Source organism: Puma concolor, chromosome D2 (genome assembly GCF_028749965.1).
Source record: "Puma concolor isolate L17-30 chromosome D2, mPumCon1.1.hap2, whole genome shotgun sequence".
Classification (NCBI taxonomy): Eukaryota; Metazoa; Chordata; class Mammalia; order Carnivora; family Felidae; genus Puma; species Puma concolor.
The window spans coordinates 46,463,829-46,692,199 of record NC_141677.1 but is presented as its reverse complement, the minus strand read 5'-3'; the positions used below and the strand labels follow the sequence as shown (position 1 = coordinate 46,692,199).

Below are 228,371 nucleotides of genomic sequence, written 5' to 3'. Positions count from 1 at the left end.
CCCAGGGCTAAGCTGAGGGGCAGTGGGCCAGGGACTCACTATCCTGTCACTTTATTGTGAAACCTTGGAAAATCTGCTTTCTCTCCTCCTGTCCTGACGCCTTGGAAACGTTTTGTAAAGCAATTTGAAACCACATCCTTCTGCAAGACAATCCTGATGGCTACTTGTCCAAAGATTAATAAAGACCTTTGATGTACTCCTTCAACAACTGGAATCGTTGTTGCCAAACACGGGTCAGTTAATGGACTAATTCTGAATTTTAATGAGGATCTGGTTCCAGTTGCCCTGGGTTGGTTAAGCTTTGGAGTTAGGATTTCTCTTTTCAGAGGCTGCCCCGGGGAGGGTGTGTGTTCGCCTCACTCTTGCATTTTGGATACACACCGGCTCAGAGGCAACCTGGCATACACACACACACACACACACACACACACACATCCCCTTTCGGGTCCTCACGGGGGAGCTGTCATCTTGCAACTACATAGTCATCACATGCCATTACAGGGGCAACCCGGCAGGCGGGCCCCTCTCCCAAGGCCGCCCAGCCCCCCGCGCAACCCTGGCCAGGCTGTGGCGCCGACACACAGGAGCCGGCCGGGTCTGGGTCTCAGTCTCTCTGCAGGGGAGCGGGGAGCGAGCTCGCCCACGCCCACGCCCCCCACACTCCCGGGCGCACACTCGGGCGCACACCCCTGCGCGCGCACGCCGCCACACACGGGCGCACGCACACCGCAGCCTGGCCAGGGACAGCCGTGTCGGCGGCGGCCCCGCGTGGTCCCGGGCGCACAACCGGTCCCCCCGAGGGCGCCACCGACCGCCCCGCCCCGCCCCGCCCCCCGAACCCGCGGAGCAGGGCGCCCAGTGGGCTGCAAAGTTTCGCCGCGCGAGTCCGCTGGGGCGTCGCGTCGGCTCAGGTTTGGCTCGGCTCCGCGGGGCTCCGGACGGCCGTGACCGCTGGCCCGCGGCTCGGGCGGCGAGGACGGACCTGCGCGCTCGCCTCGGGTCCCGCTCTACCCCGCGCCCCGCGCGGATCTCAGCATCCAGCGCTCCGCGCGCCCTCCCGCCGCCGCAGGGTCGGTCCGCAGTCGCCGGTGCGCCCGCGAGTTCTCTCCTCCTCCCAGGCTTCGACCCTCCTTCGCCGCCGCCACCCACCATGGCCCGTGGCCCTGCTGGGACGAGCCCGGGAAGGCGGCCCCAACTGTTGCCGCTGCTGCCTCTGCTTCTGCTGCTGCTCCGGGACGCGGGCGGCAGCCACCCGGCCCCTGCCTGGTCCGCCTTGCCTGCAGCCTCTGATGGTCTGGCTGGGATCAAGGACCCCTGGCGGTCCCTGGGGGACGCGGCCACCACTCTGGGCCCCGGCGCCCAAGACATGGTCGCTGTCCACATGCTCCGGCTTTATGAGAAATACAGTCGGAGGGGCGCGAGGCCAGGAGGGGGCAACACGGTTCGCAGCTTCCGGGCCCGGCTGGGTAAGTAGAGGGGGCCCCGGGCACCCCCTCTTCTCCTAGTCCCCCTTCCTCACTTATTCATCCTCCCCTGCCACTGCACCCTCTTTGCTTCTTCCTTCTAGTCATAGACTCATTCATTCATTCATTCATTCACTATTCAGCAAGCACTTTATGCCAAGCTCTGAGACTCCAGTGGAGACACCAGAGTGGCAGTGACACAGAATCCTGCCCCTAGCGTGCTGCCAAACCTGGGAGGGTGTCACACTTGTGTAGACATAGACCACCCCATACACAAAGCTTTAAGCGTAGGGTGAGATGGCACTGGGCTGGGGAAGCTCATGGTGGGTGGTATCCATGTCATAGGGGTGAGACGTGTTGGCTCTTGACAGATGAGAAGGCTCTTGACACTGAGTGGGTCCAGTCAGGTGGGCATAAGGCAGTCCAGATACTGCCGGACATGGCCCAGGCAGAGGACGTGAGGCTCTAACTGGGGCACACGGTGAGTTGGGTGGCTGGGCCAACAGAGTGAACTGAGAAGGGCTTTGGGTGCCTTGTCTTGGGTACACACAACTGAGACCTCCATGAAATGCAGCACTAACCTTAAATGTTCAGACCACAGGGCTTTGAGGAAGGGTCCAGAAGCTTGGGCAGTGGGGGCATTCTACTCCCCTCCCACCCTTGCCCCACCCAAGCAGATCCTTTCCCCTCTCCTCATTTCTTGGAGGGAGCTGGACAGAGGCCACTTAAAGAGCCCCCCCCCCCCCCGCCCTGCACTGAGAGCACTTTGGGGCTGTGGCCTCAGCTATCAACCAGCCCCGGCTGGGCTACCACTCCAGGCCCTCGGCAAGGTGCAGCCTGGTGGCAGGAGTGGCGGGAAAACCCTGGTTGTCATGGAGACCACTCATGGTCACAGAATATCATTCCAGAAAATGTGGGTAGGGGTCCCTGCAGCCCTTGTGGGGGAGAAGACCATTTATCAGGAGAAAGACTGTTGGTCTCTAAGGTCCCTCCTGAGGTGGAGGGGAGCAAGCCCAGCACTGGGGCCAGACAGGCTGGATCAGGTCGGCCACCTGTTGATTGCTGGTTGTGTGACTCAAGGTAATACCTATGGTTTCAAAGCCAGACCTGGGAAGCTTGGCCGTGTGTAACTGTGTACTGGGGACTATCTGCCACGGAGAGGCCTGTCCCCCCCCACCCCCCACTTAGCAGACCACTTGGTCAGTGTTTCTGGGCTCCAACCGGATCTAACTCTGTCCTCCCCTGTACTTTTTATTCACCGCATGGAGTCCATGTCTGGAGCATCATTATTAAGCCACTCAAGAATTAGCCAGCATAAAAATGACCTCGGGCGAATCACTAAAGCTCTGTGGACTTTAGTGTACTCATCTACAAAATGGGCAGGTCATGCCAGTATCTTTCCTGTGGGGTTGCCCAGAGCCCAGCACTGGCCAGATGAGGAATTGGTGCATGTTGTTTCCATGGGAATACAAAGCATTTGTGTTCATATAGGTGAAGACTTGACCTTGCACCCACTGACGCAGTCCTCAAAGCCTTGTAGTTGAGGAAAGCAACGCCAGCCAAGTCACTGCTGCAACAGGGGTGAGCGCGTCCACTGAGCGCACCCACTGCCGCAGCCCGGGCGTGGAGGTGCGTGGCCTTGTCTTTCCACTTTCACAGAATGGGGGCAGTAGAAGTAATAGCGAAGCATTGGATGTTAGCCCTGAGCAGGACCTGGAGACAGTACTTCAAATCCAGCCCTCCCATCTTACAGATAAGGAAACTGAGGCTGAGGTAGGGGGCTGTTCACAGTGGCACCTCCCATCTGCTGTCCCCACTGCTAGCATCCTCTTCCCACCTTCAGCAGAACTAAACCCGGGACTTAGGAGACAGAGGGCAGAACAGACAATTCTCTGGGAGATCAGAATTATTCTGGACCAGTGTGCGACTGACAAATGCAGCACACTTACTTGGAACCGTTCGACAGCCATGAATACCAGCCCCAGCCAGCTCCACCAGCCTTACCCCTCTGGCATGGGTTTCTTGTGCACACAGTGGGGAGGGGAAGATTCGGTGGGATGAGGTGGGTTTGTGCCTGACATAGCGTAGGCCCAGGCAGTTTGGTTTCTCATCCCCCTCCTTCCATTCACACCAAGCCCCTCACCAGCCCTCAGAGATGCCTGGTTTGTGACCCCGCGATCCAGCTGCGAGCCTGGGCAGGGCCCCTCATCTTTGGGTGAGGCACAAATGTGGGGCTTTTAGCTCCGGCCCTCGAACATACTGGTACCATCCTATGGCCTGACAGTGGCCTCTGCAGCCCCAGTGGTCTAGTCCCTGCAGCCACGTTCCTTGTTGCAATGGAACCACATAACTTGCATGCCACCACGCACCATAGCTCAAGTGCTGAGTGTGGGCTGTGAGCTGGACTGGTAAGGTCCAAATCCTGAGGCTGCGACCAGCATAAGGGACTAAACTTGTCCACCACTCAGGTTTTGTTTTTCACTTCTAAAACGGGGCTAGTAATGTTCCCTTCCTTATAGGGTTTTTAAAATGAACTGAGGTATGTCAAGTGCTTAAGACAGTGCCTGGCACGTGTGTCCGTAATTTATTAGATGCTACTATTTTTGCTTCAGCCACCCCTGCCTCCCTCCCTTCCATTGCTCCCTGAAATGTGTCTTGTTCCCTATTAAGTCTACCGCAGTGGAGAGAGTTTCTGAGCCAGACGCTGAGGGTTAAGGTTAGGTATTCCCTGCCCCCACTGTGTTTAAATCTGAGCTTTTCCACTGACCTGTGTGAAATTGGGCAAGTTACTTAACCTCTCTGAGCTTGATTCTTCGTCTTTAAATGAGAGTAGTAATACATACCTATCCGCCAACAATGCCAAAAGTCACATTCATTTCAGTTCTCCCGAGCACTTCACTAGGTGGCAGGTGCTGTAAGTTCAGAGGATGCAAAGACGCAGACACTCTTGGCCCTGCTCAGAAAAATGCACGAGCTGGTGGGTCAAGGAGAAATAAATGCCGTGCAGTGAGAAGGGGCTGTGGGTGTGTTTCGGGGGCCAAGGGACCTGATGACACTGACCCAGCAGGGAGAGGGCCAGTGGGGAGGGGCCAGTGACGCCTTCCCAGAGCAGATGAGCAGACATTGGGGGGTGGGGGGGGGAGGCAAGGGAAGAGAGGGGGAAGAGAGAGAGCATGAAATAAATTTGTGCTCACCTGCAAATCATAGAAAATCACAGTAAAGAAAAGAACTCGTTCCTAATCACAAACCAGAGTTAATACATATATATTATAGTTTATGTAAATATATCACTATATTCTCTATATGTGTACAGTATCTAATAAGATCATATCGTTAACATGCAGGTAAAAGTTGCTATATCCTCATTTGAAGTTACCTTTTACCCATTACTGGTCATCCCAAATTGGTTTTCATGCCGGTCGGCCATTTGCAATGTTCCCTATGGAAATGGCTTCCTCCTTGATTGGGTTCTTGACTTTTTCTTACTGATTTGTAGAAGCTTTTTTGTGTAGTAAGGATATTGACTCTTCATCTGTAATAGATGATTTCCTTACAAAGCATGAGTGTGATGCGAGGGATGACAGTGATCTGGGGCCACAGTAGCAGTTGAGGAGGGGCCATGGGTAAGGACAGTGGTGGAGGGCTGCAGGGTTCAGGATGGCTGCGGAGAAACAGGACACAAAGCCAGTAGGAACTGCGGTTGGTCAGACGCAGGAGGAGAGAGGCTGTGAGACTCTCTGGCTCCTTCTAGAGGTGTGGACAGGAGGACAGGGAGGGGCCAAGGACAAGGTGCCCTGAGCGTAGCAGTAGTTGGTGACACCACACGGCCAGTACGTTCTGAGCGTGTTCGGTGCCAGGCACCATGCCGTGAGCTCTACAGAGATGATCTTACAACTTTGGGAAGTGCTTACAAATACTCTGCTCAGCTTAGTGTGGAAACTGAGGCAAAAAGAGGCCCCATGACTTGCCTAAGGCTCCATAGCTAGTAAGTGATGCAAGCAGGATTCCTCTGGGGCCTGCCTGAAAATGGATGCTTGATGCATGTTCGTTCTCTTCCCTCTGTGCCCATGGCTGGCCCATGGCTCCCTTCCTCCAGCTTCCATGGGTGCTTCAGCCTCACGTTCTCCCTCTGGTCTCCCTGTTGGCTATTTCCAGGGCGGTGGATGAAGGGACAAATCCCATGTGGCTTGGGTTCTGTTCCTATAGGGCAGAGCAGTCTGAAGGTCCTCTTGTCCTGAAGGTTGGCCGGCAGGGTACCTGGGGGAACCCTTGGGCTAGAGCTACCTCTCCCCCCACCTCCAGTCCCATCCCCACTACCCTCGGAAAGGAGGCTGAGTGCCCCCAAAGCGGACCCAGTTAAGGTTCTGAGATTTCAAAAACTCCAAGGAGAGATGGGTTTGTCTAAATAAAGTCAGTCCTTTCTTTCTCGGAGAGGCAGAATTCCAACCCATCCAAATAATGACTTGTGTTTGCAAAATGTTTTACAGTTCACAGCACATGGCCTTTGTTACATTTGCTGTTAGGTAGATCACCATTCTATCTAGAGCACACAGGGGAGCGTGGCCTTGGGGTCAGACAGACCTGGGTGCTCTGCCCCTTACCAGCTGTGTGACTTTAGGCAAGTTAGATACCCTTTCTGAAGCTCCATCTTCTCTCAGAGAGTGAATGACCCGTCTGCTCTCCTCTTTGGGAAAATGTGGAATCAAACATGCATACATGCTGGAAGCCTGGACCTCCATAACTGATAAACAAGATTATTCCTATTTTATTTTTTTTTCTTTTTAATTTTTTTTTTCAACGTTTATTTATTTTCGGGACAGAGAGAGACAGAGCATGAACGGGGGAGGGGCAGAGAGAGAGGGAGACACAGAATCGGAAACAGGCTCCAGGCTCTGAGCCATCAGCCCAGAGCCTGACGCGGGGCTCGAACTCACGGACTGCAAGATCGTGACCTGGCTGAAGTCGGACGCTTAACCGACTGCGCCACCCAGGCGCCCCAGATTATTCCTATTTTAAAGAGGAGAAAACTGAGGCTCAAGCGAAAGTAACTGGACAAAGATCCTGCTGCCCCGTGTCTCCAGGGAGATTTGTATCATCTCTGTCTTACCAAAGAACGAGGTTTTCTGGACTTCTTTCAGGATGTGTTTGCTGAACCCCAGGGCAGCAGGCCAGGAATCACCCTTTGTTAACTGGGACAGACAGATCTAGCAAAGACCCCACTCTCCCCCGTCATTCACCACTTACCTCTGAGTGGAAGTTTGAGCAGAGACCTGAAGGGGAGAGGGGGCAGTGCCTGCCGCAGGAGGCTTGATGGCCAAAAAGCCACAGCTGAGGCAAAGCCCTGAGAGAGGATGCTTCCTGTTGGAAGGACCAGAAGCCAGGATGACTGGGGCAGAGATGGGGGTGGGGTCGGAGGCAGGCCAGGTCAAGCAGGGCCTCTGCAAGGGGTCCAGTGTTGCTTTAGGGCCAATGGAGGGCTCTGAGCAGGGCAGTGACCTGTGAGTGAATGCCCAGGGCCTCCCTTGGACAGTGCTCTGCAAAGCTGTGACAGGGCAGCAGATGGCGTCATCACGATGGCCTGTCTATGGCCTGAGGTGGCTCTGACCACCTTTTCCAGGACCCCCCATCAGCCCAACACTTAGCCCAGAGTAGGAGTTTCGGAAATGTTTACCAAGAAAGGGAGGGAGGCACGGAGGGAAGCAAGAAAGAGAAAGGAAAAGAAGCATATAAAAGGAGGGAGAGAGGAAGGAGAAAAGAAGGGAGGGAGGGAGGGAGGGAGGAACTTTTCTTGCTGACCATGAGATATGGCACCAGAGCGGTTCACAGGAAATAGGAAGTTCTCTTGGGCGTTTCGCCTTTGAGGCCCAGGCTCATCCAAGCCGGGAGACTTCACATAGGTTCCCCTTATCTCAGCCACAGCCCAGAGCCCCCTGCACTACACGACTCAGGAGCGGTCAGAGAGCAGACCCAGCCTGCGGCCCTTCGCAGGTGGGAGACGGGGGGACCCATCTCCACCCACAGTTCCCAGCAGAGCGGGTCTTCAGGCAGCAGGCTGCCTCATGAAGGACAAGCTCCTGGTGTCCAAAGGTGGCTCAAGCCCAACGGAGGAAGGACCCCTGTCCTGAGTGGGATGGATCAGGCAGCGTGACCTCAAAGGTCTCTCCCCCTCTCTGCGGTTCGGAGCCTTAAGAGAGGGGCAGCATTTACTGTCCCTCTCCTGCATCCTGGGCAGAAATACCCCTCAGGGAAGGCCAGCTCTCCTCTGAGGCTCCTTGGGGGCAGGCCTCCCAGCACCTTCCTTGGACCACACCTGTTTCAGGCCAAAGCTGCTGGCCCTGCCATGGTGGTCACAGCCGACCTTCTTCATAGACCCTGTAGTCCTTTAGCTCCACCACTAAGAGGGAGGCTGAGGGGCTGTTCTCTGGGGAGGCCCATCTCTGTGCTCCCAGTCTGCTGCTCACCAAAGGTTCTAAGTTTCTAGGCCAGAGATGCTTGCTTCCTGCTGTGATGGGCAAGCTCCTTGGAAAGAGTCAGAGATGTCCATCCTAGAGCCTCTTCAGCATTTTCTAGCAAAGAATCTGTAGCAGAAAAATACGCTCAAATTGGATGAAAGAAGAAATACTTCATCTGCCTTGTGAGCTGGGTTACAACTCAGATAATTTGGATCACTGAGGGGACACCGAGTTGCTCGCCAGCCTTGATGTTTGGATAGAAGTGGGAGGGAACCACATTTAGGGGTTCTTCCTTGGTGCCTGGCGCACTACATATGCTCTTTATTTAATCCTGCAGAGAATTATGTGAGATGGAGACCCGACTGTCTGTCCGGGGCAGATGAGCTTGGGGTGGTCCTGATGCAGCCTGGGGGCCTGGTTCCTGCGGCCCTTTCTATCCCGATGGGTGTGGGGGCTGCATTGTTGGGGAGCTTGCTCCCCACCCACACATCAACCTTAGATTCACAAACTGGCCTGGTGGTTGGAATCCCCCAGGATGCTGTTCATAACACAAATTCCTTGGCCCCTCTGTCCCTGACCCTCTGAATCAGCATCTCCAGGGGAGGAGAGCAGAGATCAGGAAGTTGGGGAAATGTGGGACTTGAGCCCGTAACACTCTAGGCTGCAGTGTCTGGAGAAGCCAAGTGTAAATGGCCTTCAAGGCCCCCTGCACGGCTCCTTGTGTGTGGAGCATGTTGGGAGGCTGCCACTGTCTCCTGCGGGTTTGCTCCAAGGGGTCACAAAAGGCAGGGTCTTTAGAGTGTCATCCAAACCTTGATTGACATTTATCAGGCCCTCCTTGGATATGCTTTTCCTTTCCTTCCTCTTTCTCTCGTAGTCCCTTAAGAGTACACGACAATTCCCAATCGAATTATACCTTCTTCCTAATAGAAGGAAATAACCTTAACCTGAAGATTTTGGTTAAATAAAAAAAACAAACCCAAGCTGATTCTGTGGGTTCAGGTGTTAGAGAAGCTAAGGACCTGACACATGCCCTTTGGGCCCAGTGTCCCTGCACACATACACACTCCCATGCTTGGGGGCTCCGTCCTTCTGGCAACTTTTCCCAGAAGCCTTCACCAGCAGACAGACACCTGGCATCAGGAAGTAGAGCAGCTGGAGGAAGGCAGCCAACCTGGCGGCTCTGGTGTCCCGCCAGCCTGCAGTGTCATAGGGAGGCCTTGGGAACGACCCCTCCCTCCTACTCGAACCTTCCAGAGGATGTGGCCATTCAGAGAACTCATGCTGCCTGATCTTGGGGCAGCTTCCTGGGGCCACCGAGATGTTCTGCTCCGTGGCCCTAGGGTTCACCTAGTAGAACCAAGAAAGAGGTGCCTGACAGCCTCAGGGATGCAGGGGCCAGAGCATTCTAGAGCTGCAAACGCAGTGTTTGAGGAATCCCAGTGCTTATCATGATCTGGGCCTCTGGAGAGCAACCTGGTCTTTGGGGACTCTTGACTGGTTTTGTGCAACCCTGATATTGCCCTTTCTTTGTAAAAAAAAAAGCTTTAAAAACCCTTAGGCAAAACAAATAGAAGACACCCAAACAGCTGTGCCCTTAAGGCCAGTTTTCCTCAGAAAGCACTCAGAATGCAGGGAAAGTAAGGTAAGAGGGGCTCTACTTCATTCACCTCATTTGGAAGAATGACTGCATTGGATATCTGTGAAACAGAGGCCTGGGCAGATACAGGACGGGGGCTGTCAGCAGGACTTGGACCCAACCCAACCCATCCCAGAAACCTGATTCCACCTTATCTCCTCCACCAGCTGTCAGTGATGTTTGGCCATTTGTTCACTGAATGGCACTGGAGTGCAGGGAGAGGAGGCATGTGCGTTAGGGCCCGGCAGGCCTGAGCCCCTATGTGTCTACTACGCTTTGCTTGGAGCAATGGTATATTTATTGACAGTCCCCAACTGCTCTGACCTCAGTTTTTCATCCGTTCATTGAGGATAAGTAAGGGTACCCTCCTCAGATTACTGTGAGGATTACATGAGAGGAAGAAAGCCTGGCTGGCCTGGAGGTGCTCCCTAAATGGGCATTGTTCTTCCAACCTGGCCCCTGGAGGGAGACCCAGGGACCACCCGGACCTATCTTAGAAAGAACCTAACCTACTACGGTCTGTTCTTCCCTCACAGAAGTGGTCGACCAGAAGGCTGTGTATTTCTTCAACCTGACTTCTATGCAGGATTCAGAAATGATCCTCGCGGCCACATTCCACTTCTACGCAGAACCTCGGTGGCCCCGGGCACGAGAGGCCCCATGCAAGCAGCGGGCCAAGAACGTGTCCTGCCGCCTACTGCCCCTGGGCCTGCCCGCTCGCCAGCACCTTCTCTTCCGCAGTCTCTCTCAGAACACGGCCACACAGGGGCTGCTCCGCGGGGCCATGGCCCTGGCGCCCCCGCCACGGGGACTGTGGCAGGCCAAGGACATCTCCCCCATCGTCAAGGCAGCCCGCCAAGATGGCGAGCTGATCCTCTCTGCTCAGCTGGATCCTGGGGAGAAGGCCCCAGGGGGGTCCAGGCCCAGCCCGCACGCGCCCTACATCCTCATCTACGCTGACGACCTGGCCATCTCGGAGCCTAACAGTGTGGCAGTGACACTACAGAGATATGACCCCTTCCAGGCTGGGGACCCGGAGCCCGGCGCTGCCCCCAACAGCTCGGCGGACCCCCGCGTGCGCCGGGCCACGCAGGCCACCGGACCCCTCCAGGACAACGAGCTGCCAGGGCTGGACGAGAGGCCGGCGCACGCCTCCCACGCCCAGCACTACCACAAGCACGAACTGTGGCCGGGCCCTTTCCGGGCGCTGAAGCCGCGGCCTGGGCGCAAGGACCGCCGGAAGAAGGGCCCGGATGTGTTCATGGGCTCCTCGAAGGTGCTGGACTTCGACGAGAAGACGATGCAGAAAGCCCGGAGGAAGCAGTGGGCCGAGCCGAGGGTCTGCTCCCGCAGGTATTTGAAGGTGGACTTCGCAGACATCGGGTGGAACGAATGGATCATCTTGCCCAAGTCCTTCGACGCCTACTACTGCGCCGGCGTGTGCGAGTTTCCCATGCCCAAGGTAGGCTGTGTCTGAGTAACACCGATGCGTTCAGCCCCTTGTCTGGCTGTGACTCTCCGCACGGCCCCTGCCGGCAAGTCCCTCTGCCCTGGGACCTGCTTCCTGTCTGTAAAATGGGGATTGGAACACCTCGCATCGAGTCAAGGTAGGGGACAGGTAGGCAGAGGTCCTAGAGCAGCAGCCTGTCAGGCGAATACAGCCCACAGACAGACGTGGTTTGGCTGTGCTTTTGCAAGTGCTGACTTAGTTGAGTTTGAATTTTAAATCAGAACATTGCTTCGTTTGAAAAGGAGAACCCATCTCCTTAGGTGTGTGTTCCCACAGCAGCTGCCTTACAAGGATTGAGTCCATGCTGCCCCCCTGTAGACAGGACAGGCCTCTGAAGCCCCTTCCTCACCAAGGCTCTCATTTCTGTTCCTGGCCCAGAACTCAGGGTGTTGGCATCTGTGACCAGTGGAGAGTTGGCCTCAGTGGCTTCCTGTATGGACTCCCTGCTCCCCGCCTCCCACTCGGGGCAGGGACCCACGGGACAACTAGCTTTCACTTGTACGAGTCTGCAGGAAACAGCGCATGAGGCCATTGTGCTGGCCCTGGGGTTCCAGACCCTCACCTTCCCTCCAGTCTGGGTTGTGGCTCTGTCCATCCAACTCCCCACAGCCAGAGCTGTGGTGGGCTGGCTGCCAGCTGATGTCGCCCCTCCCCACAGTGTGCACACTTTACTCCAGCTTAGCTCCTCTGCTGAGTTCCAGGTCATTCCTTCCCCTTCCAGAAAGGAAGTCAGTGCATAAATCCAATTTGAATGTAAATAAATCAGTCAGCTGGGAAATCCCAGCCGCAGACACAGGCAGCATTAACCTGTTTGGGGAATTAAGGGGCTTTTCCTTAAAGCCATGCATGTGCAAGAGAGAGGAAGGGAGGTGCCCAACAGGGAGACAGGTATTGGCCAGAAGAGCCTAGCACAGGCCTGGGCAGATACAGGATGAGCAGTCGGCAGGCTCCAGCTGGCTGACCCAGCACTTACCTTATCAGTCTAGCTGGCTGCCTGCCACCTTCCCTGACAGCAGCCTGAACCCACAAATCAGATGTCCCTCCTATCACCTCCCCACGCAAGGGGGCTTCCTCATGAACGCACTGTATATAAAACTTCCTTTGGCCCGAAATGAGCTGAAACTCCCGTGGCTTGGTCTTGTTTCTCTTGTTGGAGGTGTGTGAGACAGCATTCTCTGTGTTTGTGGCTATGGCCCAGGCTCTTCTGGGTATGCGACTCCGCCTGGGGAGGGAAAGAAAACCCGCGTGGCTCCTCCAACTTTCCTTGACTTTTGGCTGCTTCCTAACTGAGCGGTCTTGATCAGGTTACTTTGACATTTGAAGCTTCCATTTCCTATTAGAATTAAGGTAGTCCCACCCCATACCACTGATACTATGACGAGATGAAGCAGCCCCTGACATCCCTCCCCCCTCCGGCCCCCCCGCAGTCACACCCTTCTGGGAAATGTCCATTTCCAGCCCCATCATGCTGGCGCGCCCACGCCTGCGGGCCTTCTCCTCCAGTGCTGAGAACACCCTCCCACTGGAAGCATGTCTGAACTCCTCGGACTGTGAAATCTGGGCAGCTGTGGCCCAGGCAGAACAGCTAGGCATCGCCCTCTGGATAACTCCTGCCCAGTTCCAAGAGCTCCTTGGGGATGAGCGACGCACAGGTGCCCCCAAGTGGCCAGTGCCATGAAGGGATGTGTCTTCCCTCCGGGAGACGTGAGGGGCAGGAAGGCCTGAGGCCCTTGCACATCTCCTTGGGACGCAGACTGTGGCTGACTTCAGAGGAAATGTGTGCCCAGCCCCGGAAAGTCACCTTTTCTCCTAGATCGACACCTTTTCTGTGGCCTCAGTCAAGGACGCTCTGGTGGCGCAGTGGGTGGGTGAGGGCAGAGCGCCTAGGTAACCATGCCCTTTCCTGCCTTGCAGATGGTCCGCCCGTCCAACCACGCCACCATCCAGAGCATCGTCAGGGCTGTGGGCATCGTCCCAGGCATCCCAGAGCCTTGCTGCGTTCCCGACAAGATGAACTCTCTTGGGGTCCTCTTCCTGGACGAGAACCGGAACGTGGTTCTGAAGGTGTACCCCAACATGTCTGTGGAGACCTGTGCCTGCCGGTAAGACCAGCCACTCCGGGTGGAAGGAAATCTCCGCCCCACCCCACATCCAGCAGGGTAGCATCCTCAGGGCCTTCTGGGGTGAGGCCTTGATGAGGGGTGCAGCTGTATATGTGGGGCAGAGCTCAGAGGCACCCTGGCTGGGTCCCAGAAAGATCTGTCCCCTGGGGCACATTCTGGGGTCTCTCATTGCCAATGACTTAGCCCCCTACATGCCAGTCTGAATCCCCTGAAGGAATCTGGGAATTAGGGCTCGCCTGAAGGCTGCCCATTGCCCATCCCCTCTACTCTGAAGACCTGAAAGCCGGATGTGTCTGTAGTGTTGGCTTTTGTGACCATCATCTCAAAACCTTGGGAGAAGACTGCAAACTTGAGGGCACCTGCTGTCTTCACAAGAAAGAACCTCTGTTTAAAGAATCCGTTTAAAACACTCTGGGCCACATACTGATTCTGGAAAACAGGGCCTAAATAACGGTATAAACTTCCAAACTCTGCTGCAAAAGCTTTCACAGAAGCCGTATGCACCTATAACCAATTTTGGTTTCTTTTTCTTAATATATATTTTATTTTAAAACAAAGAGGAGGGGGTGGACGCCATTCCCCGCAGAGGTAATCGTGCCGGTTAAGTGTGCATTGTTTAAACATGTTTATTGAAATAACACCTACAATAATATGTTGGAATACTAAAAAATAACCAAGATTTTTATATTTTTGTAAATTATACTTTCTATACTGTAGATTGTGTATGTTATGTGTTTTTATGGGATGCTAATAAATTAAAGGTACAGTGGTATCTTGAAAAACTGAATGTCACCCATTCCAAAATATGGAAGGATCCCTATCTATAAATATGGTATCTTGGGGGCTGCTGGGGACACAGCCTCCTTTAGGAGCAGAGCCGCACCCCTCCCCCCAGGCCTCTTCACACCTTCTCGTCTCTATCCTGAACTCCAGAAAACAGCTACTCCTATGCCTTCCAGCATGCTGCCCACCCACTTTGCCCCACAGGTGCCACCCTGGGCTCATCCAGGCGGGACAGGGCCCCAGGAAGGCACAGTGGTCTCACGGAGCTTTCTCAATCCTTAGCTTCAGAAGGGACATTGAGTGACTGAAAGGTGTCTGAGACATTCAAAGGAACGTCTGTGGTTGCCTGGGTAGAGACCTCTTACTTGGGGTAGTTCAAGCAAGAGATCCAATGGGAAGCAGTCAGGGGTGTCTCCTGAGGTCCAGGGGCTCCTGGGGAACTAGACTGTCTGCTTCTCCCTGTGCATGTTTGTAGAACAGCCGCCCTGCTTCCTCCTCAGCAGCTCCATCACAAAATAGCTTCCTCTAAATGATTCCCTTATCTCCGAGCTGACACCACCTTACAACTATAGTGACTGAAGCTGATTGACCAGCATTTCTGAAGAAGAATCTGGGTCCAGTTTGGGGCAGGTGTGTAACAGTCCTTCGGCTGGGACCTGAGAGGGTGACATGGTCCTGAGTCTTGTTTGGAGGAGACTGAGAGGCCATGAGCTAACCTCTGAGAGGGGACTTAGGAGGAGAAAAGAAACCCAAGGCATCTGTCTTAAGTCTGGCCACTGAGTCCAGTGTTCCTGGGAAAGTGATGGCTGAGGAAGTGCTCCCAGGAGAAATAGGTAAGGAAGGGGTAAAGCTGGTCAGGAGGCTGAGAAGCCAAGCATCCCAGATCTTGGATCTTGTGGGGAGCTCTGGAGCTTAATTACACCTCAGGGTTAGCCCAGCCTTGAGGCAAAGGAGCTGGACATTCAGACCTCCTCTCCAGGCTACTCCCAGGCCTCTGGCCCCCTGCATAGGTGGTCACAGTAGCTCTGGAAGCCCAAGTGCCCTCTGCAGAAGGCCACAGTGGCTGCAGCTAGAGGCAAAGCAAAAGACCCTGGGGGGAGGGCCCAGAACAGGTAGGTGAGGCAGTGTCTTGGGGCACCCAGGGGACCCAGCACAGTCTGCCCAACCTCTCCTCCAAGGGTCTTGGGACATGTGTGGGAACAGCAGCCCTGGGCCTGTGGCCCTGCCTCGGCAGAGATTGAGGTGAGGGTGGTCCCTAGCACGCACACTGCCTATTCCTACAGGGACTGTGCTGCACCCAAATGGTCTGTTCACTGGATGCTGGGGCGTCTCAAACTGATCTGCAAACTTAGCACCTGGCTGGCCACATCTAATCCTTTTTGGAACATTACGGGATATAAATTAATAACAAAACAAGTAAAACTATTGGGGCTTGATAAGGCTCCAAATGCCTTTCTTCTCAATATTAGATTCCTCATTTTTCCTCCTCCTCCTCCTCAATTATTTTCTCATACACTGCTCTCTTTCCATTTCTTGATAAAGCTGGGGTGTCTTACAAGAGTTCTGTCTTAGTCTTTCTGGCACTTGCAGTGTCTGGGGGAGCTGAGTCTCGGGGCCTTCATTTCTGGTTTCCAAGGACGGGGAGCAGGCTGGGAAGATGACCCCCGGGTCCAGTCGTGCAGAGCCTCTGTGCTTGTGCCAGGATGGCTGTCACTGGCGGTGGTGACTGCGGAGTGCGCTGGAAGGAACTGGTGTCATCAGTGACTGCTCACATTTGTAAAGCACCATGAGGTTTCGACACGGCATCTTGTTTAGCCTCCTAGCAAACTTGCAAGTGGATTACCCAATTGTTGCCACAGAAACACAGCCTCAGGATGGGGTAATAATATGCCCCGCCCCAGTGTCTTACCAAGACCACAGGCCATGTCAGCTTTGATGCTCAAGGATGCCTGATTCAAGGCCTCTGTGGCTGGTGCTGATCCCCAGCTTCTGGGACAGTGGCCCCCACTGCAAGCCTATTAGGGTTTTCCCAATGGCACTGAGTGACCTTGTAGGAGAGCAAGGTATAGAAAGAAACGTACGGATGAAACAACTTTTTTTGTCCCTCTCAAAAGCCAAAGATCAACATCACATTGTTAACAAAGGCAAAAGGCTCCAGGACACAGCCAAGATGTGCGTGGGTCCCTGAGGTCACCCAACCGCCTCTGTATCAGCTTGGAGGCGGCAGTGTGGTGACCTGCAGAGCCCTATTCTTGAATGTTTATATCCTCTGGAAGGGTAGGGCCTCATATATTAATTCGTGTGAAAAATAGAGACAGTAAAACGGAGAGCTAGAGACTTTAAGGTGGAGGGGAAACTTTGGAAAACCTCTGATGTTATCTTTTTTCTTTTCGCTGACACGTGGGGAAACTGAGTCCAGGTGCTACCAAGTGTCTTGCCCGAGGCCTTCTGATAGGTGCCTCTGTATGTCTGAGTCACTCATAAAATGCCACGCAAGCTGTAACCTACAACTGATGCTCCTTCTGGGGCCAGGATGGATGTAGGGCCATGCTGGAGGAGCCTGCAGAGGTCTGGGGTGAGGGTGGGAGGGGTGAGGAGGGGGCTCCAGGGGGAAAGGAATACAGTTGGCTCTGCCGGGATGGAAGAGCTAGATTGGCTGGTCGCATAAAGACATCACAGGTACCAGCTGGTGCAAAACGCACTTAGGGCCCGGACCAGATTCTGGTGGGAAGACCAGGAGGGCAGGCCCAGCTTGCCAGCCCTGGCTGTTCAAGGCTCTTTCCTGCTCTCAGAAGCTGCAAACATAAAATCCTTCACTGATAAACTGGTGCCCCTGAGATTTTTTATTCCCTTTCTCTTTTCTACTCTCAGAGAAAATGATGCGCACTCAAGCTTTGCAGTACTTTTCCTACCTCTTTTATTTCTAATCCCATTCTAAATTCCTCCGTCTCCCCCAGCAGTCTTGCCTGTATGAGTAGGGGGTGAGCAGAGGAATGCACCTGTGTATTCAATTATTTGGCACCTACTGTGTGCCAAATACCGTGCAAGTATGTATAAAGTATACACATACTTTATCTCTTGGAAGGCTTGTATGAATTCTCTTATCAAAACCAATGTGCAGACCTGAATGTGCATTAGAATCACACAGAGGACTTGACCAGGTTGCTGGGCCTTGCCTCTAGAGCTACTGACTCAGGCCAACATTTTGCATTTCTTTCTTTCTTTTTTTTTTTTTTTAATGTTTTTATTTATTTTTGAGACAGAGAGACAGAGACATGAGCAGGGGAGGGGCAGAGAGAGAGGGAGACACAGAATCTGAAGCGGGCTCCAGGCTCTGAGCTGTCAGCACATAGCCCGATGCAGGGCTTGAAATCACAGACCGCGAGATCGTGACCTGAGCCGAAGTCAGACGCTTAACCGACTGAGCCGCCCAGGCGCCCCCAAAATGTTGCATTTCTAACCAGTTTTCAGGTGCTGCTGCTGCACCTTAGGAACCACTGTTCTACTAAATGTGCTGCCCAGCTGGATGCAGTCCTGAGACAGGTTGCTCGCATTGGAAGTACTTACTGTGTGCCAAATGGGAGTAGGGCATCACAGAGGCTGGGCGCAGAGCTGGGAAGGGACCTAGGCCTTGCTCTGCATGGCTCATTTTCTCTCCTTACAGCCTTAAGGTGGGTCCAGTTTTCATTCTTCTGAGCCACTTGTGGGTAAACGTTGGAGTCGGAGAAGCTCACAGAGCGATAGGTGTCCTCCTGCCATGCCTCCTGGGACAAAGGGGTTCCTGACCCCCAGGAGGCAGCTGTTATCATGGAAATTTAGGCAGATCCTCTCCTACCTCTGTAAATGAAGGCTGAAGTCTGTCTGCTGGAAGGATGAGCTTCAGCGATCCTTGGAATAAATGGATGAGTCAGATATGCCTCTCTTGTTAATTAAATTGTGCTTCTCCTGTAGCAACTGCATGGGATGACTCAATTTCTGTAATTCATAAGTTTCAGGAGAAATGGTACTACAGAGGCTTTAGTTAAAAATCACCATAGCACAGGGGGCCCTGGGTGGCTCAGTCGGTTAAGCATCCGACTTCAGTTTAGATCATGATCTCAAGGTCAGTGAGATCGAGCCCAAGGTCAGGCTCTGTGCTGACAGCTCAGAGCCTGAAACCTGCTTCAGATTCTATGTCTCCCTCTCTCTCTGCCCCTTCCCCACTCATACTCTGTGTCTCTCTCTTTCAAAAATAAAATAAAAACATAAAAAAAATTAAAAATTAAAAAAATCACCATATCATAGTAATGCCAAACTATCTGGCCATCAAGTCCAGACAGGGGGGACCAGGCTGGGTCAGCAGCCACCAGGGCAGAGCCAGCCTGACCAACACACTGCCCGGAGTACCCCGAGGTGTTCATGACAAGTGCAGCATAAGCGTAGAGTCCTGCCCAGGGAAGGCCTCAGATCCACCATGAACACAGGGCCAGCTCTCTGGGCATGTCAGATTGCAGGAAGGATGTGCCAGCTCAAGCCAACAGCAGACAGTGGTCCTAGGGCCCTTCATAGTGGTTGTCGGGTGGTTCCAGATGTCTGAATGGTGTCACTCAGAACACAGAGGCTGTGTGGTGGAGGGGTCCTGGGCAAGCACTGAAAGGCAAGAGGGACTGGGCCCAGGTGGAGGGCAGCAGGGGAGTGAGTATGAGGCATCCCAAACTGAAAGCACATCTAAAGCAGTGGCTCTGCAGAAGGCAGGGGCAGAGGAACAGAAGGCAGGGGAAATAGACACAGCGATAGAAAGATCAGACCTTGTACAGACAAGAGCAATAATGAGTATTTCTTGAGCGCTTACCATGTGCCAGGCTCTGTGCTAAAGGTACGCAGTGTTCCTGAGGAGCACCCAGCATCTGTGGATCCCTCCAGCCCTCTCCCTGGACACACAGGGTGGTACCAAGTAGGATTCCCAAGCATGGGCCCTGGACCATGTGTGGGTAAGAGGCGGCTACCCCTGTACCTTCCAGAAGACTAAAGTCCAGACCCTGTGGGGTGGCTCATCAAAACATGGAGAAAATATAGTCCGGCGCAGCTAGCAAAGCAAATTCACATTTTTTTTTTGGTCATCAAATTACTAAAGACTAAAAAAAACTACCGCTGAGGGGTGGTAAGACAGGTACTCCTAGGCTCTGCTAATGTAAGTGAATATTGAAAGAGCATTTCAGGAAAGCAACTTGCGATGTTTACCCAGAGCTTTGAAGACGTTTGCCTACACTTTGATTTGGACATCCCTCTTCCGATGAACCGCCTGAAGATAAAATGTAGACTATACCAGAGTGCCTTGCAACATTATCATAATAAATAGCCCAATTGTCCTACAGTTGGAGACTATTGGATACATTAGGATATGTCCATACCATTGAATAGTCTTCAGTCATTAAAAATGAAGTATGTGGTGGCTCAACCAGGTAAGGGTCTGACTCTTGATTTCAGCTCAGGTCATGATTTCACAGTTGGTGGGACTGACAGCATGGAGCTTACTTGGGATTCTCTCTCTGCCCCTCCCCCACCTCTCAAAATAAATAAGTAAACATTTTTTAAAAAATGAATTTTTGGGGGCGCCTGGGTGGCGCAGTCGGTTAAGCGTCCGACTTCAGCCAGGTCACGATCTCGCGGTCCGTGAGTTCGAGCCCCGCGTCGGGCTCTGGGCTGATGGCTCGGAGCCTGGAGCCTGTTTCCGATTCTGTGTCTCCCTCTCTCTCTGCCCCTCCCCCGTTCATGCTTTGTCTCTCTCTGTTCCAAAAATAAATAAAAAACGTTGAAAAAAAAAATTAAAAAAAAAAAAATGAATTTTTGAAAAATGTTCATGGCATGTGAAGATACTTGTACCATCCTTAATAGCAGCTTCTGGTGACCAGATCTAACCCCCTCTGGGGGAATTATTTCAATCTTTCATTCCTTGCTGCCAGCGGCATCACCCAAGAGACTAACTGGGACTTCCAGTTGGGCTTTTTCTCCCTTCTCCTCCTTTTTCCCTCCTCCCCAGGATGCAGACCTGTTGCTGTCAACTTGCCAAAACAGAGAGGCAGAGGGTGAAGACCACACAGTGGAAGGCAGCTCTAACATTATTACAACTTTGCCTAGACTCTAGACCAGACTGTGCTAAGTCAAAGCTTCCCTGGACTTTGCAGCTTTCGTTAGCCGTAATCCATGTTGTTTGAACCTGTTTGGTTTAACAGTCTGTAGTCTATGAGAAAAGGAACTCTAAATGATATACTTTTTTAAATTCCTTTTTCAAATTGTGGTAAAATATACATATCCTAAAATTTACCATTGGCAGCTTCGTGGAATTTGGTACATTCACATTATTATGTAACCAACAGCACCATCCCTCCTCAGAACGCTTTTCATCTTGCAAAACTAGAACTCCGTACCCAATAGTCAATAACATCCCAGTGCCCCTCCACCCAGCCCCTGGCAACCACCATGCTACTTTCTGTCTCTATGCATTTGGCTGTGAGTGCAGTCACGCAACATTTGTCCTTTTGTGACTGGCTTGCTTCATTAGGCATGTCTTAAAATTTCATCCACGTTGTGGCATGTGCCAGAATTCCCTTCCTTTTTAAGGCTGAATAATATTCCATCATATGTGTGTACCACATTTTCTTTATCCATTCCTCCACCAGGGGACACTAGGAATGCTTCAACCCTTTTGGCTATGTGACTAATGCTGCTATGAATGAACGTAGGCGTACAAATATCTCTTCAAGACCTTGCTTTCCATTCTTTTGGGTATATACACAAAAGTGGAATTGCTGGGCCATATGGTACTCTATTTAGGGGAGGAGAAAACTGAGAGAAGAAGGGTAAATACTATCTTTTGTGGTTCAATTAAGGCAGCCTGAGGCCTGACTGGTGGCAGGAGAGGGAGGGGTCCTTTTGCATAAGGATCCCTGCATCTGTTGGGAAAGACAGAACGAGACCCAAACCTTGTTCCCTAAGGCACAGAGTTAGGGGGAATCTGTCCAGTTGGACCAAGGATCATTTGCACAAAAAGGTAACAAGGTCTCTGAATTCACACCACCTTGAGGAAAGTGGGAGTCGGAGCTGGTGACCCAGGCTCCCTACAAGAACCTAGAGATCTGTGTGAGAGCAGAATGGGATCAGAATGTGGCCATGGACAGCTTCTTCTCTCACCCCAGCCACCTACCTTCTGAAAAATGGTAAGCCGGGGTGTGTGCTTGAGAAGTCTGTTATCTTGGTGCCCAAAAGAGGACATCATGGAGATCTGGGCAGAAACTTGAACCAGCCAGGGCATCCCAGCAGCTGTGCTCAAGCTGCTCTTAGATGTGTGGGACCCACCCCCAACAACAAAACCAGGTGTCATTGAGAAGCCACAGCAGCTGGGACCTGCTAGGAGCCCTTTCTCCCCAACCACTTCTGGCATTAAGAGGCTGGACTGATACCATCTACCTCCACCTCATTTGAACTAAATAAACCTATAGCACACTTGAACAATGTAGGCAACGGATCAGACTTCCTGATAACATGGATCAGGAGGCCTGATACAATTAGTTAAAAACAACAAACGACATATGGATATATTGATACCCTGAGTCTGTTGGGCAGAGCATTCCAGAAATACCCAGCCATGTTGCTTTGCACTGCTCTGGGGGCATCATCCACATTACCGTCTATGTGACCAGTGCCTCCGGGCAGGGCTCATGTGCAGCCTCCATGGGCACATGTGGTGACCCCATATGTAAACAGGTCCACAGTCCTTTATTTGAGATCCCAAATCCAAAACTATCAGAAAACCTGAAGCTCCTTTTAGCTCTTTTCCTGGCAAAACTTGAATTGAATGGATATGTGTGTTTTTATTTGTGTCACTGCAGAAATGTTAATGTATTTGGTTATAAGGTATTATCTCCAACCCCATTGGGATAGTACAGTATATGTGCCATACCGAATTTCCAAAATCTGAAAAATCTCAGAATCTCAAAACACTCCTCGCCGAAAGGGTTGTAGATAGAGGATTGTGGAGCTGCATATCCTCTATTTCAAAATATTAACTGTGGGCATCACTGGTCGGGGAGACGTTTGGTTATTTTTATTTCCTTCTTCATGTTGCATTCCCCCAATTATCTGCACTATGTACTACTGGGATAATCAGAAAATAAAACCTACCATGCTTTTAAGAAAACATCAGGTAGCAGCCCCTTACGCTCCCCTGACCCACATTCAGGCCACACCCGTGTGTCCTCCGGCTCCGCCTCTTGAATGGGACCTGATTCTGGGCTACCTCCAGGAACTGGAGCACCATGGGGGACGCCTGGCTCACTTCCCAGCTCCTCCCAGGCCTTCTTTGCTGCAGCTCCATTTTCAGGCTCCACACCCCGTCATCCTTTCCCCGCCCCAGGGAGTTCTTGCACTGAGCTGGCTCAACGCCCAGCGTGCTTCCTGCCCCCTCTCCAAGCAGCACTTCTGAAGCTGCACCCCTTCCCCTCCACCCTCCTTTGACAGTGTCCCCAGAGGATGGGGACAGCAAGTTCTGTTCAGGCCCGGCAACTCTGAGGCTCTTGGTTTCACCCTGCCCCCATTAGGGGTGGGAAGAACACTGGGCACACACTGGGATCTCTGACCTCCGCCAGCTGGCCTGCCTAGGCCCCTCCTACGTCTTCCTGAAGCTACTCAGCTCAGTGCTACCTCTCCCCAGGAGTCCTGCCAGCATGGAAAAACTTCGTGTTCAAATACCCCTCAGAATAGGCCCCCAAGATTGTTAACTATCCCCATTCCTTACCTTGGTCAATGCCACACATAATGGAAATGAACAGAGCCTATGTGTGGGCACGATGCTCTTACAATTTCACAGACCCTGGGACCTTGGCCTCCTGGGGCCAGGGGGACGTCTCCTGGGCATATGCTAGTCTCAGGGCTTCCCTGCCTCCCTGCCTCTCCCCAGACTGCACACCTCTCCTGGCTGACGAGTGTGGCCCAATTGACATGAGCAAGGAGCCCCCCAAGCCCAGGCACAAAGGGCTTCTGGGGCTTGGGCAACAGGTCTCAGGGTGGGTGTGGAGTCCCGGGAGGGCAGGCCGGGGAAGCACAGGGAAGTAGCAGCCAGAAAGTGGCCACCCAACAGATGGTGCCATGATGTTTACCATAGAATCATCTTAGATTCCTCACAATTCTTTTCTGGACCCCAGGGTCATAGAGGTGATGTGACACTAGTGGGTGGTATATGAGGGAGCCAGGGTTTGAACCCTCCTCTCAGAGGTCCAAAACCTCCATCCTCCCTGATCCCTAATGTTCAGGGATCTCACTTGACAGACGACAACGCGGACACCGGGCTCTCCAGACACACACACAGGCACACATGTGCTCTGTAGGGAGCCCGCCTCCCACTGACCCCGGGCCACCCCGCTCAGCCACCCACCCCACCCACCACTTCTCTTGTGGAAGTCTTCTGGGAGTTTTGTGTTGTTTCTATATTTGGAGGACTTTTTGGTCTTCTCTGTTTCCCGAATTGTTTCTGTGGCCCTGGAGATGGAGCCTGGGTCACCCTGTCTCTAGATTCTTCTGAACGGAGCTGGCAAGGAAATGAGACAGGATCCTAATTAGGGGGGCGATAACCCCACGGAGAAGTTCAGATTCTCTGCAACAGGCCGTGGGCTTCCCACAAGCCCTGCGTGTTTGTCAGATGTTTATAGAGCCTTCATTAACGGAGAGCTCGCTTAGATAAGAGGTGGGAGCGCAGCATCGAGGGCCAGATAAGAGCGCGCGGAGGCCACTCCGGGGACTGCGGCTGAGAGCCTGTGAGCCGGACCGGGGGTTCCGTGCAGAGGCAAGAAAATGCGGGCGCGCTCCTTTTGGGCTCCTCCCCGCGCCCGCTAACACCCCCGGCGGCCGCCCGCAGTCTCCTGTCCAGGGCGACAGCGCCGTCCCAAGATGTGCTGCGGGGCGCTATGGGTGGCCCTGCCCGTGCTCTCCCTGCTGGCCTGCTCCGTGCAGGGGAAGCCGCTGGAGAGCCGGGGGCGCGCGCCCGCGGGGGGAGACGCCCACCGCTTGCTAGGGGGGCCCGGAGGCGAGCGGGAGGGAGGCACCTTCGACCTGAGGATGTTTCTGGAGAACATGAAGGTGGATTTCCTGCGCAACCTCAACCTGAGCGGGGTCCCTTCCCAGGACAAAACCCGAGCGGAGCCACCGCAGTACATGATCGACCTGTACAACAGATACACCACCGACAAGTCGACCACCCCCGCATCCAACATCGTGCGCAGCTTCAGCGTGGAAGGTAGAGTCGGCTCCGCCGGGGCACCCCGGGGGGACTCAGGGGTCACGGCTGCACTGCCCAGTACGGTGGCCACTGGACCCACGAGGCTCTTTGCATTTCTATTTAAATAAATTAAAATGAAATAAATTAATAGTTTAGTTCGCTGTCTTCAATTCAAGAGCTCAATGGTCAGGTGTGGCTAATGGCTACCTTATAGGACAGTGCCGAGTGTGAAACGGGTCCCGTCCATCGCTGCAGAAAGTCCTACTGGACAGCTCTGCTGTAGAAGGTTCTCCCTCCCTGGGCCCGGTGCCACGTTTAACACATTAGGTGCCCCCGAATGCCAGCTCCCTTTCTTCCATCCCTTCTCCTCTTCCCCTTCCTTTATGTCCCCTTCCTACTTTGAAACAGACAATTTATTTAGCCTCACCCAAGTGGTGTCTTTTTTAACTCTGAAAGAATGGCTATTTCTGTCCCACCAAAAAGTATCTACAAGTCTGATCAATTTTTGTGAGAGAAACATCAGAGGACAGCTTTCTTATTTTCTAAATACAAAATGATTTGCCTGCTTTAATAGGACTGGAAGATAACAAACATCGACTTAGGGCTTGTGTCCACTAATGGCCGTGACATAGGTGAGATGATCTTGTGAGCAGGGAAGGAAGCCAAGGCTTGCAGATGCTGAGGGAACTTACCCGGGTCACACAGTGGTTCGGCAGCTGCATTCTGACCCAGGCCCCACCTGCCTACAAAGCTCAGGCTTTTCCTGCCTCTGCTGTTTCTCCGAACAGCCAGGCACACGCGGCCTCTCTCCTCCAGGACTCGACCCCTGCCGACCCCTAACAGGCTTTGCCCAGGACCATGGTAGGCCAGACCTGCCCACCTGCAGAGCTCATGCCCCGTCTAAAGGACGCGAGAGTCATGATACATGCCCAGCAGTGCTGTATTTCCTGATTGCCCCAAAGAAGAAGAATAATCTAGATTTCATGTGAACTTGCCTGATTTTTAAAATATTGGCTTCATTTTAAAAACTACAATGTGCGGGTCACCCAGATGCTGCCAGCACCTCACCGTCCCCATGGGGCGTGCCTGTAACCTGCGCTTTAGGAGAAGGCTGAGCTTCTTCGGCTGGATCTCATCACCAAATCCCAGAATCTGGGAGTCCAGCATTTGGAGCCATCTCCGTTACCATCCCCTCCCCCGCCCAGCATTGTCCATGCCCCCAAAACGAGTGTTCTGACTCGATCCCAGCCCTGCCTGTGGCCAGCACTCCTGTGGAGGGCAGGTATGCTTCCGTTTACAGATGGTCCACATGCAGCTCAGGTGGGGAGGGTGTTTGTTTTCTAGATGTGTGATGTGGTCCCACAGCCGTCTGCAAAGCATGCCACAATAAGAGCACGGTAGGGCATTGATGCTCATAGAGCCCGTTCGCTCTTCTGCGGGAAGAGCCCGTTCACACGTTCACACGTTCTGCGGGAGCTAGAATGGCACAGCCACATTGGATGAGGGGCCACATGCTTTGAGGGGGGAACGCATGTTGGGGAGGAGGGTCTGGGAAGGCGGCGAAAGATTGATTGAGCATCAGCTCTGAGGCAGGGACTGTGTCCGTAAGTTCCATGTGCCTTCTTGCGGAAGCCTCACACCAACCTTGGAAGGCAGGTAGGATGAGCCCCATTCTACAGATGAAGAAACGGAGGCCCAGAGAGACGCGGGACTCCTCCAAGGTCACAAGCCTAGGAAAGGGCAAGGTCTGGATTAGCACTTTGGCCTGTCAGACACCGCTGGATATCACTGAAGCATGCTGTGGTCTCATGTTTGTGATTGAGCCACGGCATAATAGAGATGTCCTGATGGCTGTGCATCAGCCAGGAGAGGTTGGACATGGACATCATTGTATAGCTAAAAGGCAAGCCCTGTTTTTGCCTACCATGACACAGCAGTGGAGGCTAATATGTTTTCTTTTTTCCTCAAACATAAAAAAATCCACTTTAACTTTGCTCTGAAATTACAATTCTGAATGATTTCTATACTATTTAAACGCTCAGATTTTTAACATTGTCTTGATGTTGGAAATTCACCGCCCCCTCCCAGGGTGTCTCCTTTAACATCATACACTCAGGATCTGCACTCTGAGGCTGACAATGTGCTTTGCTATGTTATTTGGTTCTTTCTTTTTTTTTTTTTTTAAAGTGAAGAGCTTTACAAGATGTGTTCGCTTGGCAGTTAAACATTCTAAATACCAGTCTCCACATCTGTAAAAGTGGAATAATAATTAGACCCTTGCAGGGTTAGTGAGAAAAGCAAAGTGATATATAGAAGGCAAAGCTTGTAGTGCAAGGCTGGGCACTGACTAGATGCTTACTAAAGAGTTGGACCCGTGAACTCCAATGCAAGGCTTTCCTGCCTCTGGTTTTCTTTGGAAGATCCTAAATGTAACTTTGAAAATTCTCTTCTACATTAAGGGCTTAGGTGAAACCCAATAAAGGTTTGGTAGAATCAGTCAATGTCATCTTGGGTGCCCTTTGACACGAGCCATGAGTCTGTTTTGGTGTAACGAAAGATGCCCATTGCTGACTGTGTGCCTGCATTTCAGATGCTGTCTCTCTTGCGGCCACGGAAGAGTTTCCCTTCCAGAAGCACATCTTGCTCTTCAACATCTCCATTCCCAGGCATGAGCAGATCACCAGGGCCGAGCTCCGACTCTATGCCTCCTGTCGAAACCACGGAGATTCTTCACATGAGTTGAAAGGCAACATGGCCATTTATGATGTTCTGGATGGAGCAGATGCCTGGGATGCTTCTACGGGAACCAAGACATTCCTGGTGTCCCAGGACATTCGGGATGAGGGCTGGGAGACCTTTGAGGTCTCCAGTGCCGTGAAGCGGTGGGCCAGAGCAGACTCCACCAAGAGCAAAAATAAACTGGAAGTGACTGTGGAGAGTCACAGGAAGGGCTGTGACAAGCTGGATATCAGTGTCCCCCCAGGCCCCAAAAACCTGCCCTTCTTCGTCGTCTTCTCCAATGACCGCAGCAATGGGACCAAAGAGACCAGGCTGGAGCTCAGGGAGATGATTGGCCATGAACAGGAGAGTGTGCTCAAGAAGTTGTCCAAGAATGGTCCGGCAGAAGCAGGGGACAACAAGGATGAGGATGGGGAAGGTCACAAGGCCACAGGGTCATCTTTAGCCAGACGGAAGAGAAGTGCCGGGGCCAACAACCACTGTCAGAAGACCTCCCTGAGGGTGAACTTCGAGGACATCGGCTGGGACAGCTGGATCATTGCACCCAAGGAGTATGATGCATACGAATGTAAAGGGGGCTGCTTCTTCCCCCTGGCTGATGACGTGACCCCCACGAAGCACGCCATTGTGCAGACCCTGGTGCATCTCAAGTTCCCCATGAAAGTGGGCAAGGCCTGCTGCGTGCCCACCAAACTGAGCCCCATCTCCATCCTCTACAAGGATGACATGGGGGTCCCCACCCTCAAGTACCACTACGAAGGGATGAGCGTGGCAGAGTGTGGGTGCAGGTAGTGCCGGCCTGCAGGCAGGGGGAGACAGGGTGGAGGGGTCCTGCTGAGAGGTCCTGTGTCCCTCTGGGCATGACAGGGACTAAGTCTGTCTGCATGCCAGCCTGAAGAAGGAAAGGAAGCTGCCACATCCTAGAGGTAAAAGCCTGCCCACGCATACACCACTGGGTCCAGCTTCAGGGGAACACAATAGCAAGGGGCTGGGGGTGAGAGCTTAGGAGAAGAGGAAAGCCTAGAAGGATTGTTGGGGTGCTCGGGGAGACAACCAAAAGGTGACAGTAGAAAAATAATCCAGAGCCAGCAGAAAAGAACAAAAGGGAGGCAGAGGAGTACAGACAGATGGGGCAGAGATTTATGGAGACAAGAAGGACGGGGTGCATTCCAGTAACTTCAGGGAGTGAAGGGGACAGGGACAGCTATGTGCTCTACACCCATCACTTCACAGATTCCCACAACCCAGTGAGATGGGTGTGACGAGTCCCAGCTTACACATGCAGAAACCCAAATGCAGTTCAAGTAATACCGGTCAAAGGCATGAATGATTCCAACCCATAGGTCTCCATCGGTCTGTCGGCCACCAAAACCCAGGAGCTTCTCAAATATCCCATCAAAGTTTATCAGGTCACCTTTCAGCTGAAGAACAATTAGATGCCGGGAGGCAGGCATTGAGGGGCAAGCTGGGCTCAGCCCTGGCCAGTACCCACCCGGATGACTGGGTTGCTTGGAGCATCCGGAGCACATTCTGACTGCTGGTGCCTGTGTTGTATCAGTGGCCCAGTGCTTTTTAAGATGACCTTTGAGCCACTAACCACTACCCCCAAAACCACCTGCAGGATGGAAAGAGGGCATGACAGAAGCCCTCGGGTAGTAGCTTGTACCACGGCTGCAGGTGCTTGGACCCAGTGGCATGATGCTTGCACAGCCAGCGGTTCACACGGGGCCACCGGCTGCCCGTAAACTCAGACTCTGAGATGGTTTGGGAGAAGCAGGCACAATTTACCCCAAGGGATGGGGCAGCCTACGGCCCGCATCTCTGCAGTTAATTTACTCAGCATAACCAGCTCACCAGCAGAACACATCTGTGGGCTGCCCTCCCACAAGGACTCCGTGGGAGACAGGACCTGGATTTGCATTTGTTGGAATAAATGCGTTCTTGCTTTGGTATTTGCAATGTCCCTATTTTTACTCCTTGGTGACATGTGTTCAAGTGATGATGTCCAGCCTTCCTGGGGGAGGGTTCCCAGCCACTGAAGAACTCAGGTCCTTAGTGGCCACATCCAGCTCTGCCTGCACCTGCCGGCTTCCTCGAGCAGTGTGTGTTCAGCTCTGTCCTGGGCTTGGGCCTCAGGACTGGACTCAGCCCCCATTGACCCCAAGACGGGACAGAGTTTCCATTTCTTCTGAATTTCATTCTCTTCTCTGACTCTGGAGGCCACACATGGAATGGGGTGGAGTGAGGAAGAGTCTAGAGGTGGTGAAGATTCCACTCCATGGCCCTTCTGACCGCTGGCCAGAGGCAGAGCCTATAAGAGGCCTAGAGAGGCCCAGGCCATTCCCACTGGTTGAAGCTCTCAGTATATTTTTTTAAAAAGTGATTTGTGCCAGATGTTTACAAGGAACTAATGAAGAGCTTTAACATAATGAATGCAAATTAATTAATTTAAATACAATTAATTACTGGAGTTACAGAAAGTACTAATTCCTGGTACGACAACGTTGCTCAATCATAAAGATGGATGGGGAACATCTTTTAGTCCTGGCGGTGTATTCTGTGCCTGCATCAAAGTTTCACTTGGAAATAAAGTCAAACGTCTAAACTGTGGACTTTTCCTGAACCTGAGACCTGGGTTTGACGACTCCTCAATGCCATACCCTCACCACACCTCCCCACAGGCCCTTCTTTCCCTGGGTGGGGGGCAGAGGAGAAGGGCATGGAGACAGAGTTGCCACGGTGGCGAGTGGCGAGTGGACAGGTGTGGGCAGCGTCTCTGTCTGCAGGGAGAGTGGACGTGTCCATATAAGGGCATGTGTATGGGTGTGTGAGAAAGCAGATGTTTGCAAGCAGGCAGCAGTTAGCCCCATGCCGTCCCTCAGTTCCCCCATGTCAGGGGAGGGAGGTCTGGGCCATGAGTCACCCCTGCCCAGTGGCCTGGGCCCTGCTCCACTATTCCAGCATCGGCTCCCAGTATGTGCCCGCTCAGATGCCAAGCTCCAGCCCGCTCCCAGGGCCACTCCCTGGCGATGCCCTCAGCCGGCTGCCTGGCCACCTCACTTCCAGCTGCAGAGCCCAAGTCACCATCCGTGAAGGCTTGACTCTAGTGGCACCCCTTTTGTCCCCTCTCTTGATGCTCCGGCTCTGATCTTCCTGCTCTGAAGAGCACTACAGTGCTTCTGTCTCGTGGGTCTTATGGGCTCAGCGTGGGGACCTGCTTACCTCTTGTCTGAGGTGTCTTGTCACCGCATGTGCCACCAAGTCTTCAGGAGGCAAGGCCTGAGAGCTTCTGACCTCTGTCACTCTCAGAGGGCTGCCGTGGGCTGTGGCTCAGGACAAACTGACTTGGACGGATGTGCAGGGAAAAGAACTTGCAAGGAGCGTCCCCAAGAAATGCTGTCTGGCTTCCACTTCCCTGGGTTATTCTTCCCACCAGATTCCCCAAAGCTTTCTTCACCCCAGGCCAGAGAACAAAATGCAACAGCGCCATCCTCTGGACACTCCGTTATGCGGACAGTTAGCCCTGTGCCTAATGACCAGCACCCTTAGTACTGCGTTTTTAACATGTCCTAAAGCGCGTTCGTTTTTGTCGTATCTGGGTGGTGATATTACCGCTACCACACGTATGAAGAAGCTGAAGCCCAGTGAGATGACCAGTTGCAGGGCTGACGGGCCGTCCCCTGTTCCTCGTGTGACCTATACTCCGGGCAAGGAGCAAGAGGAGAGAGAGGTTCAGGGATGTCAAGCAGAAAGCCACAGGCAGACACAGAGAGACAGAGAGATGGCGGTGGCGTGGAGAGGCCAGGAGAAGAGCCAGGGAGGAAGGCTGGGGGGCTCCTGGAGAACCAGGCAGGGCTGGGGACTTGTACTTAGTGGCTCAAGCAATAACCTCAGAATAAATGACATTTTTATCCTGACTTTTGCAAATGAAGAAGACTTTTGCAAATGTGGAAGCACTTGGAGGCCTCACACTTTGCTCAGAGCCACTAGCCAGGAACTGCTAAAGCCAGGATTTGAACCCTGGTTGTGACGCTAAGCCCAAATTCGCTCTGTTGCCCTGACCTCTGTCCTAACGACCTTCTCTATGGTGAAGGTCATGGTCACGTTAGCAGGAAGAAGCAAAGACAAAGCCTGTGCTCTTCTGGGCAAGTGCCACCTTCTGTGCCCTCCTTGGCCACTTCCTCTCTGGTGCTACTTGTGCGGAGACCTCTGGTCAGCCAGGCACCAATGGACTGGAGAAGGTGGAGAAGGACACACTTGTCCCCTGTGATTAACATTCTATCGGCTGGGTCATGAAATGATAGACTAGGCACTTAGTTAGACAGGAGCTGGAGGCAAGGACAGTGATTAGTAGATTACACATTAGAAACCTGGGGGCACAATATCCTGACTTTGTGGCCTCCAAGACCCCTCAACATCCTGACCTCTTGGCTCCAGCGTCCTGGGGCTGACAGACCAAGAGCCACAGGGGTAGCATATATGTTCTCCTCTTCCACCTCTGCCCCAGTGTAGCCCCTAGACTCACAATAATGCATTCACACTGCAGCTTTAGCCCCCTGCCAGGGGGGAAGGCTGCCATGCTGGTTCAAGTACAAACCTTGGAGGGATAAAAAACTCCCTCTCCCACCCTGTGGGAGGAGTTTCCCAAAAGATTGGAAGCAGCTTCCATCAGAGACCACCCTGTCTGTGACCTGAGACCCAGCTCACAAAAGCCTCAGGACAGTGGCCACCTCAAGGCCTGCCAGCTCTCCCACCTTGGAAGTGTACTTTCACTTTCACAAACTGCTTCGAGCTACTTCCCTTCTGGCTGTCTTTATTCCAGGGTGGATCCCCACGATTCCTGGGGAATCCAAGAATCAATACCTCCGTTCACACAATGCAGACTCTCCTACCTGTAACAGAAACACCGTGGCTTGTACCTCTTCCGGAATTCTATCAAAATTGGGAGAAAGCAGGAATCCTTGAGGCAATCCTTCCTTGCAACTTTCTCTTTCCAAGCCCAACTGAATTCCCATATGAGCAGGGCCAACACAGGCGGGTGTGGGAGGTCACATCCCTCTGAACTCAGAAACTCTTTTCCTCGAATATACAAGGCTGTGGTTCCATATATAGCTCATCTGACGAGCTCTCTCTGTCCTGGACATCAGTTCCTCTGCAGGGCATAGTGAGGAATCCAGGGCGAGCCCACCTCTGTGGGTGCAGTCTGCAGCAGGCTCCAGGCATTAGCTATGATGGCACTAAGCGACATGAGGAGAGGCCCCTGCCAGCCTCTTCCCCACAGGGAACCTGCACTCTAGAATGCACACAGGCATCCCTATGGCCTGGGCAATAGCATGGGACCTGCCTGATTTAATGTTCTGCTGTTGCAATCTCGAAATTCACAATAATTTTGGAACAAGGGTCCTGCATTTCCATTCTGCTTTTGGCCTCACACACTGGTGTAGCTGATCCTGAATGCATGTGTGCACTTGATTTCCCAAGTCCCAGGGACACCCTGGAGGCTGCTTCAGACCTTCACATTGATGTGATTCTGATGTGCCAGGGAGTCTGAGCTTTGCTGCTGAGAGCTTGCCCCAGGGTCCGAGTGAAAGGACTGGCCCTGCCCCCTTCTCCCTGGTGCCTGCAGAGGGGGCCCAGAGGCGTCTCCAGTGTGTGATCAAAGGCTTTCAAAGGCAAGCCTATTAGATCCATATGGCAGCTCCTTGGGGATCCAATGTTGCTGAGAAAGTTTGGAACAGCCTGACACGAAGGGGTGCGGCTTTTCCCAGACTTGCCTTCATGTGGGGACGGGTGACTATACCCAAAGCAGGCAGCCCTGCACACAGGTGGCTTACATTGGATCAGACTGAATGAAACTTCCAGAAATTCTTTATTTTTTAAATCAGGCAGAAGTCTAACACCATGGGCCTCAGCTTCCCGGAACACTTCCCACTTAGGACTGCCCCTCCTCCAAGCAGCCTGTTTCATGAGTGGGCAGTTCCGGTTCTCAGAAAGATATGCCTGAGCAAGGGCCCAAGTCTGCCTCTCTGTAGCTCCCTCCCGTGAGTGTTTGTTCCTGCTCACGGGTCCCTGCGGTCCAGGAGAGCTCTGACATGCCAGCCATCTACATAGGGGCTGAGGGGCTTTGCCGCGGCAGGTATGGCCAGCATGGACCTATGAGGGGTCGGCAGCCTTCTACAATCGGGATCAAGTAAACAGACTAAGGGCCAGCAAGTATTGTTTACAACAGCCAAGTGCAGTTCAAACATCTCCTCCTTTTTAATGAAATGATGGACATCACAGGTAACAGGATTTTCTTCTTTATAATGTCCATACTGGGCAAAATAAAATACACTATTCAAAAGGATTTTGAACCATTATAGTTTTATGACCCAAGTCCTTGGCTCCTTCTCAGTTTGTTCCCCACTTCCAGACCTGGGAGTTCTCAACAGAAGCCCCTCAGCCAGGCATGCCTATTGATGCTGTGACATCCATGAAAGGAGCCAACCTTGCCGACCTCCATCTGGGACCTGTCGACTTTGGGCCCAGCTGCAGCCCCCCGTGCGCAGAATCTGGCCAGACCATCGTGCCCTCCGATCATGCCTCTCCTGGTCTGGTCCTTCTCTTTTCTGCTTCGCAGACTCCTGGTTTTGGACACCAGTGCCTAGCACCTGCCCACCACAGACCCACGCACGATGCCCATTTTCTCATTCCTCTCTGATTTTGACCTTGGTCCTCACTCTCAGATATGATTTACAGCAAGTTCTTTGTCCCTTCACATGGTTGGTGATGCCCCACCTTCTGCCTGCTCGGTGGGACCCATACCAGCTGCCCACCTAACTCCCTGACAGGAAAGCACCTCCCATCAACAGGATGTAGAAGCCGGGGCCAGCTGGGCAAATGCCGGGTACACACACATACCCTCTCGGGAAGAAATGCAGCCTGAGAAGCACTGGAGCGTCACCTCCAGAAGGAACCCAAGAAATGGCCATGCTCCTGAGTCCCCAACCTGGGGTCTCTGGGCCTCCTCATGGAGGTCTCTTTTAGCTAACTGCAGTGCCAAAATGGACCCCAAATCACATAAGTGTTCCCTCTCTTCCTTCTTTCCCCACTTTTTTAGGGAGGAACAACCTTTGAGGCCTGTCTGGGTTGTTCTGTGCTGATGTAGGTAACAGGTAGAGCTAAAAACATAGAAGGGGCCTATAGAACTGGACAGTGAGTATATGAGTTCTGTGACCTTCTCAGGACCCCAATGTCACGCTCACGTTCTGGAGGCCGTGCCTGACCCCACCTCCCGGAGCCTTTGAGGTCTTCCATGTCAGTGTTGGACTCTCCTTCCTTTGCTGGACAAGGCCCCAGTCAGGTGGCCGCTCCCGGAGCTGGCATGTGGGTACAGGAGGTCTGCCCAGGACCCCATGACGGAACAGTATAGTGTCTCGGTGCCACCGGGAGAAGCTGTCACATACACAGACAGAACAGCAGCTTGACCTCCTTCTGCAGCTTGGTCCTTTGAAGAGGTGTTGAAAAAAACATGGCAAGACTCTAACAACATATTTGACCAAGACTTCCTCTCTTGGAAATTGTGAACTAGCATCAGTGAGCAGTGTGCTGTGTGGGAACCCACCGACAGATATGTGCCACACAAATCACAGAAAGCGGTGGAAACTGAGAATAAGCTGAAACAAGCGTATGTCCCAACTTACCAGCTAAATCCCAAACACATGTCCAGCAGCAAAAGCACAGCCATCCCTATGGGTGGGGCCCTGGGGCCACCCACCAATCCAGGATCCTGGATGGGAAGGGCCTGTGAGAGTTATTACCCTACGCAGCCTGTCTAGGGGCAATCCTGGGCCTTCCTAATATACAGAATGGATGAAGTACAGCATGTTGGCTACACTGGAAAAAAATTTATGGGTCTGAAAATGCTGACACAGGCAGACTAGCCATCTCCCAGCCCCCCAGGGGGGGTTCCCACGTTAGAAGTTTCTTGTCCTACAGACCACCCAGGGAATGCAAGTCCATAACACTGGTAGTCGTCTCCATGAAGATCCATCAAGCATTCTTTCTTCAGACTATGAATTTGCTCACCAGATCTGCAAAAAATACCTTCCAGCTGCAGACAACAACAACCATTGTTCTTATTAATTGTGTTGCCATTAAGGCAGAATGTGAGCTGCTTTTAAATTCTTCACTTCCTATGTTCTGCCCCTGATCACTTTTGTCTTTCCCTCTTGCAGGGTTTGCATTAAACGTCATTTGTTTGGAGAAATTGAAATTAGATGTAAAAAGACATGAGATTTGGAGGAAGCACGCGACATCACCAAGGAGACAGCAGCAGCCAGGGCTGATGGAAGATGGAAAGGCAGAGGGGTCCTTTGGAGAGACAGACCCCAGACTTCAGTGGGGCCCCCTGCACAGGACCCAGAGGACACAGGGCATAGGGGCTGTGGCATCACTTAACAAGACCTCAAGCCTGGCTCGGCCCTGTGTTGGGTTGAACATGGACCCCAGGACCTATGAGTATGACCATATATGGCACAGAGGGACTATCACTTTACTGGCAAAAGATGTGATGAAGGATTTCAAGAGGAGGGCCATACTCTGGGTTATCCAGGTGGGCCCTGAATGCAATCACATGTATTCTCACGAGATAGGGAAGAGGGCAGACAGAAGAGGAGGAGTCGGGGGTGACCACAGAGACAGAGACTGGAATGGTGCAGTCACCAGAAGTCGGAAACGGTGAAGAACACATTGTCCCCTAGAGGCCCCAGAGGGACTGTGGCCCTCTCAACACCTTTATCTCTGGCTTCCAGCCTCCAGAACTGAAAAGGAGTAAATTTCAGTTGTTTTAAGCCACTCAGTTTGTGGTCATTTGTTACAGGAGCCACAGAAAAGCAATACAGTGCGTGGCCCTGCCCTGGTGGCTTTGCGGGCCGGACTTGTGTGGACCAGCTTCCTGCTTGTTTTTAGGCCATGTGGTCAGTCTGTGGGGCAGAGTGTGCTCCTAAGGAAGGAGCGTATGCTCAGAAGCACAGTGTGATCTCATGCACACAAATGTGAGCACACAAATACACACAAGTATCTATGTGCACACACGTGCATACCCACATACACACACATACACGCACAAAACCAGCAGAGATGGGCCGTCCTTACTAGTTAGGCTAGGCCGTGCACTGGGCCGAACCCCTGAATTGCCGAGTCCTGGGGAGACAGGGTAGCACAGTACATTGTTAAGAGCTGAAGATAGAAGATGATGAAGCAAACTCTCACAGGATCACCAAAGAGGAGAGGCCATTCTAACGCAAGTGCGGTTCTTGGAGGCCTTGGGAGAACAGATGGAGGAGTGAGCCCAAGCCATTCTGGACATCCGGAGAAAGAGGGCTGAGGAAATCTAGGTCTGACTTCATTTGGTGAGAAGTAGGGCACCGTTGGGGCTAAAAATTCAGGGGCAGTAGAATGAGGAATTTAGGTTTTAGAGAAAGTCAAGTCACTTGCAGTATGTGTGTATTTGTGGTCAATGAAACTGTTCTTTCTGGAACCTGTTTGCAGAGTACTCAAGTGTTCTCTGAGCCTAGACTGTTCTCAGAACAAACAGAAAGGCCTCGTGTGGATGTGAGGGCTGAATGACTTTTTGGAGCTCGTTTTCAGTTCAAGTTCTCACTCAGCTACTTACTGTGCCCTTGGAGAAGACTTTTGACCGCTCCAGGACTCAGTGTTTTCACCTATAAAATGGGAACAATATCACAATATCAACAATGATGGTTAATTTTATGTCAACAAAGCTTGGTGCCAAGCTGTTTGGCCAAACACTAGTCTAGATATTGCTGGAAGGTATTTGTGAATGTGATTAACATTTACTATCAGTTGACTTTAAGTAAAGCAGATTACCCTGTATAATGTGGGTGGGACTCATCCAATGAGTTGAAGGCCTTAAGAGGAAAGACTGAGGTTTCCTGATGAAGAAGAAGTTCTGCCTCAGGACTTCAACATAGAAACTCTGCCTGGGTTTCCAGCCTGCAAGGGCCAGCACTACAAATTCCAGACTTGTCATCCTGCACAGTTGATTGCCTGAGACAATTTCTTAAATAAATCATCTCTCTCCCTCCCTCTCTCTCTCTCTCTCTCTCTCTCTCTCTACACACACACACACACACACACACACACACACACACATCTTGTTCCTTGGGTCCACTACTGAAGATCAAATGAGGAAGTGATGGGAAAACAGGACTTCCACAAGCAAAAGAATGAAGTTGTACCCCTACCTTACATCATATACAAAGATTAACTCAAAATGGATCAAAGACATAATAAATATAGGAGCTAAAACTATAAAACTCTTGAAGAATACCAAAAGATACATCTTCGTGGGCATGGATTTGGCAAAGGATTCTTAGGTATGACACCAAAAGCAAGAGCAACAGAAGAAAAACCAGGTAAACTGGACATAATCAAAAAATTAAAAATTTTTGTGCTTCAAAGGACACCATCAAGAAAGTGAAAAGATAGCCCGCAGAATAGGAGGGACTATTTGCAAATCATATATCTGATAAGGGACTTGTACCTAAAACATGTGAAAAGTCCTCGTAATTCGATACTACAAGGACAACTGTCCTAATTTAAAAATGAGGCAAAGGACTCAAAGAGACATTTCACTAAAGAAGTTGTACGAATGGCCAATAAGCATATGAAAAAACAGCGGGCATTGTTAGTCACTAAAGAAATGCAAATCAAAGCTACTTCACACTCACTAGGATGGCTAGTATCAAAAAGCCAGATGAGAATGAGTGTTGACGATGAGGATGGGGAGAAATCAAAACCCTCACATGTTGCTGGCAGGAAGGTAAAATGGTGCAGCTGCTTTGGAAAACAGTTTGGCGGTTCCTCAAGAAGGTAAACAGAGAATTACCACATGACCCAGCAATTCTACTCCCAGACATACCTCCGCCCCAACCCATGGGCAAAAGACCTAAGCAGATTTTTCATCATAGAATATATACAAATGGCCAATAAATATATGAAAAGATGCTCAACACCATTAGTCATCAAGGAAATGTCAGCTAAAATCACAATGAGGAGCCACTATATACCTATTAGAACGGCTAAAATCAAAAAGTCTGACCACACATACCAATGTTGGCATTGATGTGAAGGAATCAGAAGGCTCATACGCTGCTGGTATAAGTTTAAGTTTTGGAAAACAGGTTATTTCTTAAAATGCTAGACATAGATTCTGTTCTAGTGAAAATAAACACATATACTCACACAGAGACTTCTGCTTAAACAATCACTGCGGCTGCATTTGTGACAGTTCTATACCTGAAGCAACCTGCGAGTCCATCAACCTGCGAGTGGATAAAAAATTGTGGCACACAGTGGACTACTACTCAGCAATGAAATAAATAAACTAATGGTGAACTCGCAACATAGGCAAACCTCAAAATCATTATGCTGAGTAAAAGACAGGGGAAAAAAAACAGTACACATACTATAATCCCATTTAAAGTCCTGGAAAATGAAAACTGACCCACAGTGGTGACAGAAGGCAAATGCAAGGGGGTGAGGGGTCAGTAACAAAGAGGCATGAGGAAAAACAGAGGGAGAGGGAAATATACATGACCTTGATCTTGGTGATAGCTCCATGGGTGAATACACATGTCAAAACCAGACTGTATGCTTCAGATACAGGCATTTCAATGTATGTCAATTATACATCAATTACGTGGTTTAAAAAAAAAAAACAGAAAAAAATACACATTTATTAGATAATTTAAAAGTTACTGAAAATATGATAAAGAAAATATCATAAGTGCATGTGAACTTATGATAAGTGAACTTGAGGTGAACAAGTGCACGTACTCGTTGATTCGTTGAGCCAAGGTTTGGACATTTAGTCTACAGAAACAAGAAGCACTAGTCCTTGTGAACACATGTTTGAGAACGTTTATAACCATAGAAGCAAAAAACAGAAGCAAAAGATCAGTAAATTACCAAGGACTACGATGCAACCATTAAAAGGATGAACTTTATGTATAGGCTTCAACATTGAAGGTTGTTTCTGCTGTATGCTTAAGTAAGTAAAACAAGATACAAACTACTATGTGTATGCAGTATAGACACTATGTATACATAGGTAACACTAAACAAATGGACAGATGGATAAGCATCCATAGGTGAATGGACAATACATCTCCTGCATATGTGCTTCCATGTATGAACGCAGAGAAAGGTGAGGACAGCTACACATTAAACATTAATGTATGTATAATACATATTATTATTGGCTGGGTTAGAATGGCTTTGGAAAAAGATTGTTCACACATTTATGAATTCTTTAACTTTTAAAAGGAGTATGTTTCACTCTTATTTTTTAAAGAGTAGAAAGAAAAAGGATTAAAATAAAGACAAGATTCAACGTGCTTTGAAATGCATCCAAAAAAAAAAAAAATATGTTGGTCTGAGATTTAGGGAGAGGGTCAGAGAGATAGAGGTGAGATAATGAAAGGGTAATAAAATGTCAATGTTAGAATCTAAGTACATGGGTATTGGCTGTACTGGTTGAAAATGTCCATAAAGAACACTGAGGGAAAGATAAACATCAAACAATGGATGGATGGATGGATGGATGGATGGATGGATGGATAATAGACAGAGATAAGGCCTCTGCCCACAGCAAAAAGTGAATCTGTAATGTAACAAGTGATTTGCTCCTTCTTGGATTGCCCAGGCTCCAGGCATGTTCCATGTGACCATCCCAATAGCACATCTTCTGTGCTTCATCCCCCTTTTAATCTGACATTTGGATCGCTGCGGGTTGTGCTCTGGAGTGAACACTAAGCCCTAGCTTTTCTCAGGCATACAGATTCTCCAGACACACCGAGGCCAATGGAAGGTTTGGGGCCTCAGAAACATTCCATATGCCAGGGGCCCGAGGGCTATTTCTGCCTGTTGGGGTATCTCTCCCCACCCCCACAGGGGAGTTCTGATCATAGGCTGCCCCTCACCAACTCCTACTGAGTCCTCAGCTTCTCTGTTACACCTGCCAACACTGTTGCAACAATGCAAACTGTATCCTGTTTCCCTTCCAAGGAAGCCAAGGCACAGAGCAGTCATGTTACTTAATAAAGGTCTCTACCCTAGAAAGTAGTAGGGCTGGTCGGGGCGGAGGCTCCCAAGCTTGTACTCTTGACATCTCTGCCCGCATGGCTGCTTGTGCAAGTGACAGGGAGGCAGGGGCTTCTGACTTCATCCCAACTCCAAAATCCAACCCAAGGTCACATGGGACTCTCGGTAGCCCCCTAGACTGATGGCTAGCAAGGATTGGATGGGAAGGTGTGGAATTTCTCTCCTCCTGGATTTCGCTGTGGACTTGTCTGAGGTACACTGTCCTTAGCTGACTGCCAAGTACTTATGTTCCCCCTCACCTGGGGACCAGGGAACATCCCTGGTTCCTTGACAGACTGGAGAACTTTGGGGACAGAATTTTCTCCCTTCACCCACAAGAGGACACATCACATCCCCTTGCAGGCACTAACTCTGCCCCCCTGATGACTTGAAGTGGACCCTCATTTTGTTTTCCACATCCTCTGCGAGGCTCTGGGCCATCCCCACAAATCAGGGCCCAGCGACAGCTGCAGGAATCCCATCCTGAGGCTGCATTTTAAGGAATGTCCAGGGGAAGCGCCTTCCCCAAAGAAGGACCTTTTCCTGATTGTTTTTATCCTCTGCACTTCCTGGCCCAGAGGCTTTGCCTGAGCTCACGCAATGACAGAGAAGTGCCCTCAGAGGCCCAGGATGGCATACTCTGAGATGTGATTCCCCAAGTTGGGGCCAGAGTGAAAGGCCCAATCTTCCCAGTAGGGACTAAGGAGGCCTTATTGTTATAATAAATCAGGCTCACCTCATTGGCTGCAAATAGTGGAGTGATGTGACCATATGTCACTTGGGCATTAAACAAATCCTAATGAGCTAAAAACATGTTTGTTTTAGCTAATTGACCTCTTTGGCTTTCATAAACCACTTGGTAAACATCCTCAGACAATGATTTCCAGAGAGCGGATTGTGGTTCTCAGGGGCGCTGAGAAAGCCCCCCGTCTCCCGGAGCACCTCCTGCGGGGGTGCCTGCTGAGGGACACATGTGTGCCCGCCTGCTGCCCACACGACTCAAGAAGTGTGTGGTGGCGATAACAGGACAAAGTGAGAAGAGTGGAGGCAGGCCGCTCTCCCAGCGCTCTTCCTGGCTGTGCAGTCTGAGCCGTGCTTGTCTGATAAATATGGAAAGTGCCCACCCTCAGAGGGGTGCGGAGACAAAGCAGGGCTTCTAGACTCTGGGCTCCATGGCAGATACGCTTGGAGATCTGTGGCAAGTCAGCCCTCAGCAGGACCCATGTCCCTTCCATGCCAAGGAGCAAGATCTGGGAGCCTAAGGGTCCAGCTGTTCACCTGAGACAGGCCTGTATGCTCTGTGCAGGTGAGGGAATGATCTGGATGCCTGTGAGGTCTGGGACCACAGACACCTAAGTCCTGCAGTTGGGTTCTTCCCGCAAGCAGCGGGCCATAGCTGAGCCCTTACCCAGCAGGGGGTCTTCTTTAGCCAGGAGAATGGACACTTGTCAGGTCTGAGAGCTAACCTCACCTGACCTAGAATCACTGGTCCCATGGTGTCTAGAAGGCAGATGCCCCTCCCACTCACCACATCCTGCATTGAGGTCCGGACATCGTATTCCTACTGTTTGAAAGCTGTTGTGGCGGCGGGAGTGGGGGACCACCCCAATTCCCTGGATGCATTACCAAGATATAGAAAAAAGCTTCAAGCCCTGAAGTAGATGGGAGCCCCAGACTCAGCCTCTGCACTGTCTGGGCTGACTGCAGTCCCCCCAGACTTCTTCTCAATGTCCCCTTCACCCCTAAGGTGATGGGCTTCAGGAAGCTACTGAGATCTATTTCTTCAGCTCTACAGCAGAGATAATACCTACCAGGGAGAACTTATCAGCGATGGAATGCTTCCGTCTTGCCTGAAACCGTGAAATGCTTTACACATATTTTCTCACGTGATCTACACAATAAGTAAGATACTTCCCTAAGGCCACAGAGCAGTGAGTCGCGGAGCCGGGCCTCCAGTGAGCTCTACCTAATTCCAGAGGCATGGATCACCCAGTGTAGTGGGAAGATGCTATTTCCAGCAGGTTAACAGCTCTATTTTGCAAGGCTCTGGTGAAAACTGTCACCTTGTGTGAAGCATGAAGCATGGAGTCCGGCATGCGGCAGGAACTGCAAATAAACGGTGGTTATTCAGATTACTATACACAGAGATAGCACAGTAGCATGAGATCCAACATACCTTCTGGGTCAAACCACTTCGGGCCCTTCTCCCCAGTCCCCAGGGCTGATGCGCTTGAATTAGACAGGATTAAAGGCTTACTGGAGCTGGAAGCCGCACCCCAACTCCCGAGTTTAGCCCCGGACCTTCTGTCCACCCGCTGAGAAGGACGAGGGAGGAAGGCAGCCGCACAGGGCAGTGCTGTGGCCTTACGCACAGTCAAGGGAGCTTTTGCTTGGGAGCCAGCTCTCCTTCTGGATCCCCATGACGAGAGAATGGGCCCTGCTCTTGTCCATGCTGCTCTGTGGCCTGGCTGGCCCCACACACCTGTTCCAGCCAAGCCTGGTGCTGGACATGGCCAAGGTCCTCCTGGATAACTACTGCTTCCCAGAGAACCTGATAGGGATGCAGGAAGCCATCGAGCAGGCCATCAAGAGTCGTGAGATCCTCGCCATCTCGGACCCTCAGACTCTGGCCCATGTGCTGACGACTGGGGTGCAGAGCTCCTTGAACGACCCTCGCCTGGTCATTTCATACGAGCCCAGCACCCTTGAGGCTCCCCGGCAAGCCCCAGCACTCACCAACCTCACAAAAGAGGAAATGCTTGCCCGGCTGCAGAAGGGCATCCGCCACGAGGTTCTGGAGGGCAATGTGGGCTATCTGCGTGTGGACGACATCCCAAGCCAGGAGGTGGTGAGCAAGCTGGGGGGCTTCCTGGTGGCCAGCGTCTGGAGGAAGCTCATGGGCACCTCTGCCTTGGTGCTGGACCTCCGGCACTGCACCGGGGGCCACGTTTCTGGCATCCCCTACGTCATCTCCTACCTGCACCCAGGGAACACGGTCCTGCACGTGGATACCATCTATGACCGTCCCTCCAATACGACCACTGAGATCTGGACCTTGCCCCAGGTGCTGGGAGAAAGGTACAGTGCCGACAAGGATGTGGTGGTCCTCACCAGCGGCCACACTGGGGGTGTGGCTGAGGACATCACTTACATCCTCAAGCAGATGCGCAGGGCCATCGTGGTGGGTGAGCGGACTGTGGGGGGTGCCCTGGACCTCCAGAAGCTGAGGATAGGCCAGTCTGACTTCTTCCTCACCGTGCCCGTGTCCAGGTCCCTAGGGCCCCTGGGAGGGGGCAGCCAGACATGGGAGGGCAGTGGGGTGCTGCCCTGTGTGGGGACACCAGCCGAGCAGGCCCTAGAGAAAGCCCTGGCCATCCTCACTCTGCGCCGGGCCCTGCCAGGAGTTGTCCGGCGCCTGCAGGAGGCGCTGCAGACCTACTACACCCTGGTGGACCGTGTGCCCAGCCTGCTGCACCACCTGGCCAACATGGACTTCTCCGCAGTAGTCTCGGAGGAGGACCTGGTCACCAAACTCAACGCTGGCCTACAGACTGTGTCTGAGGACCCCAGGCTCCTGGTGCGGGCCGTGAGGGCCAAGGACGCCTCTTCTGGGCCCGAGGTTGGCGAGGACGAGCCTCCGGAGGTAGTCCCCACGGTGCCCGGAGCCGAGGCTGCCCGGCAGGCCCTGGTGGTCTCTATGTTTCAGGTGTCGGTGCTACCGGGCAACGTGGGCTACCTCCGCTTTGACAGCTTCGCCGATGCCTCTGTGTTGGAGGTGCTAAGTCCCTACATTGTGCGCCAGGTGTGGGCTCCCCTACAGGGCACGGAGCACCTCATCGTGGACCTGCGCCAGAACCCCGGGGGGCCGTCCTCTGCTGTGCCCCTGCTACTGTCTTACTTCCAGGGCCCCAACAACGGCTCTGTGCGCCTCTTCACCACCTATGACCGCCGCACCAACATCACGCAGGAGCACTTCAGCCGCATGGAGCTGCTGGGCCGGGGCTACCCCACCCAGCGCGGCGTGTACCTGCTCACCAGCCACCGCACTGCCACCGCGGCTGAGGAGCTGGCCTTCCTCATGCAGTCGCTGGGCTGGGCCACGCTGGTGGGCGAGATCACCGCGGGTAGCCTGCTGCACACCTGTACGGTGCCCCTGCTGGAGACGCCGGAGGGTGGCCTGGTGCTCACCGTGCCCGTGCTCACCTTCATTGACAACCACGGCGAGTGCTGGTTGGGAGGTGGCGTGGTGCCCGACGCCATCGTGCTGGCCGAGGAAGCCCTGGACAGGGCCCAGGAGGTGCTGGAGTTCCACCGCAGCCTGGAGGCCCTGGTGGAGGGCACAGGGCACCTGGTCGAGGCTCACTATGCACGGCCAGAGGTCATCGGGCAGACCAGTGCCCTGCTTCGAGCCAAGCTGGCCGAGGGGGCCTACCGCACTGCCGTGGACCTGGAGTCACTGGCCTCCCAGCTCACGGCCGACCTGCAGGAGATGTCTGGGGACCACCGTCTGCTGGTGTTCCACAGCCCCGGTGAGATGGTGGCCGAGGAGGCGCCCCCCCCACCCCCTGTCGTGCCCTCCCCAGAGGAGGTCTCCTACCTCATCGAAGCCCTGTTTAAAACAGAGGTGCTGCCTGGCCAGCTGGGTTACCTGCGTTTCGACGCCATGGCCGAGCTGGAGACGGTGAAGGCCATCGGGCCACAGCTGGTGCAGCTAGTGTGGCAGAGGCTGGTGGACACGGCCGCGCTGGTTGTCGACCTGCGCTACAACCCTGGTAGCTACTCCACGGCTGTGCCGCTGCTCTGCTCCTACTTCTTTGAAGCGGAGCCCCGCCAGCACCTCTACTCTGTCTTTGACAGGGCGACCTCGAGGGTCACGGAAGTGTGGACGCTGCCCCAGGTGGCTGGCAAGCGCTACGGCCCCCACAAAGACCTCTACATCCTGATGAGCCACATCAGCGGGTCGGCAGCTGAGGCGTTTGCTCACACCATGCAGGACCTGCAGCGGGCCACCATCATTGGGGAGCCCACAGCTGGAGGGGCACTCTCTGTGGGCATCTACCAGGTGGGCAGCAGCCCCTTATACGCCTCCATGCCCACGCAGATGGCCCTGAGTGCCAGCACAGGCGAAGCCTGGGACCTGGCTGGGGTGGAGCCCGACATCACCGTGCCCATGAGTGAGGCCCTCTCCACAGCCCGGGACATAGTGGCCCTGCGGGCCAAGGTGCCCACTGTGCTGCAGACAACTGGGAAGCTGGTAGCCGATAACTATGCCTCCCCTGAACTGGGGGCCAAGATGGCGGCCAAACTGAGCCGTATGCAGAGCCGCTATTCAAGGGTGACCTCAGAACGGGCCTTGGCTGAGATGCTGGGGGCCGATCTGCAGATGCTGTCCGGAGACCCACACCTGAAGACAGCCCATATCCCCGAGGATGCCAAGGACCGCATTCCTGGGATTGTGCCCATGCAGGTGAGACACAAGGGAGACTGAGCCTAGCACAGTCCCAGCAATGAGCCGACCGGTTGTCTGCACATCCAGGGCTCTGTGCACGGTGCCGGGCAATCGCTTCCAGACTCGTTTTTGTGTTTAAGTTCTCATTAGTCACGTCTTTCCCTTCCTCTCATCCTGTCATCCCTTCTCCTTCTGGTGTCCCTGAGCACCTCTGTAGAGCACCGATAACCCATGAGGACTCAGTTTGAAAACCCCTGGTATAGAAGGAGTGGCACTCTTGGCGGGGTGGAAGGCAAATGTTTGCAGCACTTCTCATCATCAGTGTTGGCGGAAAGGTCAGGTCATGAGAGGTCACTACGGTTTCGTCCCCTGGAAATGCGGGGTTTGTGTTCATTCTCACCACCTGCCCGCCTCGGGGGGTTTCAGATGGAGAGAGAGGAGCAGGCAGAGGTCTTGGCCTCACAGTTGTCTCAGAGCTAAAGCATGGAGCCTAGACACAGGCTGTGGCATGGTCAGGGGTGCTGATGGTGCACAGCCTGGAGAATCATGGCAGTGGTCAGGCACCCCCTGCCTTCTCCTCCCCTCCCACGATGCAAAGCATCCGGAAGGAGCTGCACTTGGTGGGCGTGCAGTCTGGTCCAAGGGCCAGCTGGATGGGAAATTCCGAGCAAGGCTATTGTGGTCAGTATATTCAAAGCCGGCAATGGCATTTGGGGAAAACACTGAAAAGGTAAATCAAGGTTGAGGAGTTTTGCTGCTGGGTGGATGAGAGAGAAGTTCTCTAGACCAGTGGCCATGCATTCATCAAGCACTCCCATAAGCTAAGAGCTTCATCGGGAAGCAGCATTTACAACATCTCTCCACGTCGTTTATCCTCTGTGATTTTGTGGCAGAGTCACAAGTAGTCAGGGCAGCATTTGTCTCGGGGTCCCTTGAAAGGAGGTCTAGGATGCAGGCAGTTCAGGTGGGAGGCCGTCTTTGAAGCAGGAGTGAGGAGGCAGGGAGAATGGGATAGGAAAGGAGGAAAAGCTGATGGGTAAGGGCATTATGGAAGCTGTTGCTTCCTAAAATTCCGATGGAACCCTAACAAGAGTGGGGAAGGCTTCCCGGAGCTGTCCATCTACAGACGGGACACAGCAGTTCCTGTCCTTCTTTGGCTAAAGGTCCCCCTGGGGACATGAACTCTCTCAAACTCTGAGGCAGCTTGGAGAAGGTCCTGAAATCGAGAATGGAAAGATGTAGGGGTGTGCTGGAGGCAAGGCCCTGTCAGGCGAGGGGCAGTTGTAGCAAAAATCAGAGGAGGGCCAAGGGCACCAGAAGCATCTAGTGCAGAATCATCATCCCTGTTTTACAAAAAGAGAAATGGAAACCCAGAGGGGTGCAGAGGAGTGTGACCCATGGCTGAAGAGCTTGTGACTAAGGGCAAAGCAGACCCTGGAGGCTGGGTGTCCCAGTTAACATTCCGGCCCACAGAGCCTGTGTCCTTCTAGCAGTCTTGGAGAGAGAAGATGAGGCACAAAACATGTTGGGGGAGCCTAGAATGTGCCAGCACTGTGCTAGACTCACAGGGCCACCAGATTCCAAATCGAGGACCCACTCCTTTCCAGCATCGCCAGGATTCATGGTTTGGAGTCACATATGGATTCAGCTTCTGGTTCCACCACCTACTGGCTGTGTGACCTTGGGCAAGTTACTTAATCACTCTGTGCTTCAGTGTCCTCATTGAAAGGATGGGGATGCTATAGGGTGCCCTCATGGTGATGGTAAGGGCTGCAATGTGCTCAGCACAGGGCCAAACCCCCTTCTAAAGGTTCAGGGGCCCAGGAGCTAGCTAATGTCTTCCCTCCCAGCCCTAGGGAAGAAGATGAACTCAGAACCATCAGGAGGTATCTGGTGAGGTCAGGGGAGTCAGAGTGGAGACCACGCCTGGGCCTTGCAGCTCTGGACACCGCGGTGTGGGGTTGACATGCATGAACGTTCTCTGTAAGGAGTCTGCCAACCTCATTTGGGTCCACATCCTAGGCCCACCACCCACATAACCTCCTAGGCGCTCCATCGGAAACCTTCTTCAGAAATGTTAATTCCCTTCCATACCCTCAATATCTTTCACGTATAAAGGAAAACTGTGGTGCCCGGTTTCCTGAGCTGTAACATCTGCTCCTCTGCTGACACTGAGCTGGACCCCCACCCATTTTTTTCAGATCCCTTCCCCTGAAGTCTTTGAGGACCTGATCAAGTTTTCCTTTCATACTAATGTGTTTGAGGACAACCTTGGCTACTTGAGGTTTGACACGTTTGGGGACTGTGAGCTGCTCACCCAGGTGTCAGAGCTGCTGGTGGAGCATGTTTGGAAGAAGATCGTGCACACGGATGCCATGATCATTGACATGAGGTCAGTGGCTGGGGGGGCAGAGGTCTCTGGCCAGCCAACCCAGGGGTTCTGGCGTAATCGGCCGTGGGGGACCCCAACATCGGTGATCTTTCTAAGCTCCTCAGATGATCCCAGTGTTAATTCCAGGCTGAGAATCACTGGGCTACTCCTGTGGTTTCCAAACTTGCCTGGCCATAGGACTCAGCGGAGAGAGAGGGGGAAGGGAGACTTTAAAAACAGATTCTGGGGGCTTAACGTGACCCTACTGAATCTAAAGCTCCGGGGTGAGGCCCAGTCATCTGTGTATTTGAAAGGCATCACCCCGGGTGATTCTGGTGATCAGTCATGTTTGGGACAGCTAGCTAGGCCACCACCTGCATTGTGCCTCTTATGTCATACAAAGTCAGCCCGTGACCACCCTGACCATGAGAATTGGAAAGCCAGAGTCCCCGAGAGAATTTGAGAATAAGCCACTATTGTGGCAAAAAGAATTCTTTGCATCACAGAATGGCTGGTGGAGGGACGCTTTTAGGTAGAGACCTCCCTCCTGGAGTGGGTGGAAGAACACCCACCCCCAGCGACCAGGCCCCTGCCTCCATGGACACAGGGAAGGGCAGGCTGCTCCCCCAGGATACAGAACCCCACTTTGCAGCTGCAGGAGACAGGCTGCCAGAATTGGCCAAGTCACGACTTGCTTGTCTGCAGCTCAGCTGTGGTTCTTGTCTGTCACTAGAGGGCTCCAGATCTCAGAGGCTTGTTCTCCAAAACCTCTCCCAGGGCTCTGTGGCTACATTTGTAAAAGAGGAAGTGGCCCAGCCTACAGAATGCTTCCAGACCCTTCTAACCTGAGGTTTGGAGTTTCAGACACTGACGTCAAAGGCCCTAAACCCAGCTGGGCCACCCTAGACCTTCAACCAGAAGAGAATCCTATCATATCACCAGCCCACACTTCTTATTCACAGATGAGGAGACAGGGTCCCAAAGAGTTCACATAACAGGGCAAATCCGAACGTCCTAGGACAGGCACAGGTTGTCCCCTCCCCCACTCTTCCACTCCCCAACCAGTGTGGTTCCACAACTCTGAGCACTCGGCTATACTAAGTAGCAGCTCATTAGGAGACCTGAACAAAAATGCCCAGTGGGTCTTATGAAATTATAGAGAATGCAGCTGGGAAAGCAGTGTCCTCACAGGCAGCATGGGTGTGGAGAGCAGTCCATGGTCAGTTAATGAGGAAAATCTATCAGCAAGTTCATGACTGCAGGACTTGTCAGAGCCTTTAATGTAATGGACACAATATGTATCACATAATGTATTAATATGTGATCAGAAAGGGCAGGTATGGCACCAGTGTTTTGAAATTTCTCAAGAGACTTGTACTCTGGGAAATGCCAACCACAGAATTCTGCAGGAGAAGGATGGGACAGGGAGGCTGCCTGGAATTAGTGTCCTCCTCAGGGCAAAGGTCCCAGGCTCCCAGAGGGGAACCGAGGGCCTCCCTGTGAGCTCTGCCCCAATGACCCCCACTTCCCTTCCCTTAGGTTCAACATCGGTGGCCCCACCTCCTCCATCTCTGCCCTGTGCTCCTACTTCTTTGATGAAGGTCCTCCAATTCTGTTGGACAAAATCTACAGCCGGCCCAACAACTCTGTCAGTGAGCTCTGGACCCACACCCGGCTCGCAGGTATGTACAGATGCTTTCCCTTTCCTGTTCTCATTCTAGAAGCTTCTGGAAAATCAGGGAAAGACAGCTTGGGTCCAGGGAAAAGTAACAGTAAATGGAATATAAAGCTCTGCATGCGCTGCACTTTTACATATGATTCTTAATCCCTACAAAATGCTACCATTATGCTTATTTTCTAGATGAGCCTTGACTAGGTCGAGTCTCTTGTCTAACATCACCCAGCTAATAAGTGGAAGCGCCCAAATCTGAATGCCGGTTTCTCTAAAACCAAAATGCCCTCTGTTCTGGCCACGACAACCATCAGCATGCAAGGCACGGCAGAATTAGAAGGACCCTTGCCCTTCACCAAACCCCACAGAGTTGCTGGTGCTCATCCTCCCTGAGCTGTCAGCAGCAGCTCAGCACACCTGCCTGAATAAAGTTTGTGGTTCTGATGGGGCCTCTGCCCTGCACAGGCGCCACGCTCTGTAGAGCCAGGGCTCTCGTGGTCCCCGTCACGGGTGATAGGCTCACTCTGACTCCCTTGCTCAGCATGACAAACCAAGAAACCTGCGCTCCCATCTGACAAGGGGCTGGGAGAGCGGTGGGGGGAAGGGTGCATATGACCAGAAAAGCACCCCACAATTTTCATTTGTACACTTCCTCATCACACAAGGATTCGAGGGAGATTCCAAGGCACACATTCACAAAGACTGCAAAACGTAAATAAAAATTAGAACCGGGTGAACTGTAAATTCAAACAGTATTCAAAACCAGGAGTTACAAACAGACTCAAATCTGCAAGAGCATGGGGTCCTAGATTGCAATGATGTCCAGTATGGGAGCCGCTTGCCACATGCAGCCACTGAGCACTGAAATGTGGCTCATATGAGTTGGGATGTGACAGGTGTAAAATATACGCCAGGTATTTTCGGGCTTTTTATGGAAAAATAAAGACGTATAATATCTCCACAATGTTACTGATTACATTTTTGAGACAAATTTGTTTTGGATATGTTGAGTTAAATAAAATATGGTTAAGATTCATGTCATCTGTGCTTTTTTTTTTTCTTGTTTAATGTGACTCCTAGAAAACTTGCAGCGACATCTGTGGCTCACTTTCTGGGTCACGTTGTGTTTCTATCGGACACCGTTGCCCTAGAGGGCTGTTGTCGTGAAGCCACGAGTTTGGGTCTTCCGGGAGTCCAAAGTGAAAAGAGAATCTGGCAGGTTAGGCATTCTTATGATTCATGAAGAGGAAGCACATCCTTTCCTCGGGAGAGTCAAGGCTTTTCCTGTCACTCAAAGATAAAAGTGCCAGAAGTGCGTGAAGCAGCTGTCAAGCCCTTACAAACTGGAGATGGGTGGGGCACACGCTCGTAGCCCCATTTGACACTTGCAGAACTGGGGCTCACAAAGGAATGCCCTGCATGTGGACACAAGGCCACAGAACCAAATCCCAGGCCTTCCTCTTTGCGGGTCCACACGGTATGGAGAAGGCAGGTGCCCCAGAGTGCTGACTGGACTCCCCATCTTCTGTCTTCCAGGTGAACGCTACGGCTCCAAGAAGAACGTGGCCATTCTGACCAGCGCGCTGACAGCCGGCGCCGCGGAGGAGTTTACCTATATCATGAAGAAGCTGGGCCGGGCACTGGTCATCGGGGAAGTGACCAGCGGGGGCTGCCAGTCACCACAAACCTACCACGTGGATGACACTCATCTCTACATCACCATCCCCACGGCCCGCTCAGTGGGGGCTGTGGATGGCAGCTCCTGGGAAGGGGTGGGTGTGGTGCCCCACGTGGCTGTCCCTGCTGAAGGAGCCCTCACCAGAGCCAAGGAGATGCTCCAGCACACTCTGCTGAGGGCGAGGAGGAGCCCCAGGATGGGTGGGACCTCCAGGCCACACACCAAGGGCACTCCGGCACGTGGTCCTGCCTGAGGCCTCCGGGTTCAGAAAAGGGACCTGCTGAGCCCCGGTAGGCTTAGAGTTGAAGGCACCCTTGGAGTTCACCCAATGGTCTCTTCACCATTGCCAACATCTCTGAGCACATAGGGACAGGCAGCTCACCCCTCAGAGGCAACCCCCTCCATAGTAGTTATTTTGGGGAGGCGAAGTCAGATGTACCTCCTACCCATGCTTCTTAATTGCCAAGCCCTGGTCCTAGAGCAGCTCCATCCGACAGAGCTACGACGTGGGCCGCAGATTGCGGCACTCACGTCACTTTACGTTTTCTAGTAGCCACCTTCTTAAAAAGTAAAAAGAAACAGGTGACGTGTATTTTACTAGTGTGATTTATTTGCCCTACTATATCCACAGTAGTATCATTTCAGCAATATAAAAATGATTGTGAATGAGATGTTTTTGCACGGAGCCTTTGAAATCTGGTAGGTAGTCTGCACGTACAGTGCTTCTTCCCCTTCCTCACGCACATGTCTGGGGCTCAGGGGCCACCTGCGGCCGGCGGATCCCCTGTGGGACAGTGCAGGCCCAGAGGTCAGGGACCCCCACTCCCCCAGCACATTGTCCCCCTTCTGCCCTCCCTGCCTCCGCATCTTCCCCATTAAAACACCTCTCCCTCCTGCCCTGGGATCATTTCTGTCCCAGCATTCTCCTCAGGGGTGGCAGCCATCGTGCTCACCCTCGTCTCCCACTGCCCATCGCTTAGCACAGCGCCTGGTGCAGGAACGCACGTGAGTATCTGGCAGCAAGTCTGTCTTCCCTTCATGTGTTCCGCCCAAGGCCTTGTTCTCTGGCTTCCGCCAGGGCCCCCAAAGTGAGCTCTGGTGTCATGCGGCACTTAGACACGCAGCATTGCTGTTTAAGGGTAGAGTGGCCCTGGGCGGTGGTCTGGGTGCCTGTCTTTCTTGGCCTAGGGCAGTCTGTCACTGCACTGGCTGTGCTGACCAAGCCCACTCCTAACAGGGCAAGAAGGCTGAAGACCCCAAGATCTCCTCCAGAACCGGGCAAGCCCCAGGAGGAGACAGGAAGCCCCGGGATGACCTGGAGGAAGGCAGCCACTGGCTGGCCCCTGGGAGCTAGGCAACCTTACTCCACTAGAATCAACAGGGACCCAAAAGTGAGAGACCTCCAGGACTCTGCCCAAAGTCACAGTGGGGATGAAGCCGTTACAGCAAGGACATCCCCAACCCTGCCAATCAGTGCTCTCAGAGCCCCGGGCTCCAAGATGTCTGAGTGAGGGAGGATGAGGGACCGCTGCCATCTGGCCTCGCTGTCTGGTGGGTCCAGCCTGCAGCTGCCACAGGCGACTTCCCCAGGACACCGGGCTGATCTCACTACACAGCCCTGGCTCCACCAGCCCCCTCCCCAGGCTCCAGGGAGCTGTGGAATATGGCACACTCCTGGGTCACCACCAATATCTAGGAGGTTCACCACCCGGAAAACCTTGAACCAACCCTGCTGAAGTAGGAAAGCTCTGATACAAGGCGTTCTGGGTCCTTTCCCTTCTGCTAAATTCAAGTAACACGAAGGGCATGATTGAATTCTAGCAGCATCACATATACTGGGATTTCACCTTTTTCTTCATTAGACCTATTAACATCCAGGCAGATGTGTGAGGCCCCTACATGCTTATATTCTAGGGGCTCTTTCTCCTCCCTCCTCCTTCCCGTTCACGCCCCACCCCCCCCCCCCCCCCCCCACACACACACTCATAGCTATCTGATGGTCACCTACATCAAACAATGGTTCCTCTAGGTGGTAGAACCAGGGACAATATTTGAACTCTTCTCTTTCCTTAAATCCTTATAATAAGCATGTATTATTATTTTCAAATACAGCATTCTTCCAAAAATAAAATAAGATACATTGTACCTTGAGTCCCTAACCATACCTTAGTGATCATTAGCAATTGCTGATTTTTTTTCCCACGGGTTTTCCTTATATATCACTTGGATTTCTTTGATTTGCACCACTGACATTTGTTGACTGTTTAGTTTGTTTACGGTATCAGGCTAGGTGTTGTGGGGTTTGCAGATGGCAAAGGTCTCGATGGGTCTTAAATAGGGGGAGGGGTGGAGCAGCTCCTAGGGTGGGTGACAGACATACTTCTCTCTTCTGGGCTTCACAGTGCAGAGACAACCATTTTTTTTTAATGGAACACCTCACGAATTTGCATATCATTCCTGTGCGGGGTCCACGCTAATCTCAGTACCATAGACAGACATTTCAGTACATGTGCTGCCGAAGCGAGCACTGCACAACCATTCTTATCATTTCTGCAGGAGTCAGTGGACACTCAGTCAAGCTCAGTAATTCACAGGGGCTTACATAGGCAGCACAGCGGACATTCACCCTACTTTAGGCCACCCAGCAAAGGCACACCCTCTGAATGTTCAGAGAATCGCTCCCCATCTGATCCTGTGGGAAACAGACTCCCTAAGAAGCAGTGAGGCATTTGGGAGCCCTGTCTGGGTGGATAGGCCAGGACAGCTACTTCCCAGCTATGGAACTCAGGGCAAGTCACTTTGCCTCTCCAGGCTTCAGTCTTCTCATATGTACAATGAGATCCACAATAGCACCTTTGGGGCTATGAAGATGAAAAAGGTTAATCCAGGGGCGCCTGGGTGGCTCAGTTGGTTGAGCGTCCGACTTCAGCTCAGGTCATGATCTCGCGGTCCGTGAGTTCGAGCTCCGCGTCGGGCTCTGGGCTGACAGCTCAGAGCCTGGAGCCTGTTTCAGATTCTGTGTCTCCCTCTCTCTCTGACCTTCCCCCATTCATGCTCTGTCTCTCTCTGTCTCAAAAATGAATAAACGTTAAAAAAAAATTTATAAAAAAGAAAAAGGTTAATCCAGTGCCCAGACAATGTCACCTGTCACCATTTCCCCACTACCAAACTGGACACACCACAAGTTCACTTTTCCAGCTTCCCGGCAGCAGGGTACGGGCACAGGGTTCTTTCTGGGCCAATCAGAAGTTCCTATGAAGAATGTTTAATCTGTTTAAGTAAGTTGAATGGGTTTTTTAATGTTTATTTATTTATTTTGAGAGAGAGAGAGAGAGCACGCACAGAAGCGGGGGCGGGGTGGGGAACAGAGAGAGAGGGGGAGAGAAAGAATCCCAAGCAGGCTCTGCATTGTCAGCACAGAGCCTGATGTGTGGCTCGATCTCACAAACCATGAGATCGTGACCTGAGCTGATACTAACAGTCAGACGCTTAATTGACTGAGTCACTCAGGAGCCCCAAACACGTTGAATGTTTAAACAAGTGATAGCTGGGCAGCAGCAGCAGCCAGGTGCCCCATGTGCAGGGCAGCATAGCCATGCCCCTACTCAGCAGGGATGGCAGCAACGTCCTCCATAGGCCACCCTGGCTGACCTTGGCTGAGGTCCTGCTGACCAGCTCCTTTTTCCTGCCCACTGTCCAGCTCAAGCCCCCAGCCTGCCCATCAAATACTGGGTGCAGCCCAGGCTCCCCTCAAGACATCCAGGCGAGGGGCAGGTGAGCTTTGAACCCACATCTGTCTGGCTCCAAAGACCCTGATGTTCCCACCATACCATGAAGAGGTCCTGGGCTCAGCCTGGGGAGAGGGTCTATAGTGGGAGAAGCAGACCCAGAGGGTCCCATGCAGACCAAAGGGAAAGGGTCAGCGTTCCTGAGCCAGCTCTCTTACACTCTTACCTGCTTGGAGACAGAAGGCTGGAGAAAAAGGAAAAGGAAAGGCTTCTCTTCTGGTGGCAGAACCAGGTGACCCACAGCTGCCTAGCAGCCTCTGTTCCGAAAGACTACAGGCCCATTTTGCTCTTGATGTCCCAGTATGAGCTCATCACCTCCACCTTCTCTCACCTTACCTGGATAAGGTCTGCTCCTGCCCCCAGGACCCCATCCTGTACACAACTACCCCTCCCTCCTGAAATTAGGGCAGAGATCTGAGAGTTAACCCCAGCTCCCTCCTCTCTGCTCCCACCACCACTCCTACCCAGGTATCTACATAATCACCAAGACACTAAATGAGTTGTCAGAATTAATAGTTAATAGTTCATTCCCCTCTCCCTTGTTTTGGGGTCCTGGTTTGGTTCCTAAATCCCCACCACAGCCTCCTACCCCATTTCTGTGGCCCAGCCTGCAGTCAGGGCCACTGTTCTGCCATGTCCCCCCTGTCAGGTCCCCCCTGCTTGAGGACCCCTTCAAGGCACCACTGATCTGTGGTGAGAGGGACCGGGCCAGGCTATCCTCCCCATCTCCCAAAGGTAACCCCAGCCCACAGACAGGCTGAACCTTTACTTCACCATCAGGATCCTTGCTGGAGACTTGGCCAAAGACCCCAGTCCAGCAGAGGCCAGGGACCACACTGGAGCATCAGAGGGGAGGACCCCAACTTTTCTCCCATCTCACTCACCTTCCTGCTTCCTATGTCCCTGCATCTGCCTACTCAGCCCATCACATGGCCAATGGTCATGTTTGTGTGTCAGTGAGGGCCTTGGTTATCCACACAGCTTTAGTGCAATGAAAGAACATGACTCAGAAAAAAAGGATGCATACCAAATTACTTGTGGGCGAAGAAGCCTGCCTAGGAGATCCCCACTGGAGGGCGCCTGTCTCACATTTCCTGGGTTCCATAGGATTAACTGCCACCTGGCCTAAGGACCTCCTTGCTTCCTTGCTGATGAGAGAGGCTGGAAGTGAAAATAGCCTGCTAATCCAAGAGGCTTAGAAATAGCGAGGGTATCAGAGGCCACTGGCTTCCTGTCTCCTACCCCAGGACAACACAAGATGACCAGGGAAGAAGATGTTAAATTTAAGGAACCCCAACCCTCCTTCCAGAATGTACTGCCTCTCAACCCCCACTAAAAATTAGTGTCTGAAAATCCCTAAGAAGTGGTACAAATCAAAGCCTATTGGAGAATAATTTATTTTTAAAATAGAAGTTTTTTTCCTATGGGATCTATCTCTTATGATATGATTTTTAGTCCTCTCTCAAGACTTCTTCTCCAAACAAAATAAACAAATTATACAATTAACCAGGGTGTGTAAAGCCCTCTCTGAAGAGAAGTGGCCTGCAGGGGAGGTCTGTAGCCTCCAGAGGGAGCCAAGAACCTTCCAAGGAAAGGGAGGATGCAAAATTTGCCTTGGAACAACTGGTGAATTTCTCCCGTATGTGAGGGGTTCTCTTATTGTGCCCAGAAGAATAGGGCCAGGCCCAGCACCCAGCCTCTTCCAAGTCTGGATGCATAACGGAGTCAGGGGTTTCCACAGCTGGTCATTTCTCCCCCTCCCCACTAATGTGCTTCCTTAAATCCATGTTATTCTGGGCATTGGTTTTTTAAAAACTGAATCACCAATTTCACATACAGTCCTGATTTTCAACCTCTCTTGAGGCCTGCATTCAGTCTGGTGCTAAAGAGCCTTCACCATAGACAAAAGAGCTCTAGATGTCAGGTCCAACCTCCCTCCTCTACCCTCCCTTTCCCTAAGCTCAGTGGACTTCACTCCTGTTCATTAATTATACAGTCTAATTATACAGTTATTTGACTAGGATACCCTGTCTTCAAGGTCTAAGATTCAGGAAGGGGCCAGAAGTTGAAATCCAGGATACCAGACTTGTTAAGGTTTCACTTCTCTTCCAGATAAAAGCAGGTGGCGGGGGGGGGGGGGGGGGGGGAGGGTTGGGGGAGTGGGAGAGGAGGCAGATTTTAGTTAAAATTGAGAACTAAAATGGACCTGAATTCCAAATGTCTTATTTTAGCCTCATTAGCACATGTTGAGGTCTCTTAAAAATCTTCTTTGAATGGCTGCTGCTTGGGAGATTTCTATATATACATTGCTGGGGCACCTGGGTGGCTCAGTCGGCTAAGTGTCCAACTTAGGCTCAGGTCGTGATCTCATGGTTCGTGGGTTTGAGACCCACATCGGGCTGTCTACTGTCAGGCCCTGTGCTGACAGCTCGGAGCGTGGAGCCTGCTTTGGATTCTGTGTCTCCCTCTCTCTCTCTCTCTCTCTCTCTCTGCCCCTCCCCCACTTGCACTCTGTCCCTCTCTCAAAAATAAACATTCAAAAAAAAAAAAAAAAAGGTATACATTGCCATTTTCCCAGCCACTATAAGGTATTTTCCCTAGCCTATTCCAAGAAATTAGCCAAGACTTTCTGAGCATTGACTCAATGGTTTTTGTGTGACATGCCTAATGACAACATTGGCAGAAAATCAAGGCCCAAGATCCTGGAAGAGGTGGAGGAGAGAAGACTGAACACATTGGAGGACAGAGGCAAAGACACCTCTGTATGGGGAGGTGCAGTATGGGGAGACCGCATGAAGCCAAGAGAGATTACCTTCTTAGGTGGGGCATGTTGTGGAACTTTCTGCAAACTTGAAAGACAGGGGAGGAATTTGAAAATAACAGATTGCATATCCTACCAGAACCTACAGGATCAGGGTACAGAGCAGATTAAATTAGATATAGAGAATTTAAGAAATGTGGCAATTCTTACTCCAGAATTATAGAGGAAAATTCTTACCTGCTGATGTGATGTTTTGTGGCAACATCACCAGCCAAACTCTTAACTAGTATGGAAGGTGGCAGAGGGACCTTGGGCAAAGTCATGATTAAAAGTGACTACTCTCCAATATGGCTGGAAGGGCAGGAGAGAAGAAGGGATGAGACAGGATTTGACGGCCAAGGGGACTTTGGGAACCCAGTCTGGTGATAAGTAGGAGCTGCCACATTAATCAACCGCAAAGTCTTCACCTCCATAAGTCATCTTGGAGTTTGTCAATTTAAATGGCTGCAAAGCACCTCGCATGTCCATCCGTTTTTATTAAAATGAATTCCATCTTACAAAGTTGAGTTGGGAGAAGAAGTTCTGTTATGCTTCTTCATAACTTTTATTTGATTAACTTTTTTTTTTTCAAAATGTCTCCCTTGCTTGAAAATGACACGGTTGCTGTTAGTAGTAATTCTGTGTGCGGCCACAGGCAATGTTCTTAGAGGCATGCGGGCGGGTCAGGGAAGATGCCTGGACCGGCATTTCAGGAGTCCTAGCCTTGACCTCACCACCACTCGCCCTGCATCACTTTGCAGGTCAGCTCACCAGTGGACCTCAGTGCTCACCCCTATACACTGGAAGGATGGACTGGAAGTCTAGAGTCCCTTTCCATTTTAAATTTCTATTCGGTCTTAAGTGCACTTATGACTTTAAAAAGGGAGTTCACAGAAATACGGACCAATCCAATAAGCCAGAAGAGGATGGCTGTGCACACCATTTGACAGATGTCAAAACACTATGAGCAGCTGGCTCAGGGTTTGTCAGGGGCGAGACTGGATCTAGGCATCTCATTCATGCATGCAACAAAAGTCTGTTGAACAACTACTATGTGCCTTCATTGTCCTTCCTGCTGGGGATACAGCAGTGAACAAAACAGCAAAAATCTCTCGTGGAGCTTAGGTTCTAGTAACAGGAGAGACGCTGTAAATAATACAAATCAGAAAACTCATGTAGCAATCAAGATATAGAGAAGTGCTAAGAAAAGGGTGATAGGAAATGTGGGGGTGTATGCAGGCTGCAAGTTTAAGTTCCAGAAGGGGTCAATGCCTGGTCCTAAACCCTACTTTTTAAACCATCCATGATACCATGTGACCCACATGCTGAGCAGATGTGTGGCAGGCTGGGAAGGATGTGAGTGGTCCTGGGGCCTTATTCTTGTGCTGCTTCTCCTGAACCTATGATCTTAGGAAAGAAGCTTACCCTCTCGGCGGTTTGTTTCTTCTTCAGTAACATGGGAATTAAATATCTACCTCCTGCACCTGTCATAGGTTAAAGGCTATATGTCACCACATAGTGTGGAGCCTCAGGTTCACACTCCCTAAGATGCCCTTTCCTGTATCACATGGATAGCAGGGGAAGGTTCCCCCCAGCTCCAGCCCTCTTCTGTGGGTAAAGGGACCACCCTGCAGAGCCTCCCTTTTCTCTCTCAGGGAGGGGGTCCTCCAAACCTCCCTGCAAGAATGGAGATGCTCTGTTGGTGCCTGCAGGGAGCATTGCTGGCTCCTTCCACATGCAGAGGAAATGACTCAGGGGGTCTTCTCCTCTCCTCCAGCCCACCCTTCTCACTGCAATCAGAGGCCCCCTCAAAGTGCCTCTTGGAGCCATCCTTCCCGTGCCCTGGGCCAAATTCCTGTCCTTTGAGGCCTTCCTACGTCTCCATCTCAGAGGGCCCCACTCAGTCCTCCTCACACCAGACTTGAAGCATCCTAGAGCCTCTGTAGCTCTGCCCCCCCCCCCCGCCTTCTCCCCAGCTACTACCCTCCACCTGCACCTCCAGCATCTGCTGGACTTGGATGATCTGCTCTTGCCCCTGCTCCTCAGGAGGCCTCAGGGGGCACTGCACTTACTCCCACAGGTCTGAGGTGCACCTGCTTCCGTGTGCCAGGCACCCCACACGGGCTTTTGTTTGGCATCCATCATGCTGCACACCAGGCATTGTGCACCCTGAACAAGGACCATGGGCCGAATTCACTGGGCCTCCCCCAGGGCCTGACACCGAGCCTGGCACAGCAAGGGTACCCAGGAAGGCCAATAAATGGGTGACTGAATGGCTGGCGATGGGTGCAGAATGGCTGGGTGTGTGGGTGGGAGGCGGGGAGAGGGTGAGCGAGAAGGAGGGTGGGCCGGGTGGGACAGGCTCTCACCAGGACCCTGTGTATGCATGGAGAGGGAGAGAAGAAATGGAGCTTGGGGGGTGTTTGGACGGGTCACTGGCCACTGTCTGAGATGCCCACACCAGCTCCTTCCCAACCACAGCCTGAGCTCAGTGCCAGAGGCCCCACCAGAGGGTTGGACACTGCTGGTCAAATGAACAAATCCTGAAAGTGCAGGGGAAACCAGTCAAAAGAACGCCTAACTGGAAAGAGCTCCCAACGAATGGCCTTCCCACAAACTAGCCCGAGTTACATCAGAGTTTATGACCTGAGGTTTGCGAGGGCAAATGCAGATGAAAAGAACAGTCACCGAGAGAAGCGCAACATGCAGTAGATAATGGTAACCACAACGCTCCGAATTCTCACCATGTTTTAAGTCTCAAGCTTTTGCACCATGCTTGCTTGCTGAGAGATAATGGGTGTGTGTGTGGGGGGGGGGGATGTTGCTCCTTTCTCCCCCTTCCACATATTCAGCATGTGAAGAACCATGGACCAAGTGTGTCAGCTGAACGACTGGTCCCAACTCTTCATGCCTCTGTAGTAGGACCTTACATCCGCTCCCTCATCACGGCTTCCCTGTGGGCAGGTGGCACATTTCACCCACTTGCTTTGGGCTTGGTCATTGACTCGCTTTGGCTGGGAGGCTGCTAGTAGAAGTGACCCAAGCAGAGACTTGAGGTGTGCTTGTGTGTTTGGATTTTCCTTCTTGTGCTCTGGGAATGACCATAAGAGAAGTATTATCTAGGAAGCCCACTAGTCCTAGAGTAACAGAACATGAACCTAAATATAATTTGCAACCTGGAGCCAAGCCCAGCCAAGCCCAACCCAACCCAGCCAACCCACAGACCTTCGAGCGAGAATTAGATGCTTTGGGTTGCTTGCCGCTGAGACTCTGTCATGGAACAACAGCTTACTAATCTGGACAATGATAACAAATATCATTCACTCAGGAATCACACTGTGCCAGGTGGCATCCTGGCTATTTTCCACACACCTTCCCACGTAACCATGACAACATCCCTAAGACACAGGTGTCGCCCTCTCCATTTGCAGAGAAGAAAACTGGGGCTCAGATGGTGAAAGCAATGTGTCCAAGGTCAGGGCTAATATGTGAAAGGTTAGTATCCAGGTTTGTCTGCCTCCAAAGCCCAGGCTGTGTGTCAAACTTGCCTCCATATGGAACAGGAGCAGGGCCTCTACTCCGTGCCTAGCAGTCTTGATACCCTAGGTTAGGAAAGTGTGTCATTTTATTTCATGACTTTATTTCCATCAAAATACATCAGAGCCAAGGACCGTCTTTTTCAAATGATGACCAAGTTCATCTATCAACTCCAATGCAGACAGCCCTGCAGACAACGATGACGAGCCTTTTCAAAGGAAGCACCAGTGAGCCATCTCCGCCCCACCGCCAAATGCTAGAAGCTGCATCCACAGGTCTGTTCCACAGCCAACCGCTAACTATGAGAAGTCATGTGCCTGGAGAGATGGTGGCGCTCCCGGAAATACTCATGGCAAATGGGACACGTGAGGGCCTCTTCTCTCAGCTTCTTAGAATGTAAGTCAGGCCCCACATGTTCCTTTTTGTGGTGGGACCGCATGTGGAAGACCAGGTCGGAGGTCAGGCGAAAGGAGAGGTTGCATTTTGCACACCAGTTCTGGGTGGACAGGCCCAGGGAGGTGAATGTAGGTGGCAGCAGGGCCCAAGTGGCAGTGGAAGAGGATGATGATGGTGTGGACATCTGGGCTGTGGCATGCTTTAGCCACAGTGTGGGGGCCCCCAGGAAAGCACTGCAGAGAGGAGCATTTTGTGGCAACGTCTGCAGGTTCCAGAAATCACCCACCAAAAACTTAGAATTCGAAAGCTGATCCCAACAAGGGACGTCTACCGTGTTGCTGAGTCCCAACAGCTCCCCAAGGGCATCTGCAGGTCCACGTGCCTGGAAGACGGAGGTTGGCCCAGGTCTCCCTGCTGGACACCTGGCTGGTTTGCTGAAGGCGCTTTTCTGCTCCCCTCGGGCTCCACTGGGCCACACAGAGGTCTTGCTGTCAGCCAGGTCCCTGGGGGTATCCTGGGTCAGCTTCTGGGCACCAGGCTGGCCTGTGGGGTTATCATGCTCCCTCTCCTTGGCCTGCACACCCTCCAGCCTCTTCTTGAGTCGAGGCACCTCTGTGAAAGCACTCTGCCCCTGTTCCCAGCACACCTTCTGGGCCATTGGCTTTCCCAGTCTGAGTTTTCCTGGGGTTGCTGACAGTGCCACCTCAGCAGAAGTCTCCTCCCGGCCACCACCACCCATGGCAGCCTCAGAGCCCAGGTTGTTCATTTTTTCCAGCAGCACTGGCTTGCAGCTCCAGCCCTGGTCAGCTTCACTAAGCCTCCATGTGTTTTCAGCCGAAGACCTCTGCAGAGCACCCTTCCCAGCAGCCATGACGACCAGCAGGCTGTGAGCCAGCTGAAGAAGGCGGACGCTCCAACAGCTGTCAGTCTTCAGGGCTTTGGTGTTGTGGAGGCCTTGCCCCGGGGAGGAACCGTGAGATTGGAGAGCTCCCCTGTTGGCTGGGCCAGCCACACTTGGACCACAGGACTCTGCACAGAGAGGAAGCAACAGCAGTGAGACACGAGCCCTCCATCTTCATTGTTTACATCCAAAGAATCCTGACTGCTATAGACACGACAGCTCACCCTGACTCAGAGCGCTATGCCACCTGCTTTCACCTCCAGGACTCCGTCGGGGAGGAAGGACCACACTGCGTGACCCTGCCACCCAGGGACATGGCTCAGCATTGCCCCGCACCTGTCAGCATCCAGGCAGCAGCTGCCGTGTTCACACAGCACACGAGGTGTCCACCAGGCAGTTCTGACCCGGTTGCCAACTCTAATGTGCTTGCACCCTGATTTATGAAAGTTTTCATTTTTGTTTAGAGCATTCTTGCTACTCAGCATGCCAATGTTTCTTCCACAGCATCAGAAGTGCCAGGGCACAAGCACCTGGGGACTGGAGCTCCTGCAGCACAGGTGGCCAGAGGGTAGAAGCTGGACAGTAAATGTCCAGGCATCCTGAGTAGGTCTGTGGTTGTACCTGGCCCCACTCCCACTCCGGGGGGGCAGCCACCTGTCCACCCGGCCCTGTCCCTTGGAACAAGCATGAGTCTACCCTGTATCCATTCAGACATTAATCCATTTCCTTCTCCTCTGCTCCCCTGTCAACTGTCCTCTCGTGCCGGCCAACCTGCTGGGCCTACTCAGGGAGACCAGCCTCCACTTCGGCCTGGAGGTGCTCAAGGCTCAGAGGAAAGACACTCACGGCCACATGTGAGGTGGCATTGAAGAGGAGAGAGTGCCACCAGCCCTGCTGGGGAGGCTTTCATACCTGCCCTCCCCTAATCAACTCCACCAGCCAGTTCTTGAAAACAGGACACCCATCTTCAAGCTCCCCAATCCCAGCTGGTGAGCAGCACTGGCTGAACCAGACCCCACTGAGTGTTCTGAGTTTTCATAGCTAGAAAGCAGTTATCCTCAGGCCTGCTCAGGTCCTCAGGTCCTCAGGTCCTATCCTCAGGTCCTCAGGCCCAGGAGGACCGTGATGAGTGGGCAACCAAGTCCCTTCCTCACAGGGACCTCCACGGGCTTGTTATTCATAAACATCACTGGGCTCAAGTCAGCTCCCGCCCACCTGTAAACAGAAGCACAGGTACCCTGCCCTCCTTCTCTCTGTCTCAGTGGCAAGAGTGTGGACAGGTGTTTTGCACGTGTTACCTCCTTCCACCTTCACTGCGCTTGGAGGACCGTCACCCTCTTTCACAGAGGAAGAGGACATGGGTTCTGGAAAGCTGAACACCCCGTCTGAAGTCCTCTGCAGCATGAGGCACTGCTGGGAATGAAACCCAAGGGTGTGTCCCCAAAGCACGCTTTGGTTGAACTGCCCATGTGGCCCTCACGATACCCCAAGTGGTGAGCACCGAGTCCAAACTATATGCTTCCAGGGGAGTCCAAGCCACTCCTAACATCCTTTCCGAATTCATTCTCAAATGGGGTGCCTTTGGCATCAAAGTTTTGTGCTAGCTTATGCTTCTTGAAGAGGCAGAGGCGACCATGCCAGTCTACCAAGTGTCCCTGCACTGACCATCCCACCTCTCTCAACCTCAATGTCCTGTCTATAAACTAGAGCTGGTGCTAAATTATCTCACTGTGCTTTCCAGATCTACCAGTGTATGACTACTTGAGATGAAGCTGATTCTCCCTCATCCTCAAAGAATAGCTGGTGTGCTTGAAGCCTCTCTGCTGAGCTTCTGAACTCACAAAGACGCACACGCACCCAGATACACTCACACCCTCACATGTACTCACACACGCTACACTCACACCCTCAAATACACATATACTCACAGACACACATACACACACACATATGATCGCACACACTTACATACACTCACACTGGAATACTCATACACACACAAACATCCCTTCTCTAACCCTTCTTTCTCCACCCAGCTCTGCCTCAGACAGCCCTCCAGATTATATTTTAGAACCATACAATGTCTTCCCCGAGCCTGGGCTGGAGCCCACCCTGCTGTCCTCCCGGTCCTGTTGCACCCCTACATCCCTTTGGCAGACAGCTCTACTGGGCTGTCTTCACAGCTTTGCCAACCACAGTCAGGTAGACCTAGTTTTCAGAAGTGTCTGGAGTGCCCTGAGCCACAGATGTTACAACCCTGCTTTCAGCATTCAAATTTAGAATATGGGATCTTACTGCAGGACGAAATATTTGCTACCAGGGATGCTTTGTGATATGAGAATAGAAGTGACTGTTTATTGACTATGTAAGTGAATACGTGCCAGAGATGCTAAAAGGCTTCGTATGCCTTATTGCATGGAATTTTCATGATAACCACACAAGGGAAGCTGCATGATCCAACCCAAGGGCATTAATCTCCAACCTAACAAATGCCACGTTGCTAAAGGCAGCACTGCCTTCCAGCTTCCTAGACCAATATGGGCCTGGATTCTGCCAATCATTATGTTAGACATTCACCCATCTTCATGCTCCATCAATTTTATTATTCAAATCTTAATCATAATAATGAGAACAACAGGAGGAGGAGAAAGAAAAGGACATGATAATAATGATGATGATGATAATAATAATAATAATAATAATAATAATAATAATAATATTGGGGCACCTGGGTGGCTCAGTCAGTTAAGCATCTGACTTCAGCTTAGGTCATGATCTCACAGTTCATAGGTTCAAGCTCTGCATCGGACTCTGTGCTGACAGCTCAGAGCCTCAAGCCTGCTTCAGCCCTCTCTCTCTCTCTCTGCCCCTCGCACACATACGCTCTTTCTTTTTCTCTCTTTCTTTGTCTCAAAAATAAACATTAAAATTTTTTTAAATAAAATAATAATAATAATATTGAGGAGGAGAAGAAGAAGAAAAGGAGAAGACGAGGGTACTGAACTAGCTGGGGACCTTTGGCATGACCAAGCTCCCAGAGGGTCACCTCTTTCTCATGCATCAGCACTGCTGGGGTAAGGTCACTCACACAAGTGCAAACAATGTCCTACAAAATTCTATCTGGGGCTCCCTCTAACTGGTCCATTCTGTCTATGACATTGCCAGATTGAAGCCTCTCACAGCCGAAATGACATGTGCCTGGCGTGGCCTGTCCCCAGTGAGCCTGTGCCAGCTCCTGACACTCCTCTCTTCTTCTCGAAGGACTCACAGGCCCTTTCCCAGGGTCAGCATCAGACTCTGGGTCTCATCCAGCTCCAGGATCCATGCACCTCCCCTGTGATCCAGCTCTCAGATGACCTGAGCAGATGTATGATGTCACCTCTGGGGTCACATCATGCCCTGGCCAGTGAGTTCCGGGTCAGGAGATCACAGGCACAGCAGCTTGGTGCTGCCTTGCTCCTTCTTCCTACGTGGACCTACCCATGCCCTTTGTCACTAGAGACGGTTCTCAGCCAGACATTCCAGTGGATGTATGCAGCCCTTGTTGTCCTTGTTCCCATGCAATCTTAAGGGGCCCTTTGCTGTCCCTCCACTGTCCTCAATAGCCTCAGTTCATTCTGGGCTCTCGACCCAGACACTATTTACTCGTCCTCTTCACTCTGTTATGTGTGTCCTGAGAAGGGTTCTCTTGTCCTCCTTGGATCTCTTCAGTCTGAGCTCAGCAAGATAGTCTTCTGAGTCACACAGACATTGTTCAGTGCCACCCCGTGTCTTCTGACTGAGAGGACCTGATTTCAATCCCACACTTTGCAACATTTCTGAGCCCTTAGATTGTGGGATAATGAAGTAATGATCTTTGAAATCTTCTGAATCTGAGTTTCCTAAGTTGATATGGTGTGACCACATCCAGCCTTCCCTGTCATACAGGATCCTTTTCCCTCAGACTCTCAATCTTCCTGGGCCACAGTGAGGATTCCACTGACCAACACAGGAACGGCTACCCACTTGGAGATGAAGACTCACCTATCCCACAGTGTTATAAGCATTGTGTCTCTGTTTATTACCCATTTCCAGGGCACTGAGTGCAGACTCCAATCATTCTTTCACCTGGGAAACACTGGCCACATTCTTCCATATTACTTTTCTGTTTGTGCTATGACTGGCCCATCCCATGTACTCATCAAGCCTTCCATCACATAGAGGTTAAGTGCATGGCCTCTTACGTCAGATGTCTGGATCAAACCCACCTCTGCTCTTACCAATCTTGTAACCATAGGCAAGGTGCTGATCCTCTCTCTGACGACTTTCTCATCTAAAAGAGGACCCTTTCTAAAAAGGATCATCCTGGGGTCCGCTTCACCAGGTGGTTGTAAAGATTAGATGGATTAATATACCTAAAGTATTAAAGAGCCTGGTTCAGTAAGTGTTAGGTAGCATCAATTTATCAATTATTATCACACTAGTACAAAGGGTCAGAGTCAACCTCATGGCTGCCTTCCCTCTACTCACGTGCTCCCTGGAACCAGGGCACAATACTGTTTAATGAGTGACCAAATGCCCTGGGCATTTTCCTCCTTCCCCCTTCATTCACAAAAGAAAGAGGTTTTAGCAAACAACTGGGCAACCTCATTTCCTGAGATATCTGAAGGTACTCTCCAGCCTATGTCAGCTGGCCAGTCTCCAGCTTTTCCAAGCTGCAGCTCACTCAGAAACTGGATCTTATTCAACGATACCATTTATATCACCAGCTAGTGTCTTCCTGTGTCTGCCTTCCTTTTTAGCTAAAACAGGAGCAGATAATATCTCCTGTGCTCCAATCATTTGATTTCCCTAGACTTTGGAGATGCTTCTCAGACCCTGAAGGAAGGTTCCAGAGGATAATTATCTATCCATCTCTTCTACGTATGGATTGTGATGTCCTGGGTTTTCCTGAGAAGGGAAATACACATGCATCTTCCTAGCTCTGGACCCCTGAGAAAATTAAAAACTGGAGAGTTATCCAGGCTTTCCTGGAGGCTGGCTGGTAGTGTCATTGGAGCTGGGAGAGGGGAAGGCTTCCCAGCCAGTCCCCACAGGCTCTATGTCCAGCTCTGCCTACACCGCTTCAGCAGCAATGCGTATTGTGTTCAAGAAAAACCAAATGCAGGACTCCCAGGATGCAACCACACATCAGGGCCATAATGACGTCAGCAGGAGTCCTAACACAATTTGGCCATGTAGACCAATTTCAGTGGCAGCCTTCAAGGGTAAGTCCATGGCTTGTACATCAAACTGTTCAGCCAGATTCTACCTGATGCCAATGATAGCATAACCTTCTAGAAAAGAGAAACACAGCCTACTGAAAGAAGGAAAAGAAATTTAAAAGCACTGGAGCTCAACACAAAACCTTGAAAAAAATTTTTTTTTAATTTTGTGATTTTCTGTTTTAAAGAAAATTTGTCACTTCCTGGGTTTCTGAAAAAGAAATCTGCTAAGCAAAGAAGGTACGATATTTTTAAATCATTTGCAAAGCATCCCTTTCACTCCACCCCTCCAGAAGTTTGACACATCGGAAGTCAGTGGTACAATGACATAAAAGGCAATTTGACTCTTCGATGCAGAAAATAGTCCCCTGAATCAAAGTTCCAAGCATATACTTAAGAATTTGTCCAAATTCTTTGATTTAAAATGAAAAAATTCTTTCAATAAACACACTGCAATCCTCTTCCATATTTCATTTTTGTTTACTTCTTGTGTGATTTATGTAATGACAAATTTCCTTTTCCATAGCAACTGAAAAGTCAAATAAACTGAATAATCATTAAAAATCATAAACTAAAAGGTTAAATTATTTATTTGAAAAAAGCTTCAAGTGTTAGGTGGCAATTAATAGCTTTAAAAATAAACAGGTTTTCTTTTTACAACCATATGAGATATATATATATATATATATATATGTATATATATGGTACATACATACATATATATATATATCATGTGTGTATATGTGTGTTTGAACATACAGCTCTATAGATGTCATAAAAATATCATAAAATAATAAAATTGTCTCTGACAAAATTACATTGCTAACAAGAAACAAAACATTGCTTTAACATACAATACCTCTACTTTATTCTCCCCAAATTAGTCAGATTTGTTTTTCTAGATTTCTTCACTTAATATGTGTCTAAGATAATCTTTGATACTAAGATATTTTCAACTGTGGTCCTACCCAACATACACAAAAACATTAATTTTAAATGGCACAATAATTGCTATAAGATGCCTGTCTGATTCAACATACTGTCTGATTCAGTAATTTAATTTCTGCACATCAGCACCATTGACAAGTATGTATTTTAGAAATATACACTTAATTTCATGTTTTAACTCTCAGCTAACGTTTTCACACGCAAAGCCCTGACCTCCCTATTGTCTTCCCACAACTGAGCTCTGATTTCCACCCCTTCCCTCCCCACCAACCTGGCTTTACCCTACTTCCCCAGAAGGAAGGTGTGGGCCCCAATGTCCCCTAAATGTTTCTGCATGCTTTAGCTTCCCGGTGCGTTGTCTGTGCCTATTACTAAAGGCAAGTGTCAAGAAAGGATTCAATCAATTCCTTGTCTGTAAAACCAAGTATTTTCTTCCAGCTCACCATAAAAACTCAGATATTTACGACTGAATCATTTATGGGTTTTTTTTCCCCCAAAACAGACACTGAATGTGTTACGTGCTCAAATCTTTGGATATCATCTGTTGGGAGAAAGGATCTGGGGCAGATGCACCATTACCCTGGTGCCCAGCACAAGCCCTAGCTGACAGGGACAGAGCAACAACAGGATGAGAGGATGGGTGGATGGATAGATGGATGAATGAAAAGAATTGCTGCCCCAAAAGTCAACCTAGGAGAAGAAAAATCCAAGGCTGAATTCTTGGGGCGGGGAGGGGTGGGGGCAAAGGTAAAGACCACCGAGAGAGACAGAGAAGGAAGAAAAGAAGGGGTAGGACAGGGGAAATACGTAATGAAGAAGAGACAGACAAGAAAAAGTGAGATAGACGACAGAGAAAAACAGGAAGAGATAAGGAGACAAAAGAGGCAGAGAAGGCAGGGACTGGGGGGCACGGGGTGAAAAAAAAGGAGGGCGCGACCAAGGAAGCAGGCGTCCGAGGGGAGGAAAGAAGTGGGCGGTCAAGGGCAGGACGGAGCATTCTGCCCTAGGGAGAGGCCGATAGAAGTGGGATGAATCGCGCCGCCCACGTCCACTCGCGGCCCGTCCCGGGGGCAGGACGGCGCGTCTCACCTCAGCTCTCCCGCGGCGCTCTGGGCGCTGGAGACGCGCTGGCAGCCCCGGCCGCTTGCAGGTTGCACCGCGCGACACGCGTGTGGGAACCTAGCGCGCGAGCCCCGGGGGCCGGCCGGACCCCGCCCTCCCGGACTGCTCCCGCCTCCGGGGCGGGGCCTCGGGCACCCCACCCCCACGGCCCCTGCCGGGAGGGGCCTGAGAGTAGACGCCACCCGCCACCAGGGGTGCGGTAAGGACGCCCGGTGCGCTCGGCTCCGCGAAACCCCGGCCGCCGCTAGGTGGCTCGGCCTTGGCTGCAGCGGCGAGCCTGAGGGGGCGTCCTGGCGCCGGCCGCCGCGCCGCGCGAAAGCCCGGGTGCCTTTGGAGGCGGTGGCTGGGCCGCGGCGGAACCGCCCCTGCCTCTGCTCACTCGCCCTGGACGCGGCTACTTTTCGCTGGGGTCGACGGGCCCCCAGGCTACGGCCGGGACGTCCATGCGCGCGGTCTGCGCCCCGCCGCGGCGGGTCCCCCGGGCGTCCGGGCAGTCGTTCCCCTGCCCGCTGAGCGGCCGGGCAAACTGCATCTTCGCAGCGCCCCCGAGAATCTCCCTAACTTCAGCGGAGCCGTGCCTCCGCCTCGCCGCCTCCTCAGCTGTGAGATGGCCGCACCGCGCCAGGTCATGGTGAGTTCTGCGACCTCCCAGGAAGCGAAGGTGGCAGGGAACCGAACCACCCACGGAGGGTGGGATGGACCCGGCCCCAAAGAAGGGCTGGGGGACGGGAGGGAATGGCTTCTGAGTGGGCGACGGTCTTGGCAGGGCTTGAATGACCTCGTGGTGACAGGAGAGAAGAGATGGGAGAAGTGTCTCAGGTAACCAGAATTGTTGCAGTGGCAGCCAGATGTGCGGGTCACAGGGCATGAGCACAGAGACTGGAGTGCAGAGCAGATGAGACGAAGGAAGGGACATTGAGGGACTGAAAGGGAAACCAGTCCTGAGTCCCTGCGCCTTCCTTCCTTCAGTCACTCTGTAAATGTTCTGGACGCCCTTGGGGAGGCAGAGGGTGCAGGGACATAAGGTGACAGGCTCTGTGCTTTTCCCCAGGTTTGGAGTCCCTATTACACAAATAAGATTGTAAAGGAATGAAATGATGCTAAATCTGAGGTGGGGAAAGCTGATTCAGAATAAACATTAAAACTTTGCGGGGTGGTCCACAAAGCAAAACTTTTATTTTGGTGAATATGGAAATCCCTAATGTGAGCATTTATATAGCCTTAGTGAAGGAGAAGCTTAGAGGAAAATTTGTGCCCCCAAATGGTTATGTTATGGGGGAGGAAATGGTGAAAATAAAGGAGTTAATAACTGACCTAAAGTAGTTGAAAAAGAGTAGTAAAATTAAACCCAAAGAAAATGAAAGGGAGAATATATTAAAGAAAAAAAATACAGAAAATAGTAAAATAGTAAAACAAAGCCAAAGGTTATTTGAAAAATTGTTAATATAAATAATATTCTAATGAAATTGATTGTAAAACAAGACAGTGCTTCCCAATTTTTTTTTTTAAATTATAACCCCCCCCCCAGGAGCTTTTACAAACACATTTTTCCTTATAGGCTCATGAAATTTTAGTACCAAGGATTTATTGTATATCTCTTTATGTACTATGCTTTATAATTAAAAACTGTGAGACTAATTTTCACTCCCTTGGGGCAATATTCTCCCTGTTGTGAATGCATAGAATGAGAAAAGACACAAGTCATATTAGGAATTAAAAAGCTATAACCACAAATCGAGCAGAAAGTTAAGACTCAAACATATTCTTAACAACTTCATAACAATATGTGGAAATAAATATCCAAATTCCTAGAAAAATGTGGTACCTAAATGACTGATAAAAGAAATACAAGCACAAAATAATCCAGTGTGTTAGTCTGCTCAGACTGCCATAACAAAGTACCACAAAAAAGTTCCTTTAGGATGAGGGCCACATTCTTATGACTTCGTTTAACTTGAATCATCTCCTTATAGGGCCTGTCTCCAAATACAGTCACACGATGTGTTAGAACGTCATAATATTAATTGAGATGGGGGGGGGGCACATCTCAGTCCATAATGTTCAGTAAACATTAAACAAATGATATCAGTAGTTTTAAAAAATTCTCACAGGGGCGCCTGGGTGGCGCAGTCGGTTAAGCGTCCGACTTCAGCCAGGTCACGATCTCGCGGTCCGTGAGTTCGAGCCCCGCGTCGGGCTCTGGGCTGATGGCTCAGAGCCTGGAGCCTGTTTCCGATTCTGTGTCTCCCTCTCTCTCTGCCCCTCCCCTGTTCATGCTCTGTCTCTCTCTGTCCCAAAAATAAATAAACGTTGAAAAAAAAAATTAAAAAAAAAAATTCTCACAAAGAAAACACTAGGCAGAGATGATATTATACCAAGTATACGTGGAGTAGATTGTTGGGATCATGTTGAAACTACTTTCAAAAGGAAAGAAAGTAAAAATACCCCAAGCACATTTTCTGAGGCTATTATTACCTAATATAAAACCAGTTAAGAACAGCACAAAAAGAAGAAATTACAGATCAGCCTCACTCATGTTCATAGATAAAAAAAATTCTAAACTAATAGTAAACTCAATCCAGCAGTATTTACAAAAATTATCATGGCCTAGTCAGGTTTATTTATAAAATATTAAAATTGGTTTTATATGCATTAATGTAGTTAATCATATTAATAACTTACTGGAGAAAAATTATATTCATCACAAAGTATGCAGAAAGAGAATTTAGATAAAATTTAACACTCGTTCATGATTTGTAGCAAACCAAGAAGAGTAGAGAGACTTCCTAATCTGATAGATGTCCACCAAAAGCCTTTCATAAATATCATTCTTAATGGTGACGTATTAGAGGTATTTTTAAAGTCAAGAATGCCTCCATCACAGCTTCCAGTCAACATGTCATTAGAGAACTAGTCAGTACAGTGTTTTTTGGTTTTTTATTTTTTATAGAAACCAAAACAACTCTACAGATATATTTTAGAATAAGGGAGCTTAGCAAGTTAGGTGAATAATCAGTAAATTAATACATTTGTCCACAACACCAATAAACAGTTTGAAAACTTTGTTTTTAAAAATGCTATTTACAAGAGCTGCTATATATGTATATATATATCTATGTAAATATATGTGTATGTATGTATATGTATGTATGTATATATATAAGTACATATGTATATGTATACACACTGTAGGGAAAGGCACTTGGCAAAATGGTTTAAGATCTTTATAGGGAAGTTTATATGAAAGGCGTTGAATACGACCAAATAAATAGACACATTATCATGTTTACCAATAGGGGAGGCTAGATAGCAGATTCAAATCCTTTCAAATGTACCTATATATTTAATGTTATTATAATAAAATATTAAGAGCGTTTGGGAGGAGTGGAGAATTGGTGAGCTGAATCTAAAATTTACCTGAAAGAACAAGTGGCCATAAGAAAAATAAGGCGGATGATTTGCCCTGCCCTGCAAAGGCTTGCTGTAGAGCTCTGTATGTTAGATAAAATAACTGATGCCCTGTGTGTATCAGACTCAGCTGGGTTATCTTCTTGTAACAGCCCCCCACATATGATTAGCTTAAAAGCACAAACTTTATTTTCCACTTATATTCCATATCCTCCTGCATGTACATATCCACCTCAGGTTTCTAAGAGGGCATTGCACAACACAGGTGCTCACCTGAATCATACCTACGTTCTTAAGGATTCTATCCAGAAGTGGCACATGTACTTATGTTAACATTTCATTGGTGGAATCAAGTCCAAGCCTGCTATGAATGTGGCAGGGAAGCACAATCCTTCCTTACAGGAGTAAGGGACAGAAAGGAAAAATAACACAATCATCCATACTATAATAAGATAGTGTGGTATTGACACTATAAATACAAACCAACAGATGGATAAAAGGAATAGGACAGAGAGCACAGAACCACATCCACACCTATATGGGATCTGAAACACATCAGAGGTGACGTGCAAATCATTGAAAAAAACATAGAATAGTCAACAAATAGAAAAGGATGGTGCTGAGACATATATTTGGGAAAACATGGAGTAAGATCCCTAGCACAAATTGCACTTATTAATTAATTACAGTTTGATCAAAGGCTGCAATGTGAAATAAAATCTTTAAAACTTTTTTTAATTTAAATTTTTTCTTTTTAACGTTTATTCATTTTGTGAGAGACAGAGAGACACAGCCTGAACAGGGGAGGCGCAGAGAGAGAAGGAGACACAGAATCCGAAGCAGGCTTAAGGCTCTGAGCTGTCAGCACAGAGCCCGATATGGGGCTTGAACTCACTGACTGAATGATCATGACCCGAGCTGAAGTTGGACATCAAACCAACTGAGCCACACAGGCGCCCCTAAAATCTTTAAAATTTTTAGGATAAAGTGTGTCTCACCCCGACCTTAACAGGGGAGAATTACTTAAGTCAGATACAAAATCCTGCAAATCTTTAAAGTATAAAATAAGTCACATGCTAAAAGAAAATATTTGCAACAACTGATAAAGGATTAGAATCCAAAATGTATAAGGAATGCCAAAGAATCAATATGAAAAGCATAAACACCTGAATCAGAGAATGGATACAGGTAGGAACAAGCACTTCACAAACAGAAAAATGAATGAACCCAAATCTCTTGAACAGAAAACCATCAGAAATTATGGAAATGCAAATTAAGCCCACCATGAGATGTCTAATCAATAGATGAGTATGCAAAAATATGACAATAGCAAGTGTCAAACAAGGAAAAGCTAATATGCTAATGACATGCATACCAATCCTATCAATTCCAAATATCATTTAAGATATTCCATGGCTTTAAATACCACTCCCCAAAAAAACAAAATAAAAAACAAAATAAAACTGCCAACACAAAGCTTTTTATCACTTATCCTTTTTTGTAAATTCATACTGAAAGCTCTATTTTAAACTTAGAAGGATTTTTAGTGCATATCACACTTGTTTTGTACATGCAAAAAATGAATAAAACAAAATAAATCAGTTAAGGAATTTCTAAATACTTTTTGCATCTCATACTGACTCTTTGCAATCACTTTTGACTCAAGAGCTGTCAGTGCCTATGCTTTTCCATGGGGCACAGACAAGCCATCCCCATTCAGCCTTCTCTGCATTTCTGATCCACAGAACCTGTGCGCATATAAAATGGTTCTCTTGTATGTCACTACGTTTGGGTGGTTACACAGCAGTAGATAACCAGAATGTCCCTTATTCACAAAGAACTTTGAATGTTTACACAAACCTTCTAGGCCTTCTAGATCCTTCCATGTCCATGGGTGACTTCAGTGTTCACACCAATGACCATTAATTACTGTACTCTAGTCTTCCAGTTCATCGACCTCCTGGACACCCACAGGGATGTCCTTATCTAAACCACCTCAGCTGCCTTCTTTGAGTTACAAAAAGGCAGAGTCTTGGAGATTTTAATGGCCACCTATGAGGGTTTAGGGTAAGAGACAAATGGAGGCCTCATCTTATCCCCCATCCAAAGATCCCATGACTCCTGCCTGGGGTTGTCAACAGGCAGGACACTGAGCAGAGCTGCAGGTCACAAAGTCACCATGCCAACCTTCCTGTCCATCATAAGGGACATCACAGGGAATTCTGTCTCTGTGGGGCAGGGAAGGGCCACTCAGGTAGTGGGACTACTGCCCCAGATCCAGCTGTTTGCCTCTTCCGCCCAAAGGGCAGGTACCAGGTGGAGGCTCTAAGAGCACCTTGGAGAAAGAGCTTGAGAGAACAAGGCTCCAGGACACAGGGTTGAAGGGGAGACAGCAGATGAGGCAGAAGCCTGTGGTGGCCGGGCATGGCCAGCGCTGATCCCCCTGCTCCAGGAGAGAGTGGGGCCTCAGGGACAACTAAGAAAATGGGGAGCAGCAGCCTCTGGGTGCCAGGCCCTGCACTCTCCCTGCTCCTGCTCCTTTTCCTGCTGCTGCCACCTCCATTGCTGAGCACAGGGAGCTTCCTGCACCGCCTCCCAGCCTGGACACCCTTCCACCAGGGCACCAGGCACTACAGGAGCAAGATAGAGAAGCCAAAAACCTGCGAGGGTGCCTTTGATCTCTACTTGATCGTCGACACGTGAGCAGCCCTCCCACCCTGGGTGTTCTTCAGGGCACCTCTGACCTCAGGGTTACTGCTAGCATGAAGCGGTTCAAGTACACCCCAGCTTCTGAGAAAGGGGAGGTGGGAACAGTCTTGATCAGACCCAAGATAAGACCCTCTGCAATCCCCTTGTTCCTGAGGCTGAGGGAATGCGCCCAAAATTTGTTCCCTGGGACTTCTCCTTTTGGAGAGGAAAAAGTGCCACCATAGAGTTGCTGGATGGCTCTCAGTCCCCCCACCAGCATGGCCTGGATCTGTGGCTTGCATGCCCCTTATATAGCTGGAGAGGCGGGTGATTACTAGGAGCTCCTTCTCAGCAGTTGTTAGAAGCTCTCTATGGTTTTTGGTTGTTGTTTGTTTTGTTTTTTACCCAAATGATTTCTGTTTTTACAGGGCCACAGAGATTCCCATGTTGCTTTTGTTAGGCATTGTCATAGTGTCACCGATTAGAAAGTTCTTTGCTCTCCTGCTGCTAAGTGTTTTGGTTTTTCTTCAGCCACTCGGAGACCATGTTACAGTTTGTGTGCACGTTCACAACAGTTTGGTCTGATCAAGCTTTGTCTTAGGAAACTGGGATGTGCATCTTATGGTCTTTGATGGAAAGGGGGTGGATCTTCGTGCTTGGAGAGACTGGAGAGGTTGCCTTGGTTCCCTTTTCAACTCCTCTGGTGGGTTGAGAATAAACTTTACTGATTCAGTGGTAGCAGTAGCATGACTGTCAATATAGTGTCAATATAGCACTTTTTGGTTTCCAGAGCCCATTTACTGTACTTTTGTCATCCTCATAATCATCGTGGGGTCAGGGGGTGGGGAGCACCCCAGCATGTAGCGTACGGACGTATTTGCATTTGCAATCTCCTGGAAAGAGGACGGAATCTAGAGTTTGATGAAGTAGCACTGAGACTGGTGAGACTGGCAAGACTCAGGCTTCGTGTGTGCCCTGATGGCAGCATCCCAGGCTGTACTGCCTCTGATTCCTTCTATTCTCCATGGAGGCTGATGATTGGGGAGTTGTGTACCCAGCCCACTAGCATTTAAGGAAAGCCGGCAGAGCTGGGAGCCACCATGCCCACTGAATAAGTCCCTCTTCACTGTCCTGTGGAGGGACTTCTGAGTTGTCCTCAGCAGGTTATGCCTCATTGATACTTGGCACAGCCCAGAGGGATGGTGATTTCTGTCTTGGGCATTGGGCTTGGGAGACTGATGGGCATTGTAAAGGAATGAAAGCCTCTCTGGGTCAGTCTTTGCAGAGGATGGTAATGAGTCCAAAGGGCCCCCTCAGGTGCCATGCTGTTACAGTGCTCCTGCCAATGCATATTTCTGCCATTAGGCCCGATGTGGGTACGGTTCAACCCTGCAATGGATAATAAGGGCTCTTTGCACAAGTAGGACATGTGAGAAAAACATTAATTGAGCACTTATTGTGTGCCAGGCAACGTGTTGACCACTTTGGTCTCCTCCTGCTTAGAGGAACAGGATCTATTTTCCTATTTTAGGGTGATGCAACGGAGTCTGGAGAGTCCAGTGTTTTCTCAGTGTCAATTAAGCTAGTTTGCTGCAAAAGACTAGATAATAGGGGTTGGTCTCCTCCCCTCTCTCCCAAAGAGGGTGTAAAGTAAGGGTATGAAAAGGTACCATTCTAAAGAGGTGGTCAGGAAAGTCAGGGCTGACAGACAGGATTGTGAGGAGTTCAGGCAGGGGCAGTGTTTTTGACCAGAAGAGGTGTATGATTGGAACTAGTTTTAAGCGAATCACAGTTGAGCACAAAGGCAGAGACCAGTGAGGGGCTGGCACAGAGGTCCACAGACGACATGATAGTGGCATAGAACAATAGGGTAGGCATGGTAATAATGAGTGGCCAAGTTCTGCATCTTATTTGAAACTAGAGGTCACAGGAATCCAGACAGATTGGATGGGGGAGGCAATGTGTGACCCCAGACTGGGGGCAAGAGTAAGGTAGGAAAACAGCTTCATCACTGCATCTTCCTCACAACTATAGGTAAATGTTATTATCCCTATTTTATAGATGAGGGAAGGAAGCTGCTCAGGGGAAGGAATGAGGCCCTTGAGGTTTGGCATTGCCTCATTCAGATTTCTCAGATAGGAAGACATGGACCCAGAATTGATACTCTGAAGTGTCTTATTCCAAAGCTCATTTCAAAGACTTCAAGGCTGGGTAGCTTTCTTGGAATACCTGTGATTGTCCTTGAAGACAAATGGAATTTCTCACCTGCAGGAAGGTCTTGAGTGGTTTGCTTTCAGCTTATTCATTAGGTTCCTTATTAATTTGGTCATTCATTAGATTGAACAGGATGAAAATGAGTGAGTGTTCCCATAAGCCTGCCTTATTGGCCAGTGGCATATGAAAGCCAGGGAGCTCCAGGCAGAGGGACTGGTCTATGCAAAGACCTGAGCACTGAGGCCCTCAGGTGATCCCAGAGGATCCAAGTATAAGGAGGAAGAAGGAAAAAGAGTGGAAGGAGGAAGAGGACAGGCTAATGAGGAGGCCTTGGGCCCATGTAGGAGGTGTGTTCTTCACCTTAAGGGCAACTGGGGATCAATAGAAGAAAAGCTTTTAACAGAGGAAAGATGGATCAGATCTATGCTTTTATTAGAGGCACTGGATTCCTTGAGATGGATGGGTAAGAAGGAGGAAGGATGGAAGCAGCAGCTGCAGTGAAAAAGAGAATGTCTTAGAAGTTCCCAGAAGGCCTGAGAGACTAGGGGAAAATATGTAGGAACCTAAGGCAGATGTGCCCTGTGAAAGGAGAATGGGCAGACAGACTGCTAGGCAGCTCCCACATGTGTGGTATGGATGCAGAAAGAGGGGCTAGTGTAGAGAAGAGAAGTAGAGCTTCAAGATCCATTCATTCTGGGGACATTGGGACTCTGGGCATTGCCACTGTGGGTGCATTGGGGATTGGAGAGGAGCTCACCACTGTCTTTCCTAGTATTAAAAGGTAAACTGAAACACTTTGTAATTTTTAAGGATTTGAGCATATATGAATTGGAATCAGGAAACACCAAACCTCAGTTATTAGGAGCACTGACAGGATCCAGTGTCAAGGTTTATATAGAGAATATATGAAAGAATATCAAAGAAATTATTTGAATGATTGTAGTTTAAGTAGTTACTGGCCTTATTTGGAAAAGCCTATTTTGTTGCTTGTGATTGGTGTGCCTGTGTAGGCTTTCAAGGTATCAGAGCTACCTCAGTCCAATGGCTTTTCATGTTAATACTTTAATAATTACTCCCTTTTGGTCATCCTCTCATACAGGAGAGACTGACCAACAATTTAGTATTAGTGCCACTTTTAGTTACCATTAGGGTTAAGTTGTTCTTGTCTTTCATGAAACTTGTAGGTAATGATGTCAGGAACATCGGAAGAATTGTTTGTTTTTGCTATTCATCTGTTCATTTTTTTCTATTTCTCCAAGTGCAATGAGACCATCTGATGTATTGATGATGGTTGTGGACACATATTTAAGACCTTTGAGAGAATACAGCACACCATGGAGACTACCATGCTGACTATCAGGAGGATAATAGCAAGAGACTAAAGAATATTCCTTAGCCAGCAAGAGACTAAAGAATGTTCCTTAGCCAGGGTACACATGAACCAAACCAGCTGGCATCAGATAAATCAAAGAATATATCACAAGAGGCATCAACCTGTTTAGCTAAGTGGCTTGTTTGTTAATTTCTCATATTTCAATGTCTACAAACCAGGGGTGTTGGACCAGGTACAGCAGAAGTAATTGCTATGGCAGAGACTCCTCCTTGTTAGCCAGTAAGGAATCTAAACAAATTCTATTTTCTAAAACCACCTTATCAGCTTGAAATAATCCTTGAAACAAAGAGGCATACTTTGGGGTAGCATAATTTACTACCTATTATCTACCTCCTTTGAAATTTCCCCAAGAATTTTCAGTCTAGAAGTTGAGTTGGTAGCTTGTTTCATCTCATTGGATCCATCCCTTCATCTTGAGAATAGGTCAACTCAGTTAAACAGTGATGTCTCATTTCAAGAGGCAGTGTTGCAGGTAGGATCCCAAAATTAGACCTATACCATGTGAGCAATCAGATATTTAATAAGAGATATTTCAGTGAAAACAAGGAAACAGTTAATGATTGGGGCAGACTATACATCAGGTCCTGAGTCCAGAGAGCAACCAATTGAGAAGACTTCCAGACTTTAGGCTTCTAGATGTGGGTTCAAAGCGTCCCTTGTGTAATTTAATTGTCTCTGGTGATGTTATTGGGTGTTCAAGTGACTGTTCTGAGTGGTCCACACAGCATCAGACACAATGGTTTTCTGTAAATGAGCCATTGTGTTGATTTCTATGAAGTTTATATCAAGTTATCCAGTTCAGTTTGGAGGACTTTGGGAAAAGGGCAGTTTTTATTCTTAGTAATTCCAAATCAGAAGGGTGGAAGAAAGTTGGGATCATTAATTTGGAAAGTTGTAGACAGATATTGGAGAAAAATAGAATAATTTAGTATCCACTCCATTTTACAAATGGATAACAGTGCCTCAAAGACAATGAACAGGTTTAGAATCTGATATCCATTAGGGTGTGTTGTAGGTTTTACTGAAAATATTTTTCATCTCTGCAATTACCCCAATTTCTACCAAAAACAATCATAATAAGACTAATTTGTTTGCAAAACATGTCTAGTCTTATTAAACTGGGTCTAGTTATTTGCATATGTGCAGCAAGAATAGTATATGTACTATTATGTATTGTACATAGTATATGTACATATACTATTGTATATGTATATGTACTATTATGTATACTCTCAAATATAATATTCCAGTTAAAGCTTTGGTGATATCTAAAGGGATTGTCTTTATACAGTCCATGTTGTTTTCTTAAAATTGGAAATGACGTAGATTCAATTTTTAAAAGCTTCCTTAGTCTAAGAAGCCAAACTAAGCAGTTGCCCAAATTTGTCCTGTAATAAGAACAGATTTTCACTGAACTTATGCAAATGTCTATATTGTTATGTACAGTAAGAATACTCAAGAATTTCCAGATAATAGAAGGATGAGATAGAGAGAAAGAGAGAAATACAGTTGACCTTTGAACAATAGGGGTTTGAACTGCATGGGTCCACTTACACATGAATTTTTTATAAATGCAAGACATTCATAGAAAGAGGCACTACACGTCTCTTCATCTCCACCCAAAGTTAGCAAAGCTAGATCCTGGAGTGACACCTACTCCTGGCTTTTCTACCCAGGAATATGGGAACCCTCTTTCCCAGCAGAGTCTAGGAGAAGACAGAGTACCTTTGACCATCTCCCTAGGTCACTTGCTCTACCTGACCCCTCTTATGTGGTTCTAGTACAGTTTCTGCTTGCAGGAAGTTCTGGCAAGCAGTGAGCCTCGTTTCCTGGTGCTGCCTCAGAGAACTGTCAGCACCGTGGACAGCGCCCCTCCTGCTGTCTGCTCTAAGGCCCAGGCTTCTTCTGCCTGGTGCCATCCTGCCCTGGTGTTCTCCCAGATTCCCTACCGAAGAGCTCCTATTCTGTGGTCCTTGCCAACTCTGACCAGTGACTGGACCCACCACTTTGGCAAGAATCCCTTCACAGAACTGGTTTCTTTGTGCTTCTCAGTTCGAAACCTCAATGATATGAGCTTCACATAGGTACTGGAGTGAGGAGTGCCGGGAACAGACCAGAACTCTGCTGTTCCAGCCTTCCCTGCATCTTTGCTCCAACTTCCCTTCACTTCTAGTCATTTGGTAATTTCTATACTTTTAAATCACAATGTTAAACACAGTTGTTGAGTTTTGAGAGGAGGAAAAAGTTATATGTGAATTTTCAACTGTGCAGAGTGTTGGCACCCCTAACACTGATGTTGTACAAAAACCAGCAGTATTGCATTTTTGTTTAAAAAAGTCTGCTTTACCAAATTGCTATAAGTTATAGATAGGTTAAAAGAAAGAAGAAAAGGGACCTCTTACATATGGAAAACAAAATGTAGAAGAAACAGCTGTGTTTCAAAGTCATAAAAAATTATAATCATCCTCATCAGTTATTTCAGTCCCATTCCATGTAGTTAATTCTTTTTAAAAATTATTAGAGAGGGGCGCCTGGGTGCCTCAGTCGGTTAAGCGTCCAACTTCGGCTCAGGTCATGATCTCACGGTCCGTGAGTTCGAGCGCTGCGTCCGGCTGTGTGCTGACAGCTCAGAGCCTGGAGCCTGTTTTGGATTCTGTGTCTCCCTCTCTGTCTGACCCTCCCCTGTTCATGCTCTGTCTCTCTCTGTCTCAAAAATAAATAAACGTTAAAAAAATTAAAAACTATTAGAGAGAGAGAGAGAGAGAGAGAGAGAGAATGTGTACAAGCATAGGAGAGGGACACAGGGAGAGGAGCAGAGGGAGAGAGAGAATTCCAAGCAGGCTCCATGCTGAACCAATGCAGGGCTTGATCCCACAACCCTGGGATCATGACCCAAGCCAAAATCAAGAGTTGGATGCTCAACCAACTGAGCCACCCAGGTGCTCCATGTAGTTAATTCTTGTTAAAAGTTTTATGAATCTATCAGTTTCTCCACTAGAGTTCAAAAAATTATCATGGCATTAATGTCAAGGTATGACATTAAAGTTATTCAGAATCTGTACTTGGCAGTCCCTTTTATGAATCTCTTTGAAGAGGAAGCACTTTTGCAAAAGCATGAGAGTAAAACAATAACTGTAAATGTCAACAGACGTAAAAGTGGCCAATATTAAAGATCTTATGAGAGCCTATTACAGTGAAATTGATAAGGAAATTTTATTTTTTCTGACATAAACTTTAAGATAATTAGAATTATGATTGATAACATTATACCATAACAGAATTCTACATAGACATAACAGACATAACAGAATTCTAAGGAATTTCATACATTCCCATGTGATTTGACATGTTAAATTAGCCTAATTGTCTAACATGTCTCTTTTATAAGGAAAGAGAAAAACAACTTTTGACATGTTCCAGGGACCCTCCAAGATATCCCAAAGTTAATTTGAGATAAAAAAAGACTTCATTTAGAATTTCATTATGGGAAGTTTATAAGAAATAGCAAAAGATTTGAACACTTGATTAAAAGTCATCTGGGTTATCTATCCAACTAAAGTGATAAAGATCTCTGGGGCGCTTGGGTGGCTCAGTCGGTTGAGTGTCTGACTTTGGCTCAGGTCATGATCTCACAGCTCATGAGTTCGAGTGCTGACAGCTCAGAGCCTGGAGCCTGCTTCAGATTCTGTGTCTCCCTCTCTCTCTGCCCTAACCCACTCACATTCTGTCTCTGTCTCTCTCAAAAATAAATAAACAATAAAAATGTTTTAAGTGATAAAGATTTCTAAGGCAAACATAAAAATTTACATAGTTGTAAAAAGTCTTAGCTCTTACAAAAAAAAAAAAATCTTTCAATAGAGGAGACTCCGTTCCCCCAAGTAATCAAAGACCCAGTAATGACAGCGTGAAGCACAAGAAATTATTTTGGTAAGACACAATATATTTGATTTCAAGATAGATTATACAAGGGTATAGAGCAACCTTTTATAATCTGTTATTAAGAGCACACCAAGAGGGGTGCCTTGGTGGCTCAGTTGGTCAAGCATCCAATTCTTGGTTTTGGCTCAGGTCTTGATCTCACAGTTCATAAGATCAGGTCCCATGTTGGGCTCTACACTGACAGTGAGAACCTGCTTGGAATTCTCTCCTCTCTCTCTCTCTCTCTCTCTCTCTCTCTCTCTCTCTCTCTCTCTCTTTCACTCTGTACCTCCCCTACTCATGCTGTCTCTCAAAATAAATAAATTTTAAAAAGAGCACACCAATAGTTTAAGAAAACTTTTTCTGTTCAAAATATGAAAGAGAATTACATTTTAATTTTGCATAGGTATACTATTGATATTAAAGCTTATTTTTAAAATATTTTAATAAAATCATTCATTTCTCACCAGCTTGACCAAGTAAAATGTTTCTCTCACTTTCTGCTTTCTATTTCCATTTAGTTTTAATCTTCCATTCCTCTTTTTCATTCTAAAATGACCATTCTTTTAGAACAAAATTACTCTTTTCCCTTAACAAAAGTTTATTTTCATACCTCGTACCTTTTCTTACAAAAATACATTCTACTCTCCCTATATAGAGTCATTTCTCTTATTATTTCTAGTAGTTTTAATTGCATATGTTGATTCAAATTTTTAGTCCTTTAATTTCTAGTGAAAACTAAAATTGAGCTATTAAGGACTATTATACCAGCATTCTGTAGATTGGCAAGTTTGTGAATAAATTTCATAATTTCTGGAAGTATGTATATTCTTCCTCATAGTAAATTTTTCAGTGTGGCATAAGACACGTTTATTAACAAACCCAGATAGCTTTAGTTCCTCTGTAATAAGCCCAATGTAGGTAATCTTATGTTGAATAATTAGTGTTTCCATATTTTATCTTGTTTGGAAAAGGCAGTCTCATGTGTGTAGACTCATGTGCATCCAGCCACATAAGAATAAACCTTGAGCCTGGAACATGTTTTTCCAAAGAGATAAAGAACCCATACAGCCTGTGTTAGGCTTAGCACCTTGAGTGAGGACATTGCTCCTTGTTTAACTTTCTGAATGTTCTTTTGTCTCTGCTTAAAGGACGTGCATCATATGGTACCTGACCAATCCACTGCTACACCTGTCTTCTGTGGAAAGGGGCAAGGCTCCTTCCACTGTTGCAGGAGATGCATGCTTAGGGCAATTGCCATGCCTAAGCCACCAGGAGAGGCCCACTGGGTATGGGGTCTAATGCCCACTAGTGAAGTTCATCTTGTTCTGTCTCTTTATGTCAGTAAAACATTGTTCCATCCAGTGCTTGACTATTGGGTTTTTCTTGGGGACTCCCAACCATGATGTACTGATCAAAAGTGTTAGGGTTCTCTCCTGGAATTGTTAACTAGTGATCAGTAGTCTCCTCTCTTAGGTAACCAAGAGGTAAAAAAATTAAAAAAAAAAAATAAGTGGGCTTTGAATCACTTATGTAGAAGTTTTTTGTTCTCATAATGAAATAATTTGTAAGATTATTTTTTTTAATTTTTTTTAATGTTTATTCATTCTTGAGACAGAGAGAGAGACAGAGCATGAACGAGGGAGGGTCAGAGAGAGAGGGAGACACAGAATCTGAAGCAGGCTCCAGGCTCTGAGCTGTCAGCACAGAGCCCGACGCGGGGCTCGAACTCACGGAATGTGAGATCATGACCTGAGCCGAAGTCAGCCTCTCAACCGACTGAGCCACCCAGGTGCCCCTGTAAGATTATTTTTTATTACTCAAAGAACTGGATTGCATTCTGAATGATATCAAAGGGCTGACCAACCCTCTAACTACACTGCCTTCAATTTGTATATCAGGGAGATTTTCTTCACCTCCTTATTCTCATTTGTTATCTCTGGTCTTTCTGATGGTAACCATTTTAACAGATGTAAGGTGATATCTCATTGTGGTTTTGATTTGAATTTCCCTCATTATTAGTGATCCTGAGCACCTGTTACTCTCTTTGGAAAAATGTCTCTTCAGGGTTTTTTACCATTTTAAAATTGGTTTACTTTATTTTTGCCTCCTCTCATATTTTAAATAGTTTTTTAAGTCTTTGTCTAGTAAGTGTGATGCCTTGGCTTTCTTGGGGATGATTTCTGTAAATTTATTTAGATCCTTTGAATGAGCAATGTTCTGCTGTTTCTCTCTATGTTTTGTGATTTTACTTTGTTGAAAATTGGGTTTTTAATTATTATATTGTAACTCTTGGACATGTGAATATCTTTGAGAAAACATGTCATTTTAGGTCATACACCCATTTTTAAATTGGATTGTTTGTTTTTTTGTGATTGAGTTGTATGTGTTCTTTATATATTTTGGAAATTAACCCTTTAGCAGAATATATCATTTGCATATATTTTCTCCCATTTGTGTAGATTGTCTTTTCAGTTTGTTGATCTTTTTTCTGTGCAACGCCTTTTTATCTTGATGTTGTCCCACTTGTTTATTTTTGCCTTTGATGCTTGTCTTTAGGTGTTATAACTAAAAAATTATTCCCAAGACTGAAGTCAATAAATGATTTTCTTACATTTTCTTCTAGAAATTTCATTTTTTTTAACACTAACATTTCAGTCTTTACTCCATTTCGAGTTAATTTGAGTGATATAAGGATCTAGTTTCATTCTTTTGATTTAGAATGTCCAATTTTCCCTGAACCATTTATTAAAAAGATAGTCTTTTCTCCATTGAATATTTTTGACTTCCTTGTTGAATATTAATTAACCATATAAGCATGGGTTTATTTTGCAGATTCTAAATTTTGTCCCATTGATCACTGTGTCTGTTTTATGCCAGTATCCTGCTGTTTTTAACTACTATAGCATGTAATATAGTTTGAAATCAGGAATTCTGATGCCTCCAGCTTTAGTTTCTTTCTCAGGATTGCTTTGGCTGGCCACTTGGGGTCTTTTGTGGTTCCATACACAGTTTAGAACTGTTTTTCCAATATATGTGAAAAATGCTGTTGGAATCTTGATAAGGATTTCATTGAATTTTAGAAGGCTTTGAGTTGTTTGGCTATTTTAACAATATAAATTCTTCCATTCAATGCACAGGATTTATTTCCATTTATTTGTGTTTTCTTCAATTTCTTTCATCAATGTCTTCTAATTTTCAGTGTAAAGAGTTTTCACCTCGGTTAAATTTATCCATAAATATTTTATTGTTTGTGTTATTGTAAGTAAGATTGTTTTCCTTATTTCTTTTTCAGATAATTCATTGCTAATATATAGAAATGCTTCTGGCAGCACATCCTGCCAATGTGCTGAATTTGTTGATTAGATGTGTGTGTGTGTGTGTGTGTGTGTGTGTGTGTGTGTGTAGTCTTTAAGATTTTTTAGGTATAAAATATGTCATCTGGAAATAGAACAACTTTATTTCTTCCTGTTTAATTCTGATACCTTTTATTTTTTTCTCCTGCCTGGCTACAACTTCCAGTACTGTGCTGAATAGAAGTAATGAGAGTAAACATCTTTGTCTTGTTCCTTATCTTAGAAGAATTTCTTTCACACTTTCACCATTGAGTATGATGTTATTTGTGGGCTCTCACATATGGCCTATATTATGTTAGGTGTGTTATTTCTATAAACCTAATTTCTTGAGTGTTTTTTTCTCATAAATGGATGTTCAATTTTGTCAAATGCTTTTTCTGCTTCTATTGAAATAACCATATAATTTTTATCTTTCATTCTACCAATGCAATGTATCCCACTTATTGATTTGCATATGTTGCACTGTCCTTGAACCGCAGGGAGGAATCCCTCTTGGTCATGGTGTATGATCTTATTAAGTGTTGCTGAATTTGGTTTGTTAGTATTATGTTGGGAATTTTGTATAAATATTTATTTATTTATCAGAGATTTAGTCCGTGGTTTTCTTTTCTAATAGTATACTTATCTGGCTTTGGTATCAGGGTAATAATGGCCTTGTAAAATGAGTTTAGAAGTGTTCTTTTGCTTCAATTTTTAGAACAGGGTGAGAAGGATTGACATTAATTCTTTAAATGTTTGGTAAAGTTCATTAGTAAAGCCATCTGCTCTTGGGTTTTTCCTTGTTGAGAGGGGTTTGATTACTGATTCAATCTCCTTACTCATTGCTGGTCTCTTTAGGTTTCTTCTTTTTTCTTGATTCAGTCTTGGTAGTTTGTATGTTTCTGGGAATTTATCCATTTCTTCTAGATTGCCCAGTTGTTGGCATATAGTTGTTCGTAATAATCTCATATGTTCCTCTGTATTTATGTGGTATCAGTTGTAATCTCTCCTCTTTCACTTATAATTTTATTTATTTGGGACTTCTCTTTTTTTTTCTTTTGGTTAGTTCAGCTAAAGATTTGTCAATTTTGCTTATCTTTTCCAAGAACCAAGTCTTAATCTTTTCTATTCTTTTCTTGTTATCTTGACTTATTTCTGTTTTTTATTATTTCCTTTCTGTACTAAACTGGACTTAGCTTCTAATTTGTTCTCTTTCTAATTCATTCAGTTGATAGATTTATTTGAAATACTTCTTTTTCCTTGATGTATGTGTTTATTGCTGTAAACGTCCCTCTTAGAACTGCTTTTGCTGCATTTCATAAGTTTTGGTATATTGTGTTTCCATTTTCATTTGTCTCAAGATACTTTTTTTCCATTTTAATTTCTTCTTTGATCCACTGGTTGTTCAGAAGTATTTTCTTCACTCCCATGCATTTGTGAATTTTCCAGTTTTCCTCCTGTTTGATTACTAGTTTCATACCATTGCAGTGAGAAAAGATTCTTGGTGTGATTTCAGTGTTCTTAAATGTATTAAGACTTATTTTGTGTCCTAACGTATGATCAATCCTGGAAAATGTTCCTTGTGTGCTTGAGAGGAATGTGTATCCTGCTGCTTATGGATGGATGAACTATCCTATAGATGTCTTGTAGGTCCTTTTGACCTATAGTATGACTAAAATTTGTTGTTTACTTATTCATTCTTTGGATGATACGTCTGTTGTTGAGCATGGGGTATTAAAGACCTGGGCCAACTATTATGGTATTGCTGTTTATTTCCCTTTTTATTTCCGTTAGTATTTGATTTATATATTTAGGTTTTCTGATGTTGGGGCATAAATATATGCAATTATTATATCTGCCTTATGGATTGACCCCTTTGTCATTATATAATGACCTTCTTTGTCTCTTTTGGCCATTTTAAATTTAAAGTCTATTTTGTCTGATGTAAATATATCTACCACTCTTTTCTTTTGGTTACCATTTGCTTGAAATATCTTTTATCATCCCTTTACTTTAAGATGTGTGTTTCTAAGGCTAAAGTAAGTCTCTTGTAGACAGTGTATCATTGGGTCTGTGTTATTATTGGTTTTGGTTTTATGTTTTTATCTACTCAGTCATTCTGTGTCTTTTGACTGGAGAATTTAATTCATTTATATTGCCATTTGTTAATTGTTTTCAGATTGTTTGATAAATCCATTGTTCTTTCCTTCTTGTCTTGTGTTGTGATTTGATGACTTTTTGTGACAGTATATTTTGACTTTTATCATAATTTTTTTGTGTAACTACTACAGTTGACCCTTGAACAACACAGGTATAAACATCTACTTATATGTGGATTTTTTTCATAAATACTATGTGGTACTATAATTGTATTTTCTCTTCCTTATGATTTTCTTAACATTTTCTTTTATCTAGCTTATGTTATCTTAAGAATATAGTATATAGTACATATAAATACATAATATGTGTTTATCAACTATTTATGTTATCAGTAAGGCTCCTAGTCAACAGTAGGCTATTAGTAGTTAAGTTTTGGGTGAGTCAAATGTTATATGCTGTCAAATAACAAAAATTCAACCAAATAAATTTTAAAGGTCTAATTGGAATTTATTTTTTAAAAAATCATGAATCAGGCAGTACCCCATCTAGCAAGTAGAGGGGAGACCCAGAGGGCTACAGAAAAGGAAAGGTTTTTTAATGTATAAAGGAATAGAGGGGCTTGGGTGGCTCAGTTGGTTAAGAGTCCAACTGTTGATTTTGGCTCAGCTCATGATCTCACAATTGGTGAGATTGAGCCCCATGTTGGGCTCCATGCTGACAGTGCAGAGCCTGCTTGGGATTCTCTCTCCCACTCTCTCTGCCCCTCCCCCACTTGCACGCATGCATGCACATACTCATTCTCTCTCTAAAAAATAAATAAATAAACATTTTAAAAATAAATGTAGAAAGGATGTAGGAAAATGGAAATTATTAGCAAAGAATTCATTGTTTTAGGCAAGATTTCACTCCTGGGAGGAACAGAAGAGATCTATCAGTGCTGACCAGGAAATCTTCATGGTGACTAGTTAATGGTTACATTTATGGGGGGTTGAAACTGAGTTAGGTTAAATATTGTCTTGGTTTGGGGTGTCTGGGTGGCTCAGTTGGATAAGCATCCGACTTCAGCTCAGGTCATGATCTCACAGTTTGTGGATTTGAGCCCTGCATCAGGCTCTGTGCTGGCAGCTCAGAGCCTGGATCCTGCTTCAGATTCTGTGTATCTCACTCTCTCTCTCTCCCTCCCCCTCCCTCCGTCTCATACTCTCTGTGTCTCTGAAAAATAAACATTAAAAAAAATTTTTTTTTAAATATTGTCTTGGTTTACTGACTTGGGACCTTAACCTAAGTGATGCTATTTGGGGCTTGTGTTTTTTTTAACAACATAGATTTTCAACTGCATTGGGGGGTCAGCACCCCTAACTCCTATGTTGTTCAAAGGCCAAGCGTATGTTGTTGTTTTTGTAGTTATGATGAGGCTTACATAAAATATCTTATATTTATAACATTATCTGACATATAACCTGACAACTTAACTTTGCTACCATTAACTAAACTTTATATACTTTTACCTCTTTCCATCACATTTAAGGTTATTGATATTACAACTTATTCATTTTTATATTGTGTATCCAATAACAAATTGCTGTGGTTATGAATAATTTTATTATGTCTGTTTTTTAACTTTTAAATTAGACTTGTGAGTGAATTATGAACCACCAATTTATTAGAGAATGTGACTCTGAATATATATTTAGTATTATCAATGGATTTTATACCAATGTTATGTTTTTATTATTTAAGTAGCATTATTTTATTTCTACTTGAAGAACTCCCTATAGCATTTCTTATAAGGCAAGTCTAGTGATGATGAACTCTCTTACCTTCTTTTGTTGTTATTCAGGAAAGTCTTTATCTCTACTTCATTTCTGAAGAACAGAATTGTTCAGTATAGTATTCTGGTTGACAATTTTTTTCTTTAATTATTTTGAATATATCATTTCGTTCTCTCCTGACCTAGAAAGTTTCTGTTGAGACATCTTCTGACAGTTTTATGGTACGTTCCCTTATATGTGACTGTGTTTTTCTCTTGCTGCTCCCAAAAGTCTCTCTTTGTCTTTGACTTATTAAAATTAAATATAACGTGTCTGGTGTAACCATTGTTATGCTTAACCTATTTGGAGTGCATTGCACCTCTTGAAGCTGGATTTCTATTTTTTCTCCATGTTTGGGAAGTTTTCAGCCATTATTGCTTTAAATATACTTTCTGTCCCTTTCTGTTTTTCTTCTTTTGGTATTTCCATAATACCTGTATTGTTTCCTTTGTTGATTTCTCATAAGCCCTGTAGGCTTTCCTTATTCTTTTTTATTCTCTTTTCTTTTTGCTTCTCTGACTGATAATTTCAAATGTCCTATCTTCTAGTTCATTGATTGTTTATTCTGCTTCTTCGAGTCTGCTATTGAAATTCTCTATTGAATATTTCAGTGCAGTCATTATATTCTTCAGCTCCAGGATTTCTGCATGATTTATTTTTATGGTTTCTATCTCTTTGTTGAATTATTTACATCATTTTAAATTTGTTAAGACTTGTTCTGTGGCCTATATTCTCTACCTTGGAGAATATTTCACAAGCGTTTGAGGAAAATGCATTTTGCTGTTGTCACATAGAGTGTTCTTTACATATCTGTTAGGTACAACTGGTTTAGAGTGTTGTTCACATCCTCAATTCCCTTATCCATTTCCTGATATTTTGTCTAGTTTCTCTGTCCATTATTGAAAGTAGAGTATTGAAGTCTTCAACCTTTATTGTAGAGATTTCTAATTCCCTCTTAAATTCTGTCAATGTTAGCCTCATAAATTTTGGAGCTTCAATGTTTGGTGAATATCTGTTTCTAGCTGTTTTGCTGTCTTTATTATTTGACCCTTTTATGAATATATAATGTCCTTTGTTATTTATAACAGTTTCTTGTTTAATGTCTATTTTATATAATATGGTTACCCAGCTCTCTTTGGGTTTCAGTTTGCCTTGAATATCTTTGCATTCTTTCACTTTCAACCTATTTATGTCCTTACATCCAAAGTGAGTCTCTTGTAGATAGCATACACTTAGATCTTTCTTTCATCTATTCTGCCAATCTATCCCTTTTGTCTGGATAGTTTAATCCATTTACATTTAAAATAATTGCTATATGGAAGGACTTACTTCTGCCATTTTGCTGTTTATTTTATGTTTGTCTTAGGCCCTTTTGCTCCTTATTTTCTCCTTTACTGCCTACTTCTGGGAAGGGAATCAAAACTTATTAGTACAAAATAGAATAATCAAGTTTTTATCCCCTTCTCATTTCCTCTGTGCATTCTATTATAGATATTTTCTCTATGATTACATGACCACTAACTGTAATATGCTAAATTTATAGCAATCTAATTATAATTAATGCCATCTTAACTTTAATCACATATAAAAACTCTACTCCTAAGCTGCTACAATCCCTCCTTTGTGTTATCAGTGTCACAAATTACAGCTTTACACATTGTGTGCCCAGTAACAGATTTCTAATGACTTCAATGCATTTCTTTTGAATTCTATAGAGTAAATGTTCAGTTACAAACCAAGATTACAATGATGCTAGCTTTTATATTTGCTCTTGTATTTATCTTTACCAGAAAGCTAAGTCTGTATCTTTTTATGTTCATATAACTTCAAGTTACTGGTTAGTGCCCTCCTGTTTAATCTGTATGGCTCTTTTAACATTACTAAATGTTAGGGCAGGTCCATTGGAAATGGACTCCCTCATCTTTTGTTTATCTGTGAATATCTAAATTTCTCTATTACCTACAAAGGACAGTTTTGTAGAATTTGGCATTCTAATTTGATTTTTTTTCCTTTCATCACTTTAAATATTTTCTCTACTACCTTCTGTCCTCCAAGGTTTCTGATGAGAAATAATCTTAGTGAGGACAACCTGCATGTTACAAGTCTTCCTTCCTGCTCAAGATTCTTTTGTTGTCTTTGTCTTTCAGTAGGTTTATTATAATATGTCTTAGGGTGGGTCTCTTTAGTTTATCACAGTTGAAGTCCGTTGAAGTTCTTGGATAGGTTGATTTATATACTTCATACAATCATGTACTTTAAAAAATTAATTCTAGTATAGTTAACATATAGTGTTATATTAATTGTAGGTGTACAATATAGTAATTCAACAATTCTATACTTCATTCAGTGCTCATCAAGATAACTGTGCTTTTAATCCCCTTCACCTGTTTCACCCGTCTGTCACCCACCACCCCTCTGAAAACCATCTGTTTATTCTCTGCAGTTAAGAGTCTGTTTTTTTGGTTTGGCTCTTCTTTTCCTTTGTTTTGTTTGCTTGTTTCTTTGTTTCTTAAATTCCACATACCAGTGAAATCATATGGTGTTTGTCTTTCTCTGCCTGATTTATTTCACTTAGCATTTATACTCTCTAGATATATCCATTTTGTTGCAAATGGCAAGATTTCAATCATTTTTATGGCTGAATAATATTCAATTTTGGACATTTTTTTTGCTGCTACTTCTTCAAATAATGTTTACGTTCTTTTCTCTTACCTATTTGTAGGATTCCTGAAGTGTAGATGTTGGTCTGTTTCATGGTTTCATGTAGGTCCCAAAGATGCTTATCATTTTTCTTCATTCTTTTTTCTTTCTACTCCTGACACTTGAAAATTTCAATTTTCCTATCCTCAGCTTCCCAGATTTTTTGCTGTGTATGCTCAAATATGCTATTGAACCACTGTAATAACTTTTCAATAAAATTATTGCAAATTTCACCTTCAGATTTGTGTTTTTTAATAATTAGTTTTTTGTTGATATTCTCATTTTGTTCATATATCATTTTCCTGATTTCCTTGATTCTTAGTCCTTACTTTTCCCTTACCTCTGAGCATATTTAAGATAGTTGCTTTAAGCCTTTGCCTATTAAGTCTGATGTCTTGGCTTCCTCAGGGTTGGTTTCTGCAAATTTATATTTAGTTCCTTTGTTTTTTTTAAATATGAAATTTATTGTCAAATTGGTTTCCATACAACACCCAGTGCTCATCCCAAAAAGGTGCCCTCCTCAATACCCATCACCCACCCTCCCCTCCCTCCCACCCCCCATCAACCCTCAGTTTGTTCTCAGTTTTTAAGAGTCTCTTATGCTTTGGCTCTCTATATTTAGTTCCTTTGAATGAGTCATGCTCTCCTATTTCTTTGTTTGTTTTGTGATTTATTTTTGTTAAAAATTGGGTGTTTTATTATTTTTTAAAAAATATTTTTTTAATGTTTATTTATTGAGAGACAGAGACAGAGCATGGGCGTGGGGAGGGGCAGAGAGAGGAAGAGACACAGAATCTGAAGCAGGCTCCAGGCTCTGAGCTGTGGGCACAGATCCCAACACGGGGCTTGAACTCACAAACCGTGAGATCATGACCTGAGCCGAAGTTGGATGCTTACCCAGCTGAGCCACCGAGCCTCCCCTAGTGTTTTATTATTTTAATGTGGTACTCTGGAAATCAGAATTCCCCATGGATACTAGATTGCTTTTGCTTTTGTTATCTATGGTACAAGTGTGTAGATTTTTGTTTCTTTTGTGAGATTTCCAAACATTTTTTGTAAAGAATGTAACAATATCCTTGTATGTGATTACTGGAGTGTTTGTTCCTTTAGCTCACATTCAGCTAAGGTTTTGACAGAGATTTCCTTGAATGCCAGGAGATAGAGCAAACATAAAACAGCACAAAAATTCAAAACAAAACACAGAGAACGAACACATCAACCAGTGTGTTTGCAAATGGTACTTTGGTGGGCATTCCTTTACCACTTAGTTAGGCTTGCTCAGAGCCTAGAGATCAGCCCAAAGTGAAAGCTTAAGGGTTTTTATGGGATTTTTCTAAGCATGCTTCTGACTGGGCATACATGTGGCTTTTTAGATGTACCTTTGTCCACACCTGCTTTTGTACATTCTAATTGACCCCAGCCAGGTTAGAAGAGATGTACACAGTAATTTGTGAGTAAGGTCCATGCTGTCCCCTCTGGTTCAAGGAGAACTTTGAACTGGGCTACAGATCAAGACCAAAACTGCCACCAGGCTAGAAAGAGAATGGGGAAAGAATGATTAAAAATGCCACAAATCTTACCTGTCATTTGAAGAGGCTGTTTCTTGATTTGGGCATTTTCTTTATTGCTATAAACCTTTGATTATTTTGTAGAGCTCCTACAGAGTAGAAAGTTGGTGAAGAAAGCTTTTGGTTATTATTTTTTTTTTTTGGAATGTTATTATTGGGGAATGAAGGCTTGGAGTTTCAGAATCTGCCTTTTTGCTGACATCCTCTATGCTATTAGTTTTTGTTTGTACTTTCATTTTTTTCATTTGTCAAAAAATGCTTGAACATAAATTTAAAAGCAAACACTTTGACTTCTGCCTAGGAAAGAAGAGAATTTGGTTTTCTTATAGTTTACCTCTCCTACATGGATCTTCCCCACTCTTTCCATTCCCCCAGAGTAGTGACATCAGTAAGATATTTTAGACTCAATCTTCAACAGTAGAGATGCCCTCAAATGTCTGGTGATCCCCATCTCTCCATTCTCATTTCAGTGTGGGGTGATAAAACATGATTGGAGCTCTGTGTGCTGGAGCTCCATGTGGTTGCTCTGTTCCATACTGCCTCTCTCCTAGGTACTTATATCCTTGTGGTTTTTCCCACTACACAAGAGCACTCACATTCTTCTGTGTTCTAGAAGCTAGACCTTCCTTCAAAATCATCACAAACTTTTCCAGGGCTGGTAGATGGGTTGAAGACTCTTATCCTGTGAATCTTCTTTGGAAGATCCTCTTCACTCTGGGGGAGAACAGAGGAGAGTAGTAGGGAGAAGGAAAGTGAAAAGGATTACCATTGGTTAGGAGAGGAATTGCCTTTGTTGTAGTTTATCGTGGAGCTTCCATGAGAAAGTCTGTATTGTGGGTAAGTTGTCAGAGTCTATTGCTATGCTCCCAGCAACTGTTGGTACAGTAGTGTCACCCCAGTCTCCCAAGTCCAATAGGTAGAGCATGGGCTTTGCTGGAAGATCTGGGTTCATATCCATGCTATTCATGGAAATTGTGCCAAATTCCTTGACCTGCGAGAGCCTGTTTTTTCATCTGTAAAATAGGAATGATGCTAATATCATTGGATTGATTTGGAATTGGAAATCATGCATATAAAGTGCTTCATAAATAGTGCTCCATGAATGATCATCCTGACATAGTTATAATCATCTATTCTTAGTTTCCTCACCATCTGTTGATAGTTTTAGATGAAACTTAGAGGAGGCAGTAAAAATGATAAAGGGAAGATGTCCTTGGATATGAGGACCACACATATAAATATGACATTTAGGGTGTTTATTGACAAAGTTATCACTGGAGGAAAGAGGAAGGGCCTCCTTGTGTGTTCCTCGAATTCATATGACATGAACTGTCAGATCCAGAAAAAGAATCCAGGCCAGGGAATCAGACAGTTTTACCCCTTAACATCCATAGGATCTTGACCAAGACTTTTAGTGACCCTCACATTTGCCAATCATAACCTGGAATAGTGCAGAACTATAGAGATGTTGGATTGCAAAGATCATTGAACCCTGAACTGGTAAGACTCATTTAAGGGCTTCCTGCTTAGACAGAAGGGGACATCATAAGGCTCTAACCTGCTTGAGCGTCTTCACCAACTAGGAACTAAAGTGGGAGCCTATGAGTGTGAGAAACTGAAAATTAGAAGAGGAAGTGGCTTTTCCTGTGGCTTTCCCTGCTGGCCAGAGCATGATGGTGACAGAAGATCAGTATCCTAGGTCTATTCCTATCTCTCCCCTTGCAGTGGTGCTGGAATAGGCCTTCTGTGTCTAGAGCAGCTCAGCTTTGAAGGATGAAGGGAAATTAAATAGTCTGAGTAGCATAGCCTCCCTTGCCTGACGTGCAGGCTCCTGTTGGGAATGTCTTTTCCTACTCTGTGAGTGCTGGAAAACATGAAAGTATGAACAGAATCTGTGTGTGTGTCATGAGGAATGGTTGGCAGGTCAGACTTTGGCCTACAAATGGATCCCCAACCTAAGGAGGTATGTTAGGATAGCTCTGATACCCAAGAATCCAGAGTCCATTAAAGAATTACAGGGAAAGCTTGGGTCACTCTCTCAGCCTAGATGTATTGCTTTCCAGAGGCATTTGATGGAATGTGGTGCAAGAAAACCCTGTCTTGCATCCCACTACACACCTTTAAAGGGTAGAAGAGGACAGTGTTAATGGTTATTCCAAAGGGAAGTGGGGGGCCAAGAGAGCCAACATTTCAAAATCAGAATGTGTTTTCCAATGAATGCATCCTCCTTCATTTCTTGTCTCCCTACCATGGCCAAACCAACCATCCTGGTTTGCCACCCAAGGTCCTTAATCCATGAAAGTCACTTGATCCCAAGGACACAGGCCTGGTTATTCAACCTCCCCACCATTCACACTGATGAAAATCACCACCAGGGTGGTGGGTACGTGGCAGGCTTCAGTTATGTGGGATGCAGAGGAGCTTGCTAAAGGGACTGTGGGAGGTGGGGACAGAAACTGCTCTCCTGATGATTGTCTTTCATCCCTCTGACTCAAGTCTTTGTTTTCAGGTCAGACAATGCAAACAGCATTTGGAAGGACATTTATAAATTTGTGGATGATCTGGTGAAGAGGTTTCCAAAGTAAGGCTTCTCCATGCTCCAGGGTATTTTCTTCTGCCATACAGATACACAGCTGCTTAGACTCAGTGGGCATGGGAGTCCCTCAGGCCAGGAGCACAGAGCCCATGGTGGTGTCCTGAAAAAGGAAAATCACACTGATTCCATTAGTTCTTAGCAGCTTTCACTGATTCTTGCTGGAGAGTCAGTCCACATTAAGGGGGACACAGTCTGCTTCTGAGGACTTTACAGGCTTGGAGAGGAAGTTAAAGCAGACTGACTCAGTAACCGAAAACCTGGTTAAGTGATGCTGAAGGCCAAGAGAAAGGGACAAAAGTCTTGCATGGCAATATGGAGGAAAAAGCAAGAATTCCTAGAGAAAAAGCCAAGGATAGCTACCTAGAAGATGTGGAAATTTGAACTAGGCCTTGAAAGATAGGGGAAGACAGGATAACAGGAACCATCAAAGAGGCTTCTTGTGATGGGAATGGTCTGTTTGGCTGCAGAGTAGGTTTAGTCAGGAGAAGACCCAGAGATGAGGCTGGACAAGTAAGCCAAGAGCCAAGAACATAGGGGCTCATTATGCCAGACCACAAGCTTGAATTTCCTGCTGTGCGCAATAGGTGGGTATAGGATTTTTGAGCAGGGGTCTCACATGATCGAGGTTGTACTTCAAGAAAAGAATTCTTATTATAGTGGATAAAATGAGCTGGATCAAGAGCCAAGAACAATAACAAGTTCAGCTAGGGACCTATTGTACCAATTTATCTAAGTGATAATGAGGGTCAACAGGCCAGAACACAGTGGCCAGAGGATGGAAAGAGAGGGATTTAGATAAATGGCTGCCAAGAAAGAGAATTAATTTCTTTGACAAGAGAAGGAAGTACAGAAGGAGTTAGGAGAGAAAGGAATGAAGGTCCAAAGAATGTAGAAGAGAGACCAGGGGGAACCCCTCATGCAGGAATGTGCAGGTGTCTATCTCCTTGCAATGTACTGTTCACATGGCTTGGGGTGTGTGTGTGTGTGTGTGTGTGTGTGTGTGTGTGTCTGTCTGTCTGTCTTTTGGAATACTGTAAGAATGTAAGAGTGTAAGAATGGATCAGGATGCCATCTTGGCATTCTATTCTAAGGAGGCCACATATCTTACAGTCTAAAAAATTTTTCACTAAATTTACGGCAACTTTCAGGTTTGGGAAATGGGTCCCAAAGCAGAAGAGTTGTGGTGGGAAGTATAGAAATTGACATAGACCCCCTCATTGGCTGCCTTGAGCCTTGTTTTTCTGAACTTCATTGGTTTCATTTTGAGCCTGTGTTGATGGCGTCTCACAAGCACATGCTTCCTCCACAGTTCAAAAATGAGGATGTCCTTAATCACCTACTCCACACAGAGCTACACCGTCATGAATCTCACCTCTGACAGGTAAGCACTGATATGATCCCCAATGGCAGACCTAGAAAACCAGGTCTCAGAGAGAGCTAAGAGGCTGAGGGCTTCCCTGAAACCACAGTGGGGAGCCCACTGGTGTGCAGGCTGGGCTGGCCTGAACTTCTTTCCTTGTGCACCCTGATCCTTAGCTTTGGGCCCCCAGCTCTCTCTGACCCCTGGCTGCACTGACACTGGCAAACTATATGCTGCTAGACCTCTCCACCCCTCTAGGCCCTGAGCTACAGCTGTCCTGAGTTCTTCCCTCCATGCTCTTCCCTTTTCTTAGAATGGGCTAGCTAGGATTCCCAGGATTTTAGGGAGCAGATGTGCAGGTCCTTTATGAACAGTGATATGAGTCTGACACCTACTGTTGTATGTCACTTTCTGCCCTGAGCCAGTGTGTAAGGAGGGGTGGTGGGAGACAGATCAGAACCAGGGAGGAAGAGATGGGCAGCATCGAAGCATTGATGTTTTCAGTGGAGGGAATTTTGCTCCCTTTGTGGGTCTAAACCCATGAGTGGGGTCCTGAACATCAGGCTGGGATAGGGTGCTTGAGGAAGATAAGACATGCCTGCATACTAGGTGGGCCATGGTGAGCCCAGCAGTTTGGGCAAAAGTCTGGAAGTTATGGAGCTTCTGAATAGCTGGTTAAGGAGGTTAAGATTCCCATGGACACAAATGACTGGAACCCAATGAAGCACCAAAGAGAGGTTGAGCACCTCTTAGGACTAGATGGGCCCCAATATTTGTGGCACAGAGCTACCATTCAGGACCATGGAGAGAAGCCAGGCATAGCAGAGTGGTGGTGTCAATGCTTGGAGGTAGCAGCACTCTTCTGCCTGACTCCAGGACAAGCAGGGAGAGAGGGCTGGCTGCCCCAAGCAGCGTGGAGGCACAAATTTGTGCATAGGTGGGGTTTTGCATTCAGGACAGAGAGACTTGAGTAGGTTGAAAGTGGAAGGAAGCAAGTCCATTGGGAGAGATGCTGGCAGGTGGCAGAGAGATGCAGGGCTGCTGGGCACGGGGCTCTGGAGGAAGAGCTGCCCACTGGGGAGGGTAAGACCTCTGCCTCCTCCAAGGTGGGGGGCTCAGGGCCCAGATGTGAGAAGCTGTGGCAGGGAGGGGGCTCAGGGAGGACCCGCCTGGTCCTCTCTGGAGCATGAACACAGTAACATCTTCCCTGATTCAGGGTTCAGGAGTGGGAATGGGGCATGGAAACTATATGAAATTATGTTTTTCTGAGGAAGTAATGTTTTAAGGGAAGGAGTCTAGCTGAAGGTGTTAGGAGCCTGTATTCCTTCCAAATGCAGAGCTAGGAGTAGGGCTGGAGGGGCAGCATTCCCTTAAGGGCACTGGCTCAGGCAACCATATGCCTGACCAGGAGGCTCCTGGGCCATAGACTGGGGAAGCATAAGAGTCGCCCCAGATTTGGGGGCTCAGTTAAATAAACTTCCAAAATGTGGCAAGAGGAGGGAGAATATTTTTGCTGGGCTGGGTAGCACCTGGTTTGATCTCCACTGGCCATGGGTGCCAGGCCTCACCTCCTGGGCTGGGTGGGGCTAGACCTGGAGCTCTCAGGTCTCACCCCACAGCAACATCTCCACTCCCCACAGTAAGAAGCCCTCTCAGGGTCCCAGCTCTCCTAGCCTTGCTGTGCCAGCTCAGCTTGTCACATGGGATTAGCCTGAACCTAGGTCCCCAGTCCCACCTGTGAAATCCCCCTTAACAGCAGATACCTGGCCACATACCCATGGCGGCCAGGGGAGCACTGTCCCTCCACCTGCATGGGCAGCCCTCGAGGCACTTCCCCAGCTTTTGGCCTTTTTCTTCAGGAGTATGTAAGCCCAGGAGCCCTAGTTCTCTCATTAAGGAGCTTTCTCCTTCCTTTGGTGCCAATCCAGAAGGGGAAGAGGCTTGGGGCAGGTGCAAGTCAATCTCAGGATTCTGTGACAGGGGAGGATGGGACAGAGCAGAGCTATCAGCAGGATGACCTTTTCCAAACTCAGCCTTACCTGCTGAAGGAAGAGTGTGCCTTCCCAAGGGACCCAGTAGGTGCTAGCAGCCCTGTCAGTCACACTGTGAGTGCAGATTCACAGTGGCACATCCATAAGTGTGCCCCACGTTCACCACGGATGGTCAAGGCAGGGCTCTTGAGGGTCCCCCAGGTAGTGTGCCTGAGACAGTGGTGAGTGCAGAGAAAGCCAGGCCATACCCATGGGAGCAGCAGAGCAGCCTTCCCCCACCCCATGCTCACCAGATGGGGGACAGAGAAGGCCTGAGCAAGGCCTGTTCATATCGAGGACACAGAGCATAAGGTCATAACCAGGCTACTTGACTTGTATCCTGTCCCGACTAGACAGGTCTTCACAGTGCACAGTGGCTCCAGGACAGCTTGGGCTGCTTGTAAATTCAACCCCAGATTATACCTCAACCCCTTTTCTAATTTTTTTTCAGAAGTAAAATACATAATAGTCTTGAAAAAATTCAGAATATAGTGCCTACCGGAGCCGCAAACATGCATGAAGGATTTAAAAAGGTACCGAATCTAGAGCTCTGAGGATCTCTGCTTTATGGAGTTCTTAGATTATCCTGGGTCCTCCCACCGCCCTCTCCAACACTCCTTCATTTCCTTGCAGGCAAATGAGCAGATTGAAAAAGCAATCTATGGAGGTAAGCTTCCTGGTGACTTCATTATGGGCAGGTGTGGGGACAGCGCCAGGCCTGGGCCTCAGCAAGGTGCAGACCCTCCTCGGCCCCTTCCTAGCACTGACTCTTGGAGCAAGGTGCTTGCCCTCTCTGTGCCACAGGTTCCTCCTCTGTGCAGTGAGGATGAAAACCACCCCCAGTGATGAGTCTCAGAACCACATGGGATCATGTGTGTACCTTCTAGGCTCTTGGTGACTGTGAGGTGCTTGACCAACACTTGGGCTGCCTGAACAAGAAAACAGGAAGCCAGGGAAACCAAGAGCAGAAGGATTCCATTTTCAGAAAAAAAGAGCTGGGTTTACCCTTTGCCGCCCACACTTTGTCTGTATCACATTTCTGGCCCTGGCTCCTTTTTCCTTCAGTTCTTTCCCTTCGGCTGATGTCCTGTAACTGTGTCTCCAACACTGGAAAAGGCTGTGCTCTACCCAGAACTGTCTTCATCTAAGAGAGAGAAGTCTCCTTCTCCCTCCAGGACTGGGATGCTAGCTCTCCAGGCACTCCTGATGGCAGGTGCTCAGGTCTGGGCACTTCTTCCTTGGAGGAGGAAGTATGGGGAGCAGTGTTGTGGCCCCAGCAGCCTGCAGAGAGTCACTTTGTGTATCTTTACCAATGAGGTTACTCCCCATTTCCCCTGCAGGCAACAATGCTCCCAGTCTGATTATTGGTCTGACCGCAGGACCACTGACACCAAGGACATTTGAGGAGACTAAGTCTGAAGTGAGTCCAACCCATCAGTACCAGCGTTTTGCCCCATGTATTTGGTACTTTGTACTCAAAGGGTTCTTTCTCTTAGGCTGAGAAGGCTCGTGAAAGGGGCGCCAAAGTTTATTCTGTGGGTGTAAAAGACTATAAGAATGACCAGGTAATTCAGAACAGGTAACCTGGTGCCCCTTGCGAGCCCAAGTGGGGTATGCTTTCAAAGTCAGCTTTCCCAAAGGTGGTCCTGTAACCCACCCCGGTGTCTGGACAGCAGATAGCCACTCCAGAAATGAATAACAGCGTGTAAAACCTGCCCACCAGCAGTGGAGGCAGAAGAGCTTTCCCTTCCATAAGTGTGGGCTGCTGCCTGACACCAGGGTCTGGCTCTTGGAGTCTAATATGGCATAAGGGAAGAGACTGTCTCCTGGGGTGGAGATTTCTTTGTCCTCAAGCTCACGCCATGTGCCCAAGGTGCCTCCTCTCTCTTGTAGCTAAAAGACATTGTAGAAAGAAATGACCAATTTTATGGGGTAAACAGTGGATTCGAGTCCCTGGAAGACATCGTTAACATGGTGAGTGTGGGCTAAATGTGAGAAGAGCAATGGGATGGCTTCTCACCGTGTCCCTCCCCCCATGTCACTATCCCTGACCTGCCACCCCTCTCTCTATTTCCAGCTGGTGGTAAATTCCTGTCATGAAATTATGGCTGGGGAGAGTTACTTTGTTTGTGTAGGAGGTAAGAGTTATAGTCACTGTTCTAGCAGAATGGAGAGTGGTGGGCGGGGTGGGGGGGCTCTGTGAGGTGTGTGAATATGTGGCATGTGGGTAGTGTGTGGGTGTCTGAGTGTGTTGTGCATGTGTAGCATGGTAGTGTAGAAATATGTTGGATATATGAGTGTGCCTGGGGTATACAGGTGTGTCTACATTTGATTGGAGTGTGCATGTCAAGCATGGGTTGTGGTGTGCTTGTGTGTGTAATTATTTTCCCCATTATTATTGAGATATAACTGACAAACACCTGTGTATAAATTTAAGGTATTCCATATAATGACTTGACATGCATATATTGTAAAATGATTACCACAATAAGATCTTTGTAATTACTTTTTTTTAATCTCAAAACCAAAAGTTTAAAACAAAATAAGAATAAAGTATATTTAGGGGCGCCTGGGTGGCGCAGTCGGTTAAGCGTCCGACTTCAGCCAGGTCACGATCTCGCAGTCTGTGAGTTCGAGCCCCGCGTCAGGCTCTGGGCTGATGGCTCGGAGCCTGGAGCCTGTTTCCGATTCTGTGTCTCCCTCTCTCTCTGCCCCTCCCCCGTTCATGCTCTGTCTCTCTCTGTCCCAAAAATAAAATAAAAAACGTTGAAAAAAAATTAAAAAAAAAAAAGAATAAAGTATATTTAAAAACCTTCAACAAAACACTTCAAAATGAAATCTGAGAACATATTAAAAGAACAAAACATCAAGACTAATTAGGGGCCACCCATGCAATACAAGTCTGATTCAATAGTTCAAATATCAATGTAACTTACCATATCAGCAATGTGGAGAAGAGAAACATCATTATCTCAATGGATGAATAAAATAATTAGAGGCGGGGAAGAGTTAAGGTGGTGAAGGAGTAGAGGGATCCTATGCTTGCCTTGTCCCTTCAACATAGCTAGATAAATATCAAATCATTCTGAGCACCCAAAAAATCGATCTGAGGGCTAAGAAAATAAACTGCACATTTAGAGGGAGAAAAATGGCCACATTGTTAAATGTAGGAACTGCAGAGAGTTTATTCAGGGCAGAAAAGAACTGCATGTGCTCTGGAGGGGAGGGAGCCCTGATCATGGAGACAGAGAGTGGGGGGGGGGGGGGAGAGAGAGAGAGAGAAAGCAGAGTGCAGGGGATTGCACAAGAGAAACTCTTCCCCAAAACCATGGACTGGGAAAAGGAGAGGGACTGACTACCACAAGGTTTTATAAGCAGCAGAGCTCAAAGGCTGAAGTTTTAGAAGTCCATGCCATTGCCAGGGTCATACCTGGTGGGCTTAGTAGTGCTCTTATGGGGAAGGAGACCAGAAGCCCAGGAGTGGGCAGTGTGGTCTGAGGATCCCCTGAGACACACAGGGAGACAGTTCCTCTTCTTGGAATGCATTTGGGAGAGGTGGCATGGCTTCCCAGGAAAAAAAGAGCTGGTGGGCACCAACATGCTGCCCTGTTCACTAGAATAGGAACAGAGACACTTGCTGAAGGCAGCAAACCTTGGTTATGGCTTTTTCTGTGCTTTACCATAAACATCAAACCACTGCACAGTCATGCAACTGTTTTTCTGGCACAAATAAACACCAGCCATAGCACAGCAAGACTCTCCCCCAGAGGATCAGCGTGGGTCCATGCCACACCAGGTCCCTAAATTTGGAGCTCTGAAACCCAGTCACATGCCTGAGATAAAACACAGGAGTACTGTGCTGCCAGGCAGACAGACGGCTCAGACAGACAGGGTGAAGGCAGCGTTCTGACATAAATCTGGGATACAAGAGTCGAGATTGTTTGCTCTTCTGTGATGGCTTCCTGAATAGTGGCAGGTGTGTACTCCCCTCTCCAGGGATGAAAGAGTGGGATGACACCATTTTCTGCCTGCACATTAATACAAACAGACTTCGTGAGCAGCATATCAACTCCACCAGAGGCTGCAGCGACTTACACCAAGCCCCACCCCACTGCACCTGCAGGTACATCTTTACAAGGACAAGTCACTCTGAGTACCAGCACAACAGGCCCCTCCCCCAGAAGACTGGAACAAACCCCCTGCATGCACCAAGTTCAGTGATCATATACAGTGCTCCAAAGCTTCAGCCTAGAGGAAATAAGATCTAGCTTCTTTTAACAAGCAGACCAAAACACACCTAAAACTTTCCATATAGTGGACAAGGTCCAACCACTCTGTACTGTAAGCAAGGAAAAACTCTGCAGAGGACTGACTTGAGGGACGGAGCAGCCAAAACACAACAGTAGAGTTCACACTCTGAAACATTTCCTGAAGCACCAGGCACAAGACAGTATAGAACCCCTTCTTATTATAGCCATTATTCTCAGGAGCAGGAATATAACAGCCTTTCCTAACACACACACACACACACACACACACACACACACACACACACAACAGTGACCTAGACAAAAATGACAAGATGGAGGTATTCATCCCAAAAGAAATAACAGGAAGAAATCACAGCCAGGTATTTAATCAAAACAGATATGAGTAAGATTCCTGAACCAGAATTTAAAACAGTAATCACAATGGATAATAGCTTGGCTTAAGAAAAGCATAGAAGACACTAGAGAATCCCTTATTACAGAAATAAAAGAACTAAAATCTAGTTAGGCTGAAATTAAAAATGCTACAACCAAGATGCAAAACCGACTGGGTACAATGCAGAGGATGGACAAAATAGAGGAACAAATCAGTGATATAGTAGATAAAATTATGGGAAATAATGAAGCTGAGAAGAAGAGGGGAAGAAAAGTATTGGATCATGAATGTGGACTTAGGGAATTCAGCAACACCTTAAAGTGTAGTAACATACCATAGGAATCCCAGAAGAAGAGAGGGGAAAGGGGGCAAAAAGGTTTATTTGAGCAAATTTAACTGAAACCTTCCCTTATCTGGGGAAGGAAACAGACATCAAAACCCAAGAGGCACAGAGAATTCTCATCAAATTCAACAAAATCCAGTCATCACTTAGACATATCATTCATAAAATACACAGACAAGGAAAGAATCTTGAAAGCAGCAAGGGAAAAGAAGTCCTTAACCTACAAGGGAAGACAGATCAGGTTCATGGCACATCTGTCCACAGAAACTTGACAGTCTAGAAGGTAGTGGCATGATATATAAACTGTGCTGAATGGGGAAAATATGCAGCCAAAATGACTTTATCCACCAGGCTGTCATTCAGAATAGGAGAGATAAAGAGTTTCCCACACAAACAAAAACTAAAGGAGTTCATGAACGCCAAACCAGCCCTGCAAGAAATACTAAAGGGGACTCTTTGCGTGGGAATGAAAGAGCAAAAGCAACGAAGAGTATAAAGGAAAAAAAGACATCACCAGAAACACCAACTTTATAGGTAACATGATGGCACTAAATTCATATCTATCAGTAATCATTCTTCCATGTAAATGGACTAAATGCTCCAATCAAAAGACACTGGGTATCAAATAGATTCAAACAATCAAATAAACAAACAACACCCATCTATATGCTACCTACAAGAGACTTATTTTAGACCTAAAGACATCTACAGATTGAAAGTGAGGGGATGGAGATCAAAAAAAAAAAGCCAGAGTACCATACTTATATCAGATGAACTAGATTTTTTTTAATATGAAATTTGTTGTCAAATTGGTTTCCATACAACACCCAGTGCTCATCCCAACAGGTGCCCTCAGTGACTATCACCCACCCCCCCCCCCACCCTCCCACCCCCTGTGAACCCTCAGTTTATTCTCAGTTTTTAAGAGTCTGTTATGGTTTGGCTCTCTCCCTCTCTAACTTTTTTTTTCCTTCCCCTCCCCCACGATCTTCTGTTAAGTTTCTCAGGATCCACATAAGAGTGAAAACATATGGTATCTATCTTTGTCTGTAGGACTTATTTCACTTAGCATAACACTCTCCAGTTCCATCCATGTTGCTACAAAAGGCCATATTTCATTCTTTCTCATTGCCAAGTAGTATTCCATTGTGTATATAAACCACAATTTCTTTATCCATTCATCAGTTGATGGACATTTAGGCTCTTTCCATAATTTGGCTATTGTTGAAAGTGCTGCTGTAAACATTGGGGTACAAGTGCCCCTATGCATCAGCACCTCTGTATCCCTTGGGCAAATTCCTAGCAGTGCCATTGCTGGGTCATAGGGTAGGTCTATTTTTAATTTTTTGAGGAACCTCCACACTGTTTTCCAGAGCAGCTGCACCAGTTTGCATTCCCACCAACAGTGCAAGAGGGTTCCCATTTCTCCACATCCTCTCCAGCATATATAGTCTCCTGATTTGTTCATTTTAGCCACCCTGACTGGTGTGAGGTGGTATCTCAGTGTGGTTTTGATTTCTATTTCCCTGATGAGGAGCGACATTGAGCATCTTTTCATGTGCCTGTTGGCCATTTGGATGTCTTCTTTAGAGAAGTGTCTATTCATGTTTTCTGCCCATTTCTTCACTGGATTACGTGTTTTTGGGGTATGGAGTTTGGTGAGTTCTTAATAGGTTTTGGATACTAGCCCTTTGTCTGATATGTCATTTGCAAATACTTTCCCATTCCGTTGGATACCTTTTAGTTCTGTTGATTGTTTCCTTTGCAGTGCAGAAGCTTTTTATCTTGATAAGGTCCCAGTAGTTCATTTTTGCTTTTAATTCCCTTGCCTTTAGAGATGTGTCAAGTAAGAAATTGCTACGGCTGAGGTCAGAGAGGTCTTTTCCTGCTTTCTCCTCTAGGGTTTTGATGGTTTCCTGTCTCACATTCAGGTCCTTTATCCATTTTGAGTTTATTTTTGTGAATGGTGTGAGAAAGTGGTATAGTTTCATTCTTCTGCATGTTGCTGTCCAGTTCTCCCAGCACCATTTGTTAAAGAGACTGTCTTTTTTCCATTGGATATTCTTTCCTGCTTTGTCAAAGATTAGTTGGCCATACTTTTGTGGGTCCAATTCTGGAGTCTTTATTCTATTCCATTGGTCTATGTGTCTGTTTGTGCCAATACCATGCTGTCTTGATGATTACAGCTTTGTAGTGGTGTCTGAAGTCTGGGATTATGATGCCTCCCGCTTTGGTCTTCTTCTTCAATATTACTTTGGCTATTTGGGGTCTTTTCTGGTTCCATACAAATTTTAGGATTGCTTGTTCTAGCTTTGAGAAGAATGCTGGTGCAATTTTGATTGGGATTGAATTAAATGTGTATATAGCTTTGGGCAGTATTGACATTTTAACAATATTTATTCTTCCAGTCCATGAGCATGGAATGTTTTTCCATTTCTTTGTATCTTCTTCAATTTCCTTCATAAGCTTTCTATAGTTTTCAGCCTACATATCTTTTACATCTTTGATTAGGTTTATTCCTAGGTATTTTATGATTCTTGGTGCAGTTGTGAATGGGATCAGTTTCTTTATTTGTTTTTCTGTTGCTTCATTATTAGTGTATAAGAATGCAACTGATTTCTGTACATTAATTTTGTATCATGCGACTTTGCTGAATTCATGTATCAGTTCTAGCAGACTTTTGGTGGAGTCTATCGGATTTTCCATGTATAATATCATGTCATCTGCAAAAAGTGAAAGCTTGACTTCATCTTTGCCAATTTAGATGCCTTTGATTTCCTTTTGTCGTCTGATTGCTGATGCTAGAACTTCCAACACTGTGTTAAACAATAGCGGTGAGAGTGGACATCCCTGTCGTGTTCCTGGTCTCAGGGGGGAAGCTCTCAGTTTTTCCCCATTGAGGATGATATTAGCTGTGGGCTTTTTGTAAATGGTTTTTATGATGTTTAAGTATGTTCCTTCTATCCCAACTTTCTTGAGGGTTTTTATTAAGAAAGGATGCTGAATTTTGTCAAATGCCTTTTCTGCATTGATAGAGAGGATCATATGGTTCTTATCTTTTCTTTTATTAATGTGATGTACCACATTGATTGATTTGCAAATGTTGAACCAGCCCTGCAGCCCAGGAATGAATCCCAGTTGATCGTGGTGAATAATTTTTTTTATCTGCTGTTGAATTTGATTTGCTAGTATCTTATTGAGAATTTTTACTTCATATTCATCAGGGATATTGACCTGTAGTTCTCTTTTTTTGCTGGGTCTCTGTCTGGTTTAGGAATCAAAGTAATGCTGCCTTCATAGAATGAGTCTGGAAGTTTTCCTTCCCTTTCTATTTTTTGGAACAGCTTGAGAAGGATAGGTATTATCTCTGCTTTAAATGTCTGGTAGAATTCCCCAGGGAAGCCATCTGGTGCTGGACTCTTATTTGTTGGGAGATTTTTGATAACTGATTCAATTTCTTTGCTGGTTATGGGTCTGTTCAATTTTTCTATTTCTTTCTATTTGAGTTTTGGAAGTGTGTGGGTGCTTAGGAATTTGTCCATTTCTTCCAGGTTGTCCAGTTTGTTGGCATATAATTTTTCATAGTATTCCCTGATAATTGCTTGTATTTCTGAGGGATTGGTTGTAGTAATTCCATTTTCATTCACAATTTTATCTATTTAGGTCATCTCCCTTTTCTTCTTGAGAAGCCTGGCTAGAGGTTTATCAATTTTGTTTCTTTTTTCAAAAAAACAATTCTTAATTTCATTGATCTGCTCTACAGTTTTTTTTAGATTCTATATTGTTTATTTCTGCTCTGATCTTTATTATTTATCTTCTTCTGCTGGGTTTGGGGTGTTTTTACTGTTCTGCTTCTATTTCCTTTAGGTGTGCTGTTAGATTTTGTATTTGGGATTTTTCTGGTTTCTTGAGATAGGCCTGGATTGCAATGTATTTTCCACTCAGGACTGCCTTCGCTGCATCCCAAAGCATTTGGATTGTTGTATTTTCATTTTCATTTGTTTCCATATATTTTTTAATTTTTTCTCTAATTGCCTGGTTGATGCATTCATTCTTTAGTAGGGTGTTCTTTAACCTCCATGCTTTTGGAGGTTTTCCAGACTTTTCCCTGTGGTTGATTTCAAGTTTCATAGCATTGTGGTCTGAAAGTATGCATGGTATGATCTCGATTCTTGTATACTTATGAAGGGCTGTTTTGTGACCCAGTATGTGATCTATCTTGGAGAATGTTCCATGTGCACTCGAGAAGAAAGTATATTCTGTTGCTTTGGGAGGCAGAGTTCTAAATATATCTGTCAAGTCCATCTGACCCAATGTATCATTCAGGGCCCTTGTTTCTTTATTGATCCTGTGTCTAGATGATCTATCCATTGTTGTAAGTCCCCTGTATTAAAGTCCCCTGCAATTACCACATTCTTATTTGCTTATGTTTGTGATTCATTGTTTTATATATTTGGGGGCTTCCATATTTGGCACATAGACATTTATAATTGTTAGCTCTTCCTGATGGATAGACCCTGTAATTATTATATAGTGCCCTTCTTAATCTCTTGTTACAGCCTTTAGTTTAAAGTCTAGTTTGTCTGATATAAGTATGGCTACTCCAGCTTTCTTTTGACTTCCAGTAGCATGATAGATAGGTCTCCATCCCCCCACTTTCAATCTGAAGGTGCCCTCAGGTCTAAAATGAGTCTCTTGTAGACAGCAAATAGATGTGGTCTTGTTTTTTTATCCATTCTGATACCCTATGTCTTTTGGTTGGAGCATTTAGTCCGTTTACATTCAGTGTTATTATTGAAAGATATGGATTTAGAGTCACTATGACGTCTGTAGGTTTCATGCTTGTAGTGATGTCTCTGGTACTTTATGGTCCTTGCAACATTTCACTCACAGAATCCCCCTGAGGAGCTCTTGTAGGGCTAGTTTAGTGGTGATGAATTCCTTCAGTTTTTGTTTGTTTGGGAAAACCTTTATCTCTCCTTCTATTCTGAATGACAGACTTGCTGGATAAAGGATTGTCAGCTGCGTATTTTTTTGGTTCATCACATTGAAGATTTCCTGCCATTTATTTATGGCCTGCCAAGTTTTAGTAGATAGGTCTGCCACTACTCCTATAGGTCTCCCTTTGTAAGTTAGAGCCTGTCTATCCCTAGCTGCTTTCAGAATTCTCTCTTTATCCTTGTATTTTGCCAGTTTCACTATGATATGTCGTGCAGAAGATCAATTCAAGTTACGTCTGAAGGGAGTTCTCTGTGCCTCTTGGATTTCAGTGCCTTTCTCCTTCCCCCCTTCCCCAGATCAGGGAAGTTCTCAGCTATGACTTGTTCAAGTACACCTTCAGCCCCTTTCTCTCTCTTTTCTTCTTCTGGAATTCCTATGATATGCATATTGTTCCGTTTGATTGCATCACTTAGTTCTCTAATTCTCCCCTCATACTCCTGAATTTTTTTCTCTCTCTTTTTCTCAGCTTCCTCTTTTTCCATAATTTTATCTTCTAATTCACCTGTTCTCTCCTCTGCCTCTTCAGTCCATGTTATGGCTGCCTGCATTTTATTTTGCACCTCATTTATAGCATTTTTTAGCTCCTCATGACTATTTCTTAGTCCCCTGATCTCTGTAGCAATAGATTCTCTGCTGTCCTCTATGCTTTTTTCAAGCCCAGAAATTAATTTTGTGACTATTATTCTAAATTCTTGTTCCGTTATATTGCTTAAATCGTTTTTGACCAATTCATTAGCTGTCGCTACTTCCTGATGTTTCTTTTGAGGAAAATTCTAACGTTTCATCATTTTGGGTAGTCCCTGTAGTGGCTCCAAACTGCAGAGCACTTCCCCTGTGCTGTCAGGAGTAACTTGTGTTGGTGGGTGGGGCTGCAGTCAGACCCAGTGTCTGCCCCCAGCCCACCACTGGGGCCACAGTCAGACTGGTGTGTACCTTATCTTCCCCTGTCCCAGGGGCAGGACTCACTGTGGAGTGGTGTGGCCCCTGTCTGCGCTACTTGCACACTGCCAGGCTTGTGGTGCTGCTTTGATGGGATGTGGCATATTAGCCGGGCTGGATCCGCAAGGTGCAAAGGGGTAGGAGGGACAGGCTTAGCTCGCTTTGCCATCAGTGGTCCCCTGGGGGAGGGGCCCTGCAGCACAGGGAGGGAGGCAGCCCTGTCAGAGGGATGGCTCCACAGAAGCACAGCTTTGGGCATTTGCATGGTACAAGCAACTTTGGTGATGGGGACTGGTTCCCTTTGGAATTTCAGCTGGGGGATGGGAGAGGGAGATGGCGCTTGCCAGAGCCTTTGTTCCCCTGCCAAGCTGAGCTCTGTCTTCTGGGTCTCAACAACTCTCCCTCCTGGTGTCCTCTTGCCCTCCTCGCTCTCCAAGAGCAGAGCTGCTGACTTTTAACATTCCAGATGTTAAGTCCCTCTGGCTGTTAGAACTCACGGAGTCCGGCCCCTCTGCTTTTGTTAGCCAGACTTCGGGGGCTCTGCCTTTCTGGGCAGGCTGCCCCTCCACTGCCCTGCCTCCCTCCCACCAGTCTGTGTAGCATGCACCGCCTCTCCACCCTTCCTACCCTCTTCCGTGGTACTTTTGTCTACCCATATGAACTAGATTTTAAACCAAAGAATGTAAAAAGAGATGAAGGGCACTATATCATAATCCACCAAGAAGATCTAACAATTATATATGCCCCCAACTTGGAGGAACCCAAATATGTAAATCAATTAATAACAAACAAACTCATTGACAATAATACAATAATAGTAGGGACTTTAACACCCCAACTACAACAAGGGACAGATCATCTAAGCAGAAAATCAACAAGAAAACAATGGCTTTAAATGACACACTGGAACAGATGGACTTAACAGATATATTTAGAACATTTCATCCTAAAGCATTAGAATACACATTATTGTTGAGTGCACAAAAACATCCTCCAGAATGCATCACATACTGGGTCACAAATCAGCCCTCAACAAGGACAAAAAGATTTAGATCATACCATGCATATATTCAAATGACAATGCTATGAAACTTGAAGTCAACCACAAGAAAAAATTGGGGAAGACCACAAATACATGGAGGTTAAAGAACCTTCTACTAAAGAATGAATGGGTTAACCATAAAATTGAAGAAGAAATTAAAAAGTACATGGAAGCAAATAAAAATGAAAGCACAACACTACAAAACCTTTGGGATGCAGCAAAAGTGGTCCCAAAGGGAAGTATATTGCAAAACAGCTATACCGTAAGAAGCAAGAAAAGTCCTAAATACACAACCAAACTTTACACCTAAAGGAGCTAGAATAGGAACAGCAAATAAAGCATAAAGCCAGCAGAAGAAGGGAATTGATAAAAACTAGAGAGGAAATAAATAATAGAGAAACAAACAAACAAAAATAATAGAACAGATTAACAAAACTAAGAGGTGGTTCATTGAAAGAGTTAATAAAATTTGTAAACCCAAGCCAGATTTATCAAAAAGAGAAGAGAAAGGACCCAATTAAACAAAATCACAAATGAAAAAGGAGAGATCACAACCAATACCACAGATACAATTATAAGAGAATATTATGAAAAATTATATGCCAACAAACTGGGCAATCTGGAAGAAATGGATAAATTCCTAGAAACTCACAAACTACCAAAGTGAAACAGGAAGAAATCGAAAATTTGAACAGACCCATACTATTTTCAGACATTATACTCTATGTAGAAAATCCTAAAGGCTTCACCAAAAAATTGCTAGAACAAATACATGATTTCAGCAAAGTGGCAGGATATAAAATCAATGTACAGTAATTAATTGCATTTCTATACTCCAATAGTGAAGCAACAGAAAAATAAATCAAGGATTCGATCCCATTTACAATTGCACCAAAAACAATAAGATACCTAGGAATAAACCTAACAAGAGGTAAAATTTCTATACTCTGAAAACTATAGAACACTTATGAAAGAAATTGAAGAGGACACAAATAAATGGAAAAATATTCCATGCTCATGGATTGGAAGAACAAACATTGTTAAATGTCTATATTACCCAGAGCAATCTCCTCATTTAATGCAATCCCTATCAAAATACCAGCAGCATTTTTCACAGAGCTAGAACAAACAATCCTAAAATTTGCATAGAACCAAAAAAGACCCCAGATACCCAAGGCAATCCTGAAAAAGAAAAACAGCTGGAGGCATCACAATTCCGGACTTCAAGCTATATTACAAAGCTGTAGTCATCAAGACAATATGGTACTGGCATAAAAACAGTCACATAGATAATGCAACAGAATGTAAAATCCAGAAATGTAATCACAACTATATGGTCAACTAATCTTTAACAAGGCAGCAAAGAATATCCAATGGAAAAAAGACGGTCTTTTCAACAATTGGTGTCAGGAAAACTGGACAGTGGCATGCAGAAGAATGAAACTGGACCACTTTCTTACACCATATATAAAAATAAATTCAAAATGGATAAAATACCTAAATGTGAAACAGGAAACCATCAAAACCCTAGAGGAGAACACATGCAGCAACCTGTTTGATTTTCCTATAGCAATGTTTTACTAGATGTATCTCCGAAGGCGAGAGGAACAAAAGGAAAAATGAACTATTGGGACTTCATCAAGATAAAAAGCTTCTGCACAGCGAAGGAAACAATCAACAAAACTAAAAGGCAGCCTACTGAATGGGAGAAGATATTTGCAAATGACATATCAGATAAAGGGTTAGTTTCCAAAATCTATAAAAAAAATTTATCAGACTCAACACCCAAAAAACCAAATAATCCGGTGAAGAAATGGGCAGAAGACATAAACAGATTATTTTTCCAAAGAAGACATACAGATGGCTAACAGACACATGAAATGATGCTCGACATCACTCATCATCACAGAAAATACAAATCAAAAAAATCAAAATACAAATCGAAACAAAATCAAATACAAAAACAAATACCACCTCACACCTGTCAGAATGGCTAAAATTAACAACACAAGAAACAACGGGTGTTGGTGAGGATGTGGAGAAAGGGGAACCCTCTTACAGTGTTTGTGGGAATGCAAACTGGTGCAGCCACTCTGAAGAACAGTATAGAGGTTCCCTAAAAATTTAACAACAGAACTACCCTATGACCAGCAACTTCACTACTAGGTATATACCCCAAAATTACAATAAGATTTGAAGGGGTACATGCACCCTGATGTTCATAGCAGCATTATCAACAATAGCCAAATTATGGAAAGCCCAAATGTCCATGGACTGATAAATAGTTAAAGAAGATGCCCTATACACAAGGGAATATTACTCAGCCATAAAAAAGAATGAAATCTTGCCATTTGTAAAGAGATACAGTGTATCTCTTGCCATGGAGATACAGTGTATTATGATAAGTGAAATACCTCAGTCAGAAAAGAAAATAACATGATTTCATTTTATGTGGAACTTAAGAAAGAAAACAGATGACCATATGGAAAGTGAGATGAAAGAAAGGAAAGCAAACCACAAAACACTCTTAACTATAGAGAACACACTGAGGCTTGATAGGGGAGGTAAGCAGGGGATGGGCTAAATGGGTGATGGGTATTAAGGGGGGCAGTTGTTATGAGGACACTTGGTGTTATCTGTAAGTGATGAATCACTGATTTCTACTCCTGAAACCCATACTGCAATGTATATTAACTAGAACTTAAATAAAAATTTGAAAAAAAAAAATAAAAGAATTAGATACAGTTCAATGGCCAGCATCATACTAGAAACATAGTCCAACAAAAGGTATCCACACAAATGCAACTAAACACACCTTGTTCTATGGAGAACGCCTCTCCCCGACATCTGGAACTTCACAAGCGTGCCCTCTCCCCCCCTACAAAGGTCCCTGAGTCAGTCTGGTGAGGACATCCTGTGCAGTGACTTTTGTGATAGAAGCCCCCTCCCTGCGATGAGCTCTGTGTGTACGGGCTTATATGTCTCATCATGGAGACTGGTACTGAGGAGGGTGGATGAGCACACTTACTCCCCTGGTAACAGCACACACAGCTGGATCCGGCCAAACGCAGACCCAGAGACCGGGTCGGCCTCTGTGCTCTTAACTGTAAGGCTATCGTGCAGTAGACCATGGGGTCAGACACAGCTGTGTTCAGATCTGGCTCTGCTGCAACCTGGAGCAAATTACCAAACATCTGTGAGCTCCCCTTTCGTCTCCAACAACACCCACTAGCTCATCTCTCGTAAGACGTAAGGCTGGGCGATCTTACAAGGACCGGCACAGGATCTAGAAGCTGGGAAGCCCTAACCAATAGTAGTGGTACTAATAGTCCCACCATCCTTGACGCCTCCACCCCAAGGCTGAGCTCATGGGTGGGGGGGGGGAGGGCATAAAATCACCAGTATGAAAGCGTCTCCCGCTGAGCCAGCTGTTGGCAGCAGCTCTCCGACTCTTCCTGTCGTCTTAACCAACTCACAGTGAGAGGTTGGAGGCAGGCAGGAGACTCCCACACAAGTAGGCTCTTGCCCTGCTTCTGCTTTAAAGCACCCTGCCGTGCAGCCGACCTGACAGCTTCATTCCTCTGATTATGTCCCCTGCACACACGCAGGTCATGGCATCTGAGCAGCATGTCAAACTGCAGGTGCAAACATCAGTCGTTGTCCATCCCCCATGGCGGCCTGGCCAGGGTTACAGGTGCCTGCCACACACCCGCTGACAGCTCAACTCAGCATTTCCTGCTCTGACCTTTAAGATTGTCGCCCTCTTGACGAAAGCTGCCACACGACATGACAGTCACTTGGAGGCAAAGCTCAAGGCAAGAACCTGGACCCCAAATGAAATAGAAAGAGCCATTTCATCAGGCTGTCATTTGAAATAAATCAGTGGGTCAGGGTGCCTTGGGAAGCAGACAGGGCATGAGCACGAGACTCCTGACCTCTTTAGTCTCTCAGGGTGCTCTCCAGGATGAGGCAGAGAGGCCTCTGCTGGCCTTCCTGCCTCTAGGCCTGTGCTCCAGGCCATCCTCTGCACAGGACCTCAGGGCACTGAGAAAGCCCCTTCCCTAACCCCAGCCTGGCCTGGAAGTCTGAGGCCCCTAGCCCCACAGCAGGGCCAGTCAGGTCTTCCCTCAGCTCTCAGGCTGGGGGTGTCACTAGGCTTCCTACAGGACCCTACTTCCCCCCACTTTACAGGGTCCAGCCCATCCATCCTTTGACGCCACACTCAGAAGGTTCATCCTTGTCCCTTTCTTGGTTCACTGGCCCCTCTGGATTCCCACAGCCCTTGGTCTGTCCTTCTCATTAGTCGCTTCTCACCTTGAATGTGCCATGACTTCTGCTTGGCTGTGTCACGGTTGATTCTTCTCATTCAGTTCTTTGATGTGTTACCAACCTTTTATGAAGGAAGCTTTCAAACCTACAGCAAAGTGGAAACAACTGTACAATGAACACCTCTGTCTATACTACCTGGATTTTGCAGTTACTGTTTAATATCTCACCATATTTCTTTATTGTTTATCCAGTGTGCTTTGTCTCTCTCCCTCTCTCTCTCTCTCTCTCTCACACACACACACACACACACACACATTGCATCTTATTTTTTTATGTGTTTCAAGTCAATTACAGACATCAGGCTACCTCACTTCCAAAACCCATCAGTCTGCATAGCTTTATTTACACAAATATTTCTTTTTTTATGTTTTATTTATTTTTGAGAGCAAGAGAAACAGAGCATGAGTGGGGTAGGGTCAGAGAGAGGGAGACACAGAATCTGAAGAAGGCTCCAGGCTCTGAGTTGTCAGCACAGAGCCCAACATGGGGCTCGAACTCACAGACTGCGAGATCATGACCTGAGCCAAAGTCAGATGTTTAACTGACTGAGCCATCCAGGTGGCCCTATTTATACTAATATTACTTAAGAGCTCTCCTTAAATTGCAGCAAACTTCAGTGTATTTTTTGACAACTTCTGAAAAATGCACACTCCAGGAAGACAGAATTTACCATTGTCCCTGGAAAATCCCCTCAGATCACTTGCCAGACAATCCTTGTCCCCAACCTCTGAAGGCAATTCTTCTCAGTTTTTCCTCCATAGGCTGTTTGATCCTTTAAAATCTCTTCTCAGTAGACTCATGTAATATGAACATTCTATTTAAACATTCTGTTTGGCCAGGTACTCTGGGCACAGTGGTTTGGAGAATCATCACTCCTGTGTGTTTGCTGGATATGCTTCGATATTTGTGTCTGGGAGGACAGCTGGAGGTGGCACCTTCTCATTCTTTTTCCTGTGTGTGGCTGGCCCAGAGCGAGTGTCTACAGAGCCCAACAGCCATGGCACATCAGTGGTGGCACATAGTAGGACACAGGGCAGAGGCGGGCTTTTCTCTGAGAGCTGGTGGACAGGTCCTGCAGGGTGGCCAGGAGACTCACTGTGTGCAGAAGGCAAGGCAGACTGTGGGGCAGCAGGACCCAGAAGGCAAAAGCAGTGCAAAGACACCACTGCCACCAGCTTGGATAGCTACTGTCCCTCTACAATGAGGTTCCCCTTTTTCTACTATTACTGCCTCCCAGAAATAGCTACCATATATAATTGATCATATAGATGCAAATAGCTATTTATATATGCTTTTCAAGGTATTTTTACATTAATGGGATCATGCATCATAACATTTTCCAGCCATCTGCACATACTCCATTACATGGATGGAGGAAATTTCTTTCATTAGTCTCCCCTGGTCGATATTGTGGCTACAGCAGGTTGTGCACACCCTGAGGCTCACCTCTCTGTGGGCGTGGGTCAGGATTCCCCAGATCAATTCCAGAAGTAGAATTGTGGCATTAAGAGGACACACAGCTTAAACGTTGGTCAGTAGAGTTGAATTTCTCCCAAAGAGCCGGTGCTGAGCAGCAGGTGGTGTCCCAGAGCCTGACCCTCCCAGGGCAGGTCACTTCCACCCGGTGCCCTTGTCAGTCTCATGGTTGGTTGGTTGTCCTTCCTCACTGCTTGGCTTCCTCCTGATCTTGTCAGTGGGCTGCCTGCCTTCCCATCTCCTCTCTCTGGAGCCCAGGAGGCCTGGTGTAGAATCTTCCTCCAGAAGGAAAGCTCTCATAAAGAAGGATTGGTCTCCCTGCCAGGGACTGGATGGTCCCTGTGCCACCCGAGAGCGGGTGCACAGTGGGACTCTACCTGGGAAACACAGCTCCCTGAAAGCCAGTGTTCATCTGTCCTTGGCTTCAAAGCAAAATCCTTTAACTCCATGTCCCTTCTGCTTGAAAGTCTGACACCATCACCCTGCCTTCCACTTACCGAGACTTTCCATAGTGACGTTTTCTGAGAGCAGTAGTGCCTGGGGACACAGAGGGCACTGCTGTAGAGGAGAAGTAATGACTGAGCAGGGCCTGAAGAGCTGCAGGGCGTACATGGTGGGAAGGGGGTCACAGACGTATGGACAGTGTGCAAGTTTCCCGAGTAGTGCAGACACTGCAAGGTTCCAGGCTGTCAAGCAGCCCTATCCTCAGTGGCTGCCCTACATCCTGAGCAATGGCGTGATAGCTTCTCGGAACTAAGACAAGAACAGAGGGGGGCAGAAGTGGCCTGGATTAAGCTCTAGATGTCAGATCCTGGCCTTGTACCTGCCAGGGGTCTGGGAGAGGCCATCTGCCCTCTCTTAGCCTCAGTTTCCCTCTCTGTAAGCTTGGATAGGTATGCCTAACTCATGGGTGTTGGAGGTTAAGGAAAGTGTAGATTGGCCCATAGTATATGCTCAGTTAGTGAGGAGTGTCATTTTGGATGAACACTGGTGTTACATGGCTTGGGCCTGGCACAGATTTGCCCACTTAGGGTTCCTTCTGCCTGTGTGCTTGTGGAAGAAAGGCTCTACTTGCCTTTTGCCTCCTCTGGAGCCTGATCTGTCCACATGCAGCCAGCTGACTTTTCCCTTCTCTGCCTGTATCTAATTATAATGTGGGCTATCAATTTACAGTTCTGTCTTGCAAGGAAATGCTTCTTTGCAACAAAAAATCCTGGAATGTAAATTGCAGATGACACTTCCTTGAGACTGAGGGCCAACAGCTCTGCTGAGGGTGCTCCTAGCTGGGCTGATGAAAGGGTTTGCAGGAGACAAGGCCAACTGCTCCTTCCAGGCTAATCATAGAGCCCTGTGTTATGATGGGAAGGGTCCTTATGAAGTGTGAACAGTGAGAAAGCAACCTGACACAATTGTGGTATTGGTTACTGTATACCACAGTTTACACAGCTGCAAGCCCAAAGTCATTAGCCTCCACTGCTGCACATGTCCAAGCCTGGATCATTCCAGTCCCTGAAGCTTGGTTAGAGAGAACATATTCCTTAAGGACATCAAGCCTGCCTAGATGGACAACATGCAGATTTTTTTAGCACAGGGCCATCAGTTGGCCCTACCTGCCCTCTATCAAAACCTCAGTGCTCTCTTCTCACTTCTATAGGACTCATGAGCTTCCTTGGGCAGGGCCACTGCCAGCAGGAGCCTTTAGGTGCCAGGCAGGTTCCATGCACATTAGGATGGGCTCAGGCCAAACAAAGGATGATTCACTGCAGTGTGATTGGTTCTGGAGTGGTGGTCTGCTGGCAATGGCAAACTGCTCCCTTGTGAACAAAACAGTGGCCCATGTTCAAGCCAATGGTTGACATGTAGAAATATGAACCCGCTGATGCCAGGTGCTCCCATTTTCCATAAAAGTTAGTAATATGGATTTTTAGGGACAATATGTAGACTTTCAATGTTGACTTCAATTTTGGGGAAACACTTGAAAGACTAACATACCATATGAGCAGGACTTGCTCAGCTACAGGGCAAGAATCTATTTTCTTTAAAGCAGAATTTGTAAATGTTGCCTCAATCAGTGGGAGCTGCAAGAAGACCTGAAGCAGGAGAAATCAGGATAGCCATATCCAAGGTTGCCCGGGAATTTTGAGAAATTGTTCCATTAGTTCATCGACCTAAGGCTAATCAAGCTTCAGGGACTGGAATGATCCAGTCTTGGACATGTGCAGCAGTGGAGGCTAATGACTTTGGGCTTGCAGCTGAAGACCTGCATGTTATCCTGGCCGAATCCTTTGGGATCCTGTCTACCATCTGTCCTCTCTGTCTCCTGGTGTTTACTTCAGGGTCTGGGAAGCACTAGGGAAGCCTCAGCACCCTGGTAAAGGTCTAGGGCCTAGACTTGCACCTCACGTATCAGTGTTTCCACACTGAGAGAGTAAGTGCTTCCTGAATCCTGGGCAGGTTGTCTGTAGTCCATGAAGCCTCAGGCAAAGGCAGGGGAAGAGCAATCATGTGAGACTTCCAGAACCACAGCTAAGACAGAACTTATCTTTACCTGGGGGATTCTTCTGTACAGAGTCCTGGGCTCTTTGCCTGCCTCACCTGAGTCCCATCCCTGCTTCTGGGCCTTCAGCCTGTGATAGGCAAACAGAAAGACTGGGAGGAGGAGGAAACTCCATGCATCAGGAAGTCATAAGGCACCCAGGCCTGGACAACCAGCTCCGGCATGGGACAGGGCTGTTTTCAGCCTTGTTATCCTAGCTCTTCTCTCATGTATATGGTAGACCCCATGGAGGGGACCTCCTGCACCCTTCAGAGAGTATTTGGACATTTCGGGGTAAGAAACCCAGGGCTGGCATTGCCCCTATGCAGGAGATGAGGCTGAATGCCTTAATGGGCTCCAAAGATCAAGGGTGGAGGTGAGGGGACCCTGAGTGCTCAAGCCCCCTTAGCACTCATAGTGGACCCTCAGTGAAATCAGGTGAGGATCTGACCACACGGGTCACACATCTTGGTTTTGACATAGTTGCTTCCTTATGAGGAGTCCTTGGAAATGCAGTTTTTGCGTGACCTGCTATTAGTAGCCAATCAGAGGAAAGACAGCCCTCACCCCTCCCTCACACAGATCTTTGGATATTGACTTTGCAGAAGAATATGATATGAGATTTTATGATACTGACTTGCATCAACACACGATGGATGAAATTGTTTGCAGATATAAGTTGGATGTCGACAATATCCTCCGTAAGTAGCCACCTTGGTGCCTCTAAGTGACAAACTCCCTACAATAGGCTGCCTTCCCCTCAGCCAGCCAGGCCTTTAAAGCCCTTGCTGACCATTCACTGTTGGTCCTGTGAGGATAGATCAGCATGGACAAGTAGAAGGAGAGACCTGGCTCGGAAGCCTGGTGACCTATACCTCAAAGCTGGGAAGTCATCAACCACAAGAGCCTCTCCTAGCAGGGCTTTAACCCTTGCCAGGAATGGCTGTGGTGTGCTGGGTGTGCCCCAGAGCTGTATTCCCCCTCCCTTGGCTCAGCTCTCACTGGCCTTGAGAGACAAGGACCCAAATCCATTGAGTCTGCTGGCGAGAAACACAGGCAGCCCTGGGCCAGGTACACTGGGAGCTTCACAGGAGAATGTGTGCATCTGGGATTGAGACAAGATGCCAGCTGCCAGGCCCAGGCCCAGGAATCCTGGCACAGGCACACATTACTTGTCTGACCTTGACCAAATGAGGGTTCTGTTCTCAGCTTCTTTTTCCTCTACTGCAAGATGAAGTCAATATGACAGTCCAGCTAAACCACATCCCCTATGTAAGCCTATAATGTAAGGAAATACTCAGGCATCAGGTATTCCTCCATGATGGGTGAGTGGCCAGTAGAAGCACATGTTGGGTACGTAGATGTGCCCTCACGCTGAGATGGGTGTGATCCTCCCCAGAGAGCAAGGTGGTACAGTAGGACTATCTCCCACTGAGCCCCCCCAGTGCATTCATTGGACCTGATGAGATTGTGTGCCGTGATGTCTTACTGCAGGGCCATCTGGTAAACCCAGAGCTACCTCCAGACATCACAACATTACACAGTAAATGTTTCAGTCCCTTAAGAGAAATGGTGTCTCTTAGGGACAGGACAGGCCCCACATTCCTAAGCAGCTGTCCCTTCCCCTCTATTCGCTGTGCCTTCTGTTGTTTATTGTGGTCTCAAGAAGTGTCCCTCTCCACATTTATTTTGTTCTTTGTTATTTCATTGTCTCCCTCCCATCCCTCAAATGTAGGGCCCTTGAGAGCAGGGACTCAACCTTTTCCATTCCAACCAGGCATTGCACAGGGCCTGGTGCATGGCAGGCAGCAAAGAGAAGCTGGCATCTGCCAGTGTTAGTCTGCTTGCCAGGGGCCAGCTGAGGGGAGATGGATGGATGGGCATGCTCATTGACATTATTCTCTTGTGGTTTTCTCCTAGATAAAAAACCTCTACTTAAGGATGATGAATCTTTAGCTTGCCCAGGACATGTATTTAAGGAGCCTGGACAGTAAGTACCTCAGGTCAGGGGCCAGTGGGAAGTTTTTGTCACCATGTGCTATGCAGAATGTGGGATGCTACTTCTGCTGTGACACTACATGTCTGTTTCAGAGGGCTCAGGGCATCCTTCATAACTACTCTTATTGGTCCTCCCCTGAGATGCTCAGGGTTCTGCTGTGGCCCAGTCTCTGCTGAGGAGGGCAGAATATGAGAACTGATGTTCCCAAGGGTGGTGCCTTTGCTACATGCAGCCTATCAGGGCTAAGCCAAAACTTTGTAAATAGAGAAGGGTCAGGATGGTGACACCAAGCCGACCTCCTTGGAAACTTAGCCTATGGCCACGATGGCATCTGACCCATGCAGGGTTCCTCATGCCTGGTCAGCCTTCACTGCAGAGGTTGACCTTGTAGGGCTTGGGATGAGCCCCCTCTTATCCATGCTGTGTGCTCAATGATGGATCAAAAGCCTGCTTATCAGGGTCTTTACAATGAGGACAGCTGTAGGCTGTGGTTTGAGCCAAGTGCAAGAACAAAACGTCTGCAGAGTAGTACACATGACATGACCTTTCTGTGCTTTAGGGTGGTCATCGTTCAATACAGCCTGAACAATGGTGTCACCTTCATTGAGGAGAGCATGAAAGTAACCAGCCTGAATTGTGTGAGTGCCACGGTGGGGCGGCATCCTCCATCTTGGGACTGTCAAGAGCACTGGCATTGGAGGAGAAGATAGTTGGCGGGGGGGGGTGGCACGGAAAGAGGACACATGCTGGAGGGCCTGAGAAAGTAGCTTATGCAGACAGGCAGCTGGGACGACTTCTCACAGCCAGCTTGGGGCCCTCAGCCCTTCATTGGCAAACCATCCGCACATCGGGCTTGTGAGGTGCCCTGGGAGCGCTTCCACAAGAGCACCTGCCATGTAGCTTCCTGTCCAGCAGGTGCTGCAGAACCTCTGCTGTCTCTCTCTGGGAACCAGGTGTCCCTGAAGGCAAAGGAAAGGGAATGGTTAGAGCTCTAAGCAGAGTCCAGAAATGGTGCTGGGGCTCTGCCACCCCGCCTCATCCCTTGCCACCTCTGCTGGCCCAAGAATAGTGGTGGGGAGCTCGGGGCTCCATCCTGCATTCCAGCTGGGCAAGTGGGAGAGGCTTGGAGGCAAGTGTTAGGAGCCCAAGTCCAGGACCTCTGGGGCAGCGGGGTGCTCCAAATCCGGGCCCCAGACACAGGGGATCTGGAGGGCGGGACCCACTGTGGCCCTGTGCAATCAGGGTGTTTCAGCAGCTGCTGACACAGCTGAACCCACACACGCCCATCACTGCCCGCGAGCCCAAGCCCGCTTGAGGAACACCCCTGTCATTTTGCAGAGGGCACCAGCCTCCCCTCTGCCTCTGCTGCTTTCTCGTGCTCCTCAGCCATCCGTCTCCACTAACTCTCTGACCTCTGCTGGACCTTGCTCTCCGGCACTTGGTGGGAAGCTGCCAGGGCTGTGGGGAGGGCCTGGGACTCAGCTCAGGGACGGGCACGTGGGAAAGAGGGTGCTGCTCCCAGGTGCCCACTTCTCGCAGCTCCACATCACCCGGGCACCGGGCGGGGCAGCATGACATGGGCGACAGAGCACATTAGGCACAGGAAGAGGGCTGCCTGGGAGGAGCGATGCCCGTGCCTGATTGCCACCAGCCTAGTGTCCAGTCCCAGCTGGGAGGGTTCCAGCAGCACGGACAGTCCTCCGACTGTGTGTTCACTTGTGCCAGGACAGGCACTCACCGACCAGCAGACCGCACTCGGCCATTTGTCCCTCAGGAGCCTAACTGACAGGCCGCCCTCAGCAGGCACATTTAGGAAAGAACTCAGGAGGAGCCTGAGTTCATGGGCCCCCACCCTGCTTCCCCCTCCTGGGCACAGACTCTGTCCCCTGTAGCTCCCCTGCCTCAGGGAAAGCCGAGCATTTGGTTTAGGGCAGGACTGCACCGCGTGCGGCTGAGGCGTGCAGTGAGGGCTGGCATGTCACACATGGGGATTCCGGTCCTTGTCAGGGCTCTGGGCCAGAGCCTCAGAACGAAGCCAGTGGTGGGCTCTGTGGCCCAGGGCTCCACAGCAGCTCTTTGAGTGCAGTCTTGTCCTCCAGGCCTTCAGTGCTCCCTGGAGGTGGGGAAATCTGAGATGAATGGGAACATGCGATGTGCAGGTGTAGTGTAAGGTGCTGGGGGGAGGCACCCAGTGAGGGCCATCCAGACCCACCCAGGACTCTGACTTTTGTGCTTTTTGCAGGGCAATACATCGGAGCCCACAGATGCCCCAAAGGAGGAGACTTCAGTCCCCACAGTTGTCACACAGAAGACAACAGTGCCCACAGTTGTCACACAGGAGGCACCAGCACCCATGGCTGTCACAGAAAAGCCTACCCTTGACTACCTATTCCCATTGTTCGTCCCAACCCTGATCATTATCGTGGTGGTGATCTGCTGTCTCTGTTGCTGCAAGAAGGTGAGTGACCCCTGTGAGTGATCCACACGGCCCTATGACACAAACTGTCCCCAGGCCACAAGGTAACCAAGCCCCACTCACCCCATGATCTTGCCAGTGGGCAGGTTCCCATCAGCTCCCAGTTCATCACATGAGCAAACACAGGCACAGACTGTGTCTACCATTCCTGGTCAGAGACTCAGCTTGCATCTCAGGGACCCCCTGCTTCATGCTTGTTTCCAGAAGTGGCCTATGAGTTGCCCTGTCCTCTGGGGAGAAGTCACCCCAGTACCTAGTGACAAGGGAGGCATCACAGCAGCCAGGCTTCTGGAGAACTCAGGGAGACCAAGCACCAGAAGAGGCCTCTGATGCTGAGAGAGGAAAGCGGGTCCCATAGGAGGCACTGGGGCCCACAAAAGAGGATCTGCTGGAAGGGATGATTCCTAGCCTCTGGGGCAACAGCCTTGGAAACCAGTACAGATTTCTGCACACAACCAGTGCATCCCTCCTTCCTTCCTCAGTCATTACTAAGGGCCAGGACATGATGGGCCCCATACTTGGCACACAGGGATGGGAAAGGAGCTGCCACCATCTTGCACACAGGAGCTCACAGTCTGGTGTCTGCTCTAGTATTGGTACCTGGGGGTGGCGGGTAAAATGTCAGCCTCATAGGCTGTGGCATCAGGGCCCTAGCAAAGGAGAGACACTGGCCCCCGGGGAGGGAGAAGGGCAGACGTACTGGCTGCTGGGTTTGCAAGGACATGGGACAGAGCTGGGTGAAGGAAGAGGAAACCACAGAGGTGAGAAAGGACAGAGCAAAGCAGCAAGACAGAAGCAGGCCAGATTGCTGTGGAGGGGGAGCTGTGAGGACAGAAAGTAGGAATGGGGGCTGTCAGCACAGAGTGGGGACTAGGGAAGGCTGCGGGCTGTGGGAGGTGAGGGGAGAGGAGGAAGGGAATTGGATGTGTTCTCTTGTCTTCGTGTCATGGAAGGGCTCCTGATGAAAACTACTGCATGGGCACCTCTGCCAGGGACCAGGCACCCTAGTCTGGCTGTCTCCCTGTCCACCGCCAGGGAGGTCCGATATCCCTTTGATAACCCAGGAGCCTGAGCCTTGGGATGCTGGAGCCGGTTGGCCACATCCCATAGACAGTGGGCTCGCAGACTGACACCCAAAGCCCACGTTCTGTCCCACTGCTGCTGAGTAGGGTCCCCTTCCATCTGCATGGCCGAGCCAGTGCCCTTCATGCTCCTCCAGCCAATGTTCATGTCTCTTTAACATTCTAGCCCTGCAAGGAGCTACCAGTGCAGAAGATAGTAATGGTAAGTCCTGATTTTTGTCCTCATGTCAGCGTGCCCAGTGCCCACACAGACCTTCACAAAAGGGAACCACACAGACCTTCACAAAACCTGCCTGTGGGACATTTCTACCCCCTGCCCCACTGCCTGCCACCTACCTGGGCAGAGAGAGCTGGCCGAAAAAAGAGGGTGATGGAGCGGCAGGGAGGGGCCTCAGGAGGCCTTAGGACTCAAAACACCTTTCCCAAGTGTGCGCCACAGCCTGATCCAGGGCCTTTGCCATGAAATTAGTAACTTGAGATAACCTGTTTCAGCAAGTGCTGTGATCCTCATTGAAATATTAGTGGCTTTTTAAATTTTTATCAATTTCCAAAGGACTATTTATAGTACACAGGTGAACTTTCAGAAAAGGAGCCTTCGCTTTCAGAACTTGGTCCCTGCCCAGGCTCTGATGTATGTTGGGCTGCATTTTGTTGATCTCCATCCCTGTCACCCGCCAGGGCAAGAGGTTTGGCCACAATTATATTTTAGTGACTACAGGCTGGGGAGGTTGGAGGAGAGTGTGTTACTTGGCATTGAGCTGTGAGGCAGGCCCGGCCCAGATGAGCACAAGGAGCCAGGGCCGGTGAACTGTCTGTGGATCCTCAGGGTAGAAGCCTAAAAGAGATCCAGAGGAAGTAGTTATAGCAGGACACTATGTCAGAGGAAGGGGACCGGGCCTGGGTTTGGGTAGGAAAAAGACCCCACTGGCCAGCGCTGTACTGACTGATGGCACTGTTGCCTGAGGAGGCTGGATCTGCCAGGGGCAAATGAATGCAGTCCGGGCCCCTGCAAATGCTCCCACCCTGACAGCCCTCCTGTCCACTGCACAGCCCTGAGACCAGGATTTTCCACCAAAGGCAGATCCCGGGACCAAAGGGACAGGAGAGACTTTGTCAGCCTTTGGGGAAAAGGTCATATTTACAAAAATTGTATTTCCTGGTTTTTACCATGTGGGACACTGCCATAGTGTAGGATGCTACTGATGTGTCCTTAAAATCTCCCAATGCACCATTGCTGAATGGCCATTAAGAGGTGCGGGAGCGACAGATGTTATATGTCTGCACCAGAAGCTCCCAGACAAAACGGCAGAATGTGCTTTCTCTTCCTAGAAGCCAGAGACATGTATACAGACACGTACCCCGGTGATTGTCCCTTCTTGTATGTACCAGGAAGACACTATAAGTCGGATAGAGGTGAGAAGGGCCTTTAGGTGGGGCTGAGGGACAAGGGAGGGCAGCCAGTCCATGGCCCCACATGAACCGTGGCTTGGGTGGAGATGAGCTTTGTGGGCACTACATCGATCGCTGGGCACCAGAGAAAATGCCGAGGCCATCCCAATCCTGGGCCCCAGGAGAGGGCAAAGACTGTGAGGGCTCCTGCCGTCACCAACACCACTTGGAGCCTGGCACCAGGCTTGGAAGGGGCCCAGGTCTGCAGATGTTGGTGGCTGGCCACAGCCCGCCAGTCCCAGGCTGTCTGAGGTTGTCAGCGGTTCCAACAATGGCTTCCATTTTCCTGGCCACCAGGCAGAGGAGTAAAACACAAGCTCAATCACAAACAGTCTCCCACAGGTCAGAAAAAGAATCCTTTAAGGAAAATTCTGAGCAAAGTTTGTTCCATGAGTCAGCTCAGCAAAGTGAGGGACTAAGCTAACTATGTTGTCCTTGGACGCACTGACATGGGGACAAGGGCCTCAAGGAGGAGGAGGCTGTGAGGAAACATCCTCACAGAATGTGCTAGGGCCGCACCCTGGGTGGGAGCTCCCAGCCCTGCAGGGGGGCATGAAGACAGGGTGGGGAGGCCCCAGGCAGCCCTGGCTGAGGAGGGAAGAACCCCATATTCTTCCTTTGTGGGCTTGCCCTCCTCCTGGTCCTGCATCTGTGGTGATGCACCCATTGGAACCGCTGTACCAGGGCCCGGGCACGTTAGTCCTAGTCCCGCTGTCTCCCTGTTGACCCTGCAAGGAGCCCCAGATGGCAACATGACAGCCTGCAGACAATCAGCCTGGGGGCTCAAAGAAGCCAAACTGCCTCCAGACAGGGCAAAGGTCATGGCCTGGGGCTTATTCCTGCTCACAAGGCACAGCCCCACCTGCCCCCTCAGTAGGGCCCAGAGAGGCCTGAACTGCAGGTCCTGAAGTCGGGAGGCCACCTGCCCCTGGGTCCAGGGCCTCTCACTGGTGTCCTCCCCTCCTCTCTCCGGAGCAGCCCCAGGATCAGCCCTCGTCCCCACCTGCTCCTGGTGTGCCCCAGTGCAGGCCCTTGTCCTCTTCTCCCAGCTCCTGCCCAGATCCCTGATGCCCACATCACGTTCCCCTGCAAGACCTCTCCTTGCGACCCCGCATGTCCCCCACCTTGGACCCTTCCTCTCAAAGTAGCCCCTGCCTTCTCCTCCTACACCAGAAATACAGACTCATTTCGGGTTCCAAAACAATCTGTCACCTACAGTGACACTGCCTGCCCTGAAACACACAAGGCCACCAGGCCCCTGCCCCAGGCAGAGACTACAGGGCGGCCTCGGTGTGTTCCTGGGGACAGAGCCCTCTGGAGCCATCTCAGGCAGAGGGGCCTCTACCCCTCTGGAGGTGACGGCCAGGCCCTGGAGCTTCCTCACAGCCACATCTGCTTTTCAGGGCAAACTGGACACCTTGTGTGACTTTGTGCAAAGCTGCAACCAGATCCCATTGATGTGGTGTCAGCCCAGGAACGCGGTAAGCAGGGGCCCAGGGATGTTCCCTGGGCAGGTGCCCTTTTCTCTTTGCCCTTGACAGCTGAGCTTAGGGACTATGGGTCAGAGAGCCCTGTCCAGGCATCTTCCGGGAGGATGCCCCAGAGGAGGAGACGCGGTGCTCATGAGCCTCCCATGTGGATTCTGGGTGGGGCGCCTGCATTTCCTTGCTGGTCCCCATCAGAAGGACAAGAAGCTTTCTTGGGGAGAGTGTTACCCAGTGTCTCCAAGCTTAAGTGAAAGAGGCTGGAGAAGGAGGCAGACCAGCAAGTTCTCCTGACCCCCAGCCATCATCCCTCCCCACCGAGCTCCCCAACCTGTGTCTGCTGGATCCACACCCTCATCCTCTGAGACTCTCCTGGGCGGCTCCCTCATGTGTTAGGAATGCTGGAGGGCATGGTGACACCCCCATGTTGTTGACCAACATTGCGTGCTTTTGCCAGCTAGTAGAGTCCCTCCATGTGCCACTGCCTGTGACAATGGGGAGAAGCCTGCATGTTACAGGTGTCCCCTTGGAATTTAATAGTTGTGATGGCTAATTGTTACAGAGTTCCTCCTATGCCAGCTGCCAGTCTAAGAACTTTCCATAATTTCACATTCAATCCTGCCAGTAACTGTACGTGCAGGTACTAATATGCCACTTTTTCCAAGGGGGAACTAAGGCACAGAGAAATCAAGCAACTTGCCCCAGGTCACAGAACCTGGGAGTGGCAGAGCTGGAGTTGAACCCCAGGGCCTGCCTCCACCCTTCTCACTGCCCTGCCCCCCATCAGGTCAGCACTCATGAAACCATAATGGTTTCCCCAAAACCAATGCAGGGCTCAGAATTAGGGCCCATGAAGAGCATGCTCCTGGCTTGCCTGGGAATCATGTGCCTAAGTTTCCCCATGATCAGAACCTCAGACTGGGCCAGGTGTCTGGAGGACGTGGTGTCCCCAGTATCTATAGTGAGGGCTGCATTAGTCATTTGCTTGGTTCAGGCAAGCATGACTCTCCCTGGTGGCCAGGTGAGCATTAGGATTCCTGGGCATGCCTGGGAGTGGGGACCCTGCCGAGGAGACACACTGGATGTGTGCTGACACACATCCAGGCTTGCCTGGGAATCATTCCCTGGGCTTCCCCATGATCACACCCTTTTCAAAGACTGGGCCCAGTGCCTAGAGAATGTTGTGGTCCCCAGTTTCTGTAGTGAGGACTTCCCTGGTCACATTCAATGAATACTCACTGTCTGGCTGGGCAGATGGACATTCAGAATGCCGAGCAGTATCATTCTCTTCCCACACCAAGAGACCGATGGGTTCTGCTGCCATATTCCCATCACCCATGGGAAGGTACCCCTATACTCCCTGACTTTGGGGGACCTGGATCCTGGCCTGAGGGCTGAGATGAAGGCTTATCCCTTCATCACATACTCCCACAGAAAGCCTGGGAAACACTGGAGCTGCAAGGCCCCTTCCTTGCTTCCCAGGCCCCCAGTCCAACAGGGAACATCAAGTCCAATACCAGAGGGAAAGGGTGTTCTGAGTCAGAAAACCTGGGGTGGCTGGGGGACACAGGGAAGACTTCCAGCAGCTGAACAGAGTCTTAAAATAGCAGCCCAGCCTGGAAACCAGCACCCAGGAGAAGAAGGGCATCAAGAAAGGCCTACTGTGTTGGTCCAAAGGGTTTAAATCCCTTGAGCCAAAGACACCAAAGCCTTCTGGTCCTAATTCCAGTGGCTTCCCAGTGACCTTCTCTCTCTTCTTTTCCTACAGGGGAAGTATATCATCTTCAACTTCGTGAATCCCCTCTGCGGGCAGTTGCCCTATAGCCCAAACATTTGCCTTCCACCCAGCCAGGAGTGCTTTCCTCTCAACAGCTGCTGCTCACAATGCCAACACCCCTCCTTCATATGCTCCCAGCCACCCTCCAGGATGCTGTCACTGCTCCCTCCTCCTGCGCATGCACTCTCCAGAACTACTTTGTCACTCCCACCCCCATAACCCAGCCTCTAAAGTCCCCACGACCCAAGACTGTTAAGAGCTCTTTGTGTACCGAATTGGATATATATATATTGAGTCTTGGTTTACGATCAAAGGAGTTGGAATTGTGGCTGATCAACAAGAATTTGTTGCCTGGTAAGCATTGTTTCGCTGTATGTGACGTATCTATACTGCTCCTGCCAGGACAAAGCACCCGGTTGTTCTGTGGATGCAGACGTTGATGCGCCCGAGTCCCCACAGCCCACTCTTTATCTGTCATGTGGTGATTCAGCCAAATTCTGTTCTTTGAGGAAAACCCATAGTGTCTTTGAAATGTGAATATGCCCTGTGTCAACCAGTCATTGGCTATTATTTAATATTTGGGGCAAGTTACTTAATCTCTCTGTGTTTCAATTACCTCATTGAAAAGATGGAGATAATGGTGACTTCTCTACAGGATGGCCTTTAGGGTGATGGTGTGCACTGCAGTGTGCCTAGCACAGGGCCAGATCCCTACTAAAGACTCAGATGTCCAGTAGCTAATGTCTTTGTTTTTTGTTTTAGGAGTGGACAGAAAGATGAGCTCAGAGACATCAAGAAATATCTGGTGAGGTCAGGACAGTCAGAATGGAGACCATGCCTGAGCCTTTCAGCTCTGGCCACCAGGGCATGGGGTTGGTATACCCCCAGGTCCACCACCCACATAACCTCCAAAACACCAGTGGGAAAAGCCATGGTATTTACTACCTCCTTCAAAAATGTTAGTTCCTTTTCCATACCCTTAAGATTTCTCATGATACAAAGGAGAACCGTGGTGCCCGCTTTCCTGAGCTTTCAAATCTGCTTCCCTCCTGACAGAGGCAGACTTCCCAGTTGTTCAAACCCTTTCTCATTAAGTCTGTGTTGACCTGATCAAAGTTTTTCTTCTACACTAACATGTTTGAAAACCATCCATAGACAAGGCCCCATTTTTAAAATTCCAGAACATGGGAGTGACGTTATAGCATTTCCCTGGACCATGGTGTCTGAAAAGGGCAGGAGAAATTACTACATTCTGACCTCACCACCCCTCTCCCAGGCTGTCATTGCACTACAGTGAAAGGGTTCCCTTCGGCCTATGGTTTCTCCGGGGCGGTGGGGGGGGGGGGGGGCGGGGGGGGCGGAGAGAGAGACTAAGGTGGACATCTAGCCTTTCCCACCTTTATGGGACACTCCCAGAAAACCTACTCTGGTCTCCCTAACCAGAATCACAGGTGTAAGCTGTAGGGATTGAGTGTGGAATTTGATTTGGATGGAATAGATAGGAAGGTCTCTTAGCAATCAGTGTTCAGAAATTGGCAGATTGTGTTTCCCCTCTTGGTGATCCCTGAGTACAGATACTAGCAAGTAGTTCTCAAAGAGAACCAAGCCAATGGTCCCATCTAGTCAAGGAAACTTTGGGCAGTTCTGCCTGATTCAGGCCTCCAGCCAACAAGCCATGCAGCCCTTACAGCCTGTTGTAGCCCTTCACCCAGGCAAGGAAGCAAATTTCTACCCCCATCTACGAGTGAATATGGCCTCCAGTTCACAGTCAGGAAGCCTAACCAGAATACCTGAAAGCTGCATAGCTCATCTTATTGCACTGCTTACAGTGGCATCCAAGCAAAGAATGCATCCAGTAACTCTTCCCAACTGCAGAACCAAAGTGGTGGCCCTATCTGGCCAGAGAACTTCGTGGGCAGTTCTGCCTGATTTTTGTGTATAACCAATGAACCATCTTGGAGTCTGTTCTGCTGTCCTGCCTAGAGAGGGAAATGGGTTCATGGCCCCACATGCTACTGAGTAGAGCACTAGGCAGTCTGACCAGAGAACTTGGGCAACTACAGAGCCCATTCTACAACCACACTGGTGCATGGAATCAAGAAAACAGTGCTATCCGACTGTTCCCAGCCAGTATCAATCCACTGACCTCAGGGCTTGGACAGTGGCCTCACCCAAATAGAAAGCCTGATAGCAAGCCCCACTTACTCAAATACACTGTCTACTGACCCTTCCAGAACCTCAAGCTGAGCTGACTTGTGAAGAACTGTGTCTGCCGGAGCAAACTTGTAAAGTCAGGACTAAGAGACTGTTTAGTCAAATGTGTACATACCAACACAATGAATCTGAAAATCACAATCAGGTAAACATGACACAGTGAGTACAAACTAATAAAGTTCCAGTAACTGACTTTAAAGAAATGGAGATATATGAACTTTATGGCAGAGAATTCAGAATAATCATTTTAAAGAACTTTAGTGAACTACATGAACACACAGCCACAAAACTAAACAAAATTAGGAAAAACAATACATGAACAAAATGAGAAGAACAGCAAGGAAATCGAAACATTGTGAAAAGAAAACCTTACCGAGATGGAGTCAGAAGGCCAACATGGAATCTACCCCAAAAACCAAGAGCACACTTTACACACTGTGTGTTAGACAATTTGACAATAAATTATACTAAAAATTTTTAAAAAAAAATTTTTTAATTGAAAAGGCCAACAGGGGGAGCTCTCAGGCCCTACCTCTCCTCCTCAGTTTCAGACTCCACAGGAAGAGAAAGTCCACAACTCCTTTACTATGCTGACAGGAGGAAGAAAGGTTTTCCTCCTTCCCCAGCAACAGCCCTGCCAATGAAAGACTGTCTCAACTCAGCCAATGGAAACTCACTATACTTCAGATTCCCAGTTTACTCCAGTGACTTTTTTTTTTTTTATAACAGCCCTCCAAACTTCCCTTTTCCTCTATTTAAAGAGCAGTCCTCTCCTTTGTTCTCAGGATTTGCCTGTGGTTTTGCAGTAGCTTGCCTGTTCCAAGTTGCAGTTCTCTGCTATTCCTGGTAAAATAACTGACAGTTTTATTTCTTTTTTTTTTTTAATTTTTTTTCAACGTTTATTTATTTTTGGGACAGAGAGAGACAGAGCATGAACGGGGGAGGGGCAGAGAGAGAGGGAGACACAGAATCGGAAACAGGCTCCAGGCTCTGAGCCATCAGCCCAGAGCCTGACGCGGGGCTCGAACTCACAGACCGCGAGATCGTGACCTGGCTGAAGTCGGACGCTTAACCGACTGCGCCACCCAGGCGCCCCCTGCCAGTTTTATTTCTAAGGTTAACAATAATTGGTGATCAGAAGTGGGATCTGGAGAAGACCCCCAACAATTCCAAGGCTGGTGAGCAAACAGATGGTGGTACCCCCAGAGCTAATTGGACTCACTGCTTTCTTGCCAACCCTGGAGTTTGAGGGTAAGTTTTCTCCTGGATTTTGTGCTCCACTCTCTGTGTATGAGTTCTCCTGGTTTTATTCAGAATCTGTTTTCAGGCTTTGTCCTTTCTGTGAGTATAGCCTTTGGCCTGACACGTTTTTGGAAATGGACTATTGCTATTGAACTGTACTGGCCTTTGGTCTGATTCCTTTGGGAACTAGCCCATTCCTATTGAAACTGCACCATTTAGAAATTGTTCTTTTTGCTCTAGATTAACAACAACAACAACAACAACAAACCCTCCAAGAATGGGATCCCAGTCATCAAAATGCTTTGAGACTTTCCCCACCACCACTGGGACTTTAGATTTAAGATCTGTGGTGCCTCCTCATGCACATTTATAACTAAGTGGACCAACTTAACCAAAAGTAATTTAGAACTGCATCGACCACTGTGGGGAATTTTCAGTCTCCCACACTTGTTTTTTTCAAAATTAAATTAGAAAGTCATGGCTTCAGCTAACAAAAACAAATGAAAACAAACAAGCAAATTGAATGGGATGTCTGTTTTAACTGGTATCTTGAAACTTCCAAACATTTTCAGGATTCTAAGTTTGCCTCTGTCTTTTTGGGGGGTGTTTTAATTCATTTACTCCTAATCAAAAATTCATTTTGATACATAATATATACAAAATTCAAAAGTTACAGAGGGTATGCAATGAAAAAGAAGTCTCCCCGCCACTACACCTGCCCAGTTCCCTTCCTGGAAGGCAGCCTCAGTTACAAACCCCTCTGTTTCTTTCCAAAGTTAATCAATGTATACATAAGTATATATGTGCATAGTATTTTATTTTTTCTTTTATTTTTTAATTTTTACTTTTATTTATTTATTTAATTTCAAGTTAGTTGACATACAGTGTAGTATTGGTTTCAGGAGTAGAATCCAGTGATTCATCTCCTACATATGACACCCAGTGCTCATTCTAACAGGTACCCTCCTTAATACCCATCACCATTTAGCTCATCCCCCCACTTACCTCCCTTCCAGCAACCCTCAACTTTTTCTCTTTAAGAGTCTCTTGTGGTTTGTCTCCCTCTGTTTTCTCCCTCCCTCCCTCTTTCCTATTTTTCCTTAATTTCTCTTTTGTTCATCTGTTGGGTTTCTTAAATTCCACATGTGAGTGAAATCATAAAATATTTGTCTTCCTCTGATGGACTTATTTTTCTTGACATAATACACTCTATTTCCACCCACATTGTTCCAAATGGCAAGATTTCATTCGTTTTCATCACCAAGTAATATTTCATTGTGTGTGTGTGTATGTATGTATATATATACATATATACATGTATATGTATATGTATATACGTATATGTATATATATATATATGGCATATCTTCTTTACCCATTCATCAGTAAATTGACATTTGGGGTCTTTTCATAATTTGGATATTGTTGATAGTTCTGCTATAAACATTAGGGTGCAAGTACCATATCAATTCAGCATTTTTGTATCCTTTGGATAAATACCTAGTAGTGCAATTGCTGGGCTCTAAGGTACTTCTATTTTTAATTTTTTGAGGAACCTCCATACTGTTTTGCAGAGTGGCTGCACCAGTTTGCATTCCCATCAGCAGGGCAAGAGGGTTCCCCTTTCACCACATCCTTGCCAACATCTGTTGTTAACTGAGTTGTTAATTTTAGCCATTCTGACAGGTGTGAGATATGTCATTGTGGTCTTGATCTGTATTTCCCTGATTATGAGTGATGTTGAGCATCTTCTCACATGTCTGTTAGCCATCTGGATATCTTCTTTGGAAAAGTGTCTGTTCATGTCTTCTGCCCATTTCTTCATTGGATTATTTGGGGGGGGATGTTGAATTTGATAAGTTCTTTATAGATTTTGGGTACTACCCTTTATCTGATAGGTCATTTGCAAATATCTTCTCCCATTCCATTAGTTGCCTTTTAGTATTGTTGATTGTTTCCTTCACTATGCAGAGACTTTTTATCTTGGTGAGGTCCCAATAGTTCATTTTTGCTTTTATTTCCCTTGCCTCCAGAGACATGTCTAGTAAGACGTTGCTGCATCCAAGTTCAAGAGATTGCTGCCTGTTTTCTCCTCCAAGATTTTGATGGTTTTCTGTCTCACATTTAGGTATTTCATCAATTTTGAATTTATTTTTGTGTATGGTGTAAGAAAGTGGTCCAGTTTCATTCTTCTGCATGTCACTGCCCAGTAGTTCTCCAAGCACCATTTACTGAAGAGACTGTCTGTTTTCAATTGGATAACTCTTTCCTATTTTGTCAAAGGTTAGTTGACAATACATTTGTGGATGAATTTCTGGGTTCTCCATTCTGTTCCTTTGATCTGTGTATCTGTTTTTGTGCCAATACCATACCTTTTTGATGATTACAGCTTTGTAAGACAGCTTCGAGTCTGGAATTGTGATACCTCCAGCGTTGGTTTTCTTTTCAACTCTACTTTGGCTAGTCAGAGTCTTTTCTAGTTCCACACAAATTTTAGAATTGTTTGTTTTAGCTCTGTGAAGAATACTGGTGTTATTTTTATTTTTATTTTATTTTTTTTTATCTGGTTCCCAGTTTTATTTTTTTTTATTTTTTTTTATATATATGAAATTTATTGTCAAATTGGTTTCCATACAACACCCAGTGCTCATCCCAAAAGGTGCCCTCCTCAGTACCCATCACCCACCCTCTCCTCCCTCCCACCCCCCATCAACCCTTAGTTTGTTCTCAGTTCTCAACAGTCTCTTATGCTTTGGCTCTCTCCCACTCTAACCGCTTTTTTTTTTTTCCTTCCCCTCCCCCATGGGTTTCTCTTAAGTTTCTCAGGATCCACATAAGAGTGAAACCATATGGTATCTGTCTTTCTCTGTATGGCTTATTTCACTTAGCATCACACTCTCCAGTTCCATCCACGTTGCTACAAAAGGCCATATTTCATTTTTTCTCATTGCCACGTAGTACTCCATTGTGTATATAAACCACAATTTCTTTATCCATTCATCAGTTGATGGACATTTAGGCTCTTTCCATAATTTGGCTATTGTTGAGAGTGCTGCTATGAACATTGGGGTACAAGTGCCCCTATGCATCAGTACTCCTGTGTCCCTTGGATAAATTCCTAGCAGTGCTATTGCTGGGTCATAGGGTAGGTCTATTTTTAATTTTCTGAGGAACCTCCACACTGCTTTCCAGAGCGGCTGCACCAATTTGCATTCCCACCAACAGTGCAAGAGGGTTCCCGTTTCTCCACATCCTCTCCAGCATCTATAGTCTCCTGATTTGTTCATTTTGGCCACTCTGACTGGCGTGAGGTGATATCTGAGTGTGGTTTTGATTTGTATTTCCCTGATAAGGAGCGACGCTGAACATCTTTTCATGTGCCTGTTGGCCATCCGGATGTCTCCTTTAGAGAAGTGTCTATTCATGTTTTCTGCCCATTTCTTCACTGGGTTATTTGCTTTTCGGGTGTGGAGTTTTGTGAGCTCTTTATAGATTTTGGATACTAGCCCTTTGTCCGATATGTCATTGGCAAATATCTTTTCCCATTCCGTTGGTTGCCTTTTAGTTTTGTTGGTTGTTTCCTTTGCTGTGCAGAAGCTTTTTATCTTCATAAGGTCCCAGGAATTCACTTTTGCTTTTAATTCCCTTGCCTTTGGGGATGTGTCGAGTAAGAGATTGCTACGGCTGAGGTCAGAGAGGTCTTTTCCTGCTTTCTCCTCTAAGGTTTTGATGGTTTCCTGTCTCACATTCAGGTCCTTTATCCATTTTGAGTTTATTTTTGTGAATGGTGTGAGAAAGTGGTCTAGTTTCAACCTTCTGCATGTTGCTGTCCAGTTCTCCCAGCACCATTTGTTAAAGAGACTGTCTTTTTTCCATTGGATGTTCTTTCCTGCTTTGTCAAAGATGAGTTGGCCATACGTTTGTGGGTCTAGTTCTGGGGTTTCTATTCTATTCCATTGGTCTATGTGTCTGTTTTTCTGCCAATACCATGCTGTCTTGATGATGACAGCTTTGTAGTAGAGGCTAAAGTCTGGGATTGTGATGCCTCCTGCTTTGGTCTTCTTCTTCAAAATTCCTTTGGCTATTCGGGGCCTTTTGTGGTTCCATATGAATTTTAGGATTGCTTGTTCTAGTTTCGAGAAGAATGCTGGTGCAATTTTGATTGGGATTGCATTGAATGTGTAGATAGCTTTGGGTAGTATTGACATTTTGATAATATTTATTCTTCCAATCCATGAGCAGGGAATGTCTTTCCATTTCTTTAAATCTTCTTCAATTACCTTCATAAGCTTTCTATAGTTTTCAGCATACAGATCCTTTACATCTTTGGTTAGATTTATTCCTAGGTATTTTATGCTTCTTGGTGCAATTGTGAATGGGATCAGTTTCTTTATTTGTCTTTCTGTTGCTTCATTGTTAGTGTATAAGAATGCAACTGATTTCTGTACATTGATTTTGTATCCTGCAACTTTGCTGAATTCATGTATCAGTTCTAGCAGACTTTTGGTGGAGTCTATCGGATTTTCCATGTATAATATCATGTCATCTGCAAAGAGCGAAAGCTTGACTTCATCTTTGCCAATTTTGACGCCTTTGATTTCCTTTTGTTGTCTGATTGCTGTTGCTAGAACTTCCAGCACTATGTTAAATAACAACGGTGAGAGTGGGCATCCCTGTCGTGTTCCTGATCTCAGGGAAAAAGCTCTCAGTTTTTCCCCGTTGAGGATGATGTTAGCTGTGGGCTTTTCATAAATGGCTTTTATGATCTTTAAGTATGTTCCTTCTATCCCGACTTTCTCAAGAGTTTTTATTAAGAAAGGGTGCTGGATTTTGTCGAAGGCCTTTTCTGCATCGATTGACAGGATCATATGGTTTTTCTCCTTTTTTTTGTTAATGTGATGTATCACGTTGATTGATTTGCGAATGTTGAACCAGCCCTGCATCCCAGGAATGAATCCCACTTGATCATGGTGAATAATTCTTTTTATATGCCGTTGAATTCGATTTGCTAGTATCTTATTGAGAATTTTTGCATCCATATTCATCAGGGATATTGGCCTGTAGTTCTCTTTTTTTACTGGGTCTCTGTCTGGTTTAGGAATCAAAGTAATACTGGCTTCATAGAATGAGTCTGGAAGTTTTCCTTCCCTTTCTATTTCTTGGAATAGCTTGAGAAGGATAGGTATTATCTCTGCTTTAAACGTCTGGTAGAACTCCCCTGGGAAGCCATCTGGTCCTGGACTCTTATTTGTTGGGAGATTTTTGATAACCGATTCAATTTCTTCGCTGGTGATGGGTCTGTTCAAGCTTTCTATTTCCTCCTGATTGAGTTTTGGAAGAGTGTGGGTGTTCAGGAATTTGTCCATTTCTTCCAGGTTGTCCAATTTGTTGGCATATAATTTTTCATAGTATTCCCTGATAATTGTTTGTATCTCTGAGGGATTGGTTGTAATAATTCCATTTTCATTCATGATTTTATTTATTTGGGTCATCTCCCTTTTCTTTTTGAGAAGCCTGGCTAGAGGTTTGTCAATTTTGTTTATTTTTTCAAAAAACCAACTCTTGGTTTCGTTGATCTGCTCTACAGTTTTTTTAGATTCTATATTGTTTATTTCTGCTCTGATCTTTATTATTTCTCTTCTTCTGCTGGGTTTAGGCTGCCTTTGCTGTTCTGCTTCTATTTCCTTTAGGTGTGCTGTTAGATTTTGTATTTGGGATTTTTCTTGTTTCTTGAGATAGGCCTGGATTGCAATGTATTTTCCTCTCAGGACTGCCTTCGCTGCATCCCAAAGCGTTTGGATTGTTGTATTTTCATTTTCGTTTGTTTCCATATATTTTTTAATTTCTTCTCTAATTGCCTGGTTGACCCACTCATTCGTTAGTAGGGTGTTCTTTAACTTCCATGCTTTTGGAGGTTTTCCAGACTTTTTTCTGTGGTTGATTTCAAGCTTCATAGCATTGTGGTCTGAAAGTATGCATGGTATGATTTCAATTCTTGTAAACTTATGAAGGGCTGTTTTGTGACCCAGTATATGATCTATCTTGGAGAATGTTCCATGTGCACTCGAGAAGAAAGTATATTCTCTTGCTTTGGGATGCAGAGTTCTAAATATATCTGTCAAGTCCATCTGATCCAATGTCTCATTCAGGGCCCTTGTTTCTTTATTGACCGTGTGTCTAGTTGATCTATCCATTTCTGTAAGTGGGGTGTTAAAGTCCCCTGCAATTACCACATTCTTATCAATAAGGTTGCTTATGTTTATGAGTAATTGTTTTATATATTTGGGCGCTCCGGTATTCGGCGCATAGACATTTATAATTGTTAGCTCTTCCTGATGGATAGACCCTGTCACTATTATATAATGTCCTTCTTCATCTCTTGTTACAGCCTTTAATTTAAAGTCTAGTTTGTCTGATATAAGGATGGCTACTCCAGCTTTCTTTTGGCTTCCAGTAGCATGATAAATAGATCTCCATCCCCTCACTCTCAATCTAAAGGTGTCCTCAGGTCTAAAATGAGTCTCTTGTAGACAGCAAATAGATGGGTCTTGTTTTTTTATCCATTCTGATACCCTAAGTCTTTTGGTTGGCGCATTTAATCCATTTACATTCAGTGTTATTATAGAAAGGTATGGGTTTAGAGTCATTGTGATGTCTGTATGTTTTATGCTTGTAGTGATGTCTCTGGTACTTTGTCTCACAGGGTCCCCCTTAGGATCTCTTGTAGGGCTGGTTTAGTGGTGACAAATTCCTTCAGTTTTTGTTTGTTTGGGAAGACCTTTATCTCTCCTTCGATTCTAAATGACAGACTTGCTGGATAAAGGATTCTCGGCTGCATATTTTTTCTGTCTAGCACACTGAAAATCTCGTGCCAATTCTTTCTGGCCTGCCAAGTTTCAAAAGAGAGATCAGTCACGAGTCTTATAGGTCTCCCTTTATATGTGAGGGCACGTTTACCCCTTGCTGCTTTCAGAATTTTCTCTTTATCCTTGTATTTTGCCAGTTTCACTATGATATGTCGTGCAGAAGATCGATTCAAGTTACGTCTGAAGGGAGTTCTCTGTGCCTCTTGGATTTCAATGCCTTTTTCCTTCCCCAGTTCAGGGAAGTTCTCAGCTATTATTTCTTCAAGTACCCCTTCAGCACCTTTCCCTCTCTCTTCCTCCTCTGGGATACCAATAATGCGTATATTATTTCTTTTTAGTGTATCACTTAGTTCTCTAATTTTCCCCTCGTACTCCTGGATTTTTTTATCTCTCTTTTTCTCAGCTTCCTCTTTTTCCATAACTTTATCTTCTAGTTCACCTATTCTCTCCTCTGCCTCTTCAATCCGAGCTGTGGTGGTTTCCATTTTGTTATGCATTTCGTTTAAAGCGTTTTTCAGCTCCTCGTGACTGTTCCTTAGTCCCTTGATCTCTGTAGCAAGAGATTCTCTGCTGTCCGCTATACTGTTTTCAAGCCCAGCGATTAATTTTATGACTATTATTCTAAATTCACTTTCTGTTATATTATTTAAATCCTTTTTGATCAGCTCATTAGCTGTTGTTATTTCCTGGAGATTCTTCTGAGGGGAATTCTTCCGCTTGGTCATTTTGGATAGTCCCTGGCGTGGTGAGGACCTGCAGGGCACTTCCCCTGTGCTGTGGTGTATAACTGGAGTTGGTGGGCGGAGCCGCAGTCAGACCTGATGTCTGCCCCCAGCCCACCGCTGTGTCCACAGTCAGACTGGTGCATGCCTTCTCTTCCCCTCTCCTATGGGCGGGATTCACTGTGGGGTGGGGTGGCCTGTCTGGGCTACTTGCAGACTGCCAGGCTTGTGATGCTGGAGATCTGGCGTCTTAGCTGGGGTGGGTAGGCAAGGTGCACAGGGGCAGGAGGGGCAGGCTTAGCTTGCTTCTCCTTAGGTGATCCTCTTCAGGAGGGGCCCTGTGGCAGCAGGAGGGAGTCAGATCCGCTGCCGGAGGTTTGGCTCCGCAGAAGCGCAGAGTTGGGTGTTTGCGCGCGGAGCGAGCAAGTTCCCTGGCAGGAACTGGTTCTCTTTGGGATTTTGGCTGGGGGATGGGCGGGGGAGATGGCGCTGGCAAGCGCCTTTGTTCCCCACCAAACTGAGCTCTGTCGTCAGGGGGCTCAGCAGCTCTCCTTCCCTTTGTCCTCCAGCCTTCCCGCTTTCTGAGCAGAGCTGTTAACTTATGACCTCCCAGACGCTAAGTCGCGCTTGCTGTCGGAACACAGTCCGTCAGGCCCCTCCGCTTTTTGCAATCCAGACTCGGGGGCTCTGCTTGGCCGGCGAGCCACCCCTCCGCCCCGGCTCCCTCCCGCCAGTCCGTGGAGCGCGCACCGCCTCGCCGCCCTTCCTACCCTCTTCCGTGGGCCTCTCGTCTGCGCTTGGCTCCGGCGACTCCGTTCTGCTAATCCTCTGGTGGTTTTCTGGGTTATTTAGGCAGGTGTAGGTGGAATCTAAGTGATCAGCAGGACGTGCGGTGAGCCCAGCGTCCTCCTACGCCGCCATCTTCCCTCTCTCTCCTGGTGTTATTTTTATAGGGATTGCATTGACTGTGTAAATTGCTTTGGGTAGTATCGACATTTTAGTAATATTTGTTCTTCCATTCAATGAGCATGGAATGGTTTTCCACTTCTGTGTGTCTTCTTCAATTTCATTCATAAGCTTTCTATAGTTTTCAGCATACAGCTCTTTTGCCTCTTTAGGTTTATTCCTAGGTATCTTATGGTTTTTGGTGCAATTATAAATCAGACTGATTCCTTGATACCTCTTTCTGCTGCTTCCTTATTGGTGTATAGAAATGCAACTGATTTCTGTACATTAATTTTATATCCTGTAGCTGATGAATTCATGTATCAGCAGTTTTTTGGTGGAGTCCTTCGAGTTTTCCATGTCATTTGCAAAGAGTGAAAGTTTGACTTTTTCCTTGCCAATTTGGTTGTATTATATTTCTTTTTGTTTGACTGCTGAGGCTAGGACATCCAGTTCTATGTTGAACAACAGTGGTGAGAGTGGACATCCCTGCCATATACCTGACCTTAGGGGAAAAACTCTGTTTTTCCTCACTGAGGATGATTTTAGCTGTGGGCCTTTCATATATGGCTTTTGTGATGTTGAGGTATATTCCTTCTATCCATATTTTCTTGAAGGTTTTTATCAAGAAAGGATGCTGTATTTTGCCAAATGCTTTTCCTCCATCATATTGACAGAATCATATGGTTCTTATCCTTTCTTTCATTAATGTGGTGTATAACATTGATTGATTTGCAAATATTGAACCATCCCTGAGACCAGGAATAAATCCCACTTGATCATGGTGAATAATTCTTCTACTGTTCTGTTGCATTCAATTTGCTAGTATCTTGTTGAGAATTTTTTTCATCCTGGTTCATCAGGGATATTGGCCTGTAATTCTCCTTTCTGGTGGGACCTTTGTCCAGTTTTTGAATCAAGTTAATGCTGGCTTCATACAATGAGTGTGGAAACTTTCCTTCCATTTCTATTTTTTGGAACAGTTTGATGAGAATAGATATTAAGTCTTCTTTAAATATCTGGCAGAATTCCCCTGGGAAGCCATCTGGCCTAAGACTCTTATTTGTTGGGAGATTTTTGATAACTGATTAATTTCTTTGCTGGTTATGAGCCTGTTCAAATTTTCTGTTTCTTCCTGTTCGAGTTTTGGTAGTGTGTGAGTTTCTAATAATTTGTCATTTTTTCCAGATTGTCCAGTTAGTTTGCATATAATTTTTCATCATATTCTCTTATAATTGTTTGCGTTTCTGTGGTGTTGGTTGTGATCTATCCTCTTTCATTCATGATTTTATCTATTTGCATCCTCTCATTTTTTTCTTTTTGAGAAGTCTGGCTAGGACATTATCAATTTTGTTTATTCTTTCAAAAAACCAACTTTTAGTTTCATTGATTTTTTTCTACCAGGTTGTTTTTTTGTTTGTTTTTATAGTTTATTTATGCTCTCATCTTTAATATTTCCTTTCTTCTGCTGGCTTTTGCCTTTATTTGTTGCTCCTTTTCTAGCTCCTTTAGTTGCAAGGTGAGGTTGTGTATATAGGACCTTCCTTGCTTCTTGAGATAGGTCTGAATTGCAATGTAGTTTCCTCTTAGGACTTCCATTGCTGCATTCCAGAGTGTTTGGACTGTCTTGTTTTATCTTCATTTGCTTCCATGTTTTTTTTATTTCTTCTTTAATTTCCTGGTGAATCCATTCATTCTTTAGTAGCATATTCATTAACTTCCATGTCTGTGAGGGCTTTCCAAATTTTTTCTTGTGGTTGATTTCAAGTTTCATAGTATTGTGATCTGAAAATATGCATGGTATGATCTCAATCCTTGTGTACCTGTTGAGGGATGATTTGTGACCCAGTATGTGATTTATTCTGGGGAATGTTCCATGTGCATTGCACTCAAGAAGAATGTGTATTTTGCTGCTTTAGGATGAAATGTTCTGAATATATCAGTTAAGTCCATCTGTCCAGTGTGTCATTCAAAGCCTTTGTTTCCTTGTTGATTTTATGCTTAGATGATATGTTCATTGCTGTAAGTAAGGTAGTAAAGTCTCCTACTATTGTGGTATTATTATCAATTTTCTTTTTGTTTATGATTAATTGGTATATATATTTGAGTGCTTTCAAAATGGGGGCATAAATATTTACAATTATTAGATCTTGATGGACACACCCCTTAAAAATGATATAATGCCCTTCTTCATCTCTTATTATAGTCTTTGTTTTAAAAAAAAGTTTCTCCCAGGGGCGCCTGGGTGGCTCAGTTGGTTGAGCATTTGACTTCAGCTCAGGTCATGATCTCACAGTTCATGGGTTCAGGCCCCACATCAGGCCCTGTGCTGACAGCTTGGAGCCTGGAGCCTGCTTCAGATTCTGTGTCTCCCTCTCTCTCTGCCCCTCCCCTGCTCGTGCTCTTTCTCTGTCTCTCAAAAATAAATAAACATTAAAAAAAATTTTAAGTAAAATAAAATATAGTTTGTCTGGGGTGCCTGGGTGGCTTTGTTAAGTGTCTGACTTCAGCTCAGGTCATGATCTTACAGTTCATGGATTCAAGCCCCAAATTGGGCTCTATGATGACAGCTCAGAGCCTACAGCCTTCGGATTCTGTGTCTCCCTCTCTCTCTGCCCGTCCCCCACTTGTACTCTTTCTCTCTCTTTCAAAAAAAAAATCAACATTAAAAAAAATTTTTAAAAATATGTCTGATATAAGTATGGCTACTCCAGATTTCTTTTGATGCCCATTAGTAGGATAGATGATGGTTCTCCATCCCCTCACTTTCAATCTGCAGGTTTCTTTAGGTCTAAAATGAGTCTCTTATAGGCAGCATATAGATGGATCTTATTTTTTTATCCTTTCTGATACCCTATATTTTGATTGGAGCATTTAGTCCATTTGCATTCAGATTGATTATTGAAAGATACGAATTTAGTGTCATTGCGTTACCTGTAGAGTTGGTGTTTCTGGTGATGTTCTCTGATACTTTGTAATGTTTGTAGCTTTGCTCTTCTTTTTTTTTTTTCCTCCACTTAGAGTCCCCCTTAAAACTTCTTGCAGGGTTTGTTTAGTTGTCGTGAACTCCTGGAGTTTTTGTTTGGGAACCTCTTTATCTTTCATTCTATTCTGAATGACAGCTTTGTTGAATAAAGGATTCTAGGATGCATATTTTTCCTAGTCAGCACATTGAATGTTTCCTGCACTTCCTTTCTGTCCTGCCAAATTTCTGTGGACAGGTTTGCTGCTAACCTTATGTGTTTACCCTTGTAGGTTAAAGATGTGTTCTCCCTAGCTTCTCTAATAATTCTTTGTCTTTGTATTTTGCAAGTTTCATTATGATATGTCATCGTTTTGACCTGTTTTTATTGATTTTGAAGAGAATTCCCTGTGCCTCTGGACTAGGATGCCTGTTTCCTTCCCCCACATTAGGGAAGTTCTCAGCTAAACATTGTTCAAATAAACCTTCTGCCCCTTTTTCCCCGCTCTTCTTCTTCTGGGATTCCTATGATACAGATACTGTTTCATTTCATGAAATAACTTAGTTCTCTAAGTCTCCCCTCATACTTTAGTAATTTCCTTTCCCTCTTTTTTTCAGCTTCATTATTTTCCATAATTTTATCTTCTATTTCACCTATTCTCCCTTCTGCTTCTTCAATCCTTGCTGTCATTGTATGCAACTTATTTTGCATCTCAGTTATAGCATTTTTTATTTCATCATGACTAGTTCTTAGGTCTTTGATCTCTACCATAAGGTTTCTCTGGTGTCTTCTATGCTTTTTTTCAAGCCCAGATATTAGTCTTATGACTGTTGCTCAAAATTCTTGTTTAGATATATTGGTTATATCTGTTTTGAGCAAGTCCCTGGCTGAGACTTTTTCTTGGCTTTTCTCTTGGGTAGAATTTCTCTATCATGTCATTTTGTCTAAGTTTCTGCCTTTTGCATGTTTTAAAAGCTTATTATGTTTCATGCACCTAAGAATACTATTATATTAAAAAGGATTCATACACTTCCCAGGGCCTGGCACATCAGAAAGTGTTTCTGGTATATTCTGTGTGCACTCTACTTTTGCATTTTGGCTGCTCTTTCCCACTGGTCAGTCCTTTGGAGAGCTCCTCCCTGCTTCCAGTGGTGGAATGTTTGGACCTTTAAGTAGGTGTCCTCTGATTTGTTTGTTGAAACAATCCTGGGGAAAAAGGGAGGGGGAACCTGATCCCATAAAAAGAGAAAAGGAAAGGGAAACAAAAACAAACAAACAAAAACAGAATAAAAAAAACTGTAAGGCTGATTCCAAACAAGCAAACAACAAGAATGGAGGAAAAAAGCAGAAGAAAAGGGAAACGAAGGAAAAAGAAAAGAATAAAAAAGCCTGATCCAAAAAAAAAATAGATGAAATGACAAAAAACAAATAAACTATGAGCCCAATTCCAAAAGAAAAAAAGAGCTCTCTGTGGTTGCATGGAGGGTGCTGGCTGTGCTTGTCTGGAGGAGAGTCAGAGTCAGTATTGCCACAGTAAATAAGCAGTTGCCAGGCACCAAGGGGCAGGGTTTCATGTAAGCCAGTTCCGCTTCCAATGGGGGCTGCTGCGTTGCTCCCTGAAGTCCCACCATGTTGGTGTTTGGGGGTAAATGGCGCCACCCCAATCTCGAATGCCTGGACCAGGAATCACAACCCCCACTATTCAGGTAGCTCTCACAGAATAGCGAGGGCAGTAGCTCACCCTGAGCCACAGCTCTCCTGCATTTTTTCTTTGGCACATGGCTAGGTTCCACAACCCAAAGTCTTAAAGGACCTAGCGTGGTGTGGACCCCTTCCTCCAAAGTAGAGCCTCTCCACCCTGCTGATAAAAGGCCTTTGGCTGGCACCTAGAAGGTCGTTTGTCCTCAGAGAGGCAATCAACTCTCTTCCAAAAGTACTCCAGGAAGGGGATCGTTCTCTCCCAGTGCACCCCAGAGATCTCTACACCCCACTATGCACTCCAGGGCTAGCTCCCTCCTCCCAGGAACACACACCACAGCTCTGCTCTAGAAAAAGTCACACACTTCCAAAACCTCAGAGTTTGAGCTCCAAAAGCTGTTTGCAAAAATGAACTGGGACACTTAGTACTTCTCACTACCTAGTCCATGTTCCAGAGAGGTTTTCCTCTCGTGCTAATACCAATGCCACACTATCTCAATGCCTCTCTCTTTCTCTCCACAGAAAGGGTTCCCTCCCTTCCACAGCGCCATCATTTTTCTCTTCCCCAGTTCACATCCACACACCTCTCCCTTGCCAAGCTGTCACCCTCCAACAGTGGAGATCCTCCTGCCACTCTGCAGATCGATTTTCTGGGTGTTCCAAGTAATCTGACCTCAATACAGCTGTGTCTGAGAGACGAGGAAAGCCCAGTGTCCCCCTACTTCTCTGCCATCTTAACTCCTCCTTCACAAAAACACTATTTCTTAAGTTAACTGAGGCAAACAATTAAAAGAAGTCAAAATGGTCTCTAAGACCTTTTCCCCCTTCCCCTGTCTTCTTTTTCTGCAGACACTTGGCAGACACCTTGTGCTCAGACTCCACCTCTATCCTCTCTGCCAAACTTAACTTTTGCTCTAAACCTCTCCCCACACCTTCCTTTCTTGAACATATTAAAACCTGACTCTTTAAAGTTAAGTCTTCTGAGGATCTAAATAAACCCCAAATTTCTTATGTTCCTTGGACTATGGCTGAACTGCAAGGCATAAAGAGCCTCCTAAACTAATTGAGGGCCTCCGTAGGTTTGCTGAAGTGCTTCAAACTTACCAACCCAGTTTCTCAGATTTATATCAATTACCCCACATGCTTTTTAGTAAGGTCAAGGCTAAACTCTGGATGAAACTAGTCAAATAACATCCTGGGAAGAATTTAGAGAAACAGCCCCTAATTTTTGGCAAGATGCTAGAACACTTGCTGAAAATCTCCAGTGAGAAATTACAGTAGCTTTTCCCAAGCCTGTTGACTAGAACAAACTTCAGTCTTGTCCTCAAAAGCCTGATGAACCTGTCCATGACCATTACAACTGAGTATTAATTGTTTTTAAAGGAAATTCTTGTTTTCATTTAGACACTGAATCCACCAAGATAGGACTCAACTCTCTTTATTAATGGACTGAACTGGGAGCTTTCTCCTTTAGATAAAAGGACCAAGAAAGAATGGGAAACTATGTTCACTCCAGATCTAGTGGATTTGGCAAACCAGGTCACTTGCATCCTGTATTACTCACCTGAAAGAAAGACCACAACAATTCTCAGTTTTCAGCCCCAGCAAATGAAGGGCCCTAAAGAGAACTTAAAACCTCCTGGTTTCTGTTGTTATTGCAAAGCACCAGAACATTGAGCAAAAGGTTGTTACAAACATAAGCATTCCATACACCTTCAGGCCTCTACTCAGTCTTTCCAGTGTCCTCTTAGTTCCTAATGATGGGTTTTCAAGGAGCTAGAGGGGTGCTTCCAAAATCTCCCTCTTAAATGGCTGAGAAATTGAATGAATTTGTCTCCAGGTAGAGAATGAATTTGTCTCTGTCCTTATTGACACTGAAGCTATGCTCTTGGGGGCTCAACCCCATTCCTATAAAGCAGCCCGAGTCTCAGAGTGCTAAAACAGTTCAGATAGTAAGGTTCTGTAATAAACCTCAACAGGTTCCTGTCTCTGAACCTATTCCCTTTTATCTAGGCCCTTTGAGATACACCCACACATTTCTCCTTAGTTCCTCTACCCCTATTCATTTATTGGGCTGAGATTTCTTAGAAAAGTTATCATGCCAGAATATCTTTTTAAAAGGGGGAAATAATCCTGGAATTTGACAGTAGTAATCAAAATAGCCAACCAGGAGAGTTAAGTGACATTTTAACATCTTTTGTTTGCTCCATCTCTGATGGCACTAGAGCTGGGGACAATGATCATGTGTTCCTATTGGATCAGCTACCATCCCCTCTATGGGAAAAATCTGCAACTGATACTGGAAGAATCAACACTACATCTCCCATAAAGATTCATATACATCCCTCAAAACCTCTCCCCAGAATTAATCAATACCCTATAAATAAAGAAGCCTTTCAAGGCATTAAGCCCATAATAGAAGATTATGAGAATTAAGGCCTGACTATTCCCTGCACTGGTCTCTGCAGTGCCCCTATTTTCCTGTGAGAAAAGCCAATGACTTGGGATGGAAGTTTTTCCAGGATCTTCAAGCAATACCGGGCACTATTATCCCTTGGTACCCTGTTGATCCTAACCTCCGTGTGCCACTAACATCCATTCCCACTGAAAGCAAACTTTTCACTGTAATTAGTCTATGCAGCACATTTTTAGCATTCCAGTTGAGAAGGATAGCCACTGTCTTTTTGCTTTCACATGGGAAGAATGGAAATACACCAGGACAGTAATGCCCCAGGGTTTCACAGAGTTCTTCTTACTTTTTACAAACCTTAGAAGCTGATTTGGATGATAGAACATTTTCTTCAGGCTCTACTTTGTTAAAAATACTTAGACAGTGTGTTTCAATACTCCCCTTCTCACACCTCTTCACAGGAAGATAGCATCCACCTGTTAAAATCTTTGGCCTTAAAAAGACATAAAAGCTCTAGAGAAAATTGCACTTTGCTCAAATTCAGGTTCAATACTTAGGGCATTTGACCTCAGAGCAAGGAATGCATTTGGATCTAAACAAAACCCTTCACAACTGCTTGATGCTGACATATTACTTTTTGACTCCCCATGACAATGTATACGAATCTCCTCTACCAATTGTGGATTCTTAATGGCTTACTGATGGTTTTTATTTAAAGTATGAAAATGATAAAAATTGTGATTGGTATCCTATTGCAACTTTTTTTTGAAGTCTTTCAGGCAGTACCTTTACCTTTGGTTATTTTGGCCCAACAGGCTGAGTTATATGCCTTTGTTTGAGCTTGTTACCTTAGTCATGGGTAAAAGCACAAACATTTATACCAATAGTTAGTATGTCTTTGGGGTAGCTCATGACTTTTGAATATTATGGAAACAATGAGGTATTCTTACCTCCAATTGGGGATAAAATTTAAAATGGCTCCTCCGCCCAATATTTATTAGATACCATACATTTGCTGGCTGCTCTGGGTATTATTAAGGTTCCTGGGAATTCCAGGCTCAATCCCTAGAAGCAAAAGTAAACCACCTCACTGATACTTCCACCAAAAACTCTGCTGTCAAGGAAACCAATAGCCAAACCTCTGTCATATCCAAAGGAATATTCCCCCAAATGATAATTTGAAAAAATTGACAAGAGATACCCAACAGTTGGCCCCAGAAAGGAAAAAGCAATATTGGAAATCTAATAACTGTTGGCTTGATAAAAACTCTAGTTTGTACGAAATAACAGTCCAGCCCTACCAGAAATTCTAAAATTCTCTCTACTTACCATTGTACATACATTAAACCATTAGTCTACTGAAAAAATGATAGCGTTCATGATCCAGTATTTGTGTGGAGATATTAATAAGATCATAAAAAGCATTAATAAGACCTCTCTTGTCCCACCTGTTCAAAGTATAATCCAGTTAAACCTGTTTGCACAAATAGATTTCATACAGCTTTCCCCATCTTGTGGATGTAAAGATGTTTTAGTCATGGTTTGTATGTTTTTTCACTGGACTGAATTTTTCCCTTATAGACAGGGCAGTGCTTCTTTTGTAGCTCAAATTCTGCAAGAAAATGTTGTCCCTACCTGGGGAACCACCCTCAAACTCCATAATGATTGGGGAACCCATTTTACTGATTGGGTGCCTTGACAAATTTGTGCTGTCTGGAGAGAGTTTTCACAAGACTTTTATTGTACATGCCATCCTTAATCCTCAGGGTTAGTCAGACACATAAACATCACTATTAAGACTCATTTGGCAAAATGTGTAGAGACTTTCAACCATCTTGCCAAAAGCACTGCTATTAGTCCTTCTAAATCTCAGATCCATCCCTGTTGATACTCATGGACTTATCCCTTGAGCTAGTCACAGGATGTTGAATGCACTTGGCCCCTGCCTCCTTTGACCCACAATGGATAAAAGGATATATACTTCAATATTGTAAAGCCCTAATGGCTTCTATTTAAAAATAATCATGCTTTGGTAGAACAGTCTTTTCATAGTGTACTCCCAGATGTTGACCTTAGGCATCATACCTTGCAACCTGGATATTTTGTCTATTGGAAAGGACACCTCCAGAAAGACTCTTTATCTTTGCTGGAAAGGTTCTTATCAGGAACTGCTAACCAACCCTTGTGCTGCCAAACTCCAGGAATAGATTCTTGGATTCATATGACACATCTAAAGAAAGCACCAAACCTGATTGGACCTGTACTCATTCCGGTGATGAGAAAGTAAGGATTTTCTAGAGTTGAAGCAGATGACGTATGACAAGACAGCTTTCCCAAGATGTCTGGACCAGCCTTTATTCTCACTGTTGTTTCTTCTATCTCTTTTCTGGGGTGGCAGCGGGGAGACCCTTATATTCCTTTCCCTAACGCTTGCAAAAGGGAGAAAACTCTTCCATGATTATAGTCTTTTAGAAACAGCCTTATCATGATCCTATAACAAATAACTCTTCCACCTGCTTTTTCTGAAGGGTTAGAAGGTTCAGAATTCACAAAAGTCTTTTCTTTATCTGAACTATGAACTGACCCTGGACTCTTATCCAAATTCATGATTTCTGAATTTACAATTTTACAGACTGTATTACTGACAATACATTTGATTGTAAACAGTTCTTTTGAGAGAAATATTGTTTTTAAACATTTTTGAAGTTTTTCTATTCTTGCAAAAAGTTCATTTGTTATTGCTTTATGTTTATACCTGCACCGTATCTTCCCAAATGCACTCAGTTTTTTTCAGTATATTCTGCAGTGTTCACTATTCCATTTTCATGGCTGCTGTAAACAGAAACTTCCAGGAAGGATACATGACTTTGGGTTAGCCTTCATAGGAAAAACTTTCCTCCCCTAAGTCAGAATAAGTGCCAATAAATGTTTCAGTTGGTGGCTTGCAGACCTAGAGTGGAGTCCTGGCTTAGAACCATAATGCAATTTGGAATTGTCACATTACTTTTTATTCTTTACTTGTCTGTCAGACTTTGTATAGATGACATATCCCATAAGGTGATGCTGACTCAACACTTAAAAAATTTTTTTAATGTTTATGTATTTTTGAGAGTGAGAGAGAGAGCACAATAAGGGGAGGGGCAGACAGAGAGAGAGGAAGACACAGAATCTGAAGCAGGCTCCAGGCTCCAAGCAGTCAGCACAGAGCCCAACGCAGGGCTCAAACTCACCAACTGCAAGATCATGACCTGAGCTGATGTCAGACACTCAACTGACTAGCTAGCTCAACACTTTGAGATGATTTCCAACACTTATGACATTGAGAAGATACAGATTTTATTTTCTTTTAATGTTTATTTATTTTTGAGAGAGAAGAAGACAGAGAAAGAGAGAGAGCACAAGTGGAGAAGAGGCAGAGAGAGAAGGGGACAGAGGATCTAAAGTAGGCCCTGCACTGACAGTGCAGAGTCCGATTCAGGGCTCAAACTCACGAACTGGGAAATGATGCCCAATGCATGACTCAAACTCAGGAACCATGAGATCATGACCTGAGCCAAACTTTAATGCCAAACAGACTAAGCCACCCAGATGCCTTGAGAAGACATAGACTTTATATGGGAAGTGTCTGAGAGCTCTTGTTGCTTAAATGTGTCTGTAAGTGGTTCCTCTGATGTAGGACATAATAACCAGGTAAGGTCTTTCCTGGCATTGAGGGACAAAACCAGTAAATGTGGAAAACCTGACTCTTACTCAGTGATGCTTGAAAAGATCTTGATCAAAAGGGGGAAATGTGGAAATTAATAAAAGGAAACCTTACTAAAATGGAGTTAGGAGGCCAGCAGGAGGAGCTCTTGTGCCCTACCGCCCATCATGAATTGCAAACCCAAGAGAAGATGAACCTTGTAAGTCCATAGTATTTTAGCTACTACTTTACTACCCCAGCAGGAGGTAGAAAAGCTTTTCTCCACTCTTGGCAACAGCCCAGCCAGTGAGTCTATTTCAACTTAACTAATGAACTCATTATACTTTGAACCTCTAGTTTACTTCAGTAGATGTTTTGTTTAAAGCAACCTTCCCAAATTCCCCTTTACCTTTATAAAAGAACATTTCTCTCCTTTGTTCTCAGAACTTGCCTATGGTTTTGCTGTAGCTTACTTGTCCCAAATTGCAATTCTCTGCTATTCCTGAATAACCCCATTTTTGCTGATAAAACGTCTGACAGTTTTACTTTTAAGGTTAACACCATCAAAAAAGCAAATAGAATACTAGATCTGAAGAATACAATGACTGTACTAAAGAATACAATAGAAAGCTTCAACAGCAAAGCAAATGTGACCAAGCAAAAGAAAGAATCAATGAACTAAAAGGTCATTTGAAATTATCCCATCAAAGGAACAAAAAGAAAATGAAATAAGAGTAAAGAAAGACTTAATTATGAGACAGTATCAGCAGAACTATGAACTGTAAGAATACCAGAATGAGAAGATAAGGAGAATGGGAAAATATTTGTAAACCATAGGGGTTGAAAAGTAACCAAATGTGGAACAAGAAATGGACATCCAGCTTCATGAGGCCCAAAGGACCCAGATAAGTTGAACCAAAAAACAAAAACAAAAACAAAAACAAAAACACTAAACTGAGACACATTCTAAGCAAATTGACCAAAGTTAAAGAATGAATTTTGAAAGCAGCAAGCAAAACAAGTTACCACAAACACAGAAGCCCCATCAGACCTAGGTTGGATTCCTCAACAGAAACTTTGTAGGCCAGGAGAAAGAAGGATGATATATTCAAATATTAAAAAAAAAAAACTGTCAATTAAAAATACTTTACCCAGCAAAGCTGTACTCTAGAAATGAAGAAGAGATGAAAAATACTCCCAGTGAACAAAAGCTGAAGGAGATCATCACCAGGAGACCTGCCTTACAGGAAATGTTAGAGGATGGTCATCAAGCATAAATAAAGAAAAATTAACATCATGAAAACATAAGAATATATTTGTAAAACTCACTAGTAATTTCAAAAATACTGTGGAAGTCAGATCCTCTAATATTGTAATGGTAGTGCATAATTCATGTAGAACACTAGTTTAAAGTTTAAAAAGTATTAACCAAAGGGGAGGAGCCAAGATGGCGGAACAGCATGGAAGTGTTTTGTGTCTCGCATCCATGAATACAGCCAGAACAACACTAAGCCATCCTGCACACCTAGAAAACTGATCTGAGGATTAACACAACAATCTGTACAACCTGAACCAGAGAAATCAGCAGAAAGAGAAAAAATTCATTTTTATTTTCAATTTTGATTAAAAATATTTTCTTTAATTTTTTTTCTACTATATTTTTTACTTTTGTGTAAATTTTTTCAAATTCTATTTTACTTCCATCATTTCATTTTAGTCTCCTTCTGTGTATTCATTTTTTTCAAATTTTCAAACGATTTCCTTTTTCTTTCTTTCTTTCCCCTTTTTTCGCTAATCTATCAAGCCTCTTTCAACACCCAGACCAAAACACATCTAGAATCTAGCATCATTTATTCGATTTTTTTGTGTGTTTATTTTTAATTTTTTAAAAATTTAAGATTTTTTATTTTAATTTTTATTTTAATTTTAATTTTTTTACCTCATTAATTCCTTTTCTCCCTTCAAAATGATGAAACAAGGGAATTCACCTCAAAAGAAAGAGCAGGAAGAAACGACAGCCAGGGACTTAACCAACACTGATACAAGCAAGATGTCTGAACAAGAATTTAGAATCACGATAATAAGAATACTAGCTGGAGTCGAAAATAGATTAGAATCCCTTTCTGCGGAGATAAAAGAAGTAAAAACTAGTCAGGATGAAATAAAAATTGCTATAACTGAGCTGCAATCTCAAATGGATGCCACAGCAGCAAGGATGGATGAGGCAGAACAGAGAATCAGCGATATTGAGGACAAACTTATGGAGAATAATGAAACAGAAAAAAAAAGAGGGAGATTAATGCAAAAGAGCAGGATATAACAATTAGAGATATAATTAAAAAGGAACTCATTAAAAAGTAACTCATTAAAAAGGAACAACATCAGAATTCTAGGGGTCCCACAAGAGGAAGAGAGAAAAATAGGGGTAGAAGGGTTATGTGAGCAAATCACAGCGGAAAACTTTTCTAACCTGGGGAAAGATACAGACATCAAAATCCAGGAAGCACAGAGGATTCCCATTAGATTCAACAAAAACGGACCATCAACAAGGCATATCATAGTATAATTCACAAAATACTCAGGCAAGGAGAGAATCATGAAAGCAGGAAGTGAAAAAAAGTCCTTCGCCTACAAGGGAAGACAGATCAGGTTTGCAGCAGACCTATCCACAGAAACTTGGAAGGCCAGAAAGGAGTGGCAGGATAAATTCAATATGCTGAATCAGACAAATATGCAGCCAAGAATTCTTTATCCAGCAAGGTTGTCATTCAAAATAGAAGGAGAGATAAAAAGTTTCCCAGACAAACAAAAATTAAAGGAGTTTGTGACCACTAAACCAGCCCTGCAAGGAATTTTAAGGGGGACTCTCTGAGGGGAGAAAAGATGAAAAAAAAAAACAACAAATAAATAAACAACAAAAGCAACAAAGACTAGAAAGGGCCAGAGAACACGACCAGAAACTCCAACTCTACAAGAAACATAATGGCAATAAATTCATATCTTTCAGTACTCACTCTAAATGTCAATGAACTAAATGCTCTAATCAAAAGACATAGGGTAACAGCATGGATAAGAAAACAAGATCCATCAAAATGCTGTTTACTAGAGACACACTTTAGACCTAAAGACACCTTCAGATTGAAAGTAAAGGGATGGAGAACAATCCAGCATGCTAATGGTCAACAAAAGAAAGTGAGGGTAGCCATACTTATATAAGACAACGTAGACTTTAAAATAAAGACTGTATCAAGAGATGAAGAAGGGTGTTATATCATAATTAAGGGGTCTATCCACCAAGAAGACCTAATAATTGTAAACATTTATGCTCCAAATGTGAGAACACCCAAACATATAAATCAATTAATCACAAACATAAATAAACTCATTGATGGTAATACCATAATAGTAGAGGACTTCAACACCCTATTCACAGCAATGGACAGATCATCTAATCAAAATATCAGCAAGAAAAACAATGGCTTTGAATGACACATTGGACCAGATGGACTTAACATGTATATTCAGAACATTTCATCCTAAAGCAGCAGAATATACATTCTTCTCCAGTGCACATAGAATGTTCTCCAGAATAGTCCACATACTGGGATACAAATCAGCCCTCAGCAAGTACAAAAAGATTGAGGTCATACCGTGCATATTTTCAGACCACAATGCTATGAAACTCGAAATCAACCACAAGAAAAATTTGCAAAGGTAACAAATACTTGGAGACCAAAGAACATCCTACTAAATAATGAATGGGCTAACCAAGAAGTTAAAGAGGAAATTAAAAAGTTCATGGAAGCCAATGAAAATGATAACACCACAACCCAAAACCTGAGGGACGCAGCAAAGGTGGTCATAAGAGGAAAGTATATAGTAATCCAGGCCTTCCTAAAGAAGGAAGAAAGATCTCAGATACACAACCTAACCTTATGCCTTAAAGAGCTGGAAAAAGAACAGCAAATAAAACCCCAAACCAGCAGAAGACAGGAAATAATAAAGATTAGAGCAGAAATTAATGCTATCAAAACCAAGAAAACAGTAGAACAGATCAGTGAAACCAGAAGCTGGTTCTTTGAAAGAATTGACCAAATTGATAACCCCCTAGCCAGTTTGATCAACAAGAAAAAGGAAAGGATCCAAATAAATAAAATCAAGAATGGAAGAGGAGAGATCACAACCAACGCAGCAAAAATAAAAACAATAATAAGAGAAAATCATGAGCAATTTTATGCCAATAAAATGGGCAGTGTGGGAGAAATGGACACATTCCTAGAAACATATACACTCCCAAAACTGAAACAGGAAGAAATAGGAAATTTGAACAGACCCATAACCAGTAAGGAAATTGAATTAGTAGTCAAAAATCTGCCAAAAAACAAGAGTCCAGGGCCAGATGGTTTTCCAGGGGAATTCTACCAAACATTTAAGGAAGTGTTAACACCTATTTTCTTGAAGCTGTTTCAAAAAATAAAAATGGAAGGAAAACTTCCAAACTCTTTCTATGAGGCCAGCATTACCTTGATTCCAAAACCAGACAGAGACCCAACTAAAAAGGAGAACTATAGACAAATTTCTCTGATGAACATTGATACAAAAATCCTCAACAAGGTATTAGCCAACTAGATCCAACAATACATTAAAAAAATCATTCACCACAACCCAGTGGGATTTATACCTGGGATACAGGGCTGGTTCAATACCTGCAAAACAATCAATGTGATTCTTCACATCAATAAAAGAAAGGACAAGAACCATACGATCCTCTCAATAGATGCTGAGAAAGCATTTGACAAAATTCAGCATCCTTTGTTGACAAAAACCCTCAAGAAAGTAGGGATAGAAGGAGCATACCTCAAGATCATAAAAGCCATATATGAATGACCCAACGGTAATATCATCCTCAATGGGGAAAAACTGAGAGCTTTCCCCCTAAGGTCAGGAACAAGACAGGGATGTCCACTCTTGCCGCTGTTATTCAACATAGTATTGGAAGTCTTAGCCTCTGCAATCAGACAACACAAAGAAATAAAAGGCATCAAAATCGGCCAGGAGGAAGTTAAACTTTCACTCTTCGTAGATGACATGGTACTCTATGTGGAAAACCCAAAAGATTCCACCAAAAAACTGCTATGACTGATTCATGAGTTCAGCAAAATGTGGCAGGATATAAAATCAATGCACAGAAATCAGTTGCATTCCTATACACCAACAATGAAGCAACAGACAGAGATATCAAGGAATTGATCCCATTTACAATTGTGCCCCAAACCATAGAATACTTAGGAATAAATCTAGCCAAAGAGGTGAAAAATCTATACACCGAAAACTATAGAAAGTTTATGAAAGAAATTGAATAAGACACAAAAAAAAATGTAAAAAGATTCCATGCTCCTGCATAGGAAGAACAAATATTGTTAAAATGTCGATACTACCCAAAGCAATCTACATATTCAATGCAATCCCTATGAAAATAACACCAGCATTCTTCAGAGAGCTAGAACAAATAATCCTAAAATTTGTATGGAACCAGAGACCCCGAATAGCCAAAGCCATCTTGAGAAAGAAAACCAAAGCAGGAGGCATCACAATCCCACACTTCAAGCTATCCGACAAAGCTGTAATCATCAAGACAGTATGGTACTGGCACAAGAACAGAGACTCAGATCAATGCAACAGAATAGAGAGCCCAGAAATGGACCCACAAACATATGGCCAACTAATCTTTGACAAAGCAGGAAAGAATATCCAATGGAATAAGGACAGTCTCTTCAACAAGTGGTGCTGGGAAAACTGGACAGCGACATGCAGAAGAATGAACCTGGACCACTTTCTTACACCATACACAAAAATTAACTCAAAATGGATGAAAGACCTAAATGTAAGCCATCAAAATCCTCAAGGAGGAAGCAGGCAAAAACCTTTTTGATCTTGGCTGCAGCAACTTCTTACTCAACACATCTCCGGAGGCAAGGGAAACAAAGCAAAAATGAACTACTGAGACCTCATCAAAATAAGAAGCTTCTGCACAGCAAAGGAAACAATCAGCAAAACTAAAAGGTAACCAACAGAATGGGAGAAAATATTTGCAAACGACATATCAGATAAGGGGTTAGTATACAAAATCTATAAAGAATTTATCAAACTCAACACCCAAAAAAGCAAATAATCCAGTGAAGAAATGGGCAAAAGACATGAATAGACTCTTCTCCAAAGAAGACATCCATATGGCCAGCCGACACATGAAAAAATGCTCAATATCACTCATCATCAGGGAAATACAAATCAAAACCACAATGAGATACGACCTCACACCTGTCAGAATGGATAACATTAACAACTCAGGCAACCATGATGTTGGCAAGAATATGGAGGAAGAGGATCTCATTTGCACTGCTGGTGGGAATGCAAACTGGTGCAGCCACTCTGGAAAACACTATAGACGTTCCTCAAAAAATTAAAAATAAAACTGCCCTATGACCCAGCAATTGCTCTACTAGGTATTTATCCAGGGGATGCAGGTATGTTGTTTCGAAGGGACACATGCACCCCAATGTATAGCAGCACTATCAACAATAGCCAAAGTATAGAAAGAGCCCAAATGTCCGTCGAGGGATGAATGGATAAAAAAGAGGTGGTATATATATACAGTGGAGTATTACTCAGCAATCAAAAAGAATGAAATCTTGCATTTGCAACAACTTGGATGGAACTGGAGGGTATTATGCTACGGGAAATTAGTCAGAGAAAGACAAATATCATATGACTTCACTCATATGAGGACTTTAAGACACAGAACAGTTGAACATAAGGTAAGGGAAGCAAAAATAATATAAAAACAGGGAGGGGGACAAAACATAAGAGACTCTTAAATGTGGAAAACAAACAGAGGGTTACTGGAGGTGTTGTGGGAGGGGGGGATGGGCTAAATGGGTAGGGGGCATTAAGTAACTTACTCCTGAAATTATTGTTGTACTATATGCTAACTAATTTGGATGTAAATTTAAAAAATAAAATTAAAAAAATAAAAATAAAAAAGTATTAACCATAAATAAATAAATATTTAAAGAAATTATTAACTATAACTACAGCAATTTGTTATTGAATACACAATATAAAAGTATATTAATTATAACTTTGATAACCTAAAATGTGAGGGTCATTGAAGTAAAAGAATAAAGTTTATATATGACATCAACATTAAGTTGTCAGCTTCAAGTAGGATTTTGTAAATATGAAGTAAGTCAGAGAAAGATAAATGCCATATGATTTCACTTCTATGTGGAATCTGTGAAACAAAGCAGAGAGACAAAAAAACAAACAATAGACTTTTAAATACAAAGGACAGACTGGTGTTTGCCAGAAGGGAAGTGAGTGGGGGGTGGACGAAATAGGTAAAGAAGATTAAGAAGTACAGACTTCCAGTTATGAAAGGAATAAGTCATGGAGATGAAAATTTCAGCATAAGGAATATAGTCAATAATATTGTATTGACATTGTTTAGTGACAGATGGTGACTGAGCACCATTTATCATGGTGAACACTGAGTAATGTACAGAATTGTTGAATCATGTGAATCATGTTTTACACTTGAAACTAATAGAACACTGTATGTTAATTATGCTTCAAAGAAAGATATTTTATGTAAGCATCCTGATAACCACAAACAAAAAACTTTATAGTAGATACACAAAGATTATGAAAAAGAAACCAAAGCAAAGACCTGCAAAATGTCACCAAATAACAAAACAACAGCAAGATAAGAAGCAAGAGACAATGGACCTACAAAACAGTCAAAAACAATTTTAAAAATCACAATAGTAAGTCCTTACCTGTCAATAATTAATGAGAAAAAAAATTAAATTCTTCAATCAAGAGACATACAATGACTGGATGGATAAAAACAAAAAAAGATCCAATCGTACTCTGCCTACAAGAGATTCACTTTGCCCTAAAGAAACACATAGCTTGATAATGAAGGGAAGGAAAAATATATTTAAAGCAAATGGTACCCAAAGATAGCAGTGATAGCTATACTTAAGTCAAATAAAATATACTTTATGTAAAAAGTGATCAAGAGACAAAGAAAATACTTATATAATGATAAAGAGGTCAAACCATCAGGAAGATATAACCATTTTAAACATTTATGCACCCAACATCACAGCACTTAAATATATAAATAAATTGCTAGCAGAACAGAAGAAGAGATAAATAGGAATACAATAACAGTTGGGAACTTTAATATCCCAGTATCAACAGTAGGAAGACCATCCAAACAGAATTGAAAACAAAACAGTAGATTTGAACAACGCTACAGACCAAATAAGACCTAAGATATATATATGTTACATTTCATCCAACAACAGCAGAATACACAATTTTTTCAAGAACCAATGAAATATTTTCTAAAATAGATCATGTAATGGGCCACAAAACAAGTCTTAGAAAATTTGAGAAGATTGAAATACCGAGTATCTTTTGTAACTACAAAGGTATGGAATTATGGAATTAGAAATGAATAACATGAGGAAACCTAGAAAATATCAAATACATATAAATTAAACAGCATACTCTTGAACAATCGGTGGATCAGGAGTAAATAAAATGGAAAATTAAATATATATATATATATATATATATATTTTTTTTTTTTTTTAATGAAAATGGAATCAAAGCATACCAAATGTATAGGATGCGGGAAAACAACAGACTAAGAGGAAAGCTTATACAATAAACACATCAAGAAAAAAATCTCAAATAAACAACCTTACTTTACATCTCAATAAACTAGCAAAAATAATCTAAGCTTAAAATTAACAGAAGGAAGCAAATAATAAAGATTGGAACAGAAATAAATCAAAAACAAAAAAAATACAAAGATTAACAAAAGTTAATAGCTGGTTCTTTAAAAACATAAACAAAATTGATACACTTTACTTAGACTAATCAAGAAAAAAAGAAAGAGGACCTAAATCGATAAAATTATAAATGAAAGAGAAGACATTAAAACTGATACTACAAAAATCCAAAGGTTCATAAAAATCTACTGTGAACAATTATACACCAACAAATTGGATGATTTGGAAGAAATGGAAAATTCCTAGAAAATACAGCCTACCAATATTGAATCATGAATAAAAAATCAGAACACAGTGATCGTAAGGACATTCAATCAATAATCAAAAACCTCCCAAAAAAGAAAAGCCCAGAACCAGAAGGTTTTACTGGCAAATTCTACCAAACATTTGAAAAATTTATACCAGTCCTTAAGCTCTTCCAAAACCTTGAAGAGGACTCCAAAATTCATTTCACAAGGCAATATTACCCTGATGCCAGAGGTAGATAAAGAAACCACAAGAAAGGACACTACCAGCCAATATCACTGATGATTATAATGCCAAAATCACCCCCACCCCAAAATTCTAGCAAGCCAAATTCAGCAGCACATTAAAAAGATCATACACCATAATCAAGTGGGATTCATGCCTGGTATGCAAGGATGGTTTAACATACACAAATAAATAAATGTGATACATCCCATTAATAGAATGAAAGAAGAAAATCTTATGATCATGTTAATTGATTCAGAAAAATCGTTGACAAAATCAATATCCATTCATGATTTTAAAAAACCCTCAGAAAATTGTATATGGAAGGACTGTACCTTAACATAATAAAGGCTTTATATGACAGTTCCCCAATCAATGTCATACTATGAGCAAAGATTGAAAGGTTTTCTTTTAAGATCAGGAATAAGACAAGGTAACCCACCATCATTATTTTTATTAAACACGGTACTGAAAGTCCTAGCCAGAGCAATAATACAGGAGAAATAAAAGGCATCCGAATCAGAAAGGAAAAGGTAAAATATTCTGTTTGCAGATGACATGATTTTTTATATAGGAAATCCAAAGAATCCAAATACTATTAAAATTTATTAAATTCAGTAACGTAGCAGAATACAAAATCAACATATAAAAATTACTAGTATTTCTATACACTAACAATGAATTGTCTGAAAAAGTAGAAATGAAAGCAATCCCATTCACAATAAGATTAAAAACAATAAAGTATTTAGAAATAAATGTAACCAAGGAGGTAAAAAATATCAGCATACTGAAACTGTGAGTCATTGATGAAGGAGTATATATAAATGGAAAGATATCCTGTGTTCATGGATCAGAAGAAATAATATTATTAAAATGTCCATACTCCTTAAAGCCATCTATAGATTCAATGCAATATCTATCAAGATCCCAATGGTGGGGCACCTTGATGGCTTGGTTGGTTGAGCATCCAACTCTTGATTTCAGCTCAGGTCATGATCCCAGGGACATGGGATCAAACCCCACATCAGGCTGTGCACTAAGCGTGGAGCCTGCTTCAAATTCTCTCTCCCTCCATCTTCCCCTCTCCTTTTCTTGTGCTTGCTCTCTCTCTTAAAAAAAAAAAATCCCAATGGCATTTTTTATATAAATAGGAATAAAACCTCTAAAATTCATGTGGAACTACAAATGATAGTAATCTATACTGTCCCTCTCCCTTTCTGCCTTTGGTGATCCTGAAATGGGATGATTGTACCAGGTAACAGTGAGTTCTATGACCTGACAGAATGCAAATGTACCTGGGAACCTAACTACCTATTGAGGGTGGAATGGGTAAGGGCTAAGAAGGTGGGGACTGATGGGAATGGCTTCTGAGTAGGTGTCCATTGTGCCAAGGCTTGAACAACCTAGAGCTTTGCCCTGTAGTGACGTGACAGGTGAGAGGAGACGGAAGAAGCGACTCAGGTAACTGAATTGTTGGTGCAATGGCAACAGGTGGAGTGTAGAACAGATTAGAGAAGAAAGTTACCACATCATCTTCCTCTCTGCCTTTGATGACCCTCCTCAGTTGTGAAATGGGATGATTGTACCAGATAACAGTGAGTACCCAGACTATGTTTTCATTGTAAACTCTGCCAAGAGCTTTTTTTAAATTTTTTTTAACGTTTATTTATTTTTGAGACAGAGAGAGACAGAGCGTGAATGGGGGGAGGGTCAGAGAGAGAGGGAGACACAGAATCAGAAGCAGGCTCCAGGCTCCGAGCTGTCAGCACAGAGCCCGACTTGGGGCTCGACTCGTGAACCACGAGATCGTGACCTGAGCCGAAGTCGGACACTTAACCGACTGAGCCACCCAGGCGCCCCTGCCAAGAGCTTTTTTAAACAAATTTTTTCCTTATACCCTCCCATGAAATGTTAATACTGCAGATTTACTCTATTCCCTAATGTACTGTGCCTTATAATTAAAAATAGATGAATTTCCACCCCCTTGGGGAGCAATATCCTCTCTGTTGTGAATGCATAGAGTAAGAAAAGACATAATTAACTTACAGTAGGAATTACAAAGAAAATATAACTGTAGGTAGAGCAGAAATATAAAAGTCAAACATATTCTGAACAACTTTATACGAATATATGTGAATGGGTGTTCAAATTCTTAGACAAATATAATAGCTAAATGACTTACAAAAGAAATAGAAGCACTAAGTAATCCAGCGTGTTAGTTGGCTCTGGCTGGCATAACACAGTACCCCAGCTGGGTAGCTTAAGCAACAGAAATGTATTTTCTCACAGTTCTGAAGGCTGCAAGTCCAAGGTGCCAGTATGGTTGGTCTCTGAAAAGACCTCTCTTCCTGAATTGCAGACAGCTGCCTTCTTGCTCTGTGCTCACTTGGCCTTTTCTCTGTGTTGCATGGAAGGAGAGCTCTGGTGTTTCTTCCTCTTCTTAGAAGGACACCAGACGGTAGGATTAGAGCCCCAACTTCATGACCTCATTTAACCTTAATCACCTCCTTAAAGGCTCTATCATCTCCAAAAGCAGTCACATTGCAGGTTAGGGTTCAAAATACGAATTTGGGGATGGAGGCTACAAATCAGTCCATAACATTCAGTAAATATTAAATAAATTGTATCGGTAACTTCAAGACTTCCCACAGAGAAAACAGGCACAGATGATATCATACCAAATATTCAAGAAGCAGATTATTGTGATCATATTCAAAGTCTTTCCAAGAGGAAAGAAAGTAAAAACACTCCCAAGCGCATTTTATGAGGCTAGTATTACATAATATCAAAACCAGATAAAGACAGCACTAAAATAGAAAATTATAGGCCGGCTTCTCTCATAATCATAGGTAAATTATAAACTAATGGTAAATTTAATCCAGCAGTGTTTTAACCATATTTTCACGGCCAAGCTGTTTTCTTTTTTATTCTTTTATTGTTTATTATTTTTGAGAGAGAGACTGAGAGCAAGCAGGGAAGTGGCAGAGAGAGAGGGAGACACAGAATCAGAAGCAGCTATAGGCTCTGAGTGCTCAGGACAGAGCCTGACGTGGGGCTCAACCTCACAGACCATGCATGAAATCATGACCTGAGCTGTAGTCGGCCACCCAACCAACTGAGCCACCCAGGTGCTCATGGTTTTTTTAAATAAAATGTTAAAATTGGTTTTACAGGTATTAATATTTATAGATCACTGAAGAAAATATATATTCCTCACAAAATATGCAGAAAAATAATTTAGATAAAATGCAACACTATTCATGATTTGTTACAAACAAAGAGTAGTAGGAAAATGCCCTAATCTCATAAAGGATTTCTATCAAAAGCCTTCAATATAGATAATTCCTAATGCTAATGTGTAAGAAGCATTCTCTTTAAAATCAAGAATTCCTCCATCACAGCTACTAGATAGCATTTAACTGGAGAAGTACTGTAATATGGTGGGAAAACCCAAATGATTCTACAGATATGTTTTAGAATAAGTTGAGCCAGAAACTTGGGGAATAATTAATAAATTAATATATTTCTCCACACCACCAATAAATGGTTTAAAAATGGCAAAAGAGATCAAGGTCTTCATAGGGAATTTTATATTAAAGGCATTGAAAAGACCCAAATAAATGTTACTCGAGAAAAGGCCAGGTTCACTGATATGGGGAGTCCAGATGGCAGATTCAAATCTCCCCAAGTATATCTATATATTTAATGTTGTCATCAAATATTAAGAGGGTTTTGGGAGGAGATGCCTGTGTGACTCTTGTCAGTTAAGCATCCAACTCATGATTTGGGTCTAAGTCATGATCTCACAGTTGGTGGATCCGAGCCCCGCATCCAGCTCTGCACTAACAACGCAGAGCCTGCTTGGGATTCTTTCTCTCTAATTCTGTTTCTGCTCCTCCCCACCTCTCTCTCTCGAAATAAAAAAAAAAAAAGCAATCATTAAAAAAAGAGGGTTTGGGGGAGTGGAGAATTAATGAACTGATTCTAAAATGTACATCAAAAAGCAAATAGTGAACAATTACCATAAGAAAAATAAGGTGGATGATTTACCTTACCCTGCTAAGGCTTGCGTTGAACTCTGTATGTTAGATTACGTAACCGATGCTCTGTGTGTATCCGATTTGGCTGGATTATCTTCTGTTAAGAACACTCAAATCTGGGGGCGCCTGGGTGGCGCAGTCGGTTAAGCGGCCGACTTCAGCCAGGTCACGATCTCGCGGTCCGTGAGTTCGAGCCCTGCGTGGGGCTCTGGGCTGATGGCTCAGAGCCTGGAGCCTGTTTCCGATTCTGTGTCTCCCTCTCTCTCTGACCCTCCCCTGTTCATGCTCTGTCTCTCTCTGTCCCAAAAATAAATAAACGTTGAAAAATAAAAATTTAAAAAAAAAAAAAAAGAACACTCAAATCTGATAGGCTTGAAAACACAAACTTTATTTTCCACTCATATTTCTCACTCTCCTGCATATACATATCTGCCTCAGGTTCCCAGGAGGGCATTGCACAACACAGTTGCTCAAGTACCAGGCTGTTGGGCCTACCTTTATCATACCTAGATTCTTAAAGTTTCTGTCCAGAAGTGGCACATGTACTTCTGTTAACATTTCATTGGTGGGATCAAGTCCCAGCCTGCTATGAATGTGGCAGGGAAGCACAATCCTTCCCTACCAGACGAAGGGACAGCAAGGAGAAATAATGAACTCATCCAGACTGTAATAATTAAGATAGTGTAGTATTGACACTACAAACATAAGCCAATAGATGGATAAATGGAATGGATAAGAGAGTACATCAACACCTACATGGGACTTGGAGCACATTGGAGGTGACAAGCAAATCATTTAGAAGATGGAATAGTCAACAAATCAAAAAGATAGTGCTGAGACACATTGCTCTATATGATAAAACATGAAGTTAAATTCCTGGCACAAATCACACTTATTATTTAATTATGGGTTGATTAAATACTTCAGTGTGAAATCAAATCTTTAAAACTTTAATATAAAATGTGTTCCACTTTAACAAGGAAGAATTTTTTTTTTTAATTTTAATGTTTATTTCTTTTTGAGAGACAGCAAGAGGCAGGGCACGAGCAGGGGAAGGACAGGAAGAGGGAGACACAGAATCCAAAGCAGGCTCCAGGCTCTGAGCTCTTCAGCACAGAGCCCAACACAGGGCTGGAACCCACAAACCGTGTGAGATCATAACTTGAGCCAAAGTCAGACACTTAACTGACTGAACCACCCAGGCACCCCAATGAGGAAGAATTTTTTAAATAAGATACAAAAACAGTTCAAATCTTAAAAGTTTTTAAAAATGACATCAACTCCATTAAAATCAAGAACTTCTGGTTTATTAAAAGGCAATAAATAGAGTGAACAGCTACATTCTCGGAAAAGTTATTCACAACAATTGATAAAAGATTAGTATGCAGATTATGTAAGAAATGCTGAGGAATTGGTATGAAAAAGCTAAACACCCAAATCATGAAATGGGTACAGGTAGGAAACAGTGCTTCACAAATGAAGAAAAATGAGTGACCCAAAATCTCTTGAACAAAAAACCAATCCTACCAGAAATCATGAAAATGCCAGTTAAGCCCGCAATGAGATGTCTAATCAATAGATAAATATAAAAATGTGATAATACCAAGTCTTACAAAGGATGTGAAGCAAAGAAAAGCTAATATGCTAATGAGAGATGTATACTCATTCCATTAATTCCAAAATATCATTTATTTAAGATATCCTATGTTTTTAAATACCATTCAAAAAAATCACACCTACACCATGCTTTTCACCACTTGTAATTTTTATGTAATGTGTATTGAAAGGTCTATTTTAGGCTTAGAATGATTTTTATGGTGTATCACTCTTCCTTTGTGCATACAAAGTAAAGAAAACAAAACAGAATAAGTTGATTGATGAATTTCTAAATACTTTTTTACATCACAGTCTAGTAATGGAATCAGACTCATGATTTTCCATGGGGCACAGAGAAGCCATCCCCACTCAGCCCTCTCTGCATGTCTGATCCATAGAACCTGTGCACATATAAAATGGTTCTCGTGTATGTCACTACGTTTGGGTGGTTTGTTACACAGCAGTAGATAACCAGAATGTCCCTTATTCACAAAGAACTTTGAATGTTTACACAAACCTTCTAGGCCTTTTAGATTCTTCCATGTCCATGGGTGACTTCAGTGTTCACACCAATGACCATTACTGTACTCTAGTTTCCCAGTTCCTCAACCTCCTGGACACTCACAGGGATGTCCTCATCTAAACCACCTCAGCTGCCTTCTTTGATATACAAAAAGTCAGAGTCTTGATTTTAGTGGCCACCTGTGAGGGTTTAGGGTAAGAGACAAATGGAGGCCTCATCTTATCCCCCATCCAAAGATCCCATGACTCCTGCCTGGGGTTGTCAACAGGCAGGACACTGAGCAGAGCTGCAGGTCACAAAGTCACCATGCCAACCTTCCTGTCCATCATAAGGGACATCACAGGGAATTCTGTCTCTGTGGGGCAGGGAAGGGCCACTCAGGTAGTGGGACTACTGCCCCAGATCCAGCTGTTTGCCTCTTCCGCCCAAAGGGCAGGTACCAGGTGGAGGCTCTAAGAGCACCTTGGAGAAAGAGCTTGAGAGAACAAGGCTCCAGGACACAGGGTTGAAGGGGAGACAGCAGATGAGGCAGAAGCCTGTGGTGGCCGGGCATGGCCAGCGCTGATCCCCCTGCTCCAGGAGAGAGTGGGGCCTCGGGGACAACTAAGAAAATGGGGAGCAGCAGCCTCGGGGTGCCAGGCCCTGCACTCTCCCTGCTCCTGCTCCTTTTCCTGCTGCTGCCACCTCCATTGCTGAGCACAGGGAGCTTCCTGCACCGCCTCCCAGCCTGGACACCCTTCCACCAGGGCACCAGGCACTACAGGAGCAAGATAGAGAAGCCAAAAACCTGCGAGGGTGCCTTTGATCTCTACTTGATCGTCGACACGTGAGCAGCCCTCCCATGCTGGCCCTGGTGTCCCTCAAGGCACCTCTGACCTCAGGTCATAAAGGGGTTCAAGGGGACCCCAGCCTTGGGAAAAGGGAGGTGGGGATAGTCTTACCAACACCCAAGATAAGAGCCCCTTATTCTGTGTCCCCCTTGATCCTGAGGCAGAAGGAATGCACCAAGAATTTGTCCCCTGGAGCTTTTGGGAAGGTAAAAAAAAAGCCACCATTGGGTTTCTGGGTGGCTCTCAGTCCCTCCTCTGACAAGGCCTAGATCTGTGATCTGCATCTCCGTTTACAGGTGGAGAGGCAGGTGATTGCTAGGAGCTCCTTCTCAGTTATTAGAAGCTTGATGTGTTCAGTTTCCATCTGTGAGGTTTTTTGTTTGTGTTGTTTTTTGTCCAAGTGGATTCTATTTTTACTGGGCCCCAGAGAGATTGCTGTGTTGCTTCTGTTGGACATTCTCATAGTGTCACTACTTAGAAAGTCCTTTGACCTCCTGCTGGTAAGTGTTTTGCTTCTTTCTTCAGTCATTTGGAGACCACATTACAGTTTGTGTGCACTTTCAGAACAGTTAAATCTGACTGAGTGTTGTCTTGGGAAGGTGAGCTGTGCATTAGGCAGCTTGTGGCCCACAAAGGGGTCGGATCTTCATGCTTGGAGAGTTTGGAGACATTGCCTTGGTTCCATTTGCAACTTGTCTGTTGGGCTGAGAATTATGACTAATAACATAATACCAAGACATATTGATTTCTAGGAATTCCATACAATTTCTGGAACACATATTAATAACATATAGCCAAACAAATATAACCTAAAAAGGGTTTAACATCTTTTCTTATTTGACAATGCTTCCATTGTAATTCAACATGTCAAACTAGCCTAATTAGTATCATGTCTCTTTTATAAGGAGAGACAAAAAATATTTTGAGATGTTCCAGGGACTCTCTTAAATATCCCAAAGTTATCTTGAGGTCAAAAAGACTTCATTTCAAAATTGATAAAGAGAAGTTTCTAAAAAAAAAAATCAAAAGGTATCAACACTTGATTAAATACATTCTGGGTTATCTATTTAAGCAAAGTGACAAGAGATTTCTAAGGCAAACACAGGAAGTTACCTAGTCGTGAAAAACCATAGCTCTTGTAAAAAGCCTTAGGTCTTTGAAGAGAGATGACTCAATTCTCCCAAGTAATCAAAGACTTGCTAATGACAACATGAGACGCAGGAAAATATTTTGGTAAGACACAAAATATTTCTTTGAAGATAGATTACAAAAAGGGTAAAGAACAACTTTTCATAATCTCTTATTAGGAGCACACCAATAGTCCAAGAAAACTTTGTTCAACAAATGAAAGAGAATTATGTTTTAATTTTGATAGGCATAGTATTGGTATCAAAGCTTATTTTTTAAATTCTTATAATGAATTAATTCCATTTTAATCACTTGGACCACATAAGATTTTTTTCTCTCTTCCTTTTTTTAGTTCCATTTATTTAATTTTTAGCCATTATTCCTCCTTTTTTCATTCTGAAATGACTATTCTCCTTTAAACAATTTTACTTTTCCCCTTAACAAAAGCACATTTCCATGCCTCACACCTTATCTTACCAGAAACACATCCTATTCTCCCCGTACGAACTCATTTTCTTTATTCTAGTGTTTAATTACATATATTGATTAGAATTATTAACTTTTAGAAACCTTAAATTCTTGCAAAAACCAAGAAGTAAGCATGTATAGACTGTTATCCCAGCAATCTGTAGATTGGCAAATTTTTTAATGCATTTCATAATTTCTGCTAGTATATTCTTCCTCATAGGAATTTTTTCAGTGTGGCACATATTTGTTAACAAGCCCAAATATTTTTAGTTCCTCTATAATAAGCCAAAATTAGATAAAGCTGTTAACAAATTATTTCAGTATTTTATACCTTATTTGGAAATTGTTTATAAAGACAGTCTCATGCATGCAGGCTTTTCACCCCCCATTCAGCCACATGAGAATAGACCTTGGGTATGGAGTGCTTCCTGATACAAAGAGAAAGAGCCTATATATCCTGTGTCAGGCTTATCACTTTGGATATATTGCTCCTTGTTTAACTTTCTGAATGTTCTTTTGTCTCTGCTTAAAGGATATACATCACATGGTACCTGACCAATCCACTGTTATACCTGTCTTATGTGGAAAGGGACAAGGTTCCTTCCACTGTGGCAGGAGAGGTGTACTTAGGCCAATTGCCATGACTCAGCCACCAGAATACACCCACTGGGCCTGGGGACCAATGCCCACTAGTGAAGTTGATTTTGTTCTGTCACTTTATGTCAGTAAAGCATTGTTCCATCCAGTGCTCAACCACTGTGATTTCGTTGGTGACTCCAATACCATGATGTACTGATCAGAAGTGTTCCTTTGGTACTGTACTCCCTTGGGACTGGTAAAAAGGATAGGTGGGCTTTGAATCACTTCTATAGATCCTTTCTGTTCTTATAAAGACTCAATTTTTAAGATGAGTGCAGTTGTTTTTATTACTCAAAGAACTGGATTGCAGTCTGAATGATATCAAGGGACTGACCCACCCTCTAATACACTATCTTCAATTTGCTTCTTTATATAAGGGGGAAGATTTTCTCCACTTTTCACCTGCATTTGTTATGTCTGCTCTTTCTTATGATAGCCATTCTAACAGATGTACACAATAATTTGTAAGTAAGGTTCTCACTGCTCCCTCTGATTCAAGGAGAACTTGGAACTAGACTACCAATCAAAACCAAAACTGCCACCAGCTAGAAAGAGAGTGGGAGAAGGGTGATTAAAAATGCCACCAAACTACCATTTTGGGTTTTTTTTTTACTTTAAATTTAAGTTAATATACAGTGCAATGTTAGTTTCAGAAGTAGAAACTAATTCAGAAGTAGATTTCATCACTTACATACAACACCCAGTGCTCATCACAAATGCCCTCCTTAATACCCATCACCCATCTAGCCCAGCCTCTATCCACCTCCCTCCATCAACCCTCAGTTTTTTCTCTATCATTAAGAGTCTCTTGTGGTTTGTTTCCCTTTCTTCTCTTTTCCTCCTCTTCCCATATGCTCATCTGTTTTGTTTCTTAAATTCCACATATGAGTGAAATCATGATACTTGTCTTTCTCTGGTTGACTTACTTCACTTGGCATAATATATTCTAGCTCCATCCATGTCATTGCAAATGGCAAGATCTCATTCTTTTTGATAGCTGAGCAATATTCCCATATATATACATATATCTCCCACATATTATTATATTATTTATTCATTCATTAGTCAATGGACATTTGGGCTCCCTCCATAGTTTGGCTATTGTTAATAATGCTGCTATAAACATTGGGATACATGTGCCCCTTTGAATCTGTATTTTTGTATCCTTTGGGTAAATAGTGAATAGTGCAATTGCTGGTTCATAGTGTAGTTCTATTTTTAGTTTTTTGAGGAAACTCCATACTGTTCTCCAGAGTGGCTGCACCAGTTTGCATTCCCACCAGCAATGCAAGAGGGTTCCCCTTTTCTACATCCTCACCAACACCTGTTGTTTCTTGCATTATTAAGTTTAGACATTCTGACAGGTGTGAGGTGGCATCTCATCATGGGTTTGATTTGGATTTCCCTGATGATGAGTGATGTTGAGCATCTTTTCATGTGTCTGTTAGCCATCTGGATGTCTTCTTTAGAAAACTATCTATTCATGACTTCTATCCACTTCTTCTCTGGATTGTTTGTTTTTTTGTTTTTTGAGGGTTTTTTTTTGAGTGTTGACTTTGATAAGTAATTTACAGATTTTGGATACTACAACTTTATCTTATATGTTGTTTACAAATATCTTCTCCCATTCTTTAGGCGGTGTTTTAGTTCTGTTGATTGTTATCTTCACTGTGCAGAAGCTTTTTGATGAAGTCCCAATAGTTCATTTTTGCTTTTGTTCCTCTTGCCTTCAGAGACACAACTAGTAAAAAAAGTTGCTACAGCAAAGTCAAAGATGTTTCTGCCTGTGTTCTCTAGGATTCTTATGGTTTCCTCTCTCACATTTAGGTCTTTCATATATTTTGAATTTATTTTTGTGTATGATGTAATAAAGTGGTCCAGTTTCATTCTTCTGCATGTCACTGTCCAGTTCTCCCAGCACCATTCTCTGAAGAGACTGTCTTTTTTTCCATTCAATACTCTTTCCTGCTTTGTCAAAGATGAGCTGACCATATAGTTATAGGTCCGTTCCTGGGTTTTCTATTATGTTCTATTGATCTATGTGTCTGTTTTTGTGCCAGTACCATAGTGTCTTGATAACTACATCTTTGTAATACAGCTTGAAACCTAGGCTTGTGATACCTCTAGTTTTGTTTTACTTTTTCAGGATTGCTTTGGTTATTTGGGGTCTTTTGTGGTTCCATGCAAATTTTAGGATTGTTTGATCTATCTCTGTGAAAAATGCTGGTGGTATTTTGATAGGGATTGTATTAAATGTGTAGATTGCTTTGGGTAGTATAGACATTTTAACAATGATCTTCTGATCCATGAGCATGGGATGTCTTTCCATTTCTTTGTGTCCTCTTCAAAATCTTTCATAAGTATTCTATAGTTTTCAGAGTACAGATCTTTTACCTCTTTAGTTAGGTGTATTGCTAGGTATCTTATTGGTTTTGGTGCAGTTATAAATGGGATTGATTTCTTTTTCTGTTGCTTTGTTATTGATGTGTGAAATGCAACCAATTTCTGCATGTTTATTTTATATCCTGTGACTCTCCTAAATTCGTAAATTAGTTCTAGAATTCATACATTAGTTTTTTGGTGGAGTCTTTTGGGTTGTCTACATACAGTATCATGTCACCTGCAAATAGTGAAAGTTTGATATCTCCCTTGCTTATGTGTCTGACCTTTATTTCTTTTTGTTGTCTGATTGCGGAGGCTAAGGCTTCCAGTATTATGTTAAATAGTAATAATGAGAGTGGGCATTCTTGTCATGTTCCTGACCACAGGGGAAAGGCTCTCAGGTTTTCCCCACTGAAGATGATTTTAGCTGTGAGTCTTTCAAATATGGAATTTTTTTATGTTGAGGTATGTTCCATCTATCCCTAGTTTGTTGACAGTTTTTATCAAGAATGGATGCTATATTTTGTCAAATGCTCTTTCTGCATCTACTGACAGGATCATATGGTTCTTATAGTTTTTATATTAATGTGGTGTATTGCGTTGCTTGATTTGCAAATATTGAACCAGCCCTGCAGCCCAGGAATAAATCCCACTTGACCATGGTGAATAATTCTTTTACTGTTATGTTTAATTCGATTTGCTAGTATCTTGTTGAGAATTTTTTCATCCTGATTCATCAGGGATATTGACCTGTAATTCTCCTTTTTAATGGGGTCTTTTGTCTGGTTTTAGACACAAGGTAATGCTAGCTTCATAGTATGAGTGTAGAAGCTTTCCTTCCGTTTCTATTTTTTGAAAGAGTTTGAGATGAATAGGTATTAACTCCTCTTTAAATGTCTGGTAGAACTCCCCTAGGAAATGATCTGGCCCAAGACTCCTGTTTCTTGGGAGATTTTTTATTACTAATTGTGTTTCTTTGCTGGTTATGGGTCTGTTCTAATTTTCTATTTCTTATGGTTTCAGTGTTGGTAGTTTGTGAGTTCCTAGGAATTTGTCCATTTCTTCCAGATTGTCCAGTTTGTTGGAATATAATTTTTCATACTATTCTCCTATAATTGTTTGTATTTCTGTGGTGTTGGTTGTTATCTCTCCTCTTTCATTTGTGATCTTATCTATTTGTGTCTTTTTTCTTTTTGAAAGTCTTGCTGGGGGGTTATCAATTTTGTTTATTCTTTCAAAAAGCCAGCTTTTACTTTCATTGATCTGTTCTACTGTTTGTTTGTTTGTTTGTTTGTTTGTTTGTTTCTGTATTATTTATCTCTACTCTAATCTTCTTCTGGCTGGCTTTAGACTTTATTTGCTGTTCCTTTTCTAGCTCCTTTAGGTATAAGGTAAATTGTGTATTTGGTACCTGTATTGCTTCTTGAGATAGGCCTAAATTGCAATGTAGTTTCCTTTTAGGACTTCCTTTCCTGCAATCCAAATGGTTTGGACTATCAGGTTTTCATTTTCATTTTCTTCCATGTATTTTTAAATTTCTTCTTTAATTTTCTGGTTAACCCTTCATTCTTTAATAGGATATTCTTTAACCTCCATGTATTTGAGGGCTTTCCAAATTTTTTCTTCAAGTTTCATAGCATTGTGATCTGAAAATATGCATAGTATGATCTCGATCTTTTTGTGCCTCTTGAGGGATGATTTATGACCCAGTAGTGATCTATTCTGGAGAATGTTCCATGTGCATTCTCCATGAGAAGAATGTGTTTTCCTGCTTTAGGATGAAATGTTCTGAATATATTTGTTAAGTTTATCTGGTCCATAGATGACCTGTCCATTGCTATAATTGGGTTATTAAAGTCCCCTACTATTATTGTATTATTATTGATGAATTTCTTTATGTTTGTTTTTAATTGATTTATATATTTGGGTCTTTAAAGTTGGAAGCATTAAATTTTTACAAATGTTAGATCTTCCTGATGGATAGACCCCCCCAATTATGATATAATACCCTTCCTCATCTCTTGTTACAGTCTTTATTTTAAAATCTAGTTTGTCTGATATATGTATGGCTACTCTGGCTTTCTTTTGATGTCCATTAGCATGATAGATGGTTCTCCATCCCCTCACTTTCAATCTGAAGGTTTCTTTAGGTAGGTCTAAAATGAGTTTCTTTTAGGTAGCATGTAGATGGATCTTGTTTTTTATCCATTCTGATACCCTACTTTTTAATGGAATTTATTGTCAAATTGGCTAACATACAGCGTATAAAGTGTGCTCTTGGTTTTGGGGGTAGGTTCCCATGGTTCATCACTTACATACAACACCCAGTGCTCATCCCAACAGGTGCACTCCTCAATGTCCATCACCCATTTTCCCCTCTCCCCGCCCCCATCAACCCTCAGTTTGTTCTCTGTATTTGAGTCTCTTATGGTTTGCATCCCTCCCTCTCTGTTTGTAACTATATTTTCCCCCTTCCCTTCCCCCATGGTGTTCTGTTAAGTTTCTCAAGATCCACATATGAGTGAAAATATATGATATCTGTCTTTCTCTGACTGACTTATTTCACTTAGCATAATACCTTCCAATTCCATCCATGTTGTTGCAAATGGCATGATTTCATCCTTTCTCATTTCCAAGTAGTATTCCATTGTATATATAAACCATATCTTCTTTATCCATTTATCAGTTGATGGACATTTAGGCTCTTTCCATAATTTGGCTATTGTTGAAAGCACTGCTATAAACATTGGGGTACATGTGCCCCTATGCATCAGCACCCCTGTATCCTTTGAATAAATTCCTAGTAGTTCTATTTCTGGATCATAGGGTAGTTCTATTTTTAATGTTTTGAGGGACCTCCACACTGTTGTCTAGAGCAGCTGCACCAGGTTGCGTTCCCACCAACAAACAGTGCAAGAGGGTTCCCGTTTCTCCACATCCAAGCCAGTATCTGTTGTTTCCTGAGTTCTTAATTTTAGCCACTCTTACCAGTGTGAGGTGTTATCTCAGTGTGGTTTTGACTTGTATTTCCCTGATGATATCCTATGTTTTTATTGGAGCATTTAGTCCATTTACATTTAGAATGATTATTGAAAGATATGAATTTAGTGCCATTGTGTTACCTGTAGAGTTGGTGTTTCTGGTGATGTTCTCTGGTCCTTTCTAGTCTTTGTCACTTTGGGTTCTTTTGTTTGTTTGTCTCCACTCAAAGAGTCCCCCTTAAAATTTCTTGCAGGGTTGGTTTAGTGGTCACAAACTCCTTCAGTTTTTGTTTGGGAAACTCTTTATCTTTCCTTCTATTCTCCACGACAGCCTTGCTGGATAAAGAATTCTTGGCTGTGTATTTTTCCAATTCAACACATTGAATATTTCCTGCCACTCCCTTCTGGCCAGCCAAGTTTTAGTAGACAGGTCTGCTGCTAACCTTATGTGACTACCGTTGTAGGTTAAGGACATGTGTCCTAGCTGCTTTCAGAATTCTCTCTTGGGGCACTTGGGCGATTCAGCGGGTTAAGCATCTGACTCTTGATTTCAGCTCAGGTCATGATCTCATGGTTTGTGAATTCAAGCCCTGCTTTGGGTTCTGCACTGACAGCATGGAGCCTGCTTGGGATTCTCCCCTCCCTCTCTCTCTGCCCCTACCCTACTCTCTCTCTCTTTCAAAATAGATAAATAAAAGCTTTTTTTAAAAAAAATTCTCTCTTTATCTTTGTAGTTTGCAAGTTTAAAATTGATATGTCATGGTGTTTATCTGTTCTTATTCATTTTAATGGGAGTTCCCTGTGCCTCTTGATCTTGGATGCCTGTTTCCTTCCCCAGATTAGGGAAGTTCTCAGCCAAAATTTGTTCAAATAAACCTTCTGCCCTTTTTTCCTGCTTCTCTTCTTCTCTTCTTCTGGGACTCCTATAATATGAATGTTGTTTCATTTTATGGAATCACTAAATTCCCTAAGTCTCCTCTCATGATCTAATAGTTTTCTTTCCCTCTTCCTTTCAGCTTTATTATTTTCCATAATTTTATCTTCTATATCACCTATTCTCTCCTCTGCTTCTTCAGTCCTCGTTTTGACTATATCCAGTTGGTTTTGCATCTCAGTTATAGCCTTTTTTATTTCATCCTGACTAGTTCTTAGGTCTTTGATCTCTATAGCAAGGGTTTCTCTGGTGTCTTCTATGCTTTTTTCAAGCCCAGTTAGTAGTCTTATGACTGTTGTTCAAACTTCTTACTCAGATATATTGGTTATATCTGTTTTGAGTAAATCCCTGGCTGTGATTTCTTCTTGACCTTTCTTTTGAGGAGAATACTTCCATCTTGTCATTTTGGCTAAGTTTCTGTCTTTTGCATGTTTTCAAAACTTGTTATGTTTCCTGTACCCGAGAGTACTGCTCTATTAAAAAGGGGTCACACACTGTTCAGAGCCTGACACTTCAGGAAGTGTTTCTGGTATAGGCTGTGTGCACTCTGCTATTGCATTTTGGCTGCTCTTTCCACTAGTCAGTCCTCTGCAGATCTCCTCCTTGCTTGCAGTGGTGGAGTGTCTGGACCTTTGTCTAGATATGCTTAGATTAGTTTGTTAAAATAAACCTGGAAACAAGGGGGGAAATCATGATTCCAAAAAGAGAAAATGAAAAGGAATGAAAAAAAAAAACGGACAATCAAAAAACTATAAGCCTGATCCCAAAGAAAAGGAAAGAAAAAGAAAATAACAGAAGAATTCTGATCAGAGAGAGAGAGAGAGAGAGAAGGAAATGAAAACAAACAAAAAACTTTGAGCCTGATTTCAAAAGAAAAAAAAGAAGAAAGAAAAAAAGTAGGCCTGGTTCTATTTCCACCAGATTTGCAGGTGTCATTTTGAAGCACTTGATTTTCAGTACGCTTGGTGTGGGCAGGGACCTGGCTGTGCTGGTCTCCTGGAGGAGAGGCCCGTTCCATTCGTTCAGAGTCAGTCTTGCCCCAGTAAATAAGCAGTACTCAGGCAAAGGGGGACAGTGCTTGGCGTAAGAAGGAATATGAGGAATATGGTGCCACCCCAATATCTCATCCCCAGACAGGGGATCTCAGAGCTCTGTTGTTCAGGCAGCCTTCACAGAATAGTGAGGGTGCAGTGAGGACACTGTGGCTTGCCCTGCGCCACAGCTCTCCCGCATTTTTTCTTTGGCATGTGCCTGGGATTCAAAACTGAAAATCTTACAGGACCCGGCACCATGTATACCTGCCCCCTCCTCCAGAATGGAGCCTCTCTACGCTTTGTCTGATGTCCTTTATTCTAGAAAAACAATCTCAAGTCTGCACAGTGTGCAGAACCTATGGTGTAACACCACCAAAAGTAGCAAAGGTTATATTCCCTCTGGGCACACCTTTGTCCCCTGCTGATGAAAGACCTTTTGCTGGCACCTATAGGGTCTTTTGTCTTTGGAGAGGCAATATTCCCTCTTCCAAAAGTACTCCAGGAAGGGGACTATTCTCTCCCAATGTGCCCTGACAATCCCTATACCATGCTATGCACTCTGAGGCCAGCTCCTTCCTTATCCCCAGGAGTGCATACCACAGCTCCACTCTGGGGAAAGTCAAACACTTCCAAAACCTCAGAGTTTGAGCTCCACATGCTGTTTGCAAAAACGTGCAACACTCGGTACTTCTCCTTCCCCAGTCCGTGGTTGGGAGATGTTTTCCTCTTCTGCATACCTGACGCCGCACTTTCTCAACCCCTCTCCCTTTCTCTCCCTTTTGTCTCCCTGCAGAAAGTGTTCCCTCCCCTCTACAGCACCACAATTTTCTCTCCCCCAGTTCACTTCCATGCACCTTACACCTGCCTCATTGTCTCCTTCCAACCATGGATGTCCTCCTGCCAGTCCACAGATTGATTTCCTAGGTGTTCCGAGTGATCTGACCTCAATACAGCTGTGTTTGAGGGACAAGGAAAGCCCAGGGTCCCCCTAATTCACCACCATCTTAACCTCTCTATTTTTGAAGATGGCTGTTTCTTGATTGCACATTCACTTTACTGTGATAAACTTTTCATTGTTTTCTGAAGCTCCTACAAAGCTAATGCAGAAATCGTCTTTTTTTTAATGCTTATTTTTGAGAGAGACAGAAACAGAGAGTGAGTAGGGGAGGGACAGAGAGAGAGGGAGACATGGAATTCTAAGCAGGCTCCAGGCTCTGAGCTGTCAGCACAGAACCCAACACAAGTCTCGAACTCACGAACTGCGAGATCATGACCTGAGCTGAAGCTGGGCACTCAACCGAGGCACCAGGCACCCCTCTAATTCCTTTTTTTACATTTAGGAAGAAATGTTTGACCATAAATTTAAATTTAAACACATTACAAACTTGACAATAAAGAACTTGGGGCTCCTGCACCACTTCTCATTTCCTCTCATCTCATTCCCCAGGGACAGGCACTTACAAATCTTCCAGATTTTTTCTGGTATTTTTTCTGGTATTATAACTTTGTTTCTAAGAACATGCTAGTACTGATACTGTTTCTTGTTGTTTGATGTTTACTCATTCTCTATTGAATTCTGCCTAGGAATGAAGAGAATTTAGTTTTCTTATAGTTCATGTAGGCTCTCCTACATGGACCTTGCCCACCCTTTCCATTCACCCAGAGTAGTTACATCACTAAGATATTTTGGACTCAAGCTTCAACAGTAGAGATGCCCCCAAATGTCTGGTGATCCCCATCTCTCCATTCTCATTTTGGTATGGGGTGCTAAAATATGATTGGAGCTCTGTGTGCTGGAACTCTATGTGGTTGCTCTGTTCCATACTGCCTCTCTCCTAGACACTTATATCCTTGTGGTTTTTCCCACTACATAAGAGCACTCACATTCTTCCATGTTCTAGATGCTAGACCTTCCTTCAAAACCACCACAAACTTTCCCAGGGCTGGTAGATGGGTTGAAGACTCATCCTGTGAATCTTCTTTGGAAGATCTTCCTCATTCTGGGGAAAAACAGGGGAGAGTAATAATGAGAAGAAAAGTGGGAAGAGTTATAATTACTTAGGAAAGGAATTGCCTTCCTTGTACTTTAGCATGGAGCTTCCATGAGAAAGTCTATATTATGGGTAAGTTGTTGGAGTCCACGGCTATGCTCCCAGCAATTATTGGCACAGCAGTGTCACCCCAGTCTCCCAAGTCCAATGGCAAGAACAAGGCTTTTACAGCTATATCTGAGTTCATATCCATTGTGCCAAATTCTTTGACCTATGAGAGCCTCAGTTTTCTCATCTGTAAAGTGGGAATAATTTTGACATCACAGAGTTGTTCTGGAATTGGAAAGCATGCATGTAAAGTGCTTCATATATATGTGCTTCATGATGATCATCCTGACATGGTTAGAATCATCTATTCTTAGTTCCCTCATCATCTATCAACAGTTTTAGAAGCATCTTAGAGGAGGCAGAAGGAATGGCAGAGAGGATAAGGATGCTTTTGGATGTGTGGGAATCACACATGTAAACATGACATTCAGGATGTTAATGAATATAGGGATAATTGGAGGCGAAAGGAAGAGCCTCCTTGTGGGTTTCTCTGACTCCTATGATATGGGAAAGACACGAAACATCACAGATCCAAGGAAAGAGTCCAGGTATTGGCATCAGCGTGTTTTGCTCTCACCATCTACAGAACCCTGACCAAAACATTTAATAAGCCTCCACAATTTGGAATTGTACAGACAAAGAGAGATGTAGCATTGCAAAGACTTTTTGAACCCTTGGCACCTAGGGCGCAGTTAAGTACTTCCCACCTAGGCAGAGGGGTCATCATGACACAAACATTCTTTATACTCCTACTCTCCATCCAGGGAGTAAAGTGGGAGCCAATGGGAGTAAGAAACTGAAAGTAGGGATAGGAGGTACCTGTGGCTTTCCCTGATGGTTGGATCATGATGACACTAGAACAGCACTGTCCTCGGCCTGTTCCAACACCTTCCATGGCAGTGAGGCTGCAAAAGGCATACTGTGTCCAGAGTGGTTCAGCTTTGTAGGCTGACAGGAAAGAGGGAAATAAAATATTCTGAGTATCACATCCTTCCTGGCTGAGGCCAGGGCTCCTACTGATGTGTTGGTAAGTGGGGGAGCCAAAAGAACAACATATCAGAATCACTGGGGGCTCTTCCATCCTCCTTCCTTCTTGTCTAACAAAGCCATTTTCATGACCACCCATCCAGGTTTGCACCAGAAGTCCCCCATCTTCAAGCACAGGTCTACATGGGCATCCTCCCCACCACTTACACTGATGAGAATCACCACCAAGGTGACCCACTAAGGCCACTGAGGGGGTGTAGCAGACATCAGCTATGTGGGCTGTGGAGGGAGTGTTCAAGGGACTATGGGAGGTAGAAACGCTGTCCACCCAGTGGAGGCATGCAATCCCTCTGTTCAATGTCGTCTTGGTTTTTCAGGTCAGAAAGTGCAAAGGAGTCCTGGAAGGACATTCACAAATTTGTGGAGGAAGTGATGAAGAGGTTCACAAAGTAGGTGTGTGTTTTCCTCTGCCAGGCAGAGTACACAGCTCTTTAGCTTAGTGGGCATGAGTGTCCCTTAGGTCAGGAGCACAGAGCCCAGGGCAGTGCTGTGACACAGGAAAAAAGGACAGACTAGAGTCATTCCATCAGGTCGTGACAGCTTTAACTGGCTTCTGCCTGAGAGTCAGGCCACACTGCTGGGGACACAGGCTGCCCTTGAGGACCTAACAGGTTAGGAAACAGGCAAACCAGTAACACAGTAATTAAGCACCTGGTTAAAAGGTATCAGGGGTCAAAAGAAAAAGCACAGGACTTACATGGCAACCTTAAGGAAAAATTAAGAATTCACAGAAAAAAATCAAGAATGTCTTCCCAGGGGGTGTGGAAATTTGATCTATTTCTTGAAGTATGGAAATGACAGGGTAACAGGAACAAGGAGACTTCTTATGGACTGAGTAGCCTGTTTGGGTACATAATAGAGTTAACTCAGGGAGGGGTTGGGAGATTAAGCCAGATGGGTCAGCTTGGAGCCAAAACATAGTCACTCAAGCCAGGCCATGGGGCTTGAATTTCCTGCTGTGAGCTATAGGAAGCCACAGATGATTCTTGTTCAGGGGTGTGATAATATCAAAGTTGTGCTCCAAGAAGAAAAGTCGGATAGTAGTGGTAAAATGAGTTGTAAAAGAACCAAAATAGTTTAGATAAAAGATAATGAGAGTCAGCAGACCAGAAAACAGTAACCAAGGGGAAGAAAGGGAGGGATATATATGAATGGCTACCAAGAGGGAGAATAACTTTTTGAGGAGAAAGGGAGGTAGAGGAGGAGTTAGAAGGAGGGAAGGCGGGGAGGAAGGTCCAAAATAGGTTGCAGAAGAGAAGAGGCCATTTGGGAGGTCCTCATTCAGAAGTGAGAAGGTGTCTATCTCTTTGTGATGCAATGTACTCATGATCATGTGTGTGTGTGTGTGTGTGTGTGTGTGTGTGTGTGTGTGTGTGTTGGAATGCTGTAAGTATAAGGATGGATCAGGATGCCATTCGGGCACACTCTTCCAGGAAGTCTGCCCAGGCCACAGTCCTCAGAATTCTTTACTGAAGTTACAGGAAGTTCTGGGGGTTGAAAAGTGGGTCCAAAAATAGAAAAGTTGAGGTGGGAGCTGTGTCCCCAGTAGTGTGGCCTGCTCTCTGGCTTCATTTTGAGACTGCATTAATGACTTCTCATAAACATGTGCTTCTCCCCAGCATAAATCTGCGGATCTCCATAATCACCTATGCCTCATATGGCTTCACCCATTTACGACTCAACAAAGACAGGTAAGTGTCACATTGACCCTAAGGCAGTCCTAGTGGGCAAGACCCCAGAAAAAGCCAAGGAGCTAGGAGGTTCCCTGAGACACAGTGGGAACCCACTGGTGTGCAACATGGGCTGAGCTGGCATTCCCTCATTGTGCACCGTGACCCCAAGCTCCAACTCTCCTGATTCCTCTGATCCTTGGCTGCTCTGACAATGGCCAACCATGTACTTCTAGACCACCCTCACCCCTCTAAGGCCTCTAAGGGTGCTACTGCTGGGCTGGGCAGCACCCGGTTTGGTCTCCACTGGCCATGGGTGCCAGACCTCATGTGTCCTGAATCCTTCTGCCTATGCTTTTCCCTGTCTTTAGAAGAGACCAGCTGTGAGGACTTCCAGAATGGGATAAGTCAGATGTACAGCTTATTTATGAACACTGGCCAATGTTGGGCACCTGTTGTTGTGTGTCACTCTCTGCCCTGGGCCATTGGTGAGGAGGGATAGGCAGCATTGAAGTGTTGATTCATCACAAGGAAACAGATCTTTGCCCTTTGGTGTGTCTGAGGCAGGGGAGCCCATGAGTGGGGTCCTGAACACAAAGCTAGGATAAGGTGCTTGAGGTGGAACATGGTGGGGCAAACAGTTTGCCCAAAAACCTGGAAATAGGAAATAATGAAGCTTCTGAGTAGTTGAGATGTTGATTCTCATGGACACAAATGACTGGAACCCAATTTAGAGACAGTGAAGGACCAAAGAGAAGTTGAGCACACTTAGAACTGAATGGGCCCCAGTATTTGTGGCAAAGCCACCATTCAGGACCATGGAGAGAAGCCAGGAATAGCAGAGTGGTGATGTCAATGCATGGAGGTGGCACTCTCCTGCCTGACTCCAGGACAAGCAGGGAGAAAGGGCTGGCTGTCCCAAGCACTAGGGGAGGCAAAAATTTGTGCATAGGTGGGGATTTGCATTTAGGATAGAGAGACCTGAATAGGTTCAAAGTGGAAGGAAGCAAGTCCATTGGGAGAGACACTGGCAGGTGGCAGAGAGATGCAGGGCTGCTGGGCAGGGGGGCTCTGGAGAAGTTGCTGCCTGCTGGGGAGGGTAAGACCTCTGCCTCCTCCGTGGTAGGGGACTCAGAGCCCATATGTGCGAAGCTGTGGGAGAGCCCAGGTAGGGTCTCCATGGTCGTCTCTGGAGAGTGAACAAAGTAACATCTCCCCCAAGCCAGGGTTCAGGAGTGGGAGTGAGGCCTAGGGGAGTGGAAATGAGGTGAAATAAGGGTAAGGGGGCAAGATGTGCAGCTGAGAAGACAGCTCACACTCAGATCAGGGCCCTAAAGCTGCCAGCTCCCAAACCCCCATAGGACCTTGACTGGAACTGGGCTCAGCCTGGGATTGGCTTTCCTAAACATGCCCACTGCCTAGGAGTTGAGAAGGCTTGTGGCAGAGAGCCTGGGAAGGACCTCATGCAGAGAGAATCCAGGAGGGGACACTAGAGCCTGATATAGGTGTGACTCTTGAGGGTCTACAGAGAATGTGGGAGCAGGGATGGAACCCTGCTTAATGCTTTCTGAGCCCTTTCTGCTAGGAGAGAGTAGGCTGAGGAGACACAGTTGAAAGGGGGCTTGTTCTGGGTACTAGAAAAGCCAGGGGCCCAGAGGCTAGGAAGCCCCCAGGGTTGATGGCGAGGAGGGTGACGATAGGGAAGAGATGGAGGGGATCCAAGGGGTTGAGACAGATGTTAAAGAGTAAGAAGGACTGCTAGGAGACAAGGAGCTGGTATCCCCTCCATGGACATATCTGGGAGCAGGGTTAGAGGGGCAACACTTCCTGGGGAGAGCCTGCTTGGGCAAGAAAAAGCCTGGGGGCTCCTGGGCCAGACACTGAGAAGGGGTGGAAGAAAATCTTCTGGTATGTGGTGAGGGAGGGAGAGGGCTTCTGCTGAGTGGAGCAGCACCTGGTTTGGCCTCCACTGGCCATGGGTGCCAGGCCTCACCTCTTGGGCTTGGCAGGGCTAGATCACACCTGTATTAGGCACTAGTGTCCCCTTCTGGATTCTCTCTGCATGAGGTCCCTCCCAGGCACCCCACCACAGGCCTCCTCAAATCCTAGGCAGTGGGGCATGTTTAGGAAAGCCAATCCCAGGCTGATCCCAGCTCCAATCAAGGCTCTCAGGTCTCACTCCACAGAAACACCTCCACTCCCCACAGTAAGAACCCCTCTCAGGGTCCCAGTTCTCCTAGCCTTGCTGTGCTAACTCGGCTTGTCACATGGGATTAGCCTGAACCTAGGGCCCCAGTCCCACCTGTGAAATCCCCCTTAACAGCAGCCACCTGGCCACATACCCTTGTCATCCAGGGGAGCACTGCCCCTCCACGGGTAGCCCTCAAGGCACTTCCCCAGCTTTTGGCCTTTTTCTTCAGGAGTATGTGAACCCAGGAGCCCTAGTTCTCTCATTAAGGAGCTTTCTCCTTCCTTCAGTGCCAATCCAGAAGGGGAAGAGGCTTGGGGCAGGTACAAGTCAATCTCAGGATTCTGTGATAGGGGAAGATGGGACAGGACAAGGCTATCATCCGGATGACCTTTTCCAAACTCAGCTTTACCTGCTGAAGGAAGAGTGTGCCTTCCCAAGGGACCCAGTAGGTGCTAGAAGCCCTTCCAGTTACACTGTGAGTACAGATTCACAGTGGCACATCCATGGGTGTGCCCCACATTCACCATGGATGATCAAGGCAGGGCTCTTGAGGGTCCCCCAGGTAGTGTGCCTGAGACAGTGGTGAGTGCAGAAAAAGCCAGGCCATACCCATGGAAGCAGCAAAGCAGCCTCCCCCCACACCATGCTCACCAGATAGGGGACAGAGAAGGCCTGAGCAAGACCTGTCCATATCAAGGACACAGAGCATAAGGTCACAACCAGGCTACTTGACTGGTGTCCTGTCCTGACTAGGCAAGTCTGCACAGTGCACAGTGGCTCCAGGACAGCTTGGGCTGCTTGTAAATTCAACTCCAAATTAGACCTCAAAATCTTTTCTAATTTTTTTTTTCAGGGCAAAAGTAGGAAACATTCTTAAAGACCTTAAGAATCTAGAGCCTTCAGGAGAGACAAACATAGAGTATGCATTTATGGAGGTACCGAATCTAGAGCTCTGAGGATCTCTGCTTTCTGGAGTTCTTAGAGTATCCTGGGTCCTCCCACTGCCCCCACCAACACTCCTTCATTTCCTAGCAGTCAAATGAGCAGATTAATAATCGGTGGCACAAAGGTAAGCTTCCTGGTGACTTCATTACGGGCAGGTGTGGGGACAGAGCCAGGCCTGGGCCTCAGCAAGGTGCAGACCCTCCTCAGCCCCTTTCCTATCGCTGACTCTTGGAGCACAGTGCTTGGCTTCTCTGTGCCACAGGTTCCTCCTCTATGCAGTGAGGATGAAAACCACCCCCAGTGAGGAGTCTCAGAACCACATGGGATCATGTGTGTACCATCTAGGCTCTTGGTAACTGTGAGGTGCTTGACCAACACTTGGGCTGCCTGAACAAGAAAAGCCAAGGGAACCAGGAGCAGACAGGATTCTGTTTTCAGAAAAAAAGAGCTGGATTTCCCCCTTGCCCACACTTTGTCTCCATCACATCTCTGGCCCTGATGCCTTTTCCCTGCGGTTCCTTCCCTTTGGTTGATGTCGTCCTGTGACTGTGCCTCCAACATTGGAAACGGCTGTGCTCTGCCCGGAATCATGTTCATCTAGGTTAGGGCCCCAGACCTTGCCAGGAAAGAAGCATGGGCCTGGTGGGGAAAGGCACTGAGCTGGGCACAGCGTCCTCAGCCCGAGAGCCTCTGACCTCAACTTCTGGATCCCTGGGCCTACAGATATAGCAGGTCTTTCTGTACGTGCTGCCCTGAGCCAGAGCCCCACCTTCCACCAAGCTGCAGGACACCTTGTACAATCGAGTCTGGCTGTCACTCCCTTTGCTCATCCAAAAGGCTGACGCTTGTCCAGTGAAGTCAATAGAGTTGCCTTTCAGGGCAAAGGTTGTGCGTCTGGTCGTAGTGACAGTTCAGTAGGAAGGGCCGTTCAGGAAGGACAGTTCAGTTGTAGGAGCAGGGCTCAGTGCCGTCTATAATGTGGTTCCTGTCTAAGGCCCCTCCTCCCTCCAGGACTGGGCTTCTAGTCCTCTAGGCTCTTCTGATAGTGGGTGCTCAGGTCGGGTGCCTGTCCTCTGGAGGATGAGGTGTGAGGAGAAGTGCTGTGGACCCAGCAGCCTGCAGAGTGTCACTTGGGTGCCTTTACTGACCAGACCACTCTCTGCCTCCTCTGCAGCCCCTGTGCCTAGCCTGATTATCGCTACGACCACCACAGCACTATCAACAACATCACTTCAGAAGACTAAGATCCAAGTGAGTCCCGCCCATCATTACCAGTATTTTGTTGCATATATTTGGGTATTTTGTACTGAAAGCCTTATTTCTCTTAGGTCAGAAAAGCTGTGAGAAAGCAGTCCCTAGTTTACTTTGTGGCATTCGACGAATATGACAGAAACCAGGTAATTCTGAATAGGTAACCAGAGGATGCTTCTCTAACCCACCCCTAGTGTCTGGGCAGCAGGTAGACACTCCACACCCATGTGCAGGTGTAAGGGCTTTCCCTTCCTTAATGGTGGGCTGCTGGCCAAGGTCAGGGACTGGCCATTGGAGTCTAACATGGCATAAGACAAGCCACTGTCTAGTATCTTGCTCTCTCTCTCTCTCTCTCTCTCCAACAATTCATATTAATTTTTGTCACATTTTAAGGTAAATTACATGCATCAGCCTACTCTGCTACCAAACCCTTCATATGCATATCTTGAACTAGGGACCTATATTTGTTAAGTGTTATTTTTATGAAATAGGACAAACATAAGTGTATCATTTGATGAGTTCTGACAAATGTGCACAACCGATGTGTGACTACACCCCCATGAAAACACAGACCATTACACTTGCTTCTAGAAAATTCACTCTATACCCTTGTCTGGCAAAACTTCCTCCTGAAACCTAAAGGCACTTAATGTTCTGATTGTCCATCCATTGGCTGCTCTATAAAAAACCTCTCTTTAATGGGTCCATGTGGTATTAACACTGTGTTTTGTTGATGCACTTAGCATGGTGATTTGGAGATTTATCCCTCCTGTGTGTTTGCTGGGTATACTCGAGGCTTTTTCATCCACTGTGGCAGGCTGTGGCTGGCACGTTGTCATTCTTTTTCCTCCACGTGATGGCCCAGAGAGATGGCCCTAATATGTGCCATCATTGATGTGTCCTGTCTGCAAAGAACCCCAATATCCAGGGCACATCAGTGGGGGCACACAGGGACACAGGGCAGAGGAAGACTTTCTTCTGAGATCCGGTGGACAGGTCCCACAGGGTGGCCAAGAGACTCACTGTGTGCAGAGGGTAGAGCGGACTGTGGGGCAGTAGGACCCAAAGGGTGAAGGCAGGACCCACTATGCAGTGCAAAGACACAATTTTCACCAACATGGATAGCTACTGTCCCTCTATGATCATAAAGTTCCCCTTTTTCTACTATTACTGCCTCCCAGAAATAGCTACCATATATAATTGATCATATAGATGCAAATAGCTATTTATATATGCTTTTCAAGGTATTTTTACATTAATGGGATCATGCAGTTCATAACATTTTCCAGCCATCTGCACATACTCCATTACATGGATGGAGGAAACTTCTTTCATTAGTCTCCCCTGGTCGATATTGTGGTGGTTCCTAATATGTGGCTACAGCAGGCTGTGCACGCCCTGAGGCTCACCTCTCTGTGGGCATGGGTCAGGATTCCCCGGATCAATTCCAGAAGTAGAATTGCATCATTAAGAGGACACACAGCTTAAACGTTGGTCAGTAGAGTTGAATTTCTCCCAAAGAGCCGGTGCTGAGCAGCAGGTGGTGTCCCAGAGCCTGACCCTCCCAGGGCAGGTCACTTCCACCTGGTGCCCTTGTCAGTCTCATGGTTGGTTCGTTGTCCTTCCTCACTGCTTGGCTTCCTCCTGACCTTGTCAGCGGGCTGCCTGCCTTGCCAGCTCCTCTCTCTGGAGCCCCAGGAGGCCTGATGTAGAACTCTTCCTCCAGAAAGAAAGTTCTCATAAAGAAGGATCGGTCTCCCTGCCAGGGACTGGATGGTCCCTGTGCCACCCGAGAGCAGGTACACAGTGGGACTCTACCTAGGAGACACAGCTCCCTGAAAGCCAATGTTCATCCATCCTTGGCTTCATTCTCCTCCTGTGTGTGTTACTGTTGGAGGAATTGGGTGAGGGGTGTTGGAACCAAGGAGCAGCTACTAGACAAAGCAAAATCCTTTAAGTCCACATCTCTTCTGCTCAAAAGTCTGACACCATCACCCTGCCTTCCACTTACCGAGACTTGCCAGAGTGACAAGACCCTCTAAAGGGGCAGTGCCTTGGGGACACAGAGGGTGCTGCTGCGGAGGAGAAGTGGTGACTGAGCAGGGCCTGAAGGCTTCAGGGTGCACACTTTGGGAAGGGGATCACAGGCATATGGACAGCACGTGCTCTTCCTGAGAAGTGCAGGTGCTATGGGCCATCCCTCTGAAGCAGCCTCATGATAGCTGCTCAGAACTAAGACAAGAGCAAAGGGGGCAGAAGTGGGTCTGGAATGGGTACTTGAAGTCAGATCCTGGCCCGGTACCTGCCAGGGGTCTGAAGGAGGCCACCTGCTCTCTCTTAGCCTCAGGTTCCCTCTCTGAAAGCTTGGGTAGGAATGCCTAGCTCACGGGTATTAGAGGTTAAGGAAAGTGTAGATCGGCCCATAGTATACGCTCAGTTAGTGAGGAGTGTCATTTTGGATGAACACCGGTGTTACATGGCTTGGCCTGGCACAGATTTGCCCACTTCTGGTTCCTTCTGCCTGTGTGCTTGTGGCAGGAAGGCTCTACTCACTATTTTTGCCTCCTCTGGAGCCTGATCTGTCCACATGCAGCCAGCTGACTGTTCCCTTCTCTGCCTGTATCTAGTTACAGTGTGGGCTGTCAATTTACAGTTCTGTCTTGCAAGGAAATGCTTCTTTGCAATAAAAAATCCTGGAATATAAATTGCAGATGACACTTCCTTGAGACTGAGAGCCAAAGCTCTGCCCAGGGTGGCCTAGCCTGGCTGGCAAAAAGGTGCACAGGAGATAAGCCCAACTGCTCCTTCCTGGCCAATCACAGAGCCCTGTGTCATGGTGGGAAGGGTCCTTATGAAGTGTGAGCCTTGAGCAGGCAGCCTGGCACAACTGAGTTCAAAGCAGCATTGTACTGTTGGTTACTGTGTGTGGGAGAGGACGTGTCACTTACAGACATCAAGCCTCCGCTGGGTGGACCACTGCCATCAGTGCCCTCGGGGGCCAGGCTGGTGCCGTGAGCAGGAGGCATGTGTCAGGCCAAGCCAAGGATGGTTGACTGCATGTGGGGTGTAGTGCAGCAAGGCAGGCGCTGGCCCCTGAGGAGCTCCCCTGATGTGAATAGGGCCCAGCCAATGGTTGACATGCAGAAGTATGAACCCACCATTTCCAGGTGTTCCCATTTTTGAAGAATGCTAGTGATCTGGGTTATTAGGGAAAATGTGCAGGCTTTAAGTGTTGAGACCCATTTTTGGAAGACACTTGAATGCCTAACAAACCACAACAGCAGCCAGCATTGGGCCACAGGCCCAGAATCTATTTCTTCAAAGCAGAGAATTTGCAAACACTGCCCTGATCAATGGGAGTTGCAGGGAGACCTGAAGCAGGAGAAATAAGGGCAGCCAGGTCCAAGGTTGTGCTATAATAAAGGTTGTGTAGATAAATAAATTGAGCTAGGGCAAACCAAGCTTCCAGGATTGGAATGACCCAGTCTGGGACAGGAGGCAGTGATGGAGGCTAATGACCTTGGGCTTGCAGTTAAAGACCCACATGTTATCCTGGCTAAATCCTTAGGGACCAGTCTACCAGCTGTCTTCTCTATCCGCTGGTGTTTGCTTCAGGGGAGGCTCAGCAGCCTGGTGAAGATCTAGGGTCTAGACCTGCACCTCACATATTAGTGTCTCCACACTGAAAGAGGAAGTGCTTGTTGAATCCTGGGTGGGTTGTGTGTAGTCCATGAAGCCTCAGGCAAAGGCAGGGGAAGAGCAATCATGTGAGACTTCCAGAACCACAGCTAAGACAGAACTTACCTTTACTTTATCTTTACTTTAACTTATCTTTACTTCTGTGCAGGGTCCTGGGCTCTTTGCCTGCCTCATCTGAGTCCCAGCCATGCTCCTGGGGTCTCCAGCTTCATTGTCCTAGGTCTTCTCTCATTAATGTGGGAGACCCCATGGAGAGGACTGTCTGCACCCTTCAGCATGTACTTGGGCATTTCAGGGTCAGAAATTTATGGCTGGCATTGCCCCTATGCAATACTGAGGCTGAATGCCTTTAATGGTGTCCCAGAATCAGGAGTGGAGAGTGGCCCTGAATGCTCAAGGCCCCTTTTCACTCAGAATGGACCCTCAGAGAGAGACTGGGTGAAGATCGGGCCCCAGGGAGTCCCGCATCTAGGTTTCGACATGTTTGCTTTCTCACAGGAGTCACTGGGAAGAATCAGAGGGAAGGCAGCCCTCAGTGCTACCTCACAAGATCTTTGGATGTTTCCTTTGCAGAACCACATATGCACAATTTTTCATAATTGGCATGGATCTAACCAATAACAAACAACTTCTTTGCAAATATGTTAAGAACAACATCACTGTCTTTAGTAAGTATACCCCTTGGTGTCTCCAAGTGACAAATGCCCTACAAAAGGTTGCCTTCCCCTCAGCCACCTAGGCCTTCAATGCCCTTGCTGGCCATTCACTGTGGGCACTGTGAGGATAGATCAGCGTGGACACGTAGAAGGAGGGACCTGACTGGGAAGCCTGGTCACTTACACCTCAAAACTGGGAAGTCATCAACCCCCAACACCACAAGAGCCTCTCAGAGCAGGGCTTTAACCCCTGCCAAGAATGGCTGTGCTGTGCTGGGTGTGCCCCAGAGCTGTATTCCCCCTCCCTTGGCTCAGCTCTTACTCATCTTCAGAGACAAGGACCCAAATACATTGAGTCTGCTGATGAGAAACACAGGCAGCCCTAGGGCTTCGAGTCTGGGCCAGGTTCACTGGTAGCCTCCCAGGAGAATGTGTGCATCTGGGATTGAGAGAGGATGCAAGCTGCCAGAACAGGACCCTGGAATCCTGGCACAGGCACACATCACATGTGTGACCTTGACCAAACGAGGGTTCTGTTCTCAACCTCTTTTTCCTCTACTGTAAAATGAAGCCAATATGGTAGCTGGGCTGACTAAGTCATATCACGTATGTAGGCCTATAATTGGGAAATGCTCAGGCATCAGGTGTTCTTCCATGGTGGGTGAGCGGTCAGAGGAAGCACACAGTTGGGCAGACAGATGTGCCCTCAGCACTGAGGTGGGTGTGATTCTCCCCAGAGAGCGGGGTGATACAGTAGGACTGTCTCCCACTGAGCCCCCAGTGCATCCATTGGACCTGATGAGATTATATGCAGTGAAGTCTTACTGCAAGGCCATCTGGTAAACCCATAGCAAATCCTCTCCCCCAGAGCATCTCTAGCCCCTCTCCTTTCCGTGGGTACACAGAATGGGGCAGGGAACTATTGTTGCCACACTTCCACACTTGCAGTGTGTAGATGTCCTCAGGAAATGAGTTTTCTTTGTTCTGTACTTCCTCAGGAGTGGCTTAGGGACTGAGTATGACTTACATGGAGAACTAATGTTGATAGTGCACTCACTACATCAGGTAATGTGCTAAGTACCTTGCGTATGCTATCCCCAAAATTCTCAAATAGACCTACTGTCATTTCTCAGTAGAGCTGTGGAATGAGGCACAGGGGCAATTAATGATTTTGCCCAAGGCCAGGAGCCAGTGTAGGAAGAGCCAGAAAGTAGACAGGTGATCTGATTGCCTAGTCTGGGCCTTTGCCCTACTGAGTTGATAGTTCTTGAGGAACATTAGACACAACCTGTCTCCTAGGAAATGTGCACAGATACTTCCCCTGTGGTCTGTGACTGTACTGGTTCCCACTCTGGAGATCACCAGTGTTTCTCTTCAGTGTGGACCTGTGCCAGGGCCTCACATGGGAGAATCCAACATAAATTCCTGTTCATCTCAGCTGATGGCCAGTCTGAATCCATTCAGAGGCTGGTCGGAAGTGGCCCAGCAGGATTTTTTTTTTATTGCCAAGACCTCTGATGCACTGATGAGGAGTGATTTGATTTTTTTTTCTAATTACATTTTTCTGAGATTTACACATCTGAGAAAACATTTTAGAAAATATAGAGAAGCTTATAGAAAATGTTAAAATTAACATTTCTTTGTGTTTTATCTTTTCTGTCTTTAGTGTATAATGTTTTTATGTTTTAAGCAATTCTGTAACATGGCAAATTAAGTATTCAATTTAATCAGTTAATAGTGGTTTGAAAACTTTACACTCTGGCAAGCTTCTGGGCCTCAGTATGCTGGCTGCCTGCCATCAGCTATTCTCTGCTGGGAACACCCTACTGGCAAGTAAACTGCATTTCTTAGGGATTTTTTCCCCACTAACCCCAACCATCCTACCTCGCCGATACAACTCTTTTCCCATAACCATACGTGGTGATGAACTTTTGTTATCATCCCAGTGAAAGGGTCAGGAGCTTATAGCTAATCTGATGCGTGAGTTAGGGCCAAAGCTCACCCACAAGAAAATGAACCATTCTGAGGGAATATACATGACTTGTGACCAAAGTTCGGGGTATGAAAAGAGGCCTCAGGAGAGAGAGAGTGCCACAGCTACAAGAGACAGAATTGTTCTGGGCCTCTTGAGTGCCACCTCCCAGCTCCCGCTTAAGCACAAAACAAAACAAAGCCCCTCTTCCTTCCTCAGGCTTTGCTATCTCATTAAATGGTACCACCATCCCAGTCGTTCCAGCCAAACCCTGCCCGTCAACTGTAGTTCCTCTTTGCTCTCACTCCGTATCTAGTCCACCAGCAAGTCCTGCTGCCCCAGTGTCCAAAACATACCTGGATCTGGCCAGCCCCTTGTCAGAGCCATCATTCTTAGAATAAAACCCAAACCCCTTCTGAGGGCCCACAATGCCCTGCACACCTCTCCTCACTCACGTCTTTCCTCAATAAGCTCAGCTAGCTCTGCCCCAGGCCCTTGGCACATGCCGCTCAACAGGTTGAACACTCTTCCCTTGAATATTTCCTCAGATTTCCCCTCACCTGGTTTCACCTTCTGGATCTCCTCCTCAAAGATACTTTATTTTTAATAGAAATTTTCAACAATATACAAAAGTAGCAAAAATGGTATCATGAACTTGACACAGCTTCACCTACTTTCAATAATCAACACTGGCTAGTCTGTTTTTGTTGATGCCTCCATCGTGAATTACTTTGAAGCAAATCCCAACCATCGCATCATTGTGGGATAAATGTTTCAGTTCCCCTAAGGGAAATGGTTTCTCTAAAGGACAGGACAGGCCCTGCATTCCTAAGTAGCTGTCCCTTCCCTTCTGTTCTCTATGCCTTCTGTGGCTTATGATTGTCTCATGACTTGTCACTCTCTGCATTTATTTTGTTCTTTGTTAGTTATTTCATTGTCTGTCTCCCTCCCATCCCTCAAACATAGGGCCCTTGAGGGCAGGAACTCAGCCTGCCTTTTCCATTCCAACCAGGCATTGCACAGGGCCTGGTGCGTAGCAGGGGCTCAGAGGAAGGCAGCAAAGGGAAGCTCACGTCTACCAGAATGTTGTTAGTCTGCTTGTCAGGGACCAGCTGAGGGGAGATGGATGGATGGACATGCTCATTGACATTATTCTCTTGTGGTTTTCTCTTAGCTAATAAACCTTACCCTCCAAAAGGAGACTCAGTACTTTGCCCTGGCCATGAATTTAAGACAGATAGACAGTAAGTACCCCAGGTTGGGGGTCAGATGGGCATTTTTGCCACCATGAGGTGTACAGAGTGTGGGATGCCATGTCGTGGGCAGTACGTGCCTAACTTAGGGAGGACTCAAGGCATCCTGGCCACCTGCCCTGGTGGTGGTCCCCAGAGGCACTCAAGGATTCTCTCAGCCCAGGCTCTGCTGGGAAAGGTAGGATTGGGAGGATGATGTCCCTGGGGATGGTAACTGTGCTCCAGACAGCCATTCAAGAGCCAAGTCAACATGCACTGTAAATAGAAAAGAGTCAGTGTTGGTGATACCAAGCCACCCTCCCTGGAAAGGCATCTGTCTCCATGCAGGGCTCCTTGTGCCTGGACACACTTCAGTGCAGAGGTTGATCTTGTAGGAGTTGGGGTGAGTCCTCCTTACTCATGCCATGTGCCCACTGATGGACCCAGTGCCTGATGATCAAAATCATTGCAATATAGAAAGCTGCTGATTACAGCTGAGCCAACTGCAAGAACTATACCTACCTAGATTGGTGGTTACCATATTCCTTTTCTATGCTTTAGGACCCTTGTCGTGCAATACAGCCTGGAAAAGGGCAAAACATTCAGAGGCAACATGATTTTCGTTGGCACCGACTGTGTGAGGGCCAGGGTGGGGCTGCGGCCTCCCTCCTGTACTGTCCAGGACCACTGTACGGGAGGAGCAGACACCAAGGGAGGCAAAAGAAGGGGAAATGTCCCAGGCAGTCCAAGCAACTACTTTGTGCAGACAGGCAGCTGGGACAACTTCTCACAGCCAGCTTGGGGCCCTAAGCCCTTCATCGGAAAGCTGTCCACACATCGGGCTTGTGAGGTGCCCTGGGAGCGCTTCTACATGAGCACCTGCCGTGTAGCCTCCTGTCCAGGTCCTGCAGAACCTCTGCTGTCTCTCTCTGGGAACCAGTTGTCCTTGAAGGCACAGGAAAGGGAACAGTTAGAGCTCTAAGCAGAGTCCAGAAATGGTGCTGGGGCTCTGCCACCCCGCCTCGCCCCTTGCCACCTCCGCTGACCCAAGAATAGCGGTGGGGAGCTCAGGGCTCCATCCTGCATTCCAGCTGGGCAAGTGGGAGAGGCTGGGAAGCTAGTGTGTTAGAAGCCTGAGTCCAGGACATCTGGGGACAGCGGGGTGCACCAAACCCAGGCCCCAGACACAGGGGATCTCGAAGGTGGGACCCACTGTGGCCCTGTGCAATCAGGGTGTTTCAGCAGCTGCTGACACAGCTGAACCCACACACGCCCATCACTGCCCGTGAGCCCAAGCCCGCTTGGGGAACACCACTGTCATTTTGCAGAGGGCACCAGCCTCCCCTCTGTCTCTGCTGCTTTCTCGTGCTCCTCAGCCATCCGTCTCCACTAACTCTCTGACCTCTGCTGGACCTTGCTCTCCGGCACTTGGTGGGAAGCTGCCAGGGCTGTGGGGAGGGCCTGGGACTCAGCTCAGGGACGGGCACGTGGGAAAGAGGGTGCTGCTCCCAGGTGCCCACTTCTCGGAGCTCCACGTCACCCGGGCACCTGGGGCAGGGCAGCATGACGTGGGCGACAGAGCACGTTAGGCACAGGAAGAGGGCTGCCTGGGAGGAGCGATGCCCGTGCCTGATTGCCACCAGCCTAGTGTCCAGTCCCAGCTGGGAGGGTTCCAGCAGCACGGACAGTCCTCTGACTGTGTGTTCACTTGTGCCAGGACAGGCACTCACCGACCAGCAGACCGCACTCGGCCATTTGTCCCTCAGGAGCCTAACTGACAGGCCGCCCTCAGCAGGCACATTTAGGAAAGAACTCAGGAGGAGCCTGAGTTCATGGGCCCCCACCCTGCTTCCCCCTCCTGGGCACAGACTCTGTCCCCTGTAGCTCCCCTGCCTCAGGGAAAGCCGAGCATTTGGTTTAGGGCAGGACTGCACCGCGTGTGGCTGAGGAGTGCAGTGAGGGCTGGCATGTCACACATGGGGATTCCAGTCTTTGTCAGGGTTCTGGGCCAGAGCCTCAGAACGAAGCCAGTGGTGGGCTCTGTGGCCCAGGGCTCTGCAGCGGCTCTTTGAGTGCCGTCTTGTCCTCCAGGCCTTCAGTGCTCCCTGGAGGTGGGGAAATCTGAGGTGAGTGGGAACACGCTGATGTACGGGTGTTGCGTAAGGTGCTGGGGGGAGGCACCCAGTGAGGGCCATCCAGACCCACCCAGGACTCTGACTTTTGTGCTTTTTGCAGGGCAATACATCAGAGCCCACAGGTGCCCCAAAGGAGGAGACTTCAGTCCCCACAGTTGTCACACAGAAGACAACAGTGCCCACAGTTGTCACACAGGAGGCACCAGCACCCATGGCTGTCACAGAAAAGCCTACCCTTGACTACCTATTCCCATTGTTCATCCCAACTCTGATCATTATCGTGGTGGTGATCTGCTGTCTCTGTTGCTGCAAGAAGGTGAGTGACCCCTGTGAGTGATCCACACGGCCCTATGACACAAACTGTCCCCAGGCCACAAGGTAACCAAGCCCGACTCACCCCCTGATCCTGCCAGTGGGCAGGTTCCCATCAGCTCCCAGTTCATCACATGAGCAAACACAGGCACAGACTGTGTCTACCATTCCTGGTCAGAGACTCAGCTTGCATCTCAGGGACCCCCTGCTTCATGCTTGTTTCCAGAAGTGGCCTATGAGCTACCCTGTCCTCTGGGGAGAAGTCACCCCAGTGCCCAGTGACAAGGGAGGCATCACAGCAGCCAGGCTTCTGAAGGACTCAGGGAGACCAAGCACCAGAAGAGGACTCTGATGCTGAGGGAAGATTATTACAATACACAGGTGAACATTCAGAAAAGGAGGCTTCGCTTTCAGAACTTGGTCCCTGCCCAGGCTCTGATGTATGTTGGGCTGCATTTTGTTGATCTCCATCCCTGTCACCCGCCAGGGCAAGAGGTTTGGCCACAATTATATTTTAGTGACTACAGGCTGGGGAGGTTGGAGGAGAGTGTGTTACTTGGCATTGAGCTGTGAGGCAGGCCCGGCCCAGATGAGCACAAGGAGCCAGGGCCGGTGAACTGTCTGTGGATCCTCAGGGTAGAAGTCTAAAAGAGATCCAGAGGAAGTAGTTATAGCAGGACACTATGTCAGAGGAAGGGGACCGGGCCTGGGTTTGGGTAGGAAAAAGACCCCACTGGCCAGCGCTGTACTGACTGATGGCACTGTTGCCTGAGGAGGCTGGATCTGCCAGGGGCAAATGAATGCAGTCCGGGCCCCTGCAAATGCTTCCACCCTGACAGCCCTCCTGTCCACTGCACAGCTCTGAGACCAGGATTTTCCACCAAAGGCAGATCCCGGCACCAAAGGGACAGGAGAGACTTTGTCAACCTTTGGGGAAAAGGTCATATTTACAAATAAATTGTATTTCCTGGTTTTTACCATGTGGGACACTGCCATAGTGTAGGATGCTACTGATGTGTCCTTAAAATCTCCCAATGCACCATTGCTGAATGGCCATTAAGAGGTGCGGGAGTGACAGATGTTATATGTCTGCACCAGAAGCTCCCAGACAAAACGGCAGAATGTGCTTTCTCTTCCTAGAAGCCAGAGACATGTATACAGACACGTACCCCGGTGATTGTCCCTTCTTGTATGTACCAGGAAGACACTATAAGTCAGATAGAGGTGAGAAGGGCCTTTAGGTGGGGCTGAGGGACAAGGGAGGGCAGCCAGTCCATGGCCCCACATGAACCGTGGCTTGGGTGGAGATGAGCTTTGTGGGCACTACATCGATCCCTGGGCATGGGAAAAACTGCAGAGGCCATCCCGATCCCGGGCCCCAGGAGAGGGCAAAGAGTGTGAGGACTCTTGCCGTCACCAACACCACTTGGAGCCTGGCACCAGGCTTGGAAGGGGCCCAGGGTTTCAGATGTTGGTGGCTGGACACAGCCCGCCAGTCCCAGGCTGTCTGAGGTTGTCAGTGGCTCCAACAATGGCTTCCATTTTCCTGGCCACCAGGCAGAGGAGTAAAACACAAGCTCAATCACAAACAGTCTCCCACAGGTCAGAAAAAGAATCCTTTAAGGAAAATTCTGAGCAAAGTTTGTTCCATGAGTCAGCTCAGCAGAGTGAGGGACTAAGCTAACTACATTGTCCTTGGACGCACTGACATGGGGACAAGGGCCTCAAGGAGGAGGAGGCTGTGAGGAAACATCCTCACAGGAAGTGCTAGGGCCGCACCCTGGGTGGGAGCTGCAGGCCCTGCAGGGGGGCATGAAGACAGGGTGGGGAGGCCCCAGGCAGCCCTGGCTGAGGAAGGAAGAACCCCATATTCTTCCTTTATGGGCTGTGCCCTCCTCCTGGTCCTGCATCTCTGGTGATGCACCTGTTGCAACCATTCTATACCAGGGCCCGGGCATGTTAGTCCTAGTCCAGCTGTCTCCCTGTTGACCCTGCAAGGAGCCCCAGATGGCAACAGGACAGCCTGCAGTCAGCCTGGGGATTCAAAGAAGCCAAACCACCTCCAGACAGGGCAGAGGTCATGGGGCTTGCTCCTGCTCACAAGGCACAGCCCCACCTGCCCCCTCAGTAGGGCCCAGAGAGGCCTGAACTGCAGGTCCTGAAGTTCGGAGGCCACCTGCCCCTGGGTCCAGGGCCTCTTGCCGCTGTCCTCCCTTCCTGTCTCCCCAGCAGCCCCGGGATCAGCCCTCGTCCCCATCTGCTCCTGGTGTGCCCCAGTGCAGGCCCTTGTCCTCTTCTCCCAGCTCCTGCCCAGATCCCTGATGCCCACATCACGTTCCCCTGCAAGACCTCTCCTTGCGGCCCTGCATGTCCCCCACCTTAGACCCTTCCTCTCAAAGTAGCCCCTGCCTTCTCCTCCTACACCAGAAATACAGACTCATTTTGGGTTCCAAAACAATCTGTGACCTACAGTGACACTGCCTTCCCTGAAACACACAAGGCCACCAGGCCCCTTCCCCAGGCGGAGACTACAGGGCGGCCTCAGTGTGTTCCTGGGGACAGAGCCCTCTGGAGCCATCTCAGGCAGAGGGGCCTCTACCCCTCTGGAGGTGACGGCCAGGCCCTGGAGCTTCCTCACAGCCACATCTGCTTTTCAGGGCAAACTGGACACCTTGTGTGACTTTGTGCAAAGCTGCAACCAGATCCCATTGATGTGGTGTCAGCCCAGGAACGCGGTAAGCAGGGGCCCAGGGATGTTCCCTGGGCAGGCGCCCTTTTCTCTTTGCCCTTGACAGCTGAGCTTAGGGACTATGGGTCAGAGAGCCCTGTCCAGGCATCTTCCGAGGGGATGCCCCAGAGGAGGAGACGCGGTGCTCATGAGCCTCCCGTGTGGATTCTGGGTGGGGCACCTGCAATTCCTTGCTGGTCCCCATCAGAAGGACAAGAATCTTTCTTGGGGAGAGTGTTACCCAGTGCCTCCAAACTTAAGTGAAAGAGGCTGGAGAAGGAGGCAGGCCAGCAAGTTCTCCTGACCCCCAGCCATCATCCCTCCCCACCGAGCTCCCCAACCTGTGTCTGCTGGATCCACACCCTCATCCTCTGAGACTCTCCTGGGCGGCTCTCTCATGTGCCAGGAATGCTGGAGGGCATGGTGACACCCCCATGTTGTTGGCCAACATTGCGTGCTTTTGCCAGCTAGTAGAGTCCCTCCACGTGCCACTGCCTGTGACAACGGGGAGAAGCCTGCATGTTACAGGTGTCCCCTTGGAATTTAATAGTTGTGATGGCTAATTGTTACAGAGTTCCTCCTATGCCAGCTGCCAGTCTAAGAACTTTCCATAATTTCACATTCAATCCTGCCAGTAACTGTACGTGCAGGTACTAATATGCCACTTTTTCCAAGGGGGAACTAAGGCACAGAGAAATCAAGCAACTTGCCCCAGGTCACAGAACCTGGGAGTGGCAGAGCTGGAGTTGAACCCCAGGGCCTGCCTCCACCCTTCTCACTGCCCTGCCCCCCATCAGGTCAGCACTCATGAAACCATAATGGTTTCCCCAAAACCAATGCAGGGCTCAGAATTAGGGCCCATGAAGAGCATGCTCCTGGCTTGCCTGGGAATCATGTGCCTAAGTTTCCCCATGATCAGAACCTCAGACTGGGCCAGGTGTCTGGAGGACGTGGTGTCCCCAGTATCTATAGTGAGGGCTGCATTAGTCATTTGCTTGGTTCAGGCAAGCATGACTCTCCCTGGTGGCCAGGTGAGCATTAGGATTCCTGGGCACGCCTGGGGGTGGGGACCCTGCTGAGGAGACACATGGATGTGTGCTGACAGCCAGCAGGGCCATGTCTGCTGTCAGAGGTTTCAAGGCTCCTCAGGAGACCACTGGGCTCCTGGCTCTGGGTCTGAACAGAGCTCCCGGTCCCAGCCATTTTTGCACAGACGCCCATTCTGCATCTGGATCTCCTGGAGCCTCTTCCAGGGCCACAGCCCCATTATGGTCGCTAGCACCACACCGGCCTTGTGCCCTGAACCCACCCAGCCACGTCCACTCCTGGCAGAGGGACAGAGCAAGACATGGAGGGAGGCCCAAGACCAGAGGGTGGACAAGGGAGAGATACCAGAAAGGGCCATCCTACCCCATCGAGGGGAGGGCAGGGGCACTGGGCACCCTCTGATATGGTCCCTTTCCCAAGACCCTATTGGGAATGTCATGGGTTGTGGGGCACTTGCAGCTGCCCAGCGCTCTGCCAGGCCCCTACCATGCCAGTTCTGGAGTCAGCCCAGTACTCTTTCAAGCTGGGAGTGACAGTGACCCTGTTTGTTTGCTGATGGCAAAACAGTCCTGAGAGGCCAGCAAAGTCACAGAGGCCACCCAGAGAGCAAATGGCAACACCCAGGGCCATCTAAAGTAACCCCCTTCATCCTGAGCAGAGCTGGGAGCCCATAAGTAGGCCCTTTGGGTGTGGGCTCCCTTCCCACTCCTGGGTCCCTCCCATGTGACTTTGTCCCTCTGACCGTCCTCCTGGAGACCCGAGTGTGGCTGTTTTCTTCAAGACCGTTTCTCCCTACGCACATACACAGAATGACCCAAGAAGACTCAGTCTAGTTTCTTAATCTTGAGTCAAACCCTGGCTTCCATCCAAGGTCCTGATTCTCTTCCTTTGTTGCTTTATCCCAGGGAAGCCCTTTAGCTCACCGACTGGTCCGCCAGGAAATCGGGCCAACAGTGGCCAACTTTACCCTCCCCCACTGCACGTGATGCACGGTCAAAGAGCTGTGTCCCAGTGCACATACCCTGCGTGTCCCCCACACAACGCCCTGTGCACAGCGTCTCCTTTCCTCCTCACAGCCACCCGGCAGGGACCATACCTGCCCGTGACAGAGCTTCCTGAGGCCAGACACTGTTCTAAGTGTTTAATACAACTAACTCTTTCATCCCCCCACAATTCCATGGGGAGAAAGCCGAGGCCCCGCACAGTTAAGTCTCCTGCCCAGAAGCCCTAGGGCCAGCATCAGGAGCTGACGCCTCACTGCCAGCCTGGCTCCTTCTCTTCTAGCTAGGTGGTCACTCTCTGCATGTCACAGCTGTGGAAACTGAGTGCCTGAATTTTCATGATGGACTCAATGTGACGGGGCTGTGGAGAGGTGCGGCAGGGCAGGTGATGACCCCCGGAAGGTTCACGTACAAGTCTAGGCTCCAACACCCATATCATGCTGCCAGGGTCATAGGGGAATATCTGGGCTCTGTCCACAGAGTCTACAGAGTCCATCTGTCCACAGCACAGTGTGTTATATATGCAAACAATTGTGAATGTCACTGTTATTTTGATAGTATGCTGATAACAGACCTCCTTCTAAATATGAGCTCATGTATGTTTGCTGGGAAAGTGTTCTTCCATGGAACAATTAGAACCTGGGTACAGATCGGCCTCATGATGTATTCATGCCAAGGAGCTCCTGAGTCCTCTGTCCTTGCCCATGGCACGGAGGGAGCTCCATCAGGGAGGGGGGTGTGACAAAGCTGGGACATAGTTTCCCCTCTCCAGGAAGACTGAACTTGATAGCTGTCTGTCAAGCCAGTGAACTTTGAGAAGATCTCAGATCATAACCTTGGGATTGTGATGCAGCTGGCTCTCCTGTGCTCTGCAACCGTCTCCTCCCCCTGACCCGAAACTCAAACACACACACACACACACACACACACAGAGGCAACCCAAGCATGTGCACGGACATGCTGACACATGCACACATTCCCCATGAAGTAGCAGGAAACGAGGTAATGGAGCCCATGCCCCAAAGCATGAAGATTTGGGCTAGCAGTGACCCATTTGCCAGTGGATCCAAGATTAGTCCCTTCACTGTGCAGCACTGAACTGATGTAAACAGTAATTGGTCACTGCCTTAGGTCATCAAATGGTAGGAAGGCAAAGAGGAAGGAGACTCCCCTCCACCCCCAGACCCCTCCACTCAGCCCATGACACTTGCAACACAGTCTCAGGGTCTCTCTGGCCCTCCGCGTTCCCCCTGCCACGTGGGGCCCCTCTTTTCTCCCAGCAGTCCATGGGAAGATGCAGCCTGCAGCTCCCGGAGATGGACTCAGGCGTGGGAGACAGGACGGGCCTCAGCACAGGTGCCCCACAGTCATCCCTTGATGAAATCAGAGCGATCCCACAGCAGTTGCTAGGTCTAGTTAATCTGTTTATGCTCGGGAGTAAATAAGCAGAAATAAAGGAGCCTGAAATAAAGATAAAGTTTCCAACCTGTTCTCAGCAGCAGCACACCCATGCACACGTGTAACGCAAGTGTACTGACCTATAATGAAACCACAAACCTTCACTCACTGCTATAACAGAAGACTTAAATATGTGAAAACCTAGACCACATCGTCAGCTTTTCCCAGAGGAGCTCATGGTCTTAGCTCTCCTTTAGTGTAATTGTAATGAACATGCTTAGGGAATATGATCAAACTCATTTAAAATTCTCCTCTAAAAATAGACATTTAAGAATTTTTGGAAAAGTAGACAATGCAATATTTACCTTATCATATACTAAAACATTAAGCTCCAGCAATTTAAAGAATAAATATAATGATCCTATAGAATAATGGCCTCAATTCAACTAAACACTTATACACTGGAAGCGATTGTATAAATAAGGAATGGCCCCAGTTGGTGAGAGTATGTGTGTTTGCACATCTGTGTGAGCATGTAAACTTGAGAGTACTCACATATGTTTAATTATTAACATGATATTTTTTTCGCTTTATCTTTTTTTGTTATGTTTTTTTCATTTATATACAAGTTATATAACATATAGTGTAATAATGGTTTCAGGAGTAAAGTTTAGTGATTCATCACTTACATATAACACCCACTGCTCATCCCAAAATGTGTCCTTCTTACTGCCTCTTGCCCATTTAGCCCAACCCCCCACCCAGAACCCCTCCAACAACCCTCAGTTTGGTCTCTGTATTTAAGAGTCTCTTATGGTTTGTCTCCCTGTTTTTATATTATTTTTGCTTCCCTTCCCTTGTGTTCATCTGTTTTGCATCTTACATTCCACATATGAGTGAAGTCATATTTTTGTCTTTCTCTGATGAATCTCCCTTAGCATAATACACTCTAGTTCCATCCACATTTTTGTAAATGATAAGGTTTCATTCTTTTTGATTGCCAAGTAATAGTCCAGTGTGTGTGTGTGTGTATACATATATATACATACTACATCTTTATCCATTCATCAGTCGAACGACATGTGGGATCTTACCATAATTTGGCTATTGTTGATGGTGCTGCTGTAAACATTGGGGTACGTGTACCCACTTTGAATCAGCAATTTTGTATTCTTTGGATAAATACCTAGTAGTGCAATTGCTGGGTCATAGGGTAGTTCTATTTTTAATTTTTTGAGGAACCTCCATACTGTTTTCCAGAGTGGCTACACCCATTTGCATTCCCACCAGCAGTGCAAAAGGGTTCCTCTTTCTCCACACCCTTGCCAACATCTGTTCATCTGTTGTTTCCTAAATTGTTAATTCTAGCCATTCTGTGATGTGTGAAGTGGTATCTCATTGTGGTTTTGATTGTATTTCCCTGATGATGAGTGATATTGAGCATTTTTTCATGTGTCAGTTAGCCATATGGATGTCTTCTTTGGAAAATTGGCTATTCATGTCTTTTGCCCATTTCTTACTGGATTATTTGTTTTTTGGGTGTTGAGTTTGATAAGGTCTTTATAGATTTTGGATACTAACCCTTTATCTGATATGTCATTTGAAAATGTCTTCTCCAATTCTGTCAGTTGCCTTTTAGTTTTGCTGATTATTTCCTATTCTGTGCAGAAGCTTTTTACCTTGATGAGGTCCCAATAGTTCATTTTTGCTTCTGTTTCCCTTACCTCTAGAGACATGTCCGGTAAAAAGTTGCTGTGGCCAAGGTCAAAGAAGTTGTTGCCTTTTTCTCCTGTAGGAATTTGATGGCTTCCTGTCTTACATTTAGGTCTTTCATCCATTTTGAGTTTATTTTTGTGTATGGTGTAAGAAAGTGGTCCAGATTCATTCTTCTGAATGTCGCTGTCCAGTTTTTCCAGCACCATTTGCTGAAGAAAATCTTTTCTCCATTGGCTATTATTTCCTGTTTTTTTCAAAGATTAGTTGGCCATATGTTTGTGGGTCCATTTCTGGGCTCTCTATTCTGTTCCATTGATCTGAGTCTCTGTTCTTCTGCCAGTACCATACTGTCTTGATGACGATAGCTTTGTAATACAGCTTAAAATGAGGGATTGTGATGCCGCCAGCTTTGGTTTTCTTTTTCAAGATTGCTTTGCTATTTGGAGTCTTTTCTGTAACATGATTTTTTTTAATTTGGCAAGCTCTTGGGGAAAAATACAAATTAAAGCACATTTAACAACATACCAACATAAATTCCAAGTACCTTTGAAAGTTAAATATTTTAAAAGCTTTAACTCATAGTAATAGAATAAAATGCAAACAAATATTTATTTAAGCTTAGGTGTCTAGGTAAGCATTAAACCAGAGGAAGGAAATCACAAAAATTCGTATTCACAGATTGAACTGTATCCATTAATTCAACAAAGATTTATTGCATGTCAGGTGCTGGGAGACAGAGGTTAGCCAGAAAAATGCTATCTCCCATCAGAAAGAGGGGGTAGGAGTCATGTCATGCATTTCTTTTGAAGACTATCAGGTGGTGAAAAACACTGTCTAGAGACTTGAAAGTCATGAGTACGCCTAGTGCCTGGTTGCCAGAGCAGAATCTCAGTGACAGTACATTTAAGCTGAGAGCCAATTGATAAGAAGTCCATAGAGTGAAAATCAGAAATCCTTCCAAGAAGAGAAAAGAGCCAAGCAATTCATCAGGGCTTTTGGTCTTGGAACATGGAAAGGCTGAAAAGTCAGTCTTGAAAGGTGGTTAGGAATCCCCTAGGAAGGCCAGATAAAAAAGGCACTCCACAGAGACAGAACAACCTGAGCAAAAACTGATAAATGGGAACTTAGTGGTTCTGAGAAAGACTTTTACCAGATTGCTTGCATCCTAAGCTCCAGAGCACAGCCTTTTGACACACCTACCTAATCTTTAATAGTCCAGGCTCTCGATTTGCCTTCATGCTTATAAGATTGCTTCTGGAGCTCCAGCTATCACATCCACATTCCAGGGAGAAAGATGGAGGAAAGGCACAGGGGCTTTCTACAAATCACTGCCCAACAACCCCATCTTCCTTCCATTGGCCAGAGTTGATTTACATGGCCATCTTGATCAGCAAAGGAGACTTGGAAATGTCATTTTACAGCTGAGTGCATTGCCTCCCCCAACAAAATCAGGTCTTTGTTACCAAGGAATACAGGAAGAATGGACATGGCCATTCCCCACTCACCACATTAAATATTTTAGCCCCATATTAAGGATGGGAAAATAGTTACCAAGATACCGAGTGACTTGTCTGTGGTCAGAGACACAATAGGAACCAGCTCCTTCCCCTTCACATAGAGTGTGCAACATTTAGTGCTTTTCCAAATCAACTTTTCACAGAAAGGCATAATAACCCAGAGAAACTTGGAGAGAAAACTGTGTGTCTTGCAGCTGTTGTGTGAGGTACAGATGGCCTTTGTTGATGTGTGCCCATGGGCTGGGGATGGGCCTGAAGCTGTCCAGAGCAGAGAGGGATGGGGACCTCTGAAGACAGGCATCCAGTGCATCAGGAACCACTTTTTTCCTGTCTTTCTTCACACCTGCCAGCCCCCTCCCCCACCAGCTTTCTTTGAAGTAAAGTCTTTTCTGTGCAGCCTGTTCTGGGTGGAACACAGCACCCTTGCTACCAGATTAGCATCAGCACACTGGGAAAGGGGAGAACAGATATTTGGGGAAAAATAAATCCTGTGGCAGTGCAGTCATTCTTGTATATGGCCCATGAGCACTTACAGCGTCCACACTGAATAGAGGCCTGAATAAACCCATGTTAAAAATGACAAGGAGCTGTAGCATCCGGCATTCCCAAGGCCCCTGTATCCTTCTCCATTCCCAGGAGACTCCAGATCAGGAACATAGCATGGACATGAAGCCTCTCCATTCTGTTCTCTTTGGCTTCTCTTCAGTTCCACTGTGAGTCTGGCTGTGACATTATTGGCTTGACAACTGCTCAGACACAGCATCTCACTCAGCCACAAGTTTGTGCCAGAGGACAGGCATTCTCTCATCCAGGAAAAGCCTTTTCTCCTTGTGCTGGAGCCTGTGAGTCTTCATGTGCAGGCTGCCCTAACAGCTGGTTGTGGCCACTGGAAGTCAAGGCAAAAGACCATAGGGAAGAGTGAGACAGGCCACAAATGGGGACATGTAAGGACCGTGACAGCAGACATCAGAATTGGGGGGCAGGGGTGCTACGGAAGCCAGGACAAGGGGCCCAGCCCAGGTGGGGCACAGAAGCACCTGTATGTCATAGCAACAGCTCTCTCCCTATCCTTAGGTCACTCCGTATGTACAGTATTGTCATTAACTGGCCTGTCACCACACGTGTCATTAACACAGCTCTTTCATGTCTGCTGCCTTAATCTCATCCCTGCTGTATCCCTGGCAGCATGATCTGTATTTTCCAGAGAAAAACACTGAGGGTCAAAGCCTACCCAGGCCCCCTCAGGCAAAAGACAGCTGGGCCAGGACAGGTACCCCCTCTCCTGCTTCCTGAGTCTGCCCGCCTGCTCTGTGGATGAAACCCTACTCGTGGCCTGAGCCACTCATAATACATGCAAAACACAAGTGGGAGCTGGCAGGGGAATGGTGTGCACAACTCCAAAGATTCAGCATGAATCCTAAACGGAGTGTGCTCTCCAGGCTGAGTCTGCTCTTTCCTCCAGCACTTTGCATGACTGCTCGCATTGTGAGTCCTCAGTTGAGCAAGTGCACTACTTTCCTGTGCTGCTCTAACAAAGTGTCACCAACTTAGTAGCAGAAAGCAATAGGTTTTCAGTTCCAGAGTTCTCACAGTCCTGGAGCCTGGCAGCGTGAAGTGGGTTTTCCTGAGCAGAAATCCAGTTCTCGCCAGAACTGCTCTCGTTTTGGAGGGCCTGGGAATAATCCCCTTCCTGCCTTTTCTACTTTTGGAGCTACATTCCCAGGGTTCCCTGGCTCCTGGCCCTTTTCTCCATTTATATGTCAGCAGAGCAGCACCTTAAATCTCCCTTCCTCTCACCCCTCCCAACACCTTCTCCTCTTCGGTGGTTAAATCACCTTCTCACAGGAACCCTGTGGTCGCCTGCAGGCCACCCAGATAACCCGGGATAACCTCCTCATCTCAAGATCCTTAACTTAATCACACAAAGGCCCTTTTCCAGTGTAACCCAAAACAGCTACAGGTTCCAAGGACCAGGACCTGGGTATCTTTCAGGGCCATTGTTCAAGTGACCACAGCAAGCCAATGAACTAGAAGCTCCTTTGAGAGCAGGGACTGTCCAATTTGGCACTTTTCACCTTGTGCAGCACAGAATGAGCAGTGGGTCATAAGGACCTGAAGGTGCAAGTGTACACGTTGTGGAGGGGGGGTGTGCAAAGACCACACTAAGGAAGGGCCATGCCCAGAGACTTTGCCCAGTCAGTGTTCCTAAAGGTCTGGCTACCTTGGTGTGCTGGTAGGTTTGTGTGAGTTAAAAGCAGACCCTGTGGCCCTAGAGGAACTACTTGCTAGAAGGGAGCTGGAGGTCTGGGAAAGGCCAACATGGTCTCCCTCCTCTCAGGTGTGCTGCCTATGGAAGATGCAGGCCCTTTCTTATCCACTGTCTAGAGTGGCCAGAGATACTGCCAGATGGCCAGTGTGCCCAGGCCACCCTCTCTGTCTTATCTGAGCCTTTCACCCAGGAGTCCTCAGCTGAGGACAAGGGACAAGGAGGGGATGACAGTACACTAGGGGCAAAGTTCACTGTCCCGAAGCATCTATGTTGTTCTCTTCCCAAACCAAGGGGTTCATGTTTGCTGCTGCCTCCACAGCCCATCTCCAATCCGAGGATGCCCCTAGCTGCCCTTGCCCTGGGAGCCCAGAGCCTGGCCTGAGAGTTGTAGTCAGGACTTAACCCTTCAGCACACATTCGCTGAGGGAGGGGAGTCTGGGCAAGGCTCATGCTGCTGCGGCAGTCAGGCTTTGTTCTTGTTCCTGAGTCTCCCAGTCCAGGGAGGAGCAGACAAGTTCAATACCAGAACAGAAGGAGTCCAGGGTCAGAACACTGGGGCTGCCTGGAGGAGGCAGGGCAGACTCCAACTGAGCCTTGAAATAACAGCCCAGCCTGGAGGCCAGCACCCAGGAAGAGGAAGAGCATCATGAAGGTCCTACCATGTGGGTCCTGATGGGTCATGAGCCTGAACCTCTTGAGCCAAGGGCACCACAGCTTTCTGGTTCTAGCTCCAATGTATTCTCAGTGACCTTCTCTCTTCTCTTCCCTGCAGGGTCGATGCCTCAACTTTACCTTAGTGAATCTCCTCTGCAGGCAGTTGCCCTGTGGCTCAAACATCTGCCTTACAGCCAGCCAGGAATGCTTCTCTCTCCATAACTGCTGCTCATGGTGCCAACACCCCTCTCCCATATGCTCCCGGCCACCCTCCAGGATGCTGCCACTGCTGCCTCCCCCTGCCCACGCGCTCTCCAGAACTACTTTGCCACTCCTAGCCCCATAGCCCAGCCTCTAAAACCCCCAAGACCCAAGAATGTTAGGAGCTCTTTGTGTACCAAATTGGACAGAGAAATTGAGTCTTGGTTTACGGTCTAAAGGAGTTAAAATTGTTGCTTATCAGCAAGAGAGTTTGTTACTTTTTGAGCATTGTGCCACTGTAGGAAATGTATCTATACTCTTTCTGCCAGGATAAAGCACCTTGGTATGTATGGATGCAGACATGGATGTGCCTCACTCCCCACAGCTTGGTCCTCATCTGTCATGAAGGGCATGGATGCATGGGGTCTGAGTCAAATTTTGTTCTTTGTAAAAAGCCCAGAAGATCTTTGAAATGTGAATGCAACCTGTTTCTCCACTCACTGGCTGTTACTTATCTCTGCTTTAATTTCCTCATTGAAAAGATGGAAATAATGGTGTCTCCTTTACAGAAGTCACCATTTATTGACTACATAAGTGTCTACATGCTGAAGGCTTAATTCTCTTTATTGCATGTAATTTTCCTAACAACCACACATAGGAAGCCACATATGCATCATCTCCAACCCACCAAATGCCATGTACCAAACACAGCTTCCCAGATTCTTGAGACCATTGTGTGTCTAGATTCTTCCAATTGCAGTGTTAGATATCCATACTTCCAGCTCCATCTATGGTATCACCCAAGTCTTACTAATGGGAACAAGAGGAGGAGGAAGAAATCGTATGATGAATATATAATAATAGTAATAAGAAGGGGGAGATGAAAATGAGATGATGTAATAATAATAATAATAATAATAACAACAACAACTATTATACAAGGAGGAGGAGGAAAAAAGATGAAAATAGAAGATGAAAAAGAAAATAGAGGAGGAAAAAGAGATGAAAATAGAAGAACAAGGAGGAGGAGAAGATGAAAAGGAGGAGAGTACTGAACTGGCTGGAGACCTTTGGTATGACCAAGCTCCCGGAGGGTCACCTCTGTCTCATGCATCAGCACTGCTGAGGTAAGGTCACTCAGGCAAGTGCAAACAATGTCCTACAAAACTCTGCCTGGGGCTCCCTCTTACTGGTCCACTCTTGGGGCACCCGGGTAGCTCAGTGGGTTGAGCATCCGACTTCAGGTCAGGTCATGATCTCACAGCTCGTGAGTTCGAGCCCCTTGTTGGGCTTTGTGGTGACAGCTCAGAGCCTGGAGTGTGCTTCTGATTCTGTGTCTCCCTCTCTCTCTGCCCCTAACCCACTCTCATTCTGTCTCGGTCTCTCTCAAAAATAAATAAACATTAAAAAAAATTTAACTGGTCCACTGTCTATATCATTACCAGATTGAAACCTCTCACAGCCGAAAATGACATGTGCCTGGCGTGGCCTGTCCCCAGTGAGCCTGCGCTAGCTCCTGATGCTCGTCTCTTCTTGTTGAAGGACTCACAGGCCCTTTCCCAGGGTCAGCATCAGACTCTGGGTCTCATCCAGCTCCAGGCTCCATGCACCTCCCCTGTGATCCAGCTCTCAGATGACCTGAGCAGATGTATGATGTCACCTCTGGGGTCACATCATGCCCTGGCCAGTGAGTTCCGGGTCAGGAGATCACAGGCACAGCAGCTTGGTGCTGCCTTGCTCCTTCTTCCTACGTGGACCTACCCATGCCCTTTGTCACTAGAGACGGTTCTCAGCCAGACATTCCAGTGGATGTATGCAGCCCTTGTTCTCCTTGTTCCTATGCAATCTTAAGGGGCCCTTTGCTCTCCCTCCACTGTCCTCAATAGCCTCAGTTCATTCTGGGCTGTCACCCCCTGATACTATTTACTCATCTTCGTGTCTCTGTTATGTGTCCTGAAAAAGGCTTTTCTTGTCTTTGGTTCTTTTCAGTCTGAGCTCGGCAAGACAACCCCCTGAGCCACACAGACATATTTCAGTACTACATCATGTTTTACAATGAAAGAAACTACAAAATAATCCCAGACTGTCCAACCTTTCATGAGCCCTAGGGCATGGGATCATGAAGTAATGATTTTTGAAACTCTGAAACTGAACTCCCCATGTTGACAGGACCTTTGACCACTTTCACCCTTCCCTATCAAAGGGGATACTTCTCCCTCAGGTCCCACCCTTCTTGGGCTGCCAACCAGGGTTCTACTAACCAACCTAGGAAGTGCTTCCTTGTGAAGAATGAACCATCACACACCCCATGATATGAAAAGCACGTGTTTTTTTGTTGTTGTTGTTGTCGTTGTTTATTACCCATTCCAAGGCTCTAGAGCTGTCCTGCCTCTCTGCCTTTTCCAAGCCTCCTCAGTTGTGAAATGGCAGCACTGTGCCAGATACTGATGAGGTCTGTGACCTTACAGAATTCAAAGACTTCAGGGAACTTAACTCCCCATGGAGGGTTCTACTAGCAAAGATAGAAATCCTAGAGATTAAACAGAATGGCTTCTGAGTATGCAACCTTTGTGCCAGGCTTGAAAAACCTAGAATTGTCCCCTACAGTGAATGAAAAGAAAATGGAAGTAGAGTCTCACATAACTGAAATTATTGGTGCAATTGCACCAGTTGGGTTATTGTTTGAGCTGAGCCAGGGATGCAGAGCAGATGAGAATTAAGGAAGAGAAAATTCTGGAGGAACTTAAAGGGAAACCAGCCCTGAGTCCCCGCTCCTTCTATAATCATTCAATAAATGTTCTTGGTGGCCCTGGAGCCAGGTCTACTCCTACCCAGGCATGGGAGCTGAGTCATAGACCAGGACAGTGCTGAGTGTAGCTCCTAGACTCACTTGGCCAGAAAGCCTGTCCAAAACACCTGGCAGCTGCACAGCCCAACAACACTTGAGCAGAGAGTAAAGCAGGCAGAGCTGGTCATCTGCAGAGCAAAGCCAGAGGCACCATTCAACCAGAAAACTTGGGGAGCAAGTTGGCTTGTTGTAATACCACAAAGATCTCTTCTGGCCTTGGAGCTATATCCTTTCCATGCTCTTCTTAGGAACTAATCCATAGTCCCTCCCCACGTCCCACCCAACACACTCTGCTGAGCATAGCTCCCAGTCCCTCTGACCGGAAAGCCTGACCAGGAACACCTGGAAGACGGTTTGGAGCTGGCCCTCCTATTCTGTCCAGGCAGGGGAGTTAATTCATAGCCCCACCCACTGCTGAGCATAGCTCCTTGCCCACCTAACCAGAAAGCCTAGCTAGAACACCAGAAAACGTCCTAGCCCAGCAACACTTGAGCAAATATTCTGGCATGCAAAGCCGATCATCTGCAGAGCAAAGCTACAGACATGATTTGCCAGGGAATTTAGGATTGAGTTGGATTGAGTTGGATTGAGTTGGATTGAGCACATATAAAGAGCACAAATAAAAAAGCACAAATAAAGCCTTATGGGTCTTGGGGCTGGTTCCACTGCTCTACCCAGACAAGGAAACTCATCCACAGCCCCACAAATTGCTGAATATAACTTTCAGCCTTCCCTAGCAGGGAACCTAACCAGAGCACACAGGAGACTTCGTATGCCATCTACCAGCCCTCATTATAGTGGCACTTGAACAGAGAACACAGCCCATGGCTTTCCCCATCTGTGTAGCAAAACCAGTGACCCTGTCTGGCCAGGGAATTTAGTGCATAGTCTTTCTCAATTCAGGTCCCCAAACAGTGAGCCATGCTGGCCCTGAGGCCCATTCTGCTGCCATACCAGGGCAGGGAAACTAATTTAGAGCCCCACCTACTACTGCATATAGTATCAGTTCTAACCAGAGTAAGCCTGACCAGAGAACCCAGGCAATTGCAGACCCATCCCACAGTCTCACTTGGGGAAATAACTAAGCCAACAGTCCTATCCAACTGTTCTCAGCCACTAGCACTGACACCCTGAACTCAGAGCTCAGTCAGTGGCCTTGCCCTAAAATGGACTGATGGCAAGCTTTACCTGTCCAAGGATATGACCAGCAGATACATCCAGAAACCCAAACTGAGCTGGCTGGTGAAGAACTGTCTCTGCCAAAGTGAACCGGTAAAGTCTGGAAGAGGAGATCACTTACTCCAGCATGAAGATACCAACATAAAAAAATCAAGAATCACAAAAAATCAAAGTTACCAAAGGTAACTAACAAAACTTCAATAACTGATACTAAAGAAATTGGGAGCTATGAATGTCAGACAAAGAATTCAGAATAATCTTGTTAAAGAAGTGAACTACAAGAACACACAGACAACTAAATAAACTTAAGGCAACAATACATGAACAAGGTAAGAAATTCAATAAGAAATAGCAACCATCAAAAGAGATAAAATAAAAACCCTAGAGCTGAAAAATATGATGACTGAAATGAAGAATTCAATAGGGACCTTTGAAAGAAAACTCAGCCACGCAGAAGAAAGAATCTATGACCTAGAAGACAAGATATTTGAAATTATCCAGCCAGTGGAGCAAAAATTACAAAGAATGGAAAAGAGTAAAGAAAGCCTATGGGACTTATGGGACACAGTTAAAAGAAACAATATCCATACAATGGTAATTCCAACATGAGAAGAGAAACAGAAAGAGAGAGAACATATATTTAAAGGAATAATGGCTGAAAGATTCCCAAATCTTGGAAAAATTGACATCAAGATCCATAAAATCCAAAAGACTTCTAAACAGGTTAAATCTCAGCAGGGCTACACTGAGATACATTATAATTAAATTGTAGAAGTCAAAGACAATGAAAATTTTGAAAGCAGCTACAGAGGGGAAAGAAGTTACATATAAAAGAAACTTAATAAGACTTTTGGGAGATTTTTCAACAGAAACATTTCAAGCCAGAAGAGAAAGGAGTGACATATTCAAAATATTGTAAGGAAAAAAAAACCTGTCAACCAAGAATTTTGTATCTGACAAAGCTGTCCTTCAGAAATAAAAGAGAAATACTTTCCCAAACAAATAAAAACTGAGAGAGTTCATCATTAACAGACTTGACTTACAAGAAATACAAAAGAGAGTTCTTTGAGAAGTAAAAAGACGTTAATTAATATTATAAAAACATAAGAAAGTAGTGTAAAACTCACTTGTAATGGTAAATATATAATCAAAGTTAGATTCTGTAATATAGTAATGACGGTGCACAATTCACTTCCTACTTTAAAAGTTAAAAAGTAAACATAGTAAAAGTAACCATAACTACAATAGTCTGTTATTGGATACACAACATTATAAATTACAAATATAAATTTAAATTTAAATTTAAATTTAAATTTAAATATATATGTAACATGAACCTAAAATGTGAGGAAAAAGAGAAGCAAAAGTGTGAAGTTTAGGAATGTTGTCAATGTTAATTTGCTACCAGTTTAAAATAGGATGCTACAATTTTAATAAGCTTCATGGTAACCACAAGGGAAAAACCTATAATAATTACACAAAATAACGTGATAAAGAAGTCAAAGTATACTGATATCAAAATACATCAAAACATTTTTTAAAATGTTTTAATGTTTATTTTTGAGAGAGAAAGAGATAGAGCATGAGCAAGGATGGGGCAGAGAAAGAGAGAAACACACACAGAATCCAAAGCAGGCTCCAGGCTCTGAGGTGTCAACGAAGAGCCTGACATGGAGCTTGAAATCATGAACAGCGAGATCATGACCTGAGCCAAAGTCCGATGCTTAACCGATTAAGCCACCCAGGCAACCCTCAAAGCATTTTTTAAAAGACAGCAGGATAAGAAGCAAGGGAAAGTGTATCTACAAAACAGAAAACAATTGACACAATGACATTAGTAAGTCCTTACTTATCAATAATTACTTTAAACATAAATTGATTGAATTTTCCAATCAAAACACATAGAATCACTGAACTGATTTAAAAAAATACCCAAGATCCAATGATATGCTACTGACAAGAGACTCACTTTAGCCTTTAAGACACACCTATAGATAGAGGAAGGGGATGGTAAAAGATATTTCAAGCAAATTGTAACAAACAAACAAAAAAACCAGAGGTAGCTATACTTATATTAGATTAAACAATCTTCAACCTAAAAATGGTAAAAAGGGATGGGGAAGGTCATTATATAATGATAAAGGGGTCATAAATCAAGAAAATATAATAATTGTAAATATTTAGGCACCCAACTTTGAAACACCTAAATATATAAAGCAAAAATTAACAGAACTAAAAGGAAAAATAAATATCAATGCAATAATATTTTGGAACTTTAATACCCCACTCTCAACACTGGCTAGATCCTCCAGACAGAGAATCAATATGGAGACAGTGAATGTGAACAAGACTATAGACCAAATAGACCTAACAGATATATACAGAGCATTCTATCTGAAAACAACAGAATACAATTCTTCTCAAGAGCCCTTGGAACATTTTCTAGGATAGACCATATTTTAGGCCACAAAGTAAATCTTAGCAAATTCAAGAAGACTGTAGTCATACCAAGTGTCTTCTCTCACCACAATGGTGAGAAACTAAAAAAGAATGGCAGGAGGAAAACTAGAAAACTCACAAATACATAGAAACTAACTACTGTCCTGAATAATCCAATAGATGAAGGAAGACATTAAAAGGAGAATTTAATGGGTACCTGGGTGGCTCAGTTAGTTAAGTGTCTGACTCTTGGTTTCAGCTCAGGTTAAGTATAGAAGGAATCGTCCGTGAATTTGAGCTCCACATCAGGCTCCATACTGACAGCACAGAACCTGACTGGTATTCTCTCTCTCCCTCTCTTTCTACCCCTCCCCTGCTTGCTCTCTCTGTTTCTCTCTCAAAATAAATAAATAAACTTAATTTTTTTTAAAAAAGGAGAATTTAAGAGTATGTTGAGACAAGTGAAAATGGAAACACAACAAACCAAAACTTATAGGATGCAGCAAAAGCAGCTCTAAACGAGAACTTTATAGCAATAAATGTCTACATTAAGAAACAAGAAAGATCTCAAATAAACAACATAACTCTTCAGTTCAAGGAACTAGAAAAAGAAGAACAAATTGAGCCCAAAGTTAGCAGAAGAAAAATAAATAAATAAAGACTGGAACAGAAATAAATGAAATAGAGAAGAGGAAAACAATAGAAAAATTAACATACCTAGGAGTTGGTTCTTTGAAAAGATGAACTGACAAACATATAACTAGACTAACTAAGGAGAAAAGATAAAGGACCCAAATCAATAAAATTATAAATGAAAAAATAGACATTGCAACTGATACCACAGAAATACAAAGGATCCTAAGAGTCTACTATGAATAAATATATACCAAGAAACTGTACAACCTAGAAGAAATGCAAAAATTCTTATAAACATACAAGCTACCCAGATTAAATCAGAAAAGTTAGAAAAGCTGAACAGACCAATTACTGATAAGCAGATTGAATCAGTAATCAAAAATCTCCCAGCAAAGAAAAGTCCAGAACCAGATGAATTCTCTGGTGGATTTTACCAAATATTTAAAAAGGATTTCATACGAATATTTCTCCAAATGTTCCAAAAAGTCAAAGATTATAAAATACTCACAAACTCATTTTATGAGGTCAGCATTACCCTGATACCAAAGCCAGAAAGGATACTACCAAGAAAGAAAACTACAAGTCAATATCCTTGATGCAAATACAGAATATAGATGCAAAATTCTCAGTAAAACACTAGCAAACCAAATTGAGCAGTACATTAAAAGGGTCATTAACCATGATCAGGTTGGATTTATCCACAGAATGCAAGGATGGGTTCACCACACACAAATAAATATATGTGATACATCATATTAATGAAACAAATCATCTGATCATCTCAGCAGATGAAGAAAACAAGCGTTTGACAAAATTCAACACCTATTCATTATAAAAATTCTTAACAAATTAAGTATAGAAGGAACCTACCTCAACATAAAAAAGGCTATATATGACAAGCCCATAGCTACCAGATGCAATAGGAAAGAAAGGTTGAAATATTTTCCTTTAAGATCAGAAGCAAATGAGGGTATCCACTTCCACCACTCCTACTCAACATAGTAGGAAGTCCTAGACAAAGCAATAAGCTAAGGGGAGAGGGGGAAAGCATCAGAATTGGAAAAGAAGTTAAATTGGCCCCATTTCTGTTGACATGAATTTATATGTAGGAAATCCTAATGACTCCACTAAAAAAAAAGTTATACCTAATCAATGAATCCAGTAAAGTTGCAGAATACAAAATTAACATATAAAAATTAGTAACATTTCTATACGAATGCAAGCATTTAACAACAAATTATCCAAAAAGGAATAAACAAGCAATCACATTTATAATAACATCAAAGCAATAAAATACTTAGGGATAAATTTAACCAAGGAAATGAAAGGTCTCTACACTAAAAACTTAAAGACATTAATGAAAGAAATGGAAGGCACAATCTCTTACTCGACACATCCCCAAAGGCAAGGGAATTAAAAGCAAAAGTGAATTACTGGGACCTGATGAAGATAAAAAGCTTCTGCACAGCAAAGGAAACAACCAACAAAACTAAAAGGCAACCAACGGAATGGGAAAAGATATTTGCAAATGACATATCGGACAAAGGGCTAGTATCCAAAATCTATAAAGAGCTCACCAAACTCCACACCCGAAAAGCAAATAACCCAGTGAAGAAATGGGCAGAAAACATGAATAGACACTTCTCTAAAGAAGACATCCGGATGGCCAACAGGCACATGAAAAGATGTTCAGCGTCGCTCCTTATCAGGGAAATACAAATCAAAACCACACTCAGGTATCACCTCACGCCAGTCAGAGTGGCCAAAATGAACAAATCAGGAGACTATAGATGCTGGAGAGGATGTGGAGAAACGGGAACCCTCTTGCACTGTTGGTGGGAATGCAAATTGGTGCAGCCGCTCTGGAAAGCAGTGTGGAAGTTCCTCAGAAAATTAAAAATAGACCTACCCTATGACCCAGCAATAGCACTGCTAGGAATTTATCCAAGGGACACAGGAGTACTGATGCATAGGGGCACTTGTACCCCAATGTTCATAGCAGCACTCTCAACAATAGCCAAATTATGGAAAGAGCCTAAATGTCCATCAACTGATGAATGGATAAAGAAATTGTGGTTTATATACACAATGGAATACTACGTGGCAATGAGAAAAAATGAAATATGGCCTTTTGTAGCAACGTGGATGGAACTGGAGAGTGTGATGCTAAGTGAAATAAGCCATACAGAGAAAGACAGATACCATATGGTTTCACTCTTATGTGGATCCTGAGAAACTTAACAGGAACCCATGGGGGAGGGGAAGGAAAAAAAAAAAAGAGGTTAGAGTGGGAGAGAGCCAAAGCATAAGAGACTGTTGAGAACTGAGAACAAACTAAGGGTTGATGGGGGGTGGGAGGGAGGAGAGGGTGGGTGATGGGTATTGAGGAGGGCACCTTTTGGGATGAGCACTGGGTGTTGTATGGAAACCAATTTGACAATAAATTTCATATATAAATAAAAAATAAAAAATAAAAAAAAAGGTTTTTGCCTGATTCCTCCTTGAGGATTTTGATGGCTTCCTGTCTTACATTTAGGTGTTTCATCAATTTTGAGTTTATTTTTGTGTATGGTGTAAGAAAGTGGCCCAGGTTCATTTTTCTGCATGTAGCTGTCCAGATTTCCCAGCACCACTTGTTGAAGAGACTGTCTTTATTCCATTGGAAATTCTTTCCTGCTTTGTCAAAGATTAGTTGGCCATACGTTTGTGGATCCATTTCTGAGTTCTCTATTCTGTCCCATTGAACTGAGTGTTTTTGTGCCAGTACCATATTGTCTTGATGATTGCAGCTTCGTAGTACAGCTTGAAGTGTGGGATTGTGATGCCTCCTGCTTTGGTTTTCTTTCTCAAGATGGCTTTGGCTATTCGGGGTCTTTTCTGGTTCCATACAAATTTTAGGATTATTTGTTCTAGCTCTCTGAAGAATGCTGGTGTTATTTTCATAGGGATTGCATTGAATATGTAGATTGCTTTGGGTAGTATTGACATTTTAGCAATATTTGTTCTTCCTATCCAGGAGCATGGAATCTTTTTTCAATTTTTTTTTTTTGCGTCTTATTCAATTTCTTTCATAAGCTTTCTATAGTTTTCAGTGTATAAATTTTTCACCTCTTTGGTTAGATTTATTCCTAGGTATTTTATGATTTTGGGCGCAATTGTAAATGGGATCAATTCCTTGATTTCTCTGTCTGTCGCTTCATTTTTGGTGTATAGGAATGCAACTGATTTCTGTGCATTGATTTTACATGCACAGAACTTTGCTGAACTCATGAATCAGTCATAGCAGTTTTTTGTGGAATCTTTTGGATTTTCCATATAGAGTAACATGTCATCTACGAAGAGTGAAAGTTTGACTTCCTCCTGGCTGATTTGGATGCCTTTTAGTTCTTTGCGTTGTCTGATTGCAGAGGCTAAGACTTCCAATACTATGTTGAATAACAGTGGCAAGAGTGGACACCCCTGTCTTATTCCTGACCTTAGGGGGAAAGCTCTCAGTTTTTCCCCATTGAGGATGATATTAGCGTTGGGTCATTCATATATGGCTTTTACGATCTTGAGGTATGCTCCTTCTATCCCTACTTTCTTGAGGGTTTTTGTCAAGAAATAATGCTGAATTTTGTCAAATGCTTTCTCTGCATCTATTGAGAGGATCGTATGGTTCTTGTCCTTTCCTTTATTGATGTGAAGAATCACATTGATTGTTTTGCGGGTATTGAACCAGCCCTGAATCCCAAGTATAAATCCCACTTGGTCGTGGTGAATAATTTTTTTAATGTATTGTTGGATCTGGTTGGCTAGTACCTTGTTGAGGATTTTGCATCCATGTTCATCAGAGAAATTGGTCTATAGTTCTCCTTTTTAGTTGGGTCTCTGTCTGGTTTTGGAATCAAGGTAATGCTGGCCTCATAGAAAGATTTTGGAAGTTTTCCTTCCATTTTTATTTTTTGGAACAGCTTCAAGAAAATAGGTGTTAACACTTCCTTAAATGTTTGGTAGAATTCCCCTGGAAAGCCATCTGGCCCTGGACTCTTGTTTTTTGGCAGATTTTTGACTACTAATTCAATTTCCTTACTGGTTATGGGTCTGTTCAAATTTCCTATTTCTTCCTGTTTCAGTTTTGAGAGTGTATATGTTTCCAGGAATTTGTCCATTTCTCCCACACTGCCCATTTTATTGGCATAAAATTGCTCATAATTTTCTCTTATTATTGTTTTTATTTTTGCTGCGTTGGTTGTGATCTCTCCTCTTCCATTCTTGATTTTATTTATTTGGATCCTTTCCTTTTTCTTGTTGATCAAACTGGCTAGGGGGTATCAATTTGGTCAATTCTTTCAAAGAACAAGTTTCTGATTTCACTGATCTGTTCTACTGTTTTCTTGGTTTTGATAGCATTAATTTCTGCTCTAATCTTTATTATTTCCTGTCTTCTGCTGGTTTGGGGTTTTATTTGCTGTTCTTTTTCCAGCTCTTTAAGGCATAAGATTAGGTTGTGTATCTGAGATCTTTCTTCCTTCTTTAGGAAGGCCTGGATTACTATGTACTTTCCTCTTATGATTGTCTTTGCTGCATCCCAGAGGTTTTGGGTTGTGGTGTTATCATTTTCACTGGCTTCCATGAACTTTTTAATTTCTTCTTTAACTTCTTGGTTAGCCCATTCATTATCTAGTAGGATTTTCTTTCGTCTCCAAGTATTTGTTACTTTTCCAGATTTTTTCTTGTGGTTGATTTCGAGTTTCATAGCATTGTGATCTGAAAATATGCACGGTATGACCTCAATCTTTTTGTACTTGCTTAGGGCTGATTTGTATCCCAGTATGTGGTCTATTCTGGAGAACATTCCATGTGCACTGGAGAAGAATGTATTTTCTGCTGCTTTAGGATGAAATGTTCTGAATATACGTGTTAAGTCCACCTGGTCTAATGTGTCATTCAAAGCCATTGTTTTTCTTGCTGATATTTTGATTAGATGATCTGTCTATTGCTGTGAGTAGGGTGTTGAAGTCCCCTACTATTATGGTATTACTATCAATGAGTTTATGTTTGTGATTAATTGATTTATATGTTTGGGTGCTCTCACATTTGGCGCATAAATGTTTACAATTGTTAGGTCTTCTTCGTGGATAGACCCCTTAATTATGATGTAACACCCTTCTTCATCTCTTGATACAGTCTTTATTTTAAAGTCTAGATTTTCTGATATAAGTATGGCTACTCTGGCTTTCTTTTGTTGACCATTAGCATGCTGGATTGTTCTCCATCCCTTTACTTTCAATCTGAAGGTGTGTTTAGGTCTAAAGTGGATCTCTTGTAAACAGCATATAGATGGGTCTTGTTTTCTTATCCATTCTGTTACCCTATGTCTTTTGATTGGGGCATTTAGTCCATTGACATTTATTTTTTTTTATTTTTTTTTTTTAACGTTTATTTATTTTTGGGACAGAGAGAGACAGAGCATGAACGGGGGAGGGGCAGAGAGAGAGGGAGACACAGAATCGGAAACAGGCTCCAGGCTCTGAGCCATCAGCCCAGAGCCCGACGCGGGGCTCGAACTCACGGACCGCGAGATCGTGACCTGGCTGAAGTCGGACGCTTAACCGACTGCGCCACCCAGGCGCCCCAGTCCATTGACATTTAGAGCGAGTACTGAAAGATATGAATTTATTGCCATTATGTTGCTTGTAGAGTTGGAGTTTCTGGTGGTGTTCTCTGGCCTTTTCTAGTCTTTGTTGCTTTTGGTCTTTATTTATTTCGGTTTTCTTTTTCATCTTCTCTCCCCTCAGGGAGTCCCCCTTAAAATTTCTTGCAGGCTGGTTTAGTGGTCACAAACCCCTTCAATTTTTGTTTGGGAAACTTTTTATCTCTCCTTCTATTTTGAATGACAGCCTTGCCGGTTAAAGACTTCTTGGCTGCATATTTCTCTCATTCAGCACATTGAATATATCCTGTCACTCCTTTCTGGCCTGCCAAGTTTCTGTGGATAGGTCTGCTGCAAACCTGATCTGTCTCCCCTTGTAGGCTAAGGACTTTTTTTCTCTTACTGCTTTCATGATTCTCTCCTTGCCTGAGTATTTTGTGACTTTGACTGTGATATGCCTTGTTGATGGTCCGTTTTTGTTGAAATCTACTGGGAGTCCTCTGTGCTTCCTGGATTTTGATGTCTATGTCTTTCCCCAGGTTAGGAAAGTTTTCCACTATGATTTGCTCACATAACCCTTCTACCCCTATTTCTCTCTCTTCCTCTTTTGGGACCCCTATGATTCTGATGTTGTTCCTTTTTAATGAGTCACTGATTTCTTTAATTCTTATATACTGCTCTTTTGCCTTAATCTCCCTCTTTTTTTCTGCTTCATTATTCTCCATAGGTTTGTCCTCTATATCACTGATTGTCTGCTCTGCCTCATCCATCCTTGCCACCATGGCATCCATTTGAGATTGCAGCCCAGTTATAGCATTTTAATTTCATCCTTACTAGCTTTTACTTCTTTTATCTCTGCAGAAAGGGATTCTAATGTATTTTCAACTCCAGCTAGTATTCTTATTATCCTGATTCTAAAATCTGGTTCAGACATCTTGCTTGTATCTGTGTTGGTTATGTCCCTGACTGTTGTTTCTTCTTGATCTTTCTTTTAGGGTGAATTCCTTCATTTCATCATTTTGAAGGAAGAAAAGGAATTAATGGGGTAAAACAAATTAAAATTTTAAAAATATTAAAATGAAAAAAATATTAAAATTTAAAAAATTAAAAATAAACACATTCACACAAAAAAAATCGAATAAATGATCCAAGGTGTGTTTTGGTCTGGGTGTTGAAAGGAGCTTTGTAAATTAGAGAAAAAAGGGGAAAGAAAAAAAAAGGAAATCATTTGAAAATTTGAAAAAATGAATACACAGAAGGAGACTAAACTGAAATGATGGCAGTAAAATAGAATTTGAAAAAATTTACACAAAAGTAAAAAATATAGTAGAAAAAAATTAAAGAAACATATTTAATAAAAATTGAAAATAAAAATGAATTTCTTCTCTTTCTGTATTCAAGAAAAAGAAAAGAAATGAAAAAGAAAAAAAAGAAAAAGAAAAAAGAAAGAAAGAAAGTTTTTAGATGGACCAGTGAACAGACTGAAATGTCTGAAATTACTTCATTTTTCCCTAGAAGTCAAACTATGAAGCGCTTTATAGTCCATAAACTAAGCAGGAGGAGAGACTTGTGATCCTGAAGAGCAAGGTTGGCCCAGTTGGGTGGGGCTTAGTGTAACAGCTCCATTCTCCACTAGATAGCGCTGCTTAGCTTACTGGGGTGGATTGTTGTGGCGCTTGTAGGTGCATATGCACATGAGCAGGAGTGGTGAAAATGGCATCACCTAACTACCCAGTCTCTAGTATCAGAACTCTCTTCTCCCCAATCAACAATCGCACACCCGTCCTTTGTCTTCAGCTTTCATCCACTCCCCACTTTTACACTGTTGTGACCAAGTCCCAGTAAGCACTTCCCTCCTGAGTTTTGTCTGATATGTGGCTGTTTTTCCCGACTCCTTACTTCTGAGGGACAGCAGCTTTGACCCGTTCTGCCCTTCTGTGGAGGGTCTCACAAAGCAATGGCTGGTGCTGGCTGCACCCAGGAACATTTGCAGAACCATGCTGCTGCCAGTACCCAGAAACTGTGGCTAGGTGCCAGCCCGCCCCAGAAAAAGTTTGCGAGATAGTGTACCAGCAGCATTTCAGGGATTAGGGAAAGTCACAATACACATCTGGCACCAGGCTTCACCCTTAATGACCTTGTTCCAGCACCAGCGAATGTAGTTGTTCTCCTAGGTCCACTGGGGCCTTGCCTATGGGGAACCCACACAACCTCTACCAGGTGTCCTCTCAGCAAGGGAACCGCCTCTCCCCATGTGGCCTGAAGAACCCCGGACTCCACTCTGCTCCTGGGGACTCACCCTTCCCACCAGAGCTCCTCCAGGTATCAAGCTTCAGAGTTTCAGTCTCTGAGCTCCCCCTGTTTATAGTCTTAATGGAATTTAAACCCTCTCCTTTCTCCTTTATCCCTTTTTAGTTCAGTCCCTGTGGCTATTTCCACTTTCCCGCTTTCTCTCCAGCTGCTTTTGGGGCACGGGGGTGCTTTTCCCATATTCTCCCCTCCCCCCATCTCTGTCCTCTCTCCGCATGCAAAACAGCTCCCTGCCCTCCGTGACTTCTCTCTCCCCAAGTTCACCTTTCCACACTGTGTACCTGCTGAGTTCTGTGGTTCAGTTTGTGCAGATTGTTGTGTTAATCCTCAGATCAGTTTTCTGGGTGTGCAGGATGGCTTAGCATTGGTCTGGCTGTATCTCATGGATGCAAGACACACAAAAAACATCCATGCTGTTCTGCCATCTTTGCTCTTCCCCAGAAGTATTCTCTTTAAAATCAATAATACCTCCATCACACCTTCCAGCCAACATGTCATTGGAGAACTCGTCAGAGCAATGTTTTTTGGGTTTTGTTTTTATAGAAAAACCAAAACCACTCTACAGATATATTTTAGAATAAAAAAGCTTAACAAGCTGTGTGAATAATCAAGAAATTAATACATTTGTCCACAACACCAATAAACAGTTTAAAAGCTTTATTTTTTAAATGCCATTTACAATAACAGCAAAAATATAAGGTATTTAGGGAAGGCACTTGAGAAAAAAAGTGAAGATCTTCATAGGGAAGTTTATTTGAAAGGTGCTGGAAAACAAGTAGATAAATGAGAACATTGCCAGGTTCACTGATAGGGGAGTCTAGAGGGCAGATTCAAATGCATCCAAGTGTATCTATATATTTAATGTTACTGTAATCGAGGATTAAGAAGATTGGGGGAGCACTGAGGATGTGCTGCTTCTAAAATTTATATGAAAGACCAAATGGGTTTTCCATGTTTTTCCATGAAGCAGAGACAAGCCATCCCCACTCAGCCCTCTTTGCATTTCTGATCCACAGAAACTGTGCGCATATAAAATGTTTTATGTCATTAATTTGGGGGTAGTTTGTTACACAGGAGTAGGTAACAGGAATGTCCCTCATTCACAAAGGACTATGGTAACACTGCACTGCCTTCTTCTCCTTCTAGATCCTTCCATGTCCACAGGTGACTTCAGTATTCACCAATGACCATTAATTACTGTACTCTAGTCTCCCAGTTCCTTGACCTCGTGAACACTCACAGGGA

At 45.7% G+C, this 228,371-nt stretch overlaps 6 protein-coding genes across 11 annotated transcripts; 5 read left to right on the top strand and 1 right to left on the bottom strand.

Moving 5' to 3' along the window:
* Positions 1 to 557: 557 nt before the first annotated feature.
* Positions 558 to 13,974, top strand: GDF10 (growth differentiation factor 10). 2 transcript variants are annotated; one of them, XM_086680214.1, is made up of 3 exons: positions 558 to 1,466; positions 10,094 to 11,016; positions 12,979 to 13,974. In XM_086680214.1, exons 1-3 carry the CDS (start codon positions 1,151 to 1,153, stop codon positions 13,168 to 13,170), a joined length of 1,431 nt encoding a protein of 476 aa, XP_086536340.1. In that variant the 5' UTR covers positions 558 to 1,150; the 3' UTR covers positions 13,171 to 13,974. The 2 variants fall into 2 exon arrangements, with proteins under 2 accessions (XP_086536340.1, XP_025774182.1); XM_025918397.2 differs by having other exon boundaries at positions 560 to 1,466; positions 10,091 to 11,016.
* Positions 13,975 to 23,605: 9,631 nt separating this feature from the next.
* GDF2 (growth differentiation factor 2) lies at positions 23,606 to 29,567 on the top strand. Its single transcript, XM_025918393.2, has 2 exons — positions 23,606 to 24,237; positions 26,810 to 29,567. The coding sequence occupies exons 1-2, from the start codon at positions 23,892 to 23,894 to the stop codon at positions 27,748 to 27,750; spliced, it is 1,287 nt and encodes a 428-aa protein (XP_025774178.1). The 5' UTR covers positions 23,606 to 23,891; the 3' UTR covers positions 27,751 to 29,567.
* Positions 29,568 to 42,403: 12,836 nt separating this feature from the next.
* RBP3 (retinol binding protein 3) lies at positions 42,404 to 51,866 on the top strand. 2 transcript variants are annotated; one of them, XM_025918239.2, is made up of 4 exons: positions 42,404 to 45,571; positions 47,755 to 47,945; positions 49,464 to 49,606; positions 51,133 to 51,866. In XM_025918239.2, exons 1-4 carry the CDS (start codon positions 42,524 to 42,526, stop codon positions 51,525 to 51,527), a joined length of 3,777 nt encoding a protein of 1,258 aa, XP_025774024.2. In that variant the 5' UTR covers positions 42,404 to 42,523; the 3' UTR covers positions 51,528 to 51,866. The 2 variants fall into 2 exon arrangements, with proteins under 2 accessions (XP_025774024.2, XP_086536338.1); XM_086680212.1 differs by lacking the exon at positions 51,133 to 51,866 and adding an exon at positions 49,786 to 50,632.
* A 6,473-nt stretch (positions 51,867 to 58,339) lies between these two features.
* On the bottom strand, positions 58,340 to 75,547 carry ZNF488 (zinc finger protein 488). Of its 2 annotated transcripts, none has more exons than XM_086680207.1 (2): positions 75,278 to 75,547; positions 58,340 to 62,824 (listed from the first exon to the last, which is right to left on the bottom strand). In XM_086680207.1, exon 2 carries the CDS (start codon positions 62,664 to 62,666, stop codon positions 61,695 to 61,697), a length of 972 nt encoding a protein of 323 aa, XP_086536333.1. In that variant the 5' UTR covers positions 62,667 to 62,824; positions 75,278 to 75,547; the 3' UTR covers positions 58,340 to 61,694. The 2 variants fall into 2 exon arrangements, with proteins under 2 accessions (XP_086536333.1, XP_086536334.1); XM_086680208.1 differs by lacking the exon at positions 75,278 to 75,547 and adding an exon at positions 69,977 to 70,100.
* On the top strand, positions 73,165 to 132,065 carry LOC147576037 (anthrax toxin receptor-like). The gene is made up of 17 exons (XM_086680206.1): positions 73,165 to 76,116; positions 97,654 to 97,725; positions 99,050 to 99,121; positions 101,582 to 101,663; positions 101,764 to 101,797; positions 102,471 to 102,550; positions 102,627 to 102,695; positions 103,024 to 103,104; positions 103,208 to 103,268; positions 122,046 to 122,141; positions 123,361 to 123,430; positions 123,999 to 124,077; positions 125,682 to 125,897; positions 127,164 to 127,199; positions 128,327 to 128,410; positions 129,850 to 129,927; positions 131,699 to 132,065. The coding sequence occupies exons 1-17, from the start codon at positions 75,842 to 75,844 to the stop codon at positions 131,924 to 131,926; spliced, it is 1,713 nt and encodes a 570-aa protein (XP_086536332.1). The 5' UTR covers positions 73,165 to 75,841; the 3' UTR covers positions 131,927 to 132,065.
* Positions 131,944 to 212,558, top strand: LOC147576036 (uncharacterized). 3 transcript variants are annotated; one of them, XM_086680210.1, is made up of 10 exons: positions 131,944 to 132,061; positions 135,038 to 135,172; positions 183,803 to 183,874; positions 185,105 to 185,176; positions 189,466 to 189,542; positions 189,620 to 189,688; positions 199,337 to 199,552; positions 200,689 to 200,772; positions 202,206 to 202,283; positions 211,997 to 212,558. In XM_086680210.1, exons 4-10 carry the CDS (start codon positions 185,134 to 185,136, stop codon positions 212,222 to 212,224), a joined length of 795 nt encoding a protein of 264 aa, XP_086536336.1. In that variant the 5' UTR covers positions 131,944 to 132,061; positions 135,038 to 135,172; positions 183,803 to 183,874; positions 185,105 to 185,133; the 3' UTR covers positions 212,225 to 212,558. The 3 variants fall into 3 exon arrangements, with proteins under 3 accessions (XP_086536336.1, XP_086536335.1, XP_086536337.1); XM_086680209.1 differs by having other exon boundaries at positions 183,803 to 183,878; XM_086680211.1 differs by lacking the exon at positions 189,620 to 189,688 and having other exon boundaries at positions 183,803 to 183,878.
* The last annotated feature ends 15,813 nt before the right edge of the window (positions 212,559 to 228,371 follow it).

Bases quoted from the DNA above. Each gene is read 5' to 3' on its own strand.
- GDF2 (XM_025918393.2), top strand. From the start codon at position 23,892: ATGTGCTGCGGGGCGCTATGGGTGGCCCTGCCCGTGCTCTCCCTGCTG. The intron at 24,238-26,809 runs GTAGAGTCGGCT...CCTGCATTTCAG, and splicing joins GCGCAGCTTCAGCGTGGAAG to ATGCTGTCTCTCTTGCGGCC.
- ZNF488 (XM_086680207.1), bottom strand. From the start codon at position 62,666: ATGGCTGCTGGGAAGGGTGCTCTGCAGAGGTCTTCGGCTGAAAACACA.
- RBP3 (XM_025918239.2), top strand. From the start codon at position 42,524: ATGACGAGAGAATGGGCCCTGCTCTTGTCCATGCTGCTCTGTGGCCTG. The intron at 45,572-47,754 runs GTGAGACACAAG...CATTTTTTTCAG, and splicing joins CTGGGATTGTGCCCATGCAG to ATCCCTTCCCCTGAAGTCTT. The intron at 47,946-49,463 runs GTCAGTGGCTGG...CCCTTCCCTTAG, and splicing joins GCCATGATCATTGACATGAG to GTTCAACATCGGTGGCCCCA.
- LOC147576037 (XM_086680206.1), top strand. From the start codon at position 75,842: ATGGCCAGCGCTGATCCCCCTGCTCCAGGAGAGAGTGGGGCCTCAGGG. The intron at 99,122-101,581 runs GTAAGCACTGAT...ATTTTTTTTCAG, and splicing joins ATGAATCTCACCTCTGACAG to AAGTAAAATACATAATAGTC. The intron at 102,696-103,023 runs GTAATTCAGAAC...TCTCTCTTGTAG, and splicing joins AAGACTATAAGAATGACCAG to CTAAAAGACATTGTAGAAAG.
- GDF10 (XM_025918397.2), top strand. From the start codon at position 1,151: ATGGCCCGTGGCCCTGCTGGGACGAGCCCGGGAAGGCGGCCCCAACTG. The intron at 1,467-10,090 runs GTAAGTAGAGGG...CTTCCCTCACAG, and splicing joins CAGCTTCCGGGCCCGGCTGG to AAGTGGTCGACCAGAAGGCT. The intron at 11,017-12,978 runs GTAGGCTGTGTC...CCTGCCTTGCAG, and splicing joins GCGAGTTTCCCATGCCCAAG to ATGGTCCGCCCGTCCAACCA.
- LOC147576036 (XM_086680210.1), top strand. From the start codon at position 185,134: ATGCCTCATATGGCTTCACCCATTTACGACTCAACAAAGACAG. The intron at 185,177-189,465 runs GTAAGTGTCACA...CCTCCTCTGCAG, and splicing joins TTACGACTCAACAAAGACAG to CCCCTGTGCCTAGCCTGATT. The intron at 189,543-189,619 runs GTGAGTCCCGCC...TATTTCTCTTAG, and splicing joins TTCAGAAGACTAAGATCCAA to GTCAGAAAAGCTGTGAGAAA.